This window comes from Elgaria multicarinata, chromosome 19, assembly GCF_023053635.1.
Source record: "Elgaria multicarinata webbii isolate HBS135686 ecotype San Diego chromosome 19, rElgMul1.1.pri, whole genome shotgun sequence".
Taxonomy (NCBI): Eukaryota; Metazoa; Chordata; class Lepidosauria; order Squamata; family Anguidae; genus Elgaria; species Elgaria multicarinata.
This window is the reverse complement of record NC_086189.1, coordinates 17516063-17790409: the sequence shown is the minus strand read 5'-3', so window position 1 is coordinate 17790409 and position 274347 is coordinate 17516063. Positions and strand designations below refer to the sequence as shown.

The window sequence follows — 274347 nt, the reverse complement described above, 5'->3', positions numbered from 1 at the left end:
CCCTACAGAGGGGGAAAGAAACAGGTTTGCTGTCACGCACCAAGTGCCCTGGCAGAATCACCTCGCCTGGCTCTCACTCGGGCACAATCCGCGGCAGCGTCCCTGACCCCGTGTATTTCAAGGGGGCTGGAGCAAGAGCACAGCCCAGAGGATGGTGCCCCCCAAGGGTCAGACCTCTCCGTCTCTCACAGCCTGCTCCCTGACACACCCACCGCCATCTTGGGTCTCACAGCAAAACCGGGGCGCGTCCAGGATCACACACCCTCTGAGCCGAAGCCTCCCACCTGTCTCTTTCAGGACACTTGCAGGTCCCCAAGGAACTCTGGGCCAATCGCAAGCTGTCCCGTATTCTAGGATCTTAATGTAAGCCAGGCTTTGCCACCTCCCCTACCCATGGCCCTGCGAGACGCGCGGGGACTACAACTCCCACAATTCCTAGTCAGTAGCCCAACACATCAGGAGGGTCCCGGGTTGGGGAAGGCTAATCCAGAACATGGCCGGTTATCAAGCATGTCAAGCGCTGTTTTGCTCGCAGGAAGGTTTCGAAAAAGGGGATCGGAAGATCAGCGGGAGATTCGCAGGCCGCTGCTAGCAAGAGATAAAAGGCAGCTTAATTTTTCCTCCTCCTTCCTGATCTTTTTCCTTGTGTGCTATGCATTCTTTTGCTGATTATATGTAAGTCCCAGCAGAGACTTCAAATACTTCAAATAAACAGGCGCTATTGGGCCAGATGGACCCATGATACGATGGGAGGAAGAAGGGCAGCATTTTCCACTCGACAACTGCCACGCCGTGCACGGAACTGGCGATCGGGGCGCTTCCACCCTCACCTGAGAGCTCCCGGGCCAAGGACCTGTGCCGCATCTGCCGGGCAATGCTGACGATCTCGTCGAAGCTGACGCTGCCACTGTGCTTGACTGTAAGAAATAAGGAGCCCTGTCAAGTCTCCCCAGGCCAGGCACCCACGGGAAGCCATCGGGCTGCTCCTCCCCGAAGGAGAGAGGGCGCGCCCTGGGCTCGCGTCGTGTCCCCAGTTCTCGGCACAGAGTTACCCACGGAGAGAATAACCCTGTTTCCTAGAATGGGAGGATTCCTCTCAGCTCACCACTGGAATGTACGAGCCACAGCTGAGCGCAGGCAGGCACAGTGGCGGGTGGCTGCGGCCGGCAAGGAAGGAGATTGCCGCTTTGACACGTTTGGAGCCGGATCTGCGCTCCTTTGCCTCTCAGTTCTGGGCCTTAGAGCACTTCTGTTAGGCTTCCCCCTCCCATCCTTAGTATGACCGAACAGGAGCACAGCTCCAGCCCCAGACGAAAGGGCGTCTCCAAAGCTCTCCAGGGCTACACTCAATGGCAATTTGAGCTTATCCACTCCATCCCAAACTTCGTAAAAACCAGTAAGCGGCTTTACTAACCCCGCGCCCCCACTTTCACAACTATCGACTGCTTAATCACAGGTTAGGGCTAGAGCCAGGGTGCGCTAGCCCCAAACCAACTTCTCAGGGCCCCAGACCTTTTTCCAGAGCCCCGAGTGTCCGCCGGTGCCAACAGAAGGCTGTTTTTCTCAGCTTAACTGCCATGCAGAGGGCACTTTTCAAGGGGGGGGGGTTGTAGCTGGGGAGGGAGGGGTTAACTTTCCCCGCCCCACATGCAAGTACATACCCCCCCCCCCCGGAAAAAACACATCCCTGCATAACAATTAAGCTTGGAGAGAAGAAAACATTTTCCATTTGTTTAAGACGAGCTGAGCCAGAGTGCAAATTCGTTGGGAGAATTTATTTTATGGGAGATAATTCAGACAAGAACTTAATCGCCCGGCTTTGCCTCCTGTGAAATGGAAATAAATCCTAATCGTTCTTTCTGCGCAGAAAGCAATTAGCAGATGCACTATTTCATGTGCGTCCTGTGGATGTGGGCTTTGAATCAAGTGTCCGGCAACACTCCTGTATAGAACGATCTATTTCCCAGAGATGCATTAACCAGGAGCTAGAATCAGGTTTAGAAAGATATTTATTTTCTTCTACACTGCATCTATTAAAAGTTTCTTTCCCTAAATATCCAACCCTCAGCTTATTTCTCTGGGTCACACACACAGGCCGCACAGCCCCCTCCACTGAAGCGGGCAGTTAAGGAGAGCCGTTCCTTGCCACCTGAACGGCACTGCTAGCAGAGATGGCCACTGTCTCAGCCAACCCCGAGCCCAATAAACAAAGCCAGGCACGTCCCCACCAGACACTCACTGTTCTTCTGCTTCTTGCGGTCGCGGGGGGGCTCCTTCAGAGCTTTGATGATCAAGGCGGAGGCGGATGGGACCACCTCGATCTGGAGGGGGGGGGGGAAGAGCCCAATTGGAGACTTGTGAGTCGGTGGTGGGGAGAGAGATCAGCCACCCATGACAGAAAGGCTATCGGGGGGGGGGGGAACCCTCAATAGATCCTCCCAGCAGCACACCCAGAAATGTATCGAATAGTAATAATGATAAAAAATGGATTTCCAAAAAGTACATTTTAAAAATTGCTGGCTTACAATTTTCTGTTAAAAGTTTCAGCCGCAAGGTTCTCTCTTAAAAACCACCTGGTTTAAACGGCAACTTGACCGTAACGTAAAACACTGCATGTCGTAAAACCAAGCTATTCTCTTGGGACGGCTTTCCCGAACCAGGGGCGCTCTCGATGTTTTGGGACAGCAACCACCCGCATTCCGGATTTGGGCCGCGCTGGCTGGGGCTGATGGGAGTCGAAGTCCAAAACGTCTGGAGGACAATCAGGTTGGGGGAGGTAGCCTTAGAGGTGCTCCCTCCCCACACAGCCTTTGACCCCTCCGGACAATGTCCCCAGCTTTTCGGCACAGGGCTCACCACGGCCAGAGAAGAGCTCTGCTTCCTAAGCTGGGGGCAGCTTTGCTCTCAGCTCACCACTGGAACGCGCCAGTCACGGTCGGAGGACAGGCACGGTGGCGGGTGGCTGGAAGGCAGGGGCACAGAGCTTTGAAGCCAAGACTCCATTTCAGAGGACGTCTCGGGGGGGGGGGGAGGCAAAACGGCACGGCGGTAATACCCCAATACACTAGCCATAATACCACGATATACTAGCCGACAGCGCTCGCTGCCAGGAATCGAGCCCTTAGAAGAGGCGTTTCGACATTCTAGAATGAGAAATTTTTTTTTGCAAAAACTGGGATATCACAGAACTATTGGGCGTTGGGAGAAAGAAGGGCCAGAGGCAGGGGCATGGCAATTGGGGAAACCCCAGAGGGCGGGATTAGGAGCCCAGGCAGGCCGGATATGGCCCAGAAAGGCCGAAGGGTGGCCAGCATTCCAGCTCAAGACCCACAGCGCCCGCTGCAATCACACCGCCCCAGTCTGCAGAGGGGCCCAGGGAAGCTTTGACATGTCTGCGACTGCCCCTCGAGAAAAATTTGCTCCTCCCCCCCTGCCAAAGTGGGCCATGGGCCTCCTGCCAACCACAGAAAGAGCCCTGCAATTTAATTTAAATGGGTCCCATAGGGTTGAAGCCGGCAGGAACATCTTCAGATGGCTCGCTCCCCTTTGCAGTCCACGCAGTTAACAGGCCGAGAGACAGCGTTAGAAGCCTGTGTTCTCCCCACTGCTGTGGGGCAGAGCTGTCACTGGGGAATCGAGTACAATCCCAGCCTGCAGCGTGTCTCAAGGGCAGGGGAGCAGCAGGAGTGAACCTCACGCCCAGCTCTGGCAGCTGCATCAAACCAAGGCGGATCCCAACTTGTGCGAAACCAGATCCGTTCCCTAGCCTATAAGACGGCGTTAAGACTGACCCGCCTCGCCGAGCGGCTGTAAGGGTCCGTATGATCCACGGTCTTAAGTGAGTTTCGTACGTAGATGGCCGTTCAATTAGGTTTTATATTGCAGTTTTCGGGTTGTGATCTTTTGCAAGCTGCCCAGAAAGCGTTGGCAGGTGGGCAGCACAGAAATGGAATTGTTATAGTGGACGCAGTGATCTGAATGCTTCAAAGGCACCACAGAGAGCATTATTGTTCGCTCAGGAGGAGAAAAGGGGAAATCGTTCTCAAACTCTTAAGAGTTCCTCAGCGAAGGCGTCCCCTAGAAGCCCCCCCACCAGACAGATGCTTTCATTAAGAAGCAGGGCTGCGGCCGGTCTGGGTCCCCGAGCCAGGAGGGCTTGGTTCGAGCCCCGGCAGCGTCTCCAGGTAAGGCTGGAAAAGCTCCTGCCTGAAACTCGGGACAGCCGCTGCTGCCAGTCCGTGTCGACAACACTGGGCTAGATGGACTCACGGTCTGACTCAATCGAAGGCAGCTTCCGACGTTCCTAAACCCCTGGAGCGCTGCTCACGCACACAACTCTCCCTCCCCCGGGGCCCTGGGTTTAAGGTCCGGCCCAGAGACCCCCCACGCCGCACGCAGCGGCGTGGCACTCATTTTATCGACCTCGGAAGGATGAAGGGCTGAGTCGACCCTGCCGGGACTGGGGCTGGCGGACGGACGGACGGCCAGCTGTCCCTTGCGGCGTTGCCTGTACCTGGGCTTGCCTGTTCTGGATGGTCAGCTTCACGGTGATCCTCAGCCCTTTCCAGTCCCCGGTGGCCTTCGCAATGTCATCCCCCACCTTTTTGGGAGACTGGGAAAAAGAAGAAGAAGAAGAAAAAAGGCGTGATTGGAGCTGTGACCCTGCCAAGAAACCAGCACAGAACACCAAATCCTCTAATAACGAAAGACACAAAGAGTTTTGCCTGCCCGGTCCACTGTTCCATTTGCACATTAGCCAATCCGATGCCCATGGGAAGCTCACAAGTAGTACATGAGCGCAACGGCACCTCATTGCCCAAGTTCCTCAGGAACTGGGGTCCACAGACCTACTGCCACTGATCCTGGAGGCAGCACATAGCCACCAGGGCTAACAGCCGTTCATGGCTTTATAAATGGCTAGGGAGGTGGTGGGCTCTCCCACATTAGAGGCCTTCAAGAGGCAGCTGGACAGCCATCTGTCAGGGATGCTTTAGGGTGGATTCCTGCACTGAGCGGGGGGGGGGGGGGGGTTGGACTGGATGGCCTTGTGGGCCCCTTCCAACTCTGCTATTCTATGATTCTATGATCCTCTCCATGAATACCAGCTCCCTTTCAGGATTGGCCCACAACGTGCTGAAATCGCTCACCCCAAAACAAAGTTCTGCCTTGCAAATAAGCCTAGTGAAATTACTAGCCCGCAAGTCAGCCAGCTAGCCAAATCCAGACGCTATCTGCCAGGCTAGGTTTTTTTTTTCCAAGCTGCTGAAAGGGGACAGCAGTTGCAAAGCAAGGGAAGAGCCCGTCACCTTTTCAAAACCAGCAGCCGAGCTGAGATTAGGCACTTTGTTAAGAGTGAACGACACCCTCTCTAATGAGGTCTCAAGGTAAAACATGCTAAAAACCCAAGTTAAAAATCTACCAGTTTTGCAGATAAGCCTATAAACCAGCCTTCCTCAACCTGGGGCGCTCCAGATGTGTTGGACTACAACTCCCAGAATGCCCCAGCCAGCTGCTGGGGCATTCTGGGAGATGCAGTCCAACACATCTGGAGCGCCCCAGGTTGAGGAAGGCTGCTAAACATTTCCAGTCCAGAAGATGTGTTCGTCACGTTTGTGTAGGCAGGCAAGTTACGTTAGTCGCTGGGTGCACACAGACACAGTTCTGCAAAGCTTCCGTCCTTGGCGGTCTCTGGGTGGTCAGAGCCAGCAAAGAGGCAAATTCATGAACCGGCACGTTTGTACATAATAGCATAAAAAACCCAGCTTCCCTAAATCAAGCCTCCTAAAAACTTGGAAGGTTTTGGTGGATAAGGAGGAGATACTGTTGGTATCCAAACTGAACCTGGCATCTACTTAGGTTTTTTAAAAAAGGAGAGAGTGGGACTCACCAGACCCAAAGGACCGATTTTGGGAGCCAGAGCTGAAGTGGCTCCAACTTCACCTCCGGTACATCTCAAGAACACTGCAGGAGAGAAACAAAACCGCACCCGGTCAGGATTGGACCGAGCACAAAGCAACAGGGGGCAAGACACTCGTTCGTGCCGCCAGCGAAGACGCAAGTCAACCACCTTGGAACAGTACGGGGTGATTATCTACAGTGACAAAAGAGGACGTCGATCTGTCCCTGCCAGAGCCGCGAGATGGTGAAATCTCGACCCATGAAAACGGGCCGGTGTGTGTGAAGGGGACCCGAGGGGTGAGCAGGCAGATGACAGGACTCCGGAAGAAGGCCCTGAAGAACCGCTGGCTGGAGAATGCTGGGAGTTGTAGGCTCCCCCCCTTCCTGGTTAAAGACACATAGGATTGCAGCCTAAATGAAGAAAATTAAGGATTGCAGCCGCCATCCGTATGGTCTTGAACTCATACCATGAGATTACACTACAGAGGTGATGGCTTGGGGTGGGGGGACCCAGAAAAAAATGGGAGGGAGGAGAAAGGAAAAATAATTAAACGCAAATGGTTTTTTTCCGGGGATTTTTAAAAGTTGGGTAGAATAACTTTTCCCTCCTGAATTCCCCCCTCTCCATTTTCCCCAAGCCTTCACATCTCAAATGTAATAGTAGGCTTACTATTAGTACAATTAATATTAGTATTAGAGAGCCGGTTTGATGTAGAAGGTAGAGTATTGGACTTGGGGGATCCGGGTTCTAGTCTCCACCCGGCCATGGAAGCTCCCCGGGGTGCCTTGGGGTCCAGCCTGACCTACCTCACAGGGTGGTTGTGAGGATAGAAATGGAGAGGAGGAGGAGAAGGACCATGCAAGGCGCCTGGGGCTCCTTGCCAGAGGAAAAAACGGTGGGATGTAGTTATAATATATCATGTCGACAATACTTACGATAATAACAATTGCAGAAATAATGTAACACTTTGAATTGTTTTAGTTTTTGTGAACCACCCAGGGAGCTTCGGCTATTGGGCGGTATAAAAATGCAATAAATAATAATAATAATAATAATAATAATAATATAGTGATGATGATAAGACAATATTAATGATAACCATGGTAGACAATAAAATAACATAAAGTTCCAAGCCACGTCCAGCTGAACAGAGTACCCAGGCTGGACACGGGAGCGCGGCATTCACACGTGTCGCCGTTGGCAGAGGCCAGGCCCAGCCAGGCCAGCGTTTGGCGCTCCTCGGGCCCGACCGCGAAAGGAGCCGCGACGCACAAACTCCGGGGCTCCAGACTTACCGACTTTGATCTCGTTGGGGTCGAACTTGGGCGGCATGGCGGCGGGGCGGGCGGCGGGCTACAGGCCGGCGCGGATGGCGGCGGATCCGGAACGGCGGCGGAGGCGAAGAGGAGCAAGAGGGCCGCCGGGCCGAGATCCCGCAAGATATACCCGGCGAGATCTCGCGAGACGCACGAGCCGCGACCTCGCGCTCGTGGGCGGGGCCGTAGGGCGGTGAGGCGAGCGAGGTTTGGGCCCGTGGGGGAGGGGGGGAAGAAAGGCTCAGTCATGACGTCCCTTGAGAAAGGAAAACGAGCAATGCGCACGGCCTAAACTTCCGGTCGTAAATTCTCTCCCCTTGGCGTCTCGATGATAAAACCACTCTCTACTTCGCTTCAGGAAACAGGAACCCGAGTTCGTATGTGCATCGGAAGTGCTTATAAAACCCCGCCGAAATGTTTCTCTATGGACTACCCGTCGCTTGCCCCGCCTCAGTCTCATTCAAACCTCGCCGCTGTTTCAATCTCAGTCTCGCGAGACCCTTTGTGCTCAGCCGCCATGACTAGTGTGGGCACTGCTGAGGGGGGGCGGGAGAGAGTGAGGCCACAGGCGCCATTTTGGCTCCGGGCAAAGGAAGACGCTCTGGCCTCTAGCTCTTGGTGGACGGCGAACGGAGGAGGTGCTTATGGGATACGACCGACATGGGGGTGCGGACAGGACGTAGAGATTTCCTGGGGCGGCTGGTCGTTCGGTGACAGGGGCAAGAAATGAGGCTGTAAGTACGGAGAGCGAGAGGAGACATTAATGAGGTGGCGAGGAAGAGACCGGCGTGGAAAACAGACCCGAAGTACGGGGCGCGGGAGGGGACATTGCCGAGGGGGGCGGAGCTTGGCTCGCCCATTCCCCTGACGGTTGGGCTCGTTGCCAGGCTTGTGGGCGGGGCTTCTCCTCAGGAGCCGCCCCTCCCTCCCCTGTTTCTGGGCGTGGCCAAAGAGGCTTGCCTTTCTGGCTAGTAGGCTACTGCAGAAGTCATCAAGGAAGCCCTCTGGCTGCCCGCCTCCTCCCTCCAGGGCTCCTGCCGCCTGTATACAAGCTGGCATGGCAGGCAGAAGCCAAGCTGCGCCTGTGGAACTTCTGCCTGGAACCCCAGCTTTTCAATCTGTCTATAAGAGCGCTTTGATTGGGAATTAGGTCCGACTGCCTTACCTAATGGGGCTGGCTCTCAGGTAAGTGGGGGGGGACTGTCGTCTTAAATTGTGGGGTCCCCTAGAGACAGGAGGGGGAGTCCCAGGGTTTGGGGTCACTAAAATGGTGGGGTCCCATAGAGACAGAACGGGGGGACCCCTAAGATTGTGGGGTGCCTTAGAGACAGGAGGGTGACCCCTGGGATTATGGGGTCCCCTAGAGACAGACAGGTGAGCCCTAAAATTGTGGGGTGCCTTAAAGGCAGAAGGGTGAGCCCTGAGATTATGGGGTCCCCTAGAGACAGACGGGTGAGTCCTAAAATTGTGGGGTACCTTAGCGGCAGAAGGGTGACCCCTGAGATTATGGGTCCCCTAGAGAAAGACGGGTGAGGCCTAAAATTGTGGGGTGCCTTAGAGGCAGAAGGGTGACCCCTGAGATTATGGGGTCCCCTAGAGACAGACGGGTGAGTCCTAAAATTGTGGGGTGCCTTAGAGGCAGAAGGGTGACCCCTGAGATTATGGGGTCCCCTAGAGACATTGGTGAGGCCTAAAATTGTGGGATGCCTTAGAGGCAGAAGGGTGACCCCTGAGATTATGGGGTCCCCTAGAGACAGACGGGAGAATCCTAGGGTTTGGGATCACTAAAATGGTGGGGTCCCATAGAGGTAGAACGGGGACCCCTAAGATTGTAGGGTGCCTTAGACACAGAAGGATGAGCCTTGAGATTTTAGGTGCCCTAGAGACAAAGGGTGACCCCTAAGATTGTGGGGTGCCTTAGACACAGAAGGGTGAGCCCTGAGATTATGGAGTCCCTTAGGGACAGAACGGGAACACATAAGATTATGGGGTGCCTTAGGGATAGAAGGCTGACCCTGAAGTTTGTGGGAACCCATAGAGACAGAAAGGTGACCCCTAAAATTGTGGGGTCTCATAGAGACAGATGGGTAAACCTTAAGCTTGTGGGGCCCCATAAAGACAGGTGGGTGAGCCCTGAGATTGTGCGGTTGCACACAGAAGTGAGACACCTACGATTATGGGGTCCCTTGAAGGCAAAGGAGCGACCCCTGGGATTATGGGTCCCACAGAGATAGACGGGCGACTATTAACAGCAGGAGAGAGCCAGGCTGGGAGGACCACCTCGTGTAAACTCCTCTGAACCCACGGGATGAGAAATCTCCTGCATTAATAAATGCTCACTGAGTTGTACCCGTGGGTGGGGAGCGTGGGAGCTGCATCACGTCGGATTTTATTCAGCAGTTCTAATTTGTTTTCTAGGTCTTATTAACATTTCATTTAAAGACTTTTGGTTTTATTCATGAACAAATGATCCCGCGGTTCCCTCGCAGCTCCGCCTGTGCGTAATAATCCTAACAATAAATTTAAAAAGTGAAACAAAGGCACCCCTAGGAGAGAGCATGACTCGAATGCATCATCCTTACAGGCTTCTAAGAAGGCCTTAAAACGTTTTATTTTACGATGGCCTTCTCTTAAATGAATACTGTTTCACTGTTGTTTTTACTGTTGGCTTTTAGGGCTTTTAACTGATATGTTACTGTCTGCGCTTTTAGGGCTTTTTAATGTTTATACTGTTTCCTGTATGGTTGCAAGCCACCTTGAAAGGGCTTCTGCCCTGAAAGGCGGCCAAGAAATGTTTAAAACAGATAAAATAAATAATAAGCAGGTGCCGTACAGAAAGCCCTGATTTGTACGTTCAGTTTATCAGTCACCCAATAATTATAGCTTTCTGGGTGACCTACGTGTGCTGGAATGTCCTTCCTTTCCAAAACCAAAGAAGAAAGACTGCAAATAGAAAGCTAGCATTGCCAGGGGGAAAGGTTGCTAGCTGGTTTTCTGTGTGCGGGGATTCGTTTCTTTCGTGTGCGTGTGTGTACCCAGCAAATGATTCCCCCACCTGCAGTCTGAAGTGGTACAGTCCTGACCCAGGTAGACTACTCCGTGAGAATGAAGCCAACGTTAAAATGTCCTTCTTTATCTTCGTCTCCTTATGGCTCTCGGTGGTGGGTTGTTGTTTTTACCAGAAATGGATCCAGAAATTTTCCGCGCCACTCTACTTTCAAGCCATAAATAGCGGTGCTGGTTAATTATCCGGCTGTCAGGCCACTGTTAAAGGCACAAAGTTCTTTATGTGGTGTAGCGGTTAGAGCCAGTGTGGTTAGAATGTTGGACCGGGACTCTGGAGACCCGCGTTCGAGTCCCCGTTCAGCCATGGAGCTCACTGGGTGACTTTGGGCCCGTCCCAGACTCCCTGCCTGCCCTGCAAGGTTGATGTGATGATAAAATTGAGAGGAGGAGGAGGACCATGTTGTCTTTTTAAGAGGGCGGGGTGGCAGATTGAGCAGAACCCGTTGGACAAGATCCGCCGGCTGGAAAGTCACCTGGGATTTCCTGTCGCTCAGGTTGGGGTCGCTCTCCCGCCTCGCCTGCCTCTTCCGCTGACCATCTTCCGCCTCTGAATCAGGATAAAGGGAAAGGAGTCGAAGATGATGCTCTTCTTCCGGAAAAGGAAGCCCAGTGATGAAGCCCGGAAACGCCTTGAGTACCAAATGTGCCTGGTAGGTTGTGCTGCGGAACGGGGCCTTCGCGGGCGGGTGGGGGTTGTGGCTGGGACCGCCCCCGCTGAAGAACAGAAGAAGAGTCTGGGTCCATCTTGTCCAGCCCTCAGTTCACACAATGGCCAATCGGATGCCCACAGGAAACCCGCAAGCAGGAAGGTTAGGGCACATCGGTTTCACTCGTGGACCTGAGTTTCAACTCCCCTAGGGTGAGCCGTGCCAAGTCAGGTGGGCCAATAGCCCCAGGTGGTGTAAACCCTCTTCCTGAGAGCGTGAAGATGTGAAGCCAGGCTGCGTAGGAACCGATGGGCCGGTCACCCTCTGCAGAGGAAAGTACGAGCTGAAATGAGGGGACACCCCCCCCCTCCGACAGCTCCTTGGCAAGACTGGCGCCCAGCCTCCCTCTTGTAACCCTGCCTCCCCGAGGGACGGGGGGGAAGGACAGCGGAGCCAGCGTCCATGACCCTCTCTTGCCCTCAATTGCTTGCAAGAGGTCACACCTAGCCCCGTCTGTGCAGGGCATGGGGCGCACCCCATGGACCAAGCGGGAGCGGGGCCCTCGTGCGCGCCACTTGGCTTTGATTTTTGCGTCAGTTGCAACAAGCGTTTGCGATGAAAAGCTGCCCACGGGCGCAAAGGACCGCCTGGCAAGCGACGCTCACCGTTTCTGTCCCTCCACAGGCAAAGGAAGCGGGGGCTGATGATATCCTCGATATATCCAAATGCGAACTCTCTGAGGTACGTTCTCCACCGCGCTGAGCCCCCCAAATGGCGAGCTAGGCAGGTTGGGTAGGGTGCGAGAGTGCTGGCAATGTGCTAGGCCGGAGCCCTGACCCTGACTGTATTTCCCCGGGGCCCCGGATCTATTTCTCAGGGGGCACAGGTCAATTTCCCAGGGGCCTGAGTCTCCGTTGGGAAGGTGTCATATTCCACTCATAGATCTTGAGTCGCCCTTTCCCAACTTGGGGCCCTCTGGATGTGTTGGACTGCAACCTCCATCATCCCCAGCCAGTGCCCTCCAGATCTGATGGAATGCAACCTCCATCATCCCCAGCCAGTGCCCTCCAGATGCATTGGACTGCAAGTCCCTTCATTCCCTGGGGATGATGGGAGTAGCAGTCCAACATATCAAGATGGACCCAGATTGGGGGAATCAACGAATCAGTTTGAAGAATCCCTTCTAACTCATTCTGGTTCTTTTCGTTCTGTTTTATGTGACCGAGATTTGGTTTCTTTTGCGTTTAGCTTCCGTACGGAGCCTTTGCCACCTGTAAAGTCCTGCAGAAGAAGGTAAGAGCCGTGTTACCGAGATATTAGCCAGGATGGTGTGGTGGTTAGAGGGACGGACTAGGACTCGGGAGATCCGGGTTCTAGTCCCCTGCTCGCCCACCCATGGAGCTCGCTGGGTGATTTTGGGACTTTCAGCCTAACCCACCTCACAGGGTTGTTGTGAGGACGAAATGGAGAGGAGGAGGAGGAGGCGCACGTAAGCCACCTTGGGTCCCTTGCAAGAGGAAAAAGGCGGGATATCTATGTAGTAATAAGTAATTAATAATAACAATGAACACAAAAGCTCCAAAGGACTGAAAGGTAAAGACCTGCACACCCACGAGGCGACCTTTGCTGTGTGCCACAGAGAGGCAGGTTCCACTGAGGTGCATATCCAGCAGGGTGGAGGATTTGGCCGGCTCCCAGAGTGGAGCTCGGATGCTTCGAAATGGCCGCAGCCTTTCCAACCCGATGCGGATCATCTTGGAGACCATCTAAGCCAGCCTTCCTCAACCTGGGGCGCTCCAGATGTGTTGGACTACAACTCCCAGAATGCCCCAGCCAGCTCTGGCTGGGGCATTCTGGGAGATGCAGTCCAACACATTTGGAGCGCCCCAGGTTGAGGAAGGCTGAATTAAGCCCAGCTTTCCATAATCTCCTGCCCTCCAGATGCCTTGGGTGCATGGCTGGGGGACCCTGGGGGTTGTAGTTCAGCACATCTGGAGAGCCATAACTGAAGCCGAGAGAATAATAATAATAATAATAATAATATTTCTTACCCATCTCTCCCTTTCAATCAAGGCAGAGAACAACATTAGTACAATACAATATAAATCAAATACATACAATTATTTTAAAAAGCCTATAAAACCAATACAATATCAAAAAACAATCAAGGCCTCTTAAAATTCTTGGTTTAAAATTCATCTAGGCGGGCCTGCCGGAAGAGGCTGGTCTTTACAGCTGTCTTAAACTCGGAGAGACAGTTAAGTTGACGACTCTCCTCCGGCAGGCCGTTCCACAGTCTGGGGGCGGCAGAAGAGAAGGAACTCTGGGTAACCGTCGTCAGCCTAGTTTTGGCCGACTGAAGGAAGTTCTCCCCAGAGGACCTGAGTGTGTGGGGCGGATTGTACGGGAGAAGGCGATCCTGCAGTGTGACCATCTTCTTCCCGTCCTTTTCTTGCTCAGGTCCTGATCGCTCACACCAACTGCCTGACTTCTCTGGTCCCCAAATCCTGCATCCTCCTGAACCTCATCACCGTGAAGGTATCTTGGGAACTCCCGCCAGGGTCCCCCCGTTTTGGGCAGACGAATGACGGCCGTTTTAACCTCTCTTCTCTTCCAGGTTTTGGATCTTCATGACAACCAGCTGACCTCACTTCCTGCTGATATCGGTCTGCTGACGTCTCTCCAGGTAAAGAGGCGTTGCTGGCCTGGGAGCCATTTCAGAACCATTTCTTCTGGGCGGTTGTAGATATATCATCATAAAAGAGAATGCGTGCGTCCGTCTGTCCGTCCGTCCATCCGTCACTGCCGTCGCACCAAGACCACGAAAACTAGACGCCTGAAATGGCATGCTAAATAAGTCCCCCCTTGGAGTGATTTGGCTTTTAAAATGCATTAATTAATTAATGCTAGTAAGCAACAAAACCGTGCCACGTTTTATAAAAATCAGAGATTGTGGCTTTGCCATTAGCTAAATTTTGGGCGTTACCTCGATTCCCATCCCCCTTCTGCCACAGCTCCACGTACCGAGATGTCAACGTGAGGCGTTCTCTTGCCCTCAGCCTGGGTCAGCTGTGTGGCCCTCTTTCAAGCTCTATATGGTTTGGGTCCAGGTTATTTGAAAGACCATATTCTCCCTTATGAGCCTGCCCCTGCTTTGAGATCTTCCGGAGAAGCCCTTCTTTCAGTCCCACCGTCTTCACAGGCACGCTTGGTGGGAACATGGGAGAGGGCCTTCTCGGTGGCTGCTCCGGTGCTCTGGAACTCTCTTCCCGGGGAAGCTAGTCTGGCTCCCTCCTTGATGGGCTTTCGGAAGCAGGCGAAAACTTGTTAGTTCCAGCAGGTGTTTGGAGAATAATCTGGCCCTCCATCTATGTTAATGTCTTGTAATTTTGTTGTGTATTTTTTAATTGTTTATGGTTTTGTTTCCCTCCCCCCCCCACATGGATATTTTAAACTTTGTAAGGCTGCCTTGAGGCCCAGCATTGGGCAAAAGTCGGGATACAAATAAATGTAATAATAATAATAATAATAATAATAATAATTTCATCTCTTCTCTCTGCTCTTCCCAGGTCCTGAATGTTGAAAAGAATTTATTGAAGGCGCTGCCGGATTCTGTCGGTGACCTCGCCCAGCTCCAAAGCCTTAATCTGAAAGGTAGGCTGAGGCGCTGCTGGGTTTGAAGGCGGCTCGTTCCTAAAGTCTGTGTGTGTCGGGGGAACATGCCTCTATGACGGAACACCTCCTTTGCAGACCAAAGGTTCCCAGGTTAGGCCCCTGAGTCTCCACGTTTTTAAAATGAGAAGAACCAGGCCTGGTGTCAAACGTTGGCGTGGTTTGCAACGTATTTAGTGCTGATCCAGGGGCTGGAGCGACTGTCCCCTGAGGGAAGGTTACAACAGATGGCATTGCTCAGCTTGGGGAAATGGCAAGTAAGGGGAGACAGGACAGAGGTGGACAAAATGATGCCTGGTGTAGAGAACGTGAGCAGGGAGACATTTCTCTCTCTCTCTCTCAAAATACTGGAACCCAGTATTGTCATGCCATGAAGCTGATGGGTGGGAGATTCGGGGTGGGCGAAAGGAAGGACCTCTTCCCACAGCGCCGAGTTAAACTGTGGAACTCACTACCGCAAGATGTGGTGATGGCCACCAAGTTGGATGGCTTTAAAAGGGGGATCGGGCAAATTCATGGCGGAGAAGTGTCTAAAACGTGCCAGTACGGAGGCTTTGGAGGGGAGACCGTCCCACTGGGCGGGGGTGGCTGCAGGCCGCCACACAGACACCAGGGTCTCCCCTGAAGATCGTAGTGGCCTGGGAGCCTGTTTTAGGGGAGAGATGTGCCCTGGGGAGCCTCATCCTGAGTGGTACGGGGCTCTGTGAACGAATACCAGCCCCTTCAGCCCAGCTAAACGGCAGACGGCAGCACAGGCGTAATATGCGCACCTCACTCCGTGGCCTGGCCGCTGCCTTCTGCACGAGCTTCAGGTCCTGCCTCTCGCCTGCAGCCAACAAGTTGAAGGTGCTGCCAGACACGCTGGGCGGCCTGCGTAGCCTGCGGACCTTGGACATCAGCGAAAACCTGGTGCGAGAGTTGCCGTCGGTGATGGCTCACATCCGGACGCTGGAGGTACGCGCCATAAGCTGCTGCTGCTGCTATTATTATTATTATTATTATTATTATTATTATTTTGGCTTTGCTTGGAGCTGGGCTTCTTTTGTGTGGGGCGATACTGAGCCGGTCGGCTCTAGATTTGCCCCTTCCGGAGTTCCTGCCGGTGCACCGTGGGGCGCCCTTCCTGGGATCGAGTCAGGACGGGCCGAGGCGACGCTTCTCTGCCTGCGGAGACAGCCGGGTGCAAAGCCAGCCCGGCGCCGCCTGGCTGAATCGCCGCTCTGAACGGGCCCGTGTCTCTCCTGCAGACGCTGACCCTGGACGCTTCGGCCATGACCTACCCGCCGGATGAAATCTGCAGCGCCGGCACGGAGGCCGTCCAGCAGTTTCTGTGCGGAGGTGAGCGTGGTGGGCGGGGCCAATCACGAAACGCCCGTTTCCCCGAAGGCGAAGTGGGTGAAGCTAAAAGAAAAGTCGCGTGCCCAAGCTCCGAACTCCAAGGCTGAGGAGATGCCCTGAGCTCCCACGCTACTGCTTTCTTCTAGTATTGGGGATCGAGTACAATTCGCCCTCGCAGTACCTGCTCCCGGTGTTAGAAAGCGACGGAGGGGACATGGCAGTGGACGGGGTCAGCAGGGCAGTCTGTAGCTATGCGGAGAACGACGCCGAGTGGCAGGTGAGTGCCGGAGCAGGTGGGGGCTGTCGGAGGTGTATGGAAAACCTTCCTTGGAATGCCCTCGGAGCTCGGGTTTTGCGGCGAAGTGGAGCTAAAACTCTTAAGGGAGCTCGGGCGGTGAATCCGCTCCGGGTTTCAGTCAGAACCAGCAGGGATCTCAAGGTGCTTCCTTTAGAGTTCTGGCCGGTTCCGACTGAAACCCAGAGTGGATTCACCACCCCACTGACATCGGAGCCACCCGCCTCCACTCAGAGGGGCTATAAGCGAACGCTGGTGGTATTAAAACTGCCACATCCCGAGGACATTGAAAAAGACACGGTACGCAAGGAAAAGGGGATGAGGAGGGAGAAGGACGTCCACCTCTGAATACCGGTTGCGAAGAAGCAACATTGGTCACTTCTTCCCCGGAACGGTGAGGGTAGACTGGCCGGGCGCCTGGGCTGCACGACCTATGGAGACGGCCCAGAGAATTTCAGGCTCAGGTCCCTTGTTTTGATTTCCTTTTCAGAATAAATTCATGGATTACGAGAAGCGGAAGGTAAGCAGCCTGCATTCCTCTGCCCCCTCTTTCTCGGCGGGCCCTTCAGCGGGCTTCCTCCGCCCATTCCGTTCCCTCTCTGGGTTCGCCAGGCGTCACAGCGTTTACGTCCGTGCGTGGCCACTCGCAGTGATGGAATAGCCCCCGCAGACAGAAAACTAGCAGAGAAGGGAGCTCTGCCCTAGCTTTCTCCTTGGCAATGTTAGTTTTGTGGCGTGGGGCGGAGGCTGCCGTTATTCGTGTATTTATTTTGCACAAAGTTTCCAGTCCTCCAAGCTGCCAGAGCGGGCAGGACCCCGTGGGCCTCTGTGTTGGCGTGCGATTTGACGAAGCTCTTTTGCCGGTCTCTCAGGAGCAGAAGATGCGAGAGAAGCTGGAATTTGAGCGTTGGTTGGACCTGGAGCAGAGGGGTCAGGCGCAGCTGATGCACCAGAGCAACGCCCAGAAAGGGGAAATTCTCCAGAGCATGAAGGAGGTAATCCCCTCCCTGTTCTTCCCCTCGTCTCTCCTCTCGTTCCTTCCCCTGTCTGGCGGTTGTCACTGCTGAGACTGGAAGCGCCTTGGGGCACAGCCCTGCCAAAGTTGCTCTCTAAGCCGCCGGCCGACCCCACCCGGAACGCTGCGTTACGGTTGTGCTCCCTGCGGCCCAGGAACGGATATCACAGAGTTGGGGAAGGTGCAACTGAGATGATCAAGAGGCTGGAGCGGGGGCGTCGAACCTCTTTCAGCCTGAGGGTCGGATCCAGTTCGGAGAAGCTCTTGGGGGCCACATTCTGGGGTGGGCGGGGCCCCAAACCCTGCCCAGTTGTAGCTGAAAGCTCTTACCGGCGATAAAGCCTTGGGAGAGGCGTTTCGGCCTTGTTTTTAGGAGGAAAAACCTGCATAAGGAGCCAGGAAGCCACCCAGGGATCTTTCCTTGGAGGAAAGGGGTGGGGCCAGGGAAAGGGGTGTGTGGCCCTCGAGGGCCAGATTTGGCCCACCAGCCTGACGTTCCGCACCCCCGCTGTAAGCCTTAAAGGAGGCGGTCTAACCTTTTCAGAACGGAGTGGGAGAACCCACACCAATGGCCAGGGGGGGAAAGCTGGGGTGTTCGGGGGATTGGCCCTTCAGGTCAGAGGTTGAAACCCACCCCGGAGAGTGAGCTCTGGGTTCTCTCTGGCCCCAGGAGCAGGTGAGGCTGGAGCAGGGCCTGACCCGGCACCAGCAGCGCTTGGGAGAGGACCGCCTGCGGCTGCTGGAGCAGCTGAAGCAGATGGAGCAGGGCGTGGCGGGCCGCATCCAGAAGCTGCTGGAAGAGAACCAGAGGTCAGAGGCGGTGCTGGGCGGAGGCGGGGCGGCTGTCCTGGGAGCTGGGTGGCCTGGGACCCTCCTGTCGCCTGACCTTTCCCCTCTGCCGCCGTTCTTCCTTGATTCGTCTTCCTAGGCAAAAGCAGAGCTCCGAGATCCTGAAATCCTTAGAGAACGATCGGTGAGTGGGTCCCACTGGCGTGGGGGGGGGCAGCGGCTTTCAGAGTCCCAGCCCCTCCGCCAGGGGTGCAGAACCTCCATACTGGGGTCCAAATGTGCCCCCCCCGGGTTCCCATGGGGCAACGCCCCCTTTCTCTCCCCCCCAGCACAGATGTCCCTGCTTATGTTCATCCCCCCCCCCCATTCTAACCAGTAAAAACACCCCCCTCAGGCTTTCTTACAGGCAGGGAGAGCTCTCAGCTAACATAGGCTGGTATTTTGACCCCGCCCACCTTTCACTCTTAGCTCCGCCCACCCCAGGAATGTGGCCCTCGAGAGCGTCTGCCCTCTGGAGACATCACTGCTCTCGGGGGCCGCTGAGCCCCCATCTCAGAGGTGGAGCTCCCCTCCTCCTTGCGGGGAAGGATCCACAGCCCTCTCCCGCAAGGGACCGGGCTCCTCCTGGTCCCGCCGTGGGCTGCCCCTCGCCCGCTCAATAGTCTTCATCTCCCGGAGCTCCAGCTCCTCCTCCGAAGAGGATTCCTGCGGCAGACACGGAAAGCGGGCGGCGGACTCGACGGGCCTTCAGCCCTGATCTGTCGACGCCGCCGGGTGGGAAGAGGCAGGGCGGCTCGTGCGGCAGCTAACCCCCCCCCTCGTTGCTCCTAGGATCCGGATGGAGCAGCTGATGGCCATCACCCAGGAGGAGGCGGAGCAACTGCGCCGGCGGGAAGTGGCCTGTAAGTGTGGCGGCACCGTGGTCCTGACGAAGGGCTGGGCGGCAGCGGGCAGGCGCAGGGAACTTTTATTATTTCGTTCTTGCAGTTATTTTTAGTATTTGTTCATTTCAAGTCTTTTCGTCCTGCTCCTCAGCTAAAAATCCTCCCTGAGCAGCTTACATGCAATCAGTAAAACGAGGCAATTCTGGGGTGCAAGGTTAAAAAAAGACACGGCACGCAAGGAAAAAGGGATGAGGAGGGACGAGGAGTAGAACCAAGGCCTCCTCTACACCAAGCAGGATGTTGCAGTATGAAAGTGGTATATGAAAGGCAGGAGCCACACTACAGCTTTATAGCGGTGTTGAAATGCACTGACAACTGTTGGGGCCCATTGACACAGACCATAGACCGCTTTCATACTGCAATATCCTGCTTGGGGTGTAGACGAGGCCTAGGTCTTTCAGCAGGGCTGGCAGGGTGGCCCCACTTCCCCTCTGATACCTCTCCGTACATAACACGCAAGACCTGCAACGGAGTGTCGTTGCAGCGTGGGGTGCTCCCGGTCAGGCAGCCGGCCGCGTCCTTTTCCAGGCGACTCCATTCCTTTCCTCCTGCTCCACCCTGGTACCGAGCGGCAGACAGTGTCCCTCCTGCCAGCAGATCCACCTTTGACAGCTGAGGTCTTTTTCTCAATTGTGGGGCAGCCCCCAAGGACACCTCTCCGGCCTTTGCCACCTGAGCCGTGTGCGTGGATTAGGAGAGACTCTTGGGGCGTTCTCGGCGGGCGCCAGGGGATCGCAACGGCCGGGACGGCCGTCTTCAAGCGGTGCCGAGGCCCCGGGTTTGGACAGCGGGCTGTTGCGCTCGCTTCCCCCACCTCCTGCCGACAAAGGCACTGCGGCTTTGGTTCCTCTCCCTCTGCTTCCGGGCTGCCATCAGCACCGACGCCCCTGAGATGCCGCTTCTGCATTTTGCCCTCCTCGTACTGTAAATAAGGCCAAAGCCGATGCTGTGAGTCTAGCTGGTTGAGGGGTGGAGGGAACCCTTTTGGAGCAAGTCCTCAGAAGCGCAGGGGACGGAGGGGGATCGCGAAAGGCCCCAGGCTGAGAGGCCTCCTGACTTGGCCCTCTTTTTCCTTCCCGCCCGCCCAGCGGCCATGCAGCAGATGCTCTCGGAGACCTACAAGAACAAACTGCTCCAGATGGCGTACGAGTCGCGGCGGCAGGATCTCGTGAACCAGGCGTGTTCCAGGTACGGCCGGAGAGCAAGCGAGCTTTCGGGGAGGTCATTTCCTTTTATTTGTGCCGGGGGGGGGGGGGGTTGTGCGTGTGGTTCCTCCGCCCCCTCGCGCTACAATCCGAGCGTGGCCCAGGCCTGGCAGAATGAGACGCAAGGCGTAGAGAGAGAGACAGAGATCTGGAGCTATTTGCTCTGCCTCCAGCCCACGGCGGTCCACCGGGCTCCATCTTTTCGCTAAACGGACTGGAATCTTTTGAGTTGAAAATGGGGCCCCCGGCCCCAATGGCCTCAAAGCCTGCCCTGATGCCTCTCACCCTCCTTTTGCATGGGTCAGCTGAGAGCCGTCAACGGTAATCCACAGACCATTTCTCTTGCAGCTTGGCTAGGATGGATCAGAAATTCCAGCAAATCCTGGCTTGGCAGCAGCTGGACCAGAACAAGGCCATCAGCCAGATCCTGCAGGAGGTATTGGCACATGGGGGGGGGGGGGCAAACGGGGAGAGGGCACCTATATACGGGGGGGGGGGACGGGACACGACGGAGGAGGAAGCCGAAAGCTGCTTTATTCTTTTGTTTGCAGCATTTATTTATTATTTGCTGGGAAACGCTCACAGAGCAGCTTACCAAGATCAATACCGAAACCGCCCCTGCCCTCAGACGTAAAATCTAAAAGACACGACACAAAAGGAAATGGGACCGGGAGGGAGGAGGAAGAGGAGAAAAAACAAAATTCTTCCGTTTCAAAGTCCTTCTTAAGTAGACTCTCTGGCAGGGATGGGCGGAGGAACAAGCTCCCCGCGGCTGTTCCTGCTCCGGCCGACGCGTGGGGCCTGGTCGTCCTCCCTTTCGCCAGGATGCTGGTCCGTCTAGCTTGGTGTTGTCGACACGGACTGGCAGCAGCAGCTCTCCAGGGTTTCATGCTGGAGTTTTTCCATAAAAATACAGCAAGATTCCAGTCCTCATGGTTCTGACTCCACTAGGAACCTGGGACGCGGCCTTATCCTGAGTCAGACCCTGGGTCCATCAAGCCCAGTATTGTCGACACTGATTGGCAGTAGCGGCTCTCCAGGGATTCAAGCTGGAGTTCTTCCATCCCTACCTGGAGATGCTGCCAGGGGTGGAACCTGGGACCGTCTGCCTGCAAAACAAGGGCTCTGCCGCACTGAGCTGCAGCCCGCCCTGTAAAAGCGCAGGGGACTGCTTCGGGCCCCTGGTCCTGACCCGGCTGGGCAGGATGGATCCAGTTCTTTTGAGAGCGTCCCTTCCCCTTGGTGGGGAGCGACCGACTCCCTGGAAGGAGGGCAGGGTGGTTGTGTGCTTCCGCCACCCCCCCCCCCCAGTCCTAGCTCCAGAATTTGAACGGCCCTTGGGCAAGACCCCCGCAGTGGGGCCCTCCCTCAGCGCGTCCTCCTCCTCCTCCTCTCTCCCATCATCGCTTACTGGGCAGGCAGAGAGCTAGGCAGCAGGCCTCCGCCTCCGCTGCTCCTCCTCCTTCTCACCACCTCTGTGGTCTGGGCAGGTGGACCAGCAGGTGGCAGTGATGGAGGGGAGCAGCCGCAGCTCCAGGGAGCTCTCGTCCATGGGCCCATGGCACGTGCCCGGCCGTGCCGACTCGATGGCCTTGTAGGCCCCTTCCAACTCTGCTATTCTAGGATTCTATGACCCTTGGCCCTGGCTCCTTCCATCAAATGTGCTTTCAACCCTGCGTTGGCCACGGGCACTTTAAGAACCCAAACAGGTAGATAGAGCCCCGGCCACCTGTGTGCCTGAAGTGTAACGCATCTCCCTCGGTTGATTTTTCTACAGTTTCAGCCACGGTTACCCAGGGGTGAAACATCACCATATTCCTGAAAGGGGTGTGTGTGTAAATGTAGCAAAAGCTGGGCTAGCTCAGCCAAGAGCCCCCGTGTCCGGAGGAGATCGGGCCAACGCCTGGCACTAGCCATCCCGTCGTGCCTTTCGATGCCTTGTTTTGACGCTTCCCAGAGGCCTCAGAAACCGAACGCTGGACCTTGTCCCAACCCAGCAAAGCGGCGGTTCTGCTCTTCTAGTTTAATGAGGAAGAAAACAACTTCAGCCTTTGGAAGAACTCCCTAACATTAGCAACCTTTCCGGGTGACTGGGTGGACTTGTGTGCTAATTTTCCCTTCGCGGAGGCCTTTCCCGGGGGCTGGTTCAGGAAAATTCTATTTATAGATTTTGTTTTCTTACGTTGCACTTCTTCTTCGAGAGTTCCTCGAAATTGTTCGTCGGGTGCAGAGTGCAGCCTCCTCAGAGCTGTCTTTCTTCAGACAGGGTGGGAGGACCGTAGCGTATTGGAACGCTTGGTCCTCTCTATTAAAAAGCAACCAGGTCCTCACAGGTAGAAAAGTAGCATTTCAGGGTTGAAGGTAGCCTTTGACCTGGCTGGCTAGTTCTCTGTATTTCTCCTTGGTGTAATCAGCTGAGTACTTTCTTACCTTGCAGACAATCACTCTTGCTAGTAACTTCGTATTAGTAAGAGTGGTTATTCATGAGAGTGGTTAGTATTTCATTCTCTTGGTAGCAGCTAATCTTGCTAGTAACTTACTAGCAGGTGTTGTTACTAGCAGGAGTTGTTACTAACAGGAGTTGTTACTAGCAGGAGTAGACGAGGCTGAGTTTGCTGGGCCACGACATAAGGGCCGTTTCACATGTTCATCTGTACTTTGCTTCTCCTCTCTTTCAGAGTGAAATGCAGAAAGCTGCCTTTGAAGCTCTGCAGGTGAAGCGGGACCTCATGCACTGCCAAATCCGAAACCAGGTGAGGGGAACTTGGGAATCGGCACTGGTTCCTTCCTGCCTGGGCAAGCTCCCTCCTCAAAGCCGGCCCTGGAAGACCAGGAGGGTGGGAAGAGGGGAGATCTCTGGGCCCCAGGAAGCCAGATCTCGCGCCTTTCTCCCTTGGGACCAGTTGGGTACACCTCATCTCCACACGGCTCCACTGCATTTCCATCCCATAGCCGCCCATGAAAGCATCACCTCCATGATTCCTGTGGTTGCGTTGTCTTTTCGTTTGTTTCTGTCACCGGCCGCTTGTCCCAATCCATTCTGACAAACGGGCTCACGAAGAAGACAGGCCCGCGACCGCCCGGTGCAGCAAGCCAGGGCCAGAAGCCCTGGGGGGTAGAGTTTGCAGGCTCTTCAACGTCTCACCCCCAAATGCTCTTGGCTAGCGGGACACCTAGGCCTTCCACTTTTCTTCTCAGAGGGGCTGGTTGAGGGCACTCGTGGTCTTTCCTGTACTTTGGTGGCTTTGCTGGACTCCGAAGAAGCTCTGGGTCATACGGAACCCGCCTCTGGGGTCCTTCGGGAGTGTCCGATACGCACAGGGCCCAATGCTTTCATCCGGGGTTCCCCGGAAGTGTCCCAAATCCTAGATCGGGGCTTGCAGGTGATCCCAGGTTGACGGTCCTCGCTTCCAGAGTGACCGGAGGGGGGGGCACATCCCTTACATGCCACTGCATTCTACTTAGCAGCTGGGGCATTCTGGGAGATGCAGTCCAACACATCTGGAGCGCCCCAGGTTGAGGAAGGCTGGCTTAGCGGAAAAGAGGCCAATTCAGACCGAATCGGTCCTCCTTCACAGTGTGATGGAGAGGAACGGGCCTTTGAGGAGAGTTGGCACCCAGACTTAGGCCTTTTCTGGCGCCTGAGAACGTTTCCCCTTCTGGCTTTGGACACAACGCCGGTTCTTCAGCGTCACCAGTTGCCACGCAGAGAGTTTCCCCAAGGAAAAGCTCCCTCCGGGGGGGGCCGCGATAGGCCAGGAGGGCGCCCCGAGGGACCTCTCTCGCCCGCTTGGCCTAACTCCGGTTGGCTCCATGAGCCTTCCGAAGGGGTTGAAAGGGGACCCCGGCTGAAAGCAGCATCCTGTCCCCGCCGCGCGTCCGAGGACATGCCCAAATTCCTCCGCCTTGTCTCATCTTCTGCCTAGATTAAGTTAATAGAGAGAGAGTTACTGCAGCTGACCCAGCTAGAGTTAAAGAGGCAGCAGCTCGACACGGAGGCAATGCAGGTACGTCGGCTTTCCGGGGTTGCTCTTTCCGGACCCCCCTACCCCTCGCTCGCTCGGGTCCCTCCTCCCGCCCTGCCTGCCTGCCTGCCTGCTTTTGCAACCTCAAGGGTGGCTTGGTGCTTAGTCAGGCATTGGGGCGGGGAATCCTCTGCCTCCTGCGAACACCGCCTGACCGCAGAGGTCTGGGCCTGCGTCACTCAGACTCGCTAGGAACGATCCGCCGCTGGGGTTAGAACAGGGCAGGAAGAAACGCGGCCCGCTCGACATCTCACGTTTTTTTCCATATTTTTTTTTAATTTATAAATTTTTTTTGGCTGTGGTTTGCTTTGATACATTTCCCCCCTCTTCAAAATACCCCCCACCCCCACCAAGCGACATCTCAAAAGGACCCGCACCATCTCTCCACCGGCATCCATTCTGCTCGCCGGGCAGAGACAGGGCTGCGTGTGTTTTCGCCCCCACCCCCCCGGGCATTTCTGCTTTCGTTTTGCAAAGAGAAACAAACCCGGACAAGTTCCTAGTCCTCATGGCTGCGAGGAGATGCTTAGAAGTGCCCGGGCAGAGCCCACTGAAATCTCCAGAGCCAATAAAGGAGCCCACGCAAGACGAGTGGAAATTTGCGTAGTTTCCATCATCCGGGCCATTCGCAGAATTGAGTATTTCCTTGGTGCGGAATTTTGAAGTGCGGAATACATGCAGCCCTGGGCAGAGTTCATCCGATCACAAGCACACGAGGATTGGAGGGCAGGCCGGGCCAATCCTGGCGCTCTCTTGGATGCCTTTGCTCCTCGGAGTATCTTTCTGTGGGGAACAAGACCGGCCCGTTTCCGAGATTAGAATCACGGGGCGTGTGGCTTTTTTTTTTTAAAAAAATTAATGTTGAGGTTTTACTGGGGACGTTTATGGAACCCGTCTCCGCCCCATAGTCCCACCCGGATTTGTGGTTCTGCATGTCCGTTGCGAGATCCGCTTTGGGGGTCAGATTCCAGCGGAATGGTGGCAGGATTTTCCCCAGGGGACTGGAACGGCTAAAAAAATTGAAGGGAGCGAGTTATTTTATCATTCTTTTCTTTTTGATTTACAAAATTGCACCATGGCGGGGTCACCATCTCCGAGGAATCCCGCAGGGAGCTGCCCAGTGGGGGGGGGGGGAAACAGCAGCCAGCCCCTGAAGCCGTTCTTGTTGTAAGACAGGGGTGCAGACCCTGCGGTGGGTTTGGCATTTGCCCCCCAGCAGGCAGGCTTTGGCGCTCCGCAGCCTCGATTTGACTCCTCCAAGGGTTCTACGCCGACTGACGGGGCAAGGCGCACTTCCTTCTTTTTAGCGGATTCTTTTTTAAACGGGCAACGCGCACGTGCAGGGTTTGTTCCGCCCCGACACTCGAGGCCCGGGATTTCCGACTGGCCTTTAACCGGGGCGGAGCCCAGGGGATGCCGGGATCCTGGGGAAACTGAGCGGAGCGGGACCCGTTCTGCTCCCCCACCCTCCGGCCAGGGGCCCCGTGTCTCCATTTGCTGGCATCGTGGTTCTTTTTGTCAGGGTTCCAGTTTGGCAGGCCTGAATCTGTGCTGGTGGGCGGGGAGGGGGAGGCAGTCCGGGAAGCCCGTCTCCCGTCCCCCATGCCCGCGTGTCCCTGCGTTTCAGGAGGTGGTCGCGGACCAGCGGCGTGCCCTCACCTACCTGCTGCAGCAGCTGCTGAAAGAGAAAAGGCAGCGGGAAGAGGAGCTGCAAGCGATCTTGGTAAGAGGGCCGGGGCGGTGGGGTGTTATTCCGTGGGCATGGGTCCAGTGCCTGCCCGTCTTGCCCACTATTGTCTACTCCAGAGGTGGGGGGTTCTTTTAGGTTCTGGGCGGGCATTTCAGGGCCCAGTAGCACAAAGTGGGTAGGGCCACCCCACTGCTGGCACGTAGCCCCAACGGGATTGGCCAGACCCTAGTCTCTCTCTGTCTCTCTCTCTCTCACACACACACATTCTCACACCACCCCTTTGCTGACTCCAGACACGCTTTGTCTGTGGCAACGGGAGGCTTTTTGAAAGCTGGTGGAACTGGGGGCATCGGGGAGTTGTCCATTCTCTCCTCAACAGTAACTCCCCCTGGGGGGGGAAATGCCTCCCATGCTGTCATTAGGGCTTTTCTAAAGCGTCCGTGGGTCCCAGCGGGGGCTTTTTTTTAAGCCTCACTTCCCGCACGGGAGGGCCGAGGGGCACGATCCCTTCTCTCCGCTCTCTGATGAGGGCGGGGACCGGATGGGGAACTCCCGAGGGCCGCATCCAGCCCAGAGGCTTCTCAGCCTTGATCTGCCATGACTGGCGGGGGCTCTTGTAGGGCTTGGCGGACCAAGGGTCTGGCTGAGTCTAAGGCAGCATCGATGTAAAGCACCTTCCGACGCTTTTAACAGCCCGGATAAATCCAATCCTGACGCTCCGGGCTGGCCGCCTGCTCGTTTCCATGCCTGCCGGCCCCTCGTTCCTAGGCGCCGACAAACCAGTTGAGCGTCGGGACACACACGAGATCAGCCAGCGGCATCTGACCACGTTCCTCTTCTTTGCAGGGGGAGTTGGAGGCCAAGAGCGAGACCAAGCAGGAGAACTACTGGCTGATCCAGTACCAACGGCTGCTAGACCAGAAGCCCCTCTCGCTCCGGCTGCAGGTGACCAGGGTGCACAGCCTGAGCGGATGCCTTGCCTTCCTGCAGGGGAGCTTTTCCCGTCGGTTGTTTTAAAGGATTTTTATCCCGCTCTTCAGCCAACCGAAGGCTCTCAAGGCAGCTTAAGATCTTTTTTTTTAAAAAAAAAAGGGGGGGGGAGACACAACATACAAGGAAAGAGCGATGGGGAAGGAAGAGGAAAAAATGACGTGGATTTTCAGCAGGGCTGTTGGAATGGGTCTGCTTCACCTCTGGTCTTCTGGAAGGTTGGGGGCGTTAAACTAGAGCAGGCCTTGATGCTCGTCTCTCTTCTTTGCCAAAAAGCTGCTGCTGCTGCTGCCGGCATTTCCTGTTACCGTTCAGTCTACTGCTACAGGCCTGGAATGCTGTTCACACCGGGTGCATTGCAGACTTACGGAGGTCTCAAACCCTGGTCCAGCAGCTAACCTTGATCTCCCCTTACCCTTTTTTAATTATTGTTACTTGGCAGGAGGAAGGCCTGGAGCGGCAGCTGATCAAACTGCTGACCGACCTGTCGGCTGAGAAGTACGTGCCCATCTTTGCTCACCACCGGGTCTCGCTCGAAATGCTCAGCGCCATGATCCCGGGCGACCTGGCGAAGGTACGAGGCGCGCGAGCGAACTCGGGGCGCCGGAAGCGAAAAGTGGGAGGAGAGGGAAAACACCTGGATATATTTTAAGTGGCGAGCAAGGGCCTTGTCAAAGAAAAAAATGGCTCATGCGCTCTCTCGGCAGATGGGAGTCGCTGAAACCGGCTTGCAACACTCCATCATCCGGAAGGCCCGGGAGATCCATGCTGTAGCGCAAACCATCCCAGGTAAAGTCCCTTTGGGGATCCCCCCGCCGTCCGCCTAGCCCTCGCGAGCTTCCTCCGAGCCCTTGGCTTGATCCAGTCAGTGAGCTGCTGCTTTTCTCTGCGACTGCTGTGTCGTGGCGGCGTTGGGAGATTCCGTTTGCTCTCCTCTTCCGTGGTGGGGTTTTTTTCGTGGGTGTTTGGAAAGCCACATTGGGCCAAAAAGCAGCACGCAAGACGCCTGGTGTGTTGTGCTGCGTGAAGAAGACACAACCCCCGCTGCGTGGACCTGTCACGGCCCAGAGCGATGCGTGTAGCAATCTCTTGGAGAGCGGGCTCAGGGAGGGACGGGGAAGGGGCACCTGCACGCCCCCCGTCCCGTCTCCCCCTCCTCCCCTGCGCTAGTTGGGGTCGTCCCTCCGCCTGCTCTCCACCAGCCTTACGATTTGCCCGCAGAACTGCTGAAACCCGAGGAAGAGGTGCTGCCTTCTGCCCCGGGACGCAGCGAAGAGCCTGCTGATGCGCCTTCCGCCCCACCGCCCGAAGAGCACCGCTGCGAGTGCGTGGTCTGCATGGAGCAAGAGGTAGGCCCTCGGGGGAAGGGGGGGGCTCTGAGCCAGCAGGGCACCCTGTCAAGGAGCTCCACCCCTCCACCGCAAAAAGCCCTCTTTAAACCGACCCCTCCACATTCCTCAAGGCAAAGCCGTACCTCTTTGGATTCGGGGCAGGGCCTACACAGCCGGCCCTTCAGAGTGGCCCACAATTTCTCCCCCATTTGAACATGTTGAAGCACCTCTCCGACGGCTGCGTTCTTAGCAAAGGCCCAGGCCTCCGCACTCTCTCGGCCTCTCGAAATGCAGGTTTCAAAACGCTCCAAGCTGCTAATCCTCATGGCAGGGGCGGGAAACCTCTCTCGGAGGCCGTAATCCCGGGGTGGACGAGGCCAAATGCCCCAAACGTCCAAAAGGCAAGCCTGTTTTAGCTGAAATTTTAGCCAGAGACGGAGCCTTAAGCACAGCATGTCAACCTTTTCGAATTGTGGGGGCGGGGAAAGCTGCACAAATGCTGGGGAACCAACAACGCTGGGGGCTTGTGGGGATGTGGCCATCTGGGGCCGCCAGGGCAGTCTAGATTAGGCCCCCGGGGCCTGAGCTTCTTCACCCCTGTATTAAATAATATAGAAAAGGAGGAAGAGATGCATCAAGAGCTCTTCTCCACCCACAAGGAGCGCCTGAACTGGCTTGCGCTGAACATCCACAGGAGGGGTACAACCAATCAGGGATCCATGAAGGCGTTTCTGCCCGTTCCTTCGGATCTCTGGCGACTCAAGTTGCCATCCGGGCTCTTTCCCCCAAAGAACAGGGGGGCAGGAGGAGCGGGAGGTGGACGGTCCCAATGCCGACGGCCGGAAGCAGCCGTTGAGGGGTTTTCTGAGGGTGGAAAGGGCCATAGCCTAACAGCCGCCCCTCCTCTCTCTCTCTCTCAGGCCCAAGTGGTTTTCCTAAACTGCGGCCACGTTTGCTGCTGCCAGACGTGCTCCGAGGCACTCAGCACCTGCCCGCTATGCCGCAAGGACATCGTGCAACGCATCCGCCTCTTCCACAGCGGCTAAAGCCTCGCAGAGGACAGACGGACAAACGGGGCAGCCAATCCCCGTCGCTCGCTCGCGCGCCCCTCCCCCCTGCCGGGTCGGGGATGATGTCCCCCCCCTCACAGGTGGCCGGGGCGAGCCTGGCATTTGCACTACCTCCTTGCTCTTCGCACACCCGACCTGTCGTCGTCGTGTGCTTTCTCCCCCCACTCCCCAAGCATGGCTGGTCTTCCTCCCCCGCCACCTTCTCCTCTAGCAGCCGCTCCGATGTCAAGATGGAGGCTTTGGTCCGGTCTGAGCAGAGAGTAAACGCAGAGCTTGCCCGGTTGAGGGCTGGGAAGAAAACTTGCCCAATTCCTCAAGTTTTGGGCAGCCGCAGTGAGACCGTGCATTGCTAGCTCATTTGCAGGGAGTTACGTTAAGATTTTAATACGCCCATCCGGTCCCCCCCTTTCCTGACTGTGGTTTCGAGTCTACAGGCCCCCGGGGGAGGAATCCTTTCTGCCCACCCACCAGAAGACCGCTCTGGCAGGGAAATGAAAACCATCACCCGCCGAGCCGTAGCAGTGACCCAATGAGCCCAAAGGGGCAAGGAATTGCCTGTCCTTCACGCTGGGAAGAGGCAGGGATGAGGCCTTCTGGACGCCGGGCCTTAAAACGGCCCGGTCTCAACCCAGATCGCCTCCGCCTCTGCCTCCTTTCAGGCCAGCCCCGAAGCCTGCCAGAACCACGGCAGACCCAGCTGTTTCCACAACAGCTCGGCCTGCTGTACCCTGAGCCTTTTCCGTCAGTGGTGTCGGACTACAACGCCCATCATTCCAAGCCAGGATGCCCAATGTCCCTGTCCCGAAGACCCGACATTAAATCGGCCCCTGGGACAGGCCGGCTGCCGGAAGCCTCTTAATGGGCCGGGCCTCTCTGTACATTTACTATTTTCTTCTATTTATTACGTTTCTGTTGGCCGTCGGCAATGCCGGCTGATGGGACTGTGGTCCGACACGAGCGGAAAGTTCAGCAAGGCTCCCGGCAGCAAGGCACGGCAGCCGCTTCTTTTCCATCTTCCGGCATGGAAAGGGCGAGGAGCTACGGAATCAGCCCCCGGGGAGGCGGCTTCCTTCTTTCCCGACAGGAGAGGGGTCGGGGGGCCCCAAACCTCTCTCGCTCCCTTCAGCAACTGAACCCTGAGAGGGTGAGGCAACCAGGATCCCTGATTGGGTGGGTGGGCAGCGTGGACTGAATCGCAGCTTGTGGTTAACTCGTCAGTCATCGGCCTTCTACCCCGCCAAGGCAACACCTCCCCCGAAGGGGCCGGGGGGCGGCAGCCGGAGGAATGGAAAGAGCCCGTCCTCCAGCTCCCCCCCCCCCCGCAACCCCTAACTGGCCTTTTACCCACCTGCTCCTCTTTGGCCTCCGTTCTCTTGGGACGAGGAGGAAGCCCAAAGAAGAGACGGGACGAAGGGGAAACGCTACGGCAGCCACCACTGGAACAAACCCAGAGCAAGTCCAAGAGGCTGGTCTGGGCCTGCTCCTTGGTCCGCAGAAAAGTGCAGGGCTCACAACCCCTCAGGCAAGGCCTGTCGGGATATTGGACTGACAGGGAGGGGGCTCGCCTGGGGCGAGCAGCCTCCCGAAGCACTCGAGAGGAGACCCGTCACCGTCTTAGCTGGAAACGCTGCTCATTAGAGCCTCGTTCCTCCCCCCCCTCCCGGTGGCATCTCTTCCGCATGCCAAGCTGAGCCACCCATGCCTTCGTCCTCTTGCCCACCGGACAAAAATAACCCGTAAGATGCTTCTTGCCTTGCCAGCCATCGGGGGAACAGCTCAGGATCTCCTCTCCCGGGGGGAACGCGCAAGGGGCCACATGGCCTCCACGCCTTTGCCAGAAATGTGGCTTGCTCCTGCCAAGCATGACAGGTCTTAACCATGGTTCTGTGCTTCCCACACCTACATGTTTTCTCCCAATGCACCTTGGGGATTGTAGTTTTTGGGGGGCGGGGTTTGAGAGTCTCCTGAGAGAACGCCCTCGCTGTGGCAGGGCTGGGCAGTTTATGGCCTGCATCACCGGTGGCGAGGGATTATGGGAGCTGTAGGCTGAAACACTTGGAGGGCCACAAGTTGCTCTTTCTACCACCATCAGAACTACAATCCCCAAGTTCCCATGGGGGGGGGGAGCGGTGATAGTTAAACCAAGTCAGCCTATGCTCCCCCCACCCCGCCCTCAGCAGAAAGGACCACTTAACTGTGTCCCCAGTGGGCCGTGGCTGCATTCAGGTGGCAGCAGTGGGATGGCTGGGGAGACGGTCTTGCTGCCACGCGTCCTGCATGAATACTCGGGGTTTCCCAACGTCGGTCTCGTTTCAAGTGTGATTTGTCTCATGTATCCAGCAGAGAAATAAAAACAGGGCCTGAAACTCAACCACGTCGCCTCCGCTGTGCTTCTTTAGGGTCGGCAGCATTTTATCAGAACGATGAAGGACCTGAGCAGCGCAATCCTAGGCTGTTTGTGTGCCTCCCACTACATTTCAAGGGTTCGCGAGGATCCTTTTGCAGGGACCGAGGGGTCGTGAAACGCCCCGTCACCCCTGGAGCGATCCGCAGGCGTAGCCGGGCAGGGTGGGGAGTCCCTCCAGCCGTGCAAGTCCCTTTCCAGCAACGGGTTTGCTTGCGACCAAGGGATGATGGGAGTTGCAGTCCAACCCATAAGGAGAGCACCAGACTTAGGGAGGCTGTGCTAAAGGAATGCTTGCCCCCCATTCCTACAACTCCCATCATCCCCCATCACTGCCTATGCTAACGGGGCAGTAGCACTCCAGGGTTTCAGAGGAGGCTGCCCCAGTCTCCTTGGAGAGGCCGGGGACTGAAACGGGACCTGCATGCAAAGCAGGGAGAAGGCTACCAGTGGCTACCAGTCCTGGTGGCTCTTAGCTACCTCCAGTATCAGAGGCATTGAGCTTCCATGCACCAGTTGCTGGGGAACATGGGTGGGAGAGTGCTGTTGCACCTGTGTCCTGGCTGATGGCTGGTTGGCCACTGCATGAACAGAATGCTGGACTAGATCCAGCCTTCCTCAACCTGGGGCGCTCCAGATGTGTTGGACTGCATCTCCCAGAATGCCCCAGCCAGCAGAGCTGGCTGGGGCATTCTGGGAGTTGTAGTCCAACACATCTGGAGCGCCCTAGGTTGAGGAAGGGTGAAGACCCTTGGTCTGATCCAGCAGGGCTCTTCAGATGTTCTTATAGAGCGGCCTTCCGGATGCGCTGCAGAAAGGACCCTCTTTTTCCATCCTTCTGTGGACCTGCAGAAGGCATTGTGGGGGGTGGGGTGGGGTGGGGGTTAGCTCGCTCTCCGTAGCCAGGTCCTGGCAACCGCCCCCCCTTTCCCCAGCCCCGCGGAGCGCAAGACGCAAAACGCTCAGCCTTCTGTTAACAAGTCATCAATTAAGGATGAAAGTTCAGCCTCGGCGTGGCTGTGGGAGACTTCGGTCCACCTTTATCTGCCGGCCTGCCACCCTCAAGACCTCAAATGAAATTCCGCCCAGTTTCGGCCGGGCGTCGGAGGTAGACCTGCCTGCTGTCGCGGCCGCAGAAACGTTTGAGCTGGGTCCAAAGCGACCTTGAAGGAGAGACGCTTGCAAGGGGGGGGGGGGCGTTTTCCCGCACGGGAAAAAAGAGATTGATCGTTCCGGTCCAGTTGGGCCGCTCGTTCTTGTCCGTGGCTCATTTGGGGAGCCGTCGAAGACGTCCAGGCCCCTGCCAAGTTGGGTATGGCCCTCCCGGTTCAGGGCTTGGCCGAATGCAGCATCTGCTACGAAGCCTACCGAGGGGCGTCCAGCGGGCGGGCGCCGAAGCTCCTGTGGTGCCGGCACGCCGTCTGCCTGGCCTGCCTGAGGAAGCTGGCCTGCCGGAACACGGCTTTCCCCTTCGTGGTGTGCCCCTTCTGCCGGACGGTGACCGCCGTGCCCGAGGGAGGCCTGCGCACCCTGAGGAACGACGAAAGCCTGCTGTTGGAGATGGCGCCCGCCCAGGGCAGAGCGGGAGCAGAGGCCGAAGAGGAGACGGAGGAGGACAAAGATGCCCCGCGGCCCTCCGACCGGCCCCGCGGCGACGCGGCCCGGTCCCTCGAGCTGAGCTACAGTCCGGGCTCCCCCATCTTCGCCGTCAGCAGCTTCGTGCTGGTGGAGCTGCCCGGCCGCGCCGCCTCCCGCGACTCCGAGACGCCGGCGGCGCTGGAGAACCTGCGCCTGTGCTTCGCCGTGACCATCCTCCTCCTCATTGTCTCGGTCTTCTTCGCGCTGGTCTTCTTAAAGTAGGCCGAGGGCGCAGCCTGGACGCATCTTCGAGACGTCCTGAGCCGAAAGGAGGCGGCTTTTGAAGGCGAGGTGCTAGTTAACACGGGAGCTAGGACTGACGTCAAAGGTAGGCACGGTGGGGTGTTTGCTGAGGGCCCACACCGCGGCAGGGCCCCCACGGAGAAAAGCAACCTGCTCGTTCCTCTGCTTCTCGCTCTGGCCCAGGCAATGGTGGCAGCGAGGAGGCGCAGGGGACGCCGTGGCCACCGTGCTCTCAAGCCAGCCAGCGGGAGCAAGGAAGAGGCCGAGAAGCAAGTGCAGCCGGTGACCCCGGCGGTGAGAAGGGGGACCCGTTGAGGGTGTCTTGACCTGTAGCCGGCGTGGTCAAGGCCCCTGGCAGATGCGGTAGGACCTTCTCAACTCGAGGCTCGAGAGTTCAGACGGTGCCGCGCGGCCCGGCTGAACGCAGCATTCGCTACAGCACCTACAGAGGGGCGTCCCCGCAGAGACGTCCTCCTTCCTCGCTACACGACGCCGAAGACATCAAGACTCGGAACTCTTTTGTACCCGGCGACTCGGAAGGAGCCTTGGCCCATCTCGCTCCCGGCGCTGATGGGACCAGGAAACAGCCCGCCCGTTATTCAAACGCACGGCTCTCTCGTAGGGCATTTAAAGTACAATGATGGCGACAACGCTGTTTTCTTCACAAATTGCGATTTGGGCATCTGCTGCACAGCTAGCTGGCAAAATAACTTAACGCGAACATCCTTCGGGCCCTTTTTTGAAAGTTCGGATCTACCAAGCAGCAGAGGTTTAGCACAGTTTGCCTTGCAGGCCTACACGGCGGCAGAGGTTTAGCAAAGTTGATGTTGCAGCCCGCTCCTAAAGAGGCTGACTCCAAACTGAGCCCCGCAAACTTCGACACGACCAAAGCGCCCGTAAGCGTGGTTGAAGGTTGCAGCCTTCCTTGGTTTGCAAATGGGGCCGGGGTGCTGCAAAAAAGCGCCGTTGGGGTCTAGCAGGACAGGTTTTCCAAGGCAGTTTGTAAACAGATGCAGAGGAATGCAGCTGTTTTGCCAAGCGCTCTGCTTTGAGGTAGCTAGCGCACAGACACCTCATGAAAGGGAAAAATCATGTGTGCATTGCCAATATCATACTTCAGGAAACTTTTAAGGACCCACAAAAGCAAAGCTATTTCCGGTTTTAAAGGAGGAACATCAGAAGAGCCCTGATGCTGGGTCAGACCAAGGGTCCGTCTAGTCCAGCGTTCTGTTCACACAGGGGCCCACCAGCTGTCAACCAGGGACCCACAAAGCAGGACACGGCGCAACAGCACCCTCCCACCCATGTTCCCCAGCAACTGATGCACACAACAGGCTTAAAAGTAATAACTTCCAAATGCCTCCTAAAAACATCTCTTTTTAAACAAGCCTTCCCTGGACTGTCATTTATTCTGGTTTTATGCGATTTTAAAGTTTTAATCTGGATTTTTATGGTTTTCGTTGTAAACTGTCCAGAAAGCTTAGGCGTTAGGCTGTATAATTATGAAATAAATAAATAACTTCTTCAGATACTGGAGTTAACACATAACCACCAGGGTTAGTAGATAGCCTTCCCCTCCAGGAATTTATCCACCCCCCTTTTCAAGCCATCCAAATGGGTCTCCATCACCACACCTTGTGGTAGTGAGTTCCACAGTTTGTCCATGGGCTGTGTGAAGAAGTCTGATCCAGCAGGGCACTTTTTACGTTCTTCATCAAACCATATAGCATAAAAACTACAGTAAGATTCTAGAAAGGGAAGGGCCTGCTGCCGGAATAAGGGAGTCTTTCAGGCCTGCTAAAAGGCATTCAAAGAACTCAGCAAGCTACATTCCATCCAGCAGGTCGTTCCACAGCTGGGGGGCGGCCAAGGAAAAGGCCCTGTGGCGTGTGACTGCCAATCTCACATTCGGCAGTCCCAGCAAATGTCTCTCCAAGGATCTTAGGCAGCGGGCTGGAACATAGGGAGCCAGTGTGGTGTAGTGACTAAAGTGTCGGACTGGGAGTCGGGAGATCCGGGTTCGAGTCCCCACTCGGCCATGGAAACCCACTGGGTGACTTTGGGCCAGTCACAGGCTCTCAGCCCAACCCACCTCACAGGGCTGTTGTTGCGAGGATAAACATGGAGAGGAGGAGGATTATGTACACCACCTTGGGTTCCTTGGAAGAAAAAAGGCGGGATGTAAATCCAATAATAAATAAATGTGGGGGAGGCGCTCGCTAAGGCACCTTGGATCGAGACCATGTAGGGCTTTAAAGGTAAGGACCAGCACTTTAGATTTTGCCCCACCTGCAATACGATAATAATACTTGCCTACCTTGCAGGACTGATGTAAAGACTACAGCAATAAACAAATGTTGAAAGCTCCAAAAACACGATATAAGGGCAAGTGAGATTATAGCCTCTCTCTCTCTCTCTCTCTGAAATTATTTTGGGGCTGCCTTTAAGCCTGGAAAAAACAACACACAAAGTGGATACAATCCATAAAAGCAGAGATTGCCAATTCAAACCAATTAAAACTTACCCGTAAAAACCAACAGTGTTGACTTGAAGGAAGGCCAGCAGAAACAGGTGGGTTTTCAGAGGTCTCCTGAAGACCTACAAAGAAGGGGCCTGACGAAAGCGGGTTCCAGAGGTGTGGGGCTACCACTGAGTAGGCCCTGCTCACTTGAACTCACCGGCCTAACCGCCCTTGAACGTGGGCAAGCGACAAGTTCCTCTGTCAATGGAGAACAAATGCACACGCAAAACACACACACACACAGCTGTGCCTTGCTTAAAAGAAAGAGCCAGGCCAGGTTTAATTTACTTTAATTGCACTTTCATTTTTTCAAGACATGAAATTAGGTTTCAAATAGGCTCCAGGTTCAAAGAGACGAGCCTCAGCATTAGTCCGTCCCGCTGCCGGAGAGAAGGAGGCCTTCCATGATATTCAAGCCCCCTCCCGCCCTAACGGGGCAACGCACAGCGACTGAGATGTGTGTGTGTGTGTGTGTGTTGGAGAAGGAACGGGATGAAACTGACGGGCGTTCAAAGCCGCCTGAGAAATCCCGGCTCTGCTACTGCCTTCCTTGTGCTCCACTTCCCAGCGCAGGTCAGCCCCTTTCAAGAGATGTTTGTGCTCATGCCGCTTCCTTCGCCCTCAGCCTTTCCAAAGCTAGGGAACGTTTTATTTGAGTGGAGGGAGGGAGGTGGGTGAATTGGAAGCTAGATCGACCTCAGAAGCAGGTACTGCTCAGGTGAGAAGTGAATTAAATCCATTTATAACCACCCCCAGCCCTATACAAACACACGCCTCTCACCACTAAAGGGAGAAGTATCTCTATCAAACTTCCTCAACTTCTGTAAGGCAGTCGGTTGGGGACAAGCCCGTGTGCATCACGGCCACTTTTAACTGTTTGTGGCCACAGGTGAGCCGCCGAAGTAAAAAAAACCAAATGCCCCCGCAGAGACTGTCGTCCTGAAGATTACGGCGGGACGTTCCGTCGCCCGAGACGGATCAGAGCCGCTTCACCGTGATTGTGTAAGCTCGCTCTTGGAGATCGGGGTGACCCACAGGGGACAGGAAAGGGTTGTGTCCAGAGCACGCCTGCGAGGTCCTAGTCCATCTGAAAGACGGCAGCATCCCCACAAACAGAAGGGCAAATCCAAAGACGATGACCCACCCGGATTTTTAAACAAAATCCCACGCGCCCTTCTATCCGGAGACAAAACAACAGACCCGCCCGAAGCCAAGGTACCGTGGAGCAACTCCGCCCCACAGATGGACCACGTGGCTTCGGGGGGATTCAAGCAGGCGCTCCCGTTTTGCCCCAAGGAAGTCAGAAAGTTGCACCAGGGGGAAAAAACCCAGGCTAATCGGATTTCCTGGTAATCCCAGCTGGACGGGATTAAAGGATGAGAGGGCAAAATCAAAACCGCCATGTCCTCTTGACTGGGGGAAAATCAGAAGTCGGTCACCAGGTGCTTCCAGCAATTTCGTTCCCCAACAGCGAGCGGGTGGGCGGCCGGGCTTTTTAAACCCATCCCGTTCCTCCCACAGCGCTGGGCAGATAACAGAACCTTCCCAGGAAGGGCTGCCTGGGCAGGCCGAAACGCCGACGAAACTTGACCTCCTGCTCCCCGAAAGGAGTCCGGACTGGGCAAGAACGGCCCCTGTCCTTCCACCCACTTAACACCTTCAGGGTCAAGAGAGTTTCTTATTGCAAAACACAAAAGTCAACAGTCCAGTGGGAAGAGTGGGGGCGGGATGGACCAGTAGGGTGAGAACCGAGCACCGTAGGGATTTCATATCGGCATCGCACCGAGAGGGAACCCCGCAGGGGGGCAAAAATCCCAGTCCCAGCCTCTTCATGGGGGAGAAAAAACAATCTGTCCTCGCTTGCATAAGTAGTTTAGGGTTAAGTAGTAGGCTGAAGTTACCGTTCGGACAGATGTGGGGGAGGGAGCAGCAGGCCAGCTCTTTCCGAGTCAGTCCAGGCAGAGAGAGGGGAGAGATGGGGCCCCACAGCCCCCTAAAAGAGTGCAAGTAACAGTCAGAGCATTGTGCAGCGGCCGCTCCTGTCCCGAACGAGCTGTTCAGGAAGCCACAAACAAAAACACACACACCCTTCCCACCGATTCCTGCCCAGATCAGAGTTCTGGCTGCATCTTCAGCCCAGCCAGTCCAGGTCGTCGTCATCTTCGTCGTCCCCAAAGAGCGGGGTTGGGGGAGGCTGGCCCTTCAGGCTCTGGAAGACCCAAGGGAGACGGAGTGAGGGCAGAGGCACGAGGCAGCGCGGGCACGGAGAACGGGGTGGGTGGGGGTGGGTGGGATTACGCCCGTCCTGGGCCGAGCAAGGGCGGGACGGTGGGACGCGAAGAGCGGCACGTTTTCAGCAAGCTGGCCCCCAGACTGGTTTGAAAAATGGTGACACGTTGGCAGGAGGGCCACGGAGCCAGAGGCAGGAGGCGGAAGCTGCTCTCCCCCCCTCCAGCGTTCCCTCCCTGCATCTGCATCTCCTGTCCAAATGTATCTTGCTCAGTTTGGAAAGAAAAGCCAGTGCCAACCCTGCATCAATTCCTCTGGAACGTGGAGGGGTTAAAGCTCCTTTAGCTCAAGGGCTGAATTCCATTCCGGAGAAGCTCTCGGGGGGGGGGGGCTAAATATTAAAAACGCCAGCCTCTTTTAGGTTAAAGTTCTTACTGGCAGTAACTAAAAACATTTAAACCTTTTACAATGGGGGGGGGGGAACCACAGGGTTGGTGGGAACTCCGTAGTGACACGGGAACGACGGCGTGGCTCTCTGGGGAACTGGATGAGGGAGGCCACATGTGCCAGATTTGGCCCCCGGGGCCTGAGGTTCAAGACCCCCACCCCCACCCCCATCTCTAGAATCAAAACAGTCTCCGATTCAGGAAGCAAACCCAGATAAGGCCGAAGGGAATTCCTCCAAGCCCCGCGCTTCTTCCCGCCAGTCTTAAAGCTGGCCGATTCTTCACCCCGGTTCAAGCCGCGAAGTGCCCGGGGTCCGGACCCCTGCCGGAGTTTGCACAGACACACACAGAGCCCCAATTCCTCACCAATTCCTCCTCCTCCTCCTCTTCCGGCGCGCGTCCCGATGCCGAAGGCTTACGAGGGGCAGGCTTGAAGAAGCTGCTTTTGTCTTCCGGGAGGCTGAGAAGGAAAGGGTAGAAGAAGGGCCAAGTTGAGTTCTGAGTACCGGTGAACAGGGACCGTTGCTGCAAGGAACAACCTCCCTCGGGGAGAGACGCGACCCCTTTCTCTTCCCACCCACAAAACCGACACTGACAAACGTGAAGCTACGAGCACGTTGGCCTAGTTATACAGCAGGGGAGAAGAACCCTCAGCCCCGTGGGCCAGATCCAGCCTGCCGGCTTGCCCACACAGCCCTCTAGGTTCCCCAGAAGGCCACGCCCCTTCCCCAAGCTCCACCTCCTTCCCCACAACCCCCACTGATTGATTGGCGGGTGCTCAGCTTTGGGGCAGCTTTTCCCCCCCTTTCTAAAAGGTCGAAATGCTTCTCTCTTGAGATTTAGTGAGCAGCAGGAAGAGGTTGAAGTTAAAGGATGCCGGTATTCCTTGGCCGGCCCCTTTGGGCCCCACCCACCCCCGGGATGCGGCCCTCGGGCTTCCCACGGGCTCCCCGAAGGCACACCATTCGCCCCTGCCCCCTGACCTGGAATCCCCTCGGGTAGGACTGAGCCCCGATCCTGGCTGTGCTCCAATGACGTCTTGCTGGCCAGCTGTACTGGACGGAGGAACGGGGAGATCCTGGCTTGGAACATCTGGGCTGCTGTTCTCTCCTCTGTCTGGGCTGACTGCCGGCGCCGTCCCGTCTGCCGGCGGCTTCGCAGGCTCTGGAACAGTGCCGGAGGCAGCGTCCGTAGCGCGGGTTTCACCCAGAGCGTTTGTCCCCACCTGTTCAGAGTCAGCTGCCTCTTCATCGGCCTCCTCCTCACTGGCGGGGATCTCCAGCCGTGGGAGAGGCTTGGCCGTTTGGCCCACAAGGGGTTGTTCAGGGTCCACTTCCGATTCCAGCGCTTCAGGGGCTGGCCCAGCCTGGCCTGCTTCTGGGGAGAGAGACGACGGAGGGACATCCGACTCCCCCTCCGGGCGATCGGAAGGGACGAAGGATGCCGCCACCGCCACCGCCACCTCCAGGGTTTCGTGGGGAGAATCGCTGCGGTGCTCCTGGTCAGAGATCCCTGGGCTTGCTCGTTGCCTCTGCACAGGATTCGGGCCTTCCTCCTCGCTGCTGCTCTCTGTCCTCTGCTTGTGACTCTCGAGCAACTGCAGGGTTATCGTCTGGAAGCAGACAGAAGAGGTGAAAGGGAGAGGGGGGTCACGACTCGCCCAGGACACACGCTGCAGACACACCCTCGGAAGGAGCATCGCTCCCGGAGACAATGGCGGACGGATCCCAGAGGGCAAAACGCACGGCTGGAGGCGTCTTCCAGAGCGACCACAAGAATGCGCCTACTCAGGGCCTTTTCAGTGGTGGCCCCCAATTTTGGAATGATCGCCCCGATGAGGCTCGCCTGGCACCAACATTAACTTTTCGGCACCAGGTTAAGACCTTTTCTCTTCTCCCAGGCATTTAACAGCATTTAACAACATATGCTAGGTTTGTCTGTTTCTTAAGGGACCCCAGAACTGATGTTGTTTAAAATGGATACTGTTTTATACTGTTGTTTTTATATTTTTGAAGGTTTTAAATTGTGTATACTTTTTTAATGTTCCCTGGTTTTAACATTTGTAAACCGCCCGGAGAGCTTCGGCTGTGGAGTGGTAAATAAATAAATAAATTCCCCACGGCTGGATCTTCGTCCCCTTTGCCCCTCCTGGGACTAGCAACAGCAACCGTGCAAAGGCAGAGCCATTCCCCGAAGGGGGCCGGAGCAGGACGCAGCTGCCCCGGGGGCCGTACCTTGATGGTGCTCATGACCACGCCAAGGACCACCTGGCCGGTGTACGTCTCCCCCAGCTCAAACTGGCGCCGTAGAGAATGGAAGACTCCGTTCATGATCTTCTTCACCTGGGGACAGACACGCGCCATGACGTCGGAAGGCCTGCAAGCAGCGGGGGTGTCCCGGGGTCCTGCTAGACCAGCCTTCCCCAACCTGTGGCCCTCCAGACGTGCCAGAGCACAACTCCCATCATTCCCAGGCAGCGTGGAGAACATGCTGTGGGGTACGGAAGGGCGAGGAGCGAGGCAGGTAGGAAGAAGCAGAGTTGTATGCTGGGGGGGGGTAAACACCGCCCCCCTGGTACATCAAAAAGGGGGCCCTGCTCACGCAGGAGGCACAAAGGACGGGGGAGACGCAGCTGCGAGGATGCGGCAGAGCGCAGAAACCTACCCAACAGGAAACCTTCCCCCGCTTCATGAAGAGCACCACTGAATGAGCGAAGCAGGATTGGACCTGGGCTGGGGTACGTACCTCTTCGGTCGAACTTGCAGGCGACGTCCGGTCAGCGCCTTTCTCGAGATCCTGGATCCGGCCTTCATAGTGTGCCTTGAGATCAGCCAGCTGGGACTGGAGAGCCACGTACTGTTTTTTGGCAAGTCGGGAGCAGAGGGAAGGGACGGAGAGTCAGCGTTCCAAGGTGGTGGCGCAGGGTAGGCCTGGGCGGGCTCAGGACTGGGGGATCTACTCTGTGAGTTCTTTTACTAAAACTCTTGAGGTCCACCACGTGGCTTAACATGAAACGTACAAAGAGCCCTGGTGGAACAGACCAAGGTCTAGCATTCTGTTTGCCCACTGGCCCACCGGCTGCTGCGACACTCACGGCCTGCTTGTGAGTTCCTGGTCGCCCACTGTGTGACCAGAGGGCTGCACTAGACGGACCCTTGGTCTGATCCAGCCTCAGGGCTCTTCTCATGTTCTGAATGCCTGGATTTCGAGCGCTTGGCGTCTGAGCCGCTGTGCAACACCAATTGTCAGGAGGGCCCTGCAGAAAGGCCTGCCCGGCGCCAGAGAATCGTGGATCCTTTGGCAACACGCATTTCACTGGGGTGGGAGGGCGTGAAGGAAGAGAACAGCCACACTTACTTTGTCTTTTACAGGCTCGAGCTGTTCCAATTGCTCCTGCAACTCTGAGAGTTTATTGTCCTCCGAGCTCCTCGTGGATTTGAGTAGGGAAATCTGGAAAGAAATTGCGTGTGAAATGGAGCTCTCTCTCTCTCTCACACACACACACACAAATATATTAAAGGTACAGATTTCCCCTTCAAAATGCAGACCAGCAGCATCTGAGAATGAACAGTCCAAAATATCTGGAGGACACCAGGCTGGGGTGGCCCGCCTGGCTTCCGCGTTAGTATCTTTCCCGCACCAGGCAAAGTCCTTTTCATTTTCCGAGCCTTTTAAGATTAAGTTACGGTTTTATATTGTTTTAGCTCGGCGCAGTTCATTCCTCTTAGCCTCAACTTTTAAACGTGATTTGTTGCTGGGAAGTTTCTTGACCCTCCATTCTCTGTCTTTATGAAGTCTTTTGCGATTCCATGACAGTGTTGTGTTGGTCCTGGTTGGCTGGGAAATCGTAAATTTTTTTGTTTTCTAATCCCTGTACGTTACGATCTTCTCAATGCCCGCTGACCACCTTTTTATTCTCCCAGGCATGCCAAGAACCAGGGTGTGTTAAATAGTGTTTTTAGTACTTTTTAAGTTTGGTTGCATTTTCTGGAATGGTTTTATTTGGTTTTCACTCTGCGCTGGTTTGATTCTTCATTTTAACGTTTGCATTTTTACGCTTTTAAGGTATGGGACATCGCCCCGAGAACATGGGTTACTGGGCAGTTTTAAAAGGTACAGTAAATAAAATTAAACCCAAATAAATTGCATGGGCGTTATGCCATCCGATCGTGCTCAGGGAAGCGAAAGGAGCTCGCCAATCCAGGCGGCCACCCGGACCGTGGGTGGGAAAAGACGCCTCTAGCGCACTTCAGAAAGCGCCAACAGGGAAGAGGGCAAGGCAAGTGTGACGGCACGGACCTCACCCAGAAGGCCTTGCCTGGCACACCCTTCTCAGGCCACGCGCCACCTCTTGAAAAGCCCGAGGAAAGGGTAAAAACAACACCACCTCTCCCCTATATACGAGAGAGCAAGGTAAAGGGTTTTTGATAAATAGGTTCTATTGTGGAGGTACTGAACTGCAGGTGTATTGGTAGATCCTTTTACACTGTGTAATAGAGCAGGTAATAAGTCCGAGCTGAAGCGTGGTTTGTGGCGACAGAACACAAAGTAAAGTTTATTGAAATTGAACAGATCTTTGGTATTTCAGTTTAGATCAAACCTGCTTGTTTTTAGATTTAAAACAATATTTATTTATTTATTTATTTATTACATTTTTATACCGCCGAAGCTCTTTGGGCGGTTCACAAAAATTAAAAACATTCAAAGTATAAAACAGTATAAACCCATAATATAAAATACAATATAAAAGCTCAACCAGATAAAAACAGCAGCAATGCAAAATTACAAATCCCAAGTCCCTTAAAATCCTATCTCTTCTCACTCTTCACACACCAAACACTCTCACGTAGCACAAGCCAGACTAAAACTCCCAGACTAAAACCAGATCTCAAACCAACCCACCCACAATCCCCTCAGCCAATCTATTTATGCTCCTCCCTCCCGTCTCACCGCATCACTAGCCACACCCACTCAGTCCAACATTCCTCACTCGCTAGACACACAAACGCCAGACATACCTAAGGGACAGAAAGGTGGGTATCACCCCAGCAAGCGTGTTGGCGGGGAAGGGGCTGAGGGAGGGGCTGGCCACCGACCTTTTCTTCCAGCTGGGCTATCGTCCGCTGATGGGCGTCCCTCTGCTCACAGGCTTCCCGATATTGACGCGCGTGTTGCTCCTTGGTGGAGCTCAGCATCCTCTGGCACTTGGCCTCCCACTGGGACTCCAGTTCCGCCTGCATCAGGGACAGCTTCCGTCCCCCGCAACACAAAGAGGACATGCCGGTCAGCCCCCCACATTCACCACACACCGGTTTCCTGCCCGCCCACCCCTCCGCCCACATGAAAGGCTGTAGCGTAGCCCTCCCCTGTCAGATGTGTTGGACTACAACCCCCAGGATTCCTGACTCCTGGCCGGGGCTGATGGGGGGGTCAAGGTCTGGAGCACACCTACCAGTGCCCGAAAATATCTCAGCTGGGAGCCCGAAAGGTTTCTTGGGAAGCCTCCAAGGAAAAAGAGAAAAGTGGGAGGGGAAAAAGAGGGGGGGAGAGAGAGAGAGAGAGGCGAAACTCATCTCGGGGCTCCCCCGGAGCGTGGAATCCACGTCTGCCCCTCACCTGCTCTGAAGCCGCCTGGTCGGTGGAGGTCCGGGCCTTTTTGAGAAGCTGCCGTAGCTTGTCCAACTCGTCTTGGTATGATTTGCGGATCTCGTCCATCTCCTCTTCGGCCTGCTCTCGCTCCACGAGGGATTTCTTCTTCCGTTCAGAGAGGTTCTGGAGCAGCGGAAGAAAACACGCATACACACACAGGACAAAGTCTGGGTCAGGCTGCGCGAGGCGTGCGAGGCGGTGGAATGCATCCCGGCTACTCTGGACTACGGGTGGGAGGGGGGCGTTCTGGGACGCTCACGCTGGCTGGGGAACGCTTGGGAGTTGTCGGGCTTTCGCCTATCTCAACATGCCTTCAGGTAGGTTGGGCCTTTATTCGCTCAGCTGAGCTAACTACCCAGGCAAGCACTGTAGAATAGTCCTTTTCCCCTTCGTTTGTTTTCTGAAAATAAATTCATTTCTCTTTAGTTCTGGTTACAGAAGTCAAATAATATCATCGTTCAATCCCAATTCCAATTCCTGCCTGGTTTCTAATGTTAATTAAGAATTCACTTGCTTAGTACACCTTAATTCATTACTCACAACTCCTGGGATCACCCCTTTCTGTGGACAAGTTTTCTTTCAGGCATGTTGGAACGGGAGCCTCCTTTTCCCTCGGACTATGCTCTCCGCAGCCCTTATATTGCCAACGGAGGCATTCCCCCACACCCGGCTCTATTTACAAATTCAACCAATTCCCTCCCTACCCCTTCAAGCTTGCCTTCCTTTAATTGCCCTCGTGCCAATTCCTCTAGGAGAGCGATCTATCAGCCACCTTTGCCACTGACAGCAGATCATCGAATGCTAGAATAGTAGGGTTGGAAGGGGCCTCCAAGGCCATCGAGTCCAACCCCCTGCTCCATGCAGGAATCCACCTGAAAGCATCCGACAAGTGGCTGTCCAGCTGCCTCTTGAAGGCCTCTAGTGTGGGAGAGACCACCACCTCCCTAGGCAACTGGTTCCATTGTCATACTGCTCTAACAGTCAGGACGTTTTTCCTGATATCCAGCCGGAATCTGGCTTCCTGTAACTTGAGCCCCTTATTCCGGGTCCTGCACTCTGGGAGGATCGAGAGGAAATCCTGGCCCTCCTCCGTGTGACGTCCTTTCAAGGTTATTTGAAGGAACGCCTCCTCCCATATGTACCTACCCGGACCTTAAGATCATCTACAGGGGCCCTTCTCTGTGAGCCCCTGCCAAAGGAAGTGAGGCAGGTGGTTACTAGGAGGAGGGCTTTCTCCGCTGTGGCACCCCGGTTGTGGAACGAGCTCCCCAGAGAGGTCCGCCTGGCGCCTACACTGTACTGCTTTCGTCGCCAGCTGAAGACCTTTTTATTTACTCAGTATTTTAATACTTAATTTTAACTTAAATTTAAATTTTACTGTTTTAACTCTGTATTTTAACCTTATATCAATTTTGCTGCGTGGTTTTATCCTGGTTGTGCTTTTTATATTGTATTTTGTATTTGTATTTTTAACTTGTTGGTTGTTTTATGATGGTTTTAATTTTTGTGAACCGCCCAGAGAGCTTCGGCTATTGGGCGGTATAAAAATGTAATAAAATAAATAAATAAATAAATAAATAAATAAATAAGGTCTTGAAGAGTGCTATCCTGTCTCCCCTCAATCTTCTCTTCCCCAGGCTAAACATGCCCAGTTCTTTCCGTCTCTCCTCCTAGAGCTTTATTTCCAGACCTCTGATCATCCTGGTTGCCCTCCTCTGAACACGCTCCAGCTTGTCTGCCTCCTTCTTGAAGTGTGATTAGATGATTCACTGATTCTTCCCTTCGCAGCTTCACGTGACTGGATCCCAGTCCTGATCTTAATGAGACCCCGATATACGCCTGCGATCACTGACCAGCTCCAATCTAAGCTCTTTCCCTCCCCTAACTTATTTGCAGCATTTAAACACAGGAAAAAAGCGCCCATGGAAATGTTAGCGGGACGACAGGCGGCCCCCTTACCTTCTCCAGATTCTCCTTCTCCACCCGGAGGTCAGCCAGCTCCTCCTCCAGCACAGCCACCTTGCCCTCCAGCTGCTTGCGGCCCTGCTTCTCCACTTGGAACTTACTCCTGGTGTCCTCGGACGACTCCTGAAGCTCTGCAGAGGGCAAAGCGCGGGACTGGCATCCGCCGGGCAGCCCTCCGCCCCCGGAGCCTCTCCCCTTCCCCAATGCCATCTGGTGCCCTCCTCTCCCCTCCCCTCCCCTTTGGCTCTGTACAGAGAAAAGGACTCCGCCAGCAGCTCTGGTCCGCTTGCACTGGCTGCCTGTATGTTTCCGAGCCCAATTCAAGGTGCTGGTTTTGACCTATAAAGCCTTACACGGCTTGGGACCACAATACCTGATGGAACGCCTCTCCCAACGTGAATATAACCAGTCACTACGTTCAACATCTAAGGTCCTCCTCCGGGTGCCTACTCCGAGAGAGGCTCGGAGTATGGCAACGAGGGACAGGGCCTTTTCGGTGGTGGCCCCCAGACTATGGAACGATCTCCCTGACGAGGCTCGCCTGGCGCCAACGCTGCTATCTTTCCGGTGCCAGGTTAAGACTTTCCTCTTTGCCCAGACATAGGGCGGCACATCCCAGCAGATCTCACGATAGCAGATCTAATCACCCACATGTTTAGTTTTTAATCGGTTTTTAATTGCTTTATGTGTGTATGTTCCGTGTTTTAGAGTTTTAAATTTTGTATTCTTGTTTTAACCTCAATTTTAGAATTTCTGTAAACCGCCCAGAGAGCCCTGGCTATGGGAGCAGTATATAAGTGTAATAAATAAATAAATAAATAAATAAATAAATATTGTTGACTTCCTGTAGCCCCTAAAACTGCTTCCCCCACACTGGCACATTCCAGATGTGCTGGGACTACAACTCCCATTGGGCCCAGGAGCTGGAGTTAAACCCAGGTTGGGGAAAGCGGGCCCAAAAGGCTACAGAGAAGCGCTCTGCACGTGCTCCAAGCCCCTCCCCTCCCCTTTACCTGCCAGCTGGGCCTGCAGCTGGCTGAGCTGCACCCCGTGCCTCCCCGCCTCCTTCAGGGCCGCGTTCAGCTGAGCGTGCAGCTCCATCTCTTTCTTCTGGTGAGCGGTCAGCTCCAGCTGCAGCCGGGAGAGTTGCGCCGTGGCGGCCGACAGCTCCTCAGCCACCTTGACCTGCAACCGGCGGGGCAGCCGTCAGTTCCGAAGGGCGGGCGGGCGGGCGCTCATCGTGACCATCCCCTTAGCCACGCCCAAAAGAAGAGGCTCCAAAACGCAGGTCAGCAAGACGGTTTTGATCTCCACCAAGAGGCGGCCTTTTGAATAGATCTTACCGTATTTCTTCGATTCTAAGACGCACTTTCCCCCCCCCCCTAAATAAACAGCTCTAAAAATAGAGTGCGTCTTAGAATCGATGGTGTCTTAGAATCGAAGCAATACGGTAAGAGGAAAAGAGGAAGCTCCTGCAGCAGCCTCGAGCCTTGCGAGCGAGGAGGAGCTGGGAGGGTAAGCGCCTGGTTTTTTGTTAGTCAAATTTATTCGTAAGTCCCATCAATTTCCATGGGACTTACTTGCGTGTCGTCGTCCCCTGGTGCACAGACAAGTAAAGAGCGGGACTGGAGAGTTAAGTTTACTCTTTGTTTCAACGCCCCCCCCCCCTTCTTCCCGCGCAAATGGCAGTTTCTTCTCTCACAGAGGGAAAAAAGCAAAGGACACAATCATTAGAAGAAAGCGCGGAGGGGGGGAGGAGGTTGGCTGGGCGGTGAGGGAAGTATTTCTTTGATTCTAAGATGCCCTTTTTCCCCAAATAAACATCTCTAAAAATGGGGTGCGTCTTAGAATCGATGGCGTCTTAGAATCGAAGAAATACGGTAATTGACTTTTTGCTGCCCCCAAAATACTTCGCATCCTAACAAGGGACGATTCACGGTTACTGGGGCATTCCACACACACAGACCCGGGTACTGTGAAGATTGCTAAGCTCAGAGGAAACGGGAGATTTTGAGGGGTGTTGGTGGCAGATGGCGTCAGCGGCCCTGCTAGCAAAAGCGTCCTGACGCTGCCTCCCTGCGAGCCTTGGTTCCTTTGCACCACCGCCTGCAATGCAAGAGAAGGGGGAGTTGGGCGAAGGGGGACGTCCCGTGAGACTTTCCCCAGACGCCAGAGACCCAGCAGAGGCGGGCTGAGCTTTGAAATGGTAACTCAGAAAGAGCAGGGGGAGAAGATTATGGGAAGGATTCCAGGTTACTCGGACTTCCAAGGACAAGGCCTCACCTGTTCCCACCCCTGATCCGGTGGCGGCAGCAACAAGAGAGGAAAGGTAACACCACCAGGAGCGAAAGCGGGGGGGGGGGGGGATGAGAGAGAGACAGAGAGAGAGATTAAAAGAGGAAAGACGGCATTCTGCAATTAGGAGGACACACACCCGGGTATTCTGGGGTCCGGGGATTCGGCACGTAAGGGAAAAAGCCCAGCAGGTATAGGAACTCAGATGCTTAACCCTAGCGACAGACTCTAAGGTGAGCCCAGATGTAAGGCCACTCAAGGAGAGTTAGCCAGGCTTTTCCCGCCCCTGGGGTCCTCTGGATGGGTGGGACCACAACCCCCATAATCCCCCAGCCACTGGATTATGGGAGTTGCGGACCCACCCACCCAGAGGGCCCCAGGGCGGGGAAGCGTTGGACTTTAGCTACAGTTCAATACTTTCACAGCCTTGTTGGGCTCACGACGCAAGAGGCCCAGGTGCTCAAAAGATGCTGTGTTCTGCATTGTTGTAAACCGCCCAGAGAGCTTCGGCTGTGGGGCGGTATATAAATGTAATTAAATAAATAAATAAATAAATCCCGTTATCATTCCTCCCGCTGCGCTTCCCACGGTTCCAAAAGTGTATGAATATTTTTGCTCGACGCTTCAACATTCCCCGGACAGCCTGCTCCGTTTGTTTTCAGTTCTTCCTTTGATAAGTTGAAAAACCGCCCCCACCCCCAAAGAGGTATGATCTCTCTCCTCTCCCGCTGGCCTCCTTTTCGAAACGTGCTAGCGGAGCAAAGCTGGGATTTTACTCTGTACTAGCGATTGTGAGCACGGAGCCAGAGGGTGGTAGTAATCCCGGATTAAAAACACACACCGACATACAACGGAGCAGGATTTGGGGGCCTCGCTCCACCTCTCAGGTCTCTCGCTTGGGATTTACCTTCTCCTGCTCGGCGTGCAAGACCCGGGCCTGCGTGTGCTCCGTGTTCATCTGGAGCGAGTTGTTCCTCTGCTCCATCAGCTGGTTGCTCTGCTCCACGTACCTGGAGGGAGAGGGGGGCACAAGGTGTGGATTTACAAGGCTATCAGGGCGGCATGCAGGTAAAAATCACGCAACCATAATAAAACGATAAATGCACGCGGCTAAAAGCAAATGAAACCACGAATAACCAAAACCAGAACAGATTCGAAAGCAGTAAAAACCATTAGAACAATTCAAACTAGGTCCTTAGGCCTACGGAGCTCAGGTCCCGCCGCCAAGCCACGCCGGCGTGTTTCGAACGGAGGGCAGAAGGTTCCTCACCTCTGGTTGCGGTCGATCAATTCGCTGATCTTCTCGTTCTGCTCCTTGATGCGGCCGCTCTTCTCAAACACCTCTTCTTTTAGCCTCTCGTTCTCCTGAAGCATCAACAGGAGGTGTCAAGAGCCAAGGAAGCGTTAGGAAGCTTTCCTCAACTTGGCGGTATCCCAGAGGTTCCCACATCCTCAAGTCCCAGGGGTGGGGGTGGGGGACTGCAACTCCTATCAAACCCAGCCAGGGGGATCAGGGGTGGATGGGAGCTGTAGGCCAACAACGTAAACGTGACCCAAGGTTCCCCCTCCTCCTCATCTTATTATGTGGTCACAGACCCATTAGAAACAACAGCAGTCATCATGAAACACATAAACACATTCAAGGTGCTGGTTTTAACCTATAAAGCCCTACATGGCTTGGGACCACAATACCTATCCCGACATGATAGCACTCTTCAAATACTTAAAAGGTTGTCACACGGAGGAGGGCCAGGATCTCTTCTCGATCCTCCCAGAGTGCAGGACACGGAATAACGGGCTCAAGTTACAGGAAGCCAGATTCTGGCTGGACATCAGGAAAAACTTCCTGACTGTTAGAGCAGTGCAACAGTGGAACCATTTACCAAGGGAGGTGGTGGGCTCTCCCACACTAGAGGCCTTCAAGAGGCAGCTGGACCACCATCTGTCAAGGATGCTTTAGGGTGGATTCCTGCATTGAGCAGGGGGTTGGACTCGATGGCCTTGTAGGCCCCTTCCAACTCTGCTATTCTTGGATTCTATGATTCTATGAACCTACCTGTACACTGCACTCTACATCTAAGGTCCTCCTCCGAGGGAAGCACAGAGGATGGCAACAAGGCAGAGGGCCTTTTCAGTGGTGGCCCCCTGACTGTGGAATGATCTCCCCAATGAGGCTTGCCTGGCGCCAGCATTATTACCTTTCAGGTGCCAGGTCCAGACTTTTCTCTTCTCCCAGGCATTTAACAACGCTAAGTTTGGTTTTTTTAACGGACCCCAGAACTTTTGTTTTTAAATGGATAACGTTGTTGTTACGTTTTTGACGGTTTTTAAATTTCGTATACCTTTTTTTAAAAAAATGTTTACTGCTTTTAACTTTTGTAAACCGCCCAGAGAGCTTTGGGTATGGGGCGGTATATAAATGTAATGAATAAATAAATAAATTAATAAATAAAAACACAATCATTCATTCGTTATACCACAGGCTAAAAAGGTTATTAAAAAAAAAATCATACAAGAAAAACATCTTCAACTAGCGAGTAAAGGAGAGAGAAAAACGGGGTGTTCTGCCCAAATTATGGAAAGAATGTTTTGTAGCTTGACCTACCTGCACGTGCACACGGGTCTCTTGGGGCAACACAGAGCCTCTCTCGCTCGCTCGCTCATTTTCCTTCCCCTGAGTGGCTCCTAAGTCCCACCCCTCTTTACCTGGATGATACGTTGAATGTTGCTCATGATCATGGCTGCTTCCATGGTCACAGAGGAGATGCCCGGCAGTAAAGTAGTGCCAGAATTGTGCTTCTGGAACTCTTCCACCTGCAAGAATTATTATCATTTGTGTTGTTGGCTTCGTTTCTATTATTATTATATTTATTTGAATCCCGCCTTTTGCCCCATACTGGGCCTCAAGGCGGCTTTACAAAGTTTAAAACATACATTGAAAAGGAAAAAAAGAAAAAACACGTTTAAAATACACAACAAAATTATAAGTCAATTAACATAGATGGAGGGACAATTATTCTCCAAAAGGCCTGCTGGAACAAAGAAGTTTTAGCCTGCTTCCGAAAGCCCATCAAGGAGGGAGCCGGCCTAGCTTCCCCGGGAAGAGAGTTCCAGAGCACTGGAGCAGCCACCGAGAAGGCCCTGTCCCATGTTCCCACCCAGCGTGCCTGTGAAGATGGTGGGACTGAAAGAAGGGCTTCTCCAGAAGATCTCAAAGCACAGGCAGGCTCATAAGGGAGAATACGGTCTTTCTTTCAGTTTCTGTACCAAAGCTCTGTGGGTGGTTCACAACAACACACAGATAAACGCACCATATATATAAAAATTAAATACATAAAATTTAAAACAGTTTAAATAGCTAAAAGGGGCGTGGGGGAAGAGGTGTGGCGTTGAGTGGCAGGATGAAGGAGCAGAGACAGCACAGGGGAGCAAAATGACAGAGGTTTTAGTCGGACCTTAGTCCTTCCCAAGCAAAATCCACACGCCCGGAGTCTGGCGTTACCTTGGCTGCCAGCTGGTCCATCTTGTCGGCCACTTTGCCGACGGCCAGGCGGATTTCTGTGTTCTGCTGCCGCGCCTCCGTCATCAGGAAGGAACCGATGTCTCCGGCTATGGCGACGGGAAAGAGAGGTCGCGAAAGGTTAATAAAAACACAAGAACGCCTTCAAAAGCCATCAGGACCGGGTGAATGGGGTGAAAACAGAGCACTGCCCCAATCAGAAACAGCAGGGAAAGGGGACGCATTCATCCTTCAACACTAGGGTGGCCCTATGGAAAGGAGGACAGGGCTCCTGGATCTTTTTAACAGTTGGAGAGGAAAGGGAATTTCAGCAGGGGTCATTTGCGTACCCGCAGCACCTGGTGAAATCCCCTCTTCGTCACAACAGTTAAAGCCGCAGGAGTATAGCTAAGGAAAAGAAAGGAACCCCTCGTGGAAGCACTTGAGTCATTGCTGACTCCTCATCCCAGGCGGTGCGTGGCTTGAATGTACCTTGGAAGGGAGACGGGTACATCGCCCCAACCGGTTGGAGCTGGGAAGCTGCAGCGGTGGCTTGTGGGTAGGCATATGTCATCCCTGTATATGGCTGAAAACACAGACAGGGGAAGGGGATGGAGAAGGAAAAGTCAGGCGACGACACGGCAATTGACGGAGGAGGAGGCAAAATCTCGTCTTCCACCTTTCTATGCTAGGCTTCCTAGCCTAATTTTCTCCTCAGGGGATCACCACAGAGACAAACCAATGTGCTGCTAGTGACGCCAGGCCTCCTCGGCCTAATTTTCTCCTCAGGGGATCACCACATAGATAAGCCAATGTGATGCTAGGCTTCCTAGCCTAATTTTCTCCTCAGGGGATCAACACAGAGGCAATCCAGGAAAGCCGAAATATACGGTTAAAAGGATGGAAGCTGTTTTGACGTGGGGCGTCTCTCTCCACCAAGCCCCCCTCTCCCCACTCCTGGGGCTGTCTTGTCCAGCGAGAAAGCGCCTCCCCGCCCCACACCTGGCCTCTCCATACCTGAAAGCCCTGAGCAGTTCCAGGTAGAGCTGAATGCGTCTGCAGGGCTGTAGGCATGATGGCAGCTGAGGGCACGTGGATCCCGGAGACAGCTGCCTGAGGTGCTGAGGAGAAACCGGAAGCATCACCACGAGCCAGGAGGTTGCGTTTCTAACCGCAGACGGGACACGCTCCCTGCTCACCCGGCATCCCCCAGAATCTGTGCAACGTCATCACAACGGGCCACGTTTGTGCCTGGCCTGACGTTAGCCACCGCCTCTAGACGGGGAAAACCACGTTATGGTGGAACCCGAGAAGCGTAAGCCTTTAGAAGGCAGAGGAGCCTAGAAAGGTGGGTGTGGGGGGAGCATGGAGGATGAATTTGGGTCAGGTTCATTCAGAAGAACCTCTTGAAGGCACATCTGTTTACCCAGTCTTTCCCTGACGGGGAACTGTTGTTTAAGTCCCCTTTTAGCTATTGTCACTTTAGACCAGCCTTCCTCAACCTGGGGCGCTCCAGATGTGTTGGACTACAACTCCCAGAATGCCCCAGCCATCTGGCTGGGGCATTCTGGGAGATGCAGTCCAACACATCTGGAGCGCCCCAGGTTGAGGAAGGCTGCTTTAGACCTATACAAAGCCTTCGATAGCGTGAATTGGACCTTCTTACTAAATTCCTCTCTTTATTATAAATTCAGCCCTACATTTTTGATATTAACGACAATTTATGCCCCAACAACAGCTCAAATTAAAATTAATAACTCTCTTTCCCGGACTATTAATTTACATTTTGGAACAAAACAAGGTTGTCCCTTCTCCCCTTCACACTAGTAATAGAATTCTAAGCTAATACGCTTTTAAGGTGCTTATTAATTCATATTGGGGTTTTTTCCCATTGGCTTTTATATTGCATTTTTGGTGTAAAACCGCTTTGAAACCTTAGGATATCACGCATCCTCCTCATCATGATCTCAATACCACCCAATAGCTGAAGCTCTCACAAAAAATACACGTCCCGGTACAAGAAAATAGAAACGTAACGCAAAATCTCTAACCGACCAAATCTGAAAGGATTGAAACGGCGAAAACGGCGACGACAAGGGACTGGACCTATCGAAATAGCTTCAATAAGCGAGTTGGTTGCGTCTCCTGCAGGGCAGGGCGTCGAGGAGGCCTGCTTTGCCACCACCCCAACGCCTCTCCAAGCGGGCACCTGCAGCGTTGGCGGTTCCGCGCGGCCCGCTGAAGAGGCCTCGAGGCGTTCTTTACCTTGCGCCGCCATCTGAGGGTGGGTCGTTTGCAGGGCTGGCTTCGGGGGCGAGGAGGCCATGGGCTGCACTGCCCCTCGCAAGGTGTTTGGGTCCTGAAACAAAACACAGGTTCTCCGTGTTAGTCAGTGCCTGGAAAGCTGATTTAGTTATGCCGCATTCTGATGCACGTTTAGAGAGAGAAATGTCCTACAATACCCAGCATGCTGGGAGTTGTAGGACTTTCTTAAAAAATACTTGAAAGGCGGTCACACAGAGGACGGACAGGATCTCTTCTCCATCATCCCAGAGCGCGGGACATGAAATAATGGGCTCCACTTACAGGAACCCAGATTCCGGCTGGACATCAGGAAAAACATCCTGACGGTTAGAGTGGCATGACAACGGAACCGGTGACCTAGGGAGGTGGTGGGCTCTCCCACGCTAGAGGCCTTCAAGAGGCAGCTGGACAGCCATCTGTCAGGGAGGCTTTAAGGTGGATTCTGCATTGAGCAGGGGGTTGGACTCCATGGCCTTAGAGGCCCCTTCCCACTCTACTATGATTTTTCTCGCTAACCGTACATAGGATTGCACCCTCAAGCTTCAAAGGATGTTTATAGTTTGGTTTATTTAGGATGCAATCCTATGTTTAAAAAGAACACGTCCCGACAACTCCCAGCAGGCCCTAGCCAGCTGAACATCTGCCGCCCCGAGCTTCAGGATAAAAACAAACCAAGCGTCAGCCCCCAAACCTATTGGAAATGTCTCTTGGATCGCCAACGCCACCCTTGCAACCAAACGTACCTCTATCTCCGAATCGCTCGAGTCCAGCTGAGCTGGAGCTGAACCCGGGAGAAACGGCAACAGCGGTTGTCCCATCTTCGCCATGCGGGAAATCAGCTTCGCTTTGGCAATGTCAGGATTCTGGCGGATGATGGCAGGGCGGGGGGGGGACACAGGGGAGGGAAAGAGAAACTGGGGGTCACAATTGGCCCATCCCCAATAGCCTATCGGCTTTTCAGAAACGAAATTAATTTTAGCGATTGAAATGAGAGCGCTTCGGCTGTTGGGTGGTAGAAATACGTAATAAATATTCATTATTAGTGACGTGCTGGACTGGAAGTCGGGAGATCCGGGTTCAAGTCCCCACTCAGCCACGGGAGCTCACTGGGTGACTTTGGGCCAGTCACAGGCTCTCAGCCCAGCCCTACCTCGTAAAATTGTTGTGCGGATAAAATGGAGAGGACTACGTAACCCGCCTTGGGGGCGCGGCTGTGGGGACAGTTACGATGAGCACCTGCACTTCAAAAGACCTGCTCCTGGTGGAGACGAAACTCCTAGAACTGGCTTGCTGATCTGGATCAACCCACCCCGCCGCTGCCTGCATTTTGGACACTCCTTGGGACCGTGAGCGCCCACACCTCAAGTTCACCCCCTGCACCACTGTTAGGGTTGCCATAAGTCCCAGAAAACCGGGAATGTCCCGGTTTCCAAGCCTTTCCAAAATGTCCCGGCCAGTCAGCCAAGAATCCTGGATTCCTGTTCCAGCCAGCCAGAGGAATTCCAACCTCCGAAATGGCGCCTTGAGCCTGCTCAGTGGAGTGCAAGTCTCCATACTGAAGTCTCCTCTAGCTTTTGAGAACTAGTAGAGAAATGTAATTTAGTGTCATTTTTCCCCCTGTTTGTTTGCTTAAACTGTTCTTTGCCTATTATTTATTTGCAGGTGCTTAAGTGCTTTAGGCTGCAATCCTATGCATGCTTACCTGGGAATAACTTAATAGGATTTGTTTCTGAGTAGACACACATAGAGCCTCGTGTGGCGCAGAGCGGTAAAGCAGCAGTTTCTGCAGCTGAAAACTCTCCCCACGGCCTGAGTTCGATCCCAGCGGAAGCTGGTTTCAGGCAGCCAGCTCGGGTCGACTCAGCCTCCCATCCTCCCGAGGTCAGTAAAATGAGTACCCAGTTAGCTGGGGGAAAGGTAATAACGGCCGAGGAAGGCAACGGCAAACCACCCCGCTATAAGGCCTGCCAAGAAAACATCAGCGAAAGCTGGCATCCTTTCAAGAGTCAGTAATGACTCAGTGCTTGCACGAGAGGTTCCTTTCCTTTCCAGACACACAAAATCATACATGAATAAACCAGATGTGCAGAGTTGGCTCAACTGGAGACTTACCGCCAGTTGCTCGCTGATCGAGTTGGACTTGGATCGCAGAACCGGCTCCCTGCCGCGGGGAGAGGAGAGAGAGCATTAACACATCGGAACATTGAAGGCAGGGGCCATTTTAGGGGCTTGAAGATGCTCGCGGTATTTCCACACGTCCCGCTTAAAAGGTAATTCTGTCTAGCAGGGCCACTGGGCTGCTTTTTATTAGTCTATTTATAACTGTCAGAAAAGAGAGGGAGCAGATGCAAATGTTAACCCTGCCTCTCTCTAACACTAACCATGGTTCAAGGGACAAGAATGGGATGTAGGCGTTGCGCTCATTCTCACTGTAGCCTCTCTTTCCCACCCGTGAAGCGCACACGGGCCACACACTAAGCCATGAGGGTTAACCATTTTGAGCTCAACATCAAGGATTAGTGTGTCGTGTGAACCATTTTTATTTTCCCGGTATTTTAACAGTCTATAAATTAATTTTAACTTTGCTGTTTTAAATTTGTATTTTTGCATCGCTGCTGTTTTTATCTTGGTTGTGCTTTTATATTGTATTTTATATTATGGTTTTCTACTGTTGTTTTATACTTGAATGGTCTTAATTTTGTAAACCGCCCAGAGAGCTTCAGATATTGGGCGGTATAGAAATGCAATAAATAAATAAATAAAATTCCTAACCAGGGTGGCTACGTAACCGTGGTTTAAACACACTCACTAACCATTTGCTGCAAAAGGCTTAACAGCCCAACCATGGCTTAGCTGACACACACACACACACACACACACACACTAGCCATAACCACGGTTAATGATCAGCTAACCATGGCTCAAGCTAAAAAGTCCATGCCAGCATTTCCCAACTGGCTGCCCTCCAGATATTTTGGACTTCAAGTCCCATCAGCCCCAGCCAGCGTAGGCGATGGGTCAGGAGTGCTAGGAGCTGGTGTCCAAAATATCTGAAAGACTCAAGGTTGGAGGAGGCTGGCATGCCCGCTCACAGCCCTACTCGAAGCGGGCTGGAAAACCTGGTTACGAGAGAACCGAAGATTGAAGCCACGGTGGAGGGAGGAAGAGGGCCATTAAGGAGAGGAAGGGGAGGGAGAAGCCTGTTCCCAATCCATTCACCTCTTTCGGCTATTGGGCGGCATAAAAATGTAATAAATAAATAAATAAACAAACACGTCTTCCTTTTTTAAAAAAAGAAAGAAAAGAACCAAACACACGCAAACTCTTTCTCTTCATGATAAATTTGAAAAGCCAGAAAATAAAAAGGCACACCGACACGTAACAATACAGCCATTACTGTTTAAAAGGGGGAGGAGGAGAATAAATCGTTGTGCTTATGAATAATAATATGAACAATGTTAACAACGGTATTAAATATTAATAATAAATCCATAATAAGTTCGTTTAAAAACAAGTTCACAGCCTTCCCGAAACTGTCACTCCCACAGATGTGCTGGACTACAACTTTCATCATCCCCATTTGGCTATGCTGGCAGGGGGTTTTGGGAGTTGTAGTCCACCCTATCTGGAGTGGGGGGGCGGTAGGGGAAACAGCTGGAGGAGGGGTGCGCTAACTGCAGAACATTGGGTCACGTGAGTCGCATCGTGGAAGCCAACGCCGTATCTTAAACACAGAGGGGGAAACTGTATTCACAGCATAACGGAATGAAAGGATAGCCAGGCAGGGGAAGGTTTTCGAAAGCTCAAAACGCGCTCTAGTTTCTCACCCCGGCTTTGGAGGCAACGTGGAAGGTGGGATGGCAAAAGGCGGCAACCCTGCAGGGTCCGTAGCGAGGTTTTCAGGGCTCGGTCCCGGGGAAGGTACGAGGGCGTCCCGGGGGCCCAGGCTCTGTCCGTTGGAGCCCACATCCTTCGCCAGCCTCACCTGAGGGAGCAAAAGGGGCCTGGTGGAGCCTTGCCAAAGACCAGAGCCGGCTCGGGGTTTTATTCCTGCAAAGGACTGGCAAGTCCCGATCGATGGCCCGTTTATTGACACCCCGCCTTTCCACCAAAGAGGGACACAGCGCTGCTCTCCTCTGGGAAGCGCGTCACTCACCCGCTTGACATCCACCTCGAAGGCCAGCGCGGAGTCTGGGGGGATGCGATTCGCCACTCCCTGAGAGCCGTACGCCAACGCCGGAGGGATGAGGAGGAAGCGTTTCCCTCCTTTTCTCAGGCCGACCATCCCGTCTTCCCATCCCTTCGGTTCCAGGAACGGAAAACCAAGGAGCAAACAAGTTTTGGGTTGTTTTGCAGGGACCACCCAAGATAGCCAGGTTAAAACACCATCTAGCATACGGGAATCCCGATGGTAACCTTGCAGTTCAATTCCAGCCCACCTGGGGATCCCCAGATAGCCACGCCCCCGTCCCCTAGCCACGCCCCCGCTGATGTCTGCTGGCTAAATGTTCCCTGGAAGTCCGATCGTTTATCGGTTTCCAGGCTTCTGTGGGTTTTTTCCCTCTGTTCTAAAAAGGTTGAGTCACCTCTCCTAAGGCTGAATGATTGACGAGGACCTTTAAGCTAACATGAGCCGGTATTTCACTACCCAACCCACCCCGGAGAGCTTCTCTGAATTGGAATTCAGCTCTCAGGCCATAAGAGGTTCTGAGTCCTGGCTGCAGCCCAAAGGAACAATTCGTTCCAGGGACACATTCCCTCGGGGGTAACGCTGAGAGGCCACAAGCCATGGGTGGAGAAGTCCGCCTCCTTCTCTCGCTCTCTTCCTTCTCTCCTTCTGTGTCCAACTCGCTGCCAGGGGAGGGACAGAGCGCTCTGGCCGGAGGACCAAAGAGTCCACTTGCCGAGGGGGTTTGAAATTAGGCCGAAGGATTTAGGATTCCTACTTCTGCTTTAAAGGAGGGCGATGCAGCTTGGAGACTCCAGGAAAGCCTTCCCTTCAGTGGGTATTGGCAAGCGTGTGCCCCCCTCCCCAGGCCAAGATAAGACAGACCGACGTCCCGACGGTGAACTCAAAGCGTCCGTCGTCACAGCAGCTTCCGCACAGCGACGTTCCAGCTTTGAAGCGGGGGAGGCCAAAGAAACAAATCCCCAACCAGGATCCCGGCTCCACCCAGGGCGGCGTCTCCTCCTACCTTGACCACCTTGCCCGAGCCCAGCTTCAGACGCAGGAACTTGTCCTTGCTAGCATTGGAGTCGAACACCTGCGGAAACGGAAAGGCCGGTGAGATTGAAGGCCGTCACAGCGTCCCCGCACGTCAAGCCCACTGGCTCCGATCCTGCTACGGAAGACGCTGAGATTTACACTGAGATTTCAACAGGGCCTTCGGTTGTTCCTGGTTTCCAGAGACGTTTCTCTCCATTTGGGGGACTGTTTTTGTCCCGCCAAGAGGTGCGACAATGAAGAGGTCCGCTGTGCAACCCACAAAGGTCTACTCAGTAGACATCTCTTCACACCTGAAGGGAGCGTGAAGGATAGGAGCTCTCCTCTAAGCTTAATAAGACTAACAGAGCAAGAAAGATGCCTATCAACTAAATGGACAGTTTCTCGCAGTGCTCCACGGGCTTTAATCGAACCCTCCCCTCAGGGCGGGTCTTCAAGTTGTAACCTCTGGCCTCCAACCTCCTCCTGCTTGACCCTGTGGCAGACTCGGAGATCCGTCCATTCCGATGCTCCCTCCCCCTCTGACAAAGGCTGAGTTCCCAAGGGGGGAGGAAGAGCTCTGAGCCAGGGCCTCCTGTCCGATAAGCTCCTGCGAAGATTCCTCCTTGGCTCCTGGAGAATTCTTTCCCTCTGCTGCCTGTCTTGGCTCGTCTACTTCTTCTTCAGGCTCCAAGTCTGATTCGGGCTACACATCAGGGAGACCGAGTCTGATCCTGACAATTTCGGACGCTCCCCTGCTTTTGCGCCTGTGTTCGCCCATCAGTCCTAGCCAGCTAGGGATCGTGGGAGTTTTAGCCTCCAAGCGTTCTAGCCTGCAAGCGTCCCATCCCTGGTCTCTGCAGTGGGAGCCCGTCACGACAGAAACGGCACCCTCCGCCCTCTTCCCCAAGTTTCACCTGTCCGAGGCCGCCGTTCTGGAACAGCCAACCGGTGAAGGCCACCTCCAGCGCATCGCCCACTTCCACACTTGGGCCCTCTCCGAGGATCAGGTCCTGGCACAGCACCGAGTCCGGGGAAGGGCTGCTGCAGCTGTTGTACTTGGCGATGCAGAGCTGCAAGAGGAAGAAGACAGCACTCAGCCTCCTTGAGACAGTACCGGCCACGGCAAACCAGGACTGTGTTGAGTCCTGGACTGGACTCTGTTTTTTCCTTTTCCATATTTCTGGACTATTCTGCAAATCCTGGAAGAAGTGAAGAGTCAGCAAAAGACAATCACTTAAAGGTCAACTTTGCAGATGGGCTTGATTGAATAACTGGACTATGACAGTGTTAATTTTTCCTATGATTGCCAATTAGTGGTTGCATCATTTGTACAGAGAAAAGTATATAAGGAGAGCGTCTGAACCATTGTTAATCCTCTTTAATCATCACTCTCGTTGCTGTGACCCCTGATGTAAGCTGTATTTCTGTGACCATGTGTGAGTATTGAATTGTACATCGTTTTGCCATAACTAAATTATTTCTGTCAGTAAAGTATTTATTTTTGGACACCACAAACAAAATCTCTGACTTATATTTTATTGGTCTTTGCTGTGTTCATAGTTAAGAGCCGCTGTATACTCTGCTATCGCTGTGGGTCTGTAATTTACAGCACGCATAAGTACAGTGATTACCCCGACAGACTGAACTTGCGGAAAACTCCAGACGGCTCCAAGCGAAGGCGGAGGCCGTGGGACTCCTCCAGAAGAACTGAGCTAGTAGCGCAAGGAGGACTCTGCGTGTAGCTCTACAGCGCCACGAGTCTTTGCGGGACTTGACAGCAGGGGCAGGCAATGTATTTCAGCCCATGGCTCCCTAGCCAAGAACAAGCCAGTGGGCCGGACGATGTCACTGGGGGCCGGATGATGTCACTGGGGGCCGGACAGCAGAACCCCACCCCCTCCCATGATGTCATCGTGCCCTGCCCATCACGCAGAGAGAGTCACGGACAAAGCGGCTGAGCTGATCTTCTGCAAGCCCCGATCGAGTGGGGTGCCTCCTCCCCACGTCACGCTCATTCCCGGGGCATGCAATGAAATCCCCTTGTTATCTCCCGGCAGTCCGAAGTGGTACAGTCCTAACACAAGCTTTACCACCTTAGGGTACAACCCCAATGCAAGTTTGGACGGGGGGGGAAATCCTATGAATCCCAGCTGCCTGAAACGGTACAGTCCTAATGCCAACAGTCCATGGTACAGTCTTAACACAAGTTTTACCACTTTAGGGTGCAACCCTACGCATATTTAGACAGCACACCCCAGCCAGCCATAAAATCAGCCGATCCTGATTTTAAAAAGAAAAGAGGGAGAAAGCTCTAGGGGTTTTCAGTTTTTTTAATTTTAAACCCCCTTCGATCACAGCACCATCCTGAGTACAGGCACGAAATGAGGGCATCAAAGGCAGCAGAAGCCAGCTCCCATCACCTGCCTCATCGTCAAGCTAGCCTGTAGGGGTGGGGTGGGGAGGCTGGGACTTGCAGTGAAACACTTTTGGGAGGCACCAGTGGTGAGGTCTAACATCCGCACACCCCAACGATGCAGGAAACGGCCCCATAGGACCACCGGCATGAACCCCCTGCCCCCCGCCCCCCACGTCTTTGGCACCTGCTTGCTGAAGTCCACGGCTGCCTTTTCCGACTCAAAGAGGAGAGACCAGTTTTGCCTCTGGTCATCGTAGAAGGTGCTGAAATTGTTGGGCTGGACCTGTGGATGGAAGAAGGAGAGACCGTGACAGCAGCCGCGTTTTGCTACTTATGACTATCTTGCTAAAGGCTTCTTTTTTTAAAAAAAGCAAGTGGATTGGAGAATGCAAACAGGAAGGAAAACGATTCACACCTCTTGGTCATGTGCAATAGTTATGATTGAAAATATTCCTAGGGTGCCTTTCGGAGTAAGAGCCCTCCATGAGATACGTGCATAGGAAGCCGCCTTCTACCAGGTCAGAGGACAGCTGGGTTCACACAACACGACAAGCCAGAGCATGGGTGGAGTACAAATTGACACTGAACTGTGGATTGGGTGATTCCAGCCACTCTAACAAACCATGGTTTGTTAACCACAAGCACCCCATGAAGAGAACCCATGGTTTGTGGTTGGGTCGTAAACTGTGGGTTGTTAACTGTGGGTTGTTTAGGGTTAACAAACCGCGGTTTGTTGGCGTGGCTGGGTTCACACAACACAACGAGCCACAGTTCAACGACAACCCGTACTCCGGCTTGTCATCTTGTGAGAATCAGGTCTATTTGTCTATCAGTCCCAGTACTGACACAGGCAGAAGTTTTTCTCATCACTTGAACCATTTTCATTTCAAAACCAACACCAGGTGATTGAGCCCGAGACCTTCAGCATGCCAATGGTGGATTGATATCCTGCCTGTATTCCACAGTGGAGCTCCAGGCAGTGTCTCTGGGACGGCCTTGGGGTCTCCCAACCTGGCCCCAAGCAGGCCGAGACACGATCATCTTCGTCAAGGTGGCTGCGTGGCGCGCCTTTAGAACATGCCGCGGTTCCTGGGTGTCTCAACGCTGAGGCTTACCGTGAGCACAAAGCCTGGATGGATCCTGGCGGCTGTAATCTGCTGCTGCTGGTTGATATAGAGGAGGATTCTGTACTGGATTCCACACGAGAAGGGGGGAAGGAAACAGAGAGATGAGCCGAAACTATGGGACTGGCTGCCCAGAGGCACCCAACGTCAAAACTATAACCGTAACACAGAGCTAGGGATGTCAGAGAAATCTGTTTCGGGGGGAGAGTTGATGAATTCTTCCTAGGCTCGGCCTCCCGGACTTCAGTTCGGTTCCTGCTGCAGCCCCCACGTGGGGCCAGGTGGTGGATTTTTCCGGGCATTTTGCGCAAATTTATTTTCACAGGAAGTTGCGCAAATCGCCCAGACATTTCAACGGCTTTTTTTTTTCTTTCTTCCTTTCACTTCTAAGCCCCCGTGGGTACTTTTATAGAAAAGCAGAAACTCTCACCCACGCCAGCTGTTTGGGTTAAGCGGGGCAGGGGCTGAAGCCACGCCACACACAGCCCGGAAATCAAGGGGCAAGCCCCGTCTCTTACCTCTTTGGTTGCGTGGCTCCCCACCACGGCAGCTCCGTATTTGCCTTGCTTCACGTACTGCCCATTCGTACTGAAACGGGGAGTGGAAACAGCCTCTTAGCTTCCCTGTCTTCTTACTCAGGGATGGGGCAGCTTGCAGCCCACCCGACATCTTGGCCTACAACTCCCATGATCCCTGCCTATGCTGACTTGGGCTGATGGGAGTTGTGGCCTTCCAGCTGTTGCGGCCTGCAAGCGGCCTGCCCCTCTTACACTCAGAGCAATTCCTCCGCCCCCTCCCAACCATCCACCAGCCTTTCAGAGACGCCTCTGCACAACCTGGCACCTGCCAGGTGCGCTGGATGGCAATGCCTATCATCCTCATCGAGCACGGCAGCCCAACGCATCTAAATGGCACCGGATTGCAGGGAAGCTGGCTCAGGGACGGAGGGCCTCATGTTCAGAAGGTCCAAAAGTCAATGCCCTGGTCTCACCAGGTAATAAAATGAAAATAAAAAGCAGGTAGCAGGGGGTGGAAAAGACCTTGGGGAGCTGCTACCAGCCAGAGTAGGCAGTACTAGACACAGCGCACGAACTCGAGGGAACACGGCTTCAGATATGAGTGCAGATGGAGAATGAGACCTTTCTTGCAGCCATATCGCACTGTTGGCTCATATTCAGCTTGCCATCTACAACAATTCCAAGATCCTTCTCGTTTGTAGTGTTGCTGAGCCAAGTATCCCCCATCTTGTAACTGTGCCTTTGGTTCCTATTTCCTAAATGTAGAACTTGGCATTTATCCCTATTAAATGTCATTCTGTTGTTTTCAGCCCAGCACTCCAGCCTATCAAGTTCACTTTGAAGTTTGTTTCTGTCTTCCAGGGTATTAGCTATCCCACCCAATTTTGTCATCTGAACCCAGGACGTTTTCCAAAGGGTGGCTTGTTAACCACCCTGAACAACCCAGCAACAAACTATGGGTTCTCAAGGTGGCTTGTTCAAGAAAAAATAACCCACACTGCATGCCTGGGGAATGTTGGGAGTTGTGGAATTCATTACTATGGAATTCACTACCACAAAATGCCGTGATGGCCACCAGTTTGGATGGTTTAAAAGGGAGTTGGATAAATTCCTGGAGGCGAAGGCTATCAATGGCTGCTAGCCTTGATGGTTGTGTGCTAGCTCCAGTATCCAAGGCAGTAAGCCTGCATGCACCAGTTGCTGGGGAACATGGGTAGGAGGGAGCTGTAGCACCATGTCCTGCTTTGTTGCTCCCTGGTCAACAGCTGCTTGGCCACTGTGTGAACCGAGTGCTGGACTAGATGGACCCTCTTCCCATGTCCTTGAAGCTGCTCCGGAAGCTGGAGCTAGTGCAGAACGCTGCAGCTCGGCTGTTGTCTGGAGCTGCCCCTTTCCAGCATGTAACTCCTCTGCTGAGGGAACTGCACAGGCTGCCTATTCACTACTGGGCCAGGTTTAAGGTTCTTGTAGTTGTGTACAAAGCCCTAAACAACTTGGGACCAGGATACCTGAGAGAGAGAGAGCGCCTTCTCCCCTACCAACCTGCCCGCTCACTGAGGTCATCCGAGGGCCTGCTCCTGGTGGTTCCACCTAGATCCATCCTCCGACTGGAATCCACCGGGGGAAGAGCCTTCAGCGTGGTGGCACCCCTCCTGTGGAATTCCCTGCCTCTGGAGGTTAGACAGGCTCCAACCTTGTACTCCTCTCGGCGCCTCCTGAAAACATCTTTATTCCAAGAAGCCTTTCTTTAACATGCAGCCTTGGATTTCTGTGTTGTTGTTTTGCTTTTTTAAAAATTTTGTTTTAACTGTTTTATTCTGTTTTTATTTTCATTCTACCTTGTACACCACTCCGAAATTTTTCAATGGGGAGAGGTGTATAAATATTCTAAATAAATAAATAAATGTTCTAAAGCCCGCGCAATGCCCCCGCGGTAATACTCACAATCGATACGCCTGGACAGCTGTAGCTATGAGGACAGATGGCACCGACGGAGCGGCCGTGGGAGGAGGCGGCGGCTTCTGGGTCGGCGGACCTGCAGCTGAAGCAGCCGGCAGAACAAGGGTGAGAGCGCCGTCGCAGGCTCAGCGTTTGCTGGCAAACTTTGCGCATCCCTGCTTTTAGGACCAAGCCAGTTGCTCAAATGATCGGGGGAAGGATGGGGGGAGAGAGAGGGAGAAGAACTCTTGGGATCCCCACAGTTTTAGCCGGATCACAGCTCTCTCCTGGAGCCTTGCAAGAAACAGTTCAGGGAGCTGGGACAGAAGCTGAGCTGACTAGGCTCCTGCTGCCCTTCACCTGCACCCCACCCAAATAGTTTGAGATCTGGGACGAATGACAGGTTCAGAAAGGGTCCGGTGCATCGAGGGCACCGATGGCAGCGTGTCTGAATGCTCCCCACCGCTGCCCGCTGTTTCTTAAGAGAAAAAGACAGTCAAAAATAAACATCCTCAGAAGGCATATTTAACCGAAGGAAATACTACCGTGGATTTCAAAGCACAGAAATCCAACGGGCAGGGATCGATTCGCTTTCGTGAGCGGAACATGGAAAACTGGAGAAGGCATTCGAAGAGATGGCAGAGGGGGCAGTAGCTCACCTCACTGCTTTTTTATCTTTTGCCCTTTGACATCAAACCTTCTGAAATAGGAGGAGGAGCCGTTGCAGTTGGTAACCCCAAATTCGGGGTCCTTGCAGGAGCAGAAGTGTTTGCACACCGACCTTGTTCAGACGACATGCTAAGCCACGGTTAGGCTGCTCACCTTTTTGCAGAAAATGGTTAGTGAGTGTGTTTAAACCACGGTTATGCGGCACCATGGTGAGGGAAGGTTCACATGACACGCTAAGCCAGCCTTCCTCAACCTGGGGCGCTCCAGATGTGTTGGACTGCATCTCCCAGAATGCCCCAGCCACCTGGCTGGGGCATTCTGGGAGTTGTAGTCCAACACATCTGGAGCGCCCCAGGTTGAGGAAGGCTGTGCTAAGCCATCATGCGTCGCTCAAAATGCTTCACCATCGTGGCTTGGTGTGTCGTCTGAACAGGATCAGCTTGTGGCTCCAACAGAAAGAGATGGACTGTCTAGAATTCCGCCATTTCAGGCCAGAACGCCTGGCGAAAATAAGGCTGTGATTGGCTCCAGATTACGAGCTGAAATGGGGAAAAAAGCTTCATACAGCGTTTCAGAAAAGAGAATTTTGCATAAATGGCCCCAGTGCAAAAGAAGGCGGAAGGTGGGAACCTATTTTCTCTTCCCCCACGCTGCTTTGCAGCATTTTCGTATCACTAGAACCAGCTAGACAAAACTCTGTGAGCCATTAGGGATGAGGCAAGCCATTACTTACCAGTAGCAGGTTGGCCTTTTTTGGGCTGTTTCGGTGCCGTATATTGGAAGAATTCATTGCTGCTCCCCGTAACCGTCTGATCCAGTCCAAAGAGAGAAGCCAGCCTGGCCCTGTGCAGAGAAGAAAAGCGTTCGCTCGCTTCATGAAGGAGGAAAATATGACAGCAAAGCAGATCTAGCTTCGGCTATTGAGCAGTATAGAAACATAATAAATAATTGAAACGTATGTGTAAATTGGTGCCCTCCAGAGCTGTTGGACTCCAATTCCCAGAATCCCCCAGCCAATTCTGGGAATTGGAGTCTGGCAGCTCTGGAGGCAAAAGCTGTTGGTCTATGGCAAAGTGCTTTCCTTTCAGCATGATGCTTTTGATGCAATCTTTCCCAAACTCTATCGGGCAAAGGATTCAAACACAGTAAACCCGCTTCCCCCAGGCTAAGCAGCGGCAGGTCGTTTTTGGGCAGCACTGCACAGTGGTTAGAGTGCTGGCCTTCACTGTGCAGTCACGATGCCCGTTACAAAGAGTTTGGGCCAGTCTCTCTCTGTCTCTCTCTAGATAAGTAAGACTTTAACAGAGAAGAGTTTAAAATAAGTTTCCTTGGCTGAGGAAGGGTCTAGGCTGGCAAAACGTGGCTTATTACAGGGGTGCACAACCTCTTTCAGCCCAGAGGCTAAATTCCACTCGGGGGAACTGCATTCCAGGAGTGGGTGTGGCCAAAAATAAAGGGGCGTGGCCAAAAAGATTAGGATATTTTAGCTTAAGTCTCTTGCTACCAGTAACTAAGTCTCAGGAGGCATTTCAACCTTTTAGATGCGGGGGAGTGGGTGGGCTGCTCAAAGGCCAGCAACCTACTCCATGACTGGCAGTCAGGGGAAATTGAAAGAGGCCATGGGAAATCCCAGAGAGCTGGACTGGGGCCCTCAGAGGGCCAGCTTGGGGCCTCAAGCTCTGCACCCCTGATTTATACATTACCCACATGGTCACCACACAGATTACGAGACTTTTCATTTGAGCGTTTCAAACTCATCATTCAAATAATTATCCGCTTTAAAGACATTTTTGTTTTCCGCTCTTTAAAGATGCTCCGTTCGCAAAACTCTTTCTGGACGATGGAAGTAAGGACCGTTTCCGAATGGCAGCGCTCGGCAGAAAACAAGCCCCAGTATTTGCAAAGCTAGAAACCCTAACCCCTCATGGGTCAAGCTTGCCACACACACAGAGATTCCAACACCGGAAGGAAGCAAGGAGAAAACCATTCCAAATAAGCATTTTCTCTTTGCGCGTTCAGAAGCTCATCATCTTCATCTCATTCTGGGATTAGAAATTCACCACGCATGCACACACACACACACACAGGCGTACTTTCACCTTCTTGAGAGCCAGAAACTTGCGTATGGAAAACAAATGAAAGCCAATACTCTTCGCTGGTTCAGTTTCAAGGCCCACATAACGCACTGTGCGCGGGGACAAAAAGCGACCCCAAATGTCGTAGGACTCATGTCCGGTTTTGAAACATAGGCCAAAATGACCAGAGGACCGAAGCGCCCTCACCCACGCCCAGCAAAGAACCGCTTTGTCGAAAAAACAAACCCATGGCCAGCTTGCCAACGATATTCCGTCCGCCAGCGGTCCGACATGACTGTTCAAGCCCCCCCTAACTTGTTCTCCAGCTACTACTATCTGCCAAACGTGCATTGCTGGTTTTTCCAAACACAATCATGCAGTCCCACACCCCTTCCTCGTCTCGGAGGATGAGGGTGGGGGGCTGAGCAAGGATCTGCAAAGGCAAGGCTGTGTTTGCACAGTAACGACCCTGTGGAATGGCTTTATGACTTTGTCTTTGCAGGGGACGGGGACCTCTCCCGTATAATCCCCAAGTAACTCTCCTTGGGATTTCTGCAGGAGGGAAGCTGCTAACACTTGCACGTATAGGTTTGAGAAGTTGTGGAGGAGGAAGGATTACGATCTAAGCATTTCATTTTTTTCCTGCTGGAACTTCAGGTCAAGGGGAAGCGAGACATTTCGCCATGGCATGGCCAGGCTTTGGCTGCAGGCTCACGGGCTGTTCCGTCACACGGCCCTCACGTGCCTAGCCGGCTTCGGAGGGGGAGAGACGGAAGAAAGAGGAAGTCACACAGAATCAGTGCTGGCACCGACCCCAGAGTAGTCCCGAGACAGGAAGGCGTGGAAGTGGAAAACATCTCCCACCGGCCTGGTTCCTTTGGCCTCTCTAATCAAAGGACGGGAGTCGTTTAAGGGGCGAGGGAGTAGAAACAAAAGAGAGGCGTACAAGGTTACGCCTGGTATGGAGAAAGTGCATCGGGGGACTTTTTCTCCCTCTCTCATGCTACTACGAACCTCCACGGGGTCATCCCATGAAGCGGTTTAAGGGGAGATTCAAGACAGATAAAGGAACTATTTCTTCGCAGAGTTAAACAATGGAATTCGCTACTACGAGATGGAGCGATGGCCACCCATTGGGATGGCTAGAAAAGGGGGTTGGATGAATTCCTGGAAGAGGAGAAGGCTATCAGTGGAAACTAGTCCTGATGGCTGTGCAACCTCCAGTATCAGAAGCAGTCTGCCTACGTGCACCAGTTGCTGGGGAACATGGGTGGGAGGGTGCTGTTGCCCACATGTCCTGCTTGTGGCTTTCCCACGGGCAGCTGTTCGGCCACCATGTGAACAGAATGCTAGATGGCCCCTTGATCTGGTCTAGCAGGGCTCTTATGTTCTTACGACCTTTGGAGAGAAGGCTGGGAAACATTTACTTAAGACAGGGGTGCGGACCAAATCTGGCCCTCTCGGGGTCCCTGGTGGGCTACGTCCCACTCCCTTGGCCCCTCTCATCATTTGGCAAATTCCTGGTATTTGTGCCGTTCCCCCCCACACACACACACACGTTCTAAAAGGTTGAAATGCTTCGTCGAAACGCTCCGTTATTGACAGTAAGTGCTCATGTCCTCCAGCAACTGGCATATAAAGACCTACTGCCTCCGAAACCGAAAAATCCCAGGTTTACTACACTCTAGCACAGTGGTGCAATTGTGGAATTCACCCCATCCTGACATCAGCATTTCCTTGGAGCGGTTTTCCTCCTGGAGCTCTGATCACCCTGCCGTTTTCTGATAATCATTCCAGGCTGCCAGCAGCAACAATTGTTTTCACAAGACCTGGGCAGATTTGGGGCGGGGCGGGGGGGAGGCTTTCCTCCTTTTCCCGTCTAGTGCCAGTGATAATGCAAAGCTCTTTTGCTGAACCAAGGCTGGCAGTAACTCCCTTAAAAAGAAAGAGCAATCGGCTATTGCGGCAACGCTGATCTAATCAATAACACGGCCCTCCAGCCTCTCAGCCTCCACACCAAGCAACTCCGTTGCACAATCTGACCTCCCAACTTGCTTATCTCATGGTGTCCTTGCCGCTCTCAACGAACTTCCCTCCACCCCCCACCCTTAAAGACTTCCAAGGCAACACAGCCGGTTAACGCCCAAGAAGGCTCCCCTCCACACCACCATGGCCGTCTATGTGATCTGGCCGAGAAGAACTAGGCAGACACCTGGATTTCTAACCAACTCACGCAAAGAGGGTATTTAACATGGCAGCAAGAGAGAGGGGTCAGGGTCTCGCACATCATGGGACAAGCCCTCTTTCGGGGGCAGCACAGAATAGGGGTGGGCAAGAGGGAGATCAAGAACTATTGGGAGATCTCTGGGTGATTTGGAATTCATAAGAAGAGTCCCACTGGATCAGACCAAGGGTTCATCAAGTCCAGCATTCTGTTCACACAGTGGTCAGCCAGCTGCCCAGGGAAAACCCATAAGGCAGACATGAATGCAACAACACCTTCCTGCCCATGTTCCCCAGCAACTGGTGTACAGAGGCCAGAACACACAGCCATGAGAACTAGTAGCCGTTGATAGCCTCACCCTCGATGTCCAGCAGATCAGCAATGGCTTCCTACTCCGAAATAGCAAAAAACTAAAACCGTCCCCCACAATCCAAATTAGAATGTCGCAAAGGGGAGGCTTTTCGAGTGAAAGGACTTTTGAGCTTCGTTCTGGTACGTCTCATAAATTCCTGAGCTGAACATGTGCTCGATGGCACCATGTCCCTTTATTCTCAGCACACGACTGCCAGCCTGAGCCAGTATTTTTCGTCTGGCTCCAACTGATAGCTCTCAGGGTTCTAGTAAAAAACTGCACACAAGTAGATCCCGCAAGTCTGAAGTCTGCCCACCTGTGGCATAGAAAATCTGGGACTGGCAAATTCCTGAGGCCGGGGAAGCTCTCTACCCCTCCAGTAAAAAATGTGAGAGCCTCAAGTGTTCCCTGGGAGATGACCCTTACAGACTCACATAGTCCCACTGGGGAAAAGCTGCAGCTCCGTTATGACAGAATTTCCTTGTAGGTGGTTTTAGAAATGTGCATTCAGACATGCTGTTCAGAGCCTTACACATATATTATCGCACTAATCCTTACAAACAACCGTGTAAGGTAGGCCAGTAAGTCCCCATCTAACAAGAAAAAGGGGCTGAAGCCAAGACATAGGCAGTGATTTGGAAAGCAGCTTTCTGGCATTCGTATATTTATTTACAGTGCATAATCCCCCACTCCTGAATATTTCCAGTGCTCTTGAGAAGAGCGACTCAATGCTAGATTGGGAAGCCAGGAAGCTGCTGTGCGAATGCTACTTGCTAAGGAAATCTTCCCCAACTTGGTGCCCTCCAGATGTGTCAACCTGCAATTCCCATCTTCAACAATCATAGGAATGATGGGAATTGCAGCCCAACACATCTGAAGGGCACTGACGCGAATTGGGTCTTTCCAACTCATGGTTCCTCAGCCACCAACCAAGCGTCCTCCAGATGTGTCGGGACTGCAACTTCTGTCATTCCCAGCTAGCACAGTCATTGCAGGAAGTATAGCCAAAAGCAGCTGGAGGGCACCAGGTGGCCTAACCTGGCCGAAAAGCACCACGTACCTTGACATCATTATTATTATTATCATCATCACATCTGGGTGGTTTTTTTTTTACTCAGTCTTTTATCCCTCGCACTCAGAACCTCATGCCCAGTCCTGTCCTTTTATTCTCAGAACCTTCTTGCGAGGTAGGTTAAGCAGAGAGCGAGAAAAGGAAAGGAAAGGAAGGAAGGAAGTCATTGGGCCAAAAGTCACCCGGTGAGTGGATTCCCTATTATTATTATTATTATTATTATTATTATTATTATTATTATTATTATTATTATTATTCCACAGGCATGATAATATTAAGAGTTCCCTATTATTCCACAGGCATATTAACAACAATGTTATTATTGCTTATTTATATATGTATGAGATACTTCTCAACCGAAATACACCACCACCACTGTGACTTTACAATACTCAGCAGCAATGGGGAGTGGAAGGCACTCTGCACATGCACAGGAGCACCCTTAACAAACACCACACAGGCCCAAGGCTGAAAAGCCTCACAACGACTCAGTCAGCCCTTTTCTCTGGACTACAGCTCCCATTTTCTGGCTGGGGGTGGTGGGAGTTGTAGTCCGTGGCGCCTTAAAGGGGGCCAGTTTGGAGCAGGGGGGGAATAAACGCATGGAGGCACGTTCTGGGGCTCTGCCCTGAGAGGGCTACACACAAACCGGAAGTACCCCCACTCCCACTTCCGGTTCCTCCTCCTGACACCGCGCCCCCCACCCTCAAACTTTGGTTCCCCTCAGTCAGGAGGCTGCTGCTTTCTCACCCTCCGGTCGGGGACAGAAAGTCCACGTCATCCTCCTCGACGCCCCCGAACATTCTGTCGCCGCCGCCCGCTTCCCGCCGTGCACCCAAACCGGGAGGCAGTGCCGCTAAGCGCGGCGAAGAGGGGATGGGAGCTTCACGACAGTGTCGTAAACCCAGCAGCCCCCCCCCCACACACACAGGACGAGCCGGCGAGCCAAATTATGAAGCGAAAGGACGCCGGCCGAGCCCATGCACGTGACCGCTACGGTCCGCCGGAAAGGCCAATCTTCCTCACGGCGCGGGCTCGTGGGCAAAGCGGGCCATGGGGAAGGGGGCGGGGCACGGGGGGGATGCAGATGAGGAGGCACGGCTTGGCCAATAGGGATCGAGTTCTGCCAGGGGGCCACGTGACGCGCGCGGCGGCCAATGAGGGCGCGGCGGAGGTGGCCGGCTGGGAGCCGGGACACGTCTTTGAGGCGGAGCGCGAGCAGGAGGTCGTCGGGAGGGGCGCGCGGCGGGGCACGGAGGAGGAGGGCGAGGCGGCGGCGGGAGGGTAAGTGAGCGAGCGGGGGGCCTCGGCCTCGATCCGGAGGCTGAGGGGGGCAGACCGAAAATGGAGGGGGGAGGCATGAAGAAGACCTGCCTCAGGCTGTGGGTGGGACTGCACCTCCCATCATCCCCACGCAGCCCGCCAGGCGTGTTGGGCTGCAACGCCCATCGGCCCCAGCTAGCGCGGGCTCTGCTGCCTACCCCGCTCAGTGCCCTGCGGGTGATCAGGATTGCAACTCCCATTATCCCCACCCAGTGCACTGCAGATGATCACGATTGCAACTCCCATTATACCCAGCCAGTGCCCTGCAGATGAGCTGGACTGCAACTCCCATTATCTCTAGCCAGTGCCCTACAGATGATCAGGATTGCAACTCCCATTATCCCCATCCTTTGCCCTGCAGATGAATTAGATGGCACTTCCCATGACAGTGCCCTGCAGATGAGCTGGGCTGCAACTCCCATTATCCCCAGCTAGCGCAGTCAGTGCTGATTTCATGCTGCTGGGGACTTTGGGGGCTGTTGCCCATCTGGAGGCTGCCATGTTTGCAAAGTGTGGGGTTCTTGAAAAGGGGGGGGGAGGAAAAGGAAGTCTGTGGAGAAAGGTGGTATCAGGGGTTTTGAGGGGAGAGGTAGGTTAGGTTGTGTGTCCCAAAGTCATCCCGTGGGCTTCGTGGCCGGACAGGGATTAGAACCCAGGCCTCCCTAGTCCCAGTCCAGGATTCTAACCTCATGAGCTTCCCAGTGTACCTTTGCCTGGAGTGAACAAGGATCAAACAACACATGTAGAAATACATTTATTTTATCTAAAAACACACCTCTGCTATTACCCAGCATTCAGGGAAATAACACATGTTAACAGAGAGTGGGGGCTCGAATCTGGGTCTGCGGAGTCCCCCGCCCAGTGCTCTAGCCACTGCATCACACTGGGGCGCGAAAGGGATCAGGAGGGAGTTGAGAAGAAGCATCAGGAAGGAGAATGGAGCTGGGAAGCCGAAAATGGTGATACAATTAGGGGAGAAGTCACATGCAGGGTGGGGAGGAGAGAGGACAAAAGAGGAGGTGGAGGAGAATTAATGGGGCGTAGCAGGTGATTAGGGCAAATGAAAGAGGGGGGAATTGGGGAGGCGGATGTGAAATCAGTGGGGAGCTAAGAAAAGTGCAGCCTTACCCAACCCAGTCTCTTCCAGGTCTTTTGGGCTTCAACTCCGGCCAGCCCCAGCCAGTGTGGGGACAGTCAGGAATCTTGGGATCTGTAGTCCAAAATATTTGGGATGGAGTACAAGTTTGCGGAAGGCTGAGGTTGTAGAGATTTAGGACAGAGCCGGTTAGACTAGTTGAGGGGGCGGGAAAGGGTGTATAATCTATGATCAATCATCCTGTTGAAGTGGCAGGAACTGGTGTAAATGGTTTAAATGGTTTTCCTTACTCTTTCTTTGTTTGTTTTTGGCTCTAAATCCCAGATGTTAATCTGTCTAAGCTTCTAAAGAAGTCTTCTCTCTCTCTCTCTCTCTCTCTTAATTGATGTGAGCTGCTTTGGGAGACAACTGGGCGCAAAATATAAATAACTACTTTACGCTAGCGCTTGGAAATGTAAGAGTTTCCTTCCGACCTGTACAGGAGTGCCTTGCTTGGAATATTTTTCCATCCTTGCTTTGAGGACTACCGGCCCCTTTGTGGCCAGGCAGAAGTGGGTAAACATTCCGGGCTCCCAAAAAGGTGATGCTGACGCTTAGTACTTAGGAAAGATGTGCTGGCCTGGCTCCAAAATGTCTCTCTGACTACTAGGACCTTGAATCCCTTTTGCGGGTGTCGCTGGATTTCTTCTGCCGCAACTTTGCGGGGAGATCGAGCTTTTGGCTGTGCTCACGCGCATCTCACGTTCCTTGTCTGGGCATTCGGCCAGGTTCAGCTGCTGGCTTAGAAGGCCTTAGTGTAGAGACTTGGCTGCACAGCTCTCCGAAAGGAATTAAGAACTGATTTTATAAAGTCCTTTACACTCTGTGGATTAATTAAAAACAACAAGAAGAACTCTCTCATGAGAATCTTTCTCAAAAGCTGATTTGGAACTGATGCCGTGTTTTTCCCATCAACGGCATCTTCGAAAAGCGCTTCCCCCCAAAGCAAATAAGAAATTCAAATTCTGTGTACCCTCAAACCCCATTACTTGGGCACGGGCGGTGGAGCCGTTTCACACAAGCAACGGAGGAGGCAATTCAAACAGGCGAGGTCAAAATCGTGGGATTTAATTGTTATATGGCAGGAGTGAGCAAGTTGTGGCCGTCCAGGTGTTGCTGAACAATTCCCATCAGCCATTGTAAGCAATGGTGAAAGGTGGGAGTTGTAGTCCTAACATGTGGAGGGCCACAAGTTGTCTGCCGTTATTTTGGTTGGTTTATCAAGTTTAGGGCAGAACAAGATGGAGCCTGTGCCTTACCGACCAATGGAGGAGATTTTCACCTCTCCGGCATCCTTTTCTTTTTACATTATCCTCTACTTGGGTCTCTGAGCCCGTCCAGAGTAGTCGCACTGGCAGAGTTGGGGAAGCCAGAGGCTTTCACGTATCCTGGCCTTGCCTCTCCCATCACCGCCCACTGGAACACCCCCCCTTTCCCCCTCCACGAAGTCTTCCTAGGCCACTTTTGCGATCTTAGGTGGCAGGCGCCATGACCCTTTCCATGGCTGCTACGGGGGTGGGTGGGATTGGATCATGGAGTGACCCTCCCCAAGTTTTAGCCGTCCCTACAGCTTCAGGAGGAGCAATCCGAAAGACCCTACAGTCCCTGGGATGCTTTCCGGAGCCCACAGGGTTGTGCCCTTCGTTGTTTTATTGGCTTTTGAGCTGTTTTATCAGGTTGTGGTATTTATTTATTTATTGTTAATTGTATTTAACTGTTCTGAATAGTTCTCCATTTTTGTGGGTTTCCGTTTTCTCCTGAGTCTTTTCGGAGAAAGGCACTTCAGAAATTAAGAATAATAGACCCGGTCTATTACTCGTTGCTTATCCACTCCTGGATCATTTCCGGAGGTCAATTCTGACATGAAACGGGCCGGAACACTGTCCCCCGCTGTTCCGGGAATGTTTGCAGCGGGGAGCCCACTTTTTCAGTGCAGTGAGCGGAAACCTGGCTGCTTTTCCTTTGATTTTTTTCAGGGGTTTACATATTTTGCAGCGGGTGTGCTGGCCAGGGTATGCCGCTGTCTCGAGAAATGGGGTTTTGTCTCTGACTTCGTGCTGCCTCTTTATAGCAGAGCATGGAATCGGGAACAGACATGCTCCTGGACTATTCCACTCCGGCTCAGTGACGGGAGCACGCTGGCTTCCACATCCTCCGCACTTGCCGGTTGTTGAAGCTGCAACAACTCTGCATCCGCAGAGCCTAGCTGGGGTACCTCTGTTGACCCCCTTCAGCTCACAGCTGGTAGGTTGTTGGAGGTCCGGCTGGCAAGCAGCACCGAAAACGAGCCTTTCAGAGGAGGCAAGAGGGATTTGCCTTTCTCTGCCTCTGTACGGGTCCCCTCCTGTTCAGAGGCCGGAGTTTGTTTTGGCTCTCGGCTTGTTACACCTGGCAAGCCCTGAACTAAAACAAATCGCTGGCTTCTGCCCATGCTTAGGGCTGGCGAGGGAGCGGGCAACGTTCCTCCCCCTCTGCCGCTCTGGGTTTGGGGCGAAGTCTGACACAAGGGATGTGAGCGAGATCATGGCACCCGGGACGTGTCGGGGTGTTCACGCACAGGCCTCTTTCAAGCCATGGTGCGGTTGCTTGAAATCTGGCTTGCCACCTGGTTGCACGTAACGACAGCACCTGGTTTAATTAACCCGTGGGTTGTTGCCTATGCAGAGTTAACCCACAATTTGGTTGCCAGATGATGGAGCAAACTGCTGTTTTTTTGGTCAATTCCTTTGCGGCACTTTAGGGTTGCGATGTAGAGTGGATGGTTGTTGTTTTTACCCCTCTTGCATGCCGCCTCTGTAGCCTGGCAGAACAGCCCATGAATAACCCGCAGTTCTGGGTTCATATGTAACGATAACCCGTGGTTTAAACAATCCAGAGTTCACAACCACCCCCAAAAAAACCCCATGGATTCTCTTCATAGGTTGTTCATGGTTAACAAGTCATAGTTAACCCATAGCTCCAGATTCACACATAATGTCAATCCACAATTCAACAAAGCATAGAATGGGTTGTTACATGCTGACCCAGATGGGTGTCTGAACCCATCCCTGCATCTGACCCATCTGACCTTGGGCTGCATATATGCCCGGTGGCGATGGCTTTCTTAAAAAGTGGGTGCAAAATTAAAACTGACTTCACGAGGGCACCATTCCTCAATTTATTTATTCCTCAAATGTAATAAATAAATAAATAAATAAATAAATAAATAAAATTTCTGAAGCACCATCCTGTGTTTCTAGGGCTTTCACAGCTGGCATTCCTCTTGAGTAAATAGCCTGATTTCTCCTCCCTTTGATTGGCAGTGAACAGACGTCAACATCCCGTTGCCAGGAATTGGAACTCATGTGAAGTGGGTGTTCCTGGAGCCGTGCCGAGCTGGACCAGGGTGGAAACTTCCCCATTCCCCGTTCGCCAAGCCTGCTGCTGGAAGCACAGCTCTTGTCTACCTCAAGCGGAACAAGAGGAAGGTAAACGTACGTTGTATACTACTACCAGGCTGGTTATTTTATTTATCGGTTAAATGATATCCCTTGCTGTTGACTGCATTTACTGAACTGAGACTCTTAAGGAGGCGTACCTGTGCGAATTCCTCAATGGTTGGCTTGTAGAAGATTGCAGGTAGGGCAGGTAGAGGAACCGGTGGGGGCGGCTGGATGAAGGTAGATAACGCAGTTTAACCATGGAGCAGGCTTCAGGCAAAGTGATGGAAAGCTTCTACCGCGGGTCCTTCAACGTGGTGCCTGTGGACATCGGTGTGCCTGAAGACACACACCCACCCACACCCTTTGGCGAGATTTGTGTTTTTTAAAAAATGCGTGGTGTTCTTTTAACCGGGAGGCCGGCGTTCGCTGCAGAGTGAAATGCTGCCCTCCAGCGGCATCTTTATTTGGGTTCGAAACGGTGGTCTTGTATTTCGGAGCTCGGATTCTCACCTCTGCGCTTGTCATTCGCTTCTTAGGGAAAGTTGCTTTTCTTTTAGTTTCACCCGTTTTTCCCTTCGGGGCAAATAAGTGTTTCGCGACGGGCTGTCCCCACCGCGACAGCGGTTTCACGCCGGGGCGAGCGGCCTCCGTGGCAGCCATTTTGTGAAAACGCCCACGACACTCGAGATTCCAAATGCGTCCACTGCCCCCACAGGTGGGGGACCACTGCTTTCCAGTACAACTCGCTTAAAACAGCCAAGGGTAACGTTCTGCAGCCATGTTTTGATGACGAAACCTCTTAAAAGCTAATGCTGTGCTTTTAGGGATAGAAGCAGCAGGAAGCTGAATGAGCCAAGCGCCCTCTACGCCAGCCAAATCCAGTTCTGTTCCATCTTAAGGGGGCAGCTTCCTTACAGTGTCATACGAAGCGTTCTGATAAGATGGGACTTCTCTCGTTTGTGCCCAGCTGTCTGATCCATTGTAACCTTGAAGAATCGCCGTGGCGTGCGAAAAAGTCCCCCTGACTCTGCAGGAGTGGTTCCCTTGTTGTCTTTGGTCAGAGGCAATAAAACCTCTGCAGAGCTTCCTGCGGTGCGCTTGACGTGGACGTGGGATCAGCCGGGGTGACAAAAGCAGCCACGACTCTGGCAGATGTGCTGCACAGTCTCAGAGCTGCGTACCCCCGGCGCCATGAATGTGAAGCTTCAAACCAAGGCTGCCAAAAAAGCCAGCGTTTCGGTGCTTCAGCTAGAAGACGCCGTGGAAATATTTTGTCCAGGTTTGGGAGAGGGGTCTGTCCAAACAGGCATGCTTCTCCTGGGTGATACAGAATCTTCAGTAGCTGGAAATGCTGGCCCTCCTCCACAGAAGCCAGGATCTCTTCTCGATCCTCCCAGAGTGCAGGACACGGAATAACGGGCTCAAGTTACAGGAAGCCAGATTCCGGTTGGACAGCAGGAAAAACTTCCTGACTGTTAGAGCAGTACGACAGTGGAACCAGTTACTTAGGGAGGTTGTGGGCTTTCCCACCCTAGAGGCCTTCAAGAGGCAGCTGGACAAGCATCTGTCAGGGATGCTTTAGGGTGGGTTCCTGCATGGAGCAGGGGGTTGGACTTGATGGCCTTATTGGCCCCTTCCAACTCTACTATTCTATGATTGCAGGCCCTGGTCGCCTGGGCCATGTTTAGTTGCAGCCCTCTGTGTTTTGTTTTCCCCGCTTTCTCCCCAGACATCTCTAGCGGAATTAGTTGTTTGTCTACCCCTGTGGGGACTAGCTTAGACCAAGGGTGCAAACAGCGTGGCCCACGGGCGGCCCCCAAGCCCTGTCTTGCAACCTCCAATTCCCCCATCATCTACTGGTGCCAAAAAGGCTGGGGGGAGGGGGGAAGAAAAAGATTCTCTAGGAACAGGCTCTATGGTTCCTGCCGTAGAAGCTTCGTTCCTAGTGTCCTAGAAAGCACCGCTTAAAGGTTCCTGCCCCACTTCTAAGGGCGCCTCAGGGATGCGCTAGGAGTTCCCAGCGCATTTATTTTTCTAGCAGAGCAAAGGCTTCAAGCTGCGGCTGGGTTTGTGTGTGTGTGTAAGAGGAATGTAGGGAGCCTTCGATCGATGATCCCCAAAGGGGTACAGCACAAGTTGCCCGCCCCGTCTTAGTTTTTGGTTTTTAAAAAAATATTATAACATCTACGAGACGAGCACAGGGTGAGTGGTGCGTGTGAGTTGTATGTGCTTTCATAGGCGCGCACACCTGTGGCCCCCGCCACGCCGGCAGGCTCCGGTGCAGGCCTTAGGGTTGTGCCCCCTTTCTTTGGAAGAAGAGCGTCTTTGAAGCCGCCTGGAAGTTAATCATTACCGCCCAGGTTTACACAAGGGATCTGGATGCTGCGTGTCCCTGCTATTGGAAACCGCTGTGGCAGAAACTTTGATCTGCCAAGGGATTGCCGTGTGGGGGTGGAAAACGGGCCTCCTGCCAGCTCTGAATGGGGACACTGACTTGCAAGGGTTGGGGGAGGCGGCCCCCCCATCCCGGCCGCCCCATTCAGGAATGCGCTAAAGTCTTCCAAGCTTGGGAAAGCCGGGGAGGTGGATGGCCCGCTGGACCACTGAACTTACAAACTTTTCTTCTTCCGTCTCCTCATCCCCGGCATCCTCTTAACCTGGGACTCGGGCACACGAAACGTCCCCTCGTCTACCGAGCCGGGAGCTCTCCCAGGGCCACCATTTTCGAATGCCGGAGAGAGGGCGGCCTTGCAGTCCCCAGCGGCAGTGCTGTATACACCAGAGCTCTTTCTCGGACTTCGACCGCTAGGGTGTCTTTTATCGTGCCCAAACACAGCCTAGCTACTGCTGCATCCTGTCCTGCCCTCTCTCCTCCCCCCCCCCAGGAGGCGAGGGTCACTCTCAGGTGAGTGCCAGCTCACCTGAGAGGTTGAAAGAGGGCCATGTTTCAAGGAGGCGGCCTTTCAACTCGAAGAACACTTCCGAGGACACCGTCTTGGGGGGCTTCTCACATAAAGCCTGCAAAGATACACCTCTTCAAGGCGGCCCTGTTCATTCCCAGGCACCGGGTTCCCATCATCCTTAGCTAGCTGAGGCTGATGGGAGTGACAGTCCAACACCTCTGCAGGGCTGGGGGAAGGCCGCACTACAGAATCCATTTTGCCTTGCCTCTGTTGGATCTCTTTTCCCCAGGGTTTCAGCAATCCCCCAACTGTTCTATTTGATATGGAACGATCCTTTCGGTTCTGTCTGTGTTTGTCGTTCTCTCTGGAAGGTGAGAAGGATCTTCTCACGAAGGCTCCAGCTGGTCTCTGTTCCCTCTAGTCATGGTGGTGGCTGTAGCTCTCGTGGGACGTTTATTTTTTATTTATTTATAGGCTTTCTTCCCCCACCTTTCTATAGAATGATTTCCGGCGACCCTGTTTGTGTGTAAGGCATCTTCCCTAACCATGGTCTCTACCTAACCAAGTTCCGTCTGCGCGAACCACGTGCTGCAACTGGGCACCCACGGGCGCCACAGCATCAACGTGGCTGCCAGCTACAGCCAGGAAACGCCACTCTGGCCGTTGGCTCCTACACGTCCCTGCCCCAGCTGTGGACTTGCGTAAAAACCTCTAATCCGTTGCTCCGTCCACCTTGCCATGCCAAGACAAAGCCGAGTGCTGCTCCAGAGTTCAAAGTCACGCGACAGCTGACCGTGTAAAAAGCGCTGCGGACCTTTTCGCTCGGTCGATGTAAAAAACCAAACGCGCGCACGCGTCGCCGCGATCCTTTGGGCGGCTGTCAGCATGAATGCAATGACGGCTGCCTTTCTCCTCTGTTGATCCGTGCGATCCTTCAGAACATCTGGTCCGGCGGTTGTTTGGAGCAGGGCATTTAAGCGAGGACCCTTTCAATTTTCTCATTATCGGCAAACCCACCAAGTTCCTGCACCAAAGGTTAACGCAAACAGCACCTTTTCTTTATTTACCTTTGCCTTATGCACACTCATCGCTGGTTGGAGGGGGCCTGGACGTCGGTAATTTAAGAACCTCTTCAAAGTTTGAGCACAGGCTGTTGCTTTCAGCTCATTTCTCCGTATTTGCATTGTCCAGGTTCCCACAATTGAAATGACTGTGCCCGAGGAAGCAAAAAACCCCACCTGCTCTATTTCATTGGTATTTAAAAAACCACTCACGGGGCTTCTTTTCTCCCCAAAGTTCACCACTTTCAATCTCATGCGATTCACGGCAAGTTCTTCCTTCCGATCGTAGTCGCTGAACTTCCTCGGTTGTCTGTGCAGGCCTCCCCACGTGGTAGATAACAAAACCATATCACCCGTAAGCAATTTATAAATACTCATGAATGGATCAATGTCTTGGAGAGCACCTGCAAAGCAAACACGTCTTCAGGCAACAGGCTGGGAAAGTCTGACGTACAGTCATATTTATAACGTTCCCTCTAAGGTTGGCCAGTATTTCATCCCCATCTGTGGAGTTGGGACGAAAAATGGGTGGCTTGTCTTAAAGCCACATCGTCGCGAACGCGTTGAGGCAAGATAGGAGGAGGATGCCAGAGGATGCCTAGTCCAAAATCACTGTGCTCCGCTGACCTCAGACCTCTGTCCAAGCTCATGTGCATAGTGTCCTCTTCGCTCCCATAATACTAGAACCCAGTGGGATCCTCCCATGAAGCGGATTGGTGGGAGATTCAGGACAGATCAAAGGCAGGACTGCTTCACACAGCGCGGAGTTAAACTATGGAAATCACTTGTGATGGCCACCAATTTGGATGGCTTTAAAAGAGGGTTGGATAATATTCCTGGAGGAGAAGGCTATGCGTGGCTACTAGTCCTGATGGCTATATGCTACTTCCAGTATTCGAGGCAGTAAGCCTGCGTGCATCAGTTGCTGGGGAACATGGGTGGGAGGGTGCTGTTGCACCATGTCTTGCTTGTGGGTTCCTGGTTGACAGCTGGTGGGCCACTGTGTGAACCGAGTGCTGGGCTAGACGGACCCTTGGTCTGATCCAACATGGCTCCTCTGATGTTCTTAAATAGATTTTATTTATTTATGTCCTTAACTAGCTTTTATTCATTAATCATCCCTCAGTTAATTTAATTTAAATTAATGGTCGTTAATTTAACTGGGAAGGAAACTGATAGAGAAATTGGCTTAGGTGTGGTTAGGGTCAGGAATTGTAGGTTCTGTCGCCTGAGTTTGTAGCAGGCTCTCGGTTTGATCTTACGTTCTTATGTAAGACTAGTGGTGCCATTTTCTGGCCAGTGTGGCTTGTGAGAGTCCATCACCTTGCCCGAAGAACCTGAGAAAGATTCCTTGCCCGTCCAGCCTGGAGAGGTAGTGGCCCTGGGTTTGGTCCAATCAGTAACATAAGACGACCCCTGCCCGCAGGCTTGAGATCCAAAAAGACATGACGCACAAGGAAAAGGGATGGGGAGGGAAGAGGAAAAATTTAGTAATAATAACAATAACAATAATAATAATAATAATAATAATAATAAGTATTTGTTACCCGCCTCTCCTTCTGGATCGAGGCGGGGTACAACACAAATAAAAACACCATTAAAATACATACAACTAATTCAAACGTTTAAAACCAATGCATCATTAAAAGCAGCTTGTGAACCGCCCAGGGAGGTTCGGCTATTGGGCGGAATAAAAATGCAATAAATAAATAAACTTATCTCCTTCAGTAAAGCCTGCTGGATTCTGCTCCTATTTTCTTGCGATGCTGAAGAGACTCTTGGCACAGGCCCATAGTAAACAGGCTTAACTATTCCCCCCCCCAAAGAGGTCAGCTATGGGCTAAGGACTTGGGGCTCGCCCTTGCCAGGTAGCTCCTGGCGGCCTGTTGCAATCCTTGCAAATATTGTGGCCGCGTTTCCTGTGCAATGACACTCCAGAGGAGGAGGAGGCGTAGCCGGGGCAAGCGTAGGTGTTGTTTTTCCCCAGCTGGTCTTGTGAAACGCAAAGGCCGGGTGCCCAGTCGCCAAGCTCCCAAAGCCCTATCGGGTTCCAGGAAGTAAAATGGCCGCTGTAGGGCCAGGTGGCCCGTGTGCCCGGAATCCTTACCTAGATCTGGCCAGTGGCTTACCAGGTAGTCCTGTTCCCTTGGGCCGCCCTGTGGTCACCTAAGAAAGAGTGGCAGTGTTCTGTTTGGATAAGACAGTTAAGGGCAGAAGTCCCCAAACTCTGAGGCTCCCGGCCCTCCAGCCCAGAGCGGCCGGAGTGACCTTCTCCTCCCCGCTCTGCGTTTCAGCTCTCAAAATTCCAAATGCGCCAACCCAGGGAGCTCAGGGACCCCGGTGGTACCGAGTTTTTCATAAACGAAGTCCGGTGTCTGCCCCGAGGAGCATACATATCATTTTGAAAAGTGAGACCTGCTTGGGAGAAAGAGAACAGGAGGCCAGGGACCACAACAGCAGAGCAAAAGTTCATGATCCAACACACCGTCAAAGAGGGAGGGTGAGAACCCGATAATAAAAGGTCTTTTTCACAGTCAGGGATGGGGAAATGGAACGTACCAGTTGCACGTTCCCAATACAAACCAGGAGGGTTCATTTGCCCTCGCTCACGCAGGTGTGCCGTGTCTGTAGAACGATGCCTCTTCTCCCTAGCTCCTTCGGCGAGTGCCCGCGTTGAGCAGCAGGGCGAGGCTGTTTACTCCGGAGAGGAAGCAGTTAAGGATATCAGGAAATTGAATAAACCAGGAGCTGAATTCTGGTCTCATGATGCTGAGCTTTAGAATAATCGCTGCAGCTAGCAGAGCACAGAGTGCATGAAGAGTCCTGGCCTTCCTCTTCTCCTTTTAGCCCGCGGGCGTTTGGTCTGAAAAGAGCTCGGGCAGACCCAGGTAAGAACCCCTAAGCCTACGAGTGGTTTAACTCGCTTCCGCCTCACCTGTACGCCTCGCCTCCAAGCAGGTGAGAGCGAAACGGCTGGGTTTTAGCAGAGAGAGAGAGAGAACGCAGTGCTTGGATGCCGGCCAGCCGTATCTGTTTGAAGCTCGGTTGTAAAATTAAGAGGGGGAGAAAAATCCTACTTTTGTGTCTGCGTGTGTTTGACTTCTGGGCTTCCTGCTGCCTGTCTAGGAGACGGATCCGAGTTCTATCGGACCAGAAATACCAGCTGTGTCGCCATGGCCCACACCCCGCGGATGTTGCCTTGTTCACGTCGAACTGGTGCAACACGGAACTTCCTAGTATACCAACCGCTTCCCTGTCTGCCTGGGAGGCAGGGCGGACGCCGGCTGGTTTTTTCGCCCCCTAACCTGGCGCCAGGTGTTGGGATTCAATAATCCCGACAAAGCACCTCTCGGGTTTCCATTGTGCTGGGATCCAATAACCCCGACACAATGGGAGCACAATGGGAACCCCAGAGGTGCTTTGTAGCCGTTAAGATTGCCTTTCTTTTTTAATTCTTATTGGCCCCGTGTGAAAGGCTAAGCCTGGCCTCGTTGTGTTTGGCGTTTTGTAAGTGGGGCGAGGGAGGGAACCCTTTCCTGGTGCGGGCCTCCTTGAACGCCCCGCAGCCAAGGCGGTGGAGCAGTGAGAGTGTCGGACTGGGTTGCGGAAGATCCGGGTTCTCGTCTTCACTTGGCCAAGGAAGCTCACGGGGGTGACTTCGGGGCCAGTCACTGACCCTGTTCAGACGGCACGCAAAGCCACCACAGCTAAGCATTTTCAGCTCAACAGTGGGCCTGTTCAGACGACACTCTTAAGCCATGGGGAGGCCGCTCACCCTTTTGCAGCAGATGGTTAGTGAGCGCATTTAAACCGTGGTTATGTAGCCACCGTGGTTAGGACACGTGAAGCCATAATGTTTAGCTCAAAGTGCTTCCCCGTCATGGCTTAGAGTGTCATCTGAACAGACTCATTATGGCTTAGCATGTCGTGTGAACCATGGTTTAGCATGTCGCGTGACCCATTCCTAACCATGGTGGCTCCATAACCACGGTTTAAACACGCTCACTAACCACTTGCTGCAAAAGGATGAACGGCTTAACCATGGCTTAGCGTGTCGTCTGAACGGGGCCATTATGGCTCCGCGTGTCGCGTGACCCATTCCTAACCATGGTGGCTACATAGCCACGGTTTAAACACGCTCGCTAACCTTTTGCTGCAAAAGGGTGAGCATGCTGTCTGAACAGGCCCACTGAGTCACCCTGATCTACCTCACAGGGTTGTTGTGAGGATAAACAACAAGGTTGTAAGGTTGTTGTGCACCTTTCTTGTCCTCGTAACTCTCCCTTAAGCGTGTGGCTTTAACGGCTTTTGCTTTTTAACTCACGGGTGTTTGAAAGAAAGCTTGCTGGGCCTGTCTTTAAATCTGTACATTGGCTGCAGGCATTCCAAAGACCTACTTGGCCTCGCCCATAGATTTCCGGACGCCCAGTGGGACTTTTCCTTTGGACCCGCTGGGCTGATGTGCCGCAGACCTGCTTTTGAAACTCCTCTCATGATTCTAACGCAGTTTTACTCCAGAGGAAGTGGGGGCAGGCGGGTGGGCTTACACGCCCAGCATAGAATAAGCAAACTTCAAGGCATTATTAATTAAAAAAAAAAACTATTTTAAGAACACAAGAAGAGCCATGCCGGGTCAGGCCCACGGCCTCTCGACTCCCGCATTCTGTCCACCCAGTGGCCGAGAAGCTGCCCACGGGAAATCCGCTAGCAAGACTGGAGTGAGATAGCATCCTTTCTCACACGCTACATGCCGCAGGCCTCTTCATCCCTAACGCTGCCTTAGCCTGCGTCTGACCATGGTTCCGTCCAGCTCAGTGTTATCTATTTTCCAAGGGTCTTGAAGATCCCAGACCGAGAGATCTGCCTTAGCCCTGCGACTGAGATAAACAGTCTTCAAGGGCAGCCCCGTGTAGAGTGCGTTGCAGTACTCTAACTGCCAAGGGTTCGAAGCCAGGACGTTGCAAACACATCGTCTGTCGCCGAGCTACAGCCCTTCCCGGGTACCCGCCCGGGACCCCGCTCTGCGCATTGCAGACACGGAAAACGCACGGCACCTTTTCGCAGGCCAGGGAATCCGCGCGGGAGCAAGCAAGTTGCCAACCCTTGGATCGTCACACCTTTTCATCCCTTCAGTTCATGCGCGAGGCAGGCAAGGAAAGCCTGGAGCTTGGATGGAGAGACCTCCTCCTCTTCCTCCGAGGTCTCTCGGCTGAGATTCGGTCAGGTTGCCAGGGCTGCTCAAAAGCCCTCCCGGCAACTGGCAACGCCGTGTTTTCCCACTGGCTCCCCGTCAAGAACCGTAGACTTGGCTTCAGGGGCCCTCAGCTCCACCTTTGCACTGCCTTGGCCTCTCTCTCTCTCGCTTACTGGAAAACTCTTTCACCCAGGCTGGGAAAACCGGCTTTCAACTTCACCGCTTGGCTCACGTCCGGCAGGCGGCCGTGGGAAGGAGCCTTTTCCCACCTTGCATTCCACGTGGGAACGCCTCGGCCTGGGCTGGGCTAAATCCTGCAGCCCTGGGCCCTTCCCCGGAGGTGCAGCCACTTTCCAGCACTGGAGAGATTTCTGGTTAATTGGCAGAGCGCGTGGTTTGCACACTCGTGCACCGGATTCATAATGCCACTGACTCCTTTCTGCTGTTTTTAGTATGTATATATGTACGTGTAATGGTTGATTGTAAAGCCACTGTGGCTATTGTGAAGCAGAAGGGGAGGCGACTTCAATAATTTAAATAATAAATGTATGGGGTTGGCAGAGCGGTGGAGGTGCAGGGCACCCACCTCTGAATATTTCCGAGTACCCTTGAGCTGAGCATCACGATCCCGGATTGCGAGCCGCTGCGTGAACGCTCCTTGCTAAGAAAACCAAGCCTGGTGCTCTCCAGTTGTGATGGACTGCAACTCCCATCGCTCCCATGCTGGCTGGGAATAATGGGAGTTGCAGTCCAACACAGCTGGAGGGCTGTGAACTGATTTAAGCTAAACATTTAAAGAATCATTTGCCTGGTCACCTATGACAAGTAAAAACCATCTCCAGGCAACCAACCGGAGACCCTTCATAAAAATTGGTATTGGTAAGCAACATAGAAATGTGTTGGCAGATGAGTAAGTAGGAAATAATGGGGGGGTGTTACTATTTGACAGATCCTTCTCAGTGGTGGCACTCCAGTTGTGGCAAACCCTCCCCAGAGAGGCCTGCCTGTTGCCGACACTGGGGTGTCAATATGAAAAGGCTCCTGTATCTTTAACAGTTGTAGAGAAAAGGGAATTTTAGCAGGTGTGATTGTTTTGCATGCAGCACCTGGTGAAATCCCCTCTTCATCACAGCAGTTAAAGCTGCAGGAGCTCTGCCCTCTTAACCAGATTTCAGTGTTTTATCACATGGAGGCTGTAACATGGGACAGGGTGGCTTCAGTTTCCAGCTATGCAGCGGACGTGGCCATACCAGGGTCCCTAGCGCTGCAAGCCACGGGGCTAGAGGCTACCAATTACCACCGGCCCGCACTGCTTGAACCACCATCCGGTCAACGCGTGTCGATTCCGTCTTCTGAGGAATAGCTCAGTCTCAAACTTCGGAGGGGGCTTCTTCCCTCTCTCCCATGTTGGAGGCTGTTTGATCAACGGAGGCCACCAGATCATTATTTAATTCCTCTCCTGCCTTTCCAAATGGATTAAACGGATTACAGGCCAGCCTTCTGTGCACTTGACGCCTCCAGCCTAATGCAGTTAGAAAGACGTGGGAGGAGGGACATATCATTCCAGGTAGGGGGACTGGATCGCCCCGGGCAGCCGGAGACCTTTCTGCTCTCGCTTTGCTGGCGCTAATGTCATTTGTGGAGCGCTGTTCCCGATCAAATGCGCAGTGGGCAATTAGGGGACAAAAAAGCTTCCAGGTAGTTGAGTCCCGAGTTGGTGGACGGGGCTTGAGAACAATTAAGCCCCACGGCAGAAGCTTTATTAGCAATTACAGAGACATCTGTAGCTTCCAAGCGGAGATCTGATTAAAAGCCGTCTCTTGGTTTTTAACCTGCTTCCGCTGGTGACACAGCATTTCACAAACTTTTATTCGCTCGCTAGCGCACGGACCTGGCTATCGCGGAGGGGGATTACCCATGCACTGATACAGCGAAGGCTGAAAGCAACATATATAGCTGTCCGTCTGAGCCAAGCCTTGTCTACTGGCACCCCTAGGCATAGCCTCTGCCATAGTGTGTCCCTGTAGCCCCTCAAGAGAAGGGGCTGCCCACTCCATTCCCTTGAGGAGGGGCTGCCCCACAGCAGAGGCAGACTTATAACACAGACCCCCAGCCTAATCATGTCCCCCCCCACTCGACTGGAAAGCGACACCCTGCTATAAGGTCAGTCTGCCACCTAGCGGCTGAAGTTGTTGCTGCGGGCTTAAACCAAATTGAGACATTGGACATATTAAACTTAATTAAAAATAATGTGTTTTTAAAAAGACAAAATAGCACCGAGGGGCCCGCCCCTAGGGTCTCCTTGTTGTGCCTGCCGAGTTTCAGGTGTCTAGGTTCAAATTCCTAGAGATATGGCAATGGCGGACGGACAGACACATCTTTATTATGGATGTTCAAGACTTAATACAGGGTTGTATCCGCTGTTAGTCCAACTTCAGACCTATTCATTTTAATGGGTCTACTCTTAAGTACTTCTAACATTGGAAAACACCCGTATTGCACCCATGACACTCCCTCAGAATTCCAACCGTGCCCAGCCAAAAAGTTGGGGACCCCAGTTTAGAAACTTGCTTTTAAAAAAATTTAAAAATCATTTAAAATCTAGATTCTTAGGGAGTCGAACCGTAGTGATCCTGTTCGGACGACACGCTGAGCCACGGTGGTTAAGCATTTCCAGCTAAACATGGCTTAGCATGTCGTGTGAACCATGGCTTAACATGTTGCTTGAGCTATTCCTAACCGTGGTGGCTACATAGCCACGGTTTAAACACGCTCACTAACTATTTGCTGCAAAAGGGTGAGCGGTCTAACCATGGCTTAGCGTGTCGTCTGAACAGGCCCAATGTAGGCTACAGGTAGGTGTGGTCTCAGGGCCAGCCGCCCTTCGGGTATATTTTTCTGCTTGCCTCTCTTCTCACTTGGGCTGTCTGTGTCTTCCAGGTTCCCCCGGCCTTCTCCGCTGCCTCGAGGGCCAAGATGTCCCACGACCACCACATGGCGCACATGGACCACAACATGACGGGCTCAGCCATGCCCACCTCGGATCCTCACGCGCACCATCACACCACGGCAGGACACATGCATGGCGGAGGGATGATGATGATGATGGTGGGTAGAAGCTGAGAACGCCCCGGGGCGGGCAGTCTCCTCACTCCCGTTCCGGTTGCTGTCGGAAGGACGGAGCGGACCGGCGATTCACACTTTCTGGATCAGGGAGAGGCTTCTGGCCAATCCGTGGGTCGCTTCTGGCCCTACCAGACTTTGATCAAGACGAAGATTGGTTTCACCCCTAAGGAAAGGGCAGGGCAAAGATCAACTTGTGCAACAAGGGAAGGAAAGGAAAGGAACCTCTCGTGCAAGTACTGAGTCATTACTGACTCTTGGAGGGATGCCAGCTTTCGCTGACGTTTTCTTGGCAGGCCTTATAGCGGGGTGGTTTGCCGTTGCCTTCCCCGGCCGTGATTACCTTTCCCCCAGCTAACTGGATACTCATTTTACCGACCTCGGGAGGATGGAAGGCTGAGTCGACCCGAGCCAGCTGCCTGAAACCAGCTTCCGCTGGGATCGAACTCAGGCCGTGGGGAGAGTTTCAGCTGCAGAACGTTTATTTATTTAGTTATAGCATTTTTACCCCATTCTTCATCCAAAAATGGCACCCAGAGCGGCTTACAAAGATTAATGTTAAGTCGGTCCTTGCTCTCAGGCTTATAGCCTAACAGACATGACACAGAAGGAAAGTGGATTGGGAGGGAGGAGGAAAAAAAACATACTCAAGCACCAGTTCTTTGCTTCTAAGTTCTTACCGGTGTTCTTTCTGGCAGGGAAAGGTGAAACAAGCTCCCTTTAGCTGTTCGATGTATGGGGGGTTAGGCTGGTCTCTCCCCTTGCCATATGTTCTTCCTGAGGGGCAGGGAAGGAGAAGGTAAGGGGGAGGGGATCACGCCAGTGAATTTGCAGGGCGTGAGGGACTGTCATCCTACTCAGCTTGGTTTAAACTGCGATGCCTGCTGGCATTAAAACCGGACTCTTTTGTCTCTGGGCAGCAAATGACCTTCTACTTTGGCTACAAAGATGTGCCGTTGCTGTTCTCTGGGCTCGTCATCAACACAGCTGGAGGTGAGTCAGCTCGACTGCGCTTGAGTGGTCTGCTTGTTTGAGCATAGCTGGCTGGGGCATGCTGGGAGTTGTAGGCCTTTCTCCCCGTCTAAACATGGATAGGATTGCACCTTTCGGCAATTTCTAGCCCGCCAGAACTTCCATGATCCCTCACCCTTGACAATGCTGGCTACGGCTGGTGGGAGAGAGAAGCCAAAACATCTGGCGGACCACAAACTCCCCCCTCCTTCCCCCAATTAAGGATCTCAAACCCTTGAAAGGTTGTCCCAGAGAGGAGGGCCAGGATCTCTTCTCGATCCTCCCAGAGAGCAGGACACGGAATACAGGGCTCAAATTAGCCAGATTCCATCCGGACATCAGGAAAAGCATCCTGACTGTTAGAGCAGTGCGACAATGGAACCAGTGACCTAGGGAGGTGGTGGGCTCTCCCACACTCGAGGCCTTCAAGAGGCAGCTGGACAACCATCTGTCAGGGATGCTTTAGGGTGGATTCCTGCATTGAGCAGGGGGTTGGACTTGATGGCCTTCTAGGCCTCTTCCAACTCTACCATTCCATGATTTATGAGGAGGCGCTGTAGCTCAGTGGTAGAGCAAGTCCCAAATCCTATCCCCAGCATGCCCAGTCAGTACGAGGGGGGGGGAAACCCCTGCCTGAAATCCTGGAGACCCCTCAACAATCCTGGGCCAGATAGTCCAAGTCTGGCCATCTCTGCCTCCTTCCTCCAAAACAGTTGTGTGCTGTTTTGTATGCGTTGGAGTTGATGGCATCCACGCTTTATTTGGGAGTAACCCCCCCCCCGATGCACGCTACAGAAAAGCCGTGTGAAAATATTTAAAATCCCAAGTCGGCTAGACCAAGGCGCTCTCCTCCCTCCCGTCAGAAATGGCCGGCGCGTTCGTCGCCATCTTCTTCCTGGCCCTGTTCTACGAGGGCCTGAAGATCGCCCGCGAGAGCCTCCTCCGGAAATCGCAGGTCAGCATCCGCTACAATTCCATGCCTGTCCCGGGACCCAACGGCACCGTGTTGATGGAGACGCACAAGACGGTTGGGTGAGTCGGCCGTGCTGTCCCCAGGAGACTTGGGGAAGGCGGTGGGGAACGTGCCCAGGCGCCATTCTGCACCCAACGTGGGAGAAACGTCGGCATATTCTCTCCCTCCAAGCTCCCCAGTCTCCATCCTAACTGGGCCGTGTTCCTTAGGTCCCAGCCTACGAAAGCCCCCGTGACAGCTTCCTAGCCAATAAAGCCATTGAGTATTGTCATGGTTTGTTAACAATAACAAAAACCAACAAAATCGTTCTTTACTGAATCCAAATCTTGCCTTCCCTAAATGCTCTGCAGAAGGAAGAAGGACAAAGGGGGTGCCTTCCCTAACACCCTCCCCTTTTTCCCGTTAATTCTTCCGCAGATCGTTTATTGCGTTACGTGCCAATCACTTTCCTTCTCGCCCTCCTTCCCCTGGCCCCTTTAGGCAACAGATGCTGAGCTTCCCTCACCTCTTCCAGACGGCCCTGCACGTCCTCCAAGTGGTGGTCAGCTATTTCCTGATGCTCGTCTTCATGACCTACAACGGCTACCTCTGCATCGCCGTGGCCGCCGGGGCGGGGATGGGCTACTTCCTCTTCAGCTGGAAGAAGGCGGTGGTGGTGGACATCACGGAACATTGCCATTAACGCCGGGCAGGGGCTGCGCGCCGGACCGGCCTCCGGAAAGGACCAGGCTTCTTAGAAGCATGCCAAGACGATCCGTGCGGTGCTCTCTTCAGCAACCTCCTGGGGACAATACCTGTGCCTCTCACTCCTCTTCCCCCCTCCCACCCCACGTCATCACCGCCTTTTGGGGAGTGGGGGACGAAAGCAGGCAGCCGACTCTGGCACCCTACGTAGAAAGATCGGCTTCTATCATAGATACGATTAGTGGGTTTGATCTAATTTTTATTTTTGTTTTAGACTGCGCCATGAAGGAAACCAGCCGGCAGGCGACCGCAGACGACGGTTCCGCGTCCTTTTTCAGGGTACTTTTCAGCAGCCTGCGGTTGGATTTAGCGGGAGCGGTTACGGAGTGGTCATATTGAGCCAGTGGTGGCTGATAAGCCCAGCGCTACAGCTGCTGTCATGCAAGTGCCTCCGCTCAATCATCGAAGGGAGGGAGAGGCCGTCTGCTCCCTTGTTCCCTCAAGGCTTGAGTCTGTTTCTCCCCCCGTCCCGCCCCCAAGTGTAGTTCTAGCCTTCAGTACAGGCAGTCTTTGGTTTGGCCGGCTCATCGCGCCCGCTGTTCCAGAGTAGCCCCTGGGCTCCATCCACAGGCCGTCTGTAATTTGCCCATCTACAATTACAGCACTCCGCTCCTCTCGTCCCTTGTGACTGGCTGGTTTGATGGTGAAACGCTCAAAATACAAATCATCCTATTTTTAAAGGAGCAGTGATCTTTTCAATAAATGCCTCCAGCTTGCAGGCAGGAAGAGGCAGCCTTGAAACAACTCTGCCCTCGACGTCGAAGACTAGAACTACCTCGGATGAGGCCAAGTTGAAGAGCCTTAGGCCGCGCCCGCGATTCGCCTTTCCATCAGGGCCTGCTTCTTTTCTGGGTACTCTTCTGTCCGTGTGGACAGAAACGGCTAGGGAGGAAGCCCGGTCTGCCGCACCAAAAGATAGGCAGGGGTTCGTACATGACGCTCTCCTTACTGGTAGGCGTATCCCAGCTTGTAATTTCAAACAGCAAGCTAGCTGGAGACCAGGGTTCCTTGAAAGGACCATCCACCACAAGAAAATTCATTTCCCTCTTTAAGAAGGTACTGATCCCTGGGACAAAACCTTGAACTAGAAACCTCAAGCGAACACAATCCCCGAAGCCTCGTAGCAGCTCTGCGTGATTGAGACAATCTTTCCCATGCTGGTGCCCTCCAGATGTGTTGGGACTACAACTCCCATCATTCCCCAGCCAGGTTGGGGAAGGCGGTTCTAGAACATAACCTGGTTGAAAACGCCTAGTGCAGTTTCACCCTGTGGTATTTTGCCTGGAAAATGGGGGTGACTTGACCACCTCCGCACAGGGCCATCCCAAAAATTGAGAGTGGGGGGAAAAAGGGTGGAAGCTTTTTGTACACTCAAGAAATCCTGTAGAAATTTCTCGACCCGTCCCCCCTAAAAAGGCCTTCTGTCTGAGCTAGGACGTTCCCCCTTGTGTGAGGGCGAAGAGACGGCGCTGTTTCGCCCCCGCCGAAAATACTGCGGGCGATAGATCCGGCTCGGTCCCCTCGCTGCTAAATCGCCCTTACGGTGCTACTGTACAATGGCACAGCTATTACAACGGTGTCATAAACTGGCGTGAAATCCGTTCTGCCCAGCCCTTAAGTCCACCGGAAGCATCAACCGCAAATCCGTGCCTCCCTTCTGAGTACGGAGTGGTGGCTGGTGGCCAAAAGTGCAAGGAAAGAACGTGCAGAAACAAATTTGCGGTCTGTTTTCCTTTCATGCAAGTTTCGTAGCAAGGAGGGCAAAAAGGCCCCAGGGGCCGGAGCAAGCCCCAGGGGCCCACTGACACGAGCCCCCTAGAGTTGTTCCTCCTCTTCCCCATTGCACCCTGCTTGTCCACCTGCCTCTAATTCTGGCCCAGAGACAAAAGAGTCCGGTTTTAATGCCAGCAGCTCATGGCCAGCAGGAGACACTGCAGGCGGCTTGGTCCCTGGCTCTCTGCCTGCCAAGCAAGCAATGATGGGGAAAGAGGAGGCGGAATTGCCGCGGGTGACAATGCCGATGAGAAGGTCGACTCACCGAGGAAGGGGGAGCCCTGTCTCAGCCAAGGGCCCTCCGGAACCTGGAACCGGCAACTTGACCAGGCTGGTAGGGGCCTCTGGGAGTGGAAGTCCAAAACATTGGGAGTGCTGCCCACCTCTGCTCTTGGGGAGACTGTGTCCGTCCACAACAACCAGAGGGACCCGAGTTGGGATTCTGCATCAAAAGTTTCTACATATCAGGGGTTCTAGCAGTGGAATTTAGACCTAAACATCGCTGCTGTTAAACAACCGGGAATTGGGAGACCGTTGGTGATCTACTACAAATCACCCAGAGAGCCCAGTCTGCCTCCTGCCCAATCCTGCTCTAGAACACAATCATGTGATAAACGTTATTGAAATTTAAAATAGAAATACGTCGCTTAGAGTAGCGTACATAATAATAAAATGCTTCACGTGCCTCAGGCGGCAGCAACCAATAGTGCAGCCTTCCTCAACCTGGGGCGCTCCAGAGGTGTTGGACTACAACTCCCAGAATGCCCCAGCCAGCTGGCTGGGGCATTCTGGGAGATGCAGTCCAACACCTCTGGAGCGCCCCAGGTTGAGGAAAGCTGCGATAGTGGAAAGGCTCTTCAAGAGGGAACCCGTTTTATGAGCAAGCAACTGCATTTGGGTTTGAAAGGTTTGGGGGCAAACCCTGTAGTTTTCGTTCATTCCGTTTTGGGGAATCTGCCCAGAGAACGTCTGTTCTTGGTTGGATTGAAAATAGAATGAATTCGTGGCCATTTCCTGCAGCTGTTTGAATAGCTTTGCTACGTTTTGTTGGATCCAGCCTGTCCTTATATAACATGCCACCTTTATAGTCGCTGCTCCTTGGAGGTAATGGGAGAATAGAATCCATGTGCTGTATTTTTCGTGCTAAGCGAGGATCGTCACGGTACCTTTCTTTGTAAACGGGCTGGCCTTCCGTGGCTCCCACGTGGATAACGCAGGTACAACAGGCCAGTCAAGCCCCTGAACTTTTCCGGAGAGACGTGTCAGGTTATTCTAAACCACCCGCGAGCAAAATCGGGGTAAAGCAAATTTAGCCCCAGCGAGTTTCAGACACTACAGCAGTGGTAGGTGAGTGTCTCCCCCAACTGTACTCTCCACAAGGATTTTTTTAAAAAATATTAAAACTGGTTAGAGTGCTACCCAAGCTAAATTTGACCGATGTGGTGTTCCATACATCTTTTTTTATTTTTTTAATTGAAACGGGGGCTGCATTGCGCTAGAGCTGCAAGGCCTCTCTATAGCATCCCTTTGAGGTGCAATCCTGTTCATGCTTAGACGGGGGAGTCTTAAAACTCCAAGCATTCCCCAGCCACCAGAACTTTTTTCTGTCTAAACACGCATAAGACCGGCCGCTTATAGACATATACAAAGACTAGAACTCTAGCGAGAGTACCGGTATCACCCCAGCCTTAATGGTTCATGTTTCACTGTTCATTACAGACGGAGGTTGGGGGGGGGGGGATCTGCCCTTTACAAATGTCTTCATCTTGATGTCTGTCTCGTGTGTGATTGTGGAAAGAAAACAGTATTCTCTCTCCCATCAACAGCCAGCCAAACTTCATTCTAGCCCACCCAGGATAATGTTGATGGTTCTGTACCCTGATGCATCCGAGAAACAATGGTGCCTTTAACATGTTTGGGGACCGTCTGTAATACCTTTTCTAGTGCAATGCCGCGCTGGCTGTATATTATTAAATCCATGGTATTGTATAAATATCGACCTGTATGTACCTAATAAAGCCGAATCTATCTTACAGAAGTGGTGTGGAGTGTTTAACAGCTGCATTGCACTACGCAAGTCCGTTAGGGTACAAAATTAAATATGAAGTTACCACATAGGTAAACTGTGAGATTCGCTACCGTGAGACACAGTGACGGCGAGCGTTTGGATGGCTTTAAAAGGAGGTAGGACCAATTCACGGAGGAGAAAGCCATCAATGGCTACAAGTCCTGATGGAGGCAGTAAGTCTATATACACCAGCTGCTGGGGAACATGGGTGGGAGGGTGCTGTTACATGAACAAACCAGAAATGTTACAAGCCCAGTCAAGACAGCAATTAGAGCTGTATCACAATGCCACGGTCCGCTCCAACTCACCTATGCCTGTCTGTACTACAGAGGGGAAATTGCACACTCACTTTTATGAAACGCCGCTTGTGGACTTCTTAGAAAAACCACATGCATTTTATTGAAGCTACGGAGGATGCAAGAAGTCACCAAGTGGAACAGAGCGCTTATCTTGTTTTGGGTGTGGGGAGAGCAAGGCCTGGTTTTGCCGAAAAGATGAATTCCTTCAGTGCCACGAGGAGACGACCGTCTCGGCCGATTCCAAACTGACGTTTCATGATCTCAAACGAAATCCTGCCTCATCCAAAGTTCCTGCAGGGACCTGCACAAGCCGCAGCCGCCCACCCTGCACCTCTAGAACTCAAAGTTCCCAAACTGGGAGGAGCGATTGTTCGGCTTGGGCTGCGGTTTGTAGCCGATCCGGTCGTGGATCAACTGCTCCCGGCTCTTGTGGTCGGCGTTCAGCCCCAGGGCTCCTTCGCCATCGGCGGCTCCCACCACGTCCACCTCTTCGCGTTGCTTCTTACGGCTCTGCAAAAGCTTGAAGTTAAAATATGTTGGTGGTTTTTTGCCCCACCCACCACTGGAACGCCACCCCGACAGCTCCCCTGAAATTCAGTCTGAAACACGTCCAACTTCCCTGTCTTATAGAAAATAATTATTTGTACACGAGTCAGAGGGGACACAGAAATGCATCCCACGCTAAAGTATGGAAGGCGAACTTGGAGCCTTGAACAGCTATGGAAGCGGCGAACATTCAACAGGTCGCCACTAGAATAGGGAGGCAGAGATTGGGAAATCTTCACCTCCTGAATGTCCGCCTGAAACACAGTAGTTGAAGGCACAGAAGACTGTGCCTAGAAGGGGTGGCAGTTGTACTCTGGGTGAATAGCAGGAACCAGAATGCCTCTAAGCACGGGCAGAGTGCATATTTTGTTTTGTTTCTAAAAGTATCCTGGAAACCAGGGCAAGGGGTGCATCAGCGACCCCCCTCCCCACATTCAGCAATGGGCAGAGTGCCTCTAAGCATGGGCAGAGTGCGGTTGTTGTTTTTAAGGGCATCCTGGAAAGGAGGTCAACAGGCACCTCAGTGGCCGGCTGTCCCCATGTCATGCACCCATGGGCAGGATGCCTCTAAGCAGGTGCAGAGTGCATATTTTGTTTTGTTTTTAAAAGTATCCTGGAAACCAGGGCAAGGGGTGCATCAGCAGCCCCCCTCCCCACATTCAGCAATGGGCAGAGTGCCTCTAAGCATGGGCAGAGTGCAGCGTCCCTTTTTTAAGCTCCCTGCAAATCAGGGCAACCTCAGCGGCCCTCCGGCCAGCCCGCCCTCCGGCCGCCCCCTGGCCTGCCCCGTACCTCGAGCTCCTTGCGGGCGCCATCGAACTCCTCGATATCGTCCAGCTTGAGCTCCAGGCGCGTCGGCTTCCGCCGCAGCATCTCCCAGCCGGCCGGGCCCGCTCCCTAGCGGCGCATGCGCACTCGCCCCCCCCCCCCGCCAGCCTCTCTTCTTCTCTGGCGAGACTCGGCTCCCGGCATGCCCCGCGGCGGCACCCGCCGCCCGGAAGCGCTCCCAGGTCGCGTGGCCATAGAGTCTCACAGCTCCTAGAGCGGCTCGCACTGCATTGGCTGGGGCGCCGCGCCGGGGACCCGGTGCCCCGGAAGTGGTTGTGAGGAGCCCTCTGCGGGGCTGCCTTTTTTCCGGGCTGCGGAGGAAAAGGGTCGTCGGAGCGCGATGGCTTCGTCGCGGGGCCCTGCGGTGAGTCCGGTAGGAGGAGGGGGCGTGAGGCCGGGCCAGGCCGGGCTGCTCGGTTTCCAGCTCAGCTCCGAGGTCTAGATATGGAGCGAACGGGGAACACCTCGACCAGCTTTCCCCAACTGGAGCCCTCGGGACGCCTCGGACTACAGCTCCCATCATCCCCCAGCCCGCGTGGACGTGATGGGAGTTGTGTAGCCCGCCTTTCTAACCAAGAAAAATGGCACTCGAGGCGGAGTACAATCATAGAGAAAATAAAACTGTGATTCAGGGCACAATCCTGCGCATGTTCAGAAAGATAGAAAGAAAGGTACTACAGTTCCCAGCATGCCCAAGGCCTCATGCCTGGTTGGGGCATGCCGGGAACCTCCATCGTTTGTGAGCTCTGAATTACTAGTCCTTCCCTTGGATCTATGCATGGAAAGAAAGAAAGAAAGAAAGAAAGAGTGCTACAATTCCCAGCATGCCCCAGCCAGCCATGGCTGGGGCATGCTGGGAGTTGTAGGACCTTTTTCTGTCCAAACATGCATAAGATCGCAGCCTAAGCCCAGTTTCCAAAATTAACCAGCAGCACCTGTATGTCCAATGTCCTGTATGCCCAGTCTGAACTGGGTAGGGTGACCATATGGAAAGGAGGACAGGGCTCCTGTATCTTAACAGTTGCATAGAAAAGGGAATTTCAGCAGGTGTCATTTGTATACATGCAGCACCTGGCGAGATTCCCTCTTCATCACAACAGTTAAAGCTGCAGGAGCTATACTAGAGTGACCAGATTTAAAAGAGGGCAGCTTTAACTGCTGTGATGAAGAGGGAATTTCACCAGGTTTCCCATATAAGCCTATGCGGCAGGGCCTTGCTATTTACTGTTTTACTCTGTACAGCACCATGTACATTGATGGTGCTATATAAATAAATAAATAAATAAATAATAATAATAATAATAATAATATACAAACGACACCTGCTGAAATTCCCTTTTCTATGCAACTGTTAAAGATACAGGAGCCCGGTCCTCCTTTTCATAGGGTCACCCTAGAACTGGGGCCATTTTGAAAGTCCACTGCTGACCCCCACTCCTGCTTACCCCCCTCTTACGCCTCCTCTGTGGACCCTGCTAGAAAGCCTGGTGGTTGACTGAAGGGAGTAGAGTTAGATAGAATTGGGTGCCAGAAAGATTGGAGTTAATCGCCTCGCTCCGCTAGAACAGCTCGAAAGTCCGCCTTCTCTGCCGTGGAGCCCCGACTTAGTAGAGGTACACCTGGTGCCCACACTGCAGTCTTTTCAGTGCGTTAGTTTTCAACGTCTTCGTTTTCCTAGTGATTTTAAGTTGGGTTTGTCCAATCAGTCTGCCTCTCAAGTGTTGCATTGTATGGCAATTTAGTTTTGGGGAATACTTGTTTTGGTCAAGTTCACAGAGGGTCTGTAGCCCTGATATCCGCAGGGATGGAGGGCGGTTTATAAATAAGTCTAAATCAATCCGATCCACGTTGGAAATCAACCCTGGTGAATTAATGTGACATACCCAGGTGGACTTTCATTCTGCTCTAGTGCAACAGCCATGGGCGAGAGGAAATCTCCCCTTTCTCCTGTGTGCTGTGCGTCCTCTTGTAACGTCAGCTGAGATGAGTTGTGGGCAGGTTCCATTAAGCCACGTTCGCCGCCCTCCAAAACCCGCTTCTGCGTTTCCTCCTCGCAGGGGGCGAAGGCAAAGGCTTCGGACGAGGGAGATGGGCCGCCTGCAAAGAAGGGCCCGATTTTCTACGGAAGCCTGGAGGAGAAGGAGCGGGAGCGTCTCCTCAAGGGGGAGTCCGGGATGTTGGGCAGGGATGCGGTCAAAGCGGCTATCGAGGCTGGCAACATTAACATCACTACAGGTAAGGATTTGGCAGCAAACGGCTTAAGGAGATGCAGTGGAGAGCAAGCTGCCTCCGCTGTCGGGGAAAAATAGGTTGTCTGATGTTGAAGGTTTGCTTGTTTAGAACACTTATAGGCCGCTCTTCAGCTGATCGTTAAAAACATAAGAAAAGCCATGCTGGATCAGACCGAGGTTGCTCACTTGGGGCAAAGGAAGCTGTACCCGACCCCTTGTTCTTCGAGGGTCACCGTGGTACAGGCTCACTGCCTGTTCTGGATGGGGTTGCACTGCCTCTCAGAGATCAGGTCCGTAGTTTGAGGGTACTCCTAGATCCATCATTGTCGCTGGAGGCCTAAGTGGCCATGACGGCTCAGAGTGCCTCTTTCCAGCTTCGACTGGTTCGCCAACTACAACCTCTTCTGGAGCTTGGCGATGGTGGTACAGGCGTCAGTAACCTCAAGTCTGGATTACTGCAATGCACTTTATGTGGGGCTGGCCTTAAGGCTGCTCCGGAAACTAGAACTAGTGCAGAACGCAGCTGTTGTCGGGAGCTGCTCTTTTTCAGCATGCGACTCCTTTGCTGCTCTGGCTGCCTATTTGCTACTGGGATAGGTTTACGTTTTTTGTACTAGTGAACAAAGCCCTGAAATCTTGGGACCAGGATACCTGAGAGAGCGCCACCTCCCTTACCAACCTGCCCAGTCACTGAGATCATTGCAGGGCCCGCTCCTGGTAGTTCCACATGACGCTATGGCCCAATTGGAGTCCACCAGGAGCAGAGCCTTCAGCGTGGTGGCCCCCTTTCTGTGGAACTCCCTGCCCCCGGAGGTCAGGCAGGTGCCAATACTGTGTTGCTTCCGGCGCCTCCTGAAAACCAGCTCTTTTCCAGGAAGTCTTCCTCAACTGACAACCACATTTTTATTGGCATTCTGTTTTTTATAAAAGTATAATTTTAGTGGTGTTTTAATTTTTAATCTTTTACTATTTTACTTCTTATGCTGACCACTCCAGAATCTGTTTCAGATGTGGAGAGATGTACAAATTTTGTAAATAAATGAATATCAGGGGTGAGAGGCATTGCAGGCTCCGGACTGGGTTGCTGTGTCCGTAACGTCCCGTCTCTCTTCTGTGATCAGGTGATGTTTTTGACCTGGAAGACCATATCAGTGAGCGCCAAGCAGAAGTACTGGCGGAGTTTGAGCGTAGGAAGCGCGCCAGGCAAATCAACGTTTCCACGGATGACTCTGAGGTCAAGGCCTGCCTGCGAGCCCTCGGGGAGCCCATCACGCTTTTCGGAGAAGGCCCTGCGGAAAGGAGGGAGAGGTGAGAGAGAGAGAGAGAGAATATGACTCAGTCTCGTTGTCGTTCCAGCGTGTTGGCTTGACTTTTAAACAAAGACCATTTAACCTTGGCATCATTTCTTGGCAGACTACGTAATATTCTCTCGGTGGTGGGCACGGATGCCTTGAAGAAAACCAAGAAAGACGATGAAAAGTCCAAGAAATCCAAAGAGGAGGTAAGCATGTTATGAAACCACTGTCACTCCCAATTTCCAGTGTCCAGGTGAAGTGACTGGGTGCACTCCACAGCTCTTTGTACCGTCCTCTGCTTCACCTCCAACATGCCAAATACATTAGCCTTTTTTAAAAAAAAAATCTTGTAAAGTAATGTTTAGCTGCTACGTGTTCTACTTTTACCCATTTGTTAAATGCTGCCTTTTGAAATGGTATTTCCCCATGTTTGACGTGCTTAAATATTTCTCTTCTTTTAAAAATATTTTAAATTATTATTGCTACTTTTAGAGAGAGAGAGAGATTTTATCGTTGGTTTTGTCCTGTTTGTTTTTATTGCCTGTGTTGACCACAAAGCTTCAGCTATGGGGTGATCCATAAATGGGAATTGTTTATTATGGTTCCTATTTCATCATCGTCATCGTTATTATTATTTTAAAAGGCATCATGTTTAAACCTTTAAATCTTTGCTGTTGTTTCCCTTTTAGTATCAGCAAACCTGGTACCACGAAGGGCCGAATACCTTGAAGACAGCCAGGCTGTGGATCGCCAATTACTCACTCCCCCGGTAAGTGCTGGGTGACAGGAGAGGTGGGTGCCAACCTTGACGAGGCTTTGTACATCTGCGGTCCCTACAGGTGGGGCGTGGGAACTCAGGGCTTCAAATCCCTGCCCCAAAGGCAAATCGCACTCCTTGGGAGAACTGTCACCATAAAAACCCGTACGTGGGGAGGGAGGGCATTTTTTGAATGTGAGGAAGCTCTTGATCTGTTCGTTTGGGTTTTCTTTCCCGCCCCAGGGCAGTGAAGCGATTGGATGAAGCTCGGATGTTCAAGGAGGTTCCCGAGGCCACGCGGACGTCCCAGAAGCAAGAGCTACACAAATCTCTGCGGGTAAGTCGGACTGGTCTGGTGGTCCTGGCACAGGAACGCTTCATGGCAAATCTAGAGGTACCCGAGACCTGGAGCTTCCAGTCAGCTCGCAGGAAGGCTGGAGCCTTTACGGGTGTGTCTGCCCTCTGAGTCATAGCTCAATGGTAGAACACACTCTTTTTATGCAAAAAGACACAGGTTCAATCCCCAGGACATCCAGCTTGAAGGATATTCAGAATCAGGGTTGGGAAAGACCTCTGCCAAACGCTTGATGTTGTTTTATTTCTTTAGGACTCAATCCTGTGCATGTTTGGACAGAGGAAAATGTCCTACAACTCCCAGCATGCTCCGCCAGCCAGCATGGCTGGTGGAGCATGCTGGGAGTTACAGAGCCTTTTTTCTGGCTAAACATGCATAGGAATTAACAATCCCAGCTGTTGTAACCTTCCCTTGTAGGGGAGATGCTCCAGCCCCTTAACCATTTTAGTTGCCTTTTTCTGCGCTTTTCCCAGCATTACTGCTGCTAAGCATTTCCAGACACAACACGCAAGGAAAGTGGACGTGGAGGGATGAGGTGGGCTGGGCTGGTGCAATTGCCCCGTTTCCCTGTCCCGTCTCCCCCTGACTTGGAAAGCAACTGCCCCATTAGAGCAGACCAAGTGAAATACTCTCTGTGTAGGAAGTCCCCATGCTCCCACACTTCCTAAAGCCACTCAGGGCAGAGGTTGGGAACCGCCTTGTTCCTTCCCTTGTTCGTGTTGAATCAATCTCCTTTCAGTCAGCTCTGTGAATTCTTCTGGTGGCAGGAACCGTTCTTCTTCTTCTTCTTTCAGTCTCTGAATAATTTCTGCAGCCAAATCGGGGACGACCGCCCCATCTCCTTCTGCCACTTCAGTCCCAACTCCAAGCTCCTGGCTACAGCTTGTTGGTAAGGATTTTTCTCTCTCTCTCTTCTCCTCCCCGCTCCCACTAACCCCACCTATTAGCTAGAATCAGAGGGTGCTGTGACGCGCTCGTGCTTTTTGCCCCTTTCACTCGGATTTTGTCTCAAGGGCTCAGTTCAGACAACGCATTTCTTAACGGTGGTTTTAGGACTCCACAGATTATTACACTGCCTTGAATGTTGTTTGTAAAGCCAGAAAATCATTCCTCATTCCTAAGAAAATAATAAAATGCCAGGCAGCCTTCCTTCCTTACAACCACCTTTTTTTCTGCCCACAGGAGCGGCCTCTGCAAACTATGGTCTGTCCCGGATTGCAGTCTCATCCACACTTTGAGAGGTACAGTATCTTCTCCCCTCCTGCCCCCGGCCCGGTTCCCCCAAAGAAGCCTGCTTTTCTTTGCTTTCCTCCAAGGGTGATGGAAAAGATGCTGCGTGGTCTTTTTTGGGGGGGTGGGGAGAGTCTATCCTGGGATTCAGTGACGTTGTATTCTTCTGTGGCCGATATCTGTTTACATGCTGGTCATGCAGGAGAGGAAGGATTTCCTTCTGCAGACAGCTTTTTTAGCAGGCTGATAAAAAGATGAGCTTTCTATCAGTTAAAATACTCCTCCTTCCTCCATGGCTAACCATAAACCAAGTGGACTGGCAGAGGAGGCCTTGGGTGATGAAAGTAGCTGTGAGAAACGCTCTAGCTTTGAACCAACGTTGGGATCTGGAGCGGTTTCCGATCAGGAATCGGTTGGAAGCAATAGGGGGAAAGAGCCAGGCGCAAAACAGAAAAAACAAGCTAAGAATGAATCGGCCGTCTGTTTTCTTCTCTTCCCAAGGACACAATACCAACGTGGGATCCATCGTCTTCCACCCGAAGGCCACCCTCTCCCAGGACAAGAAGGACGTGAACCTGGCCTCGTGCGCAGCTGATGGTTCAGTCAAGCTCTGGAGCCTCGAAAGGTGCACCTGGGCTTCTTCCCATTGGCTATTTCCTGTAGACTACAACATTCCCAGTAGGGAAGGACACATTAAAGCAGCCCAGAGGTTATACACCTTGGGATTTAAGAACCGCTGACCCTAGCCACCCATGAAAAGATACCTTAACCAAATTACTGGACTCAAGTTAAAGGAAGCCAGATTCCAGCTGGACATCCGGAAAAACTTCCTGACTGTTAGAGCAGTACGACAATGGAAGCAGTGACCTAGGGAGGTTGTGGGCTCTCCCACACTAGAGGCCTTCAAGAGGCAGCTGGACAAGCATCTGTCGGGGATGCTTTAGGGTGGATTCCTGCATTGAGCAGGGGGTTGGACTCGATGGCCTTGTAGGCCCCTTCCAACTCTGCTATTCTATGATTCTACTAAAAGAAAATGCGTTCTCATTTATACGGGGACACATTCTTGAATTAAATCCAGAGTAGCGTGATCCATTGCAGAACTAGCGCAGGGCCTCTAAAGAGACGTGCACGACACTTAACCTTTCTTTCTTCATAACCCTTTATCCAATAGCTCTTCTGCTGTTCTGTGTCACTGCTGCTTCTTTTTTGAGGCCAGCGAGCACATTTGGAATTTTTTTGGAGTGTGTGTGTGTGTGTGTTGTGGGCACCCTCACAAAATGGCTGCCGCAGAGGAGGAGGGCTCGCCCGTTCAAAACGCACAGCCCCTCTTACGAACCGAAATAAAGACGGCGCTGGAGGAGTTGAAACGTTATTAATTTTAAAATTCTTAAGGAATAAAATAAAACTCTGGGTGAGCAGGCAGCCTGGCGGGTGCAGGGAGAGGTGTCTGTGGGCCCACAGCTACCACGTTGGAGACGCCCGCTCTGAAACCCTTTAGCGATGGCTGTTTGCTTGGGATACTTCTTGCATCCCGCCACGACCTGGTGTTTACAGCTCTCCTCTTTTGCCCACCAACACCCCCATTTTAAGCCTGTCTCCTCCTGGGCTGTGCCTTTCCCCTTGCGGTGTCACAGCGCCCCCCCCCCCCCCGCGCGAGCGGCCACCAAAGGGACGAAAGCCTGCGCTCGTTCCAACCGATCAAATGCTACGACTCTTGGGAAAGGCAGCCGGGTTTGTCTGCGGCACGTCCAGGGGAACACAGAGAAAGAGCTGCCTCTGGTTTTAATTGGGCCTTCGGGAGAAGCGATTTGTTTCTGTCTGACACGGACAGCTGCAGCGACGTGAAGTCATCTTAACCCAGCCTGTGTGTTCGGTTCTCCACCGCAAGTCCTGATTTCAGCTCTCCCGCTTTCGGTCTGGGACTTGCCCTCCGCCTGTAGCGTTGGGGTTCAGTCTCCCTCCGCCGCTGAGCTCTAGGCTGCCTCCTTTGCTTCAAACGCCGTTTTGCAAAGACGAACGGCGACAGATTTTAATCTCGCGATGCAGCAAAATCTATATAAACTTTTATCAAGTAAAACAAGTAAGGCCAAAATCCTGTGCGTGTTTAGACAGGAAAAAAGGCTGGCGATTTTTTTCCTTTCTTTCCTGTCTAACCATACATAAAATTGCGCCTTACGCTGCTTAGAAAAATCGTCCGATGGCGGGCTGACCTCTGCGCCATTCCATAAGGTTGCTCCCCCACCAGACTTTGCATCACTGGCTGTGACCGTCCCGTTATTTCGGTCTCCTGAGGATAGCAAGTGCCCTCTGTGATCCCCAATGAGACATCCTTGTATTTCTTTCAGTGACGAGCCGGTGGCTGACATCGAAGGGCACACGGTGAGAGTGGGACGTGTGGCGTGGCATCCATCCGGCAGGTTCCTGGGCACCACCTGGTAAGGGGTTTACACGGCAAGCTGCCGTATCCTGTCTAAACACGCATAGGATTGCGCCTTTAGGCGTTTATATTTTTGTGTGTTTTCTTTGTTTACCCTTCCTTAAGGGCGACATCAGGGACAAAACGGCCCTCTCAGGGCGGCTCACAAAATTCATAAAAGCTTCAGTAACGCACAGTTAAAATCCCGCTATAGCTTAATACCTAATAAAAGCCCAACAGTACGAAAAAGACCAAAATGCAAGCATTCAAATAAATCATGCACTAAAACAATTCCCATCAATCAGAGCCATGAAACCCGCTAAGGACAAACGCGTCTTTAGAATTGCAAAGATGACGGCCGACGTACGCCAGGATACGAGCGAGTCCTGCAACTGCGGGGCCAACACTGAAAAAGCCCTGCCCCGTGTGCCTACCCATCAAAATGTTCGCAAAGGTCACCTCCTGCAGAGCATTAACCCGGCTTCGATTAAATCCAGGCAGTCTCAAATGTCGGCCTGTCTTGAGGCTCCACACTCTTCCCCCCACCTTGGTTCATTTGGATCTTTTCCAGGCTTTTTTGCCCTGTTCTGAAAAAGTTGAAATCCCTCTCCTAAGGGCTGCGTTAAAGGCAGTAAGAGCTTTTAGCTGCAAGGGGCTGGTACGTTTTTGTCTTTGGGCCCTGCCCACCACTGGAATGCTCCCCCTGATGGCTTCTTCGGAAATCGAAGGCAGCCCTCAGACTGAAAGGAATTCAACACCCCTGATACAGACCGCCCGGGCACCCTCCTAACGTCTGCATGCCGGCGGGGGGGGGAACCCTGCTGAACCCTTTTGTAACCCCCTCTCCGTGTTTGCTTTCTCTTCTCCCCTCGCCCCACCCCTGCAGCTATGACCATTCGTGGCGCTTGTGGGACCTGGAGGCCCAGGAGGAGATCCTGCACCAGGAGGGGCACAGCAAAGGGGTCTACGACATCGCCTTCCACAACGATGGCTCCCTTTCCGCCACGGGGTAAATCTGCAAGCCGTATGTTCCCGGAGGGCGTTCGCGAGTGAGGCCCACGCGGCCACGGCCAGTGACAACGGTCCTAAAAGTCCAGAAGAAGGAGGCCTTGGCCTTCTTTTGCCTCTGGAAAATCCCGGCTCCGTTTTCGGTTCTGGAGCCAGCGACCGCGAGGCTTGCAGCTAAGCTCGGAGGGAACAGGGAAGTCCGAGGGGGCTGGCAGATGACGTCAGAGACCCTGCTCATAAAAAAATAAGTTGTGGCCCCGCCTCCCTGCAAGCCCCGCCTCCACTACACCACTGCCATTGGCTGAGCTGGTTGGGAATGATAGGGATTTTTTGCAGCCCAGCCCGGTTGGAGGGCCCCAGGTCGGGATGGCTTCTTTCAGCGGAGGGGCGTCGGGAGGCGCACGCGCGAGTGTGTTTGACGTTCCTCCCCCCTTTCTTCCAGCGGCCTCGACGCCTTTGGCCGCGTGTGGGACTTGCGCACGGGGCGCTGCATCATGTTTTTGGAGGGGCACCTCAAGGAGATCTACGGCATCAATTTTTCCCCCAACGGGTAAGAGCCAGTTTGCCGCCGCCGCCACCACCCCTGGGCCGGTGTGTGGGTGGGCGTGCGTGCGTTCACGTGCAGTGTGTAATCCCGCCCCACGGCCACCCCAACAAACGGCCCCTCCCCCGACATAATCCATCATTCTCTCTTCCTCTTTCTCCTCGCAGGTACAACATCGCCACCGGCAGCGGCGACAACTCCTGCAAGGTCTGGGATCTCCGCCAGAGGAGATGCATCTACACCATCCCTGCGCATCAGAACCTGGTCACGGGGGTGAAGTTTGAACGTAAGTCCTGCAGCCGCCTGGGCCTTGCAGTGGGAGCTGTTTGGGTGGAGGTGGTTAGAAGGAGCGCGACCCCCTCCAGCAGCAACTATTCCTCCTCTGTTTGGGGGCTGGAGTGGTGCGGCTGCCGACCGTGCCTAAAGAGGCACGGGTAGCCGACCTGGTGGCCTCCAGAGGTTTTGGACCACAGTTCCCATCAGCCAAGCTAGGATTTGGGGGTCGTAGACCCAAACGTCTGGAAGGGAGCAGGTTCAGAAAGACCGCTCCAGGCGGACCCCCGTTTCCCCTTCTTTCTGCTCTTCCGTGTTCCGAGCGCTCCTCCGCCACCGCTTAGCGTTCTCTCTCCCCCTCCAGCGAATCACGGCAACTTCCTGCTCACCGGCGCCTACGACAACACGGCCAAGGTCTGGACGCACCCGGGCTGGTCCCCGCTGAAAACCCTGGCGGGGCACGAGGGCAAAGTCATGGGCTTGGACATCTCCCTGGACGGGCAGCTGATCGCCACCTGCTCTTACGACCGGACCTTCAAGCTTTGGATGGCCGAGTAGGCTGGGCTGCCCCCGCCGGATTGCCCCTCCCCAGCTCCTGTAGCAAAGGAAGGCCTCAGCCGTGCCAGCCCAGGCTTCATTGGGAGCTAGCGGAGCCGTTCTGGGTCAGTGACTGAAGCTGCCGCTCTCTCCACACCCTTGCCCTAAAGACACTATTTTTGTATTTTCCTGCTCCTGCTGCCCTCCACCTCCTCACCCCGTTCCTGACGTGTAGAGGCTGGGCTCCCCTGACTTCGATCGATCGATCGCCCGCCCCCTCTCGAAGATTACCTGGGCCGCCCCTGGGGTCGCCCTCCTTGTTCCTGGGACCGGAGCCCTTTCCCCGTCGGACAGAGACTGCGCTCGCGCTTTTGTTGTTTTGATATTAAAGCAGCGCTGCTGCTTGAATCGCAAAACCTTCTGTCGTTTGCCTTTTCGACTCGTCGTCCCTGCTGTTGCAGCTGGCAGAGGAACGGGGACCGCCCGACCGCCCCGGGCTCCCCTCGCCCGCCCTCTTGCCACTGTCTTCCCGCAGCCCTTTGAAAGTGGGCGACGTTCTCCGGGCGTCCCGGTGTCATCCGGATCCTGGTATCGCCCACGGGGCGCGGGCTTTGCTTTCCCGAGCTTTCAAGCGGGCAGCAAGATGGGCAGCCGGGCTCAGGCCACAGAGCTGAAACGGGGCGATGCCCTCAGAGAGCTGGGGCAGGCTTCCGGCTGCCCCCCTGCTGTTGTGGCCTGCTTCCTGCCTTGAATGAAAAACTGGAAAGCGTTCAGGTGCCAAGTTCTCCCCCCCCCCCCCCCGTTCCTGGATCTGCCGGCCGATTGGCTGTTTAGGGGGCAGGAAGAGAAAGCAAGGCAGAGAGGAGGAACGGCACGGCAAAGAACGGGAGAAGAGCCCTGAGGCTGGGTCAGGCCGAGGGACCATCTAGTCCAGCGCTCTGTTCACGCAGTGGCCGGCCAGGGACCCACAAAGCCGTGGGAGAGAAAGAGCACATCTGGGGGCTGGAAAGGGGGACAAAGGCGGTGGCTTGGTTTGGGAAAGGGGGAGAAAGAGCGAGGGAAGGTGTTGGGGGACACACACACACACCCAGGAGCTTCTCTGAAATGGGACCGGACCCTCGGGCTGAAAGGGGCCCGACCCTCCTGTTGTAAGAGGAGCCTTGCTGGGTCACAGCAAACGGGTCATCCAGGATCCCGTTTCCCAACCAGACGCTTCTGGGGACACACCCCTCCCCCCAAATCAGGACACGAACACAAAAGCATCCCCCCCCCCCACGGCCCTTCCTGAGCGAGTGGTACTCCGGGGCCCATCAAGTCACCTCCCCACCAGAGAAACAGTGGCAATCCCTCAAAAGTCTCTGTGGAGTCATTTCAGTTCCCTTTTAAGCCCGGCTACGTCCGTGTCCGTGGATTCCATATTATTATTTCCTCCTGATTGCCGGTCTCGTGGGGTGGGCAGAAGTTCTCATATTATGGGATAAGATGGTTTCCTCTCTGCGCGGTTTATAAACGTACCTCGTTCCGCCCTCCTTCCATCCATACCGGTGCAGGTTTCTACATTCAGAAGCCCTCAGTCACCCGTCTCCAACCTGGTGCCGTCTGGATGCCTTGGGACTACAACTCCAGCGGCCATGCTGGCTGAGGATTGTGGGAGTTGTAGTCCGAACACACCTGGAGAAGGCCACGTTGGGGAACCACCCAGAGAGCTTCGGCTATTGGGCGGTATAAAAACGTAATAAATAAATAAGGTTTCTCTAAATTCTTCATCCCGGGAACTGTTTTGTGAATGATACATTCATCTTTGCATCTAACCTGCAGGTTTTTTAAAAACGCAGCTTGCGTCTGCTGCAGAGATGACAGTGTAAATAATTATCAGGGTCCTGTCATGCTCAGAGCCCCCAAATTCCAGTTCCAAGCTGCATGGCGATATGAGCAAACGGACACCTGAGTGATCCACCTTCCGTTACCAAACTAGTACTTTCTTCAAGTCAAACACCAAGAGTTGGTGGAATTATTTCTACGCTCAGTTGCTCTATCTATATGACCCGGGCCAGGAAATGTCACTTTAAAACAACCAATAATGCCTGTATACCACACATGTGAAACTTTAGTCCTTAGAATGCTGGCCACTAGATTTCATCGTAACACACTTTCCTTTTTTTGAAATGAGAGACACATTTAGTATTTTATTGATGGCTTCTTTGTTTTTTAAAAAAACAATTTAAAATCCTGTTCAAAACCCAATTTTGAAAGAGGACATTGATTTCTTTTTTCTCCACCTGGAGTCCAACATATCGGGGAGGCACCAGGTTGGTGGACCATCCCGGCGGTTTCCAGCTTCCGGAGTGTGGTGGAACTTCTCCGGCGGACGAGGACTTGTTGCCACCCCTGGCCGAGATCTTCGGCACGATGGAAGATGCCAACACAACTGCACACCTCTCTCTTGGCTCCAAAAGTTAGCCAAAGAGGTAACTAGGGAACTATTCCATCTGCCCTCCCGAAATCCAGCGGGAATCAGCTTCTTTCTCATCCACGGCCCCGGTTTTAAACCCCCCCGACGTTTCAGCCTTCGGACCCGTCTCACCCCAACCCCCCAAAGAACTGTCTGCTCCAGAAGATGGAGATGATGAGAAGCAAAGTCACCGTCAAGATGACGGCTGTCAAGTAGGCGAAAATCCGAAGTTGCGGGTTGCGGGCGAATTCCCGCCACAGATTGCGTCTCGGGAGGGTCGTGGCCACCGGCCGGCCGGGCTCGTGGTAGCTCCCGATGCTGGATGCGGTCTCCGCTCCCAGGTCGAGGGTGTAGATCCGTGGCTGGCGCAGGCAGTAACGGCTCTTGCGCTGTTCCTTGAGGCACAGCTGCCGCCCTTCCAGGACGATGTGGTTCGGTTCCAGGCGCAGCAGCCGTAACACGGCGGCGTCGGTGGGCAGCTCGGTCACGGGCTGCTCGGGTGGCAGCACGGTGGGCTGGCGGCAAAGCGGGCACTGCAGCCGGTTCTGGGCGGGCGACACCAGGCTCAGGTGGGCCAGGCATTCGATGCAGAAGGAGTGGCGGCAATGGAGAAGCTTGGGGGTGCGGAAGGTGTTGTCGAAGGGGTTCCAGCAGACCGGGCACTCGGACACCGGGCCCGGCTTTTCAGCCATGCTGCGGGACGGGGCGGACAGCGGAGCCCGCTTCGTTACCTAGGGGGAGCGAAGGAGCAGGCGGAGGCTCATAGTTCACAGCGCTTGAGAGAAGACTGCCCCCACCTGGTCAGCACAAGGATGGCTTGGAGTGCAACTCCCAGTATGCCCCGGCCAAAGTGGCTAGTGGTGTAGCGGTCCGTTTTGAAGGGCAGTGTCATGGCTAACCCTACTGCCCCTGTTTTGGGAGAAGGTGTTTTAGGTAATCAATCAGAATCAGATTTGGAACTAGAAAATGCGGGGCCAGACAGCAGCCAGGCCGTACCAGTGGGGGAGGAAGCTCTCACGGGCGATATCCCAGCTGGGAGCCAGCCCTCTCCAGAGCTTCTCTCCTCAAGGCCAAACCCTACACACTCAGTGGGAAGTGAGGTTTCTTCCGGAGAAGAGCACCCCGACAAGCTAGCTGATGCTAGGGTCCACCGGAAGCTCAAACGCACGGGGCAGAAGGAAGGTGTGAGAAAGTCAGTTCGATTACACCAGAACCTGCCTCCGCACCAGGCGCTCTGAAGTTACGGGCGTTTGGGAAGAGGCTTCCTATTCTTCTTGAGCGGACAATTGTCTGGCTTAGTTTGCATAGTTTTGCCTAGGGGGACGTTTCCAAGAGGTTCGGCTCTCTTCAAGTAGAAGAGATGTTTGTTGCTTAACAAAAGCTTTGTGGATTACTTCGCAAGCCTCGTCATTTGCCTCCCATCGAAAGCAGTTTTCTGAGAAACACGACAGGCAGACCCTCACCATGACCGTCCCCGAGGAAAGTCAGCTGGGTTGATCCCGATCAACAAGCCAGTTTGAGCCATTTCCATCTCCTCCAGGGGCAGGACTTTGGTTAGGGTCTTAACTCTCCATTGAAGACCAAGAGGCCCCCGACATATTTCACCTGTCTAAAACTGTCTCCATCCTTCCGCTCTTATTCTACATTTTTCACACCCACCCACCCCCACAAAATAATAATAATAATAATAATAATAATAATAATAATAATAATAATAATAATAATAATAATAATAAAATAGCAACAGCTTACCATGAAACCAGGAGCTCTGGGTGGCATGGCCTCATCCCACCTGCGTTCCAGACAGAAGCATGGCAGCTTTGCACACCTGCAGACAGGTCATTCACCCGCCTTGCCGCCTGCTTCTCCATCTGCCCCCCACCCCCTTAGCTTTCTCCTTAGGACGATGGCCAAGTCCAGGGCTCGGCTGGCCCCAAGGTGGACAAGGGAGGAGAGAGAGAGACGCTTGCCTGGCTGGCTGGCACTGCTGAGACGAGGGTGTTCTGTCTCTCTGTCTCCTGCCATTCCTGGGGGACTTTGCCTCTCTTGTAGGACTCAGTTGTTCCACTCCGCGAGGCTGGGAGGCAGCTGTTGTTTACCGTCAGGAGGAGGGAGAAAACGATTGTAGGCTGCAGGACGTGAGGAAGATGACGAAAGGCCGTCGTCTGAGCCTGACCTCCAGCGCTGCCCCAAGACATCTGGTTGCCTCAGGCAAAGGGCAAGGAGGCGGCAGCACCGCTCCAGATGCACAGTTTTCCTCTTCACCCCATTCCAGCTGTGTTTCACACACCGTCGGGCATCCTTTGCTCTGTCGTCCACTCATTGACGAATCGGATTTTGGCTTCCAACCGTCATTTCGTCCTACTTGCGCTAATGCGGATTAGCGCTGACGTGCGTTAACCCTACGCAAATCCCCCAAATTAGCGGAAATCCCCCAATAGTGGAGAACCGGTCTGCTGCAGAAAAACCCAGAAAAAGCCGGTCCACTGCACAGAATGTGCTGGTTGGATTCAAAGGAATCCAAACTTGGGGCGGATTTTTCCAATATCCCAAAGCACCATCACCCTAATTCCATGTACAGATGCCCGTAGTTGAACCGGCTTTTGGGACTGCTGTTGGCACAGCGTCTTCCAGGCTTGCTTAGGGGGTGCAAGGCAGGAAAGCTGACCCCTGTAGAGGCTGAGGCCTTGTTCTCTCTCATTCCCATCAGAGACACATTTCGTGGGGACTGAAGAGGGGGCCTTTTTGATGGCAGCCCCAAACTCTGGAAATCCCTGCTCGGGTTGGTTGCCTTTGTGTTGTTCATCGGCTGGCAGGCAAAGATGTTTTTATTCAAGCACATCAGCTGGTCTGTTGCGGAAGAGGTTTTTAATTAGTTGGTACTTTTGTGGTTTTGTTTTTAATGGTGTTTTTAATTTAATAGCTTTTAGGCTACGTTGAAATCTAGATTTATGGGAGTTGCGGTCCAACACGTCTCAGCGCCAAGCTGGGCAACATGAATCCGCGCACGGCTCCATCCACCTTGCTCTAGACGTCGTCGCAGTGCCTTGGATTCCTCCCGGTTCCTGTGACCCCATATGCCCAAGAGCCCGCGACGGCATTCTCCAAACGGCCTTTGTAAGCAACGAGTGGGAAGATAAAAGCCGGAACTGTAAATGCAAAAACTAAAATAAAAACCGACCGGTTGATGCCCTCATTTTATGACAACGCGTTATCTCTCCAGTTGCAGACGTATTTGCTGGGAAGGCAGCCCCCAGTGGAAAAGCCAGCTGGGATGGATCCAACTGGTTCTGACCCATTGTGATGGGGACAGGGAGGGAAGAATTGCGAACGGGTCAGAAGGAAATTAATAGCAGAAAGTACTGATAGCGGCAGCCGCATTATGATCAGCAACAGCACACGGTGGATGGATGTCTGTTGTGAATAATACAATTGTCATTTCCTGCATTTAAAACCTTCCAGTACCCTCCCTGCATCTGATGAATTGGGCTAAAGTCCACGAAAGCTTGTTTCCAGAATACCTCTGCTTATATGTTCATAGCTAAGCTTTTATGTTATGCATATACTGTGGTTTTAAAGGGTGTGTTTTTTTTAATCTTTGTAAAGAGAGCTTCAGCTCCTGGGCGGTAGAGAAATGTAATAAACGAAAGGCAGGAATCCAATGCAATGGGATGAGGTACCAGAGAGAAACTTCACGGAGATGTCTCCGCCAAAGCTTGCTCCGTAGCTGAACGCCGCATTGTAGAAGCTGCATTTTGAGAACAGAGTAGGACTAGATGGCCTTGAGCGTCCCATCCAACTCTACAATTCAACCATCTGGCGACCCCATTACATATTCCCACCATCTCACATTGGGAGGTACACCACCTCTGAATATGGAAGTTCTATCTAATGGCCTTTAGAGAGACATCTTATATTGACGTTTCTTTTTCACTTCCCTCCTTTTCCTTTTGAAAAAACACCAGCCGTCACCTAACCCAAAAGTAAATTAAGTAGGGGGGGAGGGCGAGGGAATAAAAGGATGTCAAATTTTAAAGAGCACGCATCCGTTTATTTTTAAACCATTCAAGCCCAACCAAAACAAACAGAACATCCCCATGTAGAAAAACTACACATTAATTGCATATCAACCTCAACCAGTGGATTCGTTGATGTTTTATCCCCAATTTTAATAGAAGCAGGTCTGAGATTGGTTGCACCACCGTCTGGCCCATGTTTGCACAGACCGGAAATGGAGTTTGGGGTCTTATTTCAGAGCCATTCCGTCCACAGGCAACTGCAAGCCCCGGATCTGGTGCACTCTGAGGAATTCTTCCAGATATCCCATATTGCACAGACGATGGCTGTTTGCAACTGCTATTGCCACACACACACAATGGCTACTAATTCCACATCTGCTTCCTTCCCCCTTTTCAGATCTTTAGGATAATCTGTGGACAGGAGCACCGTGCCTTTACGTCCATGCAGGACACACACACATCCCAATGGGGCTACCTGTTACTTATGAGAAGAACCCTCCATTCCTACTTGATCGCCCGCCCCCAACCTCCAGGTGGACTACAACCCCCATCAACTCCAACCAGTGCTTGGGGATGATGGAGGTTGTAGGCAACAAAAACCCGGAAGGGGTAAGGCTCCCCTAGACGCCGCCCGTTGCTGGAGAAGTTACAGCACAAAGTTTTCCGTCACAATTTCCCAGGCATAGCTGTGTTGAGATGACTGTGAAAAGAAGCCATAAACCAGTGGGAAACATTTAGTCAGAATGGGTAGCCGCAACACCTTTATATTTCCTTCTGTCAGTGGTGTTGGTCTGACACCTACCTGGTGCACGTAAAGCAGGGAAGTTTCACTTTCAGAATGCAGACGTTTTAGCCTTCAACTCCCATGATCTCTCACTATTGGCTCTCCTGGCTACAGTTGATGGCAGGTGTAGGCCAAAATGGGGTCACAGCTTGCCCACTCCTAGCATGGATCAGGGTTTCCTCCCATAACATTTTAGCGGCTTTGATCCCCACTCACCCACACATATATCTAACTGGGGGGAAAAAGAAAAGAAAACCCCTTAAGCCAGCCTTCCTCAACCTGGGGCGCTCCAGATGTGTTGGACTGCATCTCCCAGAATGCCCCAGCCGGGGCATTCTGGGAGTTGCAGTCCAACACATCTGGAGCGCCCCAGGTTGAGGAAGGCTGCTTTAAGCTGTACTCCTCACTCGATATTACCATGCATCTTTGTTACCATGTGCCTGGATAGTTCCTGAGAAAGTTCTTGTTACGAAAGGACGCAGGTATGTTCTTAATGTAATAAAAAATAAAGAGAGATGAGAAATAAGGAAGGGTTTTCCTTGCTAGTTCTAGCAAGAGGACCCCTTTCCTTCCCTAACCTAAGGAAGCAGAGAAAATTAAAGAAACAAAAACATGTACAAGTGTGCCAAAGTGCAGCCCCCGAGTACTCCCCCATGTGGCTCTCGGGGGCAAAAAGGTTGTGCACCCTTGCATTCCGCCCCTCCCTCCGGAAAGCATGGGCTGTGTGCTCCTTAGCAAGCCAAACCACCATCCAAATACTGCTCAGACTTTACCAAGATGACAGGTACGCTGCTGTTAGCAGTCATCAAAGCCTCCGGTGTCCCCTCGGCAAAGCGGATGGCGCTCAAAATGTCAGACACCAACACGGGAGTCGAGGGGTGGAGGAGGAATTCTTCCCGGGCTCGCTCCGTGCCATTCAGTAAGAGGGCGAGACTGAGTGCCGCGCTCCGCAAGGATACCAGCAGGCCGGACGGGACCCGGTTTCGCCCCACGTAAATCTCAGCAGCGGAGAAACCACGGGTGCCGTCCGCACAGAGACTCGTCCAAGAATGCCAGGCGCCGCTGTGCTCCGGAAACTGAACCCTCAGAGCCCGTTCCTGGGTCAGGAACAGAAGAGCAGCTTTTACGAGGCACAGGAGGGGACCCCGCGCTTCTCCGAACCCAACTGCCACCAGGATGCCGGACCCGTCAGGGTGTGACCGTACGGACTGGCCACGCGCAAATCGCCGGAGAGTCTGCCACGTTGCTTCTGGCTGGCTTGGGAAGAGGAGGCAGAGGCCTCCGAGGTTGTTTTCCGTTTGAGGACCCTGGTTGGTCCTCAAACCCAGGCATCCATCCAAATGAAAGTGGCGGTTATCATGATGGAGCAGGAGCAGAGACACCAAGACGAAGACGAGGGTCAGAAAGGCGGCGAGGAAAAGAGAAGGGTAGCAGTCAGAATCTTGCAGCTCCGGGGATTCCGAGGGTGCGGAAGGAGCTGGATTTTCTCCGGCCTCGGCCTCCTCCCGCTTCCGGGACAAGAAGCAGGATTCTGGAAGGTTCCTGCAGTCCACGTCACTCTCCTCGAGTGTCCACGGTTCTTGCCCAACTCGGTCTTCTAGCATAGAGAGGAGGGGAGGGGGAAACGCCACGACTTTATGATCCAAAGCAGGAGCTTCAAAAACACAGGATGGACCTGAAGCATGAATGAGATGGTAGAGTCCTGAAAGGGTAGCAGGGCCGTACCACTTCACACCGCAGCAGGTGGACCCTACGTTCTTCATGCGTCGTGTGAGTAGGGCACGTCCTGCTGGGTGACCCAAATCAGCCGGTGACCCCTGCCACGGTTACTTACTTTCAGCTCGAAGGACGGACATCTTCCTGGGTCTGTTTCGGGAAGGGAAACTCCACGCAAAGCCCCGTCCCCGAGGACTTCTTCCCTCACATCTGGCACCTTTAAAGCAGAAACGGAGGCGGGGAAGAGCCAGTGACTTGCTCAGATTCCGAAACGGAGTAACCACGCTAGCCTCATGCAGCAAGGACAGCCAAAAATCCTCTGGGGCGTTTCCCAAACTCGGTGCCCTCTCATTGGGTTGGACTACAAGTCCCAGCATCCCCAGCCGGCTGGCTGGGGATGCTGAGACTTGTAGTCCAACCCAATGAGAGGGCACCGAGTTTGGGAAAGATGTACTACGAGGCCTCTCAGCAAGCCACCCCCTCTCTCTGCCTCATTCCCAGCATCTGCCATAATAATACAAATTTGCCTTGCAGGGTTGTTGTCAGGAACACAACTGAATAACGCACATAAAGCACTTAAAAGCGCCATAAAATGCCAAGTATCGTTACATGAAACTGCACAGGGGCATGCTATTTTTGAATCCTTCCCCCTCCCCCATCTTCCTGCAAGTAGATAACTAGCACACAGCAGGGAGAGGGCTGGCCTACAGCCTTGCACCTTTGTGTGCTAATTTTCTTCTTGCGGGGATTTTTTATTTTATTTTTTAACACAAGGGAGCATTCAAAACTCTGACTGGATTAACAAAGTCCACCCTGCCTGCTGAACTCCGCCGCCTTTTCCGGCTGCAGGCACGCACCAAACCTGAACGAAGAATCGCTTGGCCTAAAGTTACCTTGAAAATAACTTTTAGAAAGAACTGGATAAACTGGAAACTCTGCGGAAACATCTTTGCTGTAGACTTTCCCCTTATGCTAGTTCGCCTGTCGTCACCCTTACCCTGGTCACCATCTGCTGCACCCTGAGCCTTTATTGATCCCTTTGCAGACGAAATGGTGTCTTGTTTTAATATTTGCCGATGAACACTGACAGGCTAGGATTGTCCAAGAGCTTAAAAAACACAGAGGGGTGGGTCTGGAATCCGTCTTCTGCGGACGGAAGGGTTCCACTTGCAAAAAGTGCCACTGTAGTACAGGTCACCCCATTCAACAGGATCTTTGCCCCTTCATTGTGTAACATTTTGGGGTGTGTGAAAGGGACAAAGATGTCACGAGTTATCCACACCTAAATTGGTATCCCATCTCTTGCTCTCGAATTTAATTAATTAATTAATTAATTATATTTATATACCGCCCCATAGCCGAAACTCTCTGGGCAGTTTACAAACGTGCCGCGAAGGAAACGTCTACGGGTGACCGTGGGACAGTCCCTCTTTCTCAGTCTCACCTACCTCGCAGGGTTGTTGTGAGGGTAAAATCGGAGACAGGGAGAAGCCTATATTCCTTCGAGGAAGGGCAAGATATTTAGGATGGAGCAAACAGAATGAACAGAAGGGCGCAATCCTACGCATATTTAGACAGAAAAAAAGTCCGATAATTCCCAGCATGCTCCAGCCAAGCATAGGATATAGGGTCCAATCCTATGCATGTTTAGACAGGAAAAAAGTCCTATAAACTCCCAGCAATCCTTCCCTATGTTTTAAAGGTACAGGAGCTCTGTTCTCCTTTGGAAACGTTCAACAGAGATTTTGGCCAATCAGTGTAAAGTGAGAAGGCATTTTTACCCCTAACCCTAAAAGGTGTGTTTGGGGCGTGGGAAGATGAGCTTTCTCTTGCAAAATGCAGCTTGGCTTACTTCCTCGAGTTACCTATTGCCACTTCTTCAGCACTCCAACGTTGATGCCACCCTCTGCTGCTCTCAGCCAGATGAGGGGTAGAGGGAGAGATGGGCAGGGGTTGGTTTGTTCTGCTTTGTGGCGGGCGAGAGAAAATCACGGCTCAGTTTTCCCAGCTCCAAAACCAGAGCCTGAGGCTGAACTCCTAAACAGGCTGGTTTTGTTTACTTCTTCGCAAACATGCCCAGAATCCTAAATTTCCTGCTGGTGAGGTTGCCAAATTCACCGGGGAGGGCAGGGGGAGTGAGGAAAAAGATGCCACACCTTTAAGCGCAATTTCATAGCACAAGACTGAGCATTTCCACTTGTCAAATGGCTACAGACCAAAATGGCTGTGAAGGCATAGCTGCAGCGACTTGTTCATAAGCGACTTGTTCATAAGTTGGCAACCTTCACTTGGGGAGTGACGCAGAGAGCCCTAAGAAAGGGCTCTAGGTTTACTTTTCCGTGGCTTTCTCAAATCCTTAAAGCTTAAATCTATGGAGACAGACTTTCCCGGCTCTGAACAGGTTGCTGTGCCTTAAACGCTTCTCCGTACGAAGCTAAACTTTGGTGGAGACAAAGGCACGCTTTCCAGATTCACTAGAAACAGAAAAGGGCTTGTGTGCAGGTCTGTTTCCTCTGTAAGGAAAGATACTTTAAGACAGTGGAGAAAAAAGTTCAGGTATACTAGAATTTAAACACCCTCTTTGTTTAAAAGCCCACCTTGCCTACCTTACAAAACACCCTTGCAAAAAGTTGACTTCCTTTTGGAGCTGCTCTCAAACTTGCCAAGTGACATCCCCTGTAGTCTCTCACCTGCACTCAGGTAGATGCCTCCCCAGGTGTGCAACCAACAGAAGATTCTCCTCCTTCCCAAAGCAGTCTCCTCTGGGTCTTAAAACCAGCTTATTCTGGTTTGGGATGAAAACAAGGAATCTATATGAACCAGGCATCACTTTAATTTAATTTTAAGAGCTTCTGGGGAGAAACTTCGCTAATCCCATCCTGTGATAGGCTGGTGGCTTGTATTTATTTTTTACATTTCTAGCCCAAAGTTTCCCAGAGAAGTGTCAGAGAAAAACACCAGCAGTTTCCTTTCAGGCAGGCAGAAAACGGTGGGCTAAAAAGGTAGAAATACAGAAACATTGGCAGGTTTTCAGAGCCTGGGACGAAGCATTAGCAGCTACTGCTGCTTGAAGATCAAGATGCCGTTAAGAGCACAGGAGCAATAGGTGAAAAGAAAACTGGCAACCCTGAATCTGACTGGGGTGGCCAGATGCAAGAGAGGACGGGGACTCCTACACCCCTCATAGTTCGGTAGAAGAGGGAGAGTCCGCTGGTGTGGTTTGACATCCACCAATGGTAGTCAATGAAGGCTTCACATTTCGATGCAGCCAGCATAGCCAATGATGGGGGATGATGGGAGTTGTGATCCCAAACATCAGCAGAGGGGGGAGATTTAGCAGTCACGGAACAAGAGGAGATGTCTTCTTATGGATCAGTCAATGATTATAAGAGGAACGATGACAGAGGTGTACAAAAGTATGCCTGGGGTGGACACGGTGGACAGGGAGACATTTTTCTCCCTCTCCCGTACTCTTTGAACCCAACGGGTCCCACGAAGCTGATGGGTGGGAGATTCAAGACAGATGAAAGGAAAGAAATTTTGTATACTTTTTAATGTTCACTGTTTTTAACTTTTGTAAACCGCCCAGAGAGCTTCGGCTATGGGGCGGTAAATAAATGTAATCAATCAAATCAATCAAATCAAGGGCTTCTTCACACAGTGCAGAGTCAAACTATGGAACTCACTGCCACAAGATGAGGTGATGCCCACCAATTCGGATGGCTTTAAGAAGGGGGTTGGACAAATTCATGGAGGCGAAAGCTATCCATGGCTACTAGTCCAGATGGCTAGGTGCTGCGTCCAGCATCAGCGGCAGTATGCTGGGTCTGGAGGTTGCTGTTCTGCTCTGCTTATGGGTTTTCCCTGTGAGGTGGTCGGCCACTGGGTGAACAGAATGCTGGACGAGATGGACCCTTGGCCTGATCCAGCAGGGCTCTTCTCATGTTCAGACATGGTGGGAATGTCGCTCCCCATCAGTTGGACCAAGACAACCCTACAAATTCATAACCATCTGCTTCAGAGATCGTCACATCTGTGGCCCAATGCTTCTCCTTCCTGTTTTATCTTACTCCGACACCCGGTTCCTTCATCCTTCCTGCCTTCCTCTTTTCCGACTCTCGAACCGCCGCGACAGAGATTTTTTGCTTTTTCCACAATTGCACCTCTCTGCCCTCTGCCACCCTTCTCCACTTTTGCTTTCTGTTATGCCTCCTCGCTCCTCAGTCCTCTGGGGAAAGCCCAGCCTGGACAGTTCCCAGAAGAGTACTTCCTGAAAGGGTACGCGGCGTTTGCCTGGCAGACGGAGAGCGAGGCGCACCGCTTCTGTGTATTGCTGCCGGCCGGCTGGCCTCTCCATCTCTCCGGGAACAAGCCATCGATTGTGCCACCCTGGATCCCACCGTCACGGAGCCGCTCCTGAGCGGGGAGCCAGAAGAAAATTATCAAACCTTGCGGGACAGGGATGGCCGTCAAGCGGAGAAAGAATATTACAGGTAAAATCCCGTGCTCTCTCCAGCTGCCCGTCCTTCTCCTTGGCTGCCCCTTATGCCTGTATCTCTGCCGGCCTCTCTGTCTTCCTTTCAAACCCTCCACAAACTCCAAAAACCTTTGGCTCAAGTCTCTAGTCCTCAACCTCAACTAAATCCAAGCTTACTTCTGTCTAATCTCATTTGCTTTCATTTATCCAAGCTTTCCCCACCCTGCAGCCCTCTCCAGGTGCTTTGAAGTACAACACCCAGGGTTCCTGACTGCTGGCCATGCTGGCTGGGGCTGATGGGACTTGAAGTACAAACAGTTCGGAGGGCACCAGGCTAGGGAAGGCAGATCGAGTTCCCTTCCTTATCCACTTCTCCTTTTCTCTCCTGTCCTTGTTAACAATGGCAGGAGAGACAACTTCACATTGGAAGCGCCGTGGGGCAGGGAACCTTCTGCCAGGTACGACGTTCATTGCGACAGTATCTTATTGTTGCTGCTGGTTTTGGTTAGCAATATAAGGGCCATGGTTGAGCCTCGCTGGGAGGGAAGGGAAGCGACCTGGGTGACGGGGGAGATGGGGACACCCAACTGCCCGGAAGAGAGAGCGAAATCCTGTTAAATGTCAGTGTAGGAGGAGCATTCTGGGATGGCTCAGCTTCGAGTGGGCCATTAAGGCCTGCTACCTTTCCAAAGACCTGTTCGTGGTGGTCATAATTATTATTATTATTATTATTTATTTATATAGCACCATCAATGTACATGGTGCTGTACAGAGTAAAACAGTAAATAGCAAGGCCCTGCCGCATAGGCTTACAATCTAATAAAATCATAGTAAAACAATAAGGAAGGGAAGAGAATGCCAACAGGCACAGGGTAGGGTAAGCAGGCACAGGGTAGGGTAAAACTAACAGTATAAAGTCCGCGCAACATCAAGTTTTAAAAGCTTTAGGAAAAAGAAAAGTTTTTAGTTGAGCTTTAAAAGCTGCGATTGAACTTGTAGTTCTCAAATGTTCTGGAAGAGTGTTCCAGAACATAAGGCTTCCAGAACAGCGTTGCTGCTACGGATCAATGAAGATGCCTGCTAATTTTGGATGTTGAAACAGTCCACCACACCACTGAGGATTCCCAGTGCCAAAATGGGCGGTGACCGCCAGCAGAATTGAGGAAAAAGGCACTCTGCGCATACCCAGAGGTGCCCTTGTCTCTAGTAGTTCACATGCAGTCCATAGCCCTGACTTAAAGCGGAGTTCTTCTTCCGATGAGACCCTGAACTCCGGCAGGAAAGAGGGCTGGAATCGGTGCTGCTCAGCCCTGGGTCTCCTTCATGAAGAACATTCTCTCAGCTTCACAACGTGCCTCCTTCTGTAATTGTCCCTTCCTCTCCTCTCTTTGTTTCAGGACTCTTAAAAATGGTAAACTCTTCCTTGCCACCTTCGCTGCCGGTTTAGGGAACTTCAGCTTTGGTTTCGCTTTAGTTTACACCTCCCCAGTCATCCCGGCTTTGGAAGAAACGCCGGACCCCAACTTGAAACTAACGGAAGTAACGGCATCCTGGTTTGGGGTAAGCACAGCTGGCCGGCAAAGCCACGGAATGGAACTCCAAGGAACTCCAGAGAATTCCAAGGATGCTCAGCCAGGGGTGACAGGGTTCATTCTGGGATTGATGGCTGGACGAGTCAAGATCTTAGCTTCCTTCTCTGGGTCTTCACAGGAAAGACGAAAATCAAAGGCTGAGCAGACAGGCTAGTTACTGCTTGGGAATTTGTGCAATTAGCTCCACCCCTTTCTTCACCAGACTCCACCCCATCCCAGCAAACTCCACCCCTAACCTTAATCTTAGCTCCACCCTTTTCGTTCTCAGTATGTGAACCCCAAAAGGAACCAGCAGCTCATGAGGGATATTGGTCAGACCTCAGAGACAAAGGCAGTGTGATGTAGGCAGTGTGGCATAGTGGTTAGAGCGTTAGGCTGGGATTCGGGAAATCTGGGTTCTAGTCCCCACTCTGCCAAGGTCACTGGGCCAGTCACTGTCTCTCAGCCCAACCTACCTCACAGGGTAGTTGTTGTAAGGAAAAAATGGAGGAGGAGGGCCATGTAAGTCACCTTGGGATCCTTGCAAGAGGAAAAAATATAACAAAAATACATTTGGCATATATAATCTGGTCCATTGCTGAAAGGGACTTGAATCACTTGGTTGCCATTCCTTTCTTTTACAGTTGTGTTTCAATTGTGTTTTTAACTTCTTTGCTTTCCTGTTGTGTTTTAATTAAGATTTTGTTTCAATGTATTTGATCATTGTTAATCACCTTAAGTGGATTTTGGGGGCAGAAAGGCAGGATGTGAAAATAGGACCGTTTAAAATTGTTTCAGACAGATGTGTGTCTTTGTGTGTTTCCAGGTGACATTCATTTATATATTATATATTATATTCCGATACCGCCTCATAGCTGAAGTTCTCCGAGTGGTTCACAAAAATTGCTTGTGTGTAAAGGGTTTTTACAGTGTCTTTTTAAAGTTTCTAATCTCTGTAAACCGACCAGAGAGCTTCAGCTATTGGGCGGTATAAGAAACTAATAAATGAAATGAAATGAAAATAAATGGGAATGTAAAAAGTGAAATGAAATCAACAAACGAACAGTGACTCGTGCAAAGAATCACCAGGCGTATCGTTCGTTGCTGCCCATTAGGCCTGCAAGGTTTAATCAGTTAAAGCATCATCGACTGATTGTCAAGCGATGCCACTTTTAACCGGTGGAGCAGAGAGATAAATGCAACTGCCTTTCTTGCGGGATGCTATTAATACCGCTGCGTTCCTCTAATGCAGAGATCTTGACCGCTTTCAGCCCCAGGGTCAAATTTGGCCCACAAGTCTGACGTTTAACACCCCCTGCTCTAATGGACAAACGCAGAAAACAGGATTAAAGGTGCTTTGGACAGTAGCATTTGTGGACTTCTTTTCAACAACACCGAGGTTTCAATCCTATACAAATGTAATTAAAAATAATTGATTAAAGATGCAGTTCTATGCAGGTTTAGACAGCTCACAGCATGCCCCAGCCAGCAAAACTCCACTTTCAGCCCTAAGCTAATATAATTAATTTGCAGCTCTATGCCAATGTAATTTTAACCCTATGCCAATGTAATTTTAAAAAAATAACTGATTAAGGGCGCAGTTCTATGCAGGTTCAGAAAGAAAAAAAGCCCTACAACTCCCAACTATGCTGGCTGGCGATTGCTAGGTGTTGTAGGATTTATTTTTCCCTGTTTAAGCCTTCATAGGGTTGTGCCCTAATTGGTTTTTAAAAGGCAGGCGAGCTCTGCTTGTCGTGTGTGTTCTGTTTCTCCTCCTCCTCCTCCTCCTCCTCCTCCAATCCTTCCTTCCTATGTGAGCACCTCATTCCCTTGAAGTGACAACTACCCACTTTCTAAAACCGTAGAGGATGCTTTCACCGCTCTGATTTTCAACCCCATCTTGGCAACCATAAGGACTAGAAACTTATTTCTAAAACATAAAGTTAGATTTCTCAAGGCGCTGAAATCAAGGGCTCATGGTTGTGCACCTATGCCTCAGTGACAGGTCTGTTTTGATCCGGCACCCCTTTCCTACATCCTCTCTCTGTTTATCTCTGTGTTTTGCAGTCCGTGTTCACCTTGGGAGTCGCTGCGGGCGGCTTGGGTACCATGTACTTCAACGACCGCCTGGGCCGGAAGCTGAGCATCATGTTCTCCGCCGTCCCGTCCGTCATCGGGTACCTTTTCATGGCCAGCGCCCAGCAGATTTGGATGCTGCAAGTGGGGAGACTCCTCACAGGGTTTGCAGGTGGCGTGACATCTGCTTCCATCCCGGTAAGTCCGATTCGGACGGGCAACAGCCCTTTTCGGTTTTCCCTCGCTCCTTTGTTTCTGGGGATTCAGCTGCATCCCTGTCTTTTCCAAGTGATCCCTTTTCCAGCTTCAAACAAGATTACCCTGCAGTCTTGGCAATGCAGGGGGGGCGGTTCCTAGGCCCGGGCGCATAGGACAACGATCTGCCCCCAAACTGCATCTGCTGTTATTTATAGATGCAAATGTACATGACAAAGACTTATGTCAATTTCACAAGAGGCAGAGACGGTCAGGATCCTATCCGATAAAGTAAACGCTTTGATTAATCTGCTCCCTGACCCAGATCACCCCAAACCAATGCAATTTCCCCCCTCCAAACCTAATTGTCGTGCAGGGGATGATTCCGAGTGTGTGCATGTGTTGCAGTGTTGGGGAAAGGGAGAGAGCCCGCCCATCTTCCCCCTTTGAAAATTGTCCCTTTATGACAATTAAGCTGGGGTGAGTGGGGAATGTGCCATTGGCACCAATGGACACACAGGGCCCTGTGAAAAAAATCCAGGGCCCCGTAGACCCACCACTACCAATGCCCCTGCTTCCGTGTGCAGAACAGTATGGTTCTACGGCCATGCCTTCCACAGAGGACTGTAGTGAGCTGGTTGGTGAGCGGCGTCTTTTCCCACCCTTTTCCACTTCCGTGTTGCATCGTAGGCAAGGGGTCATTGCCGGTACACCTTTCCAGCAATAGGGCCTGGCCTGCTGCTGGCATTCGCCGTCTGGGGGCAATTGCAGAAACCGCGCATGCAGAAATTCAAGAACTAATGCGTGAAAAGGCAGTTCGGTCAAAACAATGAACATTTGCCAGGTTGCTGCCATTCTTTGTTAGTTTCCGAACAGCACACATAGGACTCGCCCTCCTGGGGTCCCTACCCGGCCTGCTGGGGTCCCCCAACATACCATGCCCCTTTTCCCTGGCCACGCCCCCAACCATTTGGTGTTTTTTTTGTGCCGTCACTTCCCCATTCCAGAAGGTTGTCCAAAGGCTAGCGGGCTTCACCTCCACCAAGAACACGACTTTGTGTCAAGCGACCGCATCTTACCTGCCTGTTCAGGTCCACGCCTTCTCCAAAGTACTTTACATGACAACAAGGGGAAGAATATCTCACTGCTGAGAAAATCTATTTCCTCCCAGCTATGGTGCAAGTTTCATCTCAATCCAGAGGGAGTTGACTGATGAAGCCGGCTTCCCTGCTAATAAAAAAGCATTGGGACTGCGACCCTGTGACCACTACACCGCTGTCCTTGGTGCTGTTTTGGTGGGCATGGATGCAAGGCCTAGATGGGAAAGCGATATTTGTCCTTGACACATGCTTCCTTCCTCTTCTACTCGCTGGATGACTTGATATAATTCCATTAAGCAATATTTCAAACAGGGGAGGTGGCTGTTGGGCTGCACCGAATTAACTCGGGCTGCAGTTTCCTAAAAAGAAGGGCTCTAGCACAGTGGTCGGGCACAGGCTTTGTATGCCAAAGGCCCCCGGTTTGATACCCAGAATCTCCATGCAGGAGATCAAAACTGCCGCTCTCCTACCGCTCTGAGACAAATCCCTTGAAATATTGCGGACCGTTCAGCCTGCCCCGTCGAAGAAAAAGATACTGTCGAGTTGAAAAAGGCTCAGAAAAGGCCAACTAAAACGGTCGAGAGGAAGTCCCTTACGTAGAAAGGTTACAACATCTGGGAGTGTTTCGTTTAGGCAACAGGCGAGGAAGTGGGAACGTGATAGAGATGCGCAAAATTATACATGGTGTGCAGAAAGGGGAGAGGGAGAAGACATTTTCTTCCTTTATAATACTAGAAGCCAAAGGGGTCCTCCCAGGAAGCTGAATGGTGGGAGATTTAGGACAGATAAAAGGAAGGACTACTTCACATGTTAAACCAGGGAATTCGCTTCCACAAGATGTTGTGATGGCCACCAATTTGGATGGCTTTAAAAGGGGTTAGAGAAATTCCAGGAGGAGGCTATCAAGGGCTACTAGTCCTGATGGCTATAGGTTACCTCCAGTATCAGAGGCAGTATGCTGTATGTATGCCAGTTGCTGGGGAACATGGGTGGGAGGGTGCTGTTGCACCCATGTCCTGCCTTGTGGGCTTCCCGTGGGCAGCTGTTTGGCCACTGTGTGAACAAAGCGCTGGGCTAGATGGACCCTCGGTCTGATCCAGCAGGGCTCCTCTTGGGTTCTTAGAGAATGATCAATGAAACACGCACATGTGGCACACGTACACGCATGCACAAATCTCTCAGCTGCAGGGCGGGTTAGCAAGCAGCATTCCTAAGAAGACTTTTACTGGCATCTTCCCCCTTCCGTACGAAACGATCCCCAAACCAGCAGGAAGAATTGATCATTGGCTGCCAACTCTAGGTGGGTTGGACTACAGCTCCCATCCCATGGCTGGGGATGATGGGATCTGTAATCTGCCATGCCTGGAGGGCACCGGCTTGGGCGGGGGGCTGCTTTAACCTAACCCTGCAAGGGGGAACAGCACACGTCAACGGAGATCCATTTGGTGCAATGAGCAGTGGGTTGGACTTGATGGCCTTATAGGCCCCTTCCAACTCTACTATTCTATGATTCTATGAAACCAAAAGGGCTTTGGCTCCCAGAGCAGCACTATGTAACCAGGTCTGTGATAAGAGTTGCCGACTTCTATTCCCACAACCGGTTTTAATGAATCTGGGGAAAGTGGAGCCTGGGCGTAAGCACAGGCAGGCCTTGCAGAGTCAAAACACCAAGACAGAAACACTGGAAGCTGACTTTGTCCTGAGTCAGAGCGTGGTATTGTCAACACTGACTGGCAGCAACAGCTCCCCCCAGGTTTCAGGCCGGGTTTTTCCCCTGCTCTGCCTGGAGAAACCGGGAATCGAACCTGGGAGATGTAGGACTATTTTCCCGTCTAAATATCCGTAGGATTACGCACTTAGTTATTACGAAAAGCCGCAAAGGAAAACCTCCTTTTATATTTTTGTCTGTAAAGTTCAGGTGGAGGGTGTTAAATGTTCAACTCTCCATTGATAACGGGATATAAATTCAATGCATTTGACTGGCTTTGGAAAATTAATAGAATACATATTAAAAGAAATCGCTGGAGGCATTAGGAACAGGTGAATTGGGAAACCAGAGGTTTTGGGTTTATTCAGGCCTGGGTACCAGGTACTGGTGAGGACCGTGTTTGCAGGTATTTTTTTTTCTTCCAACCCTGACTTGTACCACTTACTTTCCTTCTGCTTTTCCCAGGTCTACATTTCGGAAATCTGTCACCCCGGCATCCGAGGAACGTTGGGGTCCTGCCCTCAGATCATGGCTGTCTTGGGCGCCCTTTTCCTCTACGCTTTAGGCAAGTACCGGATGCGAATCCTGGGAGATGGAAAATGAGTCGGCAGTTCTTTGAGTTGGAGGCACAGTGCGACTGGTTCTCAAAGCATCTCAAATTGAGGCATCTGAGCTGTAGAGGTCTTAGAAACGATGTACTGCTGGTTCTAAAAGGACAAAGGCAGCCTTTGCGGGGGACAGCCGCCCCTGTGCATGTTCGCTTCCAATGTCAAGGCCTCGCCTGCTGGTTGGACAAATAGGACCAGCCCAGGAGCGCCCCAAACCGCAGGGGTTTTGCGGGTTTGGTTTGCGGAAACACAGGAAATTTCACAACCGTGTTCTCAACTTATCAGATCATCTAAACCCTTCGGGTGAATGCTTTTTAGCAGCATTGGCAGAAGACAGCCAAGAGCAATCCAGGGTGCCTCAAATCAACACCTTCATGCTCCAAATGAAAGAGATTAATGATACTAATTAAATATTATTAATTATTATCATCATCATCCTGCCTTTCGCCCAATGCTGAGCCTCAAGGCAGCTTTACAAAATTAAAACATGTACAGTTAAAACATATAGACATGTAAAAAAAGTAAAGATATAATGAAATATGTTTCAATATTTTTAAAAATTGAAACGTTTAAAATACATAACAATTTTATGAGTCCCAGGCATAGACGGAGGTCCGGATTATTCGCCAAAGGCCTGCCGGAACAAGAAGGGTTTTGCCTGCCTCCGAAAGCACTGGAGGGAGCTCCTCTCTCATCTCACACTATTCCCCCGCTCGTGCTCTTCGCTCCTCTGATGTCATGTTTCTCACCTGCCCAAGGGTCTCTCCTTCCCTTGCTCGGCTTCGTCCATTTTCTTCCGCTGCCCCTTACGCCTGGAACGCTCTTCCAGAACATTTGCGAACTACAAGTTCAATCGCAGCTTTTAAAGCTCAGCTAAAAACTTTTCTTTTTCCTAAAGCTTTTAAAACTTGATTTTGTTCTGACTTTATACTGCTAGTTTTACCCTACCCTGTGCCTGCTTGGTGCATTCTCTTCCCCTCCTTATTGTTTTATTATGATTTTATTAGAATGTAAGCCTATGCGGCAGGGTCTTGCTATTTACTATTTTACTCTGTACAGCACCATGTACATTGATGGTGCTATATAAATAAATAATAATAATAATAATGGTCTAGCTTCCCTGGGAAGAGAGTTCCAGAGCCCTGGAGCAGCCACCGAGAAGGCCCTCTCCCACGTACCCATCAGTGCGCCTGTGATGGCGGAGGGACTGAGAGAAGGCCTTCCCCTGAAGACCTATTCCCAAACACCGACAAATTCCCCCCCACCCAAGAAATCTGTGCCCAAATGTATGATTAAGGCTAAAACTAGATGTTAGTTTCGTCTAGGATGAACAGCTTTTAAGGGAATGTCACCCAGCGCCTTTGAGAGCAGTGTAAGATAGTGCTAGGAAAAGCTGCACCTGTTGAATTTCTGCCTATTCTACCCTTGTTAAAGAAGCAGGGTCCCAGTGGCAGACCACTTCAAACTGACCCTATTCCTTCCCACGGTGTACTGGGTGTGTTTCCGTTGCAGTGGGAACATTCCTACAAATGGCAGGCTGGCATTCAGCAGGTGTAGCTGGGTGACGCAAGTGCTGGCAGATGCCTGCAGTGAGACGCGAACGCTGGGCAGGAGCAAGAGACGGAGTGGTTTTGGTCATGTTTCGGCCAGGCCTTCGATTGCAAAACCAAAGAGCAGGGAACTGGTTAGAGGAGAATGAAACAGGGGCCTTAAGGCACCTGCCAGGTAGTTCAAAACACCCCGCAGGATTCCTCAGGGATCCAAACAACACGCTCGTGTGGGGCTCCCATGTCTGTCTTTTAATATATTTGCTCCTCCATTGCTCTTTCGTTTTCTGTCCAAACTTAGATTGTGGGTTCTTTTTTGGCTCAGACCTCGTGTCTTTTTCTCCTCCTCTTTCTCTCTTTTTACTCTAAAAAGCACCACTTCTTCTTCCTCTTCCTTTTCTTCTGCTTCTTCTCTCTTTTCTCGCTCGTGGCGTTTTTTCTAGACAGACCCGATGGGCTTTGCCAAGTCATGCTGTCTTTTACTGATTCAGGAATTTCCTGACTACTGAGCATGCTGAACCTGTTTTAAGTATGAGCGCTTTCTGGGTGTTGGTGGGGATGTATTTTGGTAGGCCCAGTTTCTGAAGGTTTTCTGTATAGTTTTTTTGATGTGATGCCGGTGACTGATGTGACTAACGGAATAATTGTGACCTTTTCCTGTTGCCACGGTGCTTCAGCGTCTCGCTTCTCCTTCTCTTCCTTTTCTACAACATTTTTGTCGTCCGGTATTGCTATGTCAATGAGGTACGTGTGTTTTTCTTGCGTTTGGATTTTTAGGATTTGCGATAGGCGGATTTTATATCGCAGTTGAGTTTTTACTGTGGAGTGGTTGATTTTCGTGTTCTGTTGGAATCCTAAATATATCTACGTTTCATTTTCTTCCATGTTATCTAATATTTCGTTGTTTAGTGTTCCTTCCGGCCCCCTATTGAAGATACGTTCTGTGTCCCAGTCCTAAAAAACAGACAATCCAAATAGGGCTGTGGGGGGTGACCCTATGAGTCTGTGTGGGGTGTGCCCCCCACAGCCAGGAGGCCGAGCAATCCCTCTTAGCTCTTCCGGTGTCTTCTTCCTTTCCCAGGCCTCGCTGTCCCCTGGCGCTGGCTGGCTGTGGCTGGCGAGGTGCCAGCCCTGCTCATGATTGTCTTGCTATACTTCATGCCCAACTCACCACGTTTCCTGATCTCCAAGGGGAAGGAGGACGAAGCCCTCAGCGCCCTGCGATGGCTGAGAGGGGAGGACGTGGATTACTGGTGGGAATACGAACAGATCAAGGACAGCGTGAGGCAACAGGTGTGCGCGACAGCAAAGGGCCGCGAGGAAATTCCCAGGGGGACGAAAAAATGGATCTTGGAGGCAGTGAACTGGGGTGGGGGGAGCCTAAAGCAGCAAAAATAAAGCAGGGAAGTAAAAATAAACTCATTAAGACAAAGGGAGACGTGCATTTAGAGTGTGAACAGCAACAAAATACTCGATTCTATTCTCACGTACACAATTTTATGGCCCGTATCTTCCCTCTTTTGCGCTGTTTTGGCTACATAAGCAACGACACTCACCTCCCAGCATTGCAAATAGAAGGAGGGCGATTTCGAATTCTCTGTCCCGGGTGGGCGGAATTAGTCACACACTTCATTGACAAAGTCGCCACAGGGGGCGCACGGTGTACAGGTCCATCAACTCCTGTCAGGTTCAAAGATTAATAGTGCCTTTCATCTATTGGCAATGCTGGTGGGGCTGATGGGTGTTGGAGTCCAACATCTAGAGTAAGTGTGAGCCGCGTGAGGGCCTTCCAGACAGTGTTGGACAGTGTTGGACTCCCACCATCCCTCACCATTGGCTAGGCTGTCTGGGTTTAATGGGACTTGTAGTCCGACACCTCTGGAGGACGCAAGGATTGGAAGGCTGGATCCCTGCATTGAGCAGGGGGTTGGACTTGATGGCCCTTAGAGGCCCCTTCCAACACCACTATTCTACGATTCTATACTCAGACCACTTTTTAAAAACTCCGTATTTCTGCAGAACAAACCGATTTCTTGGGCTGAAATCAAGACCCCCTACATCTTCAAGCCCATCATTATCACCGTGTTTATGAGGTTCCTGCAGCAGCTGTCGGGCGTCACCCCCATCCTTGTCTACCTGCAGCTCATCTTCGACAGCACGGCGGTCATTTTGGTAAGACCCCCAAGGCCCACCCACCCACTCCGCTGTTCCCTTGACCCCTCCCCGCCGTCCTTTCCCTCAATGGTCTTTAGGGCCGGCCCAAACCTGGCCTCTGTTTGCCTCTGGATTCCCTTTCCTGCCTTCCTCCACCTGGGTACCTGAGCCAGGAGATCTCAGACCTTATAGGACACTTTTAGGACTTAGGAAGGAAGGGACCAAGCTGGTCGTTGGCCTGAGACTTTAAAGCAGCCTTCCTCAACCTGGGGCGCTCCAGATGTGTTGGACTACAACTCCCAAAATGCCCCAGCCAGCTGGCTGGGGCATTCTGGGAGTTGTAGTCCAACACATCTGGAGCGCCCCAGGTTGAGGAAGGCTGCTTTAAACAGTAGCAATCGCCCAAGCAGAAGACTCTGAATTTAGTACCACTAAATTACTTGGAAGGAGGCACACACAAACCTTGAAATAGGTGTTAAGTTTATTTATGATGGGGAAATGGAAGGAAAAGGCATAGAAGAACTAGACAGACGACGGAACGAAAGAACCCAGATAATCCTCTAAGGGGGGCTCAGAAGGTGGCAAGGAGAGGCAGGGCTTTTTCAGGAGTGGCCCCGCAATTGTGGAAAGATCTCCCCACTGAAAGCCACCTGGTGTCAACACTGTCATCTTTTCAGTGCCATATTAAGGTGACTATTCCCAGGCATTCGATGGCATAGGATGGGGGCATTTAGGCCAGCTGTTTTAAATTGTGGTTGGTTGGTTTGTGTTTTTTACATTTTGTAGATTTAAATGTTAATGCTGGATGCTTATCTCGTGAATTGTTGTGGAATGCCCAGACAGCGTCGGCAATGAAATGAAATCCGCGAAACAGAATCATAGAATAGCAGAGTTGGAAGGGACCTACAAGGCCATCGAGTCCAACCCCCTGCTCAATGCAGGAATCCACCCGAAAGCATCCCTGACAGATGGTGGTCCAGCTGCCTCTTGAAGGCCTCTAGTGTGGGAGAGACCACAACCTCATTAGGTAACTGGTTCCACCGTCGTACTGCTCTAACAGTCAGGAAGTTTTTCCTGCTGTCCAGCCGGAATCTGGCTTCCTGTAACTTGAGTCCGTTATTCCGTGTCCTGCACTCTGGGAGGATCGAGAAGAGATCCTGGCCCTCCTCTGTGTGGCAACCTTTCAAGTATTTGAAGACTGCTGTCATGTCTCATGAACAAAATCCATATATCCCACAGACCCAAAGTAGTTGGGGGGGCCCTGGCCTAGTCTTATAAACTGAACATCCCCCCCCACCCCTCAAGGGCATTCTGAGGGCCAAACGAAACACAATCATCATTTGGAGCCTCTATGAAAATGGTGGAGGGCTCTCCTTTCACTCCTCTAAGAAAAAAATAATGTCCTGCGTCCTAGTGATTCCAGGACCCTTTTCTTCCAAAGGAAACAGCTGCTGCTAAAAAAAAAACCCAAAATGTTGCCATAAGAAGTGGGAATATAAACCACCCCGATTCTAACTGATGCACCCATTGGTCTTTTCAGCTGCCGCAGTACGACGCCGTTATCGTGGGAGTCGTCCGCTTAGCCTCGGTGCTGGTAGCTGCCTTGTTGATGGATAAAGCTGGGAGGAAGGTTCTTCTCTATGTCTCAGGTGCAGACACCCTATCCGCCATCTGATCCCACGTCGTGCATTTCCAGGGCTGGACGAACAGGGCTCAGCCACGGAACCTCCATGGGTCAAGGCAGTATATCTGCGGATACTGCTTCTTCAGAGTTTCCCACAGTCCTCTGCGGTAGCAGGATGTTGAACAGCCTGGGCTCATGGTCAGATCTAGCAGGGCTCTTCTTACCACTTATTCTTTTGCTCTGTGCGTGGTCGTTAAGTGCCGTTGGGCCGCCTTTTGTAAAGTCTTGAGCTACAAAAGCCTGGCTTTAAAAGAATCCAATAAGCAACTGAAAGCGTACGTAGAAGAGCAACAGAAATGTGACCTCCCGAATTAAGATCGTTAGGCAAGTTCACAAACCTTTGGATCAGGGATGGGGAACCTTCCCTCGAGGCTGGCCGTGGGTGCACTCTGGTAGTGGGTGGAGCCGGAACAAAAATGGGCCAAAACACGCACCTCACGCTCACGCACACACACACGCACACACACCTGAGACCTGACATGTGCGATGGATTCAAAGGTGTTTGGCTTTCTATGAATCCGACCCACAGATTCCTCAGCGGAACAGGTTTTTCGGAGTTGTGCAAACTTGCAGACCGCTTTTTTGGTTTTACTTTCTAGAAGCGTGCGCAAATGTAGTACAAAAATACAAATTGCTGGAAACCACGCAACTTGCAAAACATTCCCGTGAATTGCATGCATGCCAGTTTACCCTGGCGTTCGGGCTGCGAACGGGATGGAACGAAACACGCCTGGCAATCTCAGAACACGGACGGAATAGATTCAACAACACACACACACCACTTTCAAACGAACACATTTCCACAACGGCATGCACCACTCATTCACATAGAACCCACATTCTTCTACACCAGCCTTCCTCAACCTGGGGTGCTCCAGATGTGTTGGACTACAACTCCCAGAATGCCCCAGCCAGCTGCTGGCTGGGGCATTCTGGGAGATGCAGTCCAACACATCTGGAGCGCCCCAGGTTGAGGAAGGCTGTTCTACACCCAGAGGAAGTGGAAATTGGGCCCAGAGATGTCTCAGTGGTCGGCCGGGATTCAGAGGTTTGGGGCAAGGGGACAAACACACCAAGGGCATAATTCCTGGTCACCCATAACCCCCGGGCCTCACACTGTGTCTTCTTTTTTCCCTCTTCTCCCGCTGCCCACAGCACTCATCATGCTGGCCTCAAACCTGACCTTGGGTTTCTACATTCACTACGTCCCTCTACATCTCCACAACTCCTCAACGCTAATGGCTAACAGTAGCCACGCCACCCTCGCCGTACATGGCACAACAGGCCTCACCTTCATCCCTTTGATCGCCATCATGTTTTTCATTATAGGTAGGTAACTGAGCCAGGTAGGTAACCCAGAGGCAGTGTGGTGTAGCGGTTAGGGCATTGGACTGGGACTCGGGAGACCAGGGTTCTAGTCCCCACTCAGCCATGAAGTTCACTGGGGGGTTTTGGGCCGGTCATGGACTCCCAGCTTAACCTACCTCACAGGGTTGTTGTTAGGGTAAAAGTAGAGAGGAAGAGGAGGACCACGTGAGCCACCTTAGACTCCTTGTAAGAGAGGAAAAAGAGGGATATAAATGTAACACTAAATAAATAAATAATATACACACCGTCTATGAAGGCCTGAAGACTCTGACTCCTTCTTTGAAATCGGTTCATGCAGAACAGGGGTGCACAGTCACAGGATTCAGGCCCAAATCCAGCCCTGTGGCTTTCCGTGGAAGGCCCACACACGTCCCACAAACCGTTCCGTTTGCTGGCTGTTGTGCCATTTCTCCCCATTCTAAAAGGTTCCAATTCCTCTCCTAAAGTTTCGTGACGACGGCTTAAGTTTTCTTGGTTGACTTGGTCTTGAAAGGACAATCATTTTAACTGAATAAAATAAACCATAAAGTTCTGGTCACCACAACACGAAAAAAAGATATTGTAGAGTTGGAAAAGGACAACTAAATTGGTCCAGGGGCTGAAGCATCTCCGCTACGAGGGAAGGTTACAAGAGCTGGGATTCTTAAGTTTGGGGGTAAAGTCGAGGAAGGGGAGACATGATAGAGGTGTACAAAATTATGCATGGTATGGAGAATGTGGAACCGGAGACATTTTTCTCCCTCTCTCAAAATACTAGAACCCAAAGGGGTCATCCCATGAAGCTGAATGGTGGGAGATCCAGGACAAATAAAAGGAAGGACTTCTTTGCACAGTGCATAGTTAAATTATGGAATTCACTCCCACAAGAGGTGGTGATGGCCACCAATTTGGATGGCCTTAAAAGGGGGTTGGATAAATTCCTGCAGGAGGAGAAGGCTATCCATGGCTACTAGCCCTGATGGCTCCATGCTACCTCCAGTATCTGAGGCAGTAAGCCTGCGTGCACCAGTTGCTGGGGAACATGGGCGGGAGGGTGCTTGTGGGCTTCCCCCATTGGGGCAGCTGGTTAGCCACTGTGTGGACAGAAGAGTGGACTAGATTGGTCTGTTTCAGCAGGGCTACTCATGTGTCCTTCTTAGGGGATAAAGCCAAGGCAAGATTGGAACTTGTGACCTCGGTTTACATGCCATCCTAAGACATTCTAGGATGGGCTCATAGCTCAAATCCTCCTCTTGCCTTTCTCTTTGTCAAGGTTATGCCATGGGCTGGGGTCCCATCACCTGGCTTCTGATGTCCGAAGTCCTCCCGCTGAAGGCCCGAGGCGTGGTGTCCGGGTTGTGTGTACTTGTCAGCTGGCTGACTGCCTTCGTCGTGACCAAAGTCTTTCTGTTGGTCAAGGTAAGTCGAGGCTCAGCGGGCCTCTTCTACAACGGACTCCCCCTTCCTCCTAGGAACTAGAGTTTTCTAAGGCAGGGGTGTTCAACCTCTTTCATTTCGGAGAGGCTCTCGGGGGGCCCGCGTTCCCAGAGTGGGCGGTGCCAAGCAAAAGGGGGCGGGCCCAAAATGCCAGCGTATGTGACTTTTGGTAAGACCTTTAAGCTCACATGGGCTCGTACCGTGGGTAGTTTGGGCCTCGCTCTGTTTTTCATGGGCTCCTCCCAACATTACAAACCATCTCCAAAATTTAATTTGCCACCTTTGCTGAAAGGGATTTGATCCCTGTGCTTTTCAGCCCTCTCCTCTACGCTTTGGCCAGAAAACAGAAACCCATCGTTAAGTAATGGGGCGGGGGGGAATAAAGCACGGAGAAGTAACAGTTACGTTAGAGATGAGGGCGTGGGAACAGTTGAGAAAGATGTAGACCAGCCTTCCTCAACCTGGGACGCTCCAGATGTGTTGGACTGCATCTCCCAGAATGCCCCAGCCGGCTGGGGCATTCTGGGAGTTGTAGTCCAACACATCTGGAGCGCCCCAGGTTGAGGAAGGCTGATGTAGACAAAGAGATGCTGACTTGCTCTTGCTAAGGAATGTAGACACTTGGAAGGTTGTTTACCGTATAAAACGTCTGCTGTAATTGTGCTCACAGCCCACTACTCTCCTTTCGGGGTGCTGCCTCACGGCTACGCCAGCTGTTTCGCTGCTGAAAATAAAGCTGTTTGCTGGTCTCACACTGGTCTCTTCTCAATGCCTTGGAAATCTATGACAAGTACCTGTGATATTAATTTTAATTTCTCACAGCATTCCCCTACTTTTCGACCTGTTTGTCTTACGGAGAATTTCTTTTATTCGGCCAGGTAAAGTTCGGCCTAGAGGTACCCTTCTTTTTCTTCAGCGTCATCTGCGCCGTGAACTTGATCTTCACGTATCTCATCCCCGAAACCAAAGGAAGGTCTTTGGAGCGGATCGAATCCTACTTCCGAACTGGTCGGAAATCCTTCCTGGAATCCTTCCAGCGCCCTCAATGACCTCTCGAAACGGATTCCTGTCCAGACGACGAGACGCAATACCTTTTGCGGCGAACGCTGGTTGACCCGGCGTGGTAACCCTTCTCCAAGCGAACAGACCTCACCTCTTTGGAAACGGAGAAGCCTAATGTGCGATTGCTCGTTTGCATTTCTTCGTTTTCTTAAAACCGAAAGGTAACGAAGAGGCTAAGAAATTCACAGTACAAATCACATCCAGTTTGATTCTCACCCTTGCCGGCAGCCTACTCTGGGTCTGTTTTGGTCTGCAGCATGGAAACAATAGTACTGACCTACCTTTACAAGGTTGTTGCATGGATTATTAATAAAATGTATATGAAAGACTTTGAACAGAGTAAAGCACTGTATCATAGAATCATAGAATAGCAGAGTTGGAAGGGGCTGATAAGACCATCGAGTCCACCCCCCTGCTCAATGCAGGAGTCCACCCTAAAGCATCCCTGACAGATGGTTGTCCAGCTGCCTCTTGAAGGCCTCTAGGGTGGGAGAGCCCACAACGTCCCTAGGTTACTGATTCCATTGTCGTACTGCTCTAACAGCCAGGAAGTTTTTCCTGATGTCCAGCTGGAATCTGGCTTCAAAAGGTTACATGTTCTTTCTGCACATATGCGCACGCACGCACACACGCCAAGTGTAGACGAGAGCACTGGAAACCACAAACTTATAACCAGAGGTAGAACAGGTTTTTTATTCACTGCATACACAAGAGAGGGTCAGCTAAGGCAGTTGTACAAGAGAGTCCACATCAAATCAAAACCAGCTCTTTCCGATCAAGCCTTTCCCCACAGATCTGTGCGGACGTGATGCAACCAGCCTTGCCCAGTTTCGAGGCCTGAGCCGGAAGAGGCATTGGCTCAAGGCTGCTTAGATGTAGGCGTAGCTCATGGTGTTGTAGTACACCTTCTCCCCCACCTCCAAAAGCAGTCAGAAGGGGCAACATCTGTTGTTAGCCTCTGCACATGCAACGGGAGTGCCCATGGCCTTTCTGAGGTTGATTTGCTCATTCTGTTCTTCAAAAACAAATGAACTGCGCACCCGATCCTAGGCATGTTTACTCAAAACTAACCTCTGCTAAATTGAGTGGTGCTTGCTGCCAAGTAAGAGGGAGGAGATTTTAGCTCAAGCTGTGTTTAAAAACAAAACAAAAAACAGCAATCGAAACAAACATATGTTTGTAGATGTGCACATCATTCATGAACAGGCCTGGTTTACACACACTTCCCCGCCCCTGGAATTTGCACCTTTCCATCTGTCTTCAGTCTTAGATCTGTCTTCACTCTTGCTACATCTGTCTTCACACACAATAGGGGTGTGAAAATTGTTGTTGTTTTCCAGATGAGCCGATCCACATGGGTGAGCTGCAAGTCACCATGGCTTGGCTTGCACACACAGGCACATATTGCCTGCAGCCGAAAATGGCTGACTACACAGACAGAAATGTGACACAGCGAAAACCCTGCGATGCTGACCCCTGGTCCAGCCCTGAATCAGCATCATACCTAGAGTGACCATGTCTCTGGCATTATAGCAGACAGTCCTCTATTTGAAGGGTTGTCAGAGGACAGTCCTCTGTTTCAAGGCACCCCCTATTTGCGCCTGACGCCCAGGAAGAACTTCAGGGCAAGGGGAAGACCAACCTGGCCACCAGACATCAGCCGGCCAGAGAAGGAACAGTTGCAGAACGCTTGTGCCGCCCTTCTTTGCCAAAATGAATGGACTGCGCTGGGAGCTATTTTCAGCCGAAGAGGGTGGTAAAAATGCTATGAATGAATGAATGAATAAATAAATATTGTCCAGTCCAAACCTGATATAAAGATAAAGACATCAGGGGCCATGGGAAATTGCGTTGTTTTTCCCTCTTTTTGGGGGGAGAAGTGGAGGTGGCCGCTCTAGGTATATCTGTGTAAGAGGTTTTACCATAAGGGAGGAGAAAAGATTTCAGTCAGCAAAAACTAGGCTGACAACCGTTACCCAGAGGACCTTCTCTTTTGCCGCTCCCAGTCTGTCGAATGGCCTGCCGGAGGAGATTCGCCAACTCAACAGTCTTTCTGAATTTAAAAAAGCTCTAAAGACTGATCTCTTCCGGCAGGCCTAACCCAGTCGGATTTTAAGATGTCTGGCTGTTATTTTAATAACGTGTTAGTTTTATATGTTTTTAATCAGTTTTATGTATTTTTGTATTTGATTTTGTTCCCTGCCTCGATCCAGAGGGAGAGGCGGATAATAAATAAATAAATATATTATGAGGATTATTTCAGTGTAGAACAGGAATGTCAGAGAAAGACACAACGGATTGAAATGAGTTTGGATTTGCATGGGGGGGTGCAAAGAAAAAAAGAATTATCTTGCACCAACTTTGGTGCAAAGCGAAAATGGCAATTTTGCAGGCTTTTTGCTCGTTCCACTCTTCTGGCGACCACTACAAAAAGTTCACTTTTTCCTGCACTTAAAAGCTCTTTTCCCCATCTCCGTGGTAGTAGCGGTTGCTGAAAAATCCTAGAAAAAGTAGAGCACACAGACACACACAAACCAGGGCAATTCAAGTTTTTTCCCTCCCCCTACGAAAAAGGCATCTCACAAAATCAGCACGCAGTTGGTTCAAAGTTCTAAAATGCCGAAAGTTCACAGCACTCAGAGCGGTCGCTCACGCATTTGCACAATGGCTCTGGGAGCCAGAATAAAAACCAAGGCAGCGTCTGATGACTTTGGAAATACCCTATTGCTGAGTCACAACAACTGCATCAACGGCTGACTGAGAGTTTATCCCAGAGATGCGAGAAAAAAAAGGGATGTTTGTATTTGGTTCTGGTCCGACCTGAGAACAGAGCCAGGGTTCAAACCCAGCCTCTGAAAACTGCAGCATTAAAGATTCACAGTGTTAAAATAATTTAGTTTTTCTTTTTTTAAAAAAAAAACACGTTCCGGGGAGAGGGACGGGGGGTGGGGGAGGACGTGTTTTCCCATCGGCACGCCCCTACCTCGGAAACCGGTTTTGGAAGGAGTTTGAAGAGAGTTTGGAAGAGTTTTGGAGCCGTTTTTACCGTCGGTTGCCTGCGAGAAGTTTTGCTTTCCCGACGGGGAAATGACTGGTCTCAAACGAGTCGCCTCGATCTGGGGGTAACTGGGTGTGTGTGTGTGTGTCACACTGCCTGGGCTTCGACCGTCCCCGTCATTCCATCTCCGCCGGTTTGTTTCCGCTGCAGCTGCTGCATCCTTGCGTAAGTGATGGCGTCTCCCCTACAAAGGCAAACGACAGCTTTGATACGTGCAGCCGCTGGGGCATGCGACGGAATCTGATTTGGGCACAGAAACACTGGAAGCTGCCTTACCCTGAGTCAGACCCTTGGTCCATTTATCTTAGTATTGCCAACACTGACTGGCAGCAACGGCTTTCCAGGGTTTCAGGCAGGAATATTTCCAGCCCTGCCTGGAGACGCTGCCGGGGATTGAACCTCTGACTTTCTACGTGCGACGCAAGGGCTCTACCACTGAACGACGGCCCTCCTGCAGCACTCCGGATGGAGAGAGCCACCTGAAGGGAAGCCTGCTTCACCACATATTCTGCTTCGTTCCGATTCAGAGTCCCTCGCAACCCACCAAATTGTAGTTTTAATTACTCACTGGGTCTTCTTGTGAGTAGGGAAATGCACAATGGTATCACATGAGTTCAAGTTTCTATGAATCTGACCTCAGAGAACCGTCTTTTTCTGAGTCACGCGGATTCCACGGACGCGAGGACCGATTTTTCAATATGAGGAGGATTTACGCCCATTAGCACTAATCCGCATTAGCGCATGTGCGCTTTAGTGCTAATCCACACATGCGCATTGGCGGTAACCCACACGTGCGCAGGTATGCAAATGCGCTAATCCGCTGGTAGGAAAAAAAATCCCAATCCCTCAATGAACGCACGATGGCATGAAAGATACCCAACAATCCGTAAAATACAGAAGGAATGGAGTTAACGGAATCTGTACATCTCTACTTGTGAGTATAAACACACCCATGGGCAAACATGCCAGGCCTGAAATACCGGTCTCTCTTACTTTTTGCCCAGTGACGAAAGTCCGTAGAGCACACCCGTTGCAAATGCAATGGCGTTGCCAATCAGCGTCGTCAGAGTCAAGCTCAGTATAACTGGGAATACAGCCATCCTGGGGGAAGGAGAGGAGACAGGGGAGAGATGTCAGCCTCAGGAAATCACAGAATGCCTAGATAGGGAGGAGCCATAAATGTACCTCCCTCAGACAAGCAGACAGAACTTTGTATCCCGGAAAAGGGGCGCTCCTGGGTTGTTTCCCTAAGCAGATGCAAAGCAAATGGGGTGAGGGGACGAGAGGCAGCGCGCGCGCTCTTGTGCAGCCCTGACAATTCATGGGTTAAACAATCCAATTCATGGGTTAAACAACCCATGAATTGCCGTTACATGCGAAACGGGCCATAGACTTGAACAAGACTTTGTGTGGTCAAACCAGAATTCTACCCGTCCTGTGCAGAACCGCTTTCACCTCGAGGGCCGGGTTCCATTTCAGAGACGTTCTCGGGGGCCGCGGTGGGCGGGGCTGAAGGCACAGTGGTGGGCGGGGCTGAAAGCCAAAGGGGCAAAGCCAAAAACGAAAAGGGTGTGGTCAAAATTCCAGCGTAGTTTAGCTTACAGCTCCTACGACCAGTAATAAAGCCAAAGGAGATGTATTTCAACATTGTAGAAAGGAGAGGGGGGGTCGGGTGAAAGTGTTTGTGGCTGCTCTGGTATATTGATATAGAAAGTACAACCTGATGTCGTATTTATTCATTTACAGCATTTATATACCGCTCCACGTTTCAACAGATTCCGGAGCGGTGGGTAAAAGAAATAAGGTAAGATAAAAGAATAAAACTCCATGTCGAAAATTATAATTTAAAAAAAGAAAGGAAGAAATGAATTCAGATAAAACCGTGGTTAGTCAGTCAAGGAAGGCTTCCTGGAATAAAGACGTTTTCAGGAGGCGCCGGAAACAGCACAGTGTTGGCATCTGCTTGACCTCCAGTGGCAGGGAGTCCCATAGAAAGGGGGCCACCATACTGAAGGCCCTGCTCCGGGTGGACTTCAATCGGGCCAAAGGTCTGCGCAGAACCACCATATATTGATCTATATATATAATTGTGTTACTTAGTATATGTTCTTAAATGTGTATCATACAAGTGTGGGTCAACTGAGTTTGGTTGAGGCTGTGTTATTTTTAACCTCAAGCCATCCCCGGGCAAGATGGCTTTCCTCTCAGGTCAGCAGCACCCTCCAGCTCCTGAGTTTCCACAAACGCTGCTCTGAGGCCGCACTTACCCACAGTAGAAGGCTGCTTTCTGCCACGGACGGAGTTTGTCCGCTCTCGCCGACACGGTGTTCGCAAACTCGATGAACTGGCAGCAAAACGGGGCCTCGCATAGAAGGAGGACGAAGGCGTTCAGCCTACAGAAAAGAGACACCTGGCTCAAAAAAAACCCTGAGAGGACCCAGCCCATCTGTGGTGGATTATCATTATAATTATTTTCCTTTCTATACTGCCCAGTAGCTGAAGCAGTCAGGGCAATTGACCAAAAATGCACATCACAATACGAGGGAAAACCAGCACCACTGACACAAATGGCCAGCCCTCTGTCAGGGATGATTTGAGGTGGATTCCTGCATTCAGCAGGGGGTTGGACTTGATGGCCTCATGGGCCCCCTCCAACTCTATGATTCTGTGATTCTACTATGTGGCGAAAACCCCAACCCACTTCCGCTGCTCACATAAATCGACACCACTTTTATTTAACAAACCCTTTTTAGCTACGGACACTCGACATTCGGCGTGAAGCAAACAGGTCACAGGTATAAGTACAGTAATTGAAAATGTGAAAAACTGTATTCCAAAGAAATAAAACCAGAAAATGGATGATTTATGATCGCTGTTACTTTCAAAACAGGGTTTTTCTTGCTGTTACTGTTGCTACAAACTCAGGCAACAGAAGCTACAATTCCTGACACTAACCACACCTATAAGCCAATTCCCCTATCAGGTTCCTTCCCAGTTAAATTAAAGACCATTAATTTAAATTAAATTAACTGAGGGATGTTAAATGAATAAAATCTAGTTAAGGACATAAACAAAATCTATTTAAGAACATCAGAGAAGCCATGTTCGATCCGACCAAGGGTCCGTCTAGTCCAGCACTCTGTTCACACAGTGGTCAACCAGCTGTGGACCAGGGACCCACGAGCAGGACATGGTGCAACAGCACTCTCCCACCCATGCTCCCCAATTTCTCCTCCAGGAATTTATCCAACCCCCCTTTAAAGCCGTCCAAATTGGCAGCCATCACTACATCTTGTGGCAGTGAATTCCACAGTTTAACTATGTGCTGTGTGAAGATCCTTTGATCTGTCATGAATCTCCCACCTAACAGCGTCATGGGATGACCTCGGGTTCAAGTATTACAAGAGAAGAAGAGAAATTTCTCCCTCTCCCCATTTGTTCATTTAATATTATTTTTAGGCTGCCTTTAAGGGTGAAATCCTCTCAAGGCAGCATATGGGATTTTTTAAAAAAACATACAAAAAGATACAAATAGATAATAATGCGGCCCCCGAGACCTTTTCCAGATTGAAATCCGGCCCTCGGACTTAGAAAAGTCGCCCACCCTTGCTTTAAATCACAGATATCAACAAATCTTACTTACATCATCCAAATGCCGGCGGCAATGTTGAGCGGGTGGATGGAGACACACATCCAGAGACCGGAGAAAGCACAGGCTGGAAGAGAAGTAAAAGAGAGGGGAAGCTGTGATTCACTGGCCCCGTTCAGGAGACACCTTAAACCACGGTTTTAACCATGGTAAGTCAGTCTTTTTGCCTTTTCCACCGTGCTTAAAGCCGTGGTTTAAGGTGTCTTTTGAACAGGGCCACTGAGTTGTACAGGGCCACCGTGCAAGGGACCCCGGCAGTGCTGTGAGCACTCCACATTCAAAAAGTTTCCAGATCCGGCTCACAAGCGGTGGTGCAGCTAAGGATCTGGGCATGTTTAGCCTGGAGAAGAGAAGATTGAGGGGAGACATGAAAGCACTCTTCAAATACTTAAAAGGTTGTCACACAGAGGAGGGCCAGGATCTCTTCTTGATCCTCCCAGAGTGCAGGACACAGAATAATGGGCTCAAGTTAAAGGAAGCCAGATTCCGGCTGGACATCAGGAAAAACTTCCTGACTGTTAGAGCAGTACGGGAATGGAACGAATGACCTAGGGAGGTGGTGGGCTCTCCCACACTAGAGGCTTTCAAGAGGCAGCTGGACAACCATCTGTCAGGGATGCTTTAGGGTGGATTCCTGCATTGAGCAGGGGGTTGGACTCGATGGCCTTGTAGGCCCCTTCCAACTCTGCTATTCTATGATTCTATAAATTTGAGACCCTGGACTGAACGCTGTTACTGGGGCTGGCTTTTATCTTGGGTTACTCCTTTGGTTTTATTCTGCGGTTTTGGATTATGTTTTTCCACGCCATTGTATTTTATGGTTTTAAGCTTTATCTTGTAAATCCCACAGAGTCCTTTCGCCACTGGGGAGTATCAAAATGTAAAAGTCAACTAAGGGGGAATTCCTAAGCATGTTTACGGAGCCGCCTGGGTTTTGTAACGGAGGCGAAGGCGCTCACCGAAGGACTTTGCTCTAAGACGGGCCGGTGAGAGCCCTTGATCCAGGAGTTCATTAAACTTGCAACAAGGACTCCTGCATCGGATACGCCACACACTCCCTTTAGCGTCCGTCAGCAGGTAACTTAATCCCGGTATTATCGAGGCGGCTCCGGGGATCTGCTCATGAGTTGACTGCTGAGTTCGCAATAATGACACCACAAAGGGGGGAACACACACACACACACCAGAACAAAACAACCAGAAGTTAGATTTGGAAAACATTCCGGATCCTTAGAAAGCAAAGCGTTTAGCTCTTTCACAGCACTCGGAGGTGCGGAGGTTTTGTGGAAGAGACGCCCAGACGGAGGCAATCTAAAAGACAAAAAGACGAAAGAAATGGGGAGAGGGAAGACGGGAAGGTTGCAAGACGACGCTGTCTGGATGCACAAGCGCATCTCCCCGCTAAAAATTTCAGCCACTCTATGCAAAAGGTTTGACAATGTTTAGCCTGACTGGTCCCCCAACAACAATCTTGCAAGGCGGGACCTACGATTCTCCACTTTGCAGACCAGGAGCTGAGGCCAAGGAATACCAAACGGGACGAAGCGTTACCCAAAGAGTTGGCGTAAGAGGAAGGATTTGAACTCCCAGATCAAAGCTCAACACCGGATCAGCTCTGCTGGGAAACAGGAGTGAGAAATCACTTTACGTCTGGGCCCCAAGGAAGCGAAGGGCACGCATTGAGGGCCGGGTGTGGCAGCGGAGACGTTCATTCAAACTGCAGGCACAATCTCCCTGACTCAGTTGGCATTTGCAAAACACGCTTTTAAATATTAACTTCTCTTCCAAAAACAAACGCTGGATCCAAACGCAAACAGACCACAGAACCAACCAATAAACCAGGCAGCTAGAGCCTGCGACAAAATCTCGTAGCGCGGAGGGCTTCTTTTCATGGTTTCCAGCTGCTCTATCGCATTCCCTGCACCCACCTGGTTTTCTCCAGTCCTCATTTGGGGTACCCCAAACCCTGCTTCGGATTTCTTTTTTAAAGATTATTTGCACTTCTGCCAAGGACGGCTTCCTCAAGCTTGCTCACACCACCTTCTTGTGCATGGAGGGTGACGTTTCAGCTACAAAATGATCGCCACTCACCACTTGAGCATTGGACATAGGAGGAATTAAGCAAAACAATTTTAAAAAAATGTTCCCTTCCCAAAACATTTTGTCACACATCGACATGACGGAATGGGTTCTGCAGATAAATAGGCAGGGATAACTAGATTAGGGGCAGGATTGATTCTTAAAGGCTGAATTTCCCATGCTTGCTTCCCTTCTGGTCTTCTTGCACCATGTTGTTGTCTTTTGGGAGGAGGGGATGTCTAGTCAAGAACAGTGCCTGGAAGGGAGATTCCCCCCCCCTTTTCTGAGGGGCCACTTGCTCTTGGAAGAACAGGCAAGAATAAAAACCATTCATAAGCAAACCCATGCATTTGCTCGTGCAAGAGAGGCAACCACGCTGTCGCACTCTGGTTCCATTTCTGCACACCCGCCACTTAGACATCGCCAACACAAAAAGAGAGAGGAATCCCATCACCAAAACTAGAAGACGTTGATTTGCACTGGACACGTAAGAGACACAAAGGCTGAAATAATTATTAGGAGTTAAACAGAAACACCTCCCCGTCGCACCACAGAGCGGGAAGAGGAGACGCCAGGTAAGCTGCGTGCCCGCCTGGCCAGTCTGTTGTTCAGGTGCTAACGGCGGACGCTCCTTGACCTTTAAACCAGACTTGGGACTGGACGCCCTTTTAAAGAGGGGACCCCCTTGGAAGGGAAGGACCAGTCCTTTGGCAGCTTTCTTAAAAGAGGGATGCAAAAGAGATACCTGGCCTTTTTTTACATGGCCAGGGGACGCAATGCAAGCCCAGCCCCAGGGAGAATTCCAGGGGGGTGGAATTATTGGGGAAAGGTGTGGGAGGGGGGAGAGAAAATACTCACAGATGCCCCCAATGATCCCGGCCAACCTGCACAACCACTTGTACCACCAGGTCATGCCATCGTCATCCGTGGAAGATGGGGATGCTGCAGCAGCATCTGCATCTGCATCTCCCTGAGCATGCTCTTCTTGGGGGTTCATCCTGCCCCCCCCCCCTTGAAGATTAAAGCACCAGATGGGGGGGAACCCGGGCCCTCTGCCTCTTTTTTCCTGTGCCCGCAGAACTGCGCACGATCCTAGTCCTCAACGCACCTCCCCTGCCTCCCCCCCCTCCCCCCTGCGCCTCCTCTTCCAAATTCGGGCTCACAATGGAAAGAGAAAGAGCCCCGCCCCCTCCGAGCAGCTGTTTCCCCGTCCACGTCCCCCTTCGCGGTGCATGCTGGGTCCCCTCCCTTTGCAAGAGGAGGAGGAGGGGGGGGATTGAAAGAGGATTCTCCCCACCTTGACTTTTAAAACCCTCAGATCCCTATTCCTTTTTTTATTCCAGCAAGCCAGCTAGTCTGGTGGGTTGCATTGCATTGCTTATATTTCTATACGGTTCGCAAAGAACTTTATAAAAAGTGTAAAACCATTCATGCAAAGGACATGAAACAGAGAGGGCGCACAGCAACGTAGCTCTAAATCCACAATTCATGGCTTATTTTATTTATTATGATTGCTTTAGGGTTGTGTGTGCGCGTTTTTGTTTTAATCCCATCCAGAATGCAATCCTGTGCATGTTCAGGATGGGGGGGAAAGTCCTAAACTCCCAGCAGAAAGTTCGCCCCAAATTATAAAAGCTTTCAAGGTCTTTGGAGATCTCCAAAGTTTGGCACATTTTGGGATGATCTGCGGGCTGGCCTGATTTTTGCATTTCATTTATTATATTTCTATACCGCCCTATAGGCCACGCTCTGTGGGACGTTCGCACAAACTTAAAAACCATTAAATTGCATTATATAAAGGATAAAACTATCCATGTAAGGCCAAAAAACAGAGAGAACACACAGCAACGTATATCTAAAACAACATTTCAATTATGATATATTATGTAATTTAAAATTATACGTGTGTGTGTGTGTGTGTGTGTGTGTTTTAATTGCATTTAGGATGCAATCTCAGTTTAGACTGGGGGGGAAAGTCCTACAACTCCCAGTGAAAAGATCAACCCAAAATGGACAAGCTTTCAAGTCCTTTTCGGTGGGAATTGTAGGCCTTTTTCTGTCTAAACATGTATAGGATTGCATCCTAAGGGTACAGTCCTGTGTAGAATACATGTAGTGCAATATCTTTATTGGGCCAACTTAAAAGATCACCAAGTGCAAACTTTCAACATCTCCAGATCTCTTTATCAAGCAAACTGAAGAGATCTGGAGATCTCGAAAGCTTGCACATTTTGGTGAGCTTTGAATTGGGTTGATACATGGATTCTGCACAGGATTGTATCCTTGGGGCACAGTGCTATGCATTCAAGCAGGCACGTTGGCCTGTTTAGACGGCAGGCCTTGTGGATACCACATCCAGCCAAGTTTGGAGAGTTTGCTGCTGGATCCCCTCTTTTGTTCTTTGTTGCTGTGCATTTTTACGTGATTTTGTTTGGTCCTATAATAAAGGTATTCTAGGGTGACCCTATGGAGAAGAGGGCAGGGCTCCTGCAGCTTTAACGGTTGTGATGAAGAGGGGATTTCACCAGGTACTGCTGCATGCATACAAAAGACACCTGCTGAAATTCCCTTTTCAATACAACTGTTAAAGATACAGGAGCCCTGTCCTCCTTTCCATAGGGTCACCCTAGTACTGCCCAGCTGTGGATTTGGGGATTATGTTCAATCCTAAAGAGTTTGCTGCTGTTTTATATAACAGACATGCTTCCTACCGTTTAGTCAAAATCTGCCATTTCCACCTGTTGCTTCCGTAAGGTCATCAAAAGAGCCCTGATGCTGGATCAGACCAAGGGTCCATCTAGTCCAGCACTCTGTTCACACAGTGGCCAACCAGCCATCGGCCAGGGATGTACAAGCAGGACATGGTGCAACAGCACCCGCCCACCCATAATTCCATACAGGTAGAGCAGAGATTGTCCAACCCGGGGTCAGTTGATACACAGTGAAAAGCCTTTTATTTTGAGACTAATATGTTGAGTTCGCATCCCTAGAACCATTTCACTACAAGATCTCTGTGACGACTTTTTAGCACCCAAAAGAAGTAAGAATCTCCCTGTTACAAAGGATAAGCAATTGAAGAGGGTTAAGTGACTTGGTGGAGGTCAAACTGTGACCCGGTAGCAGAGGAAGTCTTCCTCCCCCTCCTCAGCAAATCTGGTCACAGGCAGAGCCCCTGCCCCTTTCAAGTCTGAAAGGAGGGAATTTCAGGAGATGCTGCTTTTCACCACCTTGCGGGACAAGTTGCACCCCGCCAAATTCCCCCCACCCCCGCCCGGCTATATAACCCTAGGAAACATAGCAGCCTTTGCCAACCTGGGGCCCTCCAGATGGCTTGGATAGGGCCCCAGGTTGACAAAGGCTGAAATATGGTCCTCTTTTCAGCTGGTCACCCCATCAGCAACAACAGAGCGACCGCAGTTGTGTTCATTTGGGCGCCGTGACCCAGTATTGCGCTCGGAAACTACCGCTGGCAAAGTCTTTGCTGAATTCGATTTCGGCCCGGCTCCCAGTCGATTCCCAGTAGAACAGCTGGTTTCCACGGAAAACCGCCGTCTTCATGGCGTCAACGTCTCGAATCTGTAGAACGGAAGGTCCGTCAGTCAATCGTTCGGTCACCTCTTGCCCCCGTCAGCAACGTTTCCAACGGCCTCTTAGCGACTCGTGACTGTACCAGAGGTACTTCATCCATTCCCTCTTGCCAAGAGACCCTGAATGATCGTAGCTCTGTGTGAGCTGTGTGAGCTGATAAAAGAGTCAGGTTTTGTTTTCCTCTACCCTCCTCATCCTTTTTTCCTTGTGTGTCGTGTCTTTTTAGATTGTAAAGCCCGTGGGTGGTAGTTGACTGCCTTGTTTTACTGCTTGCATAAAAGCCACTCTGCGAACCTTTTTGGCTGGGTTTAAAATACTTTAAACAAACCAACAGAATTCTCAATGCTCCTACCATTCACCCCCAAACCTTAGCACTCTTTGGAAAATGGGACAATTCAAAAGCAATATGCTACAGCGAGGCAGATATGCCTGCAAGGCTGCAGTTGGGCGGCATTTATCGCAAGACGTTCTGTTGAATTCTGCAGGATTTTTGTCCAACTCAGCCTCGCTCTCTTGGGCGTTTCTTTCATCAGGCAAAAGAACATAAGGACTGGCTGACATTTCTTAAGGGTTTAAACGCTGCCTCCCAAATTTGCACCCCAAATCCCTGCAAGGCTCTCACCGAGATGTAAGTGGAGTGTGTCTGGTTGGCAGGACCACCGCTCAGGGCCACGTATACAGCGTGGATGGCAATACGATGCCGTGGAGCCACGTCAATAAAGGTCCTGCAAGCCACCTGCAATCCCCTGATGGCCGACGGCACGGGGCTCACGATCTCTCCGCGAGGACCGAACAGTTGCACGTCACAGTCTGGCTTGGCGAAAAGGTAAACAGAAGACGACAAGGAATCGCTGTAGAGTTTTCCCTGGCCCAACAAAGCCACAGATCCGAAACACCGTAAAAACAAGATCTGTCGCCCTTCCTTTTCTACCTATGTTAGCAAAAATTTAGTTCAATCCGGGTGGATTATTCTCACAATTTCGTGTGGATACCCACCTTTGAAATATCCACGTGAAATTGCTGATGCATTTGTTTCCTGGAGGCGAAGGGTATCAATGGCTACTAGCCCAGATGGTTGTGCGCTATCTCCAGTATTCGAGGCAGTAAGCCTGTGTGCACCAGTTGCTGGGGAACATGGGTGGGAGGGTGCTGTTGCACCATGTCCTGCCTTGTTGGTCCCTGGCTGACAGCTGGTGGGCCACTGTGAGAACTGAGTGCTGAACTAGATGGGCCCTTGGTCAGATCAGCCTCAGGGTTCTTCTGATGTTCTGATGTTTACATTTTACGGCAACATACCTTGGTGATGTTTCCTCGAGGCTGTTCTGCTGCTGTACCGAAGGACTATTCCGTTCCCAGGCTGCAGGAGGCGCTGTCTCACCATCAGGGTGTTGGTCCTGGTTTGCATGGCTGAGACGGTCAGCTTCTTACAGCCTACGCGCCACATGATCCGGGTGGAGAACAGCACCATCTCACCTGGAGGGGGGTGGAAAGCGTGATGGTAGAACATGTTGGACTTATCCCAGTTTTCCCCAACTGGCTCCCTTCTAGACGTGATGCACTACAACTAGGGTGACCCTATGGAAAGGAGGACTAGGCTCCTGTATCTTTAACAGTTGCACAGAGCAGGGAATTTCAGCAGGGGTCGCTTGTACGCGTACAGTACCTGGCGAAATCCCCACTTCATCACAACAGTTAAAGCTGCAGGAGCTATACTAGAGTGGCCAGATACAAAAGAGGGCAGGGCACCTGCAGCTTTAACTGTGGTGATGAAGAGGGGATTTCACCAGGTGCTGCATGCCTACAAATGACACCTGCTGAAATAATAATAATAATATTTATTTGTATTCGTTTATATATTTATTACATTTTTATACCGCCCAACAGCCAAAGCTCTCTGGGTGGTTCACAAAAATTAAAACTACGAAGGGCATAAAAACAACCAACAATCTAAAAACACAAATACAAATACATACGCACACAAAATATATCCCGCCTTTTGCCCAATACTGAAATTCCCCTTTCAATGCAACTGTTAAAGCTACAGGAGCCCGGTCCTCCTTTCCATAGGGGTCACCCCAACTACTATGCCCTGCCATTTCCCCAGTATTTTGGGTAGTTTAGCCCCGCCCCTTTCACTTCTCGCCCTGCCCACCACTGGAATGTGGTTCCTGTAGCTGGATTTGGCCTTGGGTTGAAAGACATTCACACACACACACACCTGTTTTAAAGTCATCTGGTGAGTTTGGGGGGGAAAAACCCCCACAGATCCTGCTAAGCACTCACCTGTGCTGCAGTTCAAAGAGGCCTCCATCACTTGGAAACTGATCACCTCCCCCAAGGGCCGTCCAATGGCAGCGGTGCAGTCCCTGACTCCCGCACCGGTCATGTTGATCGTCCCTGTGGCATTGAGGAACAGCCTCCCGCACACACCTGTATGGAAAAGGGAGAGGTTAGGGCACAAAGATAGTAAGGATGAGCAACCCACACACAGCAGCAATCCATGGGGACGCTTCTGCTCTAAAACTGGAGCCGATCGTCCTCGGAAGAGTTTTTTTCTGCCCTCTTCCTGTTTTCTCACCCCCTCCCGACCCTAGAAAAAGAAAAGCTGGTACAAAACAGGGCAGCCCGTTTACTAACAAGGACTGGTCAGCGAGACCACATTACGCCAGTCCTTTCCCAGCTTCATTGGCTGCCAGTCCAGGTCCAGGCCCAATTCAAAGTGCTGGTATTAACATTTAAAGCCCTAAACGGCTTGGGGCCAGGTTATCTGAAGGAACGCCTCCTCCCATATGTGCCTGCCCGGACCTTAAGATCATCCACAGGGGTCCACAGGGATCACAAGCTGAATATGAGCCAACAGTGCGATATGGCTGCAAGAAAGGCAAATGCTATTTTGGGCTGCATTAATAGAAGTATAGCTTCCAAATCACGTGAGGTACTGGTTCCTCTCTATTCGGCCCTGGTTAGGCCTCATCTAGAGTATTGCGTCCAGTTCTGGGCTCCACAATTCAAGAAGGACGCAGACAAGCTGGAGCGTGTTCAGAAGAGGGCAACGAGGATGATCAGAGGTCTAGAAACAAAGCCCTATGAAGAGAGACTGAAAGAACTGGGCATGTTTAGCCTGGAGAAGAGAAGATTGAGGGGAGACATGATAGCACTCTTCAAATACTTAAAAGGTTGTCACACAGAGGAGGGCCAGGATCTCTTCTCGATTCTCCCAGAGTGCAGGACACGGAATAACGGGCTCAAGTTAAAGGAAGCCAGATTCCGGCTGGACATCAGGAAAAACTTCCTGACTGTTAGAGCAGTGCGACAGTGGAATCAGCTACCTAGGGAGGTTGTGGGCTCTCCCACACTAGAGGCATTCAAGAGGCAGCTGGACAACCATCTGTCAGGGATGCTTTAGGGTGGATTCCTGCATTGAGCAGGGGGTTGGACTCGATGGCCTTGTAGGCCCCTTCCAACTCTGCTATTCTATGATTCTATGATTCTCCGTGAGCCCTTGCCAAAGGAAGTGAGGCAGGTGGCTACTAGGAGCAGGGCCTTCTCCGCTGTGGCACCCCTGCTGTGGAATGAGCTCCCCAGAGAGGTTCGCCTGACGCCTACACTGTACACCTTCCTTCCTCACCAGCTGAAGACCTTTTTATTCTCTCAGTATTTTAACACTTAACTTTAACTTAAATTTAAATTTTACTGTTCTAATTCTGTATTTTAATCTTATATCAATTTCTGCTGCGTGGTTTTATTCTGGTTGTCCTTTTTATACTGTATTTTGTATTTGTGTTTTTAGACTGTTTGTTTTATGATGGTTTTAATTTTTGTGAGCCGCCCAGAGAGCTTCGGCTATTCGGCGGTATAAAAACGTAATAAATAAATTAAATAAATAAATAAAAGCTGCTTGGCAGAATTTTCTCTGAATATTCTCCACCGTGTTTGGTCTAGGCTACTGGTTAATAGATTAAAAAAAGGAAGGGAAAAAATTTAAAAGAGGGGGGAAAAAAACCCATGCCAGACAGCTGGTTTTAAGTGCCATGAAAAGACAGAAAACTGGTATTTAATTTTTTACTGCCCAAGAGGTGGGAGAAGTGCTTGTGTCCGGAACAACTTATGTGCAACACTAAAGCCAACATCCAATCAGAAGCCCGTAAGAAGAAATATCACGACATAACTATTCTCCTCAGCATCGTCCATCCCAGGTATGACCTCAGAGCGTGTCACGGAAGGAGATGGTCCACCGAGTGGTGGAAGATCTACAGCCCTGTATCTCGGCTCTCCAGGAACCATGGTAACCGCGGTAGTCGTCAGACGGTCTGGAGGCCGAGGCCGGAGATCCGGCCCGAGAATCACATCTTCTGCAGCCTGTCCGGGGCAGGCCGCGACGGAGCAGGCTCGCACCATCATGGGCTTCGGAGAGCGCATGCACAGGACGGGGTTCACCCGGGCCCCGGTTTGGGGGTTGAGGCAGAAATCTTGCCGTCTCTGGATGCCGGTTCCACAAGTCACAGAACACTGGAGGAAGGAAACATAGCGGTGACTGTTAACAGCGCCACAATTCAAGAAGGGCTCAGACAAGCTGGAACGTGTTCAGAGGAGGGCAACCAGGATGATCAGAGGTCTGGAAACAAAGCCCTATGAAGAGAGACTGAAAGAACTGGGCCTGTTTAGCCTGGAGAAGAGAAGACAGAGGGGAGACATGATAGCACTCTTCAAATACTTAAAAGGTTGTCCCACAGAGGAGGGCCAGGATCTCTTCTCAATCCTCCCAGAGTGCAGGACACAGAATAACGGGCTCAAGTTAAAGGAAGCCAGATTCCAGCTGGACATCAGGAAAAACTTCCCGACTGTTAGAGTAGTACGACAATGGAACCCGTTACCTAGGGAGGTGGTGGGCTCTCCCACACTAGAGGCAGTCAAGAGGCAGCTTGACAACCATGTGTCAGGGATGCTTTAAGGTGGATTTCTGCATTGAGTGGAGGGTTGGACTCGATGGCCTTATAGGCCCCTTCCAACTCTACTATTCTATGATTCTATGATCATCCCAGAGACAGGACACGGAATAATGGGCTCAAGTTACAGGAAGCCAGATTCCGGCTGGACATCAGGAAAAACGTCCTGACTGTTAGAGCAGTACGACAATGGAACCAGTGACCTAGGGAGGTTGTGGGCTCTCCCACACTAGAGGCCTTCAAGAGGCAGCTGGACAACCATCTGTCAGAGATGCTTTAGGGTGGATTCCTGCATTGAGTAGGGGGTTGGACTCGATGGCCTTGTAGTCCCCTTCCAACTCTACTATTGTATGATTCTATGTGAGAGAGGAGCCCAGGACAACAGCCAGAACCGCTTTCCGGCAAGAACACACATCCCCACCCCACTATTTGAAACAAATCTTACGTTTTTATCCAACCACATTGATGGTGCTATATAAATAATAATAATAATAATAATAATAATAATAATAATAATGAGTAAACCAAACCCAGGGTGTTTTTGAGCAAAGTAAACAAAAGATGGTCTGCACCAATTTGAACAGGTTGAAAAGGGGGTTGGATAAAGTCCTGGAGAAGAAAGCAATCAATGGCTACTAGTCCCGATGGCTCCGTGCTACACCTCCAGAATCAGAAGCAGTACGCCTGTGTGCACCAGTTGCTGGGGAACATGGGTGGGAGGGTGCTGTTGCATGCATGTCCTGCTTGTGGGCTTCCTGTGGGCAGCTGGTTGGCCAATGGGTGAACAGAACGCTGGATTTCAACCCCCTTGGTGGTCACCCAAGGAACCCAGAGTTCAAAGCTGACGGCCGGTGTTGGAATTTAAGATCCAATGGGCGGGACTGTTTCCGGAGCGTTTCCGAATTCCATTTCAGCCCTAGGAATGTACCTCGGTCCACTGGGTGAATCCCCATTCATAGGGGCACATCCGGATGACACACGGCACGCTCGACGGGGGCTTCTCCGCTTCCGGGCACCTGCTTTGGGCCAGCACGACCTCTTGGCCTCCGGAAAGCTGTACGCAGGAGACTGACCGCGTGGCTATGCCGAGGCCGCAGGAGGAAGAACACGGGCCGGTCGCCATCACTTTCCACCTTGACATGGGGCGAGGAGAGAACAGGTCCATGAGAGACAAGAAACACACACGTGCCCACGGCTTTTTCCTCACCGTGCCTCGATCTAAACTAAATCCTGAGATGTATTGGACTAAAAAACCCATAATCCCTGGCCATTGGCCGTACTGTCTGGGGCTCAGGGTGTGAGGTTTTCCCCTTACAATGGGGATCTGTAAGGGACTTCCCCTTACGATGGGAATTGCAGTCCAAAACATCCGGAGGGCGGTAGTTGGCCTGACCCTGAGCTAAACGGACAGTGGAGGCTCTGATTCAATGGGGCGGCAAATCCGCTCCACATTTCAGTCAGAACTCTCAAGCAGATACCCAAGCAGAAGCCTTTCAACCTGTTAGAATGGAGAAAAACCTGTACGAAAGCCGGAAAACCAAGTAATGGGTGGTGAGGAGAAAGGGCCGTGGCCTTCTGGGGAATACCAGGAGGGCCAGATGTGGCCCCGTGGGCCTGAGCACCAACACCCCTGCTCCAAAGCCAACGGGTTTCACGAGAGAGCAGCCAATGACCTCGGGGGGCAGGGCTCCAGGTTGCACGCTTCCTGTTCTTCGGGGCGAGGCAAACGCTCACAGTGCGCGCCGGGCAGGATCTCTTCCTCTTCCTCCTTCTCCCCCGTCTCCCGCGCACAGTAAAGGACCTTCCGCATCACGCCTCCGCCACAGCTGGAGCTGCAAGTGCCGTTTTTGTAGAACCACCTTGGGGGATGACAGAAGCCAGTTGTTAAAAGCAACACATGCCCTGCTCCTGTATTAGGGTGACCCTGTGAAAAGGAGGACCAGGCTCCTGTATCTTTAACAGTTGTATTGAAAAGGGAATTGCAGCAAGTGTCATTTGTATATATGGAGAACCTGGTGAAATTCCCTCTTCATCACACCAGTTAAAGCTGCCCTCTTTTAAATCTGGTCACAGTATAGCTGCAGTATAGCTTTAACTGTTGTGATGAAGAGGAAATTCTACCAGGTTCTCCATATATACAAACGACACCTGCTGAAATTCCCTTTTCTATGCAACTGTTAAAGATACAGAAGCCCTGTCCTCCTTTTCATAGGGTCACCCTAACTGTATGTCCCCGCACGGTTAAGAAACCGTGGCCACAGAGCCTGTTTTCAAGGCCGAGGCCTAGTCCTGACATAAGTGAAGGCCACCAACACGGCTCGGGGGCGGGGGCTTCCCTGAAAATCAGCTCCCCACATTGGGGCAGGTCAGGCTGGTGGCTCCGATTTCGGTGGGGCTGAAAATCCATTCTGGATTTCAGTCAGAACCATCCAGAACTCCAAGGAGCAATCCAAGGTGCTAGCCACCAGGCTCGCTTCTTCCCCCCAAGGAGAGGCCCACGAATGCAGGCGGCTGTGTTGATCAATCGGATCAATCAACCCGTTCGATGGGTTTTATAAAGCCAACGGGTCTTCATTGCCCATTCAGGACCAAGCCACCGGAAAAAACTTTGCTTTACAACAGAGAAGAACCAATTGTTGCTTGGGAAATCCATTGGGCAATACCCCTGCCAGAAGCCATTAAAGGTATACCTACGTGAACGCCATCCTCAAAAATCTTAGCATTCACCTTGCTGGGCACGGATCAGTAGCACATTCCTTGCTACTGGCTGGCCTGTGAATTCTGCCACACTTGGAGTGAGGAAGAGTCCGGGTTGCGTTTATATCCTGCCTGACGCAGCGGATCAAGAGAGGTATCTTCCCTCCACCACAGGTCACGGGGCATGGGGAAAGTTCCTTCACTTCCCACCTGGAGAAAGCAGGAAAGCAGAGGACAACCAGAATCAGGCATGGCCATTTTCTCTAACCACTCATGATTATGAAAAGCCACTCACCTGGTCGCCTGTGGCGAGTAGGAACTATCTCCAGGTGACCACACAAGGATCCTCTTGTAAACTCAGAGGTTTTTTTTATTTATTTAAAACTTTTCTTGGTCACTTTTCAGGGCAGAATCCTGACAAGGCGGCTTACAACAATAAAATACATAAAACCAGTTCAAAACATTAAAAGCGGGTCGTTTTTATAATTTCCTTCAAGCACATAAGCACTGTTCTTGATCAGGTCTATCTAGTCCATTGTTGTGTTCACACAGCGGCCAACCAGATGCCCATGGAAAACTCACAAGGAGGACATGAGTGCAACAGTACTCTGCCACCCATGTTCCACAGCAACTGGTGTACACAGGCACACCGCCTCCGATGCTGGAGGTGGCATAGAGCCGTCCGGGCTAGTAGCCACTGCTAGCTTTCTCCTCCACGAATTTGTCCAATCCTCCTTTAAAGCCATCCAAATTGGTGGCCGCCACTACATTTTGTGGTTGTGAATTCCAAAGCTTAACTATTCACTGTGTGACGAAGGACTTCCTTTTATCTGCCCTGAATCTCCCACCATTCGCCTCCATGGGATACCCGGTGCCCCAGGGAAGACGGTCAAGGACTATTTTCTTTTGCCACAGAAATTAAGACACACAATAATGGGTTTAATTTACAGCTACCTAGATTCCAATTACATATAAGGCAAAACTTCCTGGCGGGAAGATCTGTACAACAGTAGAACAGTCTACCTACGGAGGTTGTGGGTTCTCCACCTCTGGAGGTTTTTAAGAAGAGGCCGGAGTGGACAGCCACCTGCCATGGATGGTTTAACTGGTTTTCCTGCACATTGCAGAGGGTTGATGATCCTTGTGGTCCCTTCCAACTCCCTGTTTCTATATGGTGAGAGAGAAAATGTCTCCGCACCCACATTCTCCACACCATGCATCATTTTGTACACCTCTATCATGTCTCCCCTTAGCCTCCCTTTCCCCAGACAAGATTCTTGAGCTGTACCGTGCGCCTTCCACATGTTTTACCTTGGGGGACACGGCCCAGGATTGCACGTTTCCAGCCGGCTCGATGGCTTCAGTGTCTGGTTACAATGGTCCTCCTGCGCTTCTTCTTTGGTGTCAAAAACCAGGCAAACATAACTCAGTAACATCAAACCTGGAAAGAAAGGGGGGTTGGAATAAATGTTGTTATTTACCTATTTCATAGAAGTATAGAAGTAGTTTGAAAGAGTGTCTCTTGGTATCTCTCTCTCACACACACGTGTATCTCTGTCTGTCTCTCTCTCTCTCACACACACACACACACACACTCTGTCTGTCTGTCTGTCTCTCTCACTGTGTATTTCTGTCTGTGTCTCTCCCTCACTGTGTGTGTGTGTGTGTGTGTGTCGTCTGTCTGTCTGTCTGTCTGTCTGTCTCTCTCTCTCTCTCTCTCACACACACACACACGAGAAAGATAGAAAGGCTAACAATGGAGTATTTTAAAAAAAAAAATCAGCTAAACACACGAATCATATACACAAACACCAGTATTTAATATTTGATCAAAAACATCATTAATGGACAAGGAACGACGATGAAAGCACCTCACCTCGTCCACAGGTGACAGAGCATTCTCCAGCCAGGGGGCTCCAGACGAACCCTGACCAATTTCCAACCAGATGGGGCCAAACTGGTTCAGAGGGCTTCGTGTAGGGCACGTCTTCCTGCTTCAGAAGACAGCAAGAACAGAATGTCTCACTGCAGGGTAAGGATTTGGGGAGCGGAATTACACATTACACAGGGCATACACTGATTCTGGCGTCTCCAGCAGGGAGACCCGGGGCCTATACACCACTACGTACCGTGTTCCATCCCAACGGGCAGATGTTCACCGTGCAAGACACAAAAGCCGGGGGCCTCTCACCCGCCGGGCACAAGCTCTCCTCCACCGTAGTTTCCAGCCCATCATGGACCTGGACGCAAGACGAGTTCAGTGGGGCGACCCCTAAGCCGCAAACGGCAGAGCACCGACCTGGCTCGGCTTCCACCCAGCTAGATGGGAATGGAAAGGGGCGATCACAGAGTGGACTTCATCACGACCGGATTTCTCGTCTGGATTCTCGGGATGTCATAGGGACATAGGAAGCGGCCTCATCCTGAGTCAGACCCTGGTCCATCTAGCCTGGCATTGTCCACGCTGATGGGCAGCCATAGAATCATAGAATCATCGAATAGCAGAGTTGGAAGGGGCCTACAAGGCCATCGAGTCCAACCCTCTGCTCAATGCAGGAATCCACCCTAAAGCATCCCCGACAGATGCTTGTCCAGCTGCCTCTTGAAGGCCTCTAGTGTGGGAGAGCCCACAACCTCCCTAGGTAACTGATTCCATTGTCATACTGCTCTAACAGTCAATAAGTTTGTCCTGATGTCCAGCCGGAATCTGGCTTCCTGTAACTTCAGCCCATTATTCCGCGTACTGCACTCTGGGAGGATCGAGAAGAGATCCTGGCCCTCCTCTGTGTGACAACCTTTCAAGTCTTTGAAGAGTGCTCTCATGTCTCCCCTCAATCTTCTCTTCTCCAGGCTAAACATGCCCAGTTCTTTCAGTCTCTCTTCATAGGGCTTTGTTTCCAGACCCCTGATCATCCTGGTTGCCCTCCTCTGAACACGCTCCAGCTTGTCTGCGTCCTTCTTGAATTGTGGAGCCCAGAACTGGACGCAATACTCCAGATGAGGCCTAACCAGGGCCGAATAGAGAGGAACCAGTACCTCACGTGATTTGGAAGCTATACTTCTATTAATGCAGCCCATGGCTCTCCATGGATTCGCACAGAGCCGTTCCCCTGAGATTGCTTCGTCCGACATCCATCTCCCAACTCAACTCATATTTATTGTCAAGATATTGATGGCTCTACGGAGCTGCCTCGTCAGAGCACTGGTTCACCTTCAGCACTGTCTACCCTAGGGATGGGGAAACTTGTTGATATCGAAGGCCGCACTCCCGCAAGGGTAATCCTCAGGGACCACAACTTGGGGCGTCTTTCCAAAGAAATGGCTCTTGGATTGGGGCAGCAAGGTCAAAACCAATTGCTCACATGGTTCAGATACTGAACAAATATATGATAACAAACACAAGTAAATAACTGGCAGAGGAGGCCGGGCCCGGAGCAGGTGTAAGTCCAAGGGATTTATTTATTTTTTGAATCAGAAGAAGAGACCCTGCTTTGGCATTTTTCATGTTAGCAGTTGTCATGTCTAACTCTACTGCCCCTGTTTCGGGAGAAGATGTTTCAGGTAATCAATCAGATTCAGAACTAAAAGACGCAGCGCCAGACACCAGCCAGCCTGTACGGGCGATTCCCCAGCTGGGAGTCAGCCCTCTCCAGAGCTTGTCTCCTCAAGGCCAAATCCTACACACTCAGTGGGAAGTGAGGTTTCTTCCGGAGGAGAGCGTCCCAACAAGCTAGCTGATGCTAGGGTCCTCCAGAAGCCCAAACGCACGGGGCGGAAGGAAGGCGTGAGAAAGTCAGTTCGATTACACCAGAACCAGCCTCCGCACCAGGCACTCTAAAGTTACGGGCAGTAGCTTCCTATTCTTCTTGAACAGAGAATTGTCTTGCGTGGTTTTGCCTAGGGGGTCGTTTCAAAGAGGTAGACTCTATTCAGGTTGAAGAGACGTCTGTTGTTTAATAAAAGCTTTGTGGATTACTTAGTAAGCCTCATCATTTGCCTCCCATTGAAAGTACAAGCGTTCTGAGAGACACAACCACAGTGAGGATTGCTTGTTTGTTTTAATGAATGTGGGTCCCGTGGAGACCGTGTAGCGGACTAGCAGAAGGAGCCGTTACTTACCGAGGCAGGCAGGGGGCCACAGCACAAGGCTCCCACCTAGCAGGGGGCTTTGGGGTCTTCAGACAATGGAAGTCACCTGTTATTTCACCTCTCGACGGGTCAAAGCAGGAATGACTGACCTGCAGAGCGCCTGCAAACAAGAGATGAAGAGGTGGTCAAAGCGGCCACTGCATCACGTTCTCCAGCCTCAGAAGGCCTCTGCGTGCTGCTAAGACAACAACTCTTCTTGAGTAATAACACACTTCACCTTCCCCGCAGGTCACCGAGCAGGGGCCGAGCTGTGGAACCCACACGTGGGCCCGTTTCTCGTTCGGTCTGAAATAGGTGAAGGCGATGTCTGGGCTGGTGGTACCTCCGTACGCCTTCCCATACTTCCTGTAGACCTAGAAAGAAAAGGAACGGGGGTGGGGGTGGGGTTAAAGGGCATTGTTCTCTCTTTATAGCCTCCACGGTGGGAGAGAATTTTTGGGGGCTGGAAAAATTTAAACCTTCCCAACCTGCCTGCAGTGGTCCCCATCTGGATGAGCCTCCCGTGCCCTTGCACTAAGGGTAGTATCGAATGCTAGTCCTATGTAGAGTAAACCCATTGACATGAAGGAGACTTAAATTAGTCACAACTTAAGGCCCATTCTAATTTAAGGCCCCATTCATTTCAACGGGTCTACTCTATGTAGGACTAACATGGGATACTGCACTTAATGTAAGCCCACGGTGGCCTCATCCAGACCAGGATCATGGTTCATCCGTGGGGCTGCAAGTCATCAAGTATTATGCAATCAAGGCATGTTCTTAATAGCTTCATCCCACATACCTGTTTCCCTCAAATTATCCCCTACAGCGTAAAGCTGTCGTTGTTATTGTTGCTAGCTAAATCACACCCCTGGCAGCAGCGCTCCTGAGATCCTTTGCATACCAGGTAATGGGGTTAAGGGGGGAAATGTAAAACATCATTAAAACATCAACGGATGACCCAATCCGATTCAAATTTGGTATGCTTAAAGCTCTCCTTAATTTCTTCTACTGTGCCAATTTTGATGCCTTTATCTTTAAAACTTACGCAGATGTAAGCGTTTGTTTCATTTTTCTTTAACCATATCAAATCCTGCTCCTGCACCCCCAGCGGCCGCTCGGAAAACAACAAATGATTCGCTCCAAAACTAGTAGCAAAATAGCGCAGGTCTTTTGGCTTTACTGCAGAATTAAAGCAGGATGCCTGGGAGCACTTCACAGTTAAAGCAGATTATAAACTGGAAAACTTCGGAGTCCTTTGCACGCAATTCGCAGTGACTGCACAGTATAACCCTGGTGTGATAAAGCTCTAAAACAGAGATGCTCCCCGTGGAGTTTCCCACAATGCTCTAGTCCTGTTCATCAGATGCTTCCAGGGACGGTTCTGCTACCTGAGCAGCCCAGCTCCACATTCCTTCCTCAGACTCCGCCAACTTACCTGTATCTCTATGTCCTGTTCGACCGGTCCATCCACACGAATCTCCTCCGAGCTCGGCAGGTCCTCCTCGGTGAGGAAGACTTTGTATTCGATCCGGCGGTCCTCTACGACGGAGGGGTAGGAGATATTTAAGGAGATACTGCCCATGCCAGCCACCACGTACCGCCCCTGGACCTTCACAGCTAGAAGGAAAGCACAGCACGTCACAATTTCTCACAGCTGCCAAGTTAAGACGATTGAAGCAGGACGTTAGACGTGCTCTTTGCAATGTTCTAAGGGGCCACTACAAGGAAGGCCCGGATGCCTAGCGGTTGTTGCTTACGTCGCACAGCCTGTTCACCGAGCAAGGCTGGCGTCAAGGGCGGGCACGGTGGGGCACTTGCCGCAGGCCTACCCCCCACCAGTGCAGAAAAGGGCAACGAAAATGATCAAAGGGCTGGAGCATATTGCCTAGGAGGGACGGTTACAACAGCTGGGATTGTTTTGCTTGGAGAAAAAGGAGGCTGAGCGGAGACAGGATAGAGGTGGACAAAATCATGTCTGGTGTGGAGAATGTAGAGAGGGAGATAATTTTCTCCCTCTCCCATAATACTAGGACCCAACGGGGTCATTATCCCATGAAGCTGATGGGTGGGAGATTCAAGACAGATGAAAGGAAGGACTTCTTCACACAGCACACAGTTAAATTATGGAATTTGGCTTTAAAATTCCTGGAGGAGGCGGCTATCAATGGCTACTAGTCCTGATGGCTATGTGCTACCTCCAGTATCAGAGGCCATATGCTCATGTGCAGCAGTTGCTGGGGAACGTGGGTGGGAGGGTGCTGTTGCATTCATGTCCTGCTTGTAGGTGAATGCTGGTCTAGATGGACCCTTGGTCTGATCCAGCAGGGCTCTCCTCATGTTCTTATGATGGTCTTTTTTGCAAACCCAATTGCAGCATTCACCCCAAACATCGCTGCGCTCACCCAAGTGCGTGAACAGCGGCTTCCGGTTAACCACATGGACGGTGGTGGTGTGAGGAGACAGCAGCAGAAAAGTAACATACTCTGGGGAAGGGGACAAAAGAAAAAGAGTGGAGATATAAATATATATATATACATACATAAATTCCTACTGCAAAGACAGTGGTGCAGGCAGGTAATTTTAGACCCTGGACTTCATGGTCTTTTGGGGGTGGGCGGGAGTGGCGCCTTTAGATGGCACGTGTATTTTTGCACTTGCAAAGCACAGAACTACCATTTTTCTAACCCCTCTTCAACTGCTTGTGGGTTTCCAGTGGGCAGCTGGTCACTGTGTGAACAGAGTGCTGGATTCTAGATGGACCCTTGGTCTGGTCCTGCATCAGGACTCTTCTCATGTTGTTAAGGACTGGATGAGAAAGTACTTTGGAATAACTGCCGGAAGGCAAAGGCAGCGAGCGAGCGGGAACCGCGCTATACCTCTGGCTTTCCCTTCGGTGTAAGAGCCCTTCACACTGAAACACGTCGTGTTGTCCCCGCCGCACACTCGGCACGCATCCATCCTCTTCCCGGAATCCATCCTGCCGTCGCACCCAAATACCTGGGCAACGGGGGAGAACGGATGAGTTTACAAACGGCTCTTGGGGAAACGACGGAGGCGGGATCGGCCCAACGATGGGATACTGACGGGGTGGTGGTGGTGTAAATGCTCAAAATGTGACCCCAACACCTGCACGGAAACACTTCCATTCGTGGCTGGCTCAAAGCTTTAGTACTTTAAGGGAAGTGGAGCAATTCCAACCAGCCCTGCTAAGAGATGACGGCATTCCCCACCCCCTCTTTCTGCCCTGTCCCCTTTTCCTTGTGTGTCATGTCCCTGTAGCCCGGGACTGTCTTGCTTTAATGAGAGCATTTGCTGGCTGTCTCCGCAGGGCTGGCGTCCTTACCCTGCAACCGCCCATCACGCAGGCGCCAAGGGCTCCCTGGTCCGCAGGGCTGTTCTGCTCGCACCTCGTCCCGTCTGCGAATCGGTCCCCGCGGCTCACCATGAAATTCTTCCCGGATGCCCTACACATGTGTTTGCACATGGTGTCTCCTGAAGAGGGGAGAAAGGTCCATGGAGAACCCAGGTTGGGATGAAACAGGAAACACGCTTTTCCCCATCCCTTAGAAGCCAGGATGGAAAGAAGGGCTTCCTGTTTCCACAATGGAAAGGAACCCACCATTAAAAACGGGAAAATTGGAAAATGACCTGCTAAATCAGATCAAAATAAGTCCGTCAGGTTCAGTTATCTGTCTCAAAAGAGGCCAGGAGGATACGTCCAGAAGGTCACAAGCAAAATATGATGGAGAGGTACCCTTCTCTTTCCCTTCTGTCGTCTCGTCCACTTTCAGGATTTTTCTAAGCTCCTTGGGACCAGGGCCTGTTTTTCTTCCTACAGTGCTCTGTATGTTTGTTTGTTTATTTATTTATTTATTTATTATTGCATTTATATCCCGCCTTTTTTCCTGCAAGGAACCCAAGGCGCCGTACATAATCCTCCTCCTCTCCATTTTTATCCTCACAACAACAACCCTGTGAGGTAGGTTGGGCTGAGAGTCTGTGACTGGCCCAAAGTCACCCAGTGGGTTTCCATGGCTGAGTGGGGACTAGAACCCGGATCTCCCGACTCCCAGTCTGACACTCTAGCCACTACACCACATTGTAAATGTATGTTGAATTTAATGATTCGTTCCCTCTATTTCTGGTGTTCAAGTGTGAGGGCCGCTGCTTCCATAACCAAAACGGCATCACCCCTGCACACAACAAGGAGGTATCAGCAGGCACAGGGGATTCCTGAAGCTTTGAAGAAGTATAAAAAAACCGTAGGGGGCAAAAAAAAACTATAGGGGATGGGTGGAGACACACCCCAAAACAGGCAAAATGAACACTGACTGTTAGGGGGCAGAAAATTGGGTGGGAGTGGAAATGGAATGGAACAGCCTGAACAGAAGCACCTCATGCTGCAACATTTTGTTGCTGATTCTATTTGGACTCTATCATAATAAAAGGGGATGTGTGTCTGTCTGTCCGCCAATCAGCACCATGATGCCAAGACCATGAAATCTAGATACACGAAACTCTGCATGCACGTTAAGGGACCCCTACGGTGTGAACCATGGTGTTGCCTTGTTTTGAGAACATATTCATTAATTTTAATTAATTTAAATGTGTCCATGTGGCTGAAGGCTGCAGCAACATCTTCAGCCACTAGCTGGCAGACGTCCCTAGCGAGTACCTAGATTTGTAGTGCATACAGTGTGAAGTCAGGGGAGATTAGGAGGCTGAGGGACAGAATTAGATGCTCATGGGGATTACCTTCCGCATAGCCAGCAGCCGAAATCCACTTATAAAAGGATGGGGTCTCCGGACGGAGGTAAAGCGGTTTCGTGTCCGTCACTGCGCACTGTTCGTCCATGAAATCCAGCTGCGTCAACTGGCAGGGCTATGGAAGGAGAGACAAGCCCCACACCAGTTCTCCACACCTTTTCCCATTCAGAAAGGTCAAAATGCTGCTCTGCAAGGTCAAAATGTGTACAACTCTAAAGCGCCACCTACCTTCACGTTGCACATCTCCGCTTGCAATTCTTCCCCCTCGCACTGACGACCGCCGAAAGCTGGCCTGGAAGAGGAGGACACCTTTGTCTGCAGGGCCAGCCCAATGAATGTTGCCCCCCAAGGCCAAAAACAAGATGGCGTCCCCTCCCATCCCATGTACAAAAGCTGACTGTCGCCTATTTCCACCTGAAGCAAACGCCTCGCTTTATCTCATGGTAGGGCCGGCCCTGTTTGTATGTGTGGCAGCAGGAGGAATGCAAAAACGGACACATCAGACTTCAGTCCTTGACATGAGGTTTCTTTCTGAGTGCAGGCAGGATGCTTGCCAGCCCAGGCCAGATGGCTACCGAACAGCCTTGTTGAGGGAAGCTCACGCTTTATATCAGGGATGCAGAAACTCGGGCCAAATGTGGCACACCAAACCAAGCCCATCCGGCCTGCTGGGACTCAAGCGAGACACCTCCCAGAAGCCCCGCCACTAAAGTCCAGCAGAGAGGACAAGCCTTGCGGTTATCTCCAATCAGTCATCGGAGATAACAGCGGGGATTCCCATGCAATTTGCTCACTCTCCCAATTGAGTTATCACTAGAGGTAACCGCAAGGATTCCTCTCCGTGTTATCTTTCCCGCCCCGCATCCTCCCCAAGGGTCAAGGCATTGGGCAAGCCGAGCTGTCCTGGCCAAGGTGCCGAGTGAAGGAGGGCTCCTTCATACAGTGCCTTCGCTCTGTGCAGGCTTTCCCCACCTGGTGAGAAGGAGGAGAAAGAGATGCCACGGCCTCCCTGGCTCTCTGCCTGCCAAGCAAGCAAGTGGGACTCATGAGGAGGAAGAGAGGAGGGGCAAGAGGAGCCAGTGAAAATGGGGGTGAGAAGGCAGGCTCACTGAGGGAGGGGCCCCATTAAGCGTGCCTCACCCAAGAGCCCCCCAAAACCTAGAGCCGACACTACCCATCAGCCTAACTGCAGCGGGAGGGGGGCCCATCCCAGCTTGGCGAGATCACTGCCTTACTCACCGGGGGTTGTTGCACTGCCGCCGCCTGGCCACAATTCCCCCTCCGCAGCTCCGGGAGCAGGCGGTGAAGGCGGTCCAGCTAGACCAGTGACCGTGGACCATCGCGACGGGATGCAGGTCTTCCAGAGAACTACAGCGGCCCTTCGAGCACCACTGCAACAGGGTAGTTTTCCACGTTGGATGTCGCTTTCATGTTTTTAACGCTCTCGTTTTTTAAATCGGGTTAAGGTTTTATCGCTTCGAATGGTTGTATGCCACCCAGGCGGCTTTTTTTAGCCAATCAGGCTGGATATAAACGTTAACAATAGGTCGATAAAATAGATCACTGGGGGTTGTCTTCCCAGTTATTCTTGTTCACACTGCCTCAGGGGTCCTTCTCCGTGAGCCCCTGCCAAAGGGAGTGAGGCAGGTGGCTACTAGGAGGAGGGCCTTCTCTGCTGTGGCACCCCGGCTGTGGAATGAGCTCCCTGGAGCAGTTTGCCTGGTGCCTACATTATACTCTTTTCAACACCAGACGGAGACCTTCCCCCGCCCCACGGTCTTTTAGCATTTTATCATTCTAACCTTTTAACTCTGATGTTTTAAATCTGCAGTTTAAATCTCTGCATTGCTGTTAGGTTTTATTTATTTATTTATTTATTACATTTCTATACCGCCCAATAGCCGGAGCTCTCTGGGTGGTTCACAAAAATTAAAACCATTCAAAGTATAAAACAACAGTATAAAACCATAATATAAAATACAATATAAAAGCTCAACCAGATAAAAACAGCAGCAATGCAAAATTACAAATTTAAAACCATGTTATTTAAAATTTATAGATTGTTAAAATGTTGGGAGAATAAAAAGGTCTTCACCTGGCGTCTAAAAGCATATAATGTAGGTGCCAAGCGAACCTTCTTAGGGAGCTCATTCCACAGCCGGGGTGCCACAGCAGAGAAGACCCTCCTCCTTTCTTCCAGGTTGCACTTTTACATTATGGTTTTAAGCTTCCATATTTTATATTTCATACCGTACTGAAATATAGCTTTGGCTACTAGGTACTATAGAAATGAAATGAAATGAAATAAATAAAATTTCACCCATGGGCTGTCATTATGTGCGAACCAGATCTTTGACTACCACCAAACCTCTCCCTGGATTCACCTGTGCTGAATCCCAGGTGGGACCTGATCCTCCTGCCTTGCGCTCCCAACCGGGAGTCCCATTGGATCATTCTACTGCCGCTCTTTCTCAGAAGACGCTCTTACCTTGTTGATCCCGCATTCGGTACCATCCAAGAGGGGAATAAGGAGCCGGGTACAGCTGTACTGGTCGGCTGGATTCGTGTGGCAAGAGAGAACTTTGCACATGTCCTGGAATTAGAAGAAAGAAGGGGCAGAGGGAGGGAGAGAAGGAGGGAGAGACGTCCAGGTTCCTGTTACAACCTCCTGGCCTACCGTACAAGGTTGTTGTGAGGATGTAATGGAGCAGGGGGGCACAGCCTGCATCAACCCAGTGAAAAGCGTCCTACCTACCATGTCGTGTGCGGCAAAAGTGCAGGCTGTGGCGTCAGCCCCAAAGGCGATTTTGCACTGCTCGTCTGCCCCATAATACAAGCCTGGCTTCCCTCCTGGGATCCCGCCCTTGAGGTCTGGCAGGTCATCCGTGCAGCTTGCTTGGCCTGTACTGGTGAAAAACCACGAGACACACAGCTTGCGGGTTAGTCCAGAGAAGCACAAAAAAACCCACTGTTTTATTCATTTAAAATGGCTTCAGAGGGGTTAAGATGTGACCTATACAAAAACGTTCCTGGGCTCCATCCTACTGAGGGTGATGAAAGGGAAAGCAAGAGCATTCCAAAAAAACAACCATTTTTTTTCCTTTGCCCTCCGTATCCCTATTTCCTCATGTACCGTTGTCTTTTTCGATTGCAAGCCTGCAGGCAGGGAATGGCCTTGCTTTACTGACTGTACGTTAGCCACACCGGGAGGCTTTTTGCAGAGGAGGATGAGGACAAAAAGAGTTTAGATGCATAAATAAAAATAAAATAAATGCTCCGGCATCATGGGGGTGGGTGGGGTGTCATGAGTACCAAAGTCCTCTGAGCAGTATCTATTTGTGGCTTCTCTTGGCTGTCCTTTGCCTCCCACGCCATCAGGTATGTGTCCAATAGAACACCTCCCCTCCCCCCCCCAAAAAAGGGAAACAGAATGAACACCAGCTCGGTGTTTTTACCTGACAAAGGCTGAGAGTTGTTCCCTGCTGCACACAGACCAAGTCAGGTCCACACTGTTCTGCCCACCTTCGGAGCCCATAATATGTCCGCTCCCGGAGCATCGGTTCCATTCTCCGTCATGCTGGATCCCAAAGCTGCATTAAAAACAGAAACGAAAATGGAAATGGGCGCTCTGTCAAGTTGATCTTTGGGATCACTAGCCCCCCTTCATGCTCCGAAGCTAGCTTGGTGGGGTGGAGGGATGACTTACCATGTCCCCCCGAGGATACTAGAAATTAGTCACCGTGGGTCCTGAAAACACTAGAGTTGAGTTACCATGGCCCCCAAAGATAGTACAAATGGCTTACCATGACCACTGAAGACACTAGAGATTAATTACCATGGACCCCAGGAATACTAGAGATGACTTACCATAGCCCCCAAAGATACTAGAAATTTGTTACCGTGGGTCCTGAAAACACTAGAGTTGAGTTACCATGACCTCCGAAGATAGTACAAATGGCTTACCATGACCACTGAAGACACTAGAGATGAATTACCATGGCCCCCAGGAATACTAGAGATGACTTACCATAGCCCCCAAAGATACTAGAAATTTGTTACCGTGGGTCCTGAAAATACTAGAGTTACCATGGTCCCAAAAGATACTAGAAATTTGTTACCGTGGGTCCTGAAAATACTAGAGTTACCATGGGCCCCAAAGACACTAAAACGGAGTTACCATGGCCTCCCAAGATACTAAACACGAATTACCATGGCCCCCGAAGTTACTAGAGTTGAGTTACCATGCTCCCTGAACATACTAGAGACTTTCTCCTGGGCCTCTTGTCTTCCTTGCCCACTCACCTGTGTCCAATCTCATGGGCAATGGTGACTCCCAAGCCAAATCCTGTGTCCTCCGTGATGACACAGCTCCAAGAGGTGGAACAGGCCCCGCCCAGCTGGGTGATGCCACGCGCCTGCTTGTTCCCATCAGGGAGCTCCAGGTCAAACCTGAAGAGAACAAGGCAAAGAGGAAGAACACTGAAGTAAACAGAGAAAGAGAGAACACTTTCTAGGCCAACCTTCTTCAATCTGGTGCCCTCCAGATGTGATGGGCTACAACTCCCATTTTCCCCAGCCATCATGACCATCTTTAAAAACAATCTTAAGAGAGTAAAGTCCCACGGCCAAGTTACAACTCCAAAGCTGGGGTGAACAGATTTGTTTCAGTTGTTACCTACAATGCAACAATGTGGGGGCCAACCATACTTGGCTGGGGAAGAAATTTCAAATTTGGGGTGTCACCACCGAGAAGGCCCTGTCTCAGGTCACTGCACCCCAGGGACCATGACCAGGGCCTCTCTGGCCAATTAGTACTGTAGGCACTTTTTAATTGGCTCCCAGTGGTCTCCTATCCAGGCACCAACAAGATTCCAAATGAAAGTCAGTAATTTACTGGTCAGTAATCATTCATCTAATTCAGGTAACCATCATTGGAGTCTGAAAAACAAATGCTCAGTTCTAGCATACTCTGCCTGCGACATATCAGGTTCCATCCTGGCTCTATTTGCTGTCCAAGAAGGCAGAGTTTTTGAAATCAGAACTTGACTATCTTAAGCGAGCCCGACAATGCTACAGCAGTGGGCATTCCTCCACACTATTGCTAATCACCTTGTGGTCACAGGAACATGGCGGAGGAGAAAACCTTGGCCCACCCTTTGGCCTGTTTTCATCCGCTGCCCATTGCACATGACTCAAAAAGGCAGGAAGGAGCGTCGTTACCTGGTCACATACAGAACAAGATCTGCATGGTAAGGATCCGAATCGTTCTCAGGGTTGACCTTCGTGGCCCATTCGCAAAGACTGATGATCGAGGAAGTGATGTTGGCGGAGATAGCAATGCCTTCCTGGAGAGAAAGTGGACGCAGAGGGTAAAATCCAACAGAAGTCCCAATTAGAGTAGACCCATTGAAATGAAATGGGACTTCAGGGATGAATTTATTTCATTTCTATACCGCCCAATAGCTGAAGCTCTCTGGGCGGTTCACAGAAGTTAAAACCATAAGTACAGCATAGGTCTACTCTAAGTAGGATGCAGCTGGATCCACATAACACGCTAACCAAGACTCAGTGGTTGAGTGTGGATTGTTATTGAACCATGAGTTGTTTGTTGAACCAAAGACACTAGAGATGAGTTATCATGGCTCCCAAAGATAATAGAAATTTGTTACCATGGGTCCTGAAAATAACCGTGAACAACCCAACAACAAATCATGTTTCTTGAGGTGGCTTGTTTGAAAAGATAACTGCATGGTTAACAAGCCACTTTGTAGAAAATGTCCTGGGTTCAGACAACACGCTAACCCATGGTTCGAGAAACAACCCACGGTTCGACAACAATTCACACTCAACCACTGAGTGCGGGTTAGTGTGTTGTGTGAACCCAGCATTTTTGTTGTATTTTACCCTGAGCGACTCAGGCAAGCCAAATCGAAGTCATAGCCCAAGCAAGTCTTTTAGCTGGAAGCAGGTCCCACAAATGATGCTCATTTATATAAAGACTTTTTAAAGTTATATTCTGCTTTTCCATCCAAAAGTGGTGCTAAAGAGGCTAACAATTATGTTTATAAATATAAAAACCAAAAAATAAATGCTAAAAAGCATTAACTGCACAAAAATATTGCAATGACGATAATAATTACAATGTTTTTGTGCTAGTTGTATGCTTTTTAGCGTTTTATTGTCTCTTATTCAACTGGTGTCCCGTTTTAGTTTTTTTATATAATAAAACTTGATAATTAAGTTTTATCATGTTGTGTTTTCGGTTTTTAATTTTTGCGAACCACTCAGCTTTGGTTATTGACTGGTATTAAAATGAAATAAAAGAAAGAAAGACAGAATAATAAGAACCAAGACTAAAGCAAGTTTCTTAAAACAATAATTAAAACAAAGAAATTTAAAGCACAATTAAAAACACACCAATAAAAGAAATGAACAGCACCCAACCACTGGAAATGAGCCCTCCCAAATTTCCCCAAAAACCCTGAGGAAAAATGTGTGAGATTTCCCTCAGAATATTTCTATGCACACACCCATTTTTATTGGCTTTTCCTTCCCAGGCCTTCATGGCTCTAGGCCTGGAAAGTCCCCAATTTATTTGCTTATTTTTACCTCAGGTTGTGTAAGGACAATCATTTTGATCAGGTGAACCCTAAACTGAGCTCCCAGTGAAGCATCTCGAAGAAGCTCTGCTCCCTGTAGAGAAGGGGGGGGGAATATCCGAAACAGATTTTAGGGCAAGATTATGAACTTTAAAATAACAAACACTTTAGCTGATTTACAGTGGGCCTGTTCAGACAACACGCTAAGCCATAGTTAGGCCTCTAACCCTCATGCAGCAAATGGTTATTGAGCATGTTTAAACCGTAGTTATGTAGCCACCATGGTTAGGAATGGTTCACACAACACGCTACGCCATAATGCTTAGTTCAAAATGTTTCACCACCGTGGCTTAGCGTGTCCTCTGAACAGGGTCAGTGAAGAGAGCAAGTGACTGTAACATCTTGTTACAGTGCGATATGGCTACAAGAAAGGCAAATGCTATTTTGGGCTGCATTAATAGAAGTATGGCTTCCAAATCACATGAGGTACTGGTTCCTCTCTATTCGGCCCTGGTTAGGCCTCATCTAGAGTCTTGCATCCAGTTCTGGGCTCCACAATTCAAGAAGGACGCAGACAAGCTGGAGCAGGTTCAGAGGAGGGCAACCAGGATGATCAGGGGTCTGGAAACAAAGCCCTATGAAGAGAGACTGAAAGAACTGGGCATGTTTAGCCTGGAGAAGAGAAGATTGAGAGGAGACATGATAGCACTCTTAAAGGCCTTGAAAGGACATCACACAGAGGAGGGCCAGGATCTCTTCTCGATCCTCCCAGAGTGCAGGACACGGAATAACAGGCTCAAGTTACAGGAAGCCAGATTCCGGCTGGACGTCAGGAAAAACTTCCTGACTGTTAGAGCAGTACGACAATGGAACCAGTGACCTAGGGAGGTGGTGGGCCCTCCCACACTAGAGGCCTTCAAGAGGCAGCTGGACAACCATCTGTCAGGGATGCTTTAGGGTGGATTCCTGCATTGAGTAGGGGGTTGGACTTGATGGCCTTGTAGGCCCCTTCCAACTCTACTATTCTATGACTATACTATTCTGTTTTTAATGATGTGATTTTTGAAATGGTCGGAAGACTTATTCAATAAAGTTCATTCATTCATACTATTCTATGATTCTATGATTGTAAAGATTTAGAACTGGAATGGGAAGTCTGTAATTTTCACTCCACAGACCTCCACCTCCACCCCAGCCCACACTGAGAAGAAAAAATTTGAATTAAAAATTGCTAAATTTTACTCTTTTAGTACTAAGGAACTGCCATAAACAGCCAATCATAAGCTTGTAATAAATAACTCGTTTAGAGAAGCCTTAAAATTGCTATATTCAAATCTATATAGCTACCTTTTTTTGTTTTCCTCCTTTGGTTGAAATGTTACAATTAAAAAAAATTAAAAGAAAGGTTGGATAATGTTGTTGAGTGTTGAGCATCTTATCATGTCTAGTTTATCACCATGTCAAGCATATAGGCTTCCAAATGATCACTGGAAGACACAACATAGCCAGCCAAAAAGGCACTCACAATGTTCAGGTTGGTGAGAATGTACCTCTCGGTGTCTTCCTTGTGGAAGCGGTAGACATCTGAGCCCACCACGACTAGGAGCTCCAGGTGTTTTACGTCCGCTTCAGCCCCTCGGCGAATGCGAGGTGGAAAGGTTCGCTCTGCAATAGCACACCAAGAAGTTTGGGATGGAAAGAAACCTTAGGAGCGTTCTGCACACAACCCATTTCTGGTCTTCATTGCTGAATGGAAAACTTGGGGCCAGGTTATTTGAAGGCACGCCTCCTCCCATATGTACCTGCCCGGACCTTAAGATCATCTACAGGGGTCCTTCTCCGTGAGCCCCTGCCAAAGGAAGTGAGGCAGGTGGCTACTAGGAGGAGGGCCTTCTCCGCTGTGGCACCCCGGTTGTGGAATGAGCTCCCCAGAGAGGTCCGCCTGGCACCTACACTGTACTCCTTCCGTCGCCAGCTGAAGACCTTTTTATTCACTCAGTATTTTAACACTTAATTTTAACTTAAATTTAAATTTTACTGTTTTAACTCTGTATTTTAATCTTATATCAATTTCTGCTGCGTGGTTTTATCCTGGTTGTGCTTTTTATACTGTATTTTGTATTTGTGTTTTTAGACTATTGGTTGTTCTATTATGGTTTTAATTTCTGTGAACCGCCCAGAGAGCTTCAGCTATTGGGCGGTATAAAAATGTAATAAATAAAATGAAATAAAATAAATAGGAGCACTTCTGGAGCAGGGACAATGTGATCTAGTCGGCACGATTGGGCACTTGCCGAGGGGCCCACAGACAAGAGCACCTTAGGGTTGCTCCTCCTTTTTCACCACTGCAACCTGCTTGTTCACCTGCCTCTCACTTCGGCCTAGACAATGGCAGTGGTCACAAGGAGGAGGAGAAGAAGCCACAGGCTGCTTGCTCTGGAACAGAACTAATTTTATCCTGAAGGAACCTCAGGCCAAAGGGCTCAACAGAACACAGGTTACATTCAAGACCAGCCCTTTTTTGGTTCAAGAAAACCTTTTACCTGTCTGTGCCATTGTCGTGGCGCTCTCCTGAGTCCTGAAGATGACATGAGGGCTGGGAAGACCTGGGTCCATCCACAGGGTTGGGTGTTGGCTTCTCACAGGCCTAATGTGAACCTTCTCACCACGGACAATGACAAACCCTTGCTAGGAAAAAAATGAAAGATAATCCATACATTATTTGAATTGTAATCAATTTTATTTATACATTTTTATTTCGGGATACGAATCCTACCAGGGCGGATTTCGAATAACACAAAAATAATAAAGTCATAAACAATATCAATATTATTTTGTAAAATCATCATCTTTTCTCAAGGCAGTTGATGGAAGATGGCCCTAGTTGAAGTCCAAAACATAAAATTTCTGCCCATCCCTGGTCCATAGGGGCTCCCACAAAACCATCAGGTCTAAAATTACCTAGTTGCGCCATTGGGTACATGGAATGTGGGGCGCCATTTTGTCTTTTGCCATAGGCACCAAAATAGAGCTCCATGTGAGTTCTGGCTGGTTCTGGCTGAAACCTCAGGCTGGCCCTACCCATATACCCAGCCACATGGGACATCAGCTGCCCCGAAGCTTCGAGGGCACGACACTCACCAGCTGCCCTTCACAATACGTCACCCATCCTTCTGCCCCTGGGGGACTTAGGGCCTTCCCCCCGGCAAAGCAATTGCCCCAGAAACGCCTGAGCAAAGTAGCAGAAGCGTCCAACTTTCGGTGGCTCACGAAAGAGGGAGAAAGGAGCGCTCCGTCATTCATGAATTCAAAGGCATAGAGTTCCCCCCAGGCTCGGAGGGAACACCGTTGTCCATTGCAAGATGGCGGCCCGCCCGGGCCCTCTTCGCAGGAGCAAGACAGGAGCGCAACCTCAAATTCCGCCCCTGTGGAAATTGGCAGAAAGGCCTGGTGTTAATGCGGCCATTTTCATTCATAGGTCCCTGTCCAGATGACACATTAAGCCACAGTGGTGAATCCCTCTGAGCTAAACATTACGGCTTAGCGTGTCATATAAACTATGACTTAGTGTGTCCTGCAAACCATTATTGTTATTATTATTATAAGAATATATTTGTATCCCGCTTTTTCCCTCGATACTGGTACTCAAGGCAGCTTTACAAAATCAAAGCTTATACAATTAAAACACATAAACAGAAATATGCAAAAGTTAAAAAATATAATTAAAGCACCTCTAATATTAAAACAACAGCCTGGTTCAGACAACACGCTAAACCATGCTGCTTAACCACAAAATGGTTAAGGGGATACATTAATCTTAATGCATTCCATTAACCGTGTTGTGGTTAAGCAGCATGGTTTAGCGTGTTGTTTGAACCAGGCCATTAAAAAAAAATTAAAAGGGAAGCCACAAATTAAAAACCCAACCCATTAGCAAGAGCCTGCAGGAACAAAAATGTTTTTGGCTGCCTCCACATGTAGCTGGTCTTGGAAAGTTCCAGAGCCTTGGAGCAGCTACCCAGAAGGCCTTCTTCCATGTTCCCACCAGGCATGTGCCCATGATGCCGTGGAAACGCTACATAACCACGGCTTAAACACACTCACTAAGCGTTTTCTGCAAGAGGGTTAGTGGCTTAACCACAGCTTAGCGTGTTGTCTGAACAGGCCTGACATTAACCTTCACCATCCTTCATTGAAAGGATTCCAGGGTGGTCGGTGTGCAACAGTTCTGGGTCACACAAGCATATAAATAAAACGTAACGCGGCTCTTGCTTCTCTTCTTCCTCATGCTTGCTTGCTTCAGAACCAGGGAGCAAGTCGGCCGTGGCTTCTCCCGTTCCTCCTTCTCACTCCCCGGACCAGAGCGAGAGGCAGGCGAAAAAGCAGGTTGCAATGGCTAAAAGGAAGAACCACTCCCAGGGGTTTGCCTGTGGGCCCATGTCGGTGTGTGGGCCCTCAGTGACCCGATACAAAAGAGGGCAAGGCTCCTGCAGCTTTAGCTGTTGTGATGAAGAGGGAATTTCACCCGGTGCTGCAGGTGTACAAAGGACACCTGCCGAAATTCCCTTTTCTCTCCAACTGTTGAAGATACAGGAGCCCGGTCCTCCTTTCCATAGGGTCACCCTACACCCATGCCTGCCCTTGACACCGTACAAAATGCAGCTCCGGAGTCTGTGGTCTCAAGCGGACAAGCGGAGGCCTAAACCGTTCCCGATGTGGGATAAAACAGCTTAGGAAAGGGGGTCTTTCACCTGAGTTAAAAAAGGGTTTGAAAAGACCTGTGGGCCACGGAGCAGGTAAGGCCGTGGCGTCTCCTATCTGCCTCCTCACCTCTGCTGCCTGGGACAGAGCGAAAGGCAGGTGAACAAGCAAGGTGGCAAAGGTGAGGAGAAGAAGCAAGACCAGGACGTTCTTGGTAGCCTCTGCTACCGAGGAGAAAGGTTGAGGGGCTCAGGAGGGGCAGAAAGAGGGACTGCCCCTGCTATCCCCCTTTCCACCCCTCATCATCTGCCACCTGTGTCTAGTTACCTTCAAAGGCTGAGTCGGTACCAAAATCAGAGAAAACGTCAAGTGCTTCCAAAGAACCCAGAAAGGTCTGCAAGTGAGAAAATGAAAGGGGGAAAAAAGTTACCAGTTTAGCTGCTAAACTCTCAGCAATTCTGACTTGGGGTTGCACTCATCCCGTGTTTCCAGGGTGGAAATCCGCTGCAAGCTCACGTTTTTATTTGGTTTCATAAATAAACACGACCACGCCACATGTCTGCAGTCTAGAGTCACTCCCCAGGCCGGGCAAAACTGGTAATAGGCCTCAGGCCAGGTGGGAAATGTAGGCCCCGTTTCAAACTGCTCATTAAGAATTTTTTTAATCAGTTCTAAATACATATGAACTAGAACGATTTATTAAAAAAAGGTAACGGCCAGCACTTTTATTCAAGATGTATATAAAACATCCCTTCACATTCAGAAATGCTTTACGTGCTTTTCTTTAGGCAAATTCGTCATCAAGAACAGAAAAAAATCAAACTACTTTGTAACAAATCTTTACCAAAGGGCCCCTCTTTACTTCTACCAGGGGGAGCCTTTTTGGCTGCGGTGCAGGATAAAAATACTCTAAATAAATCAATACGCCGCCTCAAAATCGTACGCCCTGCCTGGTTATTTCTTCCCTTTTTGTGCATTAAATTAGAAACAGAAGAAGCGGTTCACTAGATACACGCTCCGTACGACAACTGTGTCACTCACTTGCAGACCCAAAGCTAGCCTGCAAAATGTACAAGCTTCTTCATTTTCTGATATCCCTTTTACAAACTAGACCATTTTAAAATGTACTAGACCACTCGCAAAGGCTCTGTGTCAAAAGACTTTTGGTTTCCCTTGGTCCTGGTTGCTTCTCATATTGTCGGACATCACGACCCAGTGATATTGCAAATTTCTTCTCTTGTTTATGCTTTTTGCTCACACAGGTAAAATGGTACTACCATAACGTCTTGTAGATATCCTTTGCCATCACCAGTTAGCCCATCCCAGCGGTTGCGTTGCCATGCGGTTCAGGGTTGGGAAATGTTTCCTGTTTTGTTTTATCAGGCCCAAAACGGAACGGAGCACATTCAAATGGGGGTTAAGATGGAAACGAAGAGGGCCGAATGAAAGAGGGAGGAAAAGCAGGCTGTCTTCCACCTGTCTCAGAGTCTCAGTTAAAAGGCGGGATGCTTTGCGGATCAACTCAGGTTGTCTTGTTTCTATCATGGAAAAGGAGGCAGCCTGTCCGTCCTTCTACACCATAGGGCCAAGAGCGTGAGACCCAGACCCTTGAAACTAGGCGTGCCTACGTGTGTGTGCACCTCTGGGCGATTTGGTTTTGAAAATGCATCCATTCATTTTAATTAATTCGAAGGTGCCCATGGGGTTGACACCTGCAGTCACGACTTTAGTCAGTAGGCGCAATCTTGCCTAAAAGGTGCATGGCTTTTGCAGTTCATAAGGCTTTGAAGCCAGCGCAGATTCAAAACCTGGCTGAGGGAAAGGCGTTTTTTTGGGGGGGGGTCCCCCTCCCCCTGCAGTGGGGCAGGCCCCGTATAAGGGAATTGAGTGGACAGACCCCTTCCTCAAGGAGTTATAAGGCTGAACCAGGGCGGGATCCGTGCCTCAGAGTACCTGTGGGCCTGGCTTCACATGGACGCTGCCAGCAAGATGTGTCCAATTCCGGCCGCTGCCTACATTTGCTCGAAGCCTTCGCTGTACAAAACTCAGGGCTATTCCAAACCGTGCAAAGCCCGGTCCGCTTGCTAGCCCTGAAGGAAACGGACTCTCTCCCCCCCTCCCTCCGGTTCCCGTTGGCTAGAGAATAAACTTACCGCTCGGGTTCTGCACAGCCAGCAAATTCCTAGGGAGAACGCCGCAAAAAACAACGCCCCAGGATTGATGGTCATGTTGCAAGAGCTGCAACCGACCTTTGGCGGGCCGAAGTCAAAACTTTGGGTTTCTTTCGGCCTGTTGCATTTATGGAGCGGACGAAGACCGGAAGGACGCCGAGTTTAAGCAGACGCAAGGGGCCGGTTGGAGGGTGGCCTTATGCAATGTTTGGAGACTTGTGACAAGCCAAACAAGCACGATGGGAAACAGATTTTGAAGGGGAAAGCCCCGGAAAACAAGAAGGAAAGGAGGGAGGCGTATAGAGACATACCAGTGTGGAAGACAGTGCAGTGTAGTGGTTAGAGTGTTGGACTGGGATTGGGGAGATGCAGGCTCTAGTGATAACTCAGACATGAAGCTCAGTGGGTGACTTTGGGCCAGTCACTGGCTCTCAACCTGACCTACCTCACAGGGATGTTGTGAGGATAAAATGGAGAAGAGAACCATGTAAGCCACTTTTGCAAGAGGGAAAAGGGCAGGATATAAAAGCAACCAAGAAGTAAATGCTACCTCTAGCCCCGTAGGTAGTCCAAGCCTTACCCACCGTGAATTTGTCCAACTCCCTTTTAAAGCCGTCCGAATTGGCGCCCATCCCCACGTCTTGTGGCGGGGAATTCCACAGTTCAACCGTTCGCCCTGTGAAGAAGTCCTCTTTTTTGGTGCCATTGGCTTGTTTCAGTATTAAAAATTGTAAATCCCCCCCGCCCCCAAAAGGGAGGAATAGAAATATAATATTTCTTTATTCATTTCATCTCTATACCAGCAAAAGCAACTCTCTGGGCGGTTCACAACAATTCACAAGGTAAAATACAGCATAAAAATTTAAATATGCAAAATGATAAAAAGAATTTAAACAGCTAAAAATAATTTAAATAAAATACTAGGCCTGTTTAAAAGCAGGCATAAATGCCCCTTACGTGCCTACCCAATGCAAAACTGGCTTGTGAGGCCATAATGCATTTTCTTCATGTTTCGCCTACTGTTCAGAACTCAAAGTGGCTCACAGAAAGAGAGAGGGGACACCCCCACCCCCACCCTGCTATCAGGCTCACCCACAAAAATGGCAAGACGCATTAGAAGAGGAGAGGAGAGGGAAATGGAAGATTGGGGTTTTTAATGCCGACCGATCTTTTTGTGAACCGCCCAGAGAGCTTCAGCTGTTGGGCGGTTCACAAAATGTAATAAATAAACAAATAAATCTTCCTTTTTATTTTATTATTACATTTACACCCTGACTCCCCCCCCTCCATTTTATGCTCACAACAACCTTGTGGGGTAGGTTAAGCTGAGAGTCAGAAACTGGCCCAAAACCATCCAGTCAGCTTCATGGCCAGGTAGGGACTCGGATCTGACACTCTACACCACACTGGCTCTCTTGCTACTCCTGCTTGAATATCAATTATCGGTGGTTCTCAATCCTTTGGCCGATGGAGGGGGCCCTGTGGTTTTCCCCTCGTTTCCAAGGCAGCTGGAGCATAGTGTTTCTTCTGGCAAGAAGGGGATGCAAACTCCCTGCAGCTACCCCTGCTTGGCTAATGGGCCAAGTTGGTCTCTCCCTTGGCTTGATGCAATTCCCGGAAAGCAGGGTGTACAGCCTCCGAGTGAGGGACAGCTGGACCGTAGGAAGACCATCAACAACGTCTCACTCAACCTCTGCTGCGGTGTTGTAGCACAGAGCCTAGAACATGGACACCTCAGTCACCGTGCGTTCCGCTTCTCTTGAGGGAAGCAGGAATTCCAAATGATTAACCCTTCCAAGCCCACCCAATTTCCAAGGAAGCCTATTAGCAAAACCGAATGATTCGGACGCAATGAGACGGCACTTTTTAAGAAATAAATGCAGCTTTATTCCTGAACAGGCAACTTTTCTTAAAGAGAACTTCGCTGTGAAGAACCCAGGGGCACAGCGAATGAAACCGACCGATCAACATCAAGAAAAATTTAACAGCCAGCACAAACGGACAGCATTCCTTGAATGCGTTTGCAATTCTTACAGGTGTCCATTGAATGACCCCTGGCAATTTTGAACAAGGTGTTTTCCTTAAACCTGAAGTATCACACCTCAATCTATATAAAAAAAACCCTTCAGGGCACATTAAAGAAAAAAAAACTAAGCAAGTCCTTTGAGTATCCATAGTTTACTTCCATCATTTCTTGGCGTAAGTAATTTTCATGGCATGCGAGGGGGTAATTTTAAATCCTTGGAGGGCGTCCCGAGCTGCTCCTGCCTGTCCCTCGTTTTCAAATTCCACAAATGCAATGTCGTGTCTGCCAGGGACCAAACGGACTTCTTTGAAACCAGGGAATCTTGAGAAAGAGAGAGAGAGAGAGAGAAAAGATTTGTACAAGATCTTAATTCTTTATCACTTGCAAGTTATGGGCCTATTCTTATCCTCGAAGAATAAGTTCTTAAAATTCATAGTTAAGGGTGAAAATTGAAGGCTCTGGGCAGGTTTTGCCAAATAAACCATACCAAAGAAGACAGGGAAATATTTGGAAATGCCCAAATGCACATGTGCTAATTCTAGAAGCTATCTTGTGTCAGGGTATAAACATGAATTCCTGCATGAAATGGGGGGCGGGGGGAGAGAGAATCCAGAAGAAAAATAATAGGATGGAGAAAATGATACGAGCATTGGGGAATTATTTACATCAGTGCTGAGATGCATTCCCAAGTAAACATCATAGGACTGCAAGTGAAGCGCCCTGGGAGAAGGGAAAACACTAGGTTTATATCTCTCTAGATGAACTTACTGATTAAACAGCATCGACAACATCATTTCGTTGGTCTCTTCTGGCAAGTTGTTCAGGAAGAGAATGTAGTTCGGTGGATTATCGGGGACCTGCAGCAACAGAAGCAGCACACAATGTGACACAGGGTACCAAAACCAAATTTGATTGAGCATTTATGACAGCTGCTTATCAGCTCAGCATTATATTTTCAAAACCCTGATAGTAAATATTCTTTGGTGTTATGCTGACATCTTCACGTTACCCCCCAGAACATAAATATTGACACAGAAAGAATGATACGATCTTATGGCACATTTTGCACCTGGTTTGTTTTGCACCTGAAAATAAAAGGGACAGTTGGATAGCAATACTTCGATAAAACTGACCAATTACTAGTTTAGCATTTACAGAAATTAGTTACATAGGAAGAAGACATATTGCATCAAAAGGAAATGTATTTATCTTGATGCCAAATAAAAGCATCTGAGATCTGATTACTTCATTTGAGAGATGGGAAAACGTACCTGCTGGTTCTGTGATGAGTTTGCTTGGGCATTTGCTGACTGGTTTGCTCCCTATAAAGAAACAAAACCAGATTGTTATTATTATTTTAAAAATACAGTTTCCAGCCCCACACTGTCAATATAAAAAGGGCTTGGATTATTTATTTGCAATAAATAATCCGAGCCCAGAAATTGTACTGCAACAGGTTCGGATTTTTTAAAAAACAAGAGCACAGACAAAAAACTACATTTTAAGAGGGTTATCAGCCATTTTTTCTTAATCATTTGGAGTTCTTCGTAAGATGTAAACTACTAATAGTTTTTGGACCCGTTGCTGGTGGAAAACAGAAGCACATCAATCACTAAGTCACTAGCATGTACAAGGGACTTTACCCCGTTATCCTTTTTTTAAAAATAAATGTATCTTGCCTGATTTGGCTTTTTGTTTGCACTATTAGCAGACTGCTCCAAGGACTTGGTTTTCTTTTTCTCTTTTCTCTTCTCTTTATCGGCAAATGTGCCACGCATTTTCGAAATGACGTCGGAGTCTGTTTTTGCGTATTGAATGCGCTGTTGGAATGAGAAGATGGCATTGGGCTGCATCAAAACTTTACTTTATTCAGTTCTTAAGCATGTGCTAAAAGTATTTAGAAGTCATCCATAAATAAATCTGAGTATTCAGATGAGCTGTTCCAAGCTATTTCTAATTCACCTCACTGACTGTACAAATAAGATTTTCATTCAAGAAGATGGAAGAAAACTTGGACAGTTACATTAAATTAGTCATAGGATAAATGAGACAATAAACTTACAGTGCAATCCTATACAGATCTACTCAAATGCAAGACCTAGTGAATTCAATGGGAATTATTCCCAGGCAAGTATGCATATGCTTGCAGCTGTAATCTAATTTAGACATTATTTTTCTTGACGTTTGGTATCAAACATTCAAATGCATTCAATTAGGTATGATGAGGTAGAATATTGTGATATTATAAGAAAGAATTTCTACATACAGGATAGTGTTTACGAATGAAACAAGTAGATTGAAAACCCTCAAGATAGAGAGAGGGTTGTATCAAACATTAATCTAACTTAAACCTCCTTCATTTCAATGGGTCTTCTCTAATTAGGACTAATATTGGATACAACCCATTACCTCTTTTTCTAGGCAAAGAAAAATAATACAACATCCCAATGTACGTAACTGTGCTTTTATTATGTTTTACAAAAACACCCAAGACTTACCATCGGTTTACCATAAAACGGAAACCCTTGTAACTGTCTCAGTGCGTTGGTGGACGACCCAAGCTCTTTAAATATAACGAAGGCCTGTCCCCGCATCCTCATTGTCTTCAGAGCCACAATGTCCACTACATGGCCAAACTGAGAAAACAGCGCATATAAAGACCTTTTCAGTTCTGTTAAGAGAAGCAAAGGGAGAATTATATGACGTGTACCTATGTTTTTAAATTTGTCTGAATCAGGTAGAGAAACGGCACATGACAAGGCAATGAATTAAAACAAATATGTTTCTACATAACTGCTTTTCTCAACCCAAATCACTTGAATAAAGTAGAAGGAAAGCCTTGATTTAGTTTCATACCTTCCTTTTTAATTTTGTCATTCACGTTATTGATGTAAAGCGTGTGGTTCGGTCGGATATCCATCTTCTATTTTTCAACAGGCTGACCTGGAAAACAAGATAACATGTTCAGCACACTATGTCCCATCCTTCCTCCAAGAAAAGTGTAGCATCTTATCTGAGGGTTTCCTTTTTTATCTGCACTATCGATGACTGACTCAAGTCAGGTTGCCATTCACCTTCATGGTGTCAAGCAGAAGTTGGAACCCAAGTCTCCCTAGTCTAGCCTTCCCCAAACCTGGTGCCTTCCAGATGTTTTGGACTTCCACTCCCATCAGCCCCAGCCAGCATAGCCAACAGGTAGGAATGCTGGGAACTGTAGTCCAAAACATCTGGAGGGCACCAGATTTATTCATTTATTTTATTTTACCTATTGCATTTTATACTGCCCAACAGCTGAGGCTCTCTGGGCAGTTCATCCTAATCGAAGTCCCAATTCTCTTATTTACTAAATGACAACGTCTCTTTTCAAAACGGTGTAGCATGTTCTCTGTTAAAAGTCACTACACGTTTAGAAAAGAATGATTAATCATAATACCAGTAGAAACAATAACAGTACAGTAAAAATAATAATATAATCATAACAATAATAGCAGAAACAATAATAATACCAGTAGTGCAGGTCACAACAGGAAAGAATAACAGAATAGGAATAACAATAATTGTAAAAATAATAGCAATAGAAATAATAATCATAACAACAGAAGCAATAGCAGAAATGATGATACAGATAAGAATACAAATAATAATAGAATAGAAATAACAATAATGGGAACAATAGTAGTACAAATAACAATAATAACAATAATAGAAGAATCTGAGAGAAGTCTAGCCAGCAGAGGAGCAAAAGGGGAAAGGAGAAGCCTCCCAAACCAACCTTCTCCATCCCACCTGGTGCCCTCCACAGGTATTGGATTACAGGTCCCAGGCTCCCCAGCCACATCAGAAGAGCCCTGATGCTGGATCAGACCAAGGGCCCATGTAGTCCAGCACTCTGTCCACATAGTGGCCAACTAGCCACGGGCCAGGGACCAACAAGCAGGACATGGTGCAACAGCATCCTCCCGCCCATGTTCCCCAGCAACTGGTGGATGCTGGGACTTGTAGTCCTGCCCAACCCATATGGAGAGCACCAGGTCGGGGGAAGCTGCCCTGAGCGGAGGCTAGAAAAGGAGCGAGAGATCGGAGGAGGGAGAAGCCCAAGCTAGATGGGAGGGAAGGAGGGAGGGCAGCAGCCCAGCCAGGGAGGCCGAGAGCGGGGAGGCGGCGGGGAAAGGCTCCCTCAGGGCAGCGCTGCCCGGGGGTCCTGCCCAGCCCCACTAGCAAGGCGGTCGGGGAAGGATTAAGACCTCGAGGGGCGGCGGCGGCTTCTCCCCTCCTGAGTCTCCGCCTTCTCTCCTGTCCTGCTCAGGCCTAATGGCGGCTCCAGGCCCCTCCGCAGACAAGGCCCACAACCGCCAACGCCGTTGCTCAGCTACGGGCAACGACAGGCTCTGGCGCCCCTTCCACCATCTTTGTTTCTGGCGAGTCGTCCCATGGTATACCCGAACCAATCAGAAGCCACTTTTCCTTCCCGCCCTCTTTCAATCCGTCACGTGGTACATCGCAACCAATCAGCATCCACTTTCCTTTCCCGTACCCCCATCCATCTCGTGGTACGATCAGCAGCCACTTTCCTTTCACGCCCCCTCTCAACCGTCACGCGGTACAATCGAGCCAATCAGCACTCACTTTCCTTTCCGGCTCCCCTCGCCTCCATCGCATGGTATGGCCGAGCCAATCAACGGTATGATTTCCTTTCCCGCCTCCCCGTCCCCACCGCCGCATGGTACGTCCCTCGTCTATAAAAGGGAACGCGCTAGAGGCGTTCTTTCTTTCTGCAATGGTCCGTAGCTGTGCTAGCTGTGGTGCTAAGGTAAGAAAACGGGGTCCCACGTGGAGCGGTGGGGAAATGTATCCTGTTTGCTCTAGGCCATCCTGCTAAGTGTTTGGACTACAGATCCCATTATCCCCGGCCACTATGCCATTGCCTGGGACCTAATAAGCAAGTTTTTCTCAATCTGGGGGGGTCTCCAGAGACGTTGGGTTGTCTACAGCTCCCATCATCCCCAGTATGATGGGGCCTGTAGACAGACCAACACTCCTTCAGGTGGTGGGGGAAAAAGCTGCTCTAGGTTATCTTAATTCTGATCAATAGGCCCTCTAAGCGTTTAAGACTACAACCTCTATTATCCCCAGCTAGCATGGCTATTATTATTACTATTATATTTATTTATATCCCGCCTTTTGCCCAATACTGGGCCTCAAGGCAGTATAACTGGGACTCTAAACCAATAATTTGGCAAGGAATTTGAACATGGGAGTTGTAGTCCACCTTTGGTTGGGGGAACAGAGTAGACTTGTTCTCGATTCCGCGGGATGATGATATTGAGATAGGAAGTGCCGTCAGATGCGAGAACTGACGAGAACCTCCCTCCGGCTGACCGCGGCTGCATGTTCCGTTTTCTTCCTCTCAGGAAGAGCTCAAAACAGGAAGACACCAGGGGCGTTATCCTGTGTTAGTCCCACTTCGAGTAGACCTATTGAAATGAATGGCGCTTAGGTTAGTCCCATTCTAGCCTTAGTCACATTCATTTGAATGGGTCTCCCCTAGGTAGGACTAACACTAGATACTACCACCAGTGTGTATGTTATTATAGTGTCTGGTCTTTTGATTGTGTATTGCCAAAGCCACACAAGATATGCAAGTGAGATACTCTCGGGGTAATCTTGAGGTCTGCCCGTACAAAAAAAAATGGAGGTGGGAGTTAAGGGGGTGCTCTGGGTTTTATTGCTCTTGCTTTCCAGCCTAAAATCCTGAATTTCTCACATGTTTTCCATGGGCAGCTTTTGCACATGCCCTGTTGGGGACGTACACAGTGAGTCCTCTTCAACCGGCGAGTTGCTTTACAGTCTTCTGGTCTCTGTCCTTTCTCACCTCACTCACTGCCTGGCTTGTGTTGCAGGTGTGCCGGATGGAGCCTGACCTTGAAGGGCTGGAGGGGGGCACCTGCCCTCCTCGTCCACGTTGGGGACCGGCGGGACCGCCGTTGAGCTAGCCAAAAGGTAAGCCTGCAAGCCTCTGAAATTGAGCGGCGCTGTAACAAAGGCTCACCGTGATGAAACAACCTCAACAAAGCTGGAATTACCGACAGACTTTTGCTGTTGAGAAGGTTTTTTCTGACTGGCCTATTCCCCTCGCCCTCTGGAAGGAGAAGTTGCTCTCCCCCCCCCCCCCCCGCCTTGCTCTACTAACAGGCCTTTTCCCCATCTGCAGGGAGCAAGATGCTGTCTTCCCGAGATAAGCAGCTCTGATTCATGTGGCACTCTGCCTGGAAAGAAGTGGTAAGGAGTCAGGAACCGAGGGCAGTGGATCCCCAAGAGTCTGGAAAAGCTTTTCCACGATGCATCTCAGAAAAGAGGTGCGTGTGTCTACTTTCTATTTATTTAGGATTCAATCATGCATATTTAAGACAGAAAAAGTCCTACAACTCCCAGCATTCCCCAGCCAGCATAGCTGGGACTTACAGGACTTCTTTTCTGTCTTAATCATGCATAGGACTGCACCCTTTAAAGTCCTTTTACCTAGCTCAAAAGGCTCCTGGAGCAGCTTACCCATAATCAGTAGCACAAGGTAGTCCTGCCCTGCAGGTTACAGTCTAAAATGACACAACTCACAAGGAAAAGAGGATGGGGAGGGAAGAGGAAAAGGGTAGTAGTCTTACCTCTCTCTTACATAGCCAGCCTGCTGGAATGGCTGCTGGTGGTGATGGGAGGAGGAGCCTTCATGGGGAGTGTTTTTGAGTGGGGCTGCTGGGACAGCCCTGCTTCTCCCTCTTTACTCCACCCGTAGATGGAGCTGAGACCTAATTGGGTAGATGGGGAGCTTGCCAAAGCAGCATAATTGGACTCAACCAAAATTCCTAAAAAAAATTGTGCTGGGGTGGTCCTTCACTTCACTTTCTTGCTTCATAAAGAACAGGGCTTCTGACCCGCAAAGCACATGAATCTATCCTCAAGCAGCCACCAAGGTAGCTTCCCATGCTGCCTTTTTCAGAGGGTTGGCCAGGCACAGGAGGGTTAAGTGAATTGGCAGAGGCTGGCTTGGGCTTTTGTGGGCCACGTCCTCAATTCCTGTATCAAAAATGTCTTACATCGAGTGTCACATAATATAAGGTGCACAGGATGATGTCCAAAACAGTCCGTGGCATTCTCAGCAGGTCGGCTAACAGTGAGTGAAGAGTTTCTGAAATCTGACAAACTGGGAACGTTCAGTGCATTTATGTGTGAATTTATCATTTCTTTCAGGCTTGGGCCAGACAAAATTGCTTCAATGCAACAACATTCAAAGATTTCCTGCAAGATGCTTCCAGCAGATCCAGGGAGACCTTTTGTCTGCATTGTTTTGGAAGTAAACCAAGCATATACATCACTTGGAAATCTTTAGGTGCAAGCTGTTTATAACTACTAAAAAATGAGGAATGAATGAATACAGAAAAAAGGAAAATCACCTCAAGGGGGGAAACGGATAGTCACTGTTTCCGTAACTGAAGGGAAAGAACAGAAACCAGTTTTATAATGTGGACTAGTCACATAGGCAATGATATCTTTTGGCATATCGCCTCATGTCTGTACCAGTTGTGAGACTTAAGTAAATTAAAACTGTTGTATTACGAATGTGTCGTTTTCATTATATATTTTTTCTGTTTCCCATTACAATCATTCCAGATAATTACAATACTTCACTTAACATGTATATAGCATATCTATAATTCCTGAATCACTTGGATGAAACTTAACCCAACATTATCCACCTTTGGGGAAAGTCTGGATGGAGTTCATCCTTCCTTCCTGTAGCAGCTTATGATTCATTTTATTCATGCAATGAGACAAGTTTTCCAAGCTTTTGATGTGAGGACCCAGGCACACTGAAAGCGCTGTGCTATATCATAGGCAGGGCTTTTCGACTTGGTGCCCTCCCAATGAACACATAGGACTACAATTCTCATAATCCCCCAGTGAAAGGTCATGGGGGTGCGGAACAAAGGCCCTTTTCTTTCTGCATCCCCCTTATAAAACTTCTTGAGAGCTCCCCAACCCATGTTCCACAGCATCTGGTATGCATGTGCCTACTGCCTCTGATACAGGAGGTAGCATATAGCCATCAGGTTTAGCCATTGATAGCAAAGGCTTCCCCTTCAAGGGGGAGCCTTGAACCCACTACCCCAAAACACAGTAAAATCCCAATCTGCATACACCATGGTCCAAATTAAGTAGATGTAAATTACCCTTTAGCCCTGAACTGGATGATTCAGTATTTAGCAAATCCTTTCATGCCATTTGGATAAGTAAGGCTATAAACAAATGAGCCCAACTGAGGCCCATCTAGTCCAGTATTCTGTTCTTATAGTTGCCAACCAGATGCCTCTAGAAAACCTACAAGCAAGACTAACAGCACCCTCCCACCCATGTTCCCCAGGAGCTGATGCATGATGCCTCTAATGTTGGAGGTAGCATGAACCATCTTGACTAGTAGCTGCCTCCATGAATTTCTCCAATCCCCTCTTCAACCCATCCGAAGCAGTGGCCATCACTACATCTTGTATCAAATCTGCTGTCCTGAAACTCCAACTTTGTGTCCTGAAGCTCTGGTCAATCAGCTTCATGAGATGACCTCTTTGGTTCAAATACTGTGAGAGGAAGAAAAACATTTCCCTATCCACTTTCTCTGCAGCAGGTATAGTTTTGTACAACTCTGCTTCCCTCACCCTGTTTCTAAGCTAAGCAATTCTCCCTTAATCACTAAAAAGCTTTGAACGTGATGTTTCCCCTGAGAGAGTTGCTGCAGTCCCTTGAACCTTTTGCTTGCCCTTTTCTACACTTTCTCCAGCTCTACAATCTCCATTTCTTCCTATGCTGGCTGGGGGTTGAGACCAGCTGCAGCTGCACTTCAGACTAGATCTGTAGAAAGGTGGTACAATATTGGCAGTTTATTTTCAAGCCCCTCCCTAATGATCCCAAACATGGATCGTTGCCATGCTGGTTTAAACTGGGAGTCCATCTACCCCAATATTTTGCATCTACTTGGACGATGCCTCTGGAAAGCTTACAAAGGGAGCATGGATTATTATTATTGTTGTTTATGTACATGGTGCTGTACAGAGTAAAACAGTACAGAGTAAAACAGTACTGTACATCAATGTACATGGTGCTGTACAGAGTAAAACAGTACAGAGTAAAACAAGAGTACTGTACAGAGTAAAACAGGATTAGAATGTGTTCTTTTATTTTAGTCACACACACACACCCATGGCTCAGTTTAAGGGTGCAATCCTATGCATGTTTAGACAGAAAGAAGTCCTACAACTCCCAGCATCCCCCAGCCAGCAGAGGAAGAAAAGTTCCTACAACTCCCAGCATCCCCCAGGCAGCAGAGGAACCAAAGGTCCTACAACAAAAATGTAGGGCTTTTTTTCCTGTCTAAACATGCACAGGAATCCGGATGCGGCCCCTCTGGGTGTGCTCCTTTCTTTATGTTCCACCCCCTGGTAGGAACTAAAGTCACCAAGCTCGTGTTTCCCACCGATGCCTTTCTGGGAACGGACGCGCTTCCGGTTTTGGACACTGCTGCATGTCAGAGGGCGAGAAAGCGTGTTGCTGCTGCAGCTGCTTTGGTAAGGAACAAGGTGTGAACTCTTCCCCCTCTGCTAAGCCCCGGGAGCTTCAGACCCCGAAGAGGGAGAGGTGAGAAAGCTGCAAGGAAAGTAGCAAAGGCTTCCTGTAGTCGCAGGTCATTGGAGAATTGTTAGATTTTCCCACCATTACTTCCAGACCTGTTTTTCTTTTTCTTATGAGAATCATCAGGGGGATTTGAAATGGGAAAGAACTGGATATTATGGCAGGGGAAGGGGGTGGATAGTTGCTCTAAAACAGACTCCCCCCAACCTGCTGCGCTCCAGATGTGTTGGATTACAGCTGGCTGGGGGATGCTAGGAGATGTAGTCCAACACATCTGGATCGTAGCAGGTTGGGGGAGGCTGCTATAAAGTACTAACAGCACAATCCTCTCCATGTCTACTCAGAAGTCAGTATTTCGTTCACTGGGATTTACCCTCAGCTAAGTGACTATAGGATGGCAGTCCAAGAGTCGTGTTTCTAGGACATTCCTAACTGATGCCAGTTTGCAAAAGCCATTTCCATGCGATATCTTCTTGATACAGCGGTTGCAGGTCCAAAGGGAGCTAGAGATAGTTGTGTTGCGTTTTACCGCCTGCATTAATTGCAAAAGCCTGATTCAGGATGCTGGTTGTAACGGAGATAGCTCTCCATGGCTTGACTCAAGGAAAGAATCTCCATCTCCCTGTAAAGTTCTCCTGGCATTTGAGATTTCTTCCCGAAGCTCTGCTTAGCTTTCTTCTGTTTCAAGAGATTGGATTGGGAAATGACAGGCAGGGCTTTCAGGTTTGTGGCCCTAGAGCAGTACCATTTGCTTTGTATGGGGACAAACCTTAGCCTGTCCCTGCAGACATTGAGAGAGATGTGGGAGCAGGCAGTGGGATTATGGGGGCTATAATACCAGTACATACTGGGGGCACCAGGTGCAGAATGCCTTTTGGACAACAAGGGGGACATTAATTCCTGAAGTAAATAAAAGAATAATTATGAAAGGGTTGATTTTTCACTATATGGGATTTTTGTTTTGTTTCAGAAATGGTTGTGGCCAAAATTGAACGACTGTGGTCTTAGGATGGCAAAAGCGAAAGCCAAAGAATCACAAGCTCCAACGGCCAACTCCACAACTAAACCAGAGAATCTAAAAAAACAACACCGGAAGGAGAAGAAGAAAAGGTTCTTTTGGAAAAAGAAAACCAAGCAGGTGGAGAAGAAAACACAAAAGGATTCCAAAGCAGCAGCAGTGTTGCCTCCAAAAACTCCCCAGGAAGTCTCATCGAACTGGAAGGCCTTGCAGGAGGTACGCAGGGGCAGGAATTCCTCCTCCTCCTTCTGGGGGAAACTTGTATTTGAAGGTGCTTATGGCTACTGCAGGGGTGGGCAACTTGTGGCCCTCCAGATCCCATCTTCTCTAGCCGGCATAGCCATGCTGGGGGATCATGGGAGTTGTATTAGGCCACCAGTCAGCAACAAATTGCTTCTGCCATTTTCTATTTGAGAATGGAGTTACAGAATGATGAGACAAGATCTCACACCCTCCTCCCACAAGCCTTCCCGTAAATTTCCATTGCTACTGTTGCCAGTGCTGCCATCTTGGTGGGCAGCTTGAGGATCAGATCAGCCCCATCTTTGGCCCTTATAATGACCCATTTGCCCTTTGTGTAATTATTTTGCCTGATTCTTGGCTCAGGCTGACTTAGTTGCTGAAGTGTGCAAGAGTGAACTTCTGCCAAAGAGGTCACAGAGAGAAGAAGGGCTTAAAACCCTGCACTTGCATTTTGTGCTGGTGAAAGCGGCTGGAAGACTCAATTTTGGGGCGCGGGCATTATGGGGGACTGCATGGGAAGCTCCATGCACTGGAATTGATTGGCATCTCCAGTTCTGTCTTCCAAATTTAAAAGCTGAATGTGTGGATTTTTTATTTACTTTTTGTCGGTCTTTTCTTTTAAGCTTCTGAAACAAAAGGCGGCCAGTGTGAATTGCACTCTTACTGCACCAGACACATATTCCAAGAAAAAACACACACCCAAAGAGCAGGGAACTGTTCCCCAAACATCAAGGGTCAATGGAACTGAGAAGAGGCCGACCTTCAAGCCTGCAGAGAAATCCAAGAAGATTCGGATGGAAGCCCTTGTTCATCCAGGTGTCACAAAATCTGAAAAACCTGTACCTGGAAAGAACTTGCACCAGGCCCGGGAGGATGAAAAAGAGTGCAAGGGAGGACCAAGGAAGGGCAACGCTGAGAGGAAAGAAGGGGACCTTAAACATAAAAGAAGGAAAACTGAAGACCAAGTGGAACCAAAGCCAGCAGAGTAAGTCTTTCAGGTCTTGTGCTTAATAATCTTTAAGAAGAGCTGTCCATATATTTCAGATCAAATGTACAGGTTCAGGAATGCAATTGTATAGGACAGGGTGGGCAACTTGTGGCCCTCCAGATGTTTTGGCCTACAACTCACAGTTGTACAGTATTTGGGGCATTCCCTTTAAAAATAGCCTCAATCTCTCCACTAATGTAAACCGTGCAATATTTTTGCCCTAAGCTCCTGCACTAAAATGGTATTTCAGATTTGGTGTGTCCGGTGAACCAGACAACTTGGATTCTCTCCTCTTCCCACCCCAGAATCTTTCAAATATCTCTGATCACAATTATACTGACCCAGATGTGCCTGTGCTTCACTGGCCTGGTTCACATGTGACAATAGCCCAGAGTATGCGTTGAATGTGGGTTGTTGTTGAATCATGGGTTGTTATATGCAAACCCTGCCCTACGGTTTAACTATGGGCAGTTAACCATGAACAAGAAGAGAACCCATGGTTTGTTGTTGGGTTATGAACTCTGGGTTGTTTGTAGTTAACAGCCAATAGTTAAACTAGTGCAGGGTTCATATGTAATGACAACCCATGATTCAATAACAACTCATACTCAGGGTTGTTACGTGTGAACCAAGTCACTGACTCTTATACTTGATTAATGCTTAGTGTTTTGGGATCACCTAGCTTTTGTTTTGCCTTCTAGCATCTGGTTTGATGATGTTGATCCAGATGATATTGAAGCGGCCTTGGGGCCAGAAGCTGCAAGCATTGCCCGGAAAAACCTGGGCATCCCGGACAAGGGACCCCAGCAGCTAGCAGAACAGATGTTGGTTAAAGAAAAGGCGTTCGAAGGGTAAGCACTGGTATTTAAATTCAGGGCTGTGAACCATTCTAAGAATTATTAGTTGAACACTAACCTCCCTTTAAAACGACGAGCTAATGGATCTATTTAAATAAAAACCTCAATATAGGAGCTTTTGGAGATATTAAAAGAAGTTATCAGAGAGCTTACAATGTGGGAGGTAAACGTGTCCGTGCTCATCATTACAAAAAAAAGGCTCACTTGAATATTTTTTCACGCCCGTTACAGTAACACACCAGAACCAAAATAGCCTAGAAAAATATTTATAAACTAGTGTAATCTTGCAGCAAAGCCCTGTCAATGAAAAATCTTTTGCTCTCACTAAATTAATTGGCTCCCACCAATTTTCAACGAAAGCTTTAGCTGATCGATGGTACCAATCAAAATGATTTAACACTTGCAGCTGCTTAGAAAGATGCAACATGTGTTTGAGTCGAAAATATTAATCTTCCAGTTTAGAATTGGGAGAAAACGCAGACTCCTGTCTCACTAGCAGTAGCTGAGACGTGGACAAAGGGCCGTTCAAGCCCATTTTCGCAGCACCTATATAGGCTTATTGCAGCTGGTTGGCCACCGTGGGAACAATGCAGGCAAGATAAGCCTTTGGTTTGATGCAGCAAAGTTCTTCTTCGGTTCTTAATATGTTAGTTAACATAGCAAGACCCTCTTTTTGACAGTCTGACGAAAGCTGTGGCTATGGACTGCGAGATGGTGGGTGTGGGACCCACAGGAGAAGACAGCATTGTGGCCCGTGTGTCCATCGTGAACCTATTTGGCAAGTGCATTTATGACAAATACGTCAAGCCCATGGAACAAGTGACGGACTATCGGACAGCCGTCAGTGGGATTCGGCCTGAAAACTTAAAGACAGGTAGATGTACTGATTTGGTTTGAATGTTAAAACCGTACAAAGCTGCCTTTACTCGATCTGGGTTTTAGACAAGGGAAGTTTATAACACGCCTTCCCTGGCGTTATGCTGTTGTTGGTTTATTATTTAGTTGATGGTTGCCTTAACCAATTTTGTTTTAACTGTTTTGTGCATTCTTTTCATATCATCTTGAGGCCCACTGGAGCCCATCCATGATTCAAAGATGGGCTAGAAAGGGAAAATAAATGAATAAAATATCAACAAATTTCAAGAAGTCCTTGAGAGAAAAAATGTATCCTTTCCAGCAATCCCCCTAGGAAATCTTTGAGGATAATTATTTTGTATGATATGTGGGCTCTCCCACACTAGAGGCCTTCAAGAGGCAGCTGGACAACCACCTGTCAGGGATGCTTTAGGGTGGATTCCTGCATTGAGCAGAGGGTTGTACTCGATGGCCTTGTAGGCCCCTTCCAACTCTGCTATTCTATGATTCTAAAAGCAATTGCAAATGCATACTCCTGAAGAAATGGATGCTGCATTGGCTTCTCTTGAGGATTGCTGTTCTAGGTGCTGATGAATATGGATCAGTGGTGAGCGGCTTCTTCTTAGGTCAGGGCTGGACAGAACATTAATCGGAATCTAAGGCTCGTTCTCTGGGTGACTCTGGAGTAGATTGGCAAGGGTTTTTGAGTCCCAGTTGTTTAACAGTGGCAACAACAACATGACTTGCCCCACCTAAATTAGATTCTGAAATAAAGAAAATATGGGATGAAGAAAGCAATGGAATTTGGGCAAGAGGATTGGGAGCTCAGTTCAGCTCTGGTACTGAAAACAAATTCCTTGGCTTGGAATATGCTCAGAGGCACAACGCTCTTTAGTGCTACGTCTTTTGCACCTAGTGGATCTTGGGAGTCCTAGTAAAAATCAAAGTTGATCCATCAGGCATGAAATCTGCCTGCCCCTCTTTTAGGTAGCCTTTTTTTGTGAGTCAAGGTGTTCCACTGATTTCCCCTACCCTAATCCCCCCCCCCCAAATAAATACATCCACCCCTTGGGTGATGTCTTTCTGTTGATTCCCCTTGGAACATTACTGAGAATATTTCTCTGTGTCCCTATGGTTTGTTTAGGGGAGGATTTCAAAGTTGTCCAGAAGGAGGTAGCCAACATCCTAAGAGGAAAGACCTTAGTTGGGCATGCAGTTCACAATGACCTAAAGGTATGGAACCATGTGTCTTGTCTTTCAGTATCCATAAGTTGGAGTCTGAGTTTCTTTTTGTACACTTCAGCCCCGGAAAGGCCATCCTTCATGATCTCCTGGGTTTTTCCCCACTTTGGGATATCCCAGTATTAGGATGTGATTGCCATCCTGTGGCTGAAATTTGAATTGTGTCAAGTAAACTGGCTGCCTTGCTTGGGGGATTTACTCATGTTTCAACTGAGTGTCAGATACAGCTCAGATATATCAGGCAGTGAATTATCACATCCTTTTCAGCACACTGAGAAACTCTTACAGTGGTGACCTTTGACTTTTCAGATTCTGTTCCTTGACCATCCAAAAAAGAAAATCCGGGACACGCAAAGATACAAGCCTTTCAAACAGCAGGTCAAGGTAAGACGTCAGGGTTGTTGGTTTTTTAGCTATTCCAGGGAAACAGACTCTTAAGCAGCAGCGTTGAACCTGGATTCTATCTCAGAAAAGCTGTCGGGGGCACGTTGCAGTAAGCAAACCCATCAGAGTTTTAGATTATAAGTGTGGGGGCGGGAATGGTCTTTTTTATTATTGATTTGGGAGCCTTTTTGGCTGAAGATCAGGGTAAAAATGCTTTTAATAAATAATAAATAGTGCAGGCGAAGTTGTTGTTAGCTTCATAGCAATGCAAGGAAGTAAAGCACAGTTCTCTTCTTCAAACGACGACTTCTGTTTTACATAGAGTGGGAGACCATCCCTGAAACTGCTCTGTGAGGCCCTGCTGAATGTGAAGGTGCAAACTTCGGAGCACAGTTCGGTATGTATTCTTGCATAAAGCTCTGGTTGCCACGCAGGGGTTCCTTGGAGGCCCGCAGGGGGACGATGGAACAACAAGAACTTAACTCCTTGCTGTGGTGTTTCAACCATGGGGCAATGTTAGGTTCATATCCTATTGACTTTGCTTAGGTTTTGGATTCAACTTTTTTAGTGTTTCACTCATGGCTTGTTTCATTCTCTCCCAGGTCCAGGATGCCCAGGCAGCGATGAGACTGTACACGATGGTAAAAAAACAATGGGAAGCGTCTCTCAAAGAAAAACCAAAGGAAAATAAAGAATAAATCTGGACCCTTCTGGAAGTGCTGTCCACAGTGCTGACGGACGACAAAAAGCTCTGAAGCGTCACGATGGCCTTCTGTTTGCCCTCAGTTGGTCACCATACAGAAATTAATCTGAAGGCATTACTAAACCTTCCTTCGTTTGCCTGTGACTGAAAGTTTCCCGAGGCCTAGGCCTGGAAGAGAACTGAACCCAATTTTCTTACTTGCAATGCAGTTTGCTGATCTAGCTGACTTCTTTGGTGTCTCGTTCAAAGATAGTACAGGCCTGAGGAGCAAACTAGTGATACTGTATCACTTGTATCAAGCCCAGATTTCTCTCCAAATGTGAATTGTTAGGACAGAAACAGAATTCCTCTTCTTGCAGGCAGTGTTTTGTTTGTTTATATACCTTACTCCCGAATTATCATGACTTCAGGGGAAAGAAATCATAGTATTAACAGTTCAACAGCTGATGAGATAAACAAGGCCAATTCTTAGGCTGTTGAAATTAGATTTCCTGTTCTCCTAAGGCTAAAATTGAGCCACCCAAAATGTTAATGGTTCTGCATACACATACATACATACCAGAACATGTGGACTAGTAGGGCTAAGATTACTGCTGTTGGCGGTGGGTGAATGTTTTGAAAGGTGAGCAGCTAATAAGCATCATGGCATCAGGATCGTGGGTGACTGTGAGACGGTTAGAAGTGAAAAGGCAATCTAGAAGCACTGGCCTGAGTTTAAAAATCTAAAAAGTGCTCTGCTATCTACGTAGACTTGTTTATGTATTAAGCTGGAACAGTTCGGAAATAAGCAATGAAAATAGATGCAACTTATGTCACTGGTAGTCAGTTGGCTTCGATTCCCCAGCTGCTTCCTCTGACTAGATCCAAAGAACTAGTAAATGACTTCCATAAACACAAGGAGGCGTTAGATGTGGTGGGTGTGTTTTTTCATGGCGCATGGCAAACTTCTAGAATTTGAGTTTCAGAAGCAGGTAGCAAGACAGCAAGACAGGAGGAGGAAGAGTGAAAAAGTCCCAAGTCCATTCATGAACCTGGACAGTTTTGTCCATCCCCAGCTACTGAGAGTCCAGAATTACCCAGAAGGGTGAGATGGGTCTCCCAATGTGTTAAGACACCATTACAGTGTGGAGAGTAGGGGGCATTTGGATTGGGCTATGCAGACAGGGGAGTTAACGCTTTTTCAAGTGCTGTTTCTCAGTCATATGGTTTTGCCCCGAGATAAAAGCTGAAAAAAATGGCATTTGCTGCGTAACTGAAGGACTGTAGAGTTGCACGTGGATTCAGATTTATTAACTGCATGACAATATTTTAGAAACCTAAAGTTGAACAAATAAGTAATACTGATAAAACTCCCCAAAAGGCAAACTCAAAAGGCTCTTCATTTTGTAGTAGTTGATGGCGTGGGTGCAGACAAAAGGAATCTCCTACAGCAAGTTATGCCTTATTTCAAGTGAGGTACCCTGCAGAAATAGGATAATATATATATATATATATATATATAAGAATATTCTTATAAGATCCAGGAATTTCTAAATAAAAGAAATTTGTATTTTCCAAATGTTCACCTTTTTTGTTGTTGCAGTTTTGACAGTGCCTTCTCTGCAAGGGCGACTATTTCCTAGGGGGAAACATGTAAACAAATGTCAGGTAAGGCTGAGCGTCTGTAGTCTCTTTTCCTTCCTCTGCAGACTGCTGGGTTGGGAGCAACAGCCGCCGCTTGCCAGAGGACTGAATTGATGGCTTGCTGAGGGCTTCTGAAGTTAGCCTGAGGCCTGTGTGCGGCTGTAGAGCTGCAGGTTGTCTGCCCCGTAAAGCTTTCCAGAACCCTGCCTCACCTTAACCCTCTTCCCTCAACTCCTGATAAGAGAACATAAAAAGAGCCCTGCTGGATCAGACCAAGGGGCCATTTAGTCCAAATTATTAGAGTGGGCCGGGTCTCTGGCCAGATGCCCCCAGTGGGCCCTCTTCCTTGCTAAGCCTCTGCTGCCTTTCAGTTTGCCCTCTCCCTCTGGGACCAGTTTGCACAACCGCCCATAGAGAAAACACAACGCACATGGAGGACGCTGCCCCGCCTCTCTCTTGTCGCTGCTCTGAGCACACAGGTGAAGAGGCAACGACAGTAAGGTGGAGCGTCAGCATGTGCCCTTGAGAGCAGAGGCGGGCAGAAGGCAGATCTCCAAATGTTTCTGGACTTCCAGCTCCCAGAAGCTCCTGCCAGCACAGCCAATGGTCAGGAATGCTTGGGAGTTCGTTCGTCTGTTCCATTTATATCCCGCCTTTTCCTCCTAGGCAATGGACACAATCTCCATGTTATTCTCACAACCACCCTTTGCGGAAGGTTAGGCAGAGAGTCAGTGATTGGCTCAAGGTCACCCAGTGAGCTTCATGGCTGAGTAGGGGGCTAGAATCCAGGTCCTATACCACACTGACTTCCATACTGGGAACATCTGGAAGTCTACTTCCTGCCAACCCGTGCAGTTGAAGAGCTTTGGAAGCCCTGCAAGACTCTGACTATAAATAGCTGAGAATCAAAAGGTAACCAAGTTTATCTTCTCAGCCCTTTGTTTTGTCGTTCTTTAATCGCGTGGGATTATTATTATTATTATTATTATTATTATTATTATTATTATTATTATTTATTTATATAGCACCATCAATGTACATGGTGCTGTACAGAGTAAAACAGTAAATAGCAAGGCCCTGCCGCATAGGTTTCAGGTCAGGCTTTATTCACTGTTTCCTGCCTTCTGGGTGATCATTGCTAAGAAAGGACTTCTGGTTGAAGTGCCCACCGCGACCACTGATGTTCTCGCTTACCAGACTGGACGTAAACCTGTTCTTCAATTCAGTCAGCAGCGCGGTAATGTTCTGGGAGTCCAGCTCCAGCACTATTTCATCTGTGGTCCAATGTAATGGAAAGCATCAACGCCAAGTGCAGTGAGCAGTGGTGATCTAATTCCCTACCTCCTAATTTTGCACCTCCTAATCGGTGGTGTGTTGCCCAGAGCCCTCCAGATGTGTTGGCCGTGGTAGCTGGGGATGGTGGGAGTTGTGGTCCAATAAATCTAGAGGGCCACTGGTTGGGGGAAGGCTGCTTTAGAGCATTCTAGGCATTTCATATAGTCACCCTTATTGGAAACACTGGAGATTCCAGCACTCCCTCCCCTCCCTCCCCCAGGACTTAGCCCTGGAACCTTTCAGTAGCCAGCAGAACATTTAGGTAAGATATAGGGTAGTTCTGTTTTCCCCATAGTGCAAATGGGGGCCGCGGCTTAGCGATACTGGCTTGCTTAAGGCTACAGAGCGTCCACTTCATGGTTGGGGTACGATTTGAACCAAGGACTTGTTGGTTCCCTGCCTAGTTGCTAAATAAAGTGCCCAAGCTGTTCAAGCTCAGAGTATGGCATATCTGTAGTGGACGAGACTTTCAAAAGCAAGAACGTCTCCATGTGCCCCCGGCCCCTTGCTGATTATATCTGATGCGGTCAGGTAGCTGCACCAACCTACAGCCAGGCTTGAAAGCCAAAAGTTATGAAGGACTTAGGGTGCCCTCTGAGTCACCAAGATAGGTTGAATTTAATTTATTTCTACTATGATTGAGCTGCAGTGAAATCCGTCGGTTGAAAAATGTTTCAATTATATGTCCACCTCATTCTGAAAGCCATTCCAGGCCCTGGTACAGTAAGACATATAACCAGCACCAAAATATCTCTGTGCTTGGTTTAAGATCACTTCTTTTAAGTGTTTTAGATTTCTATCATGCTCCATCTCTCACGGTTTGGCGCAAAGTCTCCTTCCCATCAGTTTTGCTGGTGAGGCGGAAAATCAGCCATTTTCACTTGTTCAAACGGGTAACATCAGAGGCCCGAATCCCATTTTCCTATTCGCTTGCAGAGCAAATACAAACGGTCCAAACGATACAGAGGGGGGGAAAGGACCCACCATATTTAAACATCTCATCGATCAGCACACAAATGTCTTCCACTATTTCGGGATCCTCACGGTGGAGCTGGTAGCAGTCTTTGAGCAGCGTTATTCCGTTGCCCTTCTCGTCTGTGATTATGAATCTGAAGCCACACAACTCTGGAAAGAGGGAGACTGGTTATGAATTGAAAGCTTTCCTCCTGCCCCCTTTTCTCTGTAAATTGTCCATCTGTGCTGGGGGTGAAAGTTGGGACTACGTCTGCATGGCTTGGAGCGCCCCAGCGACAGGCACAACAACGCCATGCTTTGCAGTATAAGCACCGCTTTAGCAACCCGTTCCTCTGGTTGCGTCCGATGGCTTGCCATTAGTTGTGTGGGCCCTGTGAGCTTTACAGCCTGTGTGGGCCCTTTCCCTCTGTGTGCTCTGTGGATGTGAGGGCATCGGGGAGGGGAGGTCAAGAGCAGCCTCATACCCATGTCAGGGTGGTGTGTGTGTGTGCGTGCACGCACGCACGCATGGCACAGCAATGGCATGTCATTTTGCATTTGGGATCCAGATTTATGTCCTGTGATTGCAACTTGGCCCTGGTGCAAAGGGGGAAATGGCCCTGGCCCTCCCATGAGCATAAACCTAGCCATGCTGCTGCTTTTTTCTCTTTCTACATCCGGCTCACACACAGACTCATATTGTGCAGGTGTACTATTCTGAGTTGTTACACTGGTGCAGCAGTCTCTGTTCCACCCTTTCCTTGTCCCCTTGCTTGGCAGATCACAGGGCTGGGCTAATCATCGGCCGAGTGGTGCTGCCAGTCCACTCTTCCAGACTATTTATTACCAGATGTCCTTAAGAGGCTTGCCAGTGCCAGACAGGCATTTTTCGCCAGCACTGGCCTTTCAGGGTGATGGCGGAGAGCCTCCAGCAGAAGCAAGGAGTAGGGCTCGTAATTGGCTTCGTCTATGCAGCCTGAAAAGGAAAGAAACAAACTCCCAGTGAAATAAATGCCAATGTGGGTTTTTTGACGACGTTTCCAACATGCTTACCTTCGCTGCAAAGAAAGTCACGCCCCTCTTCCCCGTCGTTACAGGTGAAACCCTAACCCTGAAAACTCACCATGAAGGGACAAGGCCCAAAAAGCACAGCACGCCGATTCTGCCACTTCTGCGTGCCCGAGGTGCATGTGGAGGATTATGGAGACAAGTTCGATGGCATATTTCAGTGGGTTTTCAGCCACATCAGTCACTAAATCAGCAAAAGAACACAGAGTTCATATTGGCCAGGAAATGTGGTGATTTACTTTATACCCTGCTCTTTCTCAGAAGGAGCTGCCTTCAAGGGGCATTTTCTCGATCAAAAGACGGGATACATATCAAACCGATCAATAGCGGATAGCAGTAAAATTAGTGTGTGTGGGGGGGGGAATCTTTTACTTGTGTATCAACATCTATACCCTTATCTTTCTGTTTCAACTTAAAACACCCAATGTGACTTATTGCAACCATTTAGAAAAACAACAACAAGAAAATATAAACAGACACGGGGCAGCAGATTAAAAAACCCATTTATTTATTAACCCGTTTATTTTATAAAATAAATGTTTTGTGATCATATACCATTTGCAAGCCAAGTTATGAGACAATTTGCAACTGAGTGGGGGATCACCTTGACACATTCGAGCCCAGCTTACCCCCAGTCCAACGGGCAAGCAGAACGTACTATACAAACCATCAAGCACACGCTATCGAAAACTCTACAAGATGGCGCTGATCCATATCTGGCTCTGTTGAACCTGCATAATACTCCAGTAACAAGTTTAGATTTTGCTCCTGCCCAATTGCTCATGGGACGTTTACTAAGGAGCACACTGCCAGCTATTACATCTGCCCTGAAGCCCAGGGTGCCACATAGAGCGCACCCTAGATTACAAGATCAACAGAAGCAGCAGAAAGCATATTATGACAAGCACACAGCACCTCTTCCACCTTTACAAAATAACAAAGGAGCCAGGTTTAATAAAATCAAACAGTAGTTATCCTAAAAGCTTATTTAAATAAAAACGTCTTTAAAGGGGCAATGGCTTAGTCAGTAAAAAAGTCCTAAAACTCCCTTCAGCCCTACCTAGCATAGGCAATGGTGAGGGGTGCTGTAGGCCAAAACATCTGGAGTGCCACCCCTGTACAGGCTGGGCTTGTGTGGGGTTAGATGGTAGTTTTAGTATCCTGGCCCTAAGCTGGCTATGGTTTTTAAGGTAATCAACAATTTGAAATAGAAGCCAATGAAGCCACTATAAAAGAAGTTGCATAAAATAAATTATCCTGTTGAAATCCCCATACCGAAAGGTGTTTAAAAATATAAATATCCTACTTATTAGCTTAAGCATAGTGTGACTGAATTGCGTGACCAGCTATTCTGAAATATATTGGTCCTGATCCAAAGAAAGTAGTGCTAATGTCCTGTTGCCGCACAGACACTTGTTAGAAACTCTGGTCTTCAGCACTTCCTTAGTTTTAGCAAAGACTTAGCACTGGAGTCTGTTTTGAATGTATGGGGCTCAGCCCTCCAACAGCGTCTGAAGCAGCGGAGACTGGTGATTCCGCTGTCGACGCTGGGGGGACGGAATATGCAGTAGCTCCTTTAGCGTTCTGATTGAAATCTGGAGCGGATTCACCATCCCACTGACATTGGAGCCACCAGCCTCCACCTGAATCATGGAATCGAAAGAATTAGTCTTCTCGGGGTGTATGCAGAGACCGTTTCCTTTTTCCTATGGTGTGGAGTTTGAAATTAGGGGGTGCAGGGGGTTACACACACTCACATATACCCCAGAGGCACCCTTGCTCATTTTGTTTTCTCCAAACGTTTCAGATGCAGGTGGCTGCTGCATCAATTCCACTTACTGACTCATGTTGGCACTCCTCTAGTTTTTTCTCAGTCAGTGGTCTCAGTGACAGGCAAGCGATGGCCACAAGCATTTTCTGCCAGAACCCTGGGAAAGTGGCCAACCTTAGCGAATGTTTCTCCAACTACAGAAGCCAACACATGGGTTGCACTCTCTTACGTACCGTTTACAACCAGGGTCCAAATAAGCCCACAGCAAGCGACGCAGATCTCTTTGTTTTCAGCAAAATTACCCAGGATAGTCAGGATGTCTGTGAAGATACCAGCTTTCCTCAGGGCATCTGCAGCTACTTCTGGTAAGCAAAGGAAAATAAATGTTCTGAACAGTGGCTTTTACTGCACTGTAACACACCACTGATAATTGCACTGGTCTTTGTAGGAAACCAATTTATGGCAGTGAGAAATGACAGTGTTGTAAAAACATAAGGAAAGGGAAGAATCCCAATTTAAAATCAGCAAATTAAGTTATACAAGCTTAAATGGAGTCTTCCCACTTTTCCAATTTCTATATTTTTGTATTACAAATATCCAGGACAACTTGGTCAGCGGCAACTAATTTTTAAACGGGTACAATGTTTTGAACACAGTAACTTCGGTGCAAGCTACGATACAAGCAAAGGGCTGCACAGAAAGTTCCTGGAGGCTGGGTCGAACCTTCAGGCCACCTGCTGTAATCCCCACCCAAAACCCAGAGAATCCAGTGCCGTGTTGTGGTTTGGAAGCCCAGGAGTTTTCCAAGCGGGAGGTGAACCACCGTGGCATTTTTCAGGAGGTGTTGTTGACTAAGCCCCAGTTCATCCTAAGGTGGGCAGGTGTCCTTCCTTACTGAGGGCAGCCCTCTATTTTGGAAAGCCCGGCAGAGGACGATCTTCTATTTGAAGGTGTCTTCTATTTCATGGGCTGTCCAGTCCATGTGCAGTTTAAACAAGAATCATAAGAAGGCCTTGGCCTTAAACAAGAATCAACGAGGGCCTTGAAGTTTCCCATCAACCATTTTAGCACCTGGACAGCAGACCGAGCAGGCACAGAAGTCACTTCACTATGGTGAGATGTGTTGTATTTCTATTTAAATTACAGCTGTTATTTCTAAATTTGCACCTAGATACATACATTTCCATATGCAGATGTTATGCACATTTGTGTCCTCTTTCTTGGCGATGCATAAATGGCCAGTCAACTTAGAACAGCCTGAACACCTCCTTTCTGGACTCGACATATCGGTGTAAAAGTGGAGTTACTGTGCCAAAAGCAACGCTGCTTTGAGCCGCGGCAACACCTGGCCAATTGCACCCACCGTTGCTAGACATCATCATGAATAAAGTGCAAATCATCCGGAGCAGCCCTTCGTTGTCGAAATGGGTCCTCATCGAGCTCGTCAGGCAACTGAAAAAGCTTTCGCAGGCCAGGATTTCCACGTTCAAGTTCTGTCCCACTGCTGCCAAAAGCGGAACACAAAACAGGAGCCATGAGCTGCCTCCAGGGCTTGTTCCAAAATCTCACCATCTCATCACAAGTGTGCCAATCACGAGAGAAACTCTTCCTAGATAAGCACGAGGAAGAATCCGTTAACATTCTCTGTGAAAACTGGCTTCACGAGACATGCAGTGTGTGTGTGTGTGTGTGTGTGGAAGGCGTAAACTTCTGCAGCAACAGAATACATCACGTTTGCATAGAAATTGTGCAGTTATGCTTGGAGGTTTTCTCTCAGCCCAGTGATTCTTAAGGTTGTCGTGTAAAGGGAGTGTAATGTGCAAGAGGTGTCCTGCTCCCAACAACGCCGAGGGACATGTGGAACCTCTGCCGCCCTCCTCCACCTGTCCCAAATGTCCCAGGTTATTCATTTGTTGTGTGGAGCTCAAGGCACAGTACATGGTGCATCTACCTTGTGAGGGAGGTTAGGATGAGAGAGAAAATGAATGCCTCAAGATCTCATAGCGAGCTTCATGGTGGAGTGGGGAATTTGAACCAAAATCCCCCCAGTTCTAATCTGACACTGTAATTCAGGGTTTTTTTTGACCTTTTTCAGCCTGAGACTGGCTGGGGAATGCTGGGAGTTGTAGGATTTTTTTCTGTCTAAACATGCATTGGATTGTGTCCTGAATGAACTATACCAGTTGCTTTCGAACTGTGTTCTAGGGAACCTCCTGCTCAGAACCATATCAGGTTTTCTTCAGATCTGAATATGCTGGCCCTGTCAACATCGGATAGTTGGTGTGATTTTTTTTTTAAATGGTAAGAACTGCAAAGCAGTTTGTCTGCTGTGCTGTGTAGTACTTCAGGGATTGTACAAAATCACCATGATAATGATACAGAACCTATCTGTCGCTCATCTCCCTACCTCTGCCAGTGATCTCAAGCAGCAAGGAGCATCCAGCTAACTGGATTTCAGGAGAATCAATGTGATTATTCATTGCGTAAATCACAGGATCCACAAGTCCAAAGAATTTTCCAACACTGACTGTGGGGAAGAAACTGTAGCTGTTTTATTTTATTTTTTGGTTAAAGATGATCTGTTACGGTTCTCCATAAAAAAAATTGTGGCTTCCCCCACCCCCAGCAATAAACCCCCACCTCTTGCATGGCTGTTGGGAAGCTCAGATGCATTGATCTGGACTGGGGACAGCCCACAGCCCTTATTGGGGTGGGGGGCAACCATTCCACCAGGGATTGGAAGCAGGCCAAGCCGACCAGCACAAAGTGGTTATTATTAATGCAGTTGCAGAATCTGTGTAGCTCAGGGGTGCAGAACCTCAGTCCTGGGGCCCAAAACTGGCCCTCATGAGAGTCCCAATCTCTCTAAGGGTCCCCAAATGGCCCCACCCCCATTGCTAGAGGGTTTCCTGGCTTTTGTGCAGGTTTTCTTCCTACTCTAAAATGTTGACAGTAAGAGCTTTAATCGAAAATGTGCCTCTGTTTTTGATACTTTTTGTCCTCGTTCCTTTTGCCTTCAGCCTCACCCGCCACTGGAATGCGGCCCCCGAGGCCATCTCCGAAATGGAATCCGGCCCTCGGGCTGAAAGAGGTTCACTCTTTCACTCAAAGCTCTCTTGCAATCCCTGGAGCACTGTTGGTTAATGCAGTAACCCCCACTGGTAAGGGCTGCATGAGGTCTCCCAGTCTTGTCGCTACCATCAGCCCTCTCCCCATCCAGCTCAGCTCTGGACAAACTCTTTGTATCGTCCAAGCAGAAGCAACATGTGTACGAGGACTACACAGGATCTGCTGTCTATTAGAACTCTACAGCACAGGAAACTGTGGCCTGGATGTAGGAGTCAAGCCACAGTGCTTTCTCCATCCCCTCCTCCCCGGATCCTTTTGCTCCATCCCCTCAGCCAGGAACTGGATGGATGCTCTTTTATAATCACAGAACCGTGTAAATCATCAAGCTTTGAAAAACAAGTAAAATGAAAATAGCAGCACAATCAAAGCATACCTTCTGATTCTTTAAAGAGGCTAATCAGACGCTCCATGCACTTTTCTTGCGCTTCCTCTATGCCCTGGTAAGACATCATGAATTCTGCAGAAGATAAAAACAGCTGCACCTTCCTGTGAAATCCTTCTTATATAAAACATAACTGTCAGAATTATTGTTTTTCAAACACCACCATAAATGCACAAGAAAGAAGCATTTCAAAGCATTACCTAGAACAGTCGGGATCTCACCGGCAAGGATTATATTCAGGAATTCAGGAGGCAAACTCTTCCTCAGCTTTATTAGAGGAGACTTAGCCAGAATGAGGCATTCTCTAATAAATGGATTATCAACCAGCTCCCTAAAATAGCAAGAGAGAGAGAGAGAGAATATCCAGGTAGTTTAGTTGAATCAAATTTAGTTGGACCGATGTACTTCATTTAATTGTTTCATTTATACCTGGTCTTTCTGCCCAAAAAAGCTCCCCAAGGCAACTTATAAAAATAATTTAAAATAGATTTTAAAAATAATACATTAAAATACAATAAAAACATAACAATTACAGAATAAAAGCAGCACCTCACCCCCAGCCCACAGGACTTCTTGAATAAAGTGGCCTTTGCTTGCCAATGTCAGGTGAGCAGAGAAGGAGCTAACTTAACCTCCCTTGGAAAGGAGTTGCACAGTCTGGGAGCAGCCACTGAAAAGGCCCTTTCTCACGTCACCACCAAACATGCCTCTGAATGTAGCAGTCTTGAAAGAAGGGCCTTTTTACATGAGCCCTTCAGATCTGCCCATCTCTAGTTTAGGTAATAACTGTTTTGGTGATATCTTGAGGCCTGATTTTAGACTGAAAAGCAAGATAGAAAATCAAGATACCCAGGTGAGAGGTGGGTATTCATTTCTCTTTGATATTGAGGGCATAATCCAGCTTTTCAATAAACAATGTGTATAGAGGTAGGACATGAATCAGACACACAGAAGACTGTTCAGAGGAGGGCAACCAGGATGATCAGGGGTCTGGAAACGATGCCCTATGAAGACAGACTGAAAGAACTGGGCATGTTTAGCCTGGAGAAGAGAAGATTGAGGGGAGGCATGATAGCACTCTTCAAATACTTAAAAGGTTGTCACACAGAGGAGGGCCAGGATCTCTTCTCGATCCTCCCAGAGTGCAGGACACGGAGTAATGGGCTCAAGTTACAGGAAGCCAGATTCTGGCTGGACATCAGGAAAAACTTCCTGACTTTTAGAGCAGTACGACAATGGAACCAGTTACCTAGGGAGGTTGTGGGCTCTCCCACACTAGAGGTCTTCAAGAGGCAGCTGGGCAACCATCTGTCAGGCATGCTTTAGGGTGGATTCCTGCATTGAGCAGGGGGTTGGACTCAGTGGCCTTATAGACCCCTTCCAACTCTACTATTCTATGAAATTGAAACCAGTGCATTCCTGTTTTAACATCATCATTTGATAAACTGCCGTACTACAGAGCCTCTTGTAGTTCTCTGGTTTGAATGAAGGTTTTAAAATAAGAGCCCAACAGTCCAACATTGCTATAGTAATAGAGCTTACTACTACTACAGCATTTTTGGACTGCTGGGCTCAATCGAATGCTCCCCATTGGGGTCAGTGGGACTTATTCACCGATAAGTGTGTATAGGATTGCAACCTTAGATTTCAGGCTTGTGTCATGGGATCTATTTTGGCTTCTTTACTAGAACTCTGGGACCCACCAACTAGAGGCTGATGCAAAAGACGTACACTTAGAATTAAACAATAGTGAGCCCAGTAGTTTGTTTTGAGTGCCAGAACTATCCTTCCACACCGACATCCACTCCTGGTTACCCCAAGCTCTCTTCGTTTCAGTAGCATAATTTAGGCTGTGTGTGTGATTTTGTTGCTGCTATTATTAAAAAATTGGGAGTCAGAGACCTACTGCAAATCATGCAGAGATCTACTAGGAAAGTCAGATCTGCCCACCCCTGGTTTAAGTAATGACTGGGGATTGTCATACCTGAAAGTATTTTTTTAATGGGGTGGAGCAAGGGCTTCCCCTCCTGTCCACTGCTCAATCATTTAAACGAGCCATTAAAAACTTTCTGCAAAAATGGTTCTCAAAGTAAAGAACTGTCTTTATCCACTTTCTTCCTCTGGTATAGCCTACATATTGTAGTCTTACATCTTACTAGTCTTGTAATGTTTGTTGTTTTGGAAGAGCATGACCTTAAAAGTGGAAAATAACAACAACAACAACAACAGGAAAAAGCAAATCCAGGACTCACCGTGCAGTAGGCCTCATCGTTGGCTCGATCTTTAGCATCATAAGCAAAATAGAAGACAAAGGTGTATCCTGCAGCCTCATGGATATCAGGGCATCCTCCAGGTAACTGGAATTCTCCCTGATGTTACGCAACAATGCAAGTGGATCTTTCACCTAAAAAGAGAAAAACCACTCAAGAAACACAGGATGTGTATACATTTTTTCCCCTTTTCTTTTTTGGCAGAATTATTGTAGTAGAGTCGGCTGTAACAGAAGCGAGTATTAGACAGGCCTCTTTAAGAAGTTGGTACGAGACATACTCCCTAAGTCAATTTTTGTGCATGTACATCATGCTTCTCATTGTCATGCTCACTGATGGTCCTGGCAAGCAAAGGGGCATTTCCTGCTTCCACAGGCTTTCTGCCTCCCTTTGTCCCTTAAAGCTGTTTGGCCCCATACAGCCTCATCTCCTCCCTTTCTTTTATGGCGTTGCTAGGAGGAACCTTTGGAACTGTAGCATTTCTTTGGGAGGTTCCAAGGCAGTTCTAACAGGGCATTTATGCAAGTAGTTCCTTTTCACCTCTTGAGCATTGGCCAGTAGTCAGCCTGCCCAGACTCCCTACCAGTCCATACGGCAGAGAAGTGATATTTAAAGAGGTGCAGAGGTAAGTAGCACACAATTCCAATGAGAGAAAAAAGTAGTTCTGCAAATGAACAAAGCATTTTGCAATTTCATATCTTTCCCTACATTTCCATATCTTCCCCATCGTACAGAGACATACCCAGGCATGGGCAACTTGTAGCCCTCCAGATGTTTTGGCCTACAGTTCCCATCAGTCCTAGTCAGCATAGGGATCATGGGAGTTGTAGGCCAAATTATCTGTAGGGCCACAAGCTGCCCACCCCCTGTTCCAAAAGATTCCTAGATGCCTGCAGAACTGCAGTTCACAGAGTTGCTTAGCCACTCGGTCTGTTTAACCAGAAGGGCATGATCCAACCGCTGCTACACACTTTTAAGTCTACTTTGTTTCTGGGGGAGAAGGACGCGCATCCTTAAATTTCCCCACTGTAATCAATTGGACTCAAAAGTGATAACCTCTTGCTGATTGTACCTGAAGTTTGTATCATAGAATCATAGAACGGTAGAGTTGGAAGGGGCCTCTCAGGCCATCGAGTCCAACCCCCTGCTCAGTGCAGGAATCCACCCTAAAGCATCCCTGACAGATGGTTGTCCAGCTGTCTCTAGAATGCCTCTAGGGTGGGAGAGCCCACCACCTCCCTAGGTCACTGGTTCCGTTGTCGTACTGCTCTAACAGTCAGGAAGTTTTTCCTGATGTCCAGCCAGAATCTGGCTTCCTGTAACTTGAGCCTGTTATTCCGTGTCCTGCACTCTGGGATGATCAAAATCCCCTTTGTCTCCCCTTCCCCACACCTGCACTGAGCAAGCACCATTTCAAATGAAGTGCCCGTTTCAACCTCAGGCAGTATTGAATTATATTTTTTAATATATAATTATCTCACACAAGAACGACGTTTGAAAGTCTCCACAGTGTTGTCTGAGGAACAATGTACTTTCGGAGAGGAGCAGCTTAGCATCTCAAGCAGAATACAACCAAGGGACCAGAGGTCGGATTTGTCACTAAAGGAAAACTTGAGTGCTTCTGGAGCCATGCAGGATTTAAAGTGAGGGTCTGTGGAAAGAAAAAACGGAAGTGCAATTTGTCATTTGTTACCAAATATGTGACCTGAAAGCATATATCCTGTCATGGAACAACAACTCTTATCAAATGGGAAAAGTGAATTAAACTGGAATAGGCAGTGTTGTCCAACATTAGACAATGGTGTTGAAGGTGTTGAAGGTCAGTCCCCGGAGTCACATTTCCCCTGCTTAGGATTCCAAATTGACCCTCTTCCTTTCTCCTGGCCCCACACTTTCCCCAAGTGGTGTTTCCCAACTTTTGCATGGTTTCTCCCCTCCCCCAATATCTTTGTGTGTATATACGAAGCTGAGTTGGATTTGCAGTATTATGTGCATCAGTGCATTCTAATATCTCTCAGAAGTATTACAAGCTGTGCATTAGTGGATAAGGGGTTTTATTTTATTGGAGGTGGGATTGTTCCTTCTTAAAATGTCTCAAAGCGAACACCATAATGTTCCCAACTAGATTGAAGTTCTTTGATTCATACTGAGCGTTTACACAGCAAATCTAAGATTCTTGTCAAATACTTCAACCCATCTTGCGGAAAACATTTACTATTACTTTCGTACTTGGCAGATAGCGCCGTGTTCGGAATGCAGAAATGTTCTTTGATGTGAGCCTCTGCCTATCAGACTGAGACTCTCTAAACTGATTCCGCACACATTTCAAATAAACAACAATTGCTAAGCTAGATACATTTTAATATCCTGGATGCCAGCATTTGCTTCATCCTTGGCCCTTCTCTCTCTCTCTCTCTCTCTCTCTCTCTTGCTATTTAGGTAAAACAGACACATATCCTGAGTAATGTTCCTCGTTTTCAGCCTATATTTTCAAAACATCCACAGCTAAATGTTTTCCTGAAGAGTAAGGCTACTGAAAATTACAAAGAGCAACACTCTGCTACCTTGTTCCACCCTTATCTTCCATTTCATCTCATCAGTCATAAGGGTTTCTGAGCTGAAATCACAAAGCATGAAGGATGCCTCACCAGCTAAGAGGATGTTGGGTGGTTTGAGGTTCCTGAAACACATCAGAGTATTTTTATTAGCATGTTAAAATGGAGTTACAACTGTGCAGGCGATGTAAGCAATTTTACTTTTCCTGGGTGTCTTTTAAAAGAGATTGACGTTTGTGCTACAAACTACTGTACATAAATAACTAAAGATGTTGCGGAGAAACTGGCACAAAGGCGGAATATAGGTACTTAAAAACACACACACACATTTTTCCTCACCTGTGAAAAATATTTTGTTGATGGATGTAAACCAAAGCATCCACCATCTGCCCCAAGAATATCTGAATCACCTATGGAAAGAGAGAAGGGGAATGAAAAGTATGCTACTTTATCAAGTCAGAAATTCTCATCCTGCTGTTCACCCTTGACCACGGGTAAGCAATGGGAATGATACTCTTGATTCTATAGCAGCCTTCCCAAACTTTCTGCCCTCCAGATAATTTTGGACTACAACTCCCAGCATTCCTGACCATTGGCCATTCTGGCTGGGGCTGATGGGAGCTGAAGTCTTAAACATCTGGAGGGCACCAAGCTGGGGAAGGCTGTTTTACATTATAGCAGCACCTGTCAGCATCGGAACTATTCTGCATGCAGGCACTACTGTGCTATTTTGCAATTCTGCCTTCATATCTTAAGTCAGTCTGGATTTTTGCTGTGGGATATGCTTAGGCAGGGGTTGTCGGTGGCAAAAAACATGTCTGAAGTGGGAATTCTCCCATCCAGGCTCTTGCAGTGAATTGCCACAAGAAAGTTGTGTCCAGCTGCTCAGGCAGGAACAGAAAGCCAAACAGCCAGTATTGATATTTGCCCTGGCCAATACAGAGGCCTCGTACTGCCTGCCAGCCAGAAATGCAGATGTTCAGCATCCCTATTCCCTCTGAGACTTGAGGATGCAGTGAATACCCCACTGGGTTAGGTACCACTCTCAGACCATAATGGATGTGATTCAAGCCCTGAATTTACCGACAGTTGCGTCACTCAGTGTAGAACTCACTTCTTTCAGATACTTACCTTTGCTCCTCTACTTAAAAAAAAATCAAAACTCTTGAAGAATTCTCCAGATGCTTTAAAGCCATTGGTTCCCCCTTCTGTCTCTTTCCTCTTCCTCTTTTTTCAAGTTTAATTTGATATAGATATTATTTTATTTAACTTGGCTATGTGTATGTGGGTATGTATACTATATACAAATACATATCATCATCATCATCTTCATCATCATCATATTATTATTATTATTATTATTATTATTATTATTATTATTATTATTATTATTATTATTTAAGCTTTCTTTTTACCCTGATCGGAATTGTCTCATGTTTTTGCCTCTTGGCTTTCATGAAAGATGAAAGGTTCCCTTGTTCTGAATACTGCATCACCAGACAAAGAAAGACAGATGAAATCTACAACAGAATGAAGATGAAATTACTATTGTCACTGAACTCAGTTTTTTTTTTTAAAAGAGTTTGTCAGAGTAAGCCACCCACCGTAGCCAGGGATGGTGACAATTCTAAGGGTGGTTCCAGGCAAGGCTTTGATGAGACCCCCCCCCCCTCATTCACTGAATTTTATAGGGGGTGCAGAGGTTGCCATCTTCCAGTTGTAGCCTTCCTGTGTTTTTTCCACCCTTCTTCTCACCTTTTTCTTTACTGAAGAAAATCCATTAAGGAAAAAAGAAGATATTGATGCACAATATCTTCTGACTGGCAGTGCTACCCTGCCCCTCCGGTGTGGAAGCACTCCAAGTGTCACTAACACGCTGATCCTATGCATTAGGCATGAAGTCATCTCTGAATTAAAATTGTGTTGAAACAATGAGACTTAGATAACATGAACCAGCTGTCAGAGTTCGTTTTTGTATATCCATGAAGAAAAATTCTTGCCCCTGATGTAGTACTTTTGTAAGTACAAGGAGTTTTGTTTTTAATATGGGCCAGAATTCAAGCATTTGTTCCCCCACCCACAGTCTGAAGAGGTATAATCAAGTAACAGGAAATGTAGCTGTCTGTTGACTGTAAATTTCAGTTCTATCAGTGGATGTGTTGAGATTTGAACCTGGGTTTCAAAGATATGGGTATTATTATTATTATTATTATTATTATTATTATTATTATTATTATTATTATTTTGAATTTAAATTATTTTTATGCTGCCTTTCCACATCCAAACATACCCTACTGGATCACACCAATATGCAATTTCCCCCAACTCCCAGGACTCACCAATTTTGAGTTGTTGCTTAAGCTTCACAAAAAAGTCATCCCACTGAATGAAATAGAACTTAATCCCAAGTAAAGGTGCATAGGACTGCAGCCTTAATAGATATCATTTCATTCTTACCCTATTGTCCCAAGTGATAAACATTTCTTTGTAGGGACAGATGTTTTGATGCTTTAGTTCCAGCAGATCCATGGCCTGTTGGGAGAAGAACAAATAAGGGGAAAGGTTTCATATACAGATGTATAACAATTCAAATTAGGTGGGACTGCCAGATGTCTCCTAATTCCATCATATGTATTTTTATTTATTTAAAATATTTTTATTCAACTCACCAAAAAAAAAAACCCAAACCTTCCTAGAGCGGGTTACAAACAATCAGCTAAGCAAGATGGTCCCTGCCCACAGTCTTTCCCCCAACTTCCAGTTTTTCCCCATTCTAAAAGATTGAAATACCTCTCCTAAAGCTTAATTATTTAGTATTGTGGCATTTTTGGCCCCAGATATTTTGTCTGTTGCAGCAAAACCAATTGCAATGACACATTCTAAAGACAAACAAATGTACTGTGACATGAGCTTTCACACCACAAGTACGGAAGATCCTGCGTCAGCTTACGTGTGATGTACAAGGATAAAGAAGAGAAGCTTACCTCTTTGAGAGCGTCATTTGCTTGTTTTTCATCAATGCATTCCACCTGTACATAAGAACAAAAGGAAAAGATGTCCATAAAACTGGAATGACTTATATGACCTGCCGGACACTTCAGATGAAAACTCTGAAATCCCTTTTCACCATTACTATTTATGCAATAAGGGAGAGCGTCCCATGGACATAGGTTTTTTTTTGGATTCCTCCTCCCCAAAATGTTAACACTGCTACAACTTTGGGAGGGGGATTTCATCAACTGATCTCTCCCTCTGCCCCTGTAAACCATCTAGAACTAAGCAGGTTATAAATTGTTAAATAAATGCCAAAAATAAACATCATACACACATGTATAAGTGGTTCCCAATGTGAAAATCTGCTGAATGCTTGCTTATATTAAACTCTGGCTAATCCCCAAGGATTAAAATGGACAACTGAAGAAATGCGAGATCTTTGCTATTATGTTCTAATAAGTTTGTGACCATGCATATTATTAAGAATTATGATGATGTATATATATATAGGAAAGGAAAGGAACCTCTCGTGCAAGCACTGAGTCATTACTGACTCTTGGAGGGACGCCAGCTTTCACTGACATTTTCTTGGCAGGCCTTATAGCGGGGTGGTTTGCCATTGCCTTCCCCGGCCGTGATTACCTTTCCCCCAGCTAACTGGGTATTCATTTTACCGACCTCGGGAGGATGGAAGGCTGAGTCGACCCGAGCCGGCTGCCTGAAACCAGCTTCCGCTGGGATCGAACTCAGGCCGTGGGGAGAGTTTCAGCTGCAGAAACTGCTGCTTTACCGCTCTGCGCCACACGAGGCTCATATATATAAATATGTATTATAATAATTATAATTTATATCCTGCCCTTTTTATAATGTGAGGTAATCATTTCCTGATTAATGTGTTGGCCTTTCAGAAATAATTCACAGGGGATGCACCAGCCGCATCTCGTTGTCATGGAAACCACCTTTTCCTTTCTTTCCCCCTTCTCTCACCTTTTTCAAAATATACTTCTTTTTCACACCATCCTTTTCTTCCTCTGCCGTTGATTCCACCACCAGCATCGTCCCAAGGGCCCCATAAGGCAGCTGCTTCAGTATCTGCATAAGAGGTCAACGTATATAAGCCAACGAGGGAGACCTGAGGCACAATTTCTAACAAGTCCAAGTTCCCACCTCAAGGCAATAATAATAATAATAAGCTACCCACACACCAATCCATGGTATTTAGATCAGTTGTACTATAAATTATCCAGGTGCATTATACTGAACTGCCAGAAAAATTAATAGATAATGCAGGGGTGGTTCTCACATTGCTGCAGCTATGCAGTGAATAGGTTGGATCCAGGGTGTTTTTAAGCATGGGTCAAAAATATAGGCTCAATTTAGACATCATACAAAACCATGACTTCAGCTTTCAACAGAAGCAGCAAACCATCCCCAAAAGCAGGGTTTCAGTGAGATATGGTTAGTCAATATGTATACCCCAAATACTCTAAATACATACATCTAGGGTGACGAGGTTAAGGCCATAATCCTATGCATGCTGGACATCAGGAAAAACTTCCTGACTGTTAGAGTAGTATGACAATGGAACCAGTGACCTAGGGAGGTGGTGGGCTCTCCCACACTAGAGGCCTTCAAGAGGCAGCTGGACAACCATCTGTCAGGGATGCTTGAAGGTGGATTCCTGCATTGAGCAGGGGGTTGGACTTGATGGCCTTGTAGGCCCCTTCCAACTCTACTATTCTATGATTCTATGTTTAGGCAGAAAAAAAGTCCTACAGTTCCCAGCATGCTGGGAGTTGTAGTCCTTTCTTTTCTGTCTTATTATGAATGGGATTGCACCCTAAAATGTAGAAGCAAGAAGCATAATGACATACAAGGAAAAAAAGGAACGTAAAAAGAGAAAAAGAAAAAAACACAATTGGGGTGCAAGCCTATACATGTTTAGGCGGAACAAAGCCCAACAACTCCTATATATAGAAAATATAGAAACAAAAAGCGTATTGACCTAAAAAGAAACGTAAAAAAAGAAAAGGAAAACACTGGTGTTATAGGACGTTAACACAATTGATGTCCTATGAACAACCAGCTTCCCTTAGATATAGAAACTACGTAGAAAATATCGAAAGAAAAAGCCTAATAATGTAAAAGGGGTGGGTGGGAGTTGACTAGGGGATGCTGGGAATTGTAGGACTTCGTTCTTCCTAAACAATGCATGGGATTGCACCCTAAAATAAAGGGAAAAGCATAAAAAACTACAAAGGCCCCCCAAACCATGGAAGCTGTATAAGTTGCCCCCTGCCATGTCCCCCCCCCCAGGCAAAACACCCTGCCTGTCCCTGGGATACCCCCTGCCCATATTCCTAGCCACCCCACCCCACCCACTGAGGAAAAGGGGGCCTCAAACTGCTATCTCCCCGACCCCCCCCAAAATCACCCCCTCTCTTCAGCCCCTCCCCCACCTCGTATTTCTCCATGGCCAAGCTGTGGTGGGGGAGGGGCAAGAGCCACCAACGACTCTTTCCCCTCCCCCACCCCACTCTTCCCCCCCCCACTGCCAATTCTAAAAGGCAGGAAAATGTCTCCCCCAACCCAATAAACTGTCCAATTCCCCTCCTTCAGCTCCTTTTTCTTTCCCCCTTGCCTGACATTTCTCTTTCTTCAATACATCTCAAACACCCATACCCAAATCCCAAAATGTATCCCCCCTTCCTCAGTGGGGTTTTTTTTTTTGGGGGGGGAGAGCTGGTGGCCCCAATATCCATTAGGTGAATCCATTCAGAACCAGGCAGAACTGGTTATAAGGATACTGTTGTTTTTATATTTTTTTATGTTTTAAAACTTTGTATATTTGTGGTGGGTTTTTTTTTTAATTAATGACAATTACATACAATAAAATAAAATAGACAAACTTTCACAAAACAAACCACAAAAAAAAAGGAAAGGAATAGACAAGAACAAAAAAGTAAATCTTAAACAATTTGCTAGATATAATTAGTCTTCCCTTAAATATATAATATAAAAAGAAAAGGAATAAAATCTAACATGTGACTTCCCCTTTCGTGCTCCCCTACCCCAGGGCCGTTTATCTTTCTAACTTATCCTGTCATCCAAAATTGATAGGATTCTTTTGGAGGTTTATACCCTTTCTTTTTAAAAGTGTATATTTGTTTTTAATGTTCACTGTTTTTAACTTTTGTAAACCGCCCAGAGAGCTTCTGCTATGGGGTGGTATATAAATGCAATAAATAAATAAACTCTAAAGGAGCTCTCCAAGGTGCTGGACCCATTTTTGGGTCTGGGGTCCAGCACCTTGGACAGGTAGTCCTGACTGAAACCCATAAAGGATTCAAAGCTCCATTGAAATCAGAGCCACTAGCCTCCACTGTTGTTTTTTAACCTCAGATCTCTACCACTTTCTCTCTCACATGCACTTAATACACCGATCTTTTATTAGGGTTATTATCACCTTATTGCTCATTAGGGTTTCCTTTAAAAAGCAGGTACAAAGTGGGTTTTCTCTTCAGTGAGGATGCCGTAAAGAAAAGGGAGATCATAGGATAAATTGCTTAGAGAACATGAACGGCCCTTTCTGAAGAGAGCGGGTTTCTTTAATTAGAAAACAAAACATAAAAGCAAAGGCCCCAAGTGTCTCTAAGCATGTGCAGAATGCTTAAATGGAAACTTCTGGATACCGTTTTTATACGAATTGAGAAAAACAGTGAACTTCCTTTCTGGCCATGACTAGCTAGGGCATGTTGGGAGTTGTAGGACTTTTTTTTCTGTCTAAACATGCATAGGATTTTGTCCTAAATAAATTAATCAGTTGAACTAAACATCTTAAACCCCCCGAGGGTGCAATCCGGAGGCATGCTGGAAGTTGTAGGGCTTTTTTCCATCTAAACATACATAAGATTGCACCCTTTATTTATTTATTTATTTATTGCATTTATATATTGCAGATGGAAGGGAATGAAGCTAAGAGAGAATGATTTCTGTGAGGCCACCAGGTAAGTCAACGACAAAGGCAAGATTCAAACCAGAAATCTGATTTATGCTTGCTCCTGGCCTCAAACTGGTGGATCCGGACCAGCTGTCAACCAGGAACCCACAAGCAGGACGTGAATGCAAACAGCACCCTCCTGCCCATGTCCCCCAGCAACTGGTGTATATAGGCTTACTGCCTCTGATATTGGAGGTTGCACTTGGCCATCAGGACTAGTAGCCAAATATTATGTCTATGTGTAATAAGGGACCACCTGCAAACTTTACGCAAATGGATACTGCCTCTTTCTTTTCGGGGGCTGATCCAGCAGACCTCTTATGCTCTTGGGGTGCATTTGCACCCGTGTCCTGGTCGAAGGCTGGTGGGCCACTGTGTGAACAGAGCGCTGGGCGAGACGGACCCTTGGTCTGATCCAGCAGACCTCTTATGTTCTTAGGGTGCACTTGTACCCGTGTCCTGGTCAAAGGCTGGTGGGCCACTGTGTGAACAGAGCGCTGGATTAGATGGACGCTTGGTCTGATCCAGCAGGGCTCTTATGTTCTTAGGGTGCATTTGCACCCGTGTCCTGGTCGAAGGCTGGTGGGCCACTGTATGAACAGAGCGCTGGGCTAGATTATTGTTATTATTACTATTTATTTATATAGCACCATCAATGTACATGGTGCTGTACAGAGTAAAACAGTAGATAGCAAGACCCTGCCGCATAGGCTTACATTCTAATAAAATCATAGTAAAGCAATAAGGAGGGGAAGAGAATGCAAACAGGCACTGGGTAGGGTCCAGTGGGGCTCTTATGCTCTTGGGGTGCATTTATTTATTTATTTATTTAAGGATTTTTATGCCGCCCTTCAGCCAAAAAAGGCTCTCATGGCGGCTTACAAAAGTATTTCTTGACAGTCCCTGCCCACAGGCTTACAATCTAAAAGACATGACACAAAAGGAAAGGGGATTGGGAGGGAGGAGGAGGAGGGGGGGGGAAAGGAAAGCAAATTCAGGCACTACAATCTTCGTTGCAAAACATTTGCACGCGTGTCCTGGTCGAAGGCTGGTGGGCCACTGTGTGAACAGAGCGCTGGGCCAGATGGACGCTTGGTCTGATCCAGCAGACCTCTTATGTTCTTAGGGTGCATTTGCACCCGTGTCCTGGTCGAAGGCTGGTGGGCCACTGTGTGAACAGAGCGCTGGGCCAGATGGACCCGTGGTCTGATCCAGCGGGGCTTTTATGCTCTTGGGGTGCATTTGCACGCGTGTCCTGGTCGAAGGCTGGTTGGCCACTGTGTAAACAGAGTGCTGGGCTAGACGGACCCTTGGTCTGATCCAGTGGGGCTCTTATGTTCTTAGGGTGCATTTGCACCCGTGTCCTGGTCAAAGGCTGGTGGGCCACTGTGTGAACAGAGCGCTGGGCCAGATGGACGCTTGGTCTGATCCAGCAGACCTCTTATGTTCTTAGGGTGCATTTGCACGCGTGTCCTGGTCGAAGGCTGGTGGGCCACTGTGTGAACAGAGTGCTGGGCTAGATGGACCCATGGTCTGATCCAGCAGACCTCTTATGTTCTTAGGGTGCATTTGCACGCGTGTCCTGGTTGAAGGCTGGTGGGCCACTGTGTGAACAGAGTGCTGGGCTAGATGGACCCATGGTCTGATCCAGCAGACCTCTTATGTTCTTAGGGTGCATTTGCACGTGTGTCCTGGTCGAAGGCTGGTGGGCCACTGTGTGAACTGAGTGCTGGATTAGAGGGACGCTTGGTCTGATCCAGCGGGGCTCTTATGCTCTTAGGGTGCATTTGCACCCGTGTCCTGGTCGAAGGCTGGTGGGCCAGATGGACGCTTGGTCTGATCCAGCAGACCTCTTATGTTCTTAGGGTGCATTTGCACCCGTGTCCTGGTCGAAGGCTGGTGGGCCACTGTGTGAACAGAGTGCTGGGCTAGATGGACCCATGGTCTGATCCAGCAGATCTGTTATGTTCTTAGGGTGCATTTGCACGTGTGTCCTGGTCGAAGGCTGGTGGGCCACTGTGTGAACTGAGTGCTGGATTAGAGGGACGCTTGGTCTGATCCAGCGGGGCTCTTATGCTCTTAGGGTGCATTTGCACCCGTGTCCTGGTCGAAGGCTGGTGGGCCAGATGGACGCTTGGTCTGATCCAGCAGACCTCTTATGTTCTTAGGGTGCATTTGCACCCGTGTCCTGGTCGAAGGCTGGTGGGCCACTGTGTGAACAGAGTGCTGGGCTAGATGGACCCATGGTCTGATCCAGCAGATCTGTTATGTTCTTAGGGTGCATTTGCACCCGTGTCCTGGTCGAAGGCTGGTGGGCCACTGTGTGAACTGAGTGCTGGATTAGAGGGACGCTTGGTCTGATCCAGCGGGGCTCTTATGCTCTTAGGGTGCATTTGCACCCGTGTCCTGGTCGAAGGCTGGTGGGCCAGATGGACGCTTGGTCTGATCCAGCAGACCTCTTATGTTCTTAGGGTGCATTTGCACCCGTGTCCTGGTCGAAGGCTGGTGGGCCACTGTGTGAACTGAGTGCTGGATTAGATGGACGCTTGGTCTGATCCAGCAGACCTCTTATGTTCTTAGGGTGCATTTGCACGCGTGTCCTGGTCGAAGGCTGGTGGGCCACTGTGTGAACAGAGCGCTGGGCTAGACGGACGCTTGGTCTGATCCAGCGGGGCTCTTCGTATGTCCTTCCACGTGCACGGGCTCTTCCGCCTCCCCGTGCTGCGGGGATGGTGGTGGTGGTGGTGGTGACCCAGGGCCGGCCTGCCTGCCTGCCTTGGCCTGCCTGCCTGCCCAGGCCAGGCCCCCTCCGCTCGCAGCCTCGCGCGGTTCCTTTAAGAGTTGGCCTACGTGGCAGTCGCGAGGCGAGGGCAGCCGCCGCCGCCGCCACTTCCTGTGCAATCGGCGCAGCCGGCGCTAGAGGGTCCGGGGCTGTGCGGTGCGCGCGCGGTGTGCGTCTTGTGTATGCGCGCGAGTCGGGTTTCCCAGGCGCCGAGCACCCCCCGCACCTCCGTCCCTCCTTGCACCGCCTCGCAGCCATGGGGCAGAACGACCTGATGGGCACCGCCGAGGATTTTGCAGACCAGGTGGGTGTGGGTTCCTCTCCCGCCCCCCCCCCCACGTCCACCAAATCTGGGAGGCCTCCAGATTGCAGAGATTTTTGGGTAGGTGGGTGGGTGGGCTTCCATCCCTTCCTCCATGTGTCTTTCGTTCTTATATCGGCGGTGCCTGGGTTCTTGCGCCTGCCAGCGGGGAAGAAACAGGGAGTAGGGTGGGGTGGGGTGGGGTGGGGTGGGAGAAAAAAGACTAATCGATAATCATCTCTCTCCCCCTCACCCCGCCCCCTCCGACAATAGTGATCTCATAGGATCTACCCTCAAGAGAATCGGTGGCCTGCCCCTCTTCGCCCCTGCAAAACTGAGCGGCACCATTGAGCCACCCTTTTTTAATTATTTAATTTATATCCCGCCTTTCAACGCCCCCACCCCAAAATGGTGCTCAACTAGCTCACCATGATCTGATCTGATCTAAAATTCTGGGTTGGGGGGATTGGTTAAGTAGGGTGTTCAGCTAATGAGGCTCCGATGTCTCCTTTCCCAGTACATATGGCGCACAGAATGGTAGACCAGTGGGGTGTGGGTCTCCTTTCCCCAGTTTTCCTAACTTTTGCACCTATAAACGATTTGGGCTCGCTCAGATCAGCTTCCATAAGCAAACCTGCCCTATTAGTACGCTAATCAATAAGCAAATGGCTGATATGTCTTCCACCTTTCCTGTCAAAGAGACCATAAGTCTAGATAATTGTGGGAAAGAAGATCGATTTCTGATGTATTTCGCCACTGATATTGACCCGCCTGCTTCTGGGTTTTAGAGGCTGCGATTGTAAGGATATTGGGTGTGTGTTATTCTTAATATGTACCCAGGAAAGGTTTGTGTCGCCTGCCCCTTGTCTTAACAGTCAGTAATATCCAGCTTTGGCATTTCCAGAAAATGGTGAAGGAGATGAGTAGTTTCCTTAGAGACCCTATATGTTGAAATGTGTGGTTGTGTTTCATTTTTTTAAGAGGGAGCCTGTGTATATGGGGAGCAAATGTGAAATTCATGTGAGGTTTCTAACTATGGGGTCTTTGAATTTGGGTTGTGGTATTCCTCATCCCCTCCAGTCATTCTCTCTGTAGGAAGGATACGTGTGAGTTATTTCATGCTTTTTTCAACTTGGGTTTTTGGAGTGGGGCATAAAGCTACTCCCCTTTAGTGGAAGTATCTATAAGAGAAATTGCTTTCTTCTTTCCTTCCATATTTTGTAAGATGGAGATACGACTGCTAGCCTCTCAAATAATGGATGATCAGATATAGCAAAGGGGAGGGGAGATCGATGAATGTATTTGTATGATAATAATTAGTCTCTGGGTGTTTATAGCTGCGTAGTATTCAAGGATATAGAACCCCAAACTGTTATAAGGCCTTTTCTATCAGAATAGTGGGAAATCACGCCCCTGTATAGCTCTCCAGACTCTGAAGAGACAACAGAAAACCATTTCATCCAAGAGCTGTTTATTCTGTAACAGCTGGGGTGGGCAACTTGTGGCCCTCCAGATGTTTTGGCCTACAACTCCCATCATCCTAAGCCAGCACAGGCAATAGTGAGGGATCATGAGTACTGTAGGCCAAAACATCTGGAGAGTCACAAGTTGCCCACCCCTGTATTAGACAGAAGAGTACAAGTTCCATATTCCCCCTCTGGATCAAAAGGCTGGCTAAAAACTTTCCTCTTTATCCATCCATCTGCCTGAATGAATGAAACTCCACTTTTCTTGCCACAGACCTTCTTGTGCCTGCATAAGTTTTTAAAAAAAAAGCTGAGGAAGAGGGAAAAAAGCTGGTCCAAGCTATTTGTCTGGTATCTTTTTAAAAACAAAATATTCAGATGGTGTTGAAATTAAACAAGAACTATTGGGGAAATGGAAGGGTAGCAGCCGGCTGATGAAAGATTCCATTTGCTCTCCAATATGGTTTAGGTGTGTCAAAGATAGGGCAGAAGTGCAGACTTCTGTGTTTCCAAGGCCCTGAACAAAGAAAAAGACAATCTGGCATTATCTCATAATCCGGTGTAAACTGTCCTGGTAGAGGTTTATCCAACCAACAGACATGTCTGGCACTGTGATGTAAACCATATGTCTGCAACAGACAATACTTTAAGCAGCTTCACGTATCTTGTATATCATGAATGAACCAGTGTTATATGACTTCTTTACTAAACGACACAGACCCTGTGATTCTTTTACTCCAGGGTAAGATCTTGAGTGTGTAACTTGCAGTCCTTTGGTTTGAAAAAGGGACGATATCCCTTGGTAACAAAATATGTTAACTGTGTGACCTTAATTTACCCCAGTGTAAAAAGCCATCTGAGACCCGGCGGTGGTAATGGTGACCTCGGTTGCCTTGGCAGACGGAGTATTTAAAACCTGGATTGTGGAAGGGCCCAGAGCTCGCGGCTTGATTGGAGTTCTGCGTTGTCCCAACAGACAGCTTAAGAGATGATGCGGTATTTCTTCTAGGGGCAGAGATCCTGAGCATGCTTATGAGAGAGTAAGCCCAACTGAGTCAGTAGGATTTACCTCTGAGCAAACCTGCTTAGGGCTGTACTGTAAAGAATGCAGCACAGTGGCTGAGTTGCTTGCTGAGTTGCCTGGTTCGCCTCTGAATTTACTAAAGCTTCAATCCTATGCATGTTTAGACAGAAAAAAAGTCCCAGCGTTCTGCAGCTCAAAATTATGCCTGATGTGGAATTTGCCTTTTTCACGTATCCCTGCTCATGAGCTTTATTCTCCAACTTGATCATCCTTGTGTTAATTTAAATAACTGCCCATTTTCCTTGCTGCCCCTAATGCCGTCTTTGTCACCTCTCTCTCCTCTTTTCCTGAACCCCTGAACCCCACAGTCCTCATCCCCTGCCCACGTTTATTCCTTGTTCCAGGCCTTGATTCTCTCTTTCTTTTGTTTGTTATCCCCAAGGCACAGATAGTCTTTCCCTTGCTGTTACTCTGCAAAGTGCTCGTTACGCTAACAATGCTACATAAATAACAGTAAGTATTCTGCACAATTGCAGATACATAGAGTACTGTTCACCTTTAGTAGCCTATGGTACAACCAAATCCCTTGAGTAGCCTTGAGCTGAATGAATACAAGCATTTTTGTAATTCTGCAGCAGGTCCCTTAAAAGCAGGAGCGTTAATCTCATGCTCTGCCTCTCCATCTTCTGCCCAATTTTATGTCTGTCTCCTTAAATAATAAATTTAAATGTATGTATGTGTATCTGTTTGCTTATCCCTGTGAGGCTGTTTACACTAGTTCCGTGATGGGACCACTTAAACGCTCCTCCTGAAAGGCAAATTGTCCTGGAGAAGATATTTCTTACTCTTTCCAAAACGGCTTCCACTAAAAATAACCTTATTTTTTTGTTTGCATTGATTTTGCATTTTAAGTAAGTCTGTCTTCTTAACCCACGAACTCTGATTTCTTGGTGGTGAGGTGAAGAAAATAAGACTGTGTATGTCTACACATTACTTGCTCTGTCCAAGTATTAATGAGGCTTATTCATTGGTTTTGGTCAATCTGTGCCTCCCACCATATGGGAACTAGGCGGAGTAACTTGTGTTCTATATGTTTTTGGGTAGACAAGCACAAGCTATGTAATTTACATTATTGTCAGCGGGATTCTTACCTGCAACACAAAGCCATAACCCATACCAGCCTGCCTGCATTCTGAGGTTATACGAGGAGGCCCTGCTCACCTGCCTGCCGCCAGCAATGGTTAGGCTGGTGAAGACAGAGGAGTGGGCCTTCTCAGTGGTGCCCCCACACCTGCAGGTCCCTTTCCCAAATTTCCAGGTTTCATTTATTTTTAAGTCTAGCTTTTTTATTTATGAGAGATACTCTACTTGGTGTAGACCCATTGAGCTGAATAGGACTTTAGTGAGACTGATGTTGGATACAACCCGTGGAGTGCAAAAGGCATCAGCGACTAAATAATAAGAGCCCTTGGCACAAACTTAAATTCCAATTTAGATTTAATGTTAGTTGATTAAATAACCTTGATTTGAAGAGATTAGATTAACTGTATTGAGGTTTTGCTGCGTCACATTGAACTTTTGGCTACTGGACAGCTGTAGAGTATGTTCCCTGTCCAGTGAGTGGCCTGCAGCCCCGCATGTCACATGGAAATGCATGTATCTGTAGCACCATGCCCCCACTTTTAGCTTGAAACAGTCTCTTTGGAAGGAGTGCAGAAGGAGGGTGTGTGTGCTAAATGCCTGCCTGTTATTTCCCCTGCCCCTCCCCACTCCAAATTGCTCCCCAGTTTTTCAAATTCATGTTTGCGTCGAACGCATGCTCAAAACCCCACAGTGGGATTCACCACTACATGGTGCTGGAGGACAGCCACTTTGCACCGGGAGGGTGTGTGTTTCCAGTTTGAAGAAAGGGTTAAGAGTCTTCCTCCTGGCTGCTTTTCCACACTCAAATGCTGCTTTTGAAGCACCTCATTGAGTTAAAAACAAAAGTGTGTGTGGGGGTCACACATTCTGCACAGTTGAAATGGAATGTGTAGTTTAGCCCTGGTGTTTATATAAACCCTGAGTTCTTGCAACACTGATGGACATCCGCCATGGTTGGAAAAACAGTTTATGTCTCCACACTCTCTCTGAATGTTTTGCGAGTATCTTGCTATTTAACAGCAAACCGTCTGTTAGGTTTCTGCAGACGCGTTTATTCCTCTGCCAACTCCTCCAGATAATTTCCTCTTCTCCACACACCTCTCCCTGGTAGACATGCTAACTGCCACCTGTACTGCTACAATGCAGAACCGTACAACTTTATGGGAATTCAGAGATGTACATAACAGCAGGGTGTGTGTCTGTGCAAGAATCTGTATAAATCAGCGGTGCAGCAGAATCTCAGACCCAGAGTCAAATTTGGCCCTCCGGGGATCCCAGTACGATCCCCTGGGGATTCCCAGATGGCCAAGCTCGTAGTTTCCCAGCTTTTGCACAGTTTTTAACAATTCTAAAGTACTGAAATACGTCTCCTAAGGCTTGGTTACGGGCAAAAAAGCGCCTCAAGCTAAGTAGAATGGTACTTATGGATTACTAGACCTGACATAAATGCCCCATCGTATGCCCTCAAATGCCTGGGAGTAAAGTGCAGTCTTAACCTGGCACTGAAAAGATGACTGTGTTGGCAGCAGGCAGGCCTCAGTGGGGAGCTCGTTCCACAGTTGCAGGGGCCAACACTGAAAAGGCCCTCTCTCTTGTTGTCACCTTCTGAGCCTCTCTTGGAGATGGCACTCAGAGGAAAGCCTCAGATGTTGATCATAGTGTTTGGGTAGGTTCAGGGGAACCCTGAGCCGCGTAAGGCTGTGTAGATTTACAGATTTAATCTGGTTTTGCTATATATATGAAAGGACCCTGAAACCATTAATAAAGAATAAATAATTTCCCCAATGAACTAGGAATCTTTTTCAGTTTGAGAAAGCAGAAATCTTGAGGTTTCAGCAGACATGGCCTACACACTTCGAAGTATATTTTCACAGCCCTAAGGGCTAGAAATGTGCTCCTTTAAATGACAGCTGAGTTTCTGTGGACGCTGGATTTTGTGCCTTACACCACACACACAACCCTGGTTATGATAATTACAGGAGAGTGAAGCCCTGGGTGCGACTTCCAGTTGGTTTCACAAGAAAGGAACTTGGACGCTAAGTGAGATTTAGATAGAACAGGTCTCTACCTCTTTTTGTTGAGTCTGTGTGTGTGTAGAAATCCTTCCCTGGTAGTAATAATTACTGTTGAAGTCTGTAATGAGTCAGTGGCTTTTTCTCAAAAATTGCTTGCCTGCTGAGTTATAATAGGAGATGACAGAAGGAGATATCTAAGGGAGTTGTTCATGAGGATGACCAACCCTTGTGCAAGGCTTGTGTTTAGAACAGAGGAGACATTACCTAGTCATCTGTTCACTCCTGCCTTATATTATTTATTCCGCCTAGCCTTGTATTACTGGTCTTATGCAAGCCCACATGGGATAATCAAAGATAATTATGGATTTGGGGGGGTGGCTCTTGCCAGTTTAGAACAGTGGTTCATTTCGTTAAGATTTGTGCACATTCTTTACAGAATTTCCGAAGAGACTCACCCGCACCTGTCTTGGGCAGGGAAGGGAAGAGAACGTAGTAGTCAAGCTGTAGATCTGGAGAGTCAAAACTCTTTCAGCCCAAAGGCTGAATTCCATTTTGGAAAAGGGGCAGGGGAACAATACCAAAATTACCCTGCACACTCAGGTCCCCTAGGAAAAATCTACTTCAGCTAGCAAAAACTAGATTAACAACTGTTACCCAGAGGACCTTCTCTTCTGCTGCTCCCAGACTGTGGAATGGCCTGCCGGAGGAGACTCATCAACTTAACAGTCTACTAGCATTCAAGAAAGCCATCTCTTCTGGCAGGCCTATCCAGTGGAATTTTAGGATGTTTTAACAATGTATATTATGTTTTAATTTAGTTTTATGTATTTTACCGTTTACTGTTGTTCCCCGCCTCGATCAAAATGGAGAGGCGGGTAAGAAATTAATAATAATAATAATAATAATAATAATAATAATAATAATAATTCCCTTAAAGGCCTTCCTTCCAGTAACTCAGCCTTAGGAGAGACTTTCCAGCCTTTTAGAATAGGGCATAAAATGGAACAAAACCCGGGAAAACACAGAGTGATCAGTGGTTTGGGGTTATGTGGTGTGACCATCTGAGAAACCCCAGACAGCTGTAGATTTTGCCCCCAGCAGGGTCAGAATGGGTGCATCAGCCCTTGGTTCTGCACCCCTCGAATAGACAGCAGAAAAGTGCTGTTGTGGCTATCATTTATACAGCGTGGGTATTTTAAAACCTGCATGCCTTGCTCATTCTCTGGATTAGCAAGAGTTGGGCTATGCCAACAGATATAGACAGCTCTAGAAAGATAGTGCGTCTCTGCCTCAGCAGTGGAACTGCTCTTTCTGAAAACTGTTGCCTTCCCTGAAACAAGAAAGTGAGGAGGGGGGGGGGGCTGGAGCCTCTCCAATTACTACTTTTATTCATTTTGCAATTTATATTCCAGCTTCCCAGGCATAAGTCCACGCCAAGGTGGCGTTTGAGGTTAAAATGGTACAATAACAAATAATCTGAAATAGAATCCTAGAACCAACGACTAACAGGAATAGCAGGATTAAAATATACCATTGAGAGTCCCTAACTTTCAACTTATGCTTGAAAGTGGGCAAAGAAGCGGCCAGACAGACCTCTCTTGGGAGGGCGTTCCATATTTCCCCCCCTGTCCTCCTCTATAGTAACTCTTCTGGGAAGAAATAACTTCCTTCAGCCATGGACACTATTGTCCCCTGCTTTTGACATTTGAGTGGTGGTGGTGGTGGTGGTAAATCCAGTCATTGCTTTGAATGTTCGCACACTGAGGTGTGGTCTGTGCATCTTTGTGCATAGTGATGTATGTAATGGTGAAGACAGACTTAATGACTTGATTCCAGAATCTGCCTTCCCGGAGAGGAAGGGACCTTCACGCAATTAGGGGGGGGGGGGCACTTCCCAATCTAGTGTAGCACTTCCAGGGGGCTGGAACGGCTGCCGTGAGAAGGGGACTCCACTTCCCATGGCTCAGTTAATCCAGCATCATCAATCTGGATCCATCCCTTGGTTTGTTTCTCTGTCTTTTTTGCAAACAGCCAATAGGTGCTTTGCAATGGTCCATTCCTGCTTCACACTTGGAACTGCTGCTCCGGGTTCTTCCAGGGCAATTCCGCTGCTATAAACTGGTTGTGTCTCTGCCTTATTCCGAAATCTCTTTCCGCTACAGGGTTTGGCATGCTATTCTTATAACCTAATTAGCAGCCAAGCTGTCCGTATTAAGTCTTCTGTTGTCGGGTGTTAATGAGTTGGCTTGGGAGAAAGGACGCAGCCTTCTCCAGTCTAATACCTTTATTTCCTTAATGTGTCCTGTCCCCCTCCAGTGGCAGCTAGATGTAAATGATCAAAATTAAACTTGAGAAATGTCAGCAGGATGAATTCCAGCATGTGTTTATTTTATTATTACATTTATATCCCACCTTTTTTCCTCTTGCAAGGAACCCAAGCTGGCCTACGTGGTCTTCCTCCTTCTCTCCATTTTATCCTCACAACAACCCTGTGAGGACAGTTAGGCAGAGAGTCAGTGACTGGCTCAAAGTCACCCAGTGAACCTCATGGGCGAGTGGGGACTAGAACCCAGAACTCCTTAGTTCTAGTCCAATACTCTAGCCACCACACTGTTGCAAAATATATCTGCATCCATGAGGGCTGGAACCTTGCTATGGTTTTAAACATGATATCAAAGATGTTCAGGGTTCGAGATTACTTGCCAAACATCTGTGACAATTTTCTTGCAAAATTCCAATCCCAGGAAAATTGCAAAACTCTGCCCAAGGCTGTTCATCTTGACTAACTATGCACTTTTCTCTTATTCTAGATTTCCTCGGTTAGTTCTATGCCCAAGTACAGTTCTGTGTGTGAGTCATGAACTGGTGTGTGTGCATGCACACCTGGATTTGACTTGCTTGCTTTACATTTTGTGGTGTGTGTGTGTGTGTGTTGATCGATTTCAGCACTTACATTTTAACCAGGCAGGCTGCATCAATTACTGCTTTGTATGCATTAGGGGAGTTAGGAGTTGGTGACTGTGGTGATAAAGGTTCCTTGCTTGGCATTAGTCACAGTGTAGTTTGCTTCTGTCCAAATTTTCCTTGTTGACTGGTTCACCAGCAACCATATTTGATAAAACAGCATGAAAATATCTCTTCATCTGTAAGCTTCCTGTGAAGGCCAGTTTATGCTATCAGTAGGATCTAGTGGTAAAGATTTTCTTGGACTTGTATCTGTGTGTACTTGCATAGAAAACTTGTGCATTGGGAAGAAGAGTTTGGGTTTTTTTCTTTCAATGTGCAAAGAGATGTTTTGTTCTGTTTTTCTATGCCCCCCTTCCACACACACACACTTAAGTGCTTCTGCCCAGAGAGATCTTTACCACTTGATTTTTACAGATTGTATAAAATGGCCCTGAGTAGCTAGATAGAAAACTAGCAGAAGAAGGTATATTTACTCGTCTGAATTCTAGAAACTGAAAGAGGCCTGTAGGCATAGTTCAGCTTTCTCCAGCCTCGTGCCCTCCAGATGTTTCAGATGACAATACCCATTGGTTACGCTGGCTGAGACTGATCGGAGTTGCATTCCAAACGTATGTTAGTCATTTGTAGCAGCACAAAGAAAGAAAGTGGTGGGTGGGGCGGGACCAACTTTCTTCCAGTTTACAAAACTTTTCCTGCCTGGTTGCCTGGAGGTGATTCTTCACTTCCCAGAGGCGAGTGGCTTTTTAAAGTGAACCGCCCAGAGAGCTTCGTCAGTTGGGCGGTATAAAAAATAGTATACTTTAGCCCTTTTACAGTAGTGTACTGCCTTAGCTTCTTTGGGAGGATGGAGGAGCCAGAACAATTAAGGGTGCAAATCTATGCGTGTGTAGACAGAAAAAAAGCCCTACAACTTCAGGGCAGGCTGGGGAATGCTGGCAGTTGTAGGACTTTTTTCTGTCTAAACATACATAAGATTGTGCCCTAAATTGAATTAGGAAGAACACAGGCCAACCTTCATTAAGAACTCTTCAAAGGTTGTCATGCAGAGGAGGGCCAGGATCTCTTCTCGATCATCCCAGAGTGCAGGACACAGAGTAACGGGCTGAAGTTACAGGAAGCCAGGTTCCAGCTGGACATCAGGAAAAACTTCCTGACTGTTAGAGCAGTACGACAATGGAACCAATGACCTAGGGAGGTTGTGGTCTCTCCCACACTAGGGGCATTCAAGAGGCAGCTGGACAGCCGTCTGTCAGGGATGCTTCAGGGTGGATTCCTGCCTTGAGCAGGGGGTTGGACTCGATGGCCTTGTAGGCCCCTTCCAACTCTACTATTCTATGATTCTACGATTCTAACTATCTGATACTATACAGTAGGGGTCAGCTTAAATGCTATGGTGCTAATGTGGTTGCTGTCAAATGCCTCTGAACAACTCTTTTGTGTAGTGATGCAGTGTTTAAAATCTCCTTACCATGAGCATTAATCCTCGGCTGGCATGCCTCCACTGGATAGATGTCCACAGCAAGATGAATTGAAGTATATAGAGCAAGATGTATTGATCGAAATGAAGGTGGTATTAAATTGGCCATTTAAATTGCCAGAAATATCAGCTGGTTCTTAAAATAATTGATTTTAAATCAAGTTTCCCAGTGGGATGTCATGTATTTCCTGAACATAATGCGTACTAACCTACTAATCTAACCACTAAAGCATGCTAATTTACAGCTGAATAGCATATTTGCAGGGTAAATATAGAATAAATAGAATATTTGCGCTATCTAGGACAGCTTTCCTCAACCTGTTGTGTAGGACTATGACTTCTAGCCAGCGTGAAGAGCAGCAGGTTGGGAAAGGCTGAACTGGCAAGATATATTTCTTTCCGTTGCTAATGCTTTTTATTTCATTTCTGCTCCTCTTATATTGGGTAACTTTCATGCTTTAATTCCAGCCAGAAGCACAATGTAATTAACAACCCAAACTTTTGCTCATTGCTGCCAGTGTTGGGTTTTTTTGTATACATTATTATTATTATTATTATTATTATTATTATTTATTTATTTATTTATTTATATAGCACCGTGCTGTACAGAGTAAAACAATGAAATAGCAAAACCCTGCCGCATAGGCTTACATTCTAATAAAATCATAATAAAGCAATAAGAAGGGGAAGAGAATGCACCAAACAGGCACAGGGTAGAGTAAAACCAACAGTATAAAAGTCAGATCAAAATCAAGTTTTAAAAGCTTTAGAAAAAAGAAAAGTGTTTTTCACATGCCTATATTGATCTGCGTGGAGGCCACGAACTTTCCAAATTCTAAAGCTGGTAGTTAGTTGCTGAACAGAGAGGTTTATTTTTCATAAGATTAAAAGGAAATGTCTTTGTTGTCTTAGGGTAAGTGAATACTTACAATTGGAGAACTGAACAAATTGCAGAGCTCAGATACTTAAATTTAGGTTATTAGCTCAGACTAATGCATGGATGGGAACTTAGCTAGCTATCGGATTTCACACTTTCTGTATATTCCAATGCAGTTCTTTAGCTTGGTTGAGTCAAATGTCTAGGCATGAATTTTACAATCTCTCTCAGTTATGCACTGTGATCACGGTCTTGCTAGATCATTTTGACCTCAAGTTGCCTGATCTCAGAGGCATCACCCATTGTATCTTTGCATGCACTCAGCTGTTTGGTATTATCTTAAGGCTCTATAGGTTTACTTAATCCAATGATTTTCAAATTTTGTGCCTTCAGGATCCCTTTCCACATTGAACCTTGCCTGCAAGAAACCCTTGAGCGTCTGCCATGGAAAATTGAGAAACCTCAAGCCCAGGTGCCCTTTTGGGTTTTCCAAAAGGCCCCGCCTCTTCCCCTGGCCCCACCTCTTTCCCCCTGGCCCCGCCTCTTTCCCCGTAACCACTAGGTGTTTGTTTGGCAGTTTCACAGATTTTATACAGTCCCCACCCCCCCCTGCCATTCTAAAAGTGATGCGCCTCGCCTAAGTCTTAGTTCAGGGGTCCCCAATGCAGCGCCTGCACACACCTTCACTCCCTGCCTCCTTCAAAAGAAGAAAAAGGTTTAATAAAACATTGAAAAACATTAGGGTGGCAGGCTGTCCTTCCTCTTCCCGAAGGAGAACAGGTTGAATTCTGGGAGTGACAGTCCAACACATCTGGAGAGGAAGCCTGGAGGATTGTTCTGTCAAGGACTACAACTCCCAGAATTCTCACCGGGGCTTGCTGTCCAAACATCTGGAGGACCCTGGGTCGTGTACCTTTGCCTTGTAAGGAACCTCCTTGGAGAAGCCACCCCGAGCAAAACAGGGGGCCTCTTGCCCGTTCTTCACACCTGCGTTTCCCCCCCTTGATAGTTCCTGCGAGTGACGAAGCAGTATCTCCCCCACGTGGCCCGCCTATGCTTGATCAGCACGTTTCTCGAAGATGGCATCCGTATGTGGTTTCAGTGGAGTGAGCAAAGGGACTACATAGACACCACGTGGAACTGTGGCTACTTCCTGGCGTCCATCTTCGTTTTCATTAATCTCTTCGGACAGTTAAGTAAGTGGTTTGGACATCGAGGGGTTTGGACATCGAGACTCTCTAGACTGATTAACAGAAAAACAAGGGACCTCTGGGTTCTGAGCCATGGAACCCCAAATTCCAAGCTCTGGCCCGGCAGATAATCTTGGGTTTAGGCCTACGAAACCTGGATTCAAGTAGCCCCAGGATGGCAAGTCTCCCTTTCTCTCTGTCTGATCTGATGGGATTATTTAATAATGATGCCTCCTCTGAGAAAGCAAAACATAATGCGCGCTTACCAGTCCCACATGCACACAGGCTATTGTAGGATTTAAAAAAAATAGGAGACCATACCCTTCTTCAGTGAAGGAAGGAAAGGAAACAATTTTATTCACAAATATTCTTGCATCTACAATGCAGGTACAGCGTAGTGTTTGTTTAGTCCATTTTGTGTTCAGTCTGCTTACACTGGCAGGAGCAAGAGAGCAAACACATGTGCTCCCAGCAATGGAGGAGGTCAGAGAGAGAGAGGGGTAGAGGGAGAAAAGGAAGGGGATGAGTAAAAAGAAGAAATCACAGGAAACCACATACACATGCCTATCACAGGTTATCTGTTTTCTCCCCCTCTCCCCTGGCTTTTTCAGGTGGCTGCATCCTGGTGCTGAGTAGGAACTTTGTCCAGTATGCCTGCTTTGGATTATTTGGAATTATAGCATTGCAGGTAAGAAACGGATCACAAATCTCAACTGCAGAACACTTTGAAAAACCACCACTTGCCATTTCGGCCCCTGTGGCCTTGCTGCTAATGTGCTTTGCAGGCATAGATGCCACACGGAGGAGGGGGCCGCATTTTAAACTTATTTTGCATCCGGAAGATCCCCCCACTCCACCCGCCATGCAGAAATCATCTGGTGTGTAGAGATTCCACGGTGCAGTGCCACATGTCCCATTGAGCCTTTTTGCTGGATTTGCTGTAACCCTCTTCGTGTGCTTAAAAAATAGTTTGTACTTCTGCACACCTCGGGGTTCACTGGAGTATACTGGTACCTTTGTAACAAAAAAGTGTTACCCTTAACCTAACAGAATACAATAGCCAACAAAGAAGTTAAGGAAGAAGGTTAAAAATAAAGATTTTATAGACTGAATAACCATGTTTAAAAATAATATATACAAAATATACAAAGCATTCTGTCACACGTGCAAACATACAATCCATCCATCAGACAATTCAACAAAGAATGCTCAGGGAAGTTGTTTCCGTTGGCCAGACGCGTTTCGACACAAGGTCTTCCTCAATGGCCTGTTGAGCTGGTTGGAGCCCAGGGCTGGTTTTGTCGTTGTAATTGGGACTGAGTTTACAGGTCTGGGCAATACCGTTATTATTATTTATTTATTTATTTAGCACCATCAATGTACATGGTGCTGTACAGAGTAAAACAGTAAATAGCGAGACCCTGCCGCATAGGCTTACATTCTAATAAAATCATAATAAAACAATAAGGAGGGGAAGAGAATGCACCAAACAGGCACAGGGTAGGGTAAAACTAGCAGTATAAAAGTCAGAACAATTCAAGTTCTAAAAGCTTTAGGAAAAAGAAAAGTTTTTAGCTGAGCTTTAAAAGCTGCGATTGATCTTGTAGTTCTCAAATGTTCTGGAAGAGCGTTCCAGGCGTAAGGGGCAGCGGAAGGAAATGGACGAAGCCGAGCAAGGGAAGTAGAGACCCTTGGGCAGGTGAGAAGCATGGCATCAGAGGAGCGAAGAGCACGAGCGGGGGAATAGGGTGAGATGAGAGAGGAAAGATAGGAAGTTTGAGCAAAGGCTGTTGGAGCCACTTTGTATGGGCTTCCTGCGAATGATTGGAACTACACAGTGGGAAGTGATACTTGATTTCGTTTATTTCTTTTACTATTTGAAATCTGTAAAGTCAGTCCCGATAACGACAACAAAACCAGCCCTGGGCTCCAACCAGCTTTGCTCACAGGCCATTGAGGAAGACCTTGCGTCGAAATGCGTCTGGCCAACGGAAACAACTTCACTGAGCATTCTTTGTTGAATTGTCTGATGGATGGATTGTATTTTTGCACGTGTGATAGAATGCTTTGTATATATTATTTTTAAACATGGTTATTCAATCTATAAAATCGTTATTTTTAATCTTCTTCCTTAACTTCTTTGCTGGCTATTGTACGCTGGTACCTCCCTCTTGATTCTCAAGGTTCCCGTTTTGGCTCCCAGTTCTATTGAGTCTGCTATTACAGGGGATGATAACGTCTCATCTCCCTGTTCGGCATTACTTTACCTCTGGATAGCAGTGGATGAGAAACAACAGGAGGACCTTTCAAGTCCTGCTTGTCGACTTTCCAGAGGCATCTACTCAGGGCTGGATCCAGATTGAATGGATATTTAAGGCTTATTCTTATTATATTTATTTATATCCCACCTTTTCTCCAGTCCGGGGACTCAAGGCGGTTTACGAGATTAAAACCTGTACAATTCAAATCTATAAAAATAAATTACAAAAGTTAAAATAGAATTAAACCTACAGTAAAATTAAAAAACATGTCAGAAATTTTTAAAAACTATAACAGGTTAAAAGGGGGAGGTTTAAGCAGAGGTGCTACCTTGTTTCTCTTCCCCTCCCCCAAATGCCCCTTGTCTGGCTGCTGCCCCCATCTTCTTTATTGAACGCAGGAGCTAAGGTGTTGGACTGGAAATTGGGAGATCTGGGTTCTAGTCCCCACTCAGCCATGGAAACCCACGGGGTGACTTTGGGCCAGTCACAGACTCTCAGCCCAAGCTACCTCACAGGGTTGTTGTTGTGAGGATAAAAATGGGGAGGAAGAGGATTACGTACACCACCTTGGGTTCCTTGGAGGAAGAGAGGTGGGATATAAATGTAATAATAATAAAAAAAAATGGATAAGGTCTTAAGGGTTGCATTCCGGTGGTGGGCCGGGCCAAAAGCAAAAAGAGTAGGGCCCCAAATACAAGCAAATCTCAACTGCCAATAGCTCAGCCTTAGGAGAGGCATTACAGGAGGGTAGGGGAGCAAAAAACCAGGAAACCACTGAATAATTGGTGGTTAGGGCATAGTGGGTGGGGGGTGACCTTCTGAGGAACTCCAGAGGGTCAAATTGGGACCATAGGAGGGCTCCCAGGCCTGACATTGCCCATCCCTGATAATAACGCCATGAATCTTTACACTGTAAAGTTTACGGAATACCATAAACGTCTTGATCCGGATGAGCTTACGATCTAAATGGGGGCGAGAAGGAAGGAAAGGGAGAAGCAAGGACCACAAGGGGTGCTTGTGAGCCAATGCCGTCAGGTACAAGTCCTTTTCGGGAGCACCCGGCTGCTCTGAGCTCCACATCAAAGGCAAACGTGTGTCAGCTTGTAGAATGGACGGTTGTGCCTGCTTCAGGTTTCAAACCCTGTTTGGTTCTTTCCTTCTAGACAATTGCGTACAGCATTTTATGGGATCTGAAGTTTTTGATGAGGTACGTCTGATTCTTTTTATCGCCTTTTAAATTTATTCCAAGTTGATTTGTTTTAATAAATAAAATCCTATGCATGCTTAGACAGGAAAGCATTCCCTAGCCTGCGTGCCTGGCTAGGGCATAATGGATGTTATACGACCTTTTTCTGTCTAAACGCGTATAGGATTGTGCCCTGAACCTCATCACTGTAGACACAGGTATTTGGGGCGCTTTGGATATTATTATCATTATTATTTTATTTATTAGTGGATTAACTATATCTTGCTGTCTACAGAAACCTTGCTCTTGGGGGCGGTTTGCTGCTGCTATTGGCTGAGTCTCGATCCGAGGGGAAGAGCATGTTTGCTGGTGTGCCCACCATGCGGGAAAGCTCTCCGAAGCAGTACATGCAGCTGGGTGGACGAGTGCTGCTAGTCCTCATGTTTATGACGCTGCTGCATTTTGACGTTAGCTTCTTTTCGGTAAGTACCCAAAGTGTTAAAAGACCTCAGCCTTTAGGAACTGTGATCAAACATCTTAACCGTGGGGAAAAGGAGTTGCTATATGAGGAGGCCGGAACATAGCAAGAGTCAGATCCTGGGTCATTCTGACTCGCTATTCTTGACACTGACGGGCAGCAGCGCTCCAGATTTCAGGCAGGCAATTCTCCAGTCCTACTGGGATTATACCTGGGATCTTCTGCATGCAAAACAGGGTCTCTACCACTGAGGTACAGCCCTCCCTAAATAACAGCTAAGAATCACAGCTCTGATTTCTAGCAACTCCCATCTAGAGATCTTAGCTGGAGTGAGAAAAGCCATTTTGACTTAGGCCTTAGCTAGACCTAAGGTTTATCCCGGGGTCGTCCCTGCTTGCTCCCGGGATCCCCTGTGTGTCATTTACATGAACAGGGATGACCCCGGGATAAACCTTAGGTCTAGCTAAGGCCTTAGAGGAATCCTGTGGTCCTTGGGTGAGCATCTATTGCTCATTCCTCCACAGATTTATTTATTTATTTATTTATTTATTTATTTAAGCATTTTTATGCCGCCGTTCAGCCAAAAAAAGACTCTCATGGTGGCTTACAAAAGTATTTCTTGACAGTCCCTGCCCACAGGCTTACAATCTAAAAGACATGACACAAAAGGAAAGGGGATTGGGAGGGAGGAGGAGGAGGAGGGGGGAAAGGAAAGGAAATTCAGGCACTACAATCTTAGTTGGAAAGTTCAGCAGTTACAGTTGACAGCAGGAGGGAGGGGGCTCTCAGCTGGAGCTGGGCCCAGGCACGGTGGAGAGGTGCCTGGCTGCTGCCCCCTCCCTCACTGGTGGCCTCTGCAGAGACAGTTGGTAGCAGGAGGGAGGGGGCTCTCAGATGGAGCTGGACACAGGCATGATGGAGAGGTGCCTGGCTGCTGCTTCCTCCCTCACTGGTGGCCTCTCCAGAGATAATTGGTAGCAGGAGGGAGGGGGCTCTCAGATGGAGCTGGATCCAGGCACGGTGGAGAGGTGCCTGGCTGCTGCTTCCTCCCTCACTGGTGGCCTCTGCAGAGACAGTTGGTAGCAGGAGGGAGGGGGCTCTCAGATGGAGCTGGACACAGGCATGATGGAGAGGTGCCTGGCTGCTGCTTCCTCCCTCACTGGTGGCCTCTCCAGAGACAGTTGCTGTGGTTCTTGTGTGGCTGCTAGCACCCATTTGTCTGTCACATGGCTATGTGCAATAGTGGATACACTTTGAACTGTCGGTGCTCATCGTGACCTCCCCCAGAGCCATGCCCCCAAGAAGGGGCCAAAAATGCAAGTAGCGGTGTTCATCCAGATTCACAAACCAGTTCTAGCCATTTTTATCACCACCAGGAGTAGGTCTTTGGTAAAGCGAATGGGTCTTATTTGCCCATTCCAGACCAAAACACTGTTGCGTTACAACAGGGAGCAATAAACTGTTGTTGGGCAACTTCCATTTCTCGCTGCCTCTTCTAGCTCCTGCAAGAGTTGCAGCTAAGCTCAGAGGGAACAGGGAAGCCTGAGGGGGTGTCAGGTGATGTCAGAGACCCTGTTCATAAAAAAAGGGGTCAGTGCAGCTTCTTTCCAGTGAGCCCTGCCTCTGCTACACCACTGCCTATCCACAAGGACACACTTGGTAGCCAGGACTGAGGTGCCAAGACCAGCACATTATTTATTACATTTCTATACCGCTCCATAGCGGAAGCTCTCTGGGCGGTTTACAAAGATTAGAAAACAATATGCAGAATTTAAAAACAGGCAGCAGATAGTGCACACGGAGACAACATACAACTAAAATGTGTACGAGCCTTGTCCTGGAGAAGCATCGGTTTGCTCCATTTCAGCGTGCCGCTAATCCGGATCCGTGTCTTTTCTCCTACGCCGCCACAGATCCTCCAGAACATCGTAGGCACGGCCTTGATCATCCTCGTGGCCGTCGGCTTCAAGACCAAACTGGCCGCCTTGACCTTGGTCGTCTGGCTGTTCGCCATCAACATCTACTTCAACGCCTTCTGGACCGTCCCGGTCTACAAGCCCATGCACGACTTCCTCAAGTATGACTTCTTCCAGACCATGTCCGTGATCGGAGGCCTCCTCCTTGTGGTGGCGCTTGGCCCGGGCGGCGTCTCCATGGACGAGAAGAAAAAGGAATGGTAGAGCAGGAAGACGCAAAAGCATCATCTCGGAGTCTGGGGTCTGGGTCCCAGTATGGGTTCAGTGGGGGAATAAAAATAAACTCTCAACATTTTACATTATGTGCCTATATTCCCTTCTTAAAGGCACCTTTTTTTTTTTTGAGAATTCAGTTTTTTAGTTCACGACCGCACTGATAATCTGATGCTAGATCATACTTTATCAAGAAACATTTGCCTAGAGTCCCTTGTCCCTCTCTCTGTCTTTTGTAATTTCCTAAAATTGGAACAAAGAAGCTGACTTGCCAAATGCCATCTGGATACCACATCCACCGCCTTTAATTTCCTTGACAGTTTTTTTTTAAAAAAGAAAAACACTTTAAACTACTGTGATCAGATAACCTGTTGTATACTTTCAGTGTGACAGTACTCCGTCTTTATTTTTGGTTTTGTTTACGTTCTTGATGCAATTAAAACAAAGTCACCTCCCAGATTGAGAACATCAATCCAAGTGATAGATTTAGTGCAGCCTGTACCATCGGAAGGAGCTTTTAGACTGCTTAAAAAACCAAAACTCCCCAACACCCAGAGATGATCAACCCTTGACACACAGGCAGGAGAAAAATACCTAAAATAACTGAATCCGTTTAGGTTAGTGGGGAGTTTCTGTACCGGTATCTCGGTTCTTGTAGGGAATGAAGACAGAGATTATATGCTGTTTGGATGACACAGGACAACTCAGCTTTTCTTCTGTAAGCAATTACTACTTTACAATCGTAGTTGTGGCTTGATTGAAAAATTGCACTCTGGGTGTGTGGGTTTTTTTTTGGAATAGCTGCCCGCATTCTGTAAAGAATACAGAACAGTTTTAGGGAACAGAGGCTAATCTCTCATATCATCCTGTGCCCCCAGCCGGTTTGCCTTCCTGTGTGGGAAGGAGCAGCGCTATTCCTGGTGCCAGTTGAGTCCCCAGCAGCGCATAAAGCCGCTTGCCTAGTGCTGAGAACAGCGGCTCCTCCTCCCAGGGCTAGCTGACTCCCTGGCAGCGAGAAGAGTAGCTGCTACATGCCAAGTCATTTTCTTTGCGCTGGGAGAGACACAGCACAACAGCATAGATCTTGTGCCCATGTTATTCTGGGGCAGTACAAAGCAAATCTAAATAAGTCTTGTGCAGATTAAGAACAGTCTGGCTGGATCAAAAGATCCCTTCTAGTTTTCCTTTTGGTGCACAACTCCCAGCAGCCTTAACCAGCATGCACAGTGTTTGGGGATAATGGGAGCTGTAGTCTCAACAGCAAGAGGGCAATGTAAGAAGTTCCGTGGTGGCTCTAGTTCTGCATTCTGTTCACACAGAGGCCAAGCAGCCTACAAGGAGGCCATGAATGCAAGGGAACTCTCCCACCCATGTTCCCCAAGAACTGGGGTACGTAGGAATACTGCCTCTGATGCAGGTTTTCTATCCCAAATCTATTCCTAGTATGCTTCATTGGGTGACTCCATCTTCTAGTATTAGATATTTCTCTCTCTCTCTCTCTCTCTCTCTCTCTCTCTCTCTCTCGTATCTATTTTCAATGTGCTGTTCATAATCTCACTGTGAAGGATGGTTAAAAAACATGCTAACAAGCAGGAGTTCTTGGGAGCCAAAAAGAAGCAAACCTGTCTACTAGCAAAAGTTTCTGCAGAATCCTGAGAATTTAAGTGTTCCTTTTCAAGAAAAGCTACGGTTTCGAGTCCCGTGAAGAATGGAGGGCTGGGTATACATGTGTGTTGGGGGAAACGTCTCCATATAGCTACTTTGTGCGATAAACTCAAGCGCCTATAAAGAGTGATACTTTGTGAACGTCTTTAACCAGCCCCACAGAGATGACACCCGTTCGCCCCCTGCCTTTAAAGATGTTTTGCAAATTTTGGACTTCCCCAGGTTTTGTATCTAGAATAAAAACAGGTAAATTAATTTTCATCAGTCTTGTACCACTTAAGACAATTCGAACATTTTGAAAGGCAGAACCCTTGCGCTGCTCACCTGTCCCGAGGGTCCCATGAAAGACAAGATAGTTGTGAACCGGGGGAAAGGTTTTGCCTGTTGGTGGGAGTTAAATAAGGAAATTGGGGAGTCTTCTCTTTGGTTTCATTGTCAACACAGTTACCTGCATTTTTGGATACTCTTTTGGTTTGTGGCTATGGTAACCTGCACTTCAAAATTTACCACGTGGCTATCTTTCACTCAGGGTGGCCCAGTTCAAATGCATCATGCCCAATCCAGCAGATTGATTAGTGCTGGAGATGAATGCTTGCTCACTCCCATCATGCACCTGGCTCTACAGAAGACTGGCTCGTGAAGCCACCGTCTGCAGCTCTGGGCTCACTTACATCATAGTATCCCAGTTCAGACGTCCTGGCATGGCTTGGCTTAAAAAGCCAAGAAGTCATCTATAGAACCAGTGGAGAGGCAAATCATTCTATTTCCAGGTTTTCTCAGGTTCACATTAATCTGCACATTTAAAGAAAAAATCTGCACAGCAATTCACATTTAAATATGTATTTTTAAAACACTGTTTCGCTTTCAAAACATGCTCTGGCAGTTTCCCTTCAAGAGGTAATATAAACTGCATAATGTCAAAGTAATCCAGAACAGAATTCTGCAGACTATATAAATTCAATTTTGTAAGTTGGTCCTTGGCTGGGGGAGGATGGGGGAAATTAAGTGACCAGATAGGAGAATTGTTAGTAGTTTGTGGCTCTTTAAAAAAGAGGGGAGGGGGAAGTATGTGCAGGCAAATAAGTAAAAAACGGTATGCTAGAAACTCACAATGCTGTCATGGTTTTTATAAATCAAATACAACTCCATTTATTCTGGTTTTCCAAAGCGAACGAAGATTTCACCGAAAGCAAACGCAGCAATCAAAATAAACTCCAATCTTCCTGTGCTCTAGCCCTCTCGCACAGTCAACAGGGGTTTGTCATGTGAGAATTGTCTACTTCCCGCTGACAGGTTTCCCGAAGCTTTTGGGTTTCCTATTCCAACTTTTGAACTTCTTCTTGAGAGAGCCTGCTTGCTTCTGAAAGAGGAAAAGAAATTCCACATAAGCAGAGATATGTGGGAACTTGCACAGAAATCTTTTAAAAGTTTCTAGACCTCATAATTGTGAATAATCTTAACAGGATCAACTGAGGTTTTCTAAATGATCAGAGTCTGGAAGTTTTAAACATTCCACACTCCAAAGAAAAGCTCATTTTTAAGCTTAAAAAGCTTTGCCCACCAGAAAGGAACTAAACTGAGTATCTCTGAACATGTGCAGAGTTATTCCCTACTAAAGCCAGTGTGGTGTAGTGGCTAAGGTGTTGGACTGGGAGTCAGGAGATCCGGGTTCTAGTCCCCACTCGGCCATGGAAACCCACTGGGTGACTTTGGGCCAGTCACAGACTCTCAGCCCAACCCACCTCACAGGGTTGTTGTTGTGAGGATAACATGGAGAGGAGGATTACGTACGCCGCCTTGGGTTCCTTGGAGGAAAAAAGCAGGATATAAATGCAATAAATGCAAATACAATGCAATGCAATAAAGTGGCAGGAGCAAAACACAAAAAATAAAATAAAAATACCAGCATATTTAGGAGAAAGCTCTTACTGCAAGTAACTAAGTCTTAGGAGAAGCATTTATTATTATATTTATTTGTATCCTGCCTTTTGCCCATTTCAACTTTCTAGAATCATGGGGAAAATGTGCAAAAGTTGGGGAAGCCAGCAAGTGTTCAGTGGTTGGGGAAAGAAGCATCAGGAAGGCTGGAGTTGACCTGCAAGCCTGAGCACCAATATCCCTGCCTTAGAAGTTCCTGAATTGCCTTCGGGGAATCACTGTGTCATCTCAGAGCAACAGCTCAGACCTTCTGCCTCACCTTTCCTCTCTTAGTGCCCACTTGCGGATCAACGTCCATCGCCTCGCTCCCCTCTCCGTTCAAGCCACCGTTCTCCGTCGCTGGCTTCGCTACCTCTTCATCACTGTCCGACATAAATTCGTTGCCGCTTTCCTTGCCCGCCGGACTTTTTTCTGGGAAGAGTTCAGCTAAACAACAAAGTACCCAAATGCAAAATTAAAATTTGCCGTGAGACTTTGCCTCTATTGCAAAGCACAGTTCTTCAAGCCCCGAGCCAAGGATGGGGTGTGGCAACGATTGCAGACTCCAGGCCCATTATGATTTTTTTTTTGTTAGAAACTAAAAAGCAAGTTTCTAGTCCTCATAACTGAACTGTGACTAGACACTCACAGCTCAGAAACCAAGTAAACAAAACATTCAAGCTAAAAAGTTACTACATACCCACACTGCAATAATGCCTGTGCATCCTTAATTTAGAATCTTAAAAATGCCCGCAACTCCGTGCCTACTCACATGGGTACAAGTCACTCATGCTGTCGTTGGACTCCTCTCCCTCCTCATCGCTGGGTGGAGGCTCCCAAAATCCCCCCTTCCGCTGAGGCTGCCTGCTCCCGCCCGGCATATCGTCATGCTGCTGCTGTCTCCGCTGCCGCCGCTTCTGGAGGAGACAAGCTGGGACAAACTCCACACCCTCTTTCTGACAGGCTTCATCTGTGAAGAGAAATGCACTCATCAGGCCAAGCTCTGCAAAAAGGCTCATCGAGAGGGGAAATCCTTAGAAACACGGCTGTCAGTTTGGATGGGCAGAGGAAGGTATACGGGGAAGTCAGAATTTCCCACTATCTCAACCCCACCCTAATTGTCCAATCCGTCGAAGCAGTTGGTGTCAGAAACACAGCGATTGATCCCTAAATGGGTTCCTGCTTTGCCCAACTTTTACAGCTCAATAGTGTAGATCCCCTGCTTTGCATGCAGGGAGTCCCGGGTTCGAATCCTGATAGGAGTAAGAAAGAATCCGGCCTGGAACCTAGTAGAACCACCGCTGCCAGCCCTGGTCAGCGATACTGGGCTAGATGGACCCAAGGTCTGACTCAGTGACCTGGTTTCACATATAATTCATGGTTTATTTAACCCATTACGTAATTTGTTGCTCTACCCAGATAGACTGAACAAGCCGTGGGTTTTTTCCCCAGTCCTTGCTTCTTCAATCGCCCCCCTCCCTGTATAGCAAATCCCTTTTGAGGCACTGCAGTACTGATACATAGAACGGCTGGGTTTGTTTTTTTAACCCAACTTGCCCTCTTGCCTGTGTAGCCCTGCAAAACAAACCACGGTTCTGGGATCCTATGTAACGGCAACCCATGGATTAAACAGCCCAGAGTTCACAACCAAACAACAAATCATGGGTTCACTATGTGGGTTGTTTGTGGTTAACAATAAACATTGCCCCCAAGCCTAGCAATTTACTGGCTGGCCATCCAAGCAGAGTGCTTGTCTAGGGGTGAAAGGCATTAAGAACACAGCATAAGACTTGGACGGCCAGGCCTACATCGTGGGAGGAAAAAGAATCTGCTAACCCAGTCCCTTTTGCAAAATGAGCGGCATGGATATTGGAATCAGAATCATAGAATAGTAGAGTTGGAAGGGGCCTACAAGGCCCTCGAGTCCAACCCCCTGCTCAATGCAGGAATCCACCCCAGAGCATACCCGACAGATGGTTGTCCAGCTGCCTCTTGAAGGCCTCCGGCGTGGGAGAGCCCACCACCTCCCTAGGTAACTGGTTCCATTGTCGTACTGCTCTAACAGTCAGGAAGTTTTTCCTGATGTCCAGCCGGAATCTGACTTGATCATGCAGACAGACCCCTGGAACAACCATTGTGACTTACACCTGTTCAACGCCTTTTGATAGCGCTGGCCTCTGACGTGACGGAGGACGTGCTCTGGAATCCTGTTGATATGCCGTAGGGTGAGCTTGCAGAACAGCTGATGGCTAGAGAGGAAGAGGATGCAGGACAAGGCCCGTTGCATAAGATTATGGCCAAGAAAAGTTTATACAAATAAATACATGCCTACAAAATATTACTCGGGCTGGATTTGATCTCTGAGCCACTGTTTGGCTCTGTTCTATTCTAGACTACCAGCTGAAGAATCAAATCCTGATAAACTGACTGACAAATCGAGAAAAAGCGTACATGTTGCCAATAAAAAGTATTTTCTGCTTGGCAAACACAGCGTTTCTAGTGGATTATCACCTTATTCGCAACCATAAGGTCAGCAGTCATAGAATCATAGAATAGCAGAGTTGGAAGGGGCCTATAAGGCCATCTAGTCCAACCCCCTGCTCAATGCAGGAATCCACCCTAAAGCATTCCTGACAAATGGTTGTCCAGCGGCCTCTTGAATGCCTCTAGTGTGGGAGAGCCCACAACCTCCCTAGGTAACTGGTTCCATTGTCGTACCGCTCTAACAGTCAGGAAGTTTTTCCTGATGTCCAGCCGGAATCTGGCTTCCTGTAACTTGAACTCGTTATTCCGTGTAATGCTATTCCATTAGCATTACTAAGTCATCAACAACTGAATAATGCTAATGGAGTAGTTTGTATTATATCCAAAAAGCCTAACAGTTCTAATCCAGTAAGATCTAATTTTGCAGCTTGTCTATAAAAACAACATATTTGTGGAATAAGAGACAGTGAGGACTAGAATCATAGCTTGTTGTTTTTTCCCCTTTTTGGTAAATGAGGAATTTCAGCATTCTATTGAAACCAGAGATTTTCAGATCCACTGATCTCAGCCATAGACTGAGCCTGACACTAAAATACAAGACAGGAGAAGAGATCACGTACGGGTTTTTGGTACTGGGTACAATGTGCGGCTCGTACTCGCTGTAGTCCAAAACCTCTGGGATCTTGCTCAGCCTCAAATACTTCTTGCCGCTGGTGTAAGCTTGGAGCTCTGGCAAACGGTACGGCAGCTCATGGCCTGTCAACGTGCATCGGACCTGGAAGAACAATGCCAGGAGAATCAAGAACATTGATTAGAACCCAATGGGGTCATCTCATGAAGCTGATTGGCGTTGGTGGGAGATTCAGGGCAGGTCAAAGGAAGGACTTCTTCACGCATAGAATCATAGAATCATAGAATAGCAGAGTTGGAAAGGGCCTACAAGGCCATCGAGTCCAACCCCCTGCTCAATGCAGGAATCCACCCTAAAGCATCCCCAACAGATGCTTGTCCAGCTGCCTCTTGAATGCCTCTAGTGTGGGAGAGCCCACAACCTCCCTAGGTAACTGATTCCACCGTCGCACTGCTCTAACAGTCAGGAAGTTTTTCCTGATGTTCAGCTGGAATCTGGCTTCCTTTAACTTGAGCCCATTATTCCGTGTCCTGCACTCTGGGAGGATCGAGAAGAGATCCTGGCCCTCCTCTGTGGGACAACCTTTTAAGTATTTGAAGAGTGCTATCATGTCTCCCCTCCATCTTCTCTTCTCCAGGCTAAACATGCCCAGTTCTTTCAGTCTCTCCTCATAGGGCTTTGTTTCCAGACCCCTGATCATCCTGGTTGCCCTCCTCTGAACCCGCTCCAACTTGTCTGCATCCTTCTTGAATTGTGGAGCCCAGAACTGGACACAATACTCTAGATGAGGCCTAACCAGGGCCGAATAGAGAGGAACCAGTACCTCCCGTGATTTGGAAGCTATACTTCTAGTAATGCAGCCCCAAATAGCATTTGCCTTTCTTGCAGCCATATTGCACTGTTGGCTCATATTCAGCTTGCGATCTGCAACAATTCCAAGATCTTTCTCGTTTGTAGTATTGCTGAGCCAAGTGTCCAGTGCAGTGCAGAATCGATGGCTACTGGTCCCGATGGCATATATGTGCCTCCATTATCAGAGGCTGGGGAACAGGGGTGATGGTGCTATTACACTCATGCCCTTGTGGGCTTCCCACTGGCAGCGGGTTGTGTGGACAGAATGCTGGACTACATGAACCCCCGGCTCTGATCCAACAGGGCTCTTCTTCGCGTCCTCGGTCAGTGAATGCCAGTGTGGCTTAACTCCTGAGTAAAATATGTCCAGGGACGGGATCACGCTGCAAATACCCCCGGGTTTAACCCTTTCCAGCCAGACGCAGCACCCCGCCCCGGGCAGGGGGGCAGACCTACCTTCTTCCCCGGAGGGACGACGCGTAAGCTCGGGTGCAGCTGCAGAAAGCGCTCCAGCGCACCAGCGGCCGCTTCTTCCGGCGGCTGTTCGCACATGGCACCGGCGCGCGTAAGTCCGGGCCTTAGTGGGCGTGGCCAGGGGCGGAGCTAGAATTGGAGGGTGGGGGGAAAGGAAAGAGAGCAGCCATTCACATCGAACCTCGTCCGGCCAGGGTTACGTCATGAGGATAAGGGGGAAGAGTAGAAGTTAAACACACACGCAACGCTCACTTCTGGTTCCTATTTGAAGGCCTTCATATGCGGGGCTAGAGAGTGTGTGTGTGTGTGAGAGAATGTTGTGTCCTCCTCTCCAGGGTTGTTGTTGCTGTGCAGCTCCACGATAAAAAAAAAAAAACTACCTGGTGCCTTCCAGATGGGTTATTTATTTATTTATTTTATTTACAAGAGAGCTCCGGCTATTGGGCGGCATAGAAATGTAATACATAAATAAATAAATAAATAAATACAATATTTATTATTATTTATTATTTATTATTATTTATTTATATAGCACCATCGGTGTACATGGCGCTGTACAGAGTAAAACAGTAAATAGCAAGACCCTGCCGCATAGGCTTACATTCTAATAAAATCATAATATATACCGCTCCCCATTCAAAATTTCGGATAAAAGATAAAATTAAATAAAAACAGAATAAAACACCTTAAAATGGATTTTTTAAAAAGCAAAATGAAAGGTTAGAGTCGTAGGGATAAACGGAAAGTAAATCTCCAGATGTTTTGGACTTCAACTCCCAGCATTCCTCACCTTTGGCATGCTGGGGGGGGGGGTTCTGGGCGCTGAAGTCCCAAACAGCTGGAGCTTTACCCACCTGCTGTGCTAGACGACAGCTCCCAGAATGGCTGGCTGGAGATCATGGGAGTTGTAGTCCAGCACCCTGGAGAGCTCCCAGTTGGGGAAAGCTGGCCTTATGAAGTATTGTACTCGTGGAGTGTTGTGCTCTTGAGGAGATGTATAATAAATAGCAATAACAATCTCTACGGTGAGCCTTATTTCTCTTCCCAGCAGTAGAGGCTGGTGGCTCTGATGTCAGTGGGGCTGTGAATCCATTCTGGGGTTCAGTCAGAACCCTAAAGAAACTGTCCAAGGCGATGAACCCCACCCCCAAAACGGGTTCAGCACCTTGGATAGCTCCTTTAGCTGTCTGGCTGGTCCTGATTGAAACCCCGAGCGGATTCATAGCCCCACTGACATCAGAGCCACCAGCCTCCACTGCTTCATGTTTGATAAGTCTATAGGAACCAACTCGCGCAAGGGTACACCGTGGAGATGTGAGGCTAGAGCGTCACCCTAGCAACCTGTGGCCAGCTTCCGGTCCCGCATAGGACGGAAGGCAAACGGAAGTGACGTCGTTGCAATTTTTACAGAGATGTGTTCCATAGAATAGGATAACTCTTATAAAGCTTTTGTCTCCCCGGCCTCATATTTGGCAATCTGCCAGGTGAGGAGGCTGGGAGGGGAAAGGACGACACGTCGCAAAGGCCGGCCATTTGCTTTATAGGCCGGAAGCGCCTCTTAAACATTTGAGCGGAAGTAGAACTGCTGTGACCCGGAAGTGGTCGTCTAGGGGGAAGATGGCCGCCTGGGTGCGGTTGCTAGGCGATGACTGGCTGAGGGGCGTCCTGCGGGGATTCAGGGCCAAGGGGCAGGTAGGAATCTGGAGAAAAGCCCCTGCGATGGGGAGGAGGGAACAGCCTCTCCCTACTCAGCCCCATAGAAAGGCTGCCACTGTCTATCTTTGGGTCCTTCACAGCAGCCTGGCAGGCAGCAACTACACAGGTGAAGCCTCTCTTTAATTGCTGCCTGCCAGGACGCCCTTACATTCACAAGAGTCAGGCTAGATAAATATTTATTTATTTTTAAGTCAGCTTTGGTGCCTATAGTGGAGCCCTTTTAACATGCAAAATGCTCCAGGCTGCAGTCCTATACAGCAGTAGCAGGCAGAGGTCACACTGGTGCTCTTCTGCAAGCCCAACCTGCAAGGGAGGGTTAAGTTGGTTGAGACACGGCCCAGGGCCTTCTTAGTGGCGGCTCCCGCCAAGGGACGTTAGGCTGGCTCCTTCCCTGACCCTATGCATGGGTTTGTATTATAAATCTCTGCAATGCTGTTAGGTTTTATTCTGGCTTTGACTTCATTCCATATGATGCTTTTATACTGTATCTTAGACTGTATTTCATGGTTTTAATGGTTATCAACCACCCAGAAAGCTTTCGCTATTGGGCACTATAGATTTATAGTTCGTAAATAAATAAATGTTTAGACAGAAAAAAGTTCTGCAACTCCTAGCATTCCTGAGCTAGTCATGCTGACTGGGAAATACTAGGACTATTTTCTGTCTAAACATGCACTTTAAATCTGTTAGTTCCACACTCTAAGATTTTCTCCTGCTTTTAATTGTGCAGCTCATGCTGTCTTTAAAGTTTTCAAATCGTTTTTTTAAAACATTGTTTTAAAAATTCCTAAAACTTTCACTAAATTGTTTGAAGTCTCCTGAATGCTGAACTCTTATGATCGTATAAAACGAAACGTACCTTTTCTTTTGCTTTTAGCTGCCTTACTGTGCTTACAGAAGGACATTCTTTGGGTGCCCCCATTTTAAAGCCCCTTCTGGTCTGTTACAGCAACATAAAGGTAAAGAGAGATTTTAAGGAAACTGTTTAAGTCCAATTGAAATCGGTGGGAATTACGGTTTGAGTAGATGTGCACCCGGGGGTTTGAACTCAGTGGGCTACTGGAATCAGACATATTCTAGCCCACCAAATCTGTTCTATTTCTCTGCTCCCCTTGCGATTAGCAAGTGAGAAGATGGGCACCGATCTCTCTTGCCATTTTCTCCAAAAATGGCCATTAATGCAGTATGTGCTCATTTGCCTCCAGTTTTCTCAGCACTGTCACTACCAGCAGCCATTGCTGAAAGACTTATTTCCACCCTCCTCTGCCCTCACCATCCTCTGTGTGTGTGTGGCTGTATTTGTGTTGGCTTAGACCCATAGACAGGGTCTGTCTTGTTTCATTGGTTATACCCATGTATTTATTTATTTATAGCATTTATACACCACTCCACATCTAAACAGATTCCCGAGTGGTGAACAATGAAAGAGAAAGAGAAAAGAAATAAAACAGATTAAAATTTGTTTTTAAAAATAAAGTACTGATAAAACCATGGCTGGTCTTTCAAGGAAGGCTTCCTGGAATAAAGATGTTTTCAGGGGATGCTGGAAACAATACAGTGCCTGCCTGAGCTCCAGAGGCAGGGAGTTCCATAGAACTGGGGCCACCACACTGAAGGCTCTTCTCTGAGTGGGCTCCAGTGGGGCTGTAGATCCATGTGGAATGTCTCCAAGAGCCTTTTTGACCAAGCAGTAGGATAAAAATACTTTCGGTAAATGTTTAAATGCATTGTGAGCTAGTGCTAACAACATGTCGCATGCTATTGCTCCGGCTATTGGGTGGTATAGAAATGTAACAAATAAATAAATAAATATTGTAGAACATTTTCAAATCCTCCCTACAAACAGTATCCGTGTTTTTTCTTGCGTTGTTTCTCTCAGAGACTCGCTGGAGGCCTTGCACATCTGGAGTTTCCACAGCCTCTGCTGCCAAATCCGGGGAGGACGCCACTCTCAAGTGGGGCCTGTTCCTTATCCCTGTGGCCACCTTTTGCCTCGGCACGTGGCAGGTAAGTGTGAACGATGAGACCGAGCATGCTCTTTGGAACCTCTTGGTTGAGGGCAAGTGTGTCTCAGCATCCGCTGCAGAGGCTCCAGCCTTTCCTCAGCCATGCTGTGTGGCATGAAGCAAGCCACTGTTATCTCCACGGCTTCTCTAATATGGTGATGATTGTGATACTGACCTGCATCGCCTGGTTGTTGCAAGAATGATTGAGAAACTCGGTGCGAAGCACTTTGAGTGCTCATCTCTGTCGCCTTCGTGGGATCACTGTTCACGCCGAATCCAATTCGGGGGGAATCTACATTCCTATAAAATGAGAGAGCGACACGTTTGGGGTTGGGTCCAGGATCTCCCTTCTATATAGAAAAATATTATAATTTCATTTTAATCATCTTTGCTTCTAACAAGTAGGTAGCAACACATTTATTGAATGAAGGGCAGCAGATGCAACCAGTACTCTTTGGAGGTAGCTTTTATTTGAATAGGGGTTATGAAATGCATATGGAATTTGAGTAAAGGCAGCGGGCCTGTTCAGACAACACGCTAAGCCATGGTTAGGCCATTGACTCTTTTGCAGTAAATAGTTGGTGAGTGTGTTTAAACTGTTTATGTAGCTGCCATGGTTAGGACGACACACTAAATCATGGTTCACATGGCACGCTAAGCCATAATGTTTAGCTCAAAATGCTTAACTATCATGGCTTACCATGTCGTCTGAACAGGCTCAGTATTTTCTTTCAAATGTTCATGTGTTTATTTTAATTTTTGGAGGAGCAGATAGGACAGCTTTTTTTCATTGTGCAAATACTTCTGTACTAGAGCAGTGTGATGATCTGATGCAATTGTGGGAGAAATGTCTTTTTTTCCAAGCTTTACCACTGAGCAAAAGATATGCCTGACTTTGCTCCGTGAGGCCCCCTAAGAGTGCTTGTACATGTATCAGGTTCAGCGGCGGAAATGGAAGTTGAAGCTGATCGCTGACTTGAAAGGAAGGGTTGCAACGGAGCCGATTCCGCTGCCGGCAGAGTAAGTACACAAAACTGGCTTGTAATCAGTTAAATGTAGAGGTTATACTCAGGGGTGTCAGATTCAGTTTCAAAGAAGCGGCCGGGGGGAAGGGGATTCTAGTGGTGGGCAGCTGAAGGCAAAAGGGGAAAGGGGGAACGTCCCTTTGAGGAATTAATGAGGACTTACTGCCTTACTGGTTGCTGTCTTGTCTCTGGAGAAAATGGCAAGAGGTGCCCGTTCTCCCCCTTTTTGTTCCCAAGGGGAGCAGAGAGATAGAAGCGAAGGCTGGATTGAGACCCTAAGTGTCACTTAAAAAAACCGCCAACCAAAACAGTGGCCCTTCTGCTGTGTGCGCTGCAGAAACGAAACCATTGCAGCTTTTCTTGGCATGGAGAGAAACCGACGGGAGACGTTGTTTCTGGGTGTTGGGCGACTGCAGCAAGGCATACAGGGAGGCTAATGAAAGAGAAGGGACACCCTGCTTCTCCACTTGCCCTCTTGCCCCTTCCTTCTCTCTAATGTAGGTTGTACGTTCCTCTAATGTAGGTTGTGTGTTCCTCAGGCCTCGGAGCCTGCCTTTTTTCTTTTGACCTACGCTGCACTGTAAAATACACTGATGGTACCGTAGAAATAACTGATGATAAATTCGTGGCAAGAACGAATGTCCCTGATCAGCAAAACAGCTTTTGAACAGTTCCCAGGGTCTGCTTGCAGAACTTAGCTGCCTTGTTGCAGAACTGAGCATTTGGGGCTCAAGCTTTGTGGCAGCCTTCTACAACCTGATGCTGGCTGGGGGTTTCTAGGAGTTGGAGTCCAGCACATCTGGAAGGGCTGCTTCAGTCTTTCAGCATCTGTTAGCTCTTTTCGTTACCTAGCAACCTTGGGCTTCTGACTCCCGGCTGCAGTTTGGCCTTGTATTACAGGCCTGCTGTTTTTCTGTTCTTCTGCAGCCTCCTGGAGCTCAAGGAGTTGGAATACAGACCAGTCAAGGTCCGAGGGTATTTCGACCACAGCAAGGAGCTGTACATCTTGCCACGATCACTGGTAGATCCAGAGAAAGAGGCCAGGGATGCCGGCCAGCTGATGTCAAGTCCAGAGAGTGGCGCCAACGTCATCACGCCCTTTTACTGCACAGACCTTGGGTAGGTATGTCATCAGCTAGAAGGCTTAGGCTGCCATCCTGTCCCTAGTTACCTGGGTGTAAATCCCATTGGTCTCTATGGGACATGCTTTAGGGCAGATATGTAAAGGATTGTGATGTTAGGGAAGACTTCAGCATATATCACCGGTGTGTGAAGTGGTCATCTACATGGGTAGGTATACCTTGAGTACAGGAAAGAGCAAAACATCTTTTTTTTCTTGGAGAAATTGTGGCCAAGCAATGCGTGAGAGAAGTGTTAATATGTCACAGTATGTTATGACCTGGTCCACACAACATGACAAGCCAGAGTACGTGTTGAATGTGGGTTGCTCTTGAACCGTGGATTGCTGTTGTGTGAACCCAGCTGCGTTAACAAACTATGGTTTGTTCACCACAAACAACCCACAGTGCACAACCCATGGGTTCTCTTTGCAGGTTGTTTATGGTTTGTTAGCACAGCTGGGTTCACATAGTACAACACCCCACAGTTCAATGACAATCCACACTCAACCTGTGAACTCAGCCCATGTGGAGCAGAGATTAATACAGGAACCAATTCAGTGAATACAACGTTGACTGTTTCCTCATCTCTTTTGCCACAACACTGCCAGTTCACCAACTGGCAAAAAAAATAAAGTGCTATCCTATAACTCAATAGTATACAGAGTTACCTGGGACTGAGTTGTGCCTGCTTCTGAGTAAACTTGCTTAGGCTCTCACTGCTTTCATTCTGACAGGATTTGTCTTCTCTCTCTTTTTCTAACCCCGCAGGATCACAGTTCTTGTCAACAGAGGGTTTGTCTCCAGACGGAAAATGAAAACTGAGACCAGGTTAAAAGGACAGGTAAAATGGGGTTAACAAGGGCCGGAATCCCTGAGGACTCAGATTTTGGAACTTGTGTGTGTGTGTGTTTTGAAAAGGCAGAAATGGCTATTTTCCTCTTCCTTTAGACCCAAGAGGAAATCGAACTCACTGGAGTGGTAAGGCTGTCAGAAACTCGCAAACCCTTTGTACCGGAGAACAACGTGGAAAAGAACCGTTGGCATTACCGGGACCTGGACGCCATGGCGAGAGTGACAGGAGCGGAACCCATTTTTATTGATGCGGACTTCAGTAAGTCCCCAAAGGAGCCGGCTTCCTGGTGGTTTTGTACAACTTCCCCTTCCTAGGTTCGAGACTTTTATGCCACTAGCAGGAAGATTCTTATGAAGGGACCCAGAAGAGCTGTTTACTTGGAAGGGCTGCTACCTTACTTCGTTTTGCTCAGCGGCACTGTGTTCTGAAATGACACAGCTGCAGAAACTAAAGCTTTGTGAAAAGTAGGGGCATTTTGGCAAGAGAGGATGGTTTCTATTCAACCCTTCCAATAGATCTTGCACAATAGTTGAAGAATGCAAATCCTGCGCTCCTTTAGACAGAAAAAAGTCCTACTACTCCCAGCCTGTCCCGGCCAGCATGGGTCTAACTCTGCAGTGTGGATGTTTCCTACTTCTGTGCAGTTCTTTCCCCATTCCAAAACGCTGAAGCGCTTCTCCTATTTGAGCTCTGGTTGTTTTGGCCCTGGCCACCACTGGAATGCGCCCCACCACCCCGAAAGCTTCCCTGAAATGGAATTTGGCCCTCAGGCATTCCTGTTTAGATGCTCTCACTTGCTGGAGTGGTCGGGTGGCGTGTTCAATCACAGTGCCTGTTATCCATAGGACACACTTCTCAGTAATTCTGGGCTGACGTCCTGACCGAATATATTGATTGAATGCATTCCTTTTCAGAAGGTCTTGTTTTGCACTTAGCTCTGAGTCTCTTGTGTCTTCTTCTCCCTGTACCAACAGAGAGCACGGTTCCCGGGGGTCCAATTGGAGGCCAGACCAGAGTGACCTTACGCAATGAGCATATGCAATATATCTTTACATGGTAAGTGACTGGGGGGGGGTGCGTGGCTTTAAGAACATAAGAGCTATGCTGGATCAGGCCAAGGTTCCACTTGGCCAACTAGGGGAAACCCACAGGTAGCGCATGAGTGCAACAGCATCCTCCCGCCCACGTTCCCCTGCAACTGACATACCCAGACATGCTTCCTCTGATACTGGAGGTCATATATAAACCCCTTTTCAAGCCATCGAAATTGGTGGCCGTCACTACCATTTGTTGTAGGAAATTCCATAGTTTAGTTCTGTGCCATGTGGAGTCCTTCCTTTTTATCTGTCCTGAATCTCCCGTCATTCAGCTTCATGAGATGACCGCTTTGGGTTATAGCATTTACCCACATAAGGGCAATGCAACAGCATATGAGATTAGAATTGATAAAATTTCTGCATGCTTTTTTTTTTGCCATCAGCTGGGTTAATGAGATCCGATTCTGCCTGAGACAGCCTTCAGAATAAGTTACATCATGTGCATGTTTTTGGTTAAGGGAATGAAAAGGATTGGTTATCACTACTGCAAAAGGCATAAAATTTCAAATCTAGTCACCCGATACTTGCTTGTTTCTGAGTTTTCACCATCTAGTGCTGAGCTCTTGGTTTGTTTTGCTTTAACAAGAGTGCCTGAGAATTATTTTCAAGGGGGTGGGAATTGAAAGAGATTCTCACTTAGCCAAAATCTGCCCTGGATTTATTAGAACACAGTTGATGTTTACTTGCCAAGTCTCTCCCAAAATCTGACGGCTTGTTCCTTCTTCTCAGGTATGGTTTGTGTGCAGTCACCTCCTACATGTGGTTTAAGAAGTTCATTCAGAAGGTACACGTCTAAGCCTTACAGCTAATCCATGCCGTGAGCTTGACCTTGAGTAGCTACGCTTGGCTCATCAAGGGAGTTTGACGGGCCTTCCTACTCCTTGCTGCATTTCAGTGACCTGAGCAACATGATCAGGCCCGTCTCCATGTTCTGCTAAAAACCAGGTGCAGCTACTCGTTAAGCCAACTGATCTGTGGATACTCGGGGAGTTGCGTGTAACTGGCGTGTTAGGAGTTAAAACACACGAAGCCAATCAAGGGAAAACTGAAAGGGAGGCCATTCAGAGGCCTTAAGAGGAGAAAAATAAGCCTTTAAATGTTATAATCACATCAAAGAAAATGGGTGAAAATCCTGGGGCAGAAGGGTGGGCACAGCAGCTTTGACCCAAGACTGTGAAATCATGTTCCTTGAAATGCTGGATGTACTATTTGTGGTGGAAAATAAATCATGAGTATTTTGATTTTCTCTGTAGCAGCTCTATAGGCCAGACCTTTTTCAAATATTTAAACCCCTGAACCTGCATTCCCTCCTGCAAGAAGTGGCAAACTCAGCTAGATTTCTATACTATCTCCTGCATTAATATATCAAGGCAGCTGAGCAGAACTCTTGCACTCAGCTTTGCACCATCTCATGCTTTTTGTTACCCTGAAGAGCCCACACCAGTTTGGGCTTCACTTATGGGCAACCCATGGTTTAGGGCACCTCACCTGCATCAGTCTCTTTGATGCTGTGTCCTCTTGAGGCACAGCAATTGCTTGCTGACTTTAAACCATCATCTGTATTTATTTATTACGTTTCTATACCGCCCAATAGCCGAAGCTCTCTGGGCGGTTCACAAGTATATCAATTCATAACGTAACAGCCATGTGGATCAGACCAAAGGTCCATCTAGTCCAGCGGCCAACCAGCTGTTGACTAGGAACCCATGTGCAACAGCACCCTCCCACCCATGTTCCCCATAGGTTCACTGCTTCTGATACTGGACATAAAACCAAACCCCGTTTAGATATCTATCAGAGTTGAGAATTCTGGTTAATAAGCAGTGTTTGTTCTATCTATAAAAATCAGGAGTGTCACGGAGACCGAAACGGTTCCCCACCCCGTTTTAAGATTTCTGATCTGTGGCAGGAGCAGCACCTATGAGCATGCTACCGCTGAACAGAAAATCAGAGTTGTAAGCTATTTAAAGGGGAGAGGGGGTCAGCTGAAAGAACTAGTTACACTGATCCTGCATTTAGCAGCTCTCCTTTTTAAAGTGAAGAGTAGAAGGGTTCCTAATTCCCCCTATGCAGTGCAGGACACAGGGACGCTGGACAGAAGGAATTATTTTAAGGCAGATGCTCAAGTTCTCCTGGAAACAGTAGCCAGTAAGTTAAGGCTCAGTTTACAGAACCAATTTTGTTCAGTGTAGAGAGAACGAGAGAGAAAAAAAACCTTAGAAAATGATTAGAGCAGACCAAGCTCAGTTTTTGTTTAGCATTTTATTTTTTTTATGTACAGAAGAACTGGAGGCAAATCTGATACATCTATCCAAGTTTAGTGGCCAGTTCTTTGGCCTTTGCTTTCTCCAGCTTAGCAATGCGAGCCACAGACTTCGGGCCCAAGACGTTGCCGCCCCAGTGACGACGGATCTGAGGAAGGAAAAGAAAGATACATTTGACTTTCAGGGTATTACTGTAGACGGCTCAGCAACCCAATTTACAAGCCACTGTATAAGCTACCACCGGATTTAGGGCTCAAAACATCAACTCCAGCTGGCTTAAGAGGACAGCCCAACATTACACGTAGGAGACTAAACAGTTCCGGTTTGCTGCATTATTCCCAAAGCCACAAAATGGGGGTGGGTGAGAAGTGTGATCCAAAACGGTACCAAAGGGACAGCAAAGATCACTGCACGGTGCATTTTACACACGTTCAACCCACTAATAAGCAAAATGTACAGTGAATTTGCACAAGACACTCTTGAAGGATATTATAAATACAGCCACGTAGTCAAATCAACAGCAATACATCGAACTATGACTGTTTTTTAAAAGTGCCAATGCTGTTATGGCTTCCTGAAAACACTGAATGCTGCCAGCTCATTCGTACAGCCCAGTACTTGTATGCAGTGACCGAATTTCCAGCGTAATATCAAAGCATTGCAGTCTAGCAATTGTTCCGTGAGCCTGGAACCTATTTCAATGAGCAAAGGCATTTCACGGACCTCTATTCTTCTGGCTTTGGATTTTAGCCTGCAAGACTTTGGCCAGGTCAGCACATGGAAAAAAACCTTTTCAGGGTTTACATATCGGTAGGAACAACCACGGATCCTACACGCGTGACCTTACCTCATCGTATCTCTCGTTGTAGTTGGTCTTGACAGCCTCCACCAGCTTAGCCAGGGCTCCTTTGTCTTCCCTGCGTAGGACAGAAGACATTTGGAATTATGGCAACAGAGCACTCACTGAAGGAGACCCACCCAGGGCTCCAAACTTTTGGGTCACTGGGCACATTTGGAATTTCAAGCGTTGTAGGCAATCCCGCCCCCCAAAATGGAACCATGGAACACCCATTTCCCAGAAGGCAAGTTGAGGATATAAATATATATTATACACAAGGCAAAGGTGGGAGTTTGAGATTCAAAACACAAACCCACTTTTTTGAACCCTAATAAAATGTTGGAGGGCAGCCCTTGCGGTACGCCAGCCGCCCAGTTTAAAAAAGTTTCATTTACAAAATCGTAATAAAAATCAAAAGGGGCAGACACTAAAATATGGGTCCATGCACACATTGGTACCCACGGGCATCACGTTGGAGATCCCAGCGGCCTGGTCAAACCATCACTTGATGGCCCCCAAGAGGTATTAGGATGGTGACATGAAATCCAGTTTTAGAATACAGTGATTTCAGATGGATTAATCCAAAGAGGTATACAACCTTTTCCTCTTCACCAATAACTATCCGACAAAACAAATTGCAAAACCAAAGGTAGAGAAATACGAGAGAATAGCAAAGCAGCTGAAAAAAACTGAAACTAAAATCCTAATCCAACGAACAGTCCCCAGACTCCAATCTCACTAACAGGAGGAGAGCCCACCTTCAGTCCTCTCTCACCTTCTCTCATACTGATAGCACCCTGCCCCATGAGCTGCTATTGAGACAGTTTTAAAGTTCTGTATGCAATGACCGGGGCGGGCGGAGCTGGAGTCTTGCGGCAGTAGCTAGCAAGAGAACCAATTGCTCAGCCGACATCTGCATTCCCAACCCGAACCACACTTGAGCTTTTCCTCAGCGGAACGGCCGTATTCAAAAACCTCCGACGGGCTACTTACGGATTGACTTGAGTGAAGGCAACGCAGGTGCACGTCTTTCGGTGGACAAGGCGACCCAGCCTGGCCTTGCCTTTGATGATGCAATAGGGGACGCCCATTTTTCGGCATAAGGCTGGCAAGAACACAACCAGCTGGAACGGAGAAGGGAGGAGAAACGCTTACGTTGGGGATGCTGCAGCAACTTTTGCAGCCACAGAGCAGGGCGAAAGGCAGGGGCTCTGGCGATTGCTCAGGGTTAAAAAGCTTGTATGGATTTGCTCTTCACAAATGAGGTTCAGGTGAAGAAATTCAGACATCACTGCAAACGCCAAGCCCTGCTTTGTGAGTGGCAACATTTACAGGGGGGAACAAGAATCCCGTGGCACCTTAGAGACTAACAGCGTTTATACCAGCCCTTCTAGATGCGTTGGGAGTAAAATTCCTAGCACCCCCCCATTCTGGGGGCTGCAGTCCAACACAGCTGGAGGGCGCCAGTTTGGGGAAGGACAAACTTTGCTGAGTTGCAATAGGATTGAGCTTTAATCTAGACCCACCCATGTTCAAAATGTAAACCCCCAATTATTAACCGCTCCCAAGATCTTTCAGCCTTAAATCACGTAGCACGTGCGTCTCCGACTCTGGAATTTCCAGTCTGCTGAACTTTTCAATTGTGTTGATTTGGCAGTATTAAGAATCAGCTATAGCAAGAAGGAACATTTACAACTGGAAGAAAGAAGTCTAGGCAGCTCACCCCATTTCCATTTAGGGCAGGGGTGTCAAACCTCTTTCAGCCCGAGGGCCGCATTCCATTTCAGACAAGCTCTCAGGAGCAAATACCGGTGGGGTTGAAGGCAAAAAGGATGGGGCCGAAATACCAAGCACACCAGGATATTTGAGCGTGAAGCTCTGACGGCAGGTAACTAAGCCATCCATGGCTCTCAGGCCAGGCACATCTGGCTCCCAGATCTGAAGTTTGGCTCCCCTGATCAAGACCCAGCTCTTGCCCAGTGCTTGGCCCAGCTCAATTCTGTGGGTTTCCATCAGCAAGGAATGGGGCCTGGCCAGCAATGATGGCCAGAGGCCAGCAGGCGTAGACAGCACCTCAAATTCACTGAAGCTCCTGTGTTTTAAAGTGTTGCTGCCACCAAAATAGGAGCCCAAATCCACGAGGGAGGGAGGGAGAGAGAGAAGTGGGTTCCCCTCCATTCCTGTGTGACACAAGAGAGCTCTCCTGTTTGCATGTATGAAGATGCAGTGATCGCTCCTCAGAACACGCCCCACCCCCCAGCAGCATAAAAACTGAATTTTGTTTTAAGATCCAGGCTCTGATTCCTTGGCACTTTTCTCACCTCCACGGGATCGACATCGTGAGCGATCACCACCAACTGCGCCTTCTTGTTCTCCACCAGGGTTGTCACTGTGTTGACGCCTGCAGGACAGACCGGTTAAGCTGAAGCGCTACGAAAGCGTTCACTTTTCAAGCCAAAATCCATACACCGCCAGAAAAGTACAGCCACCTCCCCTTGTACTTTCAGAACAGGTGTCAACACCTATGGAGCCCTCAGCTCTCGCTCAAATACAGCAAGGCCTACTGGAGGAACCACAAGCTACAGCTCAGGGTTAAAAAGTTCATTTGTTTGCTCTTCAGTTTGCAGTTCAGGTGAAGAAATTCATACATCATTGCAGTAGTCAAGTGTCCAGGCGAGGGAAGGCTAACTTTTTCAGCCATCCAAGCTCAAGGGTAGACAGGTAAAGGTGCTAGAAAGGTTTACCTGCTCTCAGCACAGGAGGCCTCTTGGTAGGAACGTCGCCTTTCCCGGCAGCTTTCTGCTCTGCCCGCGCCAGCAGCCTTTGCTTCTTCTCTTGCTTCGTCTCAGGCCTGTATTTGTGGGCCAGCTTCAGAAGCTGAGTAGCTGTTGAGACAGAATCAGGGTGATCCGAGTCAGGTCTCTCTCAGTGTTGTTGTTTTTACCAACCCCGCTACCCCCCCGAAAGGAGAGGTTTTTGTGCATCAGCGATCTTGGTGGTTGGGAGTCATCAAGAAAACTCAGATAGCAAATATTTGCTAGCATCATCTGCACACGGGACAGGAAAGTTCTTTCTGACTAGAGCTTCAGCAAGCAGGGACTTCCTCTTAACTCATGTATCTTTTCAGCTCCATTTTGCTCAATACAACTTTCCAGGTTGTCTCCCCGCTCCAATTATCAATACTGAACCCAACGGCCAGCAAGTTGCAATAACTACTTACAAAAGTAATAAAAGCTGAGCACATAAAACAGCCTTCCCAAGGACAAAAGAGTTCTGGGGTAGAGGTGCGAAATGGTTTCAAGTTTGCTATCCTCCCACCACCCCATTTCCCTCTAGGCCTTCATCTCTCTATGCCTGCCTCCTTGCAGGCTCCAAAAATCACTGAAGTAACTGGGCATGTTTAGCCTGGAGAAGAGAAGATTGAGGGGAGACATGATAGTCCTCTTCAAATACTTAAAAGGTTGTCACACAGAGGAGGGCCAGGATCTCTTCTCCATCCTCCCAGAGTGCACGACACGGAATAACGGGCTCAAGTTACAGGAAGCCAGATTCCGGCTGGACATCAGGAAAAACTTCCTGACAGTTAGAGCAGTACAATGGAACCAGTGACCTATGGAGGTTGTGTGCTCTCCCACCCTAGAGGCCTTCAAGAGGCAGCTGGACAGCCATCTGTCAGGGATGCTTTAGGGTGGATTCCTGCATTGAGCAGGGGGTTGAACTCGATGGCTTTGTAAACCCCTTCTGGCTCTACTATTCTATGATTCCATGATCTGTTCAAGAGGCCCAGGACATACCATCCTACCTCCTTCCCTTGCAACCTAGTCTTAAACAAGAAGCCAACATTTACCTGTCTGGCGGTCCAACGCCTGTGTGAACTGGTTAACCGCCGGGGGCACCTTCAGCCTTTTGTAGAGGATTGCTCTCTGGCGCTGGAGGCGGATGTAACGGGGCCATTTCACAAAGCGGGTCAAGTCCCGTTTGGGTTGGATATCCTGCCCTGAAAGGCACGGCACAACTCTTAAGAACAGCTCCTCCCTTTGCAAAGCCCACCTTCAGCCTCACGACTCTAGAATCACCCGTTAATATACGCCCGCGCTTTAGATCCTCCTTTATCGATGGCTTAACTTTCCTACTGCGTGTTCTGTCTTTGAGATATTATATAGCATTCAATTATCTCTTATGGCAAAGGCACATGAGCATCAGCGATCTTGGTGGGTAGGTTTGTCAGCACCATCACTCAGATAGCAAATATTCATTTACATCATTTGCTCAGCCCTTCCAGCAACGCCCTCTCTCTTCATCCACATTAGCTTATTTCAAACTGATCTGCTTTGTTTATCAGCAGATCTATTTATTTTATTTAAAACATTTGTATCCCGCCCTTTATCATTAAGATCTCAGGGCAGTGTACAGATAAATACTTACTTAACTAATAGAAAATTCCTAAAATCCAGCCACTAAATAAGCATCAGCTGCAGACCAGCCGAGTTTTTGATGTGGAGAACTCTACTTAGATATCCCCACTTCCCTGCACCAACAAGTTGCTTTGGTGATCATCTGTTTCAAATGGATTTTTAAACAGTTATTCTTTTAGCAGCTGGGCATTAATCCTGCCAGAAGCATCTCCGGAGAGCTGTCAACAAACACACTGATGCCAGCAGCCCATCTAAAAACGTGAGTTTGTACTTCTATTTCTTCTCAACGCTTGAATGCCATGTGATATATCCCATGGTTCCCCCAGCACCCTTTTCTCAACTCACCAATGCCAAAGTTCTTGGGCCTTTTCTCAAAGAGAGGGTTGACGACCTTTTTGGCCTCTTGCTTCTTGACGACGGCCGGAGCCGGGGCTACTTTCTTCCCCTTGGCCTTCTTCCCCTTCGGCTGTAAAGTTGAAGAATGAGACGGTGGGTGCGAATGCCTCCTCAGTGGTTCAAGGGCTTTTGAGTTGAAATTTAAACAGGGCACAGAAAGACGTGCACACCAGAGAACTTTCCTCTAGCGGCACTAGGGACACAAACAGCCCTGTGGCAGTTTAAAGACTAACCAATTCATTCTGGCATGAGCTTTCACGGACTATACAGCCCACAAAAGCTTCTGCCAGAATGAAGTTGTTAGTCTTTAAGGTGCCACAGACTAGTCCTCTGGAAATGGTTACTGGAGACACAAAAGCTTTGAAAATCCAAGGACCAAACAGCAATCACTCCGAATTTGAGTGCAACACAACAGCTACATGAAGCCACAAGATATGTAGGTAGGGTGACCCTATGGAAAGGAGGACAGGGCTCCTGTATCTTTAACAGTTGTATTGAAAAGGGAATTTCAGCAAGTGTTATTTGAATATATGGAGAACCTGGTGAAACTCCCTCTTCATCACAACAGTTAAAGCTGCAGGAGCTATACTAGAGTGACCCTATTTAAAAGAGGGCAGGGCACCTGCAGCTTTACCTGTTGTGATGAAGAGGGAATTTCAGCAGGTTCCCCATATATACAAATGACACCTGCTGAAATTTCCTTTTCAATACAAATGTTAAAGATACAGGAACCCTGTCCTCCTTTCCATAGGGTCACCCTAATGTAGGACTACAAATTACTACAATGTATTTTGTCAGGTTGTATTACATCATTTTTTTAATTGTACTGGCTTGCTTATCCCCCTTTTTTGGTCACCTCCTGGCATATTGATCTTCCCCTACATTATCATTACACCAAAGATGTGCCACATCTGAAGCGAACTCTCGTTATACAGAAGTGTGAATAACTCACCCAGCTCTGCACTCTGTGCGACCACCAAGAGAGCAATGCTGTTGAGGCGTAATCAATGAACCGGGTGTTCGAGCACAGCGCCTTGACTCCTTGCTCCCTAGGCCCTAAAGTGGGCTTCCTCCTTCCCTCCCTCCCTCCACCAGGTTCCCCCCCCCCCAGACACTTTGGGCTTCAGCCTCCCATCAGCAAGGCCAAAGGTCAGGAACCCTTGTAGTCCAAAGCATCTGGAGGGTACCAAGCTGGGCAAGTTTGCCCTAAAGAAATACCAGCCTGCCCGTTCTTCCTCCAGCCATTCCCGGGAAGCAGAGGCCTCGCTCCTGGGTCCCCGGGAGTTACGTTTACACAGCAAACTTGCACGACTTTCGAAGTGGCTGAATCGCCATGGCTTCCCCTCCTGCAGCAACTGAAAATCCTTCCACCAGCTTTTTCTCTTCATTCAGAACCACGGTCCCGATACCATGGCCCATACTTGGAAAGCGTGGCCACCGAACGGGTCTGAAACCGGTTTCGGCGTGCAGTGTAAACGCATGCTTTATTCCAGATTTCACTGCGTTTCCAGACAAGACCTCCAACGTCAGGCCTTCCAAGAGGAAGGGGCGAGAGCATCCTCCCCGGGGGCCTAAACGGTTCGGTTCCGCCTCTTTCTAAAGGCGCCCAAATCGGAGCGAGGCCTAAACCGGAGCGACTCCCAAACCGGTTTCCTATCACCCCTTCCTCCCGATACAAACAGCGCGCTACTCGCCAGGGTGCTCCGTGCCTCCGCTACCCGGTGGAGCCTAGGCAAAGCCCCGTTAGGAGGGAGGATGGCTCCGGATTGAGAGCCCCCCGCTCCCCCCGGCCAAATCCGTCGCAACTCACCATCTTGGCGTGAGGAAGAAAAAGAGAGAGCGAGGCATGCCGGGTAATATATCTAAGAGCTCCCGGATCTCGCGAGAGAGCAGCCGCAATTCCCGCGGGAAGTGGACCGGGCGGACCATAGAGATGAAAGACAGGAAGCCGAGTCTATAGTCAAGACGTTTCACCATAGAGATGCAAAGCGATAGAGCGGCTCCGCGATCATAGAGAATCGCAGCCAATACGTGTGAAGCGGCGGTTGCGGACCTGCAAACGATGCGGGGGAGGGGGAGGGAGAGGGGGCTTTTTTTTTTTTTTACATTGCCGTGAAAGATTTAAAAGGGCAACGGCGCTCATTGATTATACCTTTCGCGAAGGCGGCCTCGGTATTTGTGCCGCTTTAAGAACATTGTGGGCTCATCCAACCTTACTGCGAAGGACGGGAGTGGAGGAATAGATTGGCATCCCAGGTAGCCAATTAAAATGTCGGGAATGGGGCTCGACTTGGTTGGACACAGCCAATGGAAGAGAGCTTGGTCTGATAGTCAAGGATGGTTGCAATAAGAAAGGGACATGCGTAACCGTTGCAAGAAGGCGACGCGCATACGCTGCTCTGCTTGCATGGAGATCCAGGTGCTTGAATCATGGAATCATAGAATAGTAGAGTTGGAAGGGGCCTACAAGGCCATCTAGTCCAACCCCCTGCTCAATGCAGGAATCCACTTTCAAGCATCCCTGACAGATGGTTGTCCAGCTGCCTCTTGAAGGCCTCTAGTGTGGGAGAGCCCACCACCTCCCTAGGTCACTGGTTCCATTGTCGTACTGCTCTAACAGTCAGGAAGTTTTTCCTGATGTCCAGCCGGAATCTGGCTTCCTGTAACTTCAGCCCGTTATTCTGTGTCCTGCACTCTGGGAAGATGGAGAAGAAATCCTGGCCCTCCTCTGTGTGACAACCTTTCAAGTATTTGAAGAGTGCTATCATGTCTCCCCTCCATCTTCTCTTCTCCAGGCTAAACATGCCCAGTTCTTTCAGTCTCCCCTTTCTCTTTCCAGGGGATGCTTGCTCCTGGAAGGAGGGCTGCATTAATTACTTAACTAATTAATTAACTAATTACAGTATTATTTTAGAATCCCTGTTCCCAGCACCCCGAAAAGGGATCCTGGAGCGACTTACCTGCAGTTAGTAAAAGAAGACAGCCCCTGCCCTGGAGGCTTACAATCTAAACAGACACAGCATGCAAGGAAAGAGCAGCAGAGAGGGAAGAGGGGAAAAAATAAATAAGGGTGCATGTTTAGACAGGAGCAAGTCCTACAATTCCCCAGCCAGCCCCAGCCAGCATGAGTTGTGACTCTTTGTACTCTTTCTTGTCACACAGTTGAAGCGTCTCCTCCCCACGCCTCAAAATGTCGCAGCAACGTGTCCTACCTCAGAGCAAAGAAACCCTCCTTCAGTCTTACAACAAGAGGCTGAAAGATGACATTAAGTCCATCATGGATAACTTCACGGAAATCATCAAGACAGCAAAGGTGAGTATATTATTATTATTGTTGTTTATTACATTTCAATACTGCCCCACAGACGAAACTTTCTGGGCGGTTTACAAAATACATGGGAAAGAGGGCCCTGAAGGCCTCACAGGCTTTCTTTCCCAATCCCCAGTCCACCTTTTTTTTTGCAGATGTGACTGGAACAGAAACGTTTCCTTGCTTTGAACAATTCAGGCGGCTCCAGGAAGTGAGCCAGGCCACCTGCTCTACAAGGCAACGCAAAAGCAGCCTCCCTAGCCTGTGAGAGGCGATGGGGAAGCTAAATCCCTTGTACTATGGCTTTTTAAAAGCCTGGAGAATTAGGGAGTAAAGGGCATAACCCCTTGGGGATAGAGCGAGGGGACAGTTTTCTCTGCAGAACAGTGTCGTGTGCATTCAGAGAACGATGTTGAACTGCAGGACTGTAGAACCTGGGGTCGCAATCCAGGGGTTTCCCAGAAGGCTACAGCCGTCTCCCATGGCCACCTATGCTGGTGGTTTTGCCTCTGCTCCTTTTGCCTAACCCACTCCCAGACCGCATCCCCCGAGTGCTTTTCAGAAGTCCAATTTGGCCTTGGAGCTGAAAGGGGTTCAACACCCTGCCCTGGTCTACTGGCTTGGGCGGAAGGCCACCTGCATTTTGGCTTAAAAATGGAGTGAGTTATTCTTCAGCGCTGGACGGATGTGCAGCCCCTTCAATGCCATTTTCTAATTCCATCCGTAGATCGAAGACGAAACCCAAGTGTCTCGGGCGACCCAAGGGGAACAGGACAACTATGAGATGCACGTCAGGGCCGCAAATATCGTGAGTAAGGAAGATTCTAGAGAAGTGTGCTCAGAATCTTTGTAACAGCATGGTTCTTTGCAGGTTACTTCAAGCTTAATTGATTATAAATATCCTCTTATCTCCGATCAGTGTTTGGAGATAAGAAGCAAAAGAAACATGCTGGCCCGGGGGCCAGAGCTTACCTCTCCCTGACTTAGGGGAACCTCTGGTTCAGATGGAAAAGGTGAACAAACAGACTGGTGGGTATAGCAACATTGGAAGCTGCCTTGTACTAAGTCAGACCCTTGGTCCATCTAGACTAGTATTGTCAGCACTGACTGGTAGCAGCAGCAGCAGCTCTCCAGGGTTTCAAGCAAAATTCTTTCCCAGGCTTCCCTGGAGATGCTGCCAAGGATCGAACTGGGACCTTCTGCCTACAAAGCAAGGGCTCTAGTACTAACCTACAGCCGTTCCACTCAAAATCAAACTAAAATTCTAGTCCTCATGGTTCTGATAAAACGACTGCTTTAACGTTATGGCCCTTCCCTTTCACTTGGTGCCATCAATGTACATGGCGCTCTGCAGATGAATGCGAGCAAAAATGTACAGGTCTCTGCTGCAAGGAGCTTACAGTTTTTAAAGGGGAAATGTATCTATTGTTACATGCCTGAAGGCTTTAGGATAACGGTGGGCCACACGTTTAAAGACGTGAACGTCCCTTCTAGGTCCGGGCTGGCGAATCCCTCATGAAGCTCGTCTCTGACCTGAAGCAGTTCCTGATCCTCAACGATTTCCCCTCTGTCAATGAAGCCATCAACCAACGCAACCAACAGCTGAGAGGTCTGCAGGAGGAGTGTGACAAGAAGCTGATCACGCTGCGTGACGAGATCTCCATTGACCTCTACGAGCTGGAAGAAGAATATTACTCTTCCAGGTACAAATAAAGCTATGGACGGTTCCCCTCGTAACCGCAACTGTGCCCGGTTTTGACCCTTGGGGGGGGAAAAAGGCGATTTTCCTTGCAGAGTTCCTAAACCGCATCCCCAAATCCTGGCCCCAATGCCTGTTTTAGCAGTCCTCGTTTGCAATTGTTCGATTATTTGGATGGTGACCATACTGAGTAAATAGAATACGTCATCATGGAAATGTACACCTGATTTCACACGCTATGGTAAGCCATAGCGTGGTTTGTTGAAATCCGGTTTGTCGTTGTGTCCGAACTCAATCCTGCAAACAAACCATGGTTTGTTGACCAGCTAGAAACAGAAGCCATGGTGTAAATGTCCTTTCCCCAACTTGATGCCCTCCAGATGTTTTGGACGACAACTCCCAGCATTTCTGGCCATCGGCCACGCTGGCTGGGGCAGATGAGAGTTGACGTCCGAAACATCTGGAGGGCACCAGGTTGGGGAAGACAGGCATGGATAAAACAACAAAGCCTTACTAAGATCCTTTTGCCAGCAGTGCCTGCTGAACCTCATATTCCACGTAGATTGGTTTCACACACGCACCCTTCTGGCTTCAGATTTAGACCAACTTTTTTTGTAGCCGCACCAAAGGAATCTGAAAGCCTGTGAATCCAAAAGACGTGACCCTTTGTGCGTGTCCATATTTAGACAGAAGATGCATTTATATTTTTCTTTTGCTTTTTTAAAAAAGTCTTATGGTGTGTCGTAAAAAAATAACCTCTTTAAGCATTTATGTATCTCTATATAATATGTATTTACGATACATTATCTTCCGTCAAAATCTCTGGAAGCTTTATTATAAATAAAATAGCCGCAGGGGAAAAAAGAAATCCCTGAGTGTCAATTCCGGCCTGATTTGTCTTGATCTATTTAAGCAACCTACAGTTTGTTGGAGTGGCTCCTATTATTATTATTATTCTCTTCCTGTCTTATGCTTGCTCCTGTCTTTCCCAGACTCTTCCAAAACTTTTATCTGCTTCCTTTTGCACCTCTTGTCTGCTTCAGAACAGGTTTCCCGGGTGGTAGAAAGAGAAACGGTTGTAAACAATACAGCCTGGCTTTGTTCAGTTTTTTAAAAAAAGGGTTGGTTGTGTTTATGCTGGCTTGAGCGGATGGGAATGGCAGGCCAAAGTATCCGGAGGGCCACAAGTTGCCCACACCTGGTCTGTGTGGACAGTGTTGCAGGTTAGCAACTGGAAAGCCGAGGGCCAAATGAAGCCCCATGAGAAATCCTTTTAATTCGGCATTAAAACGGCATTAAAAGCGTTCATCGTTGGACGATAGACCTCCTAGGCCCTGTGGAGGATTTATTTCTTCTCTGAAGAGAGAACCTCTTGACTTTTCTCTAGAGAGGACAGTTGTCGTTGCCTGCCTCCGGAAACATTTTTCTGTTTTCTTAACGCTGTTGCTTCTGTCTTGCTTTTCTCCCTCCTGCCTCTCGCTTTCCTTGCTGCGTTTTCCTCCGTAAAATGGGTGTCTTGTTCTGGGAAGTTCCAGTCTGTGCGAAGGCAACGACCTGCCACTGTGCGAAGCGTACTGGAGGCAAGAACCCGCCGTGCCGTCCCCGGAAGGCCTCTCCATGCCCTTGGGAGCCGCCGTGATGGAGCAGAACCTCCCGGCCCCTCAGGGGTCCACGCCGTCGCACCCTCACATCAACGGGCACGGAGTGGGTCCGACGGAGCACGCCTGAGAGGGGACCTCTCCTCAGCCGGGCAGCGCGTTGACGTTCAAAGGGTTCGGCAGTTGCCTGCATCCTCCTGAAACCTCTTTCCTGCCAACACACCTCAGCCACGTTGGCACCGAGCCATTTTGCTTGAGGCGCCATTTTAAAAAATGGCCAACGATAGCGTTGCACGCTCGGCTAGAATTTGCGAAATCGCCGTCTACGTAGGAACAGTGGCGCTCTTGTTGCAGGGGCTTTTCTGAGCCTGTTTTACACGAGGCCTAAATGTAGAGTCCCTTAGGAATACCTTCTTCGGTTTTTTTGGATGGAAGCGCTCGTCAAAGATCTTTTGGTATTTTATAGTGACCTTTCAATTTCTGGATAGGAATTTTGGAGGGAGATTCCTTAGGAGCTTTCTTTTTTCTTTTTTAAAAAAGACTTTATTTTCTGGCACCTGCAGAATTAATAACTTTCAGATGTGTTGGATTACAATTCCCAGAATCCCCCGTGCTTGACTCAGGGATTCTGGGAGTTGTGGTACAACATACCTAGAGGTTATGAAGTTGGAGAAGGCTGCTTTTACCTGCCTTGATAGTTCTTCAGGATTTGTTAAGTGATGCTTTGCAGTGGATTGAAGGAGGGGACACCTCCTCCTTTGAGTGGCCCTGATCCGCTGCATCCTGACCTAGGCTTGGTATGCACATAACATCAACCTTGAATTGCAGGTTGTCGTTATGTGAGAACCCTGCACTATGGTTTAACTAGGGTTTGTTAACCACAGATAACCCAGGAAAACAAGCCATGGTTTGTGGTTAACAACCCATAGTACAGGGTTCGCATGTAACGACAACCCACGATTTAAGTGACAACCCATACTTAACCCTCTGAGTTGTCGTTCCAGGCAAACCAGGTCGTAGTAGTTAAGGAAATTATGCATTTCCCATCACTTTGTCCTGTGCCAGAAAAACCATCCCCTGTGAAATTTCTATTGTGTCAGGCTCCTGTTA

At 49.6% G+C, this 274347-nt stretch overlaps 18 protein-coding genes, 1 long non-coding RNA gene and 7 other non-coding genes across 38 annotated transcripts in view; 11 read left to right on the top strand and 15 right to left on the bottom strand.

The window, feature by feature from the left end:
- RPL12 (ribosomal protein L12) overlaps window positions 1-7317 on the bottom strand; it is a 7609-nt gene extending 292 nt beyond the window's left edge. The window contains exons 1-6 of the mRNA XM_063144633.1: window positions 7195-7317; window positions 5888-5961; window positions 4514-4612; window positions 2240-2321; window positions 831-917; window positions 1-2 (exon numbers count right to left, since the gene is read on the bottom strand). The exon at window positions 1-2 is cut by the window's left edge and continues 111 nt beyond it. Of these exons, the coding sequence (XP_063000703.1) occupies window positions 1-2; window positions 831-917; window positions 2240-2321; window positions 4514-4612; window positions 5888-5961; window positions 7195-7231 (381 nt within the window). The 5' untranslated portion in view covers window positions 7232-7317. The remainder of the gene's footprint in view (window positions 3-830; window positions 918-2239; window positions 2322-4513; window positions 4613-5887; window positions 5962-7194) is intronic.
- Window positions 1023-1154, bottom strand: LOC134411292 (small nucleolar RNA SNORA65). Its single transcript, XR_010026325.1, has one exon. It is a non-coding gene; the product is annotated as a small nucleolar RNA SNORA65 (small nucleolar RNA).
- A 533-nt stretch (window positions 7318-7850) lies between the features above and the next one.
- Window positions 7851-31663, top strand: LRSAM1 (leucine rich repeat and sterile alpha motif containing 1). Of its 2 annotated transcripts, none has more exons than XM_063144592.1 (25): window positions 7851-7949; window positions 10845-10931; window positions 11613-11669; window positions 12177-12221; window positions 13389-13466; window positions 13546-13614; window positions 14498-14582; window positions 15433-15554; window positions 15848-15938; window positions 16085-16215; window positions 16724-16753; window positions 17106-17228; window positions 17919-18058; window positions 18177-18221; window positions 18869-18939; window positions 20070-20169; window positions 20535-20622; window positions 22865-22939; window positions 24113-24193; window positions 25839-25934; window positions 26748-26846; window positions 27334-27465; window positions 27599-27680; window positions 28113-28240; window positions 29143-31663. In XM_063144592.1, exons 2-25 carry the CDS (start codon window positions 10860-10862, stop codon window positions 29266-29268), a joined length of 2166 nt encoding a protein of 721 aa, XP_063000662.1. In that variant the 5' UTR covers window positions 7851-7949; window positions 10845-10859; the 3' UTR covers window positions 29269-31663. The 2 variants fall into 2 exon arrangements, with proteins under 2 accessions (XP_063000662.1, XP_063000661.1); XM_063144591.1 differs by having other exon boundaries at window positions 10776-10931.
- Window positions 31664-36372: 4709 nt separating this feature from the next.
- FKBP15 (FKBP prolyl isomerase family member 15) lies at window positions 36373-72959 on the bottom strand. The gene is made up of 29 exons (XM_063144817.1): window positions 72830-72959; window positions 67090-67199; window positions 65694-65790; window positions 63750-63819; window positions 63223-63297; window positions 62292-62390; window positions 60606-60761; window positions 59681-59749; window positions 58642-58785; window positions 58313-58470; window positions 56598-56646; window positions 55229-55348; window positions 54447-54540; window positions 53199-53302; window positions 52674-52767; window positions 52185-52291; window positions 51389-51496; window positions 49953-50047; window positions 49590-49692; window positions 47401-47572; window positions 46382-46518; window positions 44390-44545; window positions 43870-44022; window positions 42131-42223; window positions 41519-41629; window positions 41008-41115; window positions 39757-40385; window positions 39140-39233; window positions 36373-38307 (listed from the first exon to the last, which is right to left on the bottom strand). The coding sequence occupies exons 1-29, from the start codon at window positions 72880-72882 to the stop codon at window positions 38230-38232; spliced, it is 3636 nt and encodes a 1211-aa protein (XP_063000887.1). The 5' UTR covers window positions 72883-72959; the 3' UTR covers window positions 36373-38229.
- A 356-nt stretch (window positions 72960-73315) lies between these two features.
- SLC31A1 (solute carrier family 31 member 1) lies at window positions 73316-94307 on the top strand. Of its 3 annotated transcripts, none has more exons than XM_063144821.1 (6): window positions 73316-73363; window positions 77840-78004; window positions 90058-90225; window positions 91161-91233; window positions 92115-92283; window positions 92705-94307. In XM_063144821.1, exons 3-6 carry the CDS (start codon window positions 90094-90096, stop codon window positions 92904-92906), a joined length of 576 nt encoding a protein of 191 aa, XP_063000891.1. In that variant the 5' UTR covers window positions 73316-73363; window positions 77840-78004; window positions 90058-90093; the 3' UTR covers window positions 92907-94307. The 3 variants fall into 3 exon arrangements, with proteins under 3 accessions (XP_063000891.1, XP_063000889.1, XP_063000890.1); XM_063144819.1 differs by lacking the exon at window positions 73316-73363 and adding an exon at window positions 76401-76781; XM_063144820.1 differs by lacking the exon at window positions 73316-73363 and adding an exon at window positions 76401-76781 and having other exon boundaries at window positions 77840-78010.
- A 2851-nt stretch (window positions 94308-97158) lies between these two features.
- Window positions 97159-98569, bottom strand: CDC26 (cell division cycle 26). The gene is made up of 2 exons (XM_063144636.1): window positions 98447-98569; window positions 97159-97618 (listed from the first exon to the last, which is right to left on the bottom strand). Exons 1-2 carry the CDS (start codon window positions 98525-98527, stop codon window positions 97442-97444), a joined length of 258 nt encoding a protein of 85 aa, XP_063000706.1. The 5' UTR covers window positions 98528-98569; the 3' UTR covers window positions 97159-97441.
- A 193-nt stretch (window positions 98570-98762) lies between these two features.
- PRPF4 (pre-mRNA splicing tri-snRNP complex factor PRPF4) lies at window positions 98763-109544 on the top strand. Its single transcript, XM_063144723.1, has 14 exons — window positions 98763-98846; window positions 100540-100717; window positions 101835-102021; window positions 102127-102214; window positions 102698-102777; window positions 103009-103102; window positions 103915-104009; window positions 104303-104361; window positions 104852-104975; window positions 106696-106785; window positions 107653-107775; window positions 108217-108324; window positions 108486-108604; window positions 108956-109544. The coding sequence occupies exons 1-14, from the start codon at window positions 98823-98825 to the stop codon at window positions 109147-109149; spliced, it is 1563 nt and encodes a 520-aa protein (XP_063000793.1). The 5' UTR covers window positions 98763-98822; the 3' UTR covers window positions 109150-109544.
- A 2164-nt stretch (window positions 109545-111708) lies between these two features.
- RNF183 (ring finger protein 183) lies at window positions 111709-112281 on the bottom strand. The gene has a single exon (XM_063144798.1). The coding sequence runs from the start codon at window positions 112270-112272 to the stop codon at window positions 111709-111711; it is 564 nt and encodes a 187-aa protein (XP_063000868.1). The 5' UTR covers window positions 112273-112281.
- Window positions 112282-121496: 9215 nt separating this feature from the next.
- Window positions 121497-139270, top strand: SLC2A6 (solute carrier family 2 member 6). Its single transcript, XM_063144989.1, has 11 exons — window positions 121497-121515; window positions 122400-122592; window positions 123974-124136; window positions 126215-126421; window positions 129692-129791; window positions 132463-132674; window positions 133401-133553; window positions 135076-135184; window positions 136375-136548; window positions 137840-137985; window positions 138882-139270. Exons 1-11 carry the CDS (start codon window positions 121497-121499, stop codon window positions 139050-139052), a joined length of 1647 nt encoding a protein of 548 aa, XP_063001059.1. The 3' UTR covers window positions 139053-139270.
- A 536-nt stretch (window positions 139271-139806) lies between these two features.
- On the bottom strand, window positions 139807-148889 carry CACFD1 (calcium channel flower domain containing 1). Its single transcript, XM_063144562.1, has 5 exons — window positions 148710-148889; window positions 145767-145839; window positions 144391-144516; window positions 143117-143224; window positions 139807-142307 (listed from the first exon to the last, which is right to left on the bottom strand). Exons 1-5 carry the CDS (start codon window positions 148846-148848, stop codon window positions 142211-142213), a joined length of 543 nt encoding a protein of 180 aa, XP_063000632.1. The 5' UTR covers window positions 148849-148889; the 3' UTR covers window positions 139807-142210.
- Window positions 148890-150805: 1916 nt separating this feature from the next.
- Window positions 150806-181613, bottom strand: ADAMTS13 (ADAM metallopeptidase with thrombospondin type 1 motif 13). Of its 4 annotated transcripts, none has more exons than XM_063144682.1 (31): window positions 181434-181613; window positions 179608-179674; window positions 177721-178004; window positions 177123-177267; window positions 176105-176244; window positions 174590-174673; window positions 173201-173325; window positions 172283-172429; window positions 171436-171570; window positions 170736-170886; window positions 170469-170573; window positions 169220-169371; window positions 168209-168272; window positions 167969-168095; window positions 166557-166705; window positions 166090-166210; window positions 165616-165696; window positions 164649-164830; window positions 163449-163584; window positions 163202-163331; window positions 161212-161401; window positions 160959-161076; window positions 160394-160523; window positions 159113-159292; window positions 158059-158244; window positions 157314-157518; window positions 155609-155948; window positions 153723-153869; window positions 152736-152912; window positions 152062-152249; window positions 150806-151427 (listed from the first exon to the last, which is right to left on the bottom strand). In XM_063144682.1, the coding sequence occupies exons 1-31, from the start codon at window positions 181506-181508 to the stop codon at window positions 151275-151277; spliced, it is 4614 nt and encodes a 1537-aa protein (XP_063000752.1). In that variant the 5' UTR covers window positions 181509-181613; the 3' UTR covers window positions 150806-151274. The 4 variants fall into 4 exon arrangements, with proteins under 4 accessions (XP_063000752.1, XP_063000754.1, XP_063000755.1 ...); XM_063144684.1 differs by having other exon boundaries at window positions 160959-161073; XM_063144685.1 differs by lacking the exon at window positions 174590-174673.
- A 1701-nt stretch (window positions 181614-183314) lies between these two features.
- On the bottom strand, window positions 183315-187898 carry SNRPB2 (small nuclear ribonucleoprotein polypeptide B2). Of its 3 annotated transcripts, none has more exons than XM_063144753.1 (7): window positions 187825-187898; window positions 186334-186420; window positions 185976-186148; window positions 185157-185297; window positions 184749-184799; window positions 184246-184334; window positions 183315-183798 (listed from the first exon to the last, which is right to left on the bottom strand). In XM_063144753.1, exons 2-7 carry the CDS (start codon window positions 186395-186397, stop codon window positions 183639-183641), a joined length of 678 nt encoding a protein of 225 aa, XP_063000823.1. In that variant the 5' UTR covers window positions 186398-186420; window positions 187825-187898; the 3' UTR covers window positions 183315-183638. The 3 variants fall into 3 exon arrangements, with proteins under 3 accessions (XP_063000823.1, XP_063000824.1, XP_063000822.1); XM_063144754.1 differs by having other exon boundaries at window positions 187828-187898; XM_063144752.1 differs by having other exon boundaries at window positions 187722-187892.
- A 324-nt stretch (window positions 187899-188222) lies between these two features.
- LOC134411083 (uncharacterized) lies at window positions 188223-191088 on the top strand. Its single transcript, XR_010026311.1, has 4 exons — window positions 188223-188287; window positions 189378-189477; window positions 189689-189833; window positions 190720-191088. It is a non-coding gene; the product is annotated as an uncharacterized LOC134411083 (long non-coding RNA).
- LOC134411291 (small nucleolar RNA SNORD49) lies at window positions 188787-188857 on the top strand. The gene has a single exon (XR_010026324.1). It is a non-coding gene; the product is annotated as a small nucleolar RNA SNORD49 (small nucleolar RNA).
- Window positions 189526-189597, top strand: LOC134411296 (small nucleolar RNA SNORD65). Its single transcript, XR_010026329.1, has one exon. It is a non-coding gene; the product is annotated as a small nucleolar RNA SNORD65 (small nucleolar RNA).
- Window positions 191089-193021: 1933 nt separating the features above from the next.
- REXO4 (REX4 homolog, 3'-5' exonuclease) lies at window positions 193022-199877 on the top strand. 2 transcript variants are annotated; one of them, XM_063144739.1, is made up of 9 exons: window positions 193022-193085; window positions 194120-194383; window positions 195034-195395; window positions 196100-196249; window positions 196936-197129; window positions 198255-198343; window positions 198662-198736; window positions 199059-199133; window positions 199339-199877. In XM_063144739.1, the coding sequence occupies exons 2-9, from the start codon at window positions 194159-194161 to the stop codon at window positions 199432-199434; spliced, it is 1266 nt and encodes a 421-aa protein (XP_063000809.1). In that variant the 5' UTR covers window positions 193022-193085; window positions 194120-194158; the 3' UTR covers window positions 199435-199877. The 2 variants fall into 2 exon arrangements, with proteins under 2 accessions (XP_063000809.1, XP_063000810.1); XM_063144740.1 differs by lacking the exon at window positions 193022-193085 and adding an exon at window positions 193098-193155.
- Window positions 199878-201000: 1123 nt separating this feature from the next.
- On the bottom strand, window positions 201001-219994 carry STKLD1 (serine/threonine kinase like domain containing 1). The gene is made up of 19 exons (XM_063144987.1): window positions 219980-219994; window positions 218508-218612; window positions 217511-217555; window positions 216984-217058; window positions 215942-216046; window positions 214866-214936; window positions 214536-214651; window positions 213504-213622; window positions 211954-212105; window positions 209902-210032; window positions 209693-209776; window positions 208598-208717; window positions 207554-207694; window positions 206424-206552; window positions 204475-204603; window positions 204199-204327; window positions 203382-203522; window positions 202257-202336; window positions 201001-201057 (listed from the first exon to the last, which is right to left on the bottom strand). Exons 1-19 carry the CDS (start codon window positions 219992-219994, stop codon window positions 201001-201003), a joined length of 1944 nt encoding a protein of 647 aa, XP_063001057.1.
- Window positions 219995-224445: 4451 nt separating this feature from the next.
- Window positions 224446-244372, top strand: SURF4 (surfeit 4). Its single transcript, XM_063144731.1, has 6 exons — window positions 224446-224606; window positions 236582-236768; window positions 237374-237450; window positions 240187-240230; window positions 240505-240691; window positions 242601-244372. Exons 1-6 carry the CDS (start codon window positions 224559-224561, stop codon window positions 242865-242867), a joined length of 810 nt encoding a protein of 269 aa, XP_063000801.1. The 5' UTR covers window positions 224446-224558; the 3' UTR covers window positions 242868-244372.
- Window positions 244373-245653: 1281 nt separating this feature from the next.
- SURF2 (surfeit 2) lies at window positions 245654-251008 on the bottom strand. Its single transcript, XM_063144834.1, has 6 exons — window positions 250882-251008; window positions 249563-249717; window positions 248604-248707; window positions 247231-247428; window positions 246739-246905; window positions 245654-245901 (listed from the first exon to the last, which is right to left on the bottom strand). The coding sequence occupies exons 1-6, from the start codon at window positions 250975-250977 to the stop codon at window positions 245818-245820; spliced, it is 804 nt and encodes a 267-aa protein (XP_063000904.1). The 5' UTR covers window positions 250978-251008; the 3' UTR covers window positions 245654-245817.
- Window positions 251009-252511: 1503 nt separating this feature from the next.
- LOC134410990 (surfeit locus protein 1) lies at window positions 252512-259969 on the top strand. Its single transcript, XM_063144527.1, has 9 exons — window positions 252512-252591; window positions 253493-253574; window positions 254495-254622; window positions 255559-255641; window positions 256574-256765; window positions 257536-257608; window positions 257716-257878; window positions 258595-258676; window positions 259447-259969. The coding sequence occupies exons 1-9, from the start codon at window positions 252517-252519 to the stop codon at window positions 259511-259513; spliced, it is 945 nt and encodes a 314-aa protein (XP_063000597.1). The 5' UTR covers window positions 252512-252516; the 3' UTR covers window positions 259514-259969.
- A 991-nt stretch (window positions 259970-260960) lies between these two features.
- On the bottom strand, window positions 260961-268502 carry RPL7A (ribosomal protein L7a). Its single transcript, XM_063144835.1, has 8 exons — window positions 268441-268502; window positions 266580-266700; window positions 265667-265816; window positions 264564-264704; window positions 264141-264220; window positions 262813-262943; window positions 261829-261898; window positions 260961-261129 (listed from the first exon to the last, which is right to left on the bottom strand). The coding sequence occupies exons 1-8, from the start codon at window positions 268441-268443 to the stop codon at window positions 261025-261027; spliced, it is 801 nt and encodes a 266-aa protein (XP_063000905.1). The 5' UTR covers window positions 268444-268502; the 3' UTR covers window positions 260961-261024.
- On the bottom strand, window positions 263037-263116 carry LOC134411302 (small nucleolar RNA SNORD36). The gene has a single exon (XR_010026334.1). It is a non-coding gene; the product is annotated as a small nucleolar RNA SNORD36 (small nucleolar RNA).
- Window positions 264401-264477, bottom strand: LOC134411301 (small nucleolar RNA SNORD36). The gene has a single exon (XR_010026333.1). It is a non-coding gene; the product is annotated as a small nucleolar RNA SNORD36 (small nucleolar RNA).
- Window positions 264799-264871, bottom strand: LOC134411290 (small nucleolar RNA SNORD24). The gene has a single exon (XR_010026323.1). It is a non-coding gene; the product is annotated as a small nucleolar RNA SNORD24 (small nucleolar RNA).
- Window positions 266015-266089, bottom strand: LOC134411303 (small nucleolar RNA SNORD24). The gene has a single exon (XR_010026335.1). It is a non-coding gene; the product is annotated as a small nucleolar RNA SNORD24 (small nucleolar RNA).
- On the top strand, window positions 266431-273535 carry MED22 (mediator complex subunit 22). Of its 4 annotated transcripts, none has more exons than XM_063144838.1 (5): window positions 266431-266493; window positions 269793-269943; window positions 270668-270748; window positions 271435-271643; window positions 273169-273535. In XM_063144838.1, exons 2-5 carry the CDS (start codon window positions 269821-269823, stop codon window positions 273365-273367), a joined length of 612 nt encoding a protein of 203 aa, XP_063000908.1. In that variant the 5' UTR covers window positions 266431-266493; window positions 269793-269820; the 3' UTR covers window positions 273368-273535. The 4 variants fall into 4 exon arrangements, with proteins under 4 accessions (XP_063000908.1, XP_063000906.1, XP_063000910.1 ...); XM_063144836.1 differs by lacking the exon at window positions 266431-266493 and adding an exon at window positions 268804-268886; XM_063144837.1 differs by lacking the exon at window positions 266431-266493 and adding an exon at window positions 268971-269049.
- Window positions 273536-274347: the final 812 nt, after the last annotated feature.

Coding starts and splice junctions, on each gene's coding strand:
- MED22 (XM_063144838.1), top strand. CDS start 269,821: ATGTCGCAGCAACGTGTCCTACCTCAGAGCAAAGAAACCCTCCTTCAG. Junction 269,944..270,667: donor AAATCATCAAGACAGCAAAG/GTGAGTATATTA, acceptor TTCCATCCGTAG/ATCGAAGACGAAACCCAAGT. Junction 271,644..273,168: donor GAAGAATATTACTCTTCCAG/GTACAAATAAAG, acceptor TGTTCTGGGAAG/TTCCAGTCTGTGCGAAGGCA.
- LRSAM1 (XM_063144592.1), top strand. CDS start 10,860: ATGATGCTCTTCTTCCGGAAAAGGAAGCCCAGTGATGAAGCCCGGAAA. Junction 16,216..16,723: donor AGAACGACGCCGAGTGGCAG/GTGAGTGCCGGA, acceptor TTTCCTTTTCAG/AATAAATTCATGGATTACGA. Junction 28,241..29,142: donor TGGTCTGCATGGAGCAAGAG/GTAGGCCCTCGG, acceptor TCTCTCTCTCAG/GCCCAAGTGGTTTTCCTAAA.
- RPL7A (XM_063144835.1), bottom strand. Junction 265,817..266,579: donor GCCCAAGAACTTTGGCATTG/GTGAGTTGAGAA, acceptor CGTGCCTTTCAG/GGCAGGATATCCAACCCAAA. Junction 261,899..262,812: donor GCCTTCACTCAAGTCAATCC/GTAAGTAGCCCG, acceptor TGTCCTACGCAG/GGAAGACAAAGGAGCCCTGG.
- PRPF4 (XM_063144723.1), top strand. CDS start 98,823: ATGGCTTCGTCGCGGGGCCCTGCG. Junction 102,215..102,697: donor CCAAGAAATCCAAAGAGGAG/GTAAGCATGTTA, acceptor TTTCCCTTTTAG/TATCAGCAAACCTGGTACCA. Junction 103,103..103,914: donor AGCTACACAAATCTCTGCGG/GTAAGTCGGACT, acceptor TTCTTCTTTCAG/TCTCTGAATAATTTCTGCAG.
- CDC26 (XM_063144636.1), bottom strand. CDS start 98,527: ATGCTGCGGCGGAAGCCGACGCGCCTGGAGCTCAAGCTGGACGATATC. Junction 97,619..98,446: donor GCGCCCGCAAGGAGCTCGAG/GTACGGGGCAGG, acceptor AAGCTTTTGCAG/AGCCGTAAGAAGCAACGCGA.
- SURF2 (XM_063144834.1), bottom strand. CDS start 250,977: ATGTGCGAACAGCCGCCGGAAGAAGCGGCCGCTGGTGCGCTGGAGCGC. Junction 248,708..249,562: donor GTACCCAGTACCAAAAACCC/GTACGTGATCTC, acceptor CTTCCTCTCTAG/CCATCAGCTGTTCTGCAAGC. Junction 247,429..248,603: donor TCAAAAGGCGTTGAACAGGT/GTAAGTCACAAT, acceptor TTCTCTTCACAG/ATGAAGCCTGTCAGAAAGAG.
- LOC134410990 (XM_063144527.1), top strand. CDS start 252,517: ATGGCCGCCTGGGTGCGGTTGCTAGGCGATGACTGGCTGAGGGGCGTC. Junction 254,623..255,558: donor TTTGCCTCGGCACGTGGCAG/GTAAGTGTGAAC, acceptor TACATGTATCAG/GTTCAGCGGCGGAAATGGAA. Junction 255,642..256,573: donor CCGATTCCGCTGCCGGCAGA/GTAAGTACACAA, acceptor GTTCTTCTGCAG/CCTCCTGGAGCTCAAGGAGT.
- SLC31A1 (XM_063144821.1), top strand. CDS start 90,094: ATGTCCCACGACCACCACATGGCGCACATGGACCACAACATGACGGGC. Junction 91,234..92,114: donor CGTCATCAACACAGCTGGAG/GTGAGTCAGCTC, acceptor CCCTCCCGTCAG/AAATGGCCGGCGCGTTCGTC. Junction 92,284..92,704: donor GAGACGCACAAGACGGTTGG/GTGAGTCGGCCG, acceptor TGGCCCCTTTAG/GCAACAGATGCTGAGCTTCC.
- CACFD1 (XM_063144562.1), bottom strand. CDS start 148,848: ATGAACCCCCAAGAAGAGCATGCTCAGGGAGATGCAGATGCAGATGCT. Junction 143,225..144,390: donor AAAGCAGCCTTCTACTGTGG/GTAAGTGCGGCC, acceptor TCCTTCCCCCAG/GATGGCTGTATTCCCAGTTA. Junction 142,308..143,116: donor CTTTCGTCACTGGGCAAAAA/GTAAGAGAGACC, acceptor TTGCCTTTGTAG/GGGAGACGCCATCACTTACG.
- SURF4 (XM_063144731.1), top strand. CDS start 224,559: ATGGGGCAGAACGACCTGATGGGCACCGCCGAGGATTTTGCAGACCAG. Junction 236,769..237,373: donor TAATCTCTTCGGACAGTTAA/GTAAGTGGTTTG, acceptor TGGCTTTTTCAG/GTGGCTGCATCCTGGTGCTG. Junction 237,451..240,186: donor TTGGAATTATAGCATTGCAG/GTAAGAAACGGA, acceptor CTTTCCTTCTAG/ACAATTGCGTACAGCATTTT.
- STKLD1 (XM_063144987.1), bottom strand. Junction 212,106..213,503: donor TAAGCTGCTCCTCTCCGAAA/GTACATTGTTCC, acceptor TTCTCTTTTTAG/GTGAAAGATCCACTTGCATT. Junction 204,604..206,423: donor TTGGACCCTGGTTGTAAACG/GTACGTAAGAGA, acceptor TTGCTGATTTAG/TGACTGATGTGGCTGAAAAC.
- SLC2A6 (XM_063144989.1), top strand. Junction 124,137..126,214: donor TAACGGCATCCTGGTTTGGG/GTAAGCACAGCT, acceptor TGTGTTTTGCAG/TCCGTGTTCACCTTGGGAGT. Junction 132,675..133,400: donor AGGACAGCGTGAGGCAACAG/GTGTGCGCGACA, acceptor GTATTTCTGCAG/AACAAACCGATTTCTTGGGC.
- RNF183 (XM_063144798.1), bottom strand. CDS start 112,272: ATGGCTGAAAAGCCGGGCCCGGTGTCCGAGTGCCCGGTCTGCTGGAAC.
- SNRPB2 (XM_063144753.1), bottom strand. CDS start 186,397: ATGGATATCCGACCGAACCACACGCTTTACATCAATAACGTGAATGAC. Junction 185,298..185,975: donor CGTTTTATGGTAAACCGATG/GTAAGTCTTGGG, acceptor TCATTCCAACAG/CGCATTCAATACGCAAAAAC. Junction 183,799..184,245: donor TTGTCGATGCTGTTTAATCA/GTAAGTTCATCT, acceptor CTCTTTCTCAAG/ATTCCCTGGTTTCAAAGAAG.
- FKBP15 (XM_063144817.1), bottom strand. CDS start 72,882: ATGTTCGGGGGCGTCGAGGAGGATGACGTGGACTTTCTGTCCCCGACC. Junction 63,298..63,749: donor GGAGCCACGCAACCAAAGAG/GTAAGAGACGGG, acceptor TGTGGAATCCAG/TACAGAATCCTCCTCTATAT. Junction 44,546..46,381: donor AGAAGGAGAATCTGGAGAAG/GTAAGGGGGCCG, acceptor CCGCTGCTCCAG/AACCTCTCTGAACGGAAGAA.
- REXO4 (XM_063144739.1), top strand. CDS start 194,159: ATGGCAAAAGCGAAAGCCAAAGAATCACAAGCTCCAACGGCCAACTCC. Junction 196,250..196,935: donor AAAGAAAAGGCGTTCGAAGG/GTAAGCACTGGT, acceptor TCTTTTTGACAG/TCTGACGAAAGCTGTGGCTA. Junction 197,130..198,254: donor GCCTGAAAACTTAAAGACAG/GTAGATGTACTG, acceptor TGGTTTGTTTAG/GGGAGGATTTCAAAGTTGTC.
- ADAMTS13 (XM_063144682.1), bottom strand. CDS start 181,508: ATGACCATCAATCCTGGGGCGTTGTTTTTTGCGGCGTTCTCCCTAGGA. Junction 178,005..179,607: donor TACCGACTCAGCCTTTGAAG/GTAACTAGACAC, acceptor CAATTTCCACAG/GGGCGGAATTTGAGGTTGCG. Junction 170,887..171,435: donor CAACTCTCAGCCTTTGTCAG/GTAAAAACACCG, acceptor GTTTTTCACCAG/TACAGGCCAAGCAAGCTGCA.